This window comes from Corythoichthys intestinalis, chromosome 22 (genome assembly GCF_030265065.1).
Source record: "Corythoichthys intestinalis isolate RoL2023-P3 chromosome 22, ASM3026506v1, whole genome shotgun sequence".
NCBI classification, from domain to species: domain Eukaryota; kingdom Metazoa; phylum Chordata; class Actinopteri; order Syngnathiformes; family Syngnathidae; genus Corythoichthys; species Corythoichthys intestinalis.
Window position 1 is genome coordinate 32496724 of NC_080416.1, and position 254940 is coordinate 32751663.

At 39.4% G+C, this 254940-nt stretch overlaps 3 protein-coding genes across 7 annotated transcripts; 2 read left to right on the forward strand and 1 right to left on the reverse strand.

Annotated features, from left to right (window-relative positions):
* Window positions 1-11031: 11031 nt before the first annotated feature.
* On the forward strand, window positions 11032-51087 carry mylipa (myosin regulatory light chain interacting protein a). The gene is made up of 7 exons (XM_057828073.1): window positions 11032-11306; window positions 15899-16089; window positions 42641-42826; window positions 45375-45572; window positions 45672-45836; window positions 46001-46412; window positions 46478-51087. Exons 1-7 carry the CDS (start codon window positions 11220-11222, stop codon window positions 46658-46660), a joined length of 1422 nt encoding a protein of 473 aa, XP_057684056.1. The 5' UTR covers window positions 11032-11219; the 3' UTR covers window positions 46661-51087.
* Window positions 51088-77418: 26331 nt separating this feature from the next.
* LOC130910145 (GMP reductase 1-like) lies at window positions 77419-106038 on the forward strand. The gene is made up of 9 exons (XM_057827146.1): window positions 77419-77731; window positions 84720-84839; window positions 84982-85065; window positions 91989-92162; window positions 92251-92332; window positions 99029-99135; window positions 99245-99287; window positions 103317-103476; window positions 103567-106038. Exons 1-9 carry the CDS (start codon window positions 77645-77647, stop codon window positions 103745-103747), a joined length of 1038 nt encoding a protein of 345 aa, XP_057683129.1. The 5' UTR covers window positions 77419-77644; the 3' UTR covers window positions 103748-106038.
* A 65-nt stretch (window positions 106039-106103) lies between these two features.
* On the reverse strand, window positions 106104-234213 carry atxn1a (ataxin 1a). 5 transcript variants are annotated; one of them, XM_057827143.1, is made up of 6 exons: window positions 233932-234213; window positions 186447-186601; window positions 151519-151628; window positions 123307-123393; window positions 121579-123223; window positions 106104-120048 (listed from the first exon to the last, which is right to left on the reverse strand). In XM_057827143.1, exons 5-6 carry the CDS (start codon window positions 123148-123150, stop codon window positions 119530-119532), a joined length of 2091 nt encoding a protein of 696 aa, XP_057683126.1. In that variant the 5' UTR covers window positions 123151-123223; window positions 123307-123393; window positions 151519-151628; window positions 186447-186601; window positions 233932-234213; the 3' UTR covers window positions 106104-119529. The 5 variants fall into 5 exon arrangements, with proteins under 5 accessions (XP_057683126.1, XP_057683128.1, XP_057683123.1 ...); XM_057827140.1 differs by having other exon boundaries at window positions 106105-120048; window positions 121579-123228; XM_057827141.1 differs by lacking the exon at window positions 233932-234213 and adding an exon at window positions 196223-197016 and having other exon boundaries at window positions 106105-120048; window positions 121579-123228.
* Window positions 234214-254940: the final 20727 nt, after the last annotated feature.

Consider the following 254940-nt stretch of genomic DNA (forward strand, 5'->3'; position numbering starts at 1 on the left):
TCAACAAATGTGAAGAAAATGTACTTGAAGCACTGGCAGATGATTTCACTTATTTCTAGTAGATTTAAGCTGAGAATTTTGTTTTGTTTTGTTTTTTTAATTTTTTGTTTTTGTTTTAAAGAGGTGGTTTTTTTGCAGTGCTTATGTATTGGTTCAGGTCATACAACATTCGATTGTACCCTGTTTTTTTAAAAAAATAAATAAATAAAGACATAAAAACTAAAGACACATTTTGAAAATTTACAGACTAAAAATCTGGATTTTATTAGCAGATTTAAATTGCATTATTTGAACACATATTAACACACACAAGAAATACAAACTTGTTAATCATCTCTTATCTTAAAGCACAGGTGTCAAACCGATTCCAGAAAGGGCCTAGTGCAGGGGTGTCCAAACTTTTTGCAAAGGGGGCCAGATTTGGTGTGGTAAAAATGTGGGGGGCTGACCTTGGCTGACGTCCTTTACGTAGAACAATATATTTAAGCACATTTTAGCAAGCCATTCTGTGCGTCACATTTGCTTTATTATTTTTTTGAATTAATAATTTCAACAATCTCGCAACTAGCCTTTGAGGCGTTCTCTTTCGACTCTCGGGCTCTTGTGAAATACTACTGTGAAATTAAACTAGCTTCAAGTTGCTTCAATTTCTCGCAATGTATCTTCCCTGTAATCTTGTCGTACATGTCAGCGTGTCTTGTTTGGTAATATCGCCTCACATTGAACTCTTTAAACAGTGACTGTCTCTTTGCAGATGAGGCAGACACAGTTGTTGCGTATTTTAGTGAAGAAATAGTCCAATTTCCACCTATCCTTGAAGTGTCGCCCGTTGCAGTTAACTTTCTTTTTTTGTTGATTGTCTCTATTTTAGAAAATTGGGAGTAAAGGGTCACACGAGGTAATGTGCTTAGAAAAGTCTTAGAGTGCTGCTGCCTTTTAGTGGGTAAATGAAATGTGGGTAAATTTCGTGTGTAAGCTACTTCATATACTTCAATATATTATACTCCTGACCAATGTATTAAGTCTGTGTGCGGGCCAGACGTTATTGATTTTAGGACAGAGGCTGGGGGCCGGATGAAATTTGACCACGGGCCGCATTTGGCCCCCGGGCCGGACTTTGGACATGTCTGGCCTTGTGGGTGCTGGATTTTGTTCCAACCAATAACACGCAGAGTTTAACCAATGAACTTCCAGCTGAAACAAGCAGCAGCTGACAAAGTTTAACTGATTACACATGTAAAAGATCTAATTGGTGAAAAGGTGTCCTCTTCATTGGTTGGAAAGCAAACCTGCACCCACTAAGCCCTTTCTGGAATCGGTTTGACACCTGTGTCCTAAAGTATCCAGGAATGAAAAAAAAAAACATTTTTCTTGTTACCACTCAAAATTTTCTTTTTAAACAAATTAAATATAACAAAAAAAAGTTCTTAGTCATGGAATAACAAAAATAAATTAAAATGGAGCCTTCCATCGGGATTATCACAACTGTTTGTCAAGTCATCAGCCAATCAAACGTGCGTTTGAGGGGGGGGAAATGGAGCGGTACATTCAGGAAGTGAAAAAGGGGTAAATGTAAGTCTGAACATAATGAAAATATTTCATTTAATATTGGTAGGGTCAATTCTATCATTACAACATATGGGAAGACAATCTAAACGACCTATGTAACTGAACACAATATATACTGCAAATAAGGTTGCTTAAAAGTTGGTGGCGACAATTTGAGCATCCTGAAAAGTTGGTAATGTTTTGTCCCTACCGTCCCTATGCAAACCTACGCCCAGTGCTTAATTTGTAAATCATCAGGTGCCGGACCGCAAAGTACATATGACAGCACAGGGATGACGAGATGGGCACAGGTCCCGGAACATAAGCAGAAGATTGTGCTGAAACAAAACACAAATGCCCGCTTGCCATGCTGTGGGATTTACATACCTCAATTTCAGATAATATTTGTCGTATAAATGTTATGACAACAATTTACAATTATTTAAGCTATACCCTGCACAGCACAGGCAATTGCCCACAAAACCACAGTTGGAGCTTACAGTACACCTTCAGCAATTAGTTTTTCAACAGGTCCAACTTGTAAAACATAAAAAAAAATAATAATCAGACATTACAGTTTTTACACAAAACTCCCATTATTAGTATTTATTATTATAACGGGTGGGTTTGAGGAAGTTTTCTGATTGGTCAGTTGCCGTGTATTAATCACAATATAACATGGCTAGATGATTAATACATGGCTAGGGCCTGAAGGCCTCATCACCAAATGTATCACTGCTCCGTTATTTTCGTGCCTTGAGTCTGTGGCTTACAAACATATTTTTTTCCTATCATATTTATGAACACTTTTTATGCCGATTTAAATGTGGTGGTCAGTTATATAATCGCAATAGTACACTAGATGCTGTTGTTTAACGTCATTGGTGGTACTCGAGTACAGCGTACGCAACACTCTCGTACCACTAATGACTGACGTTAAACAACAGCATCTCGTGTACTATTGTTCAAAAGATTGGCATGGCGGCCAATATTAAGTATGCTTACCATATTCTAAAACATTCCACACCATGCCCGGATTCTCCTCCCCCTCTCTGTTGTTTCAAGTTTTACTAAGGCTGTCAGTGGTAGTTCTGTGTCCTTTGACCACCCGCGACCCCACGTATGGGACTGGATTGAATTTAGCCAGTGGAGGTCCAACAAGATTTAGGAAGAGTAAATATGATATTGTGGATGTGAACAGAGATGCACGGTTGGGAGTGCAAATCAAGTTGAGAAAATCCGCGCACACATTCAGCACTTGCAATGGGAATACTGTTAAAAGCCACATGTAACCCCATCAGTTCATCAGGCGTGTCGTTTCCATCTGAATCTCTGTACTTTCTGTAGGCCACAGCAATGCAACCTCCGTGTCTCCATACAGCGCATCTGCATCCTTGGGCCAATACTGTGCGTAGAGCACCTTCAACTCCTCAATAAACTTGTTACATCCAGTTTTATCTGGCAACCAACCTCCTTGGGATAACACGTGAGTTGTTGGTCCAGCTTTCCAGCGCATCAACAAATCTCCGACTCTTTCAAATGATGTTAAATTTTTATAAACAACATGCAATTCTTGGGATTTGTTCCGTAAATGAATTTATGCATATTATTATTTTATACTGTAATGTCCGTAATTATGCACGGTTGATTTAAAAAACGCTGGGACTGGAGAGCTGTGAGGTAGTAGGAAGCGAGGGGGAGACGGGCGAGAAGCAAAAGTTAGCGGTTTAACTTAATGTGGTGGCAGACCGCTGTTATTTTGTTTATTGTTTTCTTGTTGTTGCCACAATAAAGTGGAGAAAGCGATCACCAACTCCTCTCCTTCTTTCCCCCATTCGGGGGCTATTACAATACATTTTTTGAAAACGTTTTTATATTATTAGTATTTTTTTTTATACACGAGAGGTGCCGTATCTGCCAAAATAAGTCCCGGAACACAGGGAGGCCAAAATCAAGAGGTGCCGGAATTTGTTCCGGCAAGTTCCGACTCGATTTAACCCCTGCCTACGCCCTTGGATTCAGGTGTGTTAAAGGAAGGAGACATGGAAAACAAGCTGGATAGGGGCTCTCCAGGACCAGAGTTGGATACCCCTGAGGTACAGCTTCTTGGTTTGCCGACTGGATGGCTTCCAACACCATACATAAAGCAGTCTTTCAATGACTCCCAGGCCATTCCATCACCCCTGCCTCTAGCATTTGAAATTGTCCCATGGATGTCACATGCGTCGCTAAACAAGGGCCAGTGGCCCAAATTTGGGAGCTTGTATCGAGGCTACTACTTGAACAATTTTTTACACGCTAGCGTATTATCTTTTACTTTCGTTCATCTGTGTCGTCGCTGGCAGTTAGCGCACTGGCTAATCTGCTTATATAACACTGTTGCGAGGCGGCGATTTGACTGAATCCTGCTTTTTTTCATGGGGATTTAAGACAGGCCAACAACTAGTATCCATCAAGATATTGCGCATACAGTATGTGTTTGCTAGCTCACTCGCAAGCTGCCTGTTCTTCCATTTAAGGACATGGGCAACGTGTGTGGATTTATTGCATTTTTTCTTGCGTCACCGCAGGGCAAAAGGACACTTGCCGCATCGTCTTATCTAACACATAAGAGACCACAGCTGATTAACAAAAACTTGGCCGCTACCGTTAGCTTAATGGGTAGCTTGGTGTCAACTACCTGGTCAATGTGGTCCATTGACCGCCAAGTTGACATTTCTGACAATAATAGCGAAGGTAAACAGGGTTGGATATAAACTGACCTGACCTGGTTTCTTGCTTTAATTATTAAAAACTCATTTTCTTGCAGATTCGGTCACCTCAACATTATCCGGTAGTTGTTTGTTTTTGTTAGCATAAGATTTTTTTTTTTTAAGTGACCTCTTGCATATGTTGTCTTCTCAGCATAAGAACTAAACATATTGTGTGTCCCTTCAGTTGTGCAAACAATTGCTGCCATTGACAGTGACAGATGTCCAATTTTGACTTGCAGGGCTGGTAGCTATCATTTGCTGTATTAACCCTTTCAGGGACAGTGGACATCTATGTAAACGTTATTACGAGTTTAACTCATTCACCGCCAGCCCAAGCCATCGACTACTTGATATTGAAAAGATCTAGAGATGGCAATAGAGGTCTAATCCAATTCAACTGGGAGGGCCCCACAGTTAAATTGGATTGGACATCTACTGCCGTCAATGGCAACCAAAGAGTAAGGCTATGTGAGGTTACAAGAAATTTCTAAAACAAAACAAATGATTATGTTCCCCAAGAAAAATATACACTGCCCACATTAATTTGATCTATTTTCAATTCATTACAGTTTGTTTTGATTTGTATTTTGAAGTTTTAATTTTTTGAATTAATGTTGTCTTCTTTTGAATTATTGATTTTTTTAAATTACCAGTAGCTTTTTAATTGTCATTTTTTTCAAAGTACTTTTCTATTTAATACTATTTCAGTTTTTTTCCTCAAAATGGATCCTTCAATTAATTCATTCATTAAAAAAATAAATAAATAAATCATACATATATTTTTTATTTCCCCACAGCTAAATAGATACGGACAACTCTAATACTACAATCAGATGTCAAATGGGGGCCGCAAAATATTGTCCCTTTGGGGACGGTTAGCCCCTGGAGCGTAGACCCCTGTCTTATATGAATGTCAAAAAGCATTTAAGGAAGAAAATATAATTTGTGCATGGAAGGTCTTCAATAAAAAATACTAATAAATGTTCCTTTTCTTATAATAATATTAATAATAATAATAATATAAATGAAAAAAAACAAAAAAAACAAGAGGATTGGGTCAGTGAAGAAAAAATGGTTGACTGGATTCTCACTTTTCAAGCAACACTTAACACTGGGTAACTTTTCAGATATTGTCGATTTTAGAGATGCAGGTGGACAAACGCGGTAGTGTTTTGCCTTAAGGAAGACTGCGTTTCCTAGGAGGACCAGTGCACACCTGCACAGTGTTGTAAAATCATGATCTCCCGGTCTCCTACAGATCAATTAAACGACATTTCTGTTTCCAGCGGCTGTGTGAAGGATGAATTGTGATAAGGAAATGAATCCTTAAGCAAAATTTCACTGTATCACAATATTGCAATTACAGCTCTGAAATGTGTTAGAGATATCTGGGTTAAAGAAAAAAATTCCATTGAACAAGAATTATATTTTTCAGTACATCTTAGCAAATTGCACATTAAGTATAATGTTAAGTTAAAATAATTTTTAAAAAATAACATTCTAAATAAAATTAAAATAAATGCAGTCTTTTAGGTGAGCATAAACCCACAGCTACAGCTTAACATTATTATCATCAGAACAAAAATAATTGAATTATTTTCCATAAAAATCACGTGTCTATGACTCGTATAATGTTTACATTATATACACACTCTCTTTCTCAACAAGGACAGTTGCCAAAGAAAAAAAAAAACCACATGCTTTAGCACCGCTAGACACACTAAACACGCTGGAGTTTACTTTCGTAGCTGGTGGGAAATGTTCACAACAGTGTATACTAACCTTTAATTTTGTATAAGCCGCGGCCGTCTGTAACTTTTCTGTAGCCAAAGTATTACCATACCAGCGATTTTGTTTCTTTGATGGGGGGAAAAACTTCAGGAGTTTCACCTCCTCCAGCCATCGTGTAGCACAGCTGACTCACTGACACTGAGCAACAACCAGTGGGGGAGAGTTGAACCTTGCAGCTGCAAGCGAGGAATTTCTCCCCGCATTCATTGTAAATAAAGAATAGTTAATACCTTAGGGATGGTATGACGGAAATTTTTTGCGTGACGCTTTTATACCACGGCATACCTTGAAACCCCACCCGAACTCGTCAGCACTGACGAGTTCAGTTGGGGAGGAGGGCATCACCGTCACGCCAGCGAGTTAAAAGCCAATGTTTATTCTTGAGTATCCTTTTTTCTCTGGTAGCCTCCCCCTTTTTTTCCCCCTCCTCGGACAAAACTTTTGTCTCTTTTGTCGCTCTGCCACCCATACAGAATTTTCGCGAAAGCTTTCAAATCAGCTACAGTCTTTATAATGAAAGTTGGAACTGACGCTGTAAAACAGTCAGCACATTTGTAGTTTTTTTGAGTGGCAGAGTTCCTGCCACTCTCCTCAAAGTTAATTGGTGCCGGTGAAAGCGATACAGACCCCCTCATGATATAAAAGAGGTGTTATTCAACTATAGTTGTCAGTCAACGTATCATCACAAATCTAATGAATATTTTTATAGAGTTTGAAAAGCTACCTAGTGTTTCTTTACAGTATAAATTCGGACGTAATTCTGACGAAAATTCCAAGCTGAACTGTGAGGTGGACGTGCTAACAGTAACAGCCACTCAAAATATATGTTTTACCATAGACTTCATTACCTATTGACGTGACACTTTCTTAATTCTTTGTGTCACGCCTTACCAGAGGGGGCTGAGCTTCATTTGGTATAGTCAGGCGAAGATGGCACAAGGTCATGTCTAAGCTGGATTCAGGCTTGGATTTTTAAAGAACTACAAAAGCTGTACTGCAGACAAACAGGAAGGATGTGTGTGTATATATATATATATATATATATATATATATATATATATATATATATATATATATATATATATATATATATATATATATATATATATATATATATGTACATATTATATATTGAATATCTTTCATACCATGCATGCGTGATTGAAGTATTTATTCGCAGGAATTTTTTTCTTTGTTTTCACATGGAGGCGGCTAATTTTCGTGACTAACTAGCCTCACAGTTGCCAATATTTACAAGAAATAAATGCTACAAGCACGTTTTTTTTCTTTTAACCAAGAATCGAGACTGTTTTACATCTATTTCTATGAAAAATTCGGGGATTTAAGCATTTATTCACAAGAATTTTCGCCATTTACGCCATGCGGCCGCTAGACTCATTCGCTAACAGAGTAGCAATGTACTTCGACAATATACGTAAAATAAACGTGAACTGGACTGTTTCTTTGCTTTTTACGAAGAATCGAGACTTTTTTACGTCCATACAGGGGCGCTGCCAGGGATTTTGGGCCCCATAAAAAGATATCAATTTGGGCCCACCAAAAGTGCCGGGGGACACACACACATTTACAGTATCAACTACGCCATTTCCTGCATTCTGGTGAATATTTACACACTGATTTGTGCATTTTCTGCATTAATTTAAAATGAAAATATAATTATGTAAAAATACAGCGTATAGAGCAATAATGAATAGAGAGATATCATCTATAAGAAATGTACTGAAGGCCATCTTTTACAATCTAAATATATTTTTATTAGAAATATTCTCAAAGCAAATACCATAATGAATGACTTAGAATAAATGTTTTGTTTGAACTTAACTATACTACAGTCAAAGGCGTAGGTTTGCATAGGAACAGTTGGGACAAAACACTACCAACTTTTCAGGATGCTTAAATTGTCCCCACCACCTTTTAAGCAACCTTATTTGTGTTATGTAATGATTTCAGTTATATAGGTTATTTATATTGTCTTCCCATATGTTTTAATTGTTGTAATTGACCCCACCATTAGTAAGTGAATTATTTTTATTATGTTTAGATTTACCTGTACATCTTTTCACTTGCTGAATGTGCCGGTCCATTTTTTCCTCCTAAACGCATAACCCTCAATCACACCCACATTAGATATTAGAAGTTTTTTTTTCAGCCAGCAGCAGCCACTGTTAGAAATGTAAAAAGACATCATTGTTCTGGAAGTGGGGAAAACACCATTAATTATGCTACTGTAGTCTAACCTGCATCAGTGTTAGCATAACATTAAACTGTGAACTTGCTAACCTGCAAAACTCAAGTGGGAAGCTGCTTCGAGAGAAGTGTCCTTCTCTTTGTGTTTTCTACTATTAACATTAAATAAACTGTGAGAAATGTAGTAACCTCTGCTGGCAACTATGGAACTAGAAAAACGTTAGCAAGAAACTGCTTAGAGAGAGAGAGAGAGAGAGGTGCTGCATAACCTCGTACGTAGCTCACACAACACAACATCCACACAAAAATCATAATTAATTATGTAAATAAAAAATTTTTTTTTAATTTTTTTAAGGAGTTTTGGGGGTGCCGCGAGCTACCCACACTAGCTTCGTGATTGACTGGTCGATCGTGATCAACGTCATGAGCACCCCTGATTTAGTATATCAATAAATTAGGTTCATATTCATGAGAAATGTAGCCCTGACACCCGTTCACCAAATCTGTTTGGTATTATTAATGTCCCATCCTGAGCAAAAAGTGTACATGCAGGTTATGCTGTAATATCACCCCTACCAATGTTGAGACCAAACCGACGCCATTGACTAAAGTATACAGTATACAACCGTTTTAGTATGAAGAAATTGCTAAGGATTTGCCTGCTGTACTGATTAAATGTAAGCTAAAAGTGGAGCAAACACTAGCTAGCAAACAATTACAGTAATTAATTATGGAGTAGGCTTAGCCCCATCTGGAAACTCACGATCTCCACTATAGGCTACAGGTCCGAAGCAAGGTCCCTTGTTAACAAACTAAATTCAATTGATGACAAACTAAATTCAATAAATTCTTGACAAACTGGATTCAAGCCGATTTTAAAAAAGAAAAAATTTCCACACAACCTTTCAACATCTGTAGGATACAAAAAAAATGCCGTCATGATTTGGAATTCATGTTTTTGAATAGGTGCATATCGCTCATTGAGGCTGGGAAAATCCCATATTTCTTACGGAGTGAGCTGGGACCTCGCTTCAAAGCTAAGATAACAGGTTAATTTTCAGCACTACATTGACACAAGACACCAACCTTCCTTTGTGAAGTACTTTGTTACATCCTGTTGGCATTTTCTACCCATCTTCTGTTTTGCTTTCTTTTCTTTCCTCTTTTGAAAACCCAATTTTAGTTTTGAAAACATTTCTGCACTACAGTGCTCTGCGCGCTTCGAGTCATTGACTGGTGTAAATCAATCGCATCGCTGCTCGCGTTTTGATCGAAGGAAGGGCGGACCAAACCATTTAATGAAAATACGGGGGTTTGGGGGGATGGCTGGCAATACATATGCTCTCTGGGTGTTTACCTTTTGCCAAAAACAAAAGAAAACGAAACCCTTCGTTTTATTCCTATTAAAGTTATAATGATATTTAAATTTGCAAACGATTAACTAATGTTCTAATTTTCTTTGCGGGCCCCCATAAGGGCATGGGCCCTTAAAATCAGGGCCTTACAGGGCTTACTTTTCCTCCCTATACGACGCCCCTGCGTCCATATCTATGAAGAATTCGGGGATTTAAGCATTTATTCGCAAGAATTTTCGCAAGAAAAGCATCTGTTTACGCCAGGCGGCCGCTAGCGTCATTCGCTAACAGTATATAGTGTATAATGATTATAAAGGATTATTCTTATAATAACTTGTGATTGTACATAGAATTTATTAATAATCTATTTACATATTATTTATAATTGATTCTGCATGTTTTCCTCAAGTATTACGTTTCTGATGTTAAATTTAGTGATTTATTAGCTGTTGAAAACTTGCAGTAAATAAAAAAAACTTAAGTTGCTATTATGGTCAAAAACCTGTAGGATATGTTAAATATTGCTATTGTTCCTGAAAATATAGGTGATTAACTCTGCATGTGGTGATTTTTGTGCAACTAGTGTAAAATCTGAGACTTTTATAGCCATTTTGAGATATATATTTGAGTGTTATACTTATATAAAAATAATTAATCAGGATTTTATAAGGGAACGACTTTGCAATTCTTTATGCTGCTGCTCATGGAGACTCATATATGGCTAAGGTAGGTGCCTGTTTTGGTTTTAGGTCGGTAGAAGCTTTGGTTTTGAAATTATTTGAATTTGAAGTTTTTGAAACTAGGCCCCCGACGAATCGGCCCCTTTTCCTGTGTCATGTCAGTAGTTTATGAAGTCAATGGTTTTACAAAATAAATACAATGGAAAACAAAAACATATACAGTATAATATGAATCAAAACACACAGTAAACTCTGGTAATGACCCACATTAACACATTAGAGCTATTTTTTCTTCTTATAGTACAGTATTAAAATTAAATACGCGCCGTTTTGAGGGTTAAATTTTCATAAGATAGCGTCGAAAAAGTCACCCCGAGACGGAGAGGCGACCTACTTCACGTTACCATCGCTATTTCTGGACAATGCCCCCATATATAATTCAAAGAAACATCGTAAAACGGTATACAAGCCATTAAATCTCCTCCTCTTGTCAAGATGACTAAATTGTCTTTCTCCATTCGGAGCAGGTGAGTTGACGGTAGCATCACAGGCTGACGGGGGCGCCTTGAACGCTTCACAGGCGCAGTCGAGGCAACAACACTTCTGATTGGCCTAAATACCGGTGGCATCTTTATTACCCCTTTCACTATTGGCCAGCCGTAGAGCAGGGCGGTGCTTGTGTTGGGAGTTCCACTGATATAGTCCGGAGCCGGCGTGTGGAGTTCCTACACAGCGATTGACGAGGGAGAGGGAGAAAGGAGGGAAGGAAAAAGAAAGTGAAGAGGCTCGATCGATGTCGGGGGGCTTCGAGAAGGCGGGGGCATTGTTTCATTTGTTTTTAGTTGTCGTTTGAGGGGCGCCTACACCAAAGACTCCAAACCAAAATGCTTTGCCACGTTACCCGTCCGGACTCGGTGGTGATGGAAGTGGAAGTTGATGCCAAGGCGAACGGAGAAGACTGCTTGAATAAGGTAATCCTCGCTGCCCTTTGTCCAACTGTTATTGATTTGAAAGACCGAGGCTGTGTGTGATGTTATTCAGGGAATAACTACAGCGCTCCTCTCGCATTGATTGCAAACTTCATTCCGGTGTGGCGTTCAATGTTCTACTTACCTGAATCGAAAATATATGACGGAACAACACGCTGATTATAGTTTCTAAAGAATACCCTTACTTCCTGATTTAATCAAGAACAAAGTGAAGCCGAATCCACGTATCTGCGGACGGTGTCTCTTAAAGGTTACTCGAGTTCATTTTCATTGTTAGCACTTGATGTTCTCTTCAAGTTCCCGCTTCTCCGATTCCGTCCAAACTCGCAACATTGGACTTCAGGCGAGCTTTCTCTTTCTAAAGACAACTTTTCATCAAGTTTAATTTAGTTGTGCACGAAGGACTTTTCTCATGTTATGTAATCTGCAGCCCGCCGGCTACTGCTGCTGAGGGGGCGTGGGCTCATGGGCGTAACGTCAGAGGGATCCCACAGGGGCGAGTCCCCCTGAATGGCGTACCGCAAGCAACACGTCACTTCCGCTCATTAATATTCATGGCATTAGCTACGGTTGCTATGCAAGGACAAGCCACCATTTGTCCCTAATAGGAAATGAATGGAAATCGTGTACGCAGGAGATGTTTACAGCGCTAAACCTACCAATTCTCTCCGAAAATGATGTGCCTGGTGCCAAATTGACTGGCATAGATGTGGAAGAACATAAAAATGTTCAGTTATAGAGATGGTTTTAGCGTCGAAGGCTGAAAAAGACGAAAAAAATGAGCCGACCTAAGCATAGCTTTAGCTTTTTTTTAATCGACGCGACTGACAATGACATTCTCCGGTTTCAACAAGCTATCCTTTACCATCAGCCCTGTCTTTCTTATATATCCTCTGGTTGTCCTACGTCTCTTACCGTTCTTGGGGGTAATTTAGTTAGCTTTGTGTAGCGGTCGCAAATGCTACTCAGTGACAGCCAATGAACACTTTAAATTTTTTCATTGATAACACATCTTAATTCTATAATTTATTTACACTTCCCCCTTACTAAAGTTGTTATATATATATAAAACAGAAACGGTAACAGTGGCAGTCAGATACCATTGTAGTTTTTTCAGGTCATTTATTGTCAGACAGAAGCAGTACGGCACAACGTTACGCTAAAAAAAATAAAGTAAAAATATAAAAATGGCTTACCTCTTTGTCCTCTGAAAGACCATGCCAACCCAACATAATGTTTACTGCATATGAAACGTGAATGGATTCGCCGAGCTGGTGTTAAAGTCCGCGCAAGTTGATTCGGTTTTCACATTTTTTTCCTCCCGAGTTTTTGGTTTCCGGGAACGTATGAAGAAAACATCCTTTATGGTCGTAATGTCTAGAGTCGTTTCTACAAGTTCCAAAAAAGCAATGCGTGATCGCCATGTTCGTTTTTGAAAGATTACCGGCGAAAAGTAGCACTTTTTACGTGGGGTCTATGCGAGGGCGGTTCTATAATGTCCCACTTCGGCTTTACTTCCGCTTTACGATGCGACGTCACGGTCTAAAAATAGCCTGCGTGCGGTACGCCATTAAAACTTGTGTTATTTTTGCTTCACCGTTCATGAGACAAAATTACAAGATTAATAAATTGGTTGCTAGCGAATTTGAAAATCGCTTTTTGCCGGCAGCAATGAGCAGTGTTGTTAATTTTACTTGAAAAAAGTAATTAATTGTTACAAATTACTTCTTCCAAAAAGTAACTGAGTTAGTAACTCAGTAACCTCACTCAATTAATTAGTTACTGGGCAAAGTAACTGACGTTACTTTTCACGTTCTACACGTTATTACACGATCCATTCTATAAGGTCTTTCACATCAAATATGTTTATAGTAACTGTTTGAATTGAACGGTCTTCATTTTCACACCCATAATATATTAGTACTGCAACGATTAATTAACTCGAGTAATTCGATTAGAAAAGATTCAAACTAAATCTTGCTGCTTTGAGTATTCATCTAATTAAACTGGCGTTGTAATGGTTTGTTTATTTTGAAAGTGTTTGCATTGTTTTATTGATTTGGATGGATACACTGCCCTCTAGTGGCAACAGTGAATATGACATAACTCATTTCACATGGCTGAATCCAGTTGCTCCTTGTTAAGACCAACATAAGCTAAGTTTTTGTTTGAGCTCATGTTTTTTTATTCCATTTGTAATCTAGTTTATAGGTATATTTAGCCTTTTTTGTGGAAATATGTGTTTGAACAGTTAGTTAAGAGCATTGTGTAAAAAAAAAAAAATAATAATAATAATTTTTTTTTTTTTAAATAGCATTTTATAGCATTTAAGCTAGTGGACTTTTGCGCCGTATTTGTTGTACTTGGATCCTCATTTATTTATGTATTTTTTTATACTATTTGAGGCTGAGCTCAGGTATTTTAATTTTTTACCGATTACTCGATTATTCGAACTAACTAGTTCATCGATAAATTGACTACTCTCGCGTGCGACTGGATGTAATAGGGCGAGCTCGGGTGGGGGGTCCCGGTGCCGGGATTGGCGATGGGGTGGTGTAGGGTCGGTCGCCAATGGATTCGCACAAGGGATTCGCATGATTACTGGGTTCTAGATCACAGAGCTGATTTGTGTGCACTCTACCCCAGGGGTGCCCAATCCTGGTCCTCGAGAGCCCCTATCCAGCTTGTTTTCCGCGTCTCCCTCCTTTAACATACCTGAATAAAATGATCAGCTCATCAGCAAGCTCTGCAGCAGCCTGATAACGATCCTGATTAGTTGATTCAGGTGTGTTAGAGGAGGGAGACATGGAAAACAAGCTGGATAGGGGCTCTCGAGGATTGGGATTGGGCACACCTGCTCTACCACTTTCAATCACTTAGCTTATAGACTCCCCCACCACCGTCCCCCTCTTTCCCGGTCAACAGAACCCCCACATGGTGTCAACCGGAAATACATCTAGCTGACGGTAGCACCAACGTATTAGTAGATACTGTAGACGTTCAATGTATTTCTTGTTGTTGTTTGTGTTTCTTGTCTTTCTTCTCTTGTGTTCCTTTTCTTCTGTTCCCCCATAATCCCTTCCTGTGCGCTGCTTTGTCATAATAAACGAGGTATGTTGAATGATCACAATGGGAGTATGTCATACTCTCAATGTGAAATATTAAAACTGTTCAGACCAACCGGACACTCAGACTGCCATTCTCCGTGTCAAACAGCTGAACAGGACAGGTTATTTAAAAAAAAAAAAAAACTGTAAATTATCATGGAACGGAAATTGGATTTGGATTGTATTTATGAACAACTGTTTGACTCCTCATTGGAAGTTTTGCCAGAAAAGGCAACTTAATTTTTATCTGACAAAATCCAACATGGTGGCTGTCACAAAACAAAGAGCTTTTTAAGTTGGAAATTATTCTAAACAAATGCTTATATCGTGCAATTTCTATAGATATGAATGTAAATTGGTCAAGATTCTTAGTTAAAAGCAAAAGATGGGCAGTTATCATTCATTTCATCTAAATATTTCAAGCAAAAGTTACGGTATTGTGTAGACCACCGTGGCAGCCGTCACGAAACAAAGCTTTTTAAGTTGAAAAATTCTTGTGAATATATGCTTAAATCGCGCAATTTCTATAGATATGAAGGTAAAACAGTCTAGATTCTTGGTTAAAAGCAAAAATAGGTAGTTGTCATTCATTTTACATAAATATTTCAAGCCAAAGTTACACTAGTTTTATCCATTGATTTTTTTTTTTTTTTTTTTCCTCCTCCTTCTCACAACATGTCAAAGTGCATGCATGGGGCTAGTATTTAATACTAGTATAATAATTACCTTGAATCCTCGACCTAATCACTCGAGAGACACTCCTGCATGCTTGCATGCAGTAAAACCTTGGTCCTGTGTCCACTTAAATCCGGTGTTAGAACGCAGCGTGTGTTTGAGTTTATCACAGTGAAAGCCAACTCAACATTCTGCCTGGGTCGGCCCCCTACGGGAAGGCGTGGCACAATGTCTGTGGGAGCTGTCTTGTCAACTGGTAGTGGAGTCTATGGCACAATTTAATCAGATTTTGCCCACAAGAAAAAAAAATCAGCAGCACTTTTTTTTTTCCATTTGAATGGACAGGACCTTTGCCAGATTTGTGTACTGATAAATGTGTTTTACACGCAGAACCTTTATTAAAAACAAGTTTTAAGTACTTAAGACGGTATGGTTGTAGACATATTGCGCAGCATCGTTGTGTTATTTCTTGGTACTAGCCGATACCGTTACCTCCATTTTAATGTTGTGTCAAGAAAACGTCCGTTACTAGTAACAAATTCAGCTGAAGGCATCGCTGCATTTTCCACCATGCTATGTTAAAAATTATCTCTCTTTTGCTTTTTCCCCTCCTCGTTACATTTTAACTTATTTTAACTGAGTATTATTTTTATGCCAATACTGTTAAAGTATTTGTGAATTGGCTTTTTAAAAGTGTTTGAACCTGTAAAACTAATTGACTAGCATAAGATGGCGCATACATCACATCTTATCTGTCAGGTTCTAATCCATTTTTTGTTTCTTTTAATCCAGGTTTGCAGAAAGTTGGGGATCATAGAAGTGGACTATTTTGGTCTACAGTTGACGGGCAGCAAAGGAGAGAACCTGTGGATGAACCTGCGAAATCGCATCTGCCAGCAAGTAGACAACGTGACGCCGTGCCGGCTGCGGCTTCGCGTCAAGTTCTTTGTTGAGCCTCATCTCATTCTACAGGAGCAAACCAGGTATTACTAATCATACTATATAAGGATTAAGTTTTTATTTTATTTTGTAACGGAAAGACATCTAATCCATCTTGACTGTGAGGGGCAAATGAATGAACGAACATCTCTGTCCATTAGGGTTGGGGAACCTCCACTTGGTACCTCACGATGCGGTACGATTTGCGATACAAAGCTCACGATATGGCGATACAACAATTATCGATACATTGGTCGGGAAATCGTTCCACAAAGCAACTAATGAACATTCGTCCTGTGTGAGTTTATCACTGGTAGATGTCCGATTCATTCGAACTGGGAGGGTGGTAGCGAATGAACGAATTCGCTGCAATCCCTCCCACTTCAAATGAATCGGGCATCTATGACTGTCAATGACAAGCAATGAGTTTAATTTGGGGGCATTTCAGGTCACTTACCGTTGATTTTGGGGCACTTCCTGTTGATTTTGGGTGCCGCCTTCTTCGAAGACGAGGGATATTAGAATTTTATTTTGGCCAGCAGCAGCAACCACTGTAAGTAATGTGAAAAAGACGTCAATGTTGTGGAGCTGGGGAACACATCACTAATTTTGCTACTGAAAGTCTGACCTGCATCAGAGTTAGCATAACATTAAACTGTATGAATTTGCTAACCTGCAAAACTCGAGTAGGAAGCTGCTTAGAGAGAAGTGTCCTTCAGTATGTTTTCTACTGTTAACGTTAATTAAACTGTGAGGAAATGTAGTGAACCGAGGTTTAACCCCTTCTCCTCAATTTTTTAATTTTTATTTTATTTATGTGGTCGTAAAGCAGCCCGGAGGAGCTTGTATTTTTTGTTGAATTTGGTTGTGTTTGTGGACAAAAGCAGTATTGTTTTACCTGAAGGAAGGTTCCATTTTTATTTTTGGTATTCCCTAACTAAAACGTTTTTTTTTTTTTTTTTTTTCCCCAGTTGTATTCAATTTCTCATTATTTTTTTTTTTGGACAATGTTGTGTGCTCTTAAGGCAATGTTTTTTTTTTTTTTTTTTTTTTTTTGCATTCCTGCATAGTTGAGATGATTGTGTATGTTTATAAGTTTTCAATTCTGTTCAAATATTGCAATTTAAATTCCTTAAACTAAAAAAAATAAATAAAAAATTCAGACATTTATTCTGGAAGTTTTGTATGCATCACTTGAACTAATACAGATGAAAGTTAGTATAAGTCAATAGATTTTTTTTGCATTGCTCATTTAGCCTATCAATTAATTTATATTGGATCATATTCGTCAGAAACGTATCCCTGACTCCCATTCACTCAATCTGTTTGGTCTTATTAATGTCCCGTCCCCAGCAAAAAGTGTACATGCAGGTTATGCTGTTATATCGTCCCTACCAATGTTCAGACCAAACCGCCGCCCTTGCCTGAAATGAACAAAAAGTAACCTACAAACGCCCAAGAAATTGGAAAGACTAGTTGTGAATGCTCTGGTTTCAAATGAACAAACTTTCATTCACCTCTTACAGCCTAAATGGATTGGGCGTCTAGCGCCGTCAATGGTTAAGAGACACTATTTTGGCGGAAGAATTTGTTGGCGACTTTTTTTTTTTTTAACACCTTTTTTAAAGCGATAAACCGATTCGTGGCAGGAGCATATCGATAACCTTTTGGATCCAAAGTATCACCATATATCACCATTTCGATATTTTGTCAAACCTTACTGTCAATGGCAGCCAATGAGTTTAAAAACTGAAAACATGTTGCTGCAGAAAACGGCCTATAGTAACCCCATCCCAGAGCTCTTCTGGGGTTACTACAGGTCATTTTGTTGCAGCAGGATATGTGAGCCCGAGGCTCTTTGTCCAGCACCCCCGTCTTTGCGTGACCTCTGTCACTGCCTCCCCAATTCAGAAGTCAGCGAGCGTAGTGCACTGATGGCGCTTTGACATTTTTGCTGTGGCCGTGTGGGGAACCGGCGCAACCGAGGCCGGGAAGTTCTAGCGTCAGCGAGGTTGTTGGGGGACTTGAAATGCGTTTGTAGCTGGGTAAAGGCAAAAAAAATAAAATATACAAAATACTTAAATACTTTTTTGTCTCCAACCCCCCCAAAATATAAATAGCATGCAGTATTTTTAATTTTTTTTACTTTGTATTGGCTCGGGGTTTATGTGGGTCATTAAAAAGCATTAAAAGTCATTAAATGGATTGTGTCAAAATTCGGGCCTTGAAAAGCATTAAACTAAATGTTTAAGGCATTAAACTAGACTGTTAAAAAACACTTTTCCACATAATTTGAGTTGTCCGATATTGGGTAGCCGATAATATCAGCTGATAAAAGCATTTTACAATGATTTCAGATAATATAGACATCGGATTTGCATTATCGGTTTTGGGCCAATATGTGTGTTGCCTTCAAAGTGAATGTAGGAACATTCTGCCTTTGTACAAGGACTGGTCACAGCTTAGCACAGCAGTTATGCTTGTTGACCATTAGATTTCTCCAAAGTAAGATGCTTGGGATTTGTTATATGAGCAGACAATTTGCGGTCATGGTGCAAAAATTAAATGAACCATAAATGATTGAAAAATAATGAATTACAAACTCATGACATACCTCATTCTCTGTACTAAAGCTGTGTGCCTTTGTTGTTTTGAGCCAGAAGCACTGTGTGAGCCATATGTGACGGTGCCTTATTGGCACTTGCACTCAATCCTAAAAAAACTGATGTTTGCAGTGTTTTGATTTCAACAATGCAGGGGTGCAATATAGCAGGCATGAAAATCTCTCACCTTTCGGCGAAATTCGCCGTTTTGAAGTCAAAAAGGGCGACCTACGTGAATTGCGTAGATCCGAGGAGAAATTCTTTTTGGGAGGGGGGGGTCGGGAGGTTTTATTTAATTATTATTATTATCATCATGTGATTAACTTAGTACGTAAACTGAGCACTTAAGAACACAGTCAGCAAATCCTTCTAGATGCTTCGCTGACGAGAACCAATCATCGGCCCAAGCTGCGTTCCATTATTCCAAACGCGCGCACTCCTTACGCGTGTACATGGAGTGCTCGGAGAGCCTTCGGTTGCATTGCAAAGCAGCGAAAACAAAAAGCAGGCCTTATCCACATCGGGGCAGACCAGAGCGCAGCATACACACTTGCCTGTATTTGCCAGCAGATTGAATTTGGTGAGTAATGGTTTCAATCGTTTTCACGTTTTGCGATATAAAAAAGTTACTGCCATTCGTTGCAGCTTGCGTTGAACACTGCCAGAGCTAGCCAAATCTCCCATGAAAAAAAATAGCTCCCGTTAAATTGGCGTCAAGCTTGTGTATTTAGCGGTAATATAAACGAAGAAACACACTGTTGAGTCAAATTAAGCGGCATTCTCTCGGATGGAGGGGGCGCCTCACATTGCTCCCATCATCCGCCGGAGACGCGTTATTTTCGGCTTGGATTTGAGCTGACGGACAGTGTCGGCACAACAGTGGCCCGACGAGTGGTGGGAATGAGCCCCCCATTTTTTTGTGCGTGTTCAATGCATTTATTCAGATTTTACATTGGAAAAAAGATACATATATATGACATGTTTTTCACTTTTTTCACCAAAGTATCATTTATAAATGGTTTTCAAGCACTTCAAAATGTAAGAATTATGAGAAGTTTTAAACATGTTACTGCCCCACCGAATTATTTTTAAACAAGAATAAAGTAGTTAGAAAATGCTTGGCTTTATTAAAAGCTTCATAGTGAGTCTACTCAAACCCTCTCAGGCTTTGGTAAACGGTGATTGGCACATGTGCAAAGTTTTTCTTTTTATATATATTTTTTTGTTTGAAGCAACTTATTTGATTGAATAATAAAGACACAAATGTCCTAGCCAAAATGTGGCCCAAACGCAAAACATTACTTAAATGGAAAAATTTGTTTCAATCAAGAAAAATAGTTTTCAAATGCTTTTTTTGTCTCAAATTTATTATTGCAATCAAAAACATTTTTTTTTATTGAAGCTACTTTTTGGGATTAAAAGTGTATACTGTATTTTGATTGAAGTAACTTTGTTTTTGATAGAAGTAACTTTGTTTTTTGATTGAATAATAAAAACACAAATCTAACTCCATCGTTATTGAGTGAGAAAGAAATTAAGAAAGCTTTAAAACTAAAAGCCACCGGGGAATCTGTTTGTTTTTTTAAATATTTATATTTCATTACATAGACATGCGTCGTAGGGAAGGGAGATTGAGGGATAAAAAAAGGAGTTACATGAGGCTGCTAAAGGCAGTGGATACCTCATCAGCTGGGCGAATAGCAGACCTGGTAAGAACAAGTTTGCAAGGATAGTCGGGTATTAAATCCAATTATAAACACAATTACAATGTTATTTTTCTATAAGATTTTTATGTCATTGCTTTATTAATCATTAGGTGCTAGAGTTGTTAAGTATGGATAATAATGAAATAATAGTTTTAAGAAAACTGTGCTGTTGGTGGCTCAGTGACCATCTGATGTGGTTTGTTCTCAGATGAACAAGTTGAGGAAGGAAGTTTTGATGCAGAGGTTGAAGGAAGAAAAGAGGCAGACTGACTGAGTCACAGCCAGAAAGTGTTGATGACAGTTTTGATTTCTATTCACTGTTGCTCCCTCCCAATTAAAGTATGTCACAGTCGCAGCCAATTATTATCTAAAGCTGGTTAAAATTGAAGTTATGTTGTTTTAAGGTGTATTAAATACTTGTTCATGTGCCCCTTTTGATCTACGAGCACCCACCCCTCCACCGGTCTCTGCATGGCCCTGCTGAAACACAGTGTGGGTCGACGGAGCTCAATATTTTGTTGGGGTGTACAATACAGTGTACTGGAACATATTTCCTCCACACCCTTCTCACCTTTTTAACCCCTGACCCATTTTCATGCCTGAATATAGGCACTTCAGTTTGTTATTTTTCACAGACTGTTGGAAAACCTTGAAGTTGTTACTTTTATCTGTATGAAAGTATCCAGTGAGGCATCACAATACAATTAGTCATAATATGTTAAGTCCAGGACCGCGTATATATTTATCAGTTTGATATCGGTATCGGATTTTTGTAGTTTGACAATATTGGGATATCGGTTATTTGTTAAAAAGTCCTTATCGGACAACTCTACTTACAATTTATGTTTGTGAAACGATCTGCAGTTGACATTAAATTAGTTTAAAGTGGCATGTAATGAGATTTGCTGATACCTGTAGAAGCCCTGTGGTTGCAACATGCGGTATTGAAGAAATAAAAAAATCATTTTGTTATAATTTACTTAAAATGATATGCAGGTTTGTACACCCGTGGAAAAAAAAAAAAAAAAAGTTTTGAGACTTTTCAACATCCAATCCTATGAGAAAGTGTCTCTTGTCTTTTGAACAAGGTTGTATAAAAAATAACTCATTAACAGCAATTGACGGTGGCATCAAATTTATCGCCTTCAATGCCATTGAATAATCATGTTTCAGTGCCATTGACGGCGATAGCTGTCCAACCCATTTGGACTGGGAGAGCTTGTGACTGGCCAAAATTTTAATGCATGCAAAACATCCAAAGCCGTTTGAACAGTAGGAATGCAGCCTATTGATGTGTTTTCTTAGTTTCAGTGTTGTAAATGGTAATATGCTAACGTCGCTGTCTGGTTAATGTAAAAACTGTTCATTGTAAAACAACTTTTAGTTTGTCTATCACTGTCAATGGCACCCAATGGCTTAAATATATACAATTTTCTAAAACGCAAAAGATGTCATTATTTAATAACTTCCTACGGCTGCAACTAACAATTATTTTTTATAATCGATTAATCTGATAAATGTCACATTTCAATTACCTTCACAATTTAACATGAAGTCGTTTTAGGCACGTTGTAAGTACGAATGAGGGCAAAATGGATGACCGTTTCCTTCAAAAATATTTGCTGTTTCCTGACTTAACTGTAGACAACAACTGTACTATTCTAAGTATATAAAACCTGTAAAGTTTTTATAAGGGTTCTGAGTATACACACACAAATCAGACAAAAGTCCTATTTTAAAGTGCTGCTGATTGGCACTTTTTCTGTAGTAGGCAAAGCACCAATACAAATTGTGTAAATGAATACTTTATTTTCTTTAAACAAGCTAAACAAAATTAGGAGGAGGCAAACTGTAATGAATCAGTTTTCTTTATCAAACAGTTGTTCATGAATGCAATCCAAATCCAATTTCACAGCAACTGTAATGAATCAGTTTTCTTTATCAAACAGTTGTTCATGAATGCAATCCAAATCCAATTTCACAGCACACTCGCTTGAATGACAATTTACAGTTTGAATAGGAGTTTGTGTTGGAAAAAAATAATCTAAAAGCTGTTATATCAATGGGTTTGTTTGTGGTTTCTTTTATAAACTGAAATGAGACAACTATCTAAGAATAACTCGTGCTAATATGCTTCTCCAAAAAAACAATACAAATAGACACTAAGGGCACCAATTAGCATCATCGCTATCGCTAACTACCTTAGCGCTGTGTGCTGAGTAGTAAAGTCTCATCAACAAAGAATACAAACAATTAGGACTGCAGCTGCCGATTATTTTAATCGATGAACTAGTTCATTCGAATAATCGAGTAATCGGATACTGAACATAGAAAATTTAAAAAACCTGAGTTACCTAAAAAATAAATTAGGATCTAATTACAACAAAAGAACAATTGGCTAACTTAAATAGAAAAAGTCCGCTAGCTGAAATGCTATAAAATACAAACGTTTTCTACAATGCTCTTAACACACTTCAAACACATATTCCCACAAAAAAAAACAAAAAATGGCTAAATATACCAGTAAATTAAATTATGAATGCTTTAAAAAAAACATTAGCTCAAACACAGTTTACGTTTGTCTTAACAGGGAGCAGCTGGATTCAGCCATGTGAAATGAGTTACGTCATATTCACTGTCTCCACTAGAGGGCAGTGTATCCACCCAAACCAATACAACTAAATGGAAACACTTTCAAAACAAACCATTACAAAGCCACTTTAAATGAAACGAATACTCGAAGCAACAAAATTTAATTTGAATCTTTTTTTCGAATCGAATTACTAGAGTTAATCGATTAATCGTTGCAGCATTACAGACAATACATTTGGCTTCATTTACTCAACTCTGATGGAGGCACACTGGATCTAACAACATAAAAGAAAATCTCTTGACACTTCCTAATATTACGGTATTGATTCAGCAACCCAACCTGAGTGTAGCAGTGAACTCACTCTCTTGCGCTAATCGTTGGCGCACACGCAGCCTCACATTATACACAAACAAGGACCCAAACGGGACATCTCATATGTAATAAAATCATTTTGTCTCCGATAAGTAAATGATATAATGAGAATACTGAATGAATACATTTCGATCCCCAAAAATCCTTCTTGATGTAAATACTTGGCTAGCTGTAGTTTGGCTAGTATGTAATGGTGTGCTGCGGGTGTAACTTTACATGCGTGCCTGCGCCTGTCATCTCATGATCACAGTTTCTTTCACACCAGCATGCCCCCATCGCATAACACCCACCCCCCTTGCACCTTTGGTTTGCGCCGCCAGCCATCTGTTGATAACCCCTTGCTAATCTAACACAAGTCACATAGCAGGAAGCCAAGTGGCCCTCACATGCTTCCCCTAGAGGGTGTTTGGGGGGGTGGGTACACCCATCCCATTCACTTTGCCTTTCACTTTTTTTCTTCCAAAGGTTGCTAAATACATGGGCCCAGTGTGGAAGTCATCAGAAGCTCTGACAGTGCTAACAAAGCGCTCTTTTTTTTTTTTTCCCAACAAATGAATCCCAAAAAGAGATGTACAATAAGTGCAGTCGAAGGGGCTACATCCAAATCCTTCTATTTATAGCCGTACACAGACACAAGTAGGACTCGCAAGCACTGAGTCAGGATCTCTGCTTGTCAAGGCTCATTAGTTTCAGGGTTTTGAAGTGTTGCTTTCCCAAACTACTAAGCCTTTGTAGCAGGGCAAGTTTTTTCTCTTTTAAAAACTTAACTTTAATATGATTAATTACTGGTATCATTTATTTTTTGTCAATTACAGTGATCCTTCACTTCTCGCTGTTAATTGGGACCAGAACAAACAGCGCAAAGTGAAAAACCGTGAAGTATTGTCACACCTCATCATTTAAGATACATTTTTTGTGTACAGGTAGTCCAAGGGTTACGAACTAGTTCCGTTCCTATGCTGGCGTCGGAATTGACCCTTTGAATACCTCTAAATCTTAAAATAACCATCAAAAAAGTCCAAAGGTATTGTACTTTGTTTCATGATGGAGGATACACTGCCCTCTGATGGCAGCATTGGGTTTGGCTGGTCTGTCGCCTTGTATGACTGAGGAGCAGACTCGGGCAAATAAATAGCCCACATATGGCTGTAAGTCAGGGGTCAGGAACCTTTTTAGCTGAGAGAGCCATGAACACCACATATTTTGAAATGTAATTCCGTGAGAGCCATGCAATATGTTTAAAACAAAAAAATACAAGTAATGTGTGCATTATATGTAATTTCAACAATTTTAAAGTGCAATAAGTCTCTGAATTCTTTTTAATAACATTGTTATGCTGTTGCTAATCAATGATGAGTATTTTTTACCATTAATGCGACTTCTGGTGCTGCATGGTTTTGCTGATGGCATTGTAGTCTGGTTGATACTTGGTGGGTTTAAGCGTCATGCAGGCATTGAGAAACGGAGTCTCTTATCATGTTAACGAAGCGCCACTAATTCTGTTTTTCCCCGTCACGCACAGAGCAGCAACAGTGCACACCGAAAGTTTATCCATCGATATTTTTTTTACTTGAGCTAACTCAGTGAAGGACTTGAATGAATTCCACCCCTCTTGTTGTCCTTTTCATAGTCAAAACCTTGCAATCATGCTGAACTGGGATAAATTGCTTACATCTTTTGACTCATCCAAAGCGAGAAAAAAACGGTGCTGCATTTCTGTCCTTGCGTTGCCTCAATTTGATTTGACGTCATGATGTTATGAACCTGAACAGTTCTTGCTGACAGAGGCTTGTCTTTTATGTTTAACTATCTTTATCCAAAAAGTCGTCAAAAACTCTCCACTAAGACAAATTCATCCGTCCATTCCTGCTGAAAATTATACTCCTCGTCTTTTTTTAGCCATCTTCTCAAAAGGGCTTCTAAAGTTAGCTTACAACAAACTGAAAACGTAAGTTTACTTCTTGCTCTCGCGCACATCGGCTGCTATTTTCGACGGCAAAATACAGTAACCCCACTTGAACAGTGTCTCTGCCTCATCTGCGTTGCCTATGCGATTGATAGATGGATAAATAGACACAACGATATGCATGTTTGCCACTTTCCCACTAAAATTACTGCGAACCGGCTTTCTAGTCGCCGGTTGTAGTATATGGACTACATGTCCCATGATCACCCTGGGCTCACGCAGCCAATGGCATGGGACTTGAGGGGTGGGGGGGGAATCCAACGTGCACATCTAGGTTGTTATTTGATGATATCTAGTGCGCGACTGTTGTCAGAGCATTTTTAAAAAGTTAACATGCGGCGCTAAAGTCACGTCTGCTCATTACTGCACAACACCAGTATATGACTGGTGACCGTCGCTGTTTCGCGCAATGCACAAAGGAGTATAACGAAACTTTAAATTTTTTTTTAAATAAAGATTTGTCTGCGAGCCAGATGCAGCTGTCAAGAGCCAGATCTGGCTCGCAAGCCATAGTTTGACAACCCCTGAACTAGAGTAATTCGATTGGGGGGCAAAAAGCTTCGAATCAAAATTTGCTGCTTCGAGGATTCGTTTAATTAGTGGTGTTGTAATGGTTTGTTTTGAAAGGGTTTGCATTTAGTATTTTTGATTTTTGGGTGGATACACGGCCCTCTAGTGGCAAGAGTGACATAACTCGTCTGCATCCAGCTGCTTCCTGTTAAGACCAACATAAGGTTGTTTGACAACAAGTTTTTGTTTGAGCTAATATGATTGCTTTTGCATTCGTAATTTAGTTTAGAGGTATATTTACCAGTTTCTTTGTGAGAATGTGAACGATTTGTTAAGCGCATTAAAAAAACACACACACACAAAAAGTTAGCATTTAAGCTAATTATTTTATTTATTTATTTTTTTTTATACGTTTGAGGCTTAGTTTAGGCATTTTATTTTTAAATGCATTCATTGCTCTTGTGAGATGAAAGTGCAATCCTGCATAGTTTCAAAAAACGCTCGGGAATTTTATTTTCTATTTATTTTATTTTTTTACATCTCCTATTATTGATTCTGCAACGAATTGAAATGTTCCTAATCCAATTATTCAGACTAATTGATGGATTAATCGATTACCTAAATAACCGATAGCTGGAGCCCTAATTTTGGGGCATACAGAGTCACTTCCTGTTTATTTTGTCAGCACTGACGTTATTCTCCTGCTGATTTTATGTCACTTCCTGATAATTTTGGCACATTTATGGTCCCGTCAATCAGTTTTTGTTTTGTTTGGAAGGAGGCGGCAATTACGGGACACATCTCATTGATTTTGAGTCTCTTCTTTTTGATTAATGGCCTGTTAGTTTTAGAGCATTTATAGGGCATTTCTTGTTGATTTTGTGGCGTTTCCATCTTAGTGGCATGAAAAGGTATCTAACTAAAATCTTGGGTAATTTTAAGTAAAGCAGTCACTTTTTTTACATCTGTGTGATTTTGAAAAAGATCGGCTCACATTTGATGATTTTATGCAGAAATGTGAGACATTCCAAAAGGCAAATTAGGGTACAGTGCCTTGCCTAAGGGCATTTCGACATTGGGCAGCCATAGCCAGGAATCGAACTGTCAAAACAGTTGCAACATGTTTGCACGAGGCTTCTCATTTTCAAGCCGTCGTCACCCTTGACCTACTTAATGCAGGCACGCCTCATCGTCACGCATGCACACGAGATTGCTCATATATGTTATGCAAAAGAGCCCGCATGGAAGGCGCCGGGATAATCCATGCGTGCATGGAGGTAATGTTCAACTGGTGTTTTTAGAACATTAACGCAGCAGAAACACTGCTGCTGTTGCGTGTTCGTGCACTATTGTGTCAAGTGTGCATGTGTGAGATATTTGTGCAACAACTGAGCTCAGCAGTTTGTACTAAAGCCAAAAAAGGGGGTGCTGACTTCCAAGCGTGTTGGTTGTATATCCCCTCCTTCTTCTTCTTATAGGGCGTTTGCATTACATAATGTGCTGCACAGAGAACTGCTTATGTAAGTTGCCGTTCGCCTGCCACGTCGTGGTTGTCCCCGAGCACGCTGTTTAGGTTATAGAGTTGGGAGCCTCTGGGTAGCCCACGATACAATACGATTTGCGATACAAGGCTCACGATGATCTCACGATATGGTGATCCAACAATAATTAGGAAATCATTTTAGGATATTCTACAACGGAACAGAAAACAGGAAAAACAAGCTTCTGCTATAAATTGCAATGGGTTTATCACTAGTATTCGCTGCCATCCCTCCCACTTCAATTGGATGTTTATGGCAGTCAGTGGCAGCTAATGCCAGGCAATGAGTTCATTTTGGGGCATTTCACATCATTTTCAGTTGATTTTTGGTCACTTCCTATTGATTATGGGGCATTTACAAGTCACTTCCTGGATAGGACTTCTATGGCGGTCAGTGGCAACCAATGAGTTTAACTTTTGGGCATTTCATGTCCTTTGCTGTTGAATTTTAGTTACTTCCTGTTGATTTTGGGTTACTGGTAGGGGTTAATATGTTCCGGATCCTGCCGGCACAAGATCCGCCACCTCTTGATTTTGGCCTCCGTGTGTTCCGGGACTTATTTGGGCAGATCCGGCACCTCTCGTGTATAGAAAATAATACAAAAAGGTTTTTTAAAAATGTATAAAATGAAAAATTATTGCATAAATTAATTTGCAGAACAAATCCCAAGAATTGCATGTTGTTTATAAACATTTAAGGTCATTTGAAAGAGTCGGATATTTGTTGATGCACTGAAAAGCTGGACCAACAAATCAAGCCGCTGACATTAAAAAAATTTTTTTTCCTAATTTTAAAAGACTTTGGAAATTTGCGGCATCTGGCAACCAAGCAGCCATATTCAAACGGTATTTCAACATGCCAAAAAGATGCATTTACTGTATTTTTTGAAAAAGAAGATGGTTCAAAGCAAGTCAGAAAAGCAACAACCAAGCCGGGGCAGGAGGCTGCTACCGTAGCAGCAGCTGGTTAGGTTCAGCGCCTCCTGGAGTCTGGGCCAGCTACAGCGCCAGCAGTCAGCCAGGTGGACCACCAACAGCCGGAGCAACAGGCCAGTAACCTTATGGGAAATTTGGGTTTGGGCTGCACAGTTTGTAAGGCGGTGGGAACTTTGGGGCCAGAGAAGACTGGGGGGATGAAACTCTCAAAAGAATGGGTTTGTGTTATTTACTGTAATCTGATTTTTTTGTTTTTGTTTGCAAGTTAGACCTGTCGAGAAACTAATTGCTGACTGTGTACTGTAAGTCCTACCTGTGGTTATGTGGGCAATTGCCCAGGCTATGCAGAGTATAGCCTAAATAATTGTTGTCATAACATTTATACCATGATATTATCTGAAATTCAGGCTTGTAAGTCCCACAGCATGGCAAGTGGGCATTTACGTGTTGTTTTCAGCACCATTTTCTGCGTATGTTCCGGGACCTGTGCCCATCTCATCATCCCTGAGCTGTCATATGTACTATGCGTTCCGGCACCTTATGATTTACAAATTAAGCACCGTTTACTGGACAGTAAGTTACCCGGCAATGTCCCCAGATGAATAGGAAATCATAATCAACAGGGACAAACCTGTAAATGCCCCCAGAAAACTGGCAGTGAATGCTCTGGTTTCAGTGCCATTGACTGCGCTAAACGTCAAAGACAGTCAAAATGAATTGGATGTCGTGCGCCATCAATGGAAGCCAGTGAGCTACCCTAGACACTATTCTAAGGGAAGATTTTGGTATTATCGTATTGGTTCCTTATTTTTATTTATTTATATATATATACACACACACACACACACACACGGTGGTGCCTCTATTTACGAACGTCTCTACATACAGAATTTTCAGTTCAAGACACGCCTCAATGGGAAAATATTGCGTCTTGTTAAGAAATTTCAGGATACGAAAGGCAAAAATACAGTATGGCTGGTACTCGCAGCTCCCAGAGTTTACTGAACATAACATACTTATAGCTGCTCTGCCATTGACTATTGCCTAGCATTCCTGACATCCAATTGGCTAAGAGGGACCTCTACTGTATGGGTATGTGTGTATCCCAGCGGCTACAAACTACTCCCACATAATGCTACGGTAGATATCACATGTATAAAGAACTATATGTGAAATGACACTCTGCGGCGTTAGCACATGTGAAGAAAACTAGATGCGAAATGACAGCCGCCAGCTTAAAGCAGTAGACTTCTCTCGAAGGCTGTTGTAGCGAACCTTCCGAGTGAACCAAATGAACTAAAATCTTATCTAAAATAGTCCTAAATCGGCAAAATCTTGAGTCTATCTTTAAATGATATGAAAGTTTTAAGACCAAAGGGAAATTATGGAATAACGGGAGCAATTTTAACCATTTTAACGGTTGATTCACAACATTACATTAATTGAATGTAGTTTAAAGCTGCTGATACAGAATGGGGACTTGATTATTTTATTTACTATTTGAACTGTTAAACTACTATTTCAGTATCAAGTTATTTAAGCCTGAGAAAATTTTTGTAACTAATGTATAAAACATTAAAAGCTGCAGGGGTGCATCAATAATCGATTTATAATCGAATCGTAGCCTCTGAATCGTAATCGAATCGTTAGGTGCCCCAAGATTCCCACCTCAAATTATCACCCCTTTATTTTGAACCTGTTATAGGAAACTCGATGGCTGCCATCGACAGCGCTAGACATCCAATTTTGACTGAGCGGGGTGTCAATGGCACTGACGGATTAGCGTTCACCTATGTTTATATATAAATGAATAATGTTATCATTAAATGCATGATTCATATGGCAATGAGAAACAAATTACTTGATCACACTTGTTCATTTTATTGAGGAAAAAAAAGTAAATTTCAGCCCTACTGATATAAACTGTACACTTAGAAACTGTTATAGCCCAAAATTTCCTGACTACTAATGCTGTCATTTTTCGAGAGACAGCGAGAACAAAAACTGGTATTTGCCATGTGGCAAAATGGATTTTGCCATGTGTTTTTTTTGTTTGTTTGTTTTTTTTTACATGTGGCAATATTGATTTCGCTATGTGGCATTTTTTTATTTGTTTATTTATTTATTTATTTTATTTTTTGACATCTGGCAAAATGGATTTTGCCATGTGGCTTTTTTTTTTTTAAATTTTTTTTTTTAATGTATTTAGCATTTTTTTGGGGTGTATGGCAGTTTTAAAGGCCATGCACATCCATGCCATTTACGGCTATGCACGTCCCAATTTTCCATTCATATTAAATAGCAGAAAAACATGTGTGGCTATGATTTTTGACCATACACTTAGAATTACAGAGCATTGGCATTCAATTGGCAACCAAGTCAGGCTATGCCATTGACGGCTATGCACGTCCAAATTTTCCATTCATATGAAATGGCAGAAAAACCTGTGGCTTTTATTTTTTCACCCCCAATAAAATGCCACAAACCAAAATCCATTTTTCCACACACCAAAAAAAAAAAAAAAACGCCACATGTCCAAATACATTTTGCACATTGCAAAAAACAAAAAAATGCCACATGGCAAAATCAATTTTGCCACATGGCAAAATCCCATTTTGCCACTTTGCAAAAAATACCACATGGCAAAATCAATTATGCCACATGGCTAAATCCATTTTGCCACTTGGCAAATACCACTTTTGGTTCTCAGCCCTACTGCATTTTTTTCTACCTTTCAATGCAAGTGACACTCAGATTCACCGCCCAAACTTTCTCTTGGATGTGGAGGAACTAGGCTTTAAAATGTTGAAAACAAATTTCTTAAGCCTCTGAGACCTCAAATTTCAAAGAAAAAATGTTGCAACAAGTACTAGCGCTAATGGTAGCACTAGTTTAATGATACTTTGTCTTGGTAAGCCTCTAAAAGAAAAAACAAAATAATATTGTAGCAGCCGTACAAAGGCTTCTGTTTATCGTACACCAGCAGCCTTCTTTTTTAAGTGCATCTTTTGATATGCATGAAATGGGCTTTAGGCTTCAAGAGTCTCTTGAAGAAGTGAGGTAAGGACATGGAGACCTTCCAGTGCCGAGCCCCTCCCACAAATAATACACTTGTTTTTGTGTAGCCGGTGTAGTTGAGCATTTGCATTCATCTGCGACACTGCACGGTCTGACAAACCTCCTAGCGTCATTAAACTTAACCTGCTGCCTGCCTGAGGCGGTTATTTAACCATTTCTTTTGATTTAGCAAGCATCGGGTGCAACGGCAGGGCACGGGCTATTGGCAAACACGTTTTATATTTTATCAGAGGTATTTAATCTGTTAACCTTTTTGTGTTTCTAAGGTTTTTTTTTTTTTTTTTTTTTTTTTTTTTTTTTTTTGCTGCTTAGCCTAGAGCTAAAGTTTAACTACGGTGGAATCTTAACAATCTTGAGCGCTCGTCTGAAACATGCTCAGTTCTGCAATAATTTAGTCACACAATAAAGTAGGTCATAATAAATTATAGAGGCCAGGAACATAAATGATATTCAAATCTGCAAATTGTTACATAACTGATGAAAATGATCTCTGAATTTTAATTTGATTTTTTTTTTTTTTTTTTCATTGTAGTAAAAAGTCAGATCCACGATTATGACTCGTATAATAAGTAAAAGAGCAGTAGTTGTTGTTGCCTTGTAAAGAAAATTGAGTAAAGTTCGTAAAATTAACTGTAGTTTAACTAAATTTGATTTGCAGTGTCTTCTATTGTCAATGATGATAAATTATTGCCAATATATGATATTACAAAGGATTCAAATCAGGCTGAGAAATTAGAAGTAGTTAAATTCTCTAATTTGTTATCATTTTTTTTTTTAAATGTACGATGATATTGAACGTGAACAAAAATGGTTGGCAATAACTCGACTATTAAGAATGAGAAAGATGAGCTATTTTGGTATTTTATCAAGAACTGAATTCTGTGCACTTGGTTTGGTTTTGCCGGGCCAAATGTGGCCCCCGAGCCTTGAGTTTGACATCTGTGATTAACAGGACTGGCCTTTAAAAAGTGGACATGCTAGTTTGACATTTTTGGCATCTTTCCTGCTCAAAATGGCAACAGGCATACAATGGAAACGGTAGTTTGTCAGCCTGGACTAACGCGGGTTTACTGGAGTTCATTGACTGCGAGTAACCCCTGCCGGCATAAACCACATTGTTGGGACGGAAACTCTGGCGGGTGATTGGCTGCTGGCGAGTGCTGCATCAAAGCAGCAGTGTTGAGTTTCACTTTGTGTGGGGACGTTTTGTTCTGGAAGACCCCGAAGTGGGACAATGCTTTTATAGACGGGGCTGGAACACTGGAGAACCATTATTCGACTTTGGTTGTCCCCTTCTTAAGAATGTCTGAACAAATATTTATTTACATATATTTTTTACAACTTTTAACCTAGCCTTGCAACCTTTTCTGGTTATACCTTCTATGTTGTACACTGATGTACAATTGTACAACTCATTTTACTTGAATGTCCAATCCATTTGATGGTGCCAGGAGAACCACAGTTGGTTTGAAAAGAAACTGGTTTTACATTGAGCAACAAGTAATTTTGCCATATTAACAATGATAATTAAGGAAACACATCAACAATATTGCTACTCTTCAAACAACTGCTAGTTTACTTCATAAATTAACATTATCTGCCCTTGACTATTATAAACTTCAAATTCATTTAGACTGTGATCCTTCAATCACATGTATTTGTATCTTAAATTGGTTTATTGCTGTCAGCTACCATCTATAATATTCCTGACAGTTTGCCCAAAAACATTTTCTTTTTGGGGGGGGTGGGGGGTGGCGGCTTTCAAAACACTTTTCCTACAATTTTTGTCCAAATCATATTTTTTACTTCAAAATATTCAGGACGCGATGGGGCACAAAAGTAGTTTTTGCGAACAATGTACAGTTCTGCAAAAATTTGCCAAAAACATACCTATTCGTTTCTAATGGCCAAAATTGAATTCTAATAGCAATTCATGGTAATAGCACAAAAACTTCCTTTCGCTCCTATTGATTTCCAACCCAAGTGACTCAACATAAACAGGAAGTTACACCTGAATGCTCCAACATCAACAGAAAGTGACCCGGTTTTAACAAAGTGACCACGAAATGACCCCAGATCAATAGAATATGGCCCGATCATAGGAAGTGACCCCCCGAAAGCCCCCAAATTAACAGGAAGTGACCCAATATCAAGAGGAACAACCCAAAATGACCCCAGGTTAATAGGAAGTGAGCCGATAGCAAGAAGTGACCACAAAATGCCCTCAAATCAACAGGAAGTAAACCCAAAGTGCTCCAAAATCGACAGGAAGTGACCCGATTTTAACTGGACAGGACCACAAAATGACCCAGGATCAATAGAAAATGACCCGATAATAGAAAGTGACCCCAAAATGCCCCCAAATAAACAGGAAGTGATCCAATATCAAGTGGACGTGAACCCGAAATGCTCCAAAATCAAGAGTGACCACGAAATTACCCCAGATCAGTAGGGAGTGACCCGATAATTTGGCCACTCCCTAACCCTAACCCTATGAACAGGAAGTGACCCCAAAATGCCCCAAAATAAACACGAAGTAACCCAATATCAAGTGGACATGAACCTGAAATGCTCAAATCAAAAGGAAGTGACCACGAAATGACCCTAGATCAGTTGGAAGTGACCAGATTTTAACAGCAAGTGACCATGAAATTACCCGGGATCAGTAGGGAGTGACCCGATAATTTGGGGGGCACTTCCTATCAACAGGAAGTGACCCAAAAATGCCCCCAAATCAATAGGAAGTGACCCAATATGAACAGGAAGTGACCCCAAAATGCCCCCAGATCAACCCGAAGTGACCCAATATGAACAAGTGTACCCGAAATGACCCCAGATTAATAGGAAGTGAGCAAATTTTAACAGGAAATGACCACGAAATGACCCCAGATCAAAAGGAAGTGAACCCAAAATGCTCCAAAATCAACAGGAAGTGATCAGATTTTAACAGGAAGGATACAAGAAATGACCCTAGATCAGTAGGAAGTGACCCCAAATTAACAGTATGAGACCACGAAAGGCCTCCACATAAACAGGTGACGCAATATGAACAAGAAATGACCCCAAAATGCCCCCAAATCAAAAGGTGACCCAAAATGAACAGGAACTGAACCCAAAACGTCCTCAGGAAGTGAGCCAATAACAAGAAATGACGACAAAATGCCCCCAAATCAACAGGAAGTGAACCCAAAATGCTCCAAAATCAACAGGAAGTGACCCGATTTTAACGGGAAGGATACAAGAAATTACCCTAGAGCAATAGGAAGTGTCACAATAACAGGAAGTGACCAGATTTTAACAGGAAGGATACAAGAAATGACCCCAAATTAATAGGAAGTGATCCAATAACAGGAAGTGACCCCAGAATGCTCCCAGATCAACAGGAAGTGACCACGAAATGACCCCAGATCAATAGGAAGTGACCCAAGAACAGGAAGTGACCACGAAATAACCCCAGATCAATAGGAAGTGACCCAGTTTGAACAGGAGGTGAACCCAAAATACCTTTACATAAACAGGAAGTGACCTGATATACCAACTATCACAGCAACACTACATCGCAATCTCTCAGGAAATTGCATTTTCTAGTCCCCCAATGGAGTTTAGTTGTTTTCCTCAACATGATGACTGAAACATGACTATTCCTACCATGAGCTAGTTTATGAGAAATGTTTGTCTGCCTTCCAGCAGCTGTGCCCCTGTAGGACTTCCACTCCATCCATTTAGAGCCTTGATAGTTTTTATTTATTTATACTAGCGGCGTGAGAAGCAGTTTTGTTTTTGTGGAGCTTCTGTGGGAGAGTTCATAGTTCCACTTTGGAGCAGTCGGACTGGAAGCGCTGTCAGCTTATTTCCTGATATTTTTTGGGGAAAAAAATATTTGTCCACGGGCAAGGGTTGGTTGACATATTAATTGGACGTCTACTAGGGGTGGGAACCTCTGGGTACCTCTCGATATATAAAATGTGCAATTCAAAGCTTACGCTAGCGACGATTTCACGATATGGGGATGAAACAACAGATTGATAAACGAGTCAGGAAATCAATGCACCACATTATATAAGTCAGAAAACACTCAGGTGACTTGAAGCTCTGCTCTGAGACCCCCAATTTGGCCAACTTTCAAAATTGTCTGATATGCATGTGTGATACATCATTGGAAAGCTTAAAATCTCCATTTTTGGGGGGAAGGAAAATTGGGGGGGGGGGGGGGACAAAATTAAACAGCAAAACCCTATCTGGAGGTGAGAGCATGAAAGAGCAGAATTAAAGACGCCATTACTTTAACGAGATATTATCGTGTACTTGCCTTGTGTTGATCCAAAAACTCCATGCAGCATGTATCACCGAGTGTCAAGACACAGCTGTGAATGGCCACAGCTGGATTTTTGGGGGATTTTATGGGTGAAACATGGTAATATAACAAGGGTAGCGATGCAGAAATCGCAGACATCAAGGAGTGGTCGAGATGTTCTTTTTCATATATTTACCCTTTTAAACTTTTTAATTTATCCATGTTTGGATCAATTATCATTTAACACACCGGAGAAAATGCGACAGTAATGGGAAAAAAAAATACAATAAGCGATAGTTATGAGGTAGATATCCGTGACTTATTTACAGACACCATTTTTTTTCATTGTGACATAATGTGTTTAAAATACGCGAGTGAATAATTTTTTAAAGTCTTTTTTTTTTTTTTAAACAAATTATTAGACATCAATTAAAAATGACAGACATTTCAAATAATAAATACTAGAGATGTCCCGATCGATCGGCTTCCCATTCGATCGGGTCCGATCACGTCATTTTCAAAGTACCGGAATCGGCAAGAAAATATCGGCCATGCCTTTTTTTAATATATATATATATTTGTATTAAATCGTTTTCTAATTGTATTTAACGTCACAGACATAATATGCCATGACTCATCCAGAGTCTTTAATTTAGGCTTAAGGTAGGGTTATCAAAAATATCCCGTTAATGGCAGCAATTCTTTTATTAAAAAATGTGTCACGTTAAAATATTTAACACTATTAATATATGCGCTGCACGACCCTCTCACTCATTGTTGCGCTCAAACTGTAATGATGCCTTTTTACCTATATGGAGACAAACGGCAGCGCAAAATGAGTAGAGTGAATTTTGGCAGCCTTTGGAGCCTTTCTTCAATTGATTAAAACCTTGTAAACCCTCTTCCTATGATTAAAAATATCATGGGAAGCAATGTGGGGAGACAAGTGGGCAGTTGAACATTGTCCTAACAACTTAAGGTTTTTCCCAAAGCAGAGAAGATATATCCATTGGTAGCACGACGCACAGTCATGGTTTTACTTCCCATCATGGTTCCACTTCCCATCATGCATTGGGGGCATGGCTGCAGTATCATTTACTGAAAGCTCAACAAATACACTAGATGGAAATATTTAATCACAATATACAGTCAGAAGTCTTTCTATCCGTGGATCCCTCTCACAGAAAGAATGTTAATAATGTAAATGCCATCTTGAGGATTTATTGTCATAATAAACAAATACAGTACTTATGTGCTGTATGTTGAATGTATATTTTTGTCTGAGTTTTATTCATTTTTTTCGTAATGCATTGCCAAAATGTATATGATCGGGAAAAATGATCGGGAATGATTGGAATTGAATCGGGAGCAAAAAAAAGCAATCGGATCGGGAAATACCTACCGGGATCGGCAGATACTCAAACTAAAATGATCAGTATCGGATCGGGAGCAAAAAAACATGATCGGAACAACCCTAATAAATACCATTACTTACCTTCTTCAATGGCTAGGTTGAAACAAAAGCGGTTGCGTGACATCTGTAAACAGGAGTTTCCAGGGTAAAACCGACAAATTTAAAATAGTTCAGGGGCTTAATGCGCCATGAATCTGCTTTGGCAGCATATAGACATTGTTCTATCAAACATTACAGTTGTTTTGGCTTAAAATACAGCAGTTTATTTTAAAGAAGGGTGCAAGAGCAGTGGTTTTTCAGCCTTGTCTGTGGTTTCTGCCATAAACATTATACGCTATTTTGCCTATAATGCTTTTTCCCCACTACAGGTAGTCCCTGGGTTACGACGTACTCGATATATGCGAATTCGACTTTACGACGCTGGAGTTTCGTTCGCCTTTTTGTTTCCAGTCGTTTTTTTGGGGGGGGGGGGGGTTTAAGTCTCTTACTCGGTACCTTTTTGTACCTCCGTATCTTATTTTTTACTTCATTAATATGACGTGTTCTGTCCTCACTAAACATGAAGTTGTTCAGGCTTAGACATCAGCAAGGCAATTGTGCTTCTTGAAGCCTTTTACTTCCTTTACTTTTGACAATTTGTAAAGCTGTAACACACATATCTACACTTATGTTCAAAACGACACGCATTTTAACGATAAAACACTTGACACAAAACAATTGGCGTTCAAACACCCATCAAGTCTTATCAATAGGTAAATTTAGTAGATTAAATTAGCGTAATTTGCCTAACTCAAGTCCGCTAGCTTAAATACTACGAATGCTAACGTATTTACAAATCTCACAGCAAATCACTTACACTTAAGTCCACAAACTGTAGCTGTAAACTTTAATTACAAATGCATACACAAACATAAATTAGCTGAAACAAGTTACAGCCTTATGCGGGCCAAACCAGAGCACAGCTGTCCTTTATCCATGTCAGACGAGAGTGAATCAATGCATTCAGGTATGAACATTTATAACAGCTTGTATGACTTGAGCAATGTACAACATTATAAAAATCAATGCGACGGCTGTGCAAATATGTCATTGTAACACAAATAACTTACAGCTTGAACAGTACGCTTTAACAGACAACTTATTGTTGATGGCTGCTGTGACATAATTAACACAAGTGTTTACTTCAAGGTTTCAGGGTTTTTTTTCCCCAGAGCATTTTTTAATACATGCATGCACACATGCACACACATTAAAGCTGCATTTCTCTTATGGCAATGAAACATTTAAGATTTTATGATGGCAGTAATGACACAGAATAAAGCAAGCGCATACAGAAAAATAGCTGTGGGAACAATTTAGATTGTAACCAGTGTTGTTCTTGGCAGCCCTTTTGATTTTCGTCTGTCTTTTGGATGATACTTATTAATCTGTCATATTTCAGTCATCTCAAAATGTGTTTGTCCTCGTTTTGCTGACAAAAACTCGACTAATTTTGTCTAGTTGTAGTTGATGTTTACTAAATTTTTTCATCTGTAATAATTCCAAAAATAAAGGTTTCCAACTGTTTCGAATTAACATATTGTACCATCTACAAAGACGATGCCAATTTAGTGATTATACACACTTTTTTTCAAAGAATTATACCCACTTGGACGCCACGAACTGTATTAGGGGGGAAAAAAGGGTCCAAGAGTTTAAGAGGACGCTCACCGTGAGCTTTAGCTTCATGCTAGCGCGAATGATATGCTAATGTTACAAGTTACATTTTGTGTCAGATGATCACTCAGCACAGACCTTTAAAGACTAAAGCAACATTGCATATTCTCTTTGGCCAAGAAAACAAATCTTACCATGTGGACAAGCCTATATGGAGATGACACAGTGGTGAATCAGGAAGGGGGGTGCACAGCACGTCACGAGTGACGCAACCAGACACTGCTACGGTGGTAGACACATAAAATGTCACTTAGTGAACACGTGACGGAAACGATTGCGCATTTTTGTCTCGTTCTCGTCTCGTCAAACGAAAACTGGCATTCGTCTCGTTATGTTTTAGTCTCCCAAAGCACGTTTTTAACTCGTCATTGGCATGAAAAAATGCAAACATTTTTACACACAGTAAACAGACTGGTTTTTCCTCGTCTTCGTCTGTATTAAAAGCGGTAAACTTATTTCAATTTCGAGCAAAAGATGATTGTTCGTGGCACTGTAATAGTGCTCACATATTTTGTTTGGTTTCATTGAATGCGTCGCTCTCAAAACGTGCTTTGCCACATTGACGCCGAGCGAGGGCGACCGCTAGTAACCCGCTTTCTCATGAACTGTAGTAACCTGGCTGGAAACTTGTCCGATAGTAACCTCAGGCGAGCAGAGCACCCTGCTGCTCTCCAACCTATTGTTTGCATCAGGTAGGCCACGAAACCGGCGGCGCTGCGTCACATGACTCCTGCTGGGCCTGACACAATGGAACAGTGTTTGTTGTGTGTGCACGAGGGGCTCGGATTGGGATGTTTGACACCAAATCAAAGCGCCGTTTTTACACCCACCCCGGCTTGTTATGGTCTGGCTCCATCGTTTGTTGCCATTCAGCACCTTGGGAATTTGGGCAGGCCCCTAAAGATTGTCAAGGAAGCGCCGCGAGTTTCACGGTAATCCCTGGCGGATCGCTAATTCGGAAGAGAAGATGTCGGAAAACGTGACACTTTCATGTCGGAGGGTTTACCACTGTCAAGCTTGCTCTTGAGTATCGGAAGTCTAGATAAATTGCAACATTAGACATGTATGCATGCAAAACGTTAATGACATGGAATGGCTTCATTAGATCTTTGTCGAAAAAAATCACAAATCTGAGAGGTTAAAGGGAATCTTTTAGGGATGTCCCAATCTGATCTCGTGATCAGATATCGGGCTGTTTGCGCCATTTTTCAGAGGCTCAGAATCAGGTGAAAAGGATCGGGGTTTTAATTTTAAAAAATATATATTTATTTTTCTGCTTCATGCTTGTGCAGGGCCACAGCCTCTCACTCTCCCTCCTGCTAAGCAATGTAGCCAAACTGGTCAGCCTGTTGGGTACTTAAAGTTAACGGTGATTGACAGGTTTGTAGCTTTGATCTGACCAGAGAAGCTTGGTGGCGCTACGATCAAAGGCACACATGTCAATCATTGATAAACCTGCAAAATTGTGCTGTGACAACTAGGGATGTGCGCGACTAGTCTGCCCATAATTAAACATTTCATATTTTATGAGTCTGTTAAATGCAGCATCATGCATCTTGAGCCACCTTAACATATACTCTGAACTCCGGTTAAGTCCCGGGATTTAAATGGGCCCTTACGGCTTAAAGCTATTTCCAGGGTCTGATGGCACGGACATTAACTGGGTCGCATCCTCGTATCATGTCCAGGACTTCACCGGGATGCGGCATGCATGACAGCAGCAGATTCATTCCCCAGTCATAGCGTAATTTCCTCTGTCTTCACAGTAAGACGAAAAGCAGTAGACAAACATCGCAATTATCAACATGGCAAACTGAAAAGATGGCAAAATTTAAATTGGAAACATAGCGAAATTAATTAGGTACCGAATGTAAGAGCTGAGGAAGAGACAGCCCATTGTTCATCTTTGGAAATGTGTGCTCTGTTGCCGATGCCGACCAAAAATGATGTTATGTCCGGGTTATAAAATCCCGTCCCTCGCCCTCCCCGCACGAGTCGCCAACATGGAACAATTCTGAAAGTGTCCAATCTGGGTAGTTCCCGGTACATCTCTCCATGTCTGAAGGCCATGACGCGAGTAAAATCCCGCCTCACATAACACGGGAATTTGTGTTAAGGGGCTTTGGTCTTCGCGCCTCTGCCTGTTTGTAAACAGGCTGAGCAGCCAGGGAGAGAAATGTTATTCTTGCTTTAAAAAATCACATTATGAAGGCAGCACGGTGGAGCAGTAACATGTTTGGTAGTTTGTTTAAAAAAAAAAAAAAAAAATTCCCGTTATTGGATCGGGACTCTGTATCGGCAGATTATCCAAATCAGGTGAGTCTGACTCAAAACTGCAAAACTATGTGACCAGAGAATTTTTACAGTAAATATTACACCTTGGTTTTTCAACAATTTCCTCTCATCTTTAGCTGCGTTTTCATTACCTATGGTAAGTGGCAAAACCAAAATTTCACATTTAAAAAGCACTTGTATAACAAAAAAGTAAGAGACTAAAGCCCCTTTCAGACATACACTGAACTCCGATTAAAGCAACAATAGGTAACTTTTTAGTTTTGGTCTTTTTTAGCAACGCCGGTGGACCAAAGCAGTAGTGTTTTACCTTAAGGAAGACTGCGAATGAATAGGATGAACAGTAATTAGGTAATGAATCCAGTTGTGGCTAAACAATAGCATATGTACATTGTGTAAGTGAGAGGCTTTTCTCAGCAGCGTGAGCGTCAAAGCGTGAGTGGATTTGAATGGACTCACTCATTGAAGCCTTTAATCAAGACAAACATTTTTCTGCATTATTGTTGTTTAGAATACACATTATGAAGGTGGCGCAAAAAACTTTTTTCAGACCCTTTTAGACATATGCTGAACTCCCAGAATTGAAACTGGTAGCCACTTATGTCTGAAAGCAATTTCCCAGGTCGACGGACACGGAATCATTTGTTTTATTTGTAAAATTATAGATTTCTCAAGTATCCAAAGTCATATTAGTTATTATGCTAGCAAAGCTCTGCTGAAGGCTAACTTTAGCACAAAATGTCCCCTCTGTTACATCCAAATGGCACCCTATAAAAAATAAAGATGACTCGAGTATATTGCAAATTTGAACCCTTTCAGGGACAATAGTCGCAGCAGTTTTGATTTTATTTTGAAATATTTGCTATTATGGGGCTTTTTTTAATTATCATTTTTGATTTTTATATAGAAAAGAAATAAAAAATGGATCATTTAATTCATTTTATTTACAATTAGGTACTTTTTCTTTTTTTTTGCCCATCACTATATGTTTCGGGAAGCATGTGTGAATGCCCTATATGAATGTACATTTCATCAAAGTTACTGTGTCATAGTTCAACTGCAGGAGTCAAGGTTACTACAGTTCAGAAGCTGAGTGATGATGTCAGGATTACCAGTCGGAGCGTTTGTCTCCCACTGCTGAAGAATTCCTTACATCTTGCGGACCAAACAATGGTCAGCTCTCCCTCCGACCAAGACCTATTTTTCAGGGCTCGCTGTTTTCTTTGGCCGCGCCAGAACTGGGTGTTTTCCTCACGTTGTTCGAGCCAAACAAAAACAGCTTGGCCTCCAAACGCCGCCTCCTTCTGATAGAATTTCCCAAACAAAGCGCCGTATTTCTTTATGGCCAAATGCTGTTGCCGGAAACCGTGGTGATACATAGACTTGAGCTCTTTGAGCTATCTTTTCGTACAGGAATTTCTCATTGTGAGTCTTACCGAGCTATTGAACGCAAAGACTGAGTCATTGTGACTGCCCGTTTTCCCTCTTTTGTGTTCCAGTTGACTGAAAATGACTAAATTTCTAGTAAACTGAATGTCTGTTCTGAGCGGTAACCGGTTGCCATGTCTTCACCAGACACGTCTTCTTCACTCACGTGAAAGAGGACCTCCACAACGGCCACCTGCGCATGGGCTCGGAACAGGCAGAGGAACTGAGCGCCCTGCTGGCCCAGGCGGAATTCGGTGACTACAACCAAAACACGGCCCGGTACTGGTACTCGGAGCTCTGTGGCGAGGAGCCCTGTCCCGCGACTGTCAACAGGTAAGACTAGGCCTGTACAAACCAAGGCCCCGTTTTTTATTGGCCTGCAGCAAATGATATAATATCATTGAATATGGCCCTCACAAAAAGCTTGAATTCAGCCTACATTCTCAGTCATTTCTTAGCTTTAACAGAAACTGGAGCTAGTCAATTTATTGTGGCAACAATAATAAAGAAAAACAATAACGAATTAACAGCGGGCTGCCACGACATGCGACGGATATCTCTCGCTATCTCGCCCGCTCTCCCATTCTTTCTACTTGCTCCCCTCTACATCTTAGCTCCCCAGTCCGATCGTCTCTTAAGGGGGCTGCGCTTAGTTACGGACATTACAATACATAAGGAATAGGTTGCCGTTGAACCAGTCACACTAGGCTGATGCTTGTTCGAAACAGCCTTTGATAAACAATCTTATTTGCAAGGTGTGGTTGTATTGTAGTCTACAACTGTACTACTTTCCGTCCATAAAACATGTTTACGTTTTTAATAAAGTTTCTGAGTATAAAACAAAAATAATTTCTCAGTACACAAATCAGACAAGTCCTTTTCATTCAAATAAAGTCCTGCTGATCGACATTGTTTTTTGTTGTGGTCAAAGCACTGATATAAATTGTCAATGACTCATTTATTTTCTTCAAACCAGACAACAAAATCAAACAAGGAGGCAGACTTTAATGAATCAGTTTTCTTTATCAAACAGTTCATAAATACAGTCTAAATCCAATATCAAAGCACACTCTCTTGTATGACAATTTACAGTTTTAATGGGAGTTTGTCTTGAAAGGAGACTCTTAAGCTGTTAAATGAAGGGATTTATGTGTGTGGTTACGTTATAAAAAGAAACGGGACAAGTGTATTATCTTACGATAACTCAAGTGCTAATATGATTCTCCAAAACATAATACAAACGGACACTTAAGACACTTATTAGCATAATCACGAACTTAGCGCTCTGTGCTAAGTAGTAATGTCCCATCAAGAAATAATACAACAATACAGTTGGCTTTATTTACTCGGCTCTGGCGGAGGCACACTGGATCTAATCACACAAAAGAATCTAACTCTCGACACGTTGTAATCTTATTGCTTCAGCAGCAGTTGCAGTGAACTCTCTCTCGCTCTCTCTAATCCAGTACTTGTCAAATAGTGGGGCGCAGAGCGATGCCAGGGATGGTACATGTAAACTCGGGCAACATACTTTTTTTGTCGTCCGAGAGTGAAGTATAATTGCAAATCCACTTAGTGTGTTGCAGTGGCGCTTTCATTTTCAGAGTGTGCACATTATTTTTTAACTCCAAAGAGGAAGATCAGCCGATATATCAGGAAAAGGACCTTTTATCAAAAATCGCATATTGGTTGATTTATGGCGGAAAACATTCGGGTGACTTGAAGTTGTGCTCTGTGACCCCCAATTTGGCCAAATTTCAAAATTGTCCTATATGGATGTGTGATACATCATTGGAAAGCTTAAAATCTCAATTTTCTGGGGGAAGAAATTTTTTGAACAGCAGGGCATTTTCAAACCCCTAAACCTTAACTCGAGGTCAGAGCATAATTAAAGACACCATGATTTTAACGAGATATTATCGCATACTTACCTTGTTTCAATCCAAAAACTCTGTGTCAAGACACGGCTGTGTGGGGCCACAGCCGGACTTTTTGTGGATTTTATGGGCGCAAATATTAACTTTTAAACTTTTTTTTTTCCCACAATTTTTCTTTGTTTGGATCGAAAAATCAAAAAATACTATTAGGCCATAGTTACGAGTTAGATATCAGTGTCCTATTTACATTTTTTTTTTTCTTCATTGTGACGTAATTTGTTTAAAAGGTTAAAATATGCGAGTGAATAATTTTATAAAGTCTTTTTTTTTATTTTTTTTTTTATAATAGACAAAATATTAGACATCAATTAATTATTCTAACTTAAAAATCATAGACATTTCGAATAATATATAATTCTTTTTATGGCTAGGTTTAAACAAAAGCGATTGCGTGTTGTCTGTAAACCTGCGTCTCCAGGGTAAAACAGACAAATTAAAATTAGTTCCGGGGCTTAAGGCGCCATGAAACTGCTACGGCAGCATATAGACATATTGTTCTATCTAACACAACAGTTCTTTTGTCTTAAAATATAGTAGTTTATTTTAAGGAGGGGTGCAAGAGCAGAAACTGCTTTTTCAGCCTTGTCTGTGTTTTCCGCCACATATACAGGATGTATTGTAATATCCTTATACCTCTGGATTACTTTCTTGCTTGTAGCCCTTAACGCTTTGATCAGATTTGATCTGGGATGACTACTTTCACTGCCCCTGATGGCAAATTGAATTGGACGTCTGTCGCCGTCAATTGCAGCCAATGAAATATAGGAAAAAACTTTTTTTTTTTTTTTTTTTCCTGAACGCGGTCCTTGTAAAAAAGTGTTTTGATACCATTCCGAGATCGATACTCGTAGTGACCATTGAAGTTCTTACGCAAGCTATTGACTTGAGTTGGGCAATAGTCTGTTCCTCGACTACTGTACGAGATGTTTGTTTTGCGATTGCAGCATGGTGTCCAAACACAAGGCCTTGCGAGGCTTGAGCCAGGCCTCTGTGGAGTACCAAGCCCTACAGCTGGTCTCCTCGCTGGAACATTACGGCGTGGAATGGCACTGGGCCCGCGACGCCAACGGACAGCGATTGGCCATCGGCGTGGGACCCGAAGGCATCGCCGTGTGCAAGGAGGACTTCGGCCTCATCAACCGGTGCGGCCAAGGCGCAGATACTTAGCCCATTTAGAAATCGCCCGGTTTAGTGCGTGATATCCGAACACGTCGTTCTTAAATATGGCCTCTTTTGCACAGAGTCAGCTACCCCGTCATCCAGATCGCCACCCAGTCTGGCAAGACCGTGTACCTGACGGTCACCAAGGACAACAATGACAGCGTGGTACTTATGTTCAAGCTCATCAGCAACCGCGCTGCTAGCGGCCTCTACCGCGCCATCACGGAGACGCACGCCTTCTACCGGTAAGCAGACGTCACGAAAATCATGATGACATGACATTTGTGTTCCACTGAAAGGCGAGCAATGCGCAGGATTAGCACAATACGGTATAGCGGGCGTGATCTGGCTTCCGTGTCGTGAGTTTGACACCGTATTTGAAAGCCGTCCTCCCCATGTGTCTGTCCAGGTGCGACACGGTGACCAACGCGGTGATGATGCAGTACAGTCGCGACTTCAAGGGCCACCTGGCCTCGCTCTTCCTCAACGAGAACATCAACCTGGGCAAGAAATACGTCTTTGACATTCGCCGCACCTCCAAGGAAGCGTACGACTGCGCCCGCCGCGCACTCTACAACGCCGGCGTGGTGGACTCTGCGTCCCGCTCGGGGGGCGAGCGCTCGCCTGGTCGGAGAGACGGCTCGGACGACGACGAAGGCTCCGACTGCGGCAGCTGCCGGCAAAGCCGGGCACTTCAGGAGAGGCTTCACAGAGTGCGCGACGCGCTCCTGTGCACACTGTGTTGCGAAGAGCAGATCGACGCCGCCTTTTGTCCGTGCGGACACCTGGTGTGCTGCCAGACGTGCGCCGACCAGCTCCAGGTGAGGGTCGAGTTCCGTGTTTTTTTGAGACGCTGCGAATCTTAAAACATGATTGTCTCCGACAGGCCTGTCCGGTGTGCCGTTCAGAGGTGGAGCACGTGCAGCGTGTCTACCTGCCCACTTGCGCCAGCCTTCTCAACTTGGCCATAGCCGACCAACGGGCCAACGCCGTCCCCGTCTCCATCCACCACAATTTGGACGACCCCCGCGGCCCCGACGGCTACGACAAAATCTTCACGCACACGTGAAGGACGCCGCTTTTGTTTCTCGAGCACTCCCTGACTTTTGCGTGCGTGTACTGCCAAATTCTTTTAGTGCTCTCTTCCCAAATGAAAAGATCAGTTGAGCTGATGTTTCTCACTTGCGCGTTTTATCTCAATTTCATTTATTTTACTTTTTAAAGCTTCCCCAACATTTTAAGTTAACTCAACTTTTATCGAACAGTGTTTTCTTTTATCTAAAGTTCGTTTCCATGCTTCGACAGAGTATTAGTATGGAACCCCAAAATGGTCTAAATTTAATCCATAAAAACATTTTGAAATAATGCCATTTTGATAAATAACAATTGTGCAATATGGCACCTAAATTGTAAAATAAAGGAATTTTATTATGATGAAAATTTGATTTCAAAATGCCTTTTTCCACGATAGCCTTTGATTTCATAATGTCGTTTTCCAGCACAATGAGATTTAACAAGATAAGAAATGTTTTCGTAGTCATTCTTTTCATAATGTCTTTTTCCACAATGGCCCTTTTTATTTCATAATGTTGTTTCTCAGCATAATGAAGCCTGTGCTGTCAACCAAAGTTGGTTAAGGGAATTGCTACATTCACTCGGATGAACTTGTGGAGTGGGTAGTGTCACTTTCAGACTTACTCAGAGAAGTTGCAAACCGCTTGGATAGTAACAAATGGCCTTGACCTCAGCCTGAGTGCAGATTTTTGAATAGATGCTTTCTGGAAGTTTACCTAACAGTTCATCGATGCTACTAAATGCTAAAGGCCAGACTCCATGATCCAGTCAATCACTTGACTGACTCAGACTTATGGATTTGATTGACAGAAGGCAAGTCAATGGACCCCCTAATAGGACATCGACAGAAATAAAATGAATTTAAACCATCTGGTGTGCACTGGATAGTATGTGGTGCACACTAGAAACAATCCGGTGCTAACGAGATGGTATGTTGTGGGCATTAGAAACTACGTGGTGCGCACCAGATGGTATGTGGCGCGCATCAGAAATGATCTGGTTCGCACCAGAAAGTAGGTGGAACACACCACATACAGTCTGAGCGCACCAGAAACTATCTGGTCCACACCACATACAATCTGGTCCGCACCAGAAACTAACTGGTCCGCACCACATACTATCTTGCGCGCACCAGAAACTATCTGGTCCGCACCACATACTATCTGGCGCACACCAGAAATTATCTGGTCCGCACCACATACTATCTGGCGTGCCGCAAATAGTACGTGGGGGTGCACCAGAAACTATGTGCGCACCAGATAGTACGTGGCACGCACCATGTTCTATCTGAGCACACCAGAAACGATCTAGTCCTCACCACATACTATCTGGCGCACCGCGGATAGTACGTGGCGTGCACCAGAAACTACCTGGTGCGCACCACATACTATCTGGTGTGCACCACATACTATCTGGCGCTCACCGGATAGTACGTGGCACGGACCAGAAACTTTCTGGCGCGCACCAGATTGTACGTGGCCCACACCAGAAATTATCTGGTGCGCACCAGACCAGATGGTACGTGGCGCACCAGAAATTATCTGGTTTGCACAAGACCAGATGATATGTGGCGCGCACCAGAAATCATCTGGTGCCGCAACATACGGTACTTTCTGAGCGCACCACATACTATCTGGCGCGCACCGGAAACTATCTGGTCTGCACCACATACTACCTGTCGTGCACCAGAAACGATCTGGTAAGTAATGCAGTGATATCTTCATAGTTGAGTTCAAGATTGAAGTAAAGCTCAACTAAATCCTGCATTATCATGATCACGACAAAACTGTCTGATGCGCACCAAATAATTTATGGGGCGCACCTGATATGTTCTAGTGTGCACCACATACTAGCTGGTGCACACCAGATGGTTTATTTTTTATTTCTATGTCCCTTTAGGGGCTCTGTACAATTCAGTGTGCTGAAAAACATTATGAAATAAAAAGGTCATTGGGGAAAAAGACATTTTGGGGGGAAAAAACGCTTTTATCTTGTAAAATCTAATTATGCTGAAAAACAACATTATCAAATAAAAAGGCTATTGTTGAAAAAGGCATTATGAAATTTAAAGCGTTTTTGTTTTTTTGTAAAATCTTTGTCATAATAATATTAACTTATTTTACACTTTAAAGACCTTATTACACAATTTGTCGGTTATTTATCAAAATGTAATTCATTTGAAATGTTTTTATTTAATTTGGACCCTTTTTCGGGTTCCATATATAAGGGCTGCACAGAATAAACCGGTTAAAGTTAGGACATGTCAAATGTACGGATGCAGCACAGCTAAATCTAAATCCAACAACTTTATGTACATTTGTCTACTTTTCATAATATTGACATGTAATGTTAACGCTGGACGAGAAAAAATACAAATAAGAGCACCAATAGATTCATATCGCAGCGCTACGTTTCACAAGGTCGTAAATGACAACTTAGCCATGCTGCATCCATACATATTACATAAAATACTTGTAACGTTAGTGTAGCCCTAGTACTCCTACAACAACAAGGAGGCTAAAGCTTACATCACTCCGCTTTTTAACTGAGCACACCATTTACGTTGAATAACTCCATGCCAAAGGACAGCACAAACAAAACTACCTGCAAATGAAAATTAAAAGCTTCCCGAAAGCAAGGGTGGGCTAACTCGGGGGCCCGAATGACATTTACTCGGTATTTCTAATACGCGTATGTCTACTGAAATGAAGTGAAAATCTCTTGCCTTAACATCAGACATGACAAAACTTCCTTTAACTTCCTGTCCATGCTCTGATTTTGTTGGTCGACGTGTTTTAAGTTAATCTTAAAGAGCCTAGATTAACTCATTGACAGCGCTAGGCGTGGCAGCGAATGAACTTTCGTTCATTCGCTGCCACCCTCCCACGTCAAAAGGATTGGACATCTACTAGGGATGAACTCATTTCCGTTCACGGCAGAATTGAATGCGTCAAAATGGCCGCCCGCCCCTGCTTTCAAAGCCTCCTCGCTATCGAGAATTCCGCGCGAGTTTTGGAAGGGTACAAAGATGCGTGCAATTTTTTTGTTTTTATTTAAATGTCAACTATTTAAGAAGTACATTGTCACTTTAGCAAGGAAACTGCATCCACACTGTTTTAGTTTAAGGAGTTTTGGCCTTAATGTAGCAGCGCCGCCATCTTTGTTTCCAACATTTGTTTTTTTTCTTACCGCAAAGAAGAAAAAGTAGCGATTTGTTTCTGTTTTCTGAAGCATTCTACGCTCTGTAAGATATCGTTTGCTTTTGACGAAGTATTAATAAAGTTTTTTTAATGAATAGAAACTTGGCTTTGATTCGTGTGAGTGAGTCAAATGGAATTTTAACTGTTTTCAGGGTGTTGACGTCTTCTGTTGTGGCTATGAGCTCATTGAAAGAAAACATGATCGCATTAGAATAGTGTCACAAAGAGGACTAACAGGTTTTCAACAGGAAGGTTACTATGTGTCAGGTAAACAAACTGATCTGGTACGGTGTCAGCTAGTTTTAGCATTGGTTTTTATTATTTTTCTCTTTTTGTTTCTGTTAAGGGCTACATCGTTATTTTGGTTTCCTCGGGTGAAGAACTGTCTAATAATATTGGTCATACACTAATATCGGCTGATGAAAGTATTTAAAATAACACCGCTGTAGGTACACAATCCAGTCATCTTTGTAAATCTCCCTGGAACCGCACAAAAAAAAAGTTCCAGTATCATCACCTTGTGCAGATTCTTGACTCATCACTGAAAATAACCTTCAGCCAGTCCTGCACAGTCCATGATTGCCTCTCATTTTTTGCCCATTGCAGTCTTGTTCTTTTCTGTTAAGTGTCAATGATGGTTTCCTTTTAGCTTTCCTGTATGAAAATCCCATTTCCTTTAGGTGATTTTGCACAGTTCTGTCATACCTTGACTCCAGCTTCCTCTCATTTCTCCATTTGTCTTGTTGTACATCTTCTGTTTTCAAGACGTGTGGCCTTAAGTTGTTTGTTATGACGTTTGGATGTCTTCCTCGGTCTACCAATACGCTTAACTTTAACAACCTTGCCATGCTATTTGTACTTGGTCCAGATTTTTTAATACAGCTGACTGTGAACAGCCCATATCTTTGGCAACCATACCAGTAGCGTTCCCTTCTTCAAGAAGTTTGATAATCCTCTCCTTGGTCTCAAGAGACATCTCTCTTGTTGGAGCCCTGATTCCTGTGAATCGACTTGGTCCAGCAGTCCTCCAAGGTGTCATAACTGCGCTGTTTTTAACTGCTGACTAACGAGCAGACCTAATCTGAGTCGGAGGCCCATTTAAGAAAAAGAAATTGACTGGTTGTCTGTATTTTCTACTCAAAATGGAGTGATTCCATATTTTTTTCTTCAGAATGGAGTGATTCTATATTTCCCCGCACTTGCTCTATAAAAGTAACATTTACTGACCACCACAATGTTTGTTTTTTAGTGTTTCTGAATGCTAAAGAGTTGCACTTCTGGACTAATTCATTATTTGTTCAAGCTTTTTATCAGAGTTTGTTCTACATAATAAAATGCCTGAGTGAGTGCTCGTCCGAGACTGGTGATTCCATACTTTTTGCTAGGGGTTGTAGTCATAAAGTCGTGGGTGTGGGAGTACCACTTTATGAACAAAGGTGGGTAAAGTAGCCAAAAATTTTACTCCAGTAAGAGTAGCGTTACTTCAAAATATTACTCAAATGGTAAATGGTGTTATATAGTAAATGTAGTCCAAAAATGTACTCAAGTACAAGCAAAAAAAAGTATTTGGTGAAAATAAACCACTACAGAAGTCATGAATAACATTGTGAGTAACTGCTTATATTTTTGTTAGATTTTTTATTTATTTATTTTTTTTAACTGTGCTCAGAAAAAATACCGTTATCTATGGATTATTGTTATAATGATACTGTACAATAGCCCATTGCATAACATCAAGCCAAAGAAAAACAAAAAAAAGGCCAAAGTCCATTGAATTCCGACGAAAGAAAAAAAATTCATAAATGAAGCATTATTCATCCAAAAAGCTTGACTGCCTTCTGGTAGAGAAAAACTTCCGAGTTTGAATAGTGAAAAGTTGCTTCATAAGTACTATTTTAAAAGTAAAAGGATCGTATCTCTGGTTTCCGGGGTCAATCGGTGCCAAATAAGAGAGGATAAAATCCATGCTTTGGAGTCATGTTGAGGGCAATGCTCAATATCAAATACTTCATTTTCACCAGTGCTTTAAAGACCACATGATTGAACAAGCTGGCGTGAAGATAAACAGCGAGCGTGCGTCTGATTGGTATCATGGAGTCGTGATTATTGTGGCGACATCTCGGTAGAGGTGAGAAGCTCGGTCATTCGGGAGGGACTCCATTTCGAGCCGTTACTCCTCTGTGTTGAGAGGAGCCAGTTGAGGTGGCTCTGGCATCTGGTTCGGATTCCTCCTGGGCGCCTCCCTGGAGAGGGGTTCCGGCATGTCCCACTGGTTGGAGGCCCCGCAGATGACCCAGGACACGCTGGAGAGACTGTCTCTCGGCTGGCCTAGGAACGCCTTGGGATACCGCCGGAAGGGCTGGTTGAAATGAATGGGGAGAGGGAAGTCTGGGCTTCCCTGCTGCTGCTTCCGCGACCCAACCCTGGACTAAGCAGTACATGATGGAAATTACAAAATTTTACTCCAAATATGAATGAATAAAGGTTTCCAACTATTTCGAATGAGCTTTGTCAGACAAGCACATATTGTAGCTTTTCTAAAGGACAACGCCAACTTGGTGATAATACACTCAGGCAGGAATAGGGATGGGAATCGAAATCCGATTCCAATTCCGAACCGGTTCCTAGTGTTTCGAGGCGTCGACATCACAATGAAAAAGCCTTAAGGATCCCTAAAGACGCGTATTGCGTCATCACGTGACGTGACGTGTCTTGTTGTCCAGATGCATCAAACCAGCATGGCACCAAGAACCACTCGCTCCAAAGTTTGGCTACACTTCACCAGGAAAGAGGGTGAAAATGAAAGGTTACGATGGTTTAGCACAAGCATTGCAGCCGTAAACATAACAATGACAGCACGTAGGTTCAAACGCTCGAAAGTGTGTCTTCACGAGGAAAAATTACAACAAAGCGACTTGCAGTCTTTGCAAGCTGGAGATAACTGCATCGGGTAGGAATACGACTGCACTGTCCTCACCGTGATGCTAAGGCTCAGTCCTGGCTATACAGCTAGCTAAACTGCCAAATGACTATGCAGAAGACATTGGTATAATTTGTTGACTTTATTCAACAATCCCTTGAAGAGTGAAACTACATATAAAAATTAAATCAATTTCGTCCCCAATAACAAACAGGTTTGCATCAACGTAAATCAGAGATGATTAGCTGCTAATACAATAATAACACAAATGGTTAGCATGCGTTTGCTAGCATTAGCACATCGTTCAAACCACTACACATTACAGCTGGATTTAAAGTGCATGTGACACGAAAAAGCATGTTTATTTCATAATACACGCGGTATTTTATGCTCCTGAATGATATGGACCGCTTGGATGTGTGTGGAAGCGATCGCTATATTTAGTTTTTTGAATCCCACGCCATGAAAATGAGTGACTTCCGGCTTCGGTCTTGCGTTGAGGAGGAGGGCGCTGTGACGTGTACGGGTGAAGGCGTCCTCATCACTAAACAGCCGTACTGTTGTGTATGAGGACTAAGGATTCAGCTGATTTTGCTGATTAATACGTTTATTTTTCGCATCACGCCAGCCAAACGGCTGCAGAAAAATCTTGCTTTATGAGGGAGAGGCATGTGCGCCTTTTTGGAATTTCAAAAGGTTCCCATTCACCGTGGATATTGGCCAAGCCCTACTACTGTCGGACCACTGGACTTACGAGGAAATGAGTAAACATCTTGTTTTGTATTATGTCAAATATTAATACAGCGATTACAAAGTAAACACTACAAACTTTCTTTAAATAAAGGACTACTTACTTTTGATCATTGATAGGCATGTAAAAAGCTCTCCTCGTGCACATTAGCTGCACAACAACTGCAGCCGCCCTCCTCCGGGGAACGAACTGTAAATTGCTCTCCGCCGGGCGGTTTGCCGATCCGCAAAGACAATCGACAACCCAGTCATCATGTCAAGTAATCCGGGCTAGTTATGTGTGGTTTTCCGCTTCGAAGACTTTGAAACATCACACGGTTCGGGTTAGCATGTCGGCTTGCTGTCACGCCTCTTGGTTTGTTTGCATTCTCCAAAGCCGGGGAAGGGAAATGACATATGTCCGATTTAGGTGTCATAAAATATTGTTCGGGAGGTGCGACAGTAAAGGTGAAGTCGACAGTTTTGACCATTATGGAGTAATTTTGCCATGTCGTCCTGAATAAGTTCATTTTTATTATTTCATATTCCATTTAGCACAAGACTGTTATTTGTCATGACCATGCCATTTATTTAGCAGTTGGGGAAAATACTTGGATAAAAAGAATATCCTGTAAAAATTAGGGCTGTCAAACGATTAAAATTTTTAATCGAGTTAATTACAGCTTAAAAATTAATTAATCGTAATTAATCGCAATTAATCCCAATTCAAACCATCTATAAAATATGCCATATTTTTCTGTAAATTATATATATATTCTGTAAAATAATTTGTTGGAATGGAAAGATAAGACACAAGATGGATATATACATTCAACATACGGTACATAATGACTGTAGTGGGCATTTCACTCTACTGTCATTTAAATCTGTCTATGCTGTCCTCACTCCGAAGCGTCTACTTTTTCCAAAGCTAGGCAGCTAGTGAACGACGCCTTAATAATCAGACTTCTTCCTTTTTCATCTAATTTAATAATAAAATGGCCTCAAACCACTGTCCTCTTTAGACTGTAGTGAAACTACAAAAAAAAAGTACACAAGCATTGCATTAGCAACAACGTTAGCTTAGCACGCTATACAGGTTCACTAAACATAAACAAAAAGCGTCTCATACAAAAAATATAACATTTCGCTTACCAACATAATATGTACATTCTTTACAACAACCATACTTACGGACAAATCTTGTCTAAGGATCATATAAGCACAACATTACAACGTAGGCGTCAGCCCGAGACGTCGTGCAGCCATATTGAACTGGCAAGAAAGCAATAAACCATGTCACAAAGCGACCACAAGAGTTCGCTGTTAGACAGCACAAAAAACCTTGCTGTAAAACTTACCAAAAGGCAGAATACTGTCTGAGCGGGACATGTGCGTTAATTGCGTCAAATATTTTAACATGATTAAATTAAAAAATTTGCCGTTAACGGGATAAATTTGATCACCCTACCTTAAGCCTAAACTAAAGACTCTGGATGAGTGTAACATATTATGTCTGTAACGTTAAATACAATTAGAAAAACAATTTAATTAAAAAAAATACATATATATTAAAAAAAGGCATGTCCGATATTTTTTTGCCGATTCTGATACTTTGAAAATGACGTGACCGGACCCGATCGATCGGGACATCTTTAAACACTACGAAAAGAAAACTAATTGTACTAAACTACTGTTGGGCAATGGTTTGTCAGGGCATAGCAGACAGTGACAACCTAATCCAACATTCTGGTTTCATCACCGGGCAATGGTTTGTCAGGGCATAGCAGACAGTGACAACCTAATCCAACATTCTGGCTTCTTCACCTTCACATGGAAGAATCATGTTTATGGATATGGTTCCTGTTAAGATCTGACAAACATTTCCAATGACCCTTTCAACATGGATTCTCAAATATGCTATTTTCCTAGTTTCCGCCACATCTCTAGCTGCTAACTGACAGCGGCCTTTTGCAAATGCTGGGAGTTTGACATCTGAACACAACATGCCCACACATTCTTGTATGTCAAAACCTCTGTCAGCCAAGACAATGTCCCCAGATAACAAATTATCAACAAAATTACTATTCAGGGTTATATGTTTGTCACTTGTACAACCTCCCCAGCCTTTTGATAAGAAACAAATGGCTCCCTTGGGTGTAATACATATTAAATACTTCATAGTGTGGTGGTGCTTGTAGCTGGAAAACATTTGGGCATGTGCTTTCAGATTTGATGGGTTTTCTGTGAAAATTTCAAAACAGTCAATAATCACAGTCTGTGTCACATCCTGATTGGTGTTGTGCGTCTCATCCTCTGTGATTAGCTGATTACCTTCTTCTCCAGGTTCATGTGTCCCCTCTTCCGTCTGTAGCTGACCACTCTCTTCTCCTGCATCAGGTGTCCCCTTCTCATTCTGTTGGTGACTGTTTATTTCACCAGGCTCAGATGGTCCCTCCTTGGTCTGCAGCTCATCAATGTTTGCATCCTGCTGGACTCTCTGGTGCTTGCAGTGTCTCTTTCCGTAGCTGCTCACGCCTACTTCATTTTGCAGCGCGCGCAGTGTTTGTCGGTGTAACAGATGTGTGTCCCAGATGTAGGGATGGTGCCCAGTCTGGATCAGTCTCCATCATTTCATAAGCTGGTTCACCTGCTATCACGTTAGGTTTTATTTAGAAAGCTAGGTAAGATTGGATGTTTCAATGGAATTTCACAATCGTAACCACTTAATCAGACTTAATCAGAAATCTCACGTATTGATAAATATTTCTTTGCATGTTTGCTGTTCATCTTTCAAATCATTCACTCTGTAATGTTTTTACAAACGATGACTGAATAAATTAAACACTGATTTATCACAAACAGATTTACCCATTTCCACTGCCCTCCCTCTTTGCCTGAAGTTTACAAGTGAGGCTAGTTAGCTAAGGTTAGCCAATGAGAAAAATAGCGACTTTAGAAAGCAGAAAACAGCATATTCAGTATCAATACTTAAACAAAAAAAGCTCTGACTTGCCTTTACGGAAATGCCGAGAGCAAACACGCAGGAAGGGAGATATGGTGTCGAAAGTGATGCCCTTCCGTCCATCCTCAACCTGCGGTCCATAACCTCTTTTACAAGTGGTAAAACGAATAAATCTTACGTCGTGGTGAACCTTGCTGCCATTTTTGTCGTGTTATTTAGTATGGCAGCCTTACACACAACACGAGTGTCACAGTTTATCAAAGACAATGATGAAAGCAAAGACGATTGTCACTGTTCAGTTGTTTACAATAAGTGACCACCCAAAATGGCGATTCGACTAACAATGCACTGCAGCTTTTGCAAGCGTTACGTCACCTGACAAAGACCGATATAATGGTAAATAATAACACATATTGCCAAAGGCAGAACAACGACCTACATGCCAATATATACCAATATTTTTTATTTCTATTAGAAAAATGTTTCAGTAAAATGTTACACATTTTTGTGCATTTGCCACTTATTGCCACAGTTAACATTGAGGCTTTGGGCCTCTTTTGACCTCGTTGTGAGTTTGTAAGGTAGTGACTTCTGATTAAACAAACTCGATGCCAATCAAAACGTTTGTTATTCTTTTTCCCCAAATTAGAATCGATAAGAGAATCGATAAAGAATTGAATCCTTAAGCAATATCAATTAATGGAATCGGAATCGTAAAAATCGTATCAATTCCCATCCCTAGGCGGGAAAACAGTAGCACATTATTTTCAATTAATTATACCCAACTGGACACCACAAACTTTGTCCGACAATTTAAGAGGATGCTCGCCGTTATTATTAGCCTAATGCGTACGCAAATGCTATGCTAACGCTACAAGTTACATTTAGTATGTGATGATCACTCAGCACGGGCCTTTAAAGGCTAAAGCAACATTGCATATTCTCTCTGGCCAAGAAAACAAATCTTACCGTGTGTGCAAGCCTGCATGGAGCCTGGAGACAACACATTGGTGAGTCGGGAAGGAGGAAGTGCAGCACGTCATGAGTGACACAACCAGACACTGCTCCGATAGTAGCAGGCTAACTACACATAAAATGTCACACTTGCGAGTGACGGGAACTATTGCACATTTTCGTCTCGTTGTTGTCTTATCAGACGAAAACTGGCATTCATCTCGTTATGTTTTAGTCTCCCAAAACACATTTTTAGCTTGTTATCGTCTCGTCATCATCATGAAAATAGCATTGGTTGACGAAATATTTTCAATGATGTCATCGTTGACGAAAACAATACTAATTAGCACACATTAAAAATTGTTTGACGTTATATCCCAAATTCATACAGATTGATTTTCCTCATTTTGGTCATATAGACACATAGCAATAAATAGCATCAGTATTGAAACAGTTCAAATACAACATATTAACACAATATTAGACAAAGCTCTTGAGAGCCTCTCAATCAAACCGCATTGTCATCGTATTCCTTTTTTGTCTTTTGCTACGAAAGGCACAAAAATGTGAACATAAAATAAATTTGAATTAAAAATGTTATAAAAACAGTAAATTAAAGCCGACGTTCCGCCATGTTTGCTGTTTGGAATGTTTAGCAGCAGCGACTGCTCATGCCCAGAGTGACTGACATGCACGAGTGCTGACATCATCAGACGGACCGCGTTCCATTGCGCAGCAATCCCTGCAATGGAATTGTTTCGCTTTGGAGGCTGAAATCAAAAGTTTGCATCTTCGCCTTCCGTTTTCGCCATCATTCCGCCAACACAATCGTTGTGTCTTGGTATCGCCGCATTACTATGTAAACGGCCTCTAAGATGCTTGGGATTTGTTAACTGAGGGAAAGACCCTAAACACTCATGGGGCACAAATTAAATGATCAAAACATGTAAAATAATAAATGATCAACTCGTCACATGTAAAACTACAGTGTCACCTGAAAGAAATAGTCCCTAAATAAAAGACCTTTAATTTTAATGAAAAATCTATGCAAAATGCATCTTGGTATTTTTTTTTTAACCTGTCCTGTGTGTGTGTTTAGAAACAGAGAATAGGAATCTGAGTGTCCTTATGGTCTGAGCAGTTTCAATGCATCACATGTTAGTTTCATATATTCTAGGGCTGTCAAATTTATCGTGTTAACGGGCGGTAATTAATCTTTTAAATTAATCACATTAAAATATTTAACGCGTTTAACACATGCGCGGAACGACCCACTCGTGCATAGCCGCAAACAGACTACAATGGCACCGTTCTATGTATATTGAGAGCTCAGAGGCAGAGACAAGTGAGTGGAGTGGACACAGGCATTCATTGGGGCCGCGCTATTTATTGGCATAAGCTTTGACATCTCTTCCACAACAATTATAACTATTGTGACGATCAACGTGGGGAAAATGACAGGAGATGATATTTTTCTTAACACCCTGTACTGAACATAACGCAGAGAAGATATACCATTTGGTGCCACCACTGACAGTCATGGTTGCCCAACTTCCCATCATGCATTTGGGCAGAACAGTTGAGTCGCTACAGTATCATTATTGAAAGCACAACAAAAATAATATTCCTATCTCTCCAAAAAAATAATGTTCACAAAAGAAAAGCGCTCAATGCAAAGAAAACCAGCATTCCAAATCAAAATAGCTATGCAAAATAATACTCAGACTTTGGTCAAACTCTATTCAAACATTTCGTTTAGCTCAACAAATACACTAGATGGCAATATTTAGTCACAATTTACAAACTATCAGAGGTCTCGTACGTTGTGAAGTCAACACTCAAATGAACGTAAGGTGCAATTAATCCGGAAACTACGGCGTCAGTCGAGGGGCAAAACGCACTAGAAAAACTTGGCTAGATCTCTAATTAATTTAAAACTCGCCCTTGACACCTTGTGGTGTATTTCAATCACTATCTTCCACAATGGCGAGCTATTAGTTTGTTTTTATTGAAAATTTTACAAATTTTATTAAAACGAAAACATTAAGAGGGATTTTAATATAAAATTACTATAACTTGTACTCAAATTTATCTTTTAAGAATTACAAGCCTTTCTATCCGTGGATCCCTTTCACAGAAAGAATGTTAATGTTAATGCCATCTTGTGGATTTATTGTTATTATAAACAAATATAGTACATAGGTACAGTATGTTGAATGTTTATGTCCGTCTTGTGTCTTATCTTTCCATTCCAACAATAATTTACAGAAAAATATGGCATATTTTAGAGATGGTTTGAATTGCGATTAATTACGATTAATTAATTTTGAAGCTGTGATTAACTCAATTAAAGATTTTAATCGTTTGACAGCCCTAATATATTCCCATTGTGGTTGTTCAAAATGTTTTATTTATTCGGAGAAAGCTGTGGCCAGGGAAGGGTTAAGGGGGACAGAAAGATAGGAAGCAGAAGAGGAGAAGAACAAACAACAAGAATTTTGGGAATTGTCATTACATTGGCGTAGTTTATGATTGCTTGCCTGTATTTGTATTGCTTTGTCGCCCCCTAGTGGCTATTTTAGCTAATGAGGCAAGGCAAATTTATTTGCATAGCACAATTCAACACAAGGCAATTCAAAGTGCTTTACATCACATGAAGATCCACGAGCAGAGATAAAACGGTTTGTAAAAGTGAATGTTAACGTGATTTATTTGTGTAATTCCTTTTGTTTAATCACAGACATTTTGGCTCATTTAAATTCATTCTATTTACTTATTATTGTGGCCCTTTTTCAATAATTTCAGTTGAAGTTTTCTCTCTTAAAAGAAATATTCTGTGAAAATTATTTGGGGAAAACCTTGAAGTTGTTACTTTTATCATTATTAAAGCATCCAGTGGGGCATCACAATACGACCTTGAAGTTGTTACATTTATCATTATTAAATCATCCAGTGGGGCATCACAACTGCACGTATCGGATTTTTTGTGTTGGACAACATCAGGATATCTGTTATCATTTAAAAAGTAATTATCTGTCAAGTCTAGCCATTAGGTCTGCCTTCTAGGGCTGTCGCATTTATTCAATTCATTGATACAAAGTGAATAATCTTGAAGTGAATACTGTTCTTCCTCAATGAAAAATGTAGCGCTACATATGTTTAGTTACGATTTAATTCTAGTGAAACTCGCAACCTGGCGCCAACAATAAATCTGTGATTATTCAGTCAGAAAATTTTAAAATCAAGCTTCAAGGATCAATGGGTAATCATCCCTTGTATACACCTACCAAATTTCTATGTGAGCAGTCCATGGTAATTGACAGAGTAGCCATTTTAATTTGTTTCCTCACTGAGAAAAATAAAAAAGTGAGTAAGATCTGGACATTCTAAAATGATTGAGATGAGCCCCACTATTTACTTTGGTGTGCTGCAAGTTTGACACCTGTGGCTTACCCAGTTTTTTTGTGTGTATTTAACAGCGAAAGGGCTGTAAAATAAAGTTAAGAGTGAACGCTCCTGTCAATGTGATTATTTTTCTTTAATCCCTGACAATCATTTACAAGCACATATGCCCAAAACTAAACTGCTTTAATCTGGTTTAGCTGTTAATCATGTCAGGATATTTTCCCCGGTGGATGTGTTCGATCAAAGATTGACTACGAGAGGATGTGAATAAATGAGACACACTTGACATATTGATCCCATTTTCAGAAATGAACTTTTGGGCTATACGTCGTTGCGTTTGAATGCTAAAGTCCGGTGAACGTGGCTGCGTGTGTACAGTAACGCTGATAAGGATGAGTTCAGATTATTATGTAATACACGTAATGTACCAATAAATAATTCACCTATTTCCTCTTTGAAATCAGATAACTTCTACAGTATGAAGGGCTAGCAATACAGTTGAAAGAGTTGTATTCTTTATTGTAATAATGTAACTCAACAATCTTGACTTTTTACTGGGGAAGTGACTATTTTTGATGTTTGGAAAAAAGAAAAAACTTTTAAAACGCATCAAATTTTGGGTCACTTAGAGTTCAATATTAAAATTTAACTGTGACCTAAATGACCCAAAATCATGTCCACATTACTGTTTTCAAAATGCTAAAATTTCCAACTCCATATTAATACTAAAAAAAATGCTATTTCCGATTTTTTTACTAAAGCAAAACAAAGTTAAATGTATTTTTTGTTTTTAAAAAGTAAAATGGCAGAATTTTCCCATTACTATCAAGGGTACTTTAGTACAAAATCAAATTTACCCCATGACAACAAATTTCTGCGGACCAAAAACAAATAATTAAAAAAAAAAATTGTAGTGTATATATTGTATTGTAAAAGTTCTCAGTAACGAAACTTGTGACAACCGTAGTCCAAATAAAGGTTGACTCCGAAACAGCTTTACCAATTTTTGTGAAATCTTACACATTTGTAATAAACGCGTCCGGGAGTTTTCTTAGATGGGTTTCATCCAAGGGCATAGGTTTGCATAGGGACGGTAGGGACATAACACTACCAACTTTTCAGGATGCTCAAACTGTCCCCACCAACTTTTAAGCAACCTTATTTGCATTATATGAGTTCAGTGATATAGGTAATTTAGATTGTCTTCCCATTTGATGTAAGGATAGAACAGACCCTACCAATAGTAAGTGAATTATTTTCATTATGTTCAGACTTACATTTATCCCTTTTCATTTGCTGAATGGCACTCCCTCCCCCCCCCCAAACGCACATTTGATTGGTTGATGAGTTGACCAGAGGTGGTTAGAGTAGCCAAAAAAATTCACAATTACAGTAGCGTTGTTTCTAATAATATTACTCATGTAAAAGTAGTCATCAGAAAGAATTATTCAAGTACAAGTAAAAAAAAAAAGTGTTCGTTGAAGATAATACTCAAGTAATGAGTAACATTGTGAGTAACTGCTTCCAATGTTTTTTAATCATGGTATATATTTTTCCTCAGCACAATTTGATTGCTAGGAACTGTTGTTATCATTACTATACTATATTATTATTATAACCTATTAAGCCATATTAAGCCAAAACAATGACACAAAAAATCCTTCAGTTCAGACCACAACAACAATATGAAATAGAGAGCGTGAGTACCCTCTAGTGAAGAAAAAAACATTGTTAACTCTGATTGGTATAATGGAGTCATGTGGTTGTTTCGACGTCTCATTGGTGAAACTGAGACGGCCACTGTTGGCATCTCTAGCAATAGTAAAATCTATATGTAGTATGAAGACGAAAAATGTAACGACTCTAGTGTAGGCCAAAGTAGTGGAGTAAGAGTAGTGTTTCTTCACAAACCTACTCAAGTAAAAGTAAAAAGTGTTGTGTGGTAAAACTACTCTAAGAATTATATTTTTCTAGAAAAAGTCTCAAGTAAACGTAACTGAGTAAATATAACGCGTTACTACCCACTCCTGGACTTGACCCAACCCGCCTCCTCCGCCCCCTTCGAAAAGGAGGAATATTAAAAATGTTTTTTTGCCTAGCAGTAGCCAGAGCTGCTGGCCACTAACGTAAAAGTATGTCAATGTTGCGGAAGTGGGGGAAACACCATTAATTTTGCTAAAGAAAGTCCGACATGCATCAGAGTTAGCATAACATTAAACTGTGACATGCTAGCCTTGTACAAAAAAAGGAAAAAAATATATATTTGAAATATTTAATATTTTAAAGTTTTTAAGTGTATGGCGGAAAACACAGACAAGACTGAAAAAGCAGTTTCTGCTCTTGCACTCCTCTTTAAAAGAAGCTGCTGTATTTTAAACCAAAACAACTGTTGTGTTTGATAGAACAATATGTCTATATGCTGCCATAACAGATTCATGGTGCAATAAGCCCCTGAACTATTTTTAATTTCTCCGTTTTACCCTGAAAACCCCTGTTTACAGACACCGCGCAACCGTTTTTGTTTAAACCTGCCATAAAAAAAAAGGTAAGTAATCGTATTTATTATTCGAAATGCCAGTCATTTTTATCTTAGAATCATTAATTGATGTCTAATATTTAGTTTAAAACAAAAGAAACGACTTTAAAAAATTATCCACTCGCATATTTTAAACTTTTAACACTTTTCACAATTAAAAAATTGGCGTCTGTAAAAAAGTCACGGATATCTACCTCATAACTATCACTTAATTGTATTTTTTCGTTTCTGTCACATTTTCCCCAATATTTTAGATGATAAATAATTGTTCCAAACAAAGAAAAATGTGGGAAAAAAACGTTTAAAAGGGTAAATATATGAAAATGAAGATCTCGACCACTCCTTGATGTCTGCGATTTCTGCATCGCCACCCTTGTTATATGACCATGTTTCACCCTTAAAATTCCCCAAAAACCTGGCTGTGGCCATTCAACGCTGTATCTTGACACTTGGTAATACATGCTACATGGAGTTTTTGGCTCTAAAAGAGGTAGGTACGCGATAATATCTCGTTAAAATCGTGGCGTCTTTAATTCTAGTCTCGCGTGCTCTCGCCTTTAGTTAGGATTTTGCTGTTTAATTTAAAAAAAAAAAAAAATTTAAATGCCCTCCTGTTTCAGATGATGTATCACACATGCTTGTAGGACAATTTTGAAAATTGGCCAAATTGGGGGTGTGACAGCGGAAGTTCAAGTCACCTCAGTGTTTTCAGCCATATATCGAGTAGAACATAATATTTAATCAGACAATGATTTTAATAAAAAAGAAATATATGAACGTAAAGTAAAATAAATTAAGGGTCATTCAGGGGCCCCTATGGTCCTGAAGCCCAGGACAACATACCCCCTGTCGACGGGCTTGACTGGTGCATGTGCCACAGTGAAATATGTCAGGCAATGCCCATGGTCCAATTTATTTAAACTGGGAGGACTGGGAGTGAATGCTCATGTTTCAGTGCCACTGACGGTGATAGGCATTCAATCCTTTTTTACTAATGTGTTCATTCGCCCCTCCCAGTCAAAATAGATTGGACGTCCACTGCTGTCAATGGCAGCCAATGAGTTCACTGACTGTAAGTAAGAGTGAAATAGTAAGAGTGATTTTTTTTTCTTGATCTTTAAAGCCATGTTTATCATCTCCATAGAAAAGCAAAGGTATTTTTTTAATATGTTTTAGTTTAAAGTAGAGACAAAGGGGGCCAATAGAACGAGTTGCCAGGTGTTCCTCACATCTGGGCTCCATTCATTGCATCTGCCATGTTTAATCATGATAAAAATGTAACCTGTGGAAACGACGCAACACGCACGGATTGAGGGTAAAGAATTAACGAGACGAGGTGCTTTTCTAATTGGAGGAAGAAGAAACACCTCCATCAGCGTTTTCTTATCTGTCGAGAACAGCCCAGAATTAAAATACTGTGTATGCCAACAGATGGCTCATTAAAATAGGCGAGAACACTTCAACTGCTATAAAACTGCTTTTCACATTGAATTATTTTCCTTTTTTTTTTTTTTTAATCCTTAAAAGGAGCTGATCATGATAGAAAAGGGATTTTGCCCCCCACAGTTGACATATTAAAGGTGTTATGTGGCACAAAGGTGAATAAATATGTTATTTATACTCATATTTACAGTTTATAAAATATTGGCGCTTGTAATTGTTCTCAATGCTGTGCATTGGAAAGTGTCATGCTGTCATGCCAATACGAAAGCATGGTTGGGGGGGGCTTCACTTTTATTTACTGGAAGTATGCTACCATCTGCTGGTTGACCGAGGAGCTACACTTAAACTATTCGGTGAAAACCATTGAAACGTGTTTTTTTAAGCCTGAATATGACCAGTGTTGTTAATATATATGTTAGAATATAACGGTGTTACTAACGGCGTTATTTTTTTCAGTAATGAGAAGTAGTAATGAGAATCTAATTAATTACTTTTCTCATCTTGGCAACGCTGTTACCGTTACTGAGGCGGGAAAGGCGTGCGTTACTATGCGTTACTAAGTTGGTTGAATAAAAAGAGTCTGAGATATCCCTTTCCCACTGGCCAAAAAACCCGTGTCAACCCGCTAACAATCGGCTTTTGGTGGCAGTGGGAAAGGTGCAGCGACCCGCCTCGACCCGTGTCAATCAACCCGCCAAGCGACCCGCGTTAAAATCACCTCGGCTCTGATCGCCATGCAGTGTGAAAGCAAAACCCCGGGTCAACAGTCAACACCCTAAACTACGTGGTGACGTAGGCTAGTATGTGATGCGTCATAACAAAAAACAAAAACCATGTGCTCTAGCCCCGATCCACATACGGCAAACAGTCGGTGTAGCAGCGTTAGCAATAGCCATAACAGATGAAACAAAGGCTCTTCTCCTCCTTCTGTGACGTACACGACTCCTTTCAATTTCAAACCAAAATTTACGTCGCCTAGGTTGCCTCAGCACAAGCACTGTGTTGATCCTTTGCTGCATTTTGACCATTTTGCGGGCAGTAAAAAGCATGAAAACAGAGAACACAAACGGAAAGGAGGCTTCCATGTTGCTTTGCATTGTTAACGTCCTTGAACTGAATGAATTCGGTCACACTTGTCGAAGCGCATCTTAGCGTGGTGACGTCACGCACCTTACGCACGGCTGAGGAGGGGTGGGGGTTAGACGGGTGAAAAAAAAAAAAAGACACGGCTTTTTTCATCAATGGGAAAGGTGCCAAATGCCAACTGCTAGTGGGATGCATCGGCTTGGAAAAACGCGTGTTGACCCACTAGTTTCAGTGGGAAAGGGGTTCGAGAGACGGACTCACGGAGACGAGAGAGCAGAGCAGGAGTGGGGAAGACCTGACTGTAGCCGATAGCCTACAAACTACGCCCACATGATACGGTAGATATCACATATTATAGAACTAGATGCAAATGACAGACACGGCTGCATTGGCAACATGTTTGAGCTTAGCTGGGATAGAATTATAATTGTAGGGGATTTTAATATACATGTTGATGATGACGGTGACTCTCTTGGTAAGGCTTTTAATGACCTACTAGACGGGACTGGCTTCATTCAAAATGTAAATAAACCAACTCATAGTCACAAGCACACCCTGGACCTGATTTTAACCTACGGTACCGAGATTAGTAATCTTAGTGTCCATCCCCACAACCCCGTACTGTCTGATCATTTTCTAATTACCTTTCAGTTTGTGCTTCAACTGATAGTTGAATATAGTCTGATAGTGACTAGAACTCAGATGAAAAGGACATTATGTGATCCCTCTGTTTCAGAGTATAAACAGATAATCCAGCCAATATTTGCCTCCATGTCATCTGATTATGAAGGAATAATGTCCGGCCCTGGTGTTAATGACGAGTTTGTTGATAGTGTTATGTTTACTCTTCGTACTACACTCGAAGTTGTCGCTCCCCCCAAATTAAAGTTTGTCAAGCCGAGACGAGCCTCTCCCTGGTACAATGCTGAAACACGCTCTCTTAAACAATCGGCACGTAAATTAGAAAGACTATGGCGCCGTTCCAACACAGAGCCCACTCTCTCTGCCTGGAAACACAGTTTAGTGACCTATAAACAAGCCTTGCGTACGACTAAAACCAGATATTACTCATCCTTAATAGGTGAAAACAAAAATAATCCTAGGTTTCTGTTCAGCACTGTAGCAAGGCTGACAAACAGTCACAGCTCAATAGAACCTTATATACCAATCACCCTTAGCTGTGATGACTTCCTAAAAATTTTTAACAATAAAATCGCAACTATTAGAAATAAAATAAATGAATTACTTCCAACTATTAGGTCTGATAAAGTGCAGACTAAAAATTCAGAATCTCCTATAAACCCCTCTAAAATATTAAATAACTTTACCACTGTAGACCAAATTGATGTCATTTCAATTATAATGTCCTCCAAACCATCAACGTGCCTCCTAGACCCGATCCCAACCAAACTTTTTAAAGAGACCCTGCCGTTAACTATTGATATTATCTTAAATATAATAAATACCTCATTAGTTACTGGCCACATGCCGCAGTCCTTTAAATATGCAGTTATTAAACCGATTTTGAAAAAACCTTCTCTTGATCCTGATATTTTGGCCAATTATAGACCTATCTCTAATTTACCATTTCTCTCCAAAGTCCTTGAAAGAGTGGTAATTAAACAGCTCTGTCAGCACCTACAGGACAATAGTTTATTTGAACATTTCCAGTCTGGTTTTCGAGCTCATCATAGCACTGAAACTGCATTAGTCAAAGTAACTAATGACGTGTTACTAGCCGCTGACGTTGGATTAGTCTCGATCCTGGTTCTGTTGGACCTGAGTGCAGCCTTTGACACAATCGACCATAATATCTTATTGCAGAGATTAGAATGCGACATAGGCATTAGAAGAGCAGCCCTCTGCTGGCTTAAATCATATTTATCTAATAGGTACCAGTTTGTCAATGTAAACCAGCAATCATCACCATACTCTAGAGCAGGGGTGGGCAAACTATTCCACAATGGGCCGCAGTGGGTGCGGGTTTTTGTTGCAACCCATTAAGAGGACACCTTTTCACCAATCTGCTGTTTTACAAGTGCAATCAGTCAAGTGCAGTCAGGTGCTTCTCATTTCTGCTGAAACCCCATTGGTTCAACTATCTGTGCTGGGTCAGTTGGAACAAAGACCAGGACCCACTGCGGCCCTCGAGGACCGGTTTGCCCACCCCTGCTCTAGAGTTAGTTATGGTGTGCCGCAAGGATCGCTCCTCGGGCCCATCTTGTTTACACTGTATATGCTTCCTCTTGGTAATATCATCAGAAAACATAGCGTTAACTTTCATTGTTACGCTGACAACACACAACTGTATTTATCAATTAAACCTGAGCAGATCAGGCAACTGGACAAACTAAGCACCTGCGTCCGAGATATAAATACCTGGATGAGCACTAACTATCTTCTACTTAATCCTGAAAAGACAGAAGTCCTTATAATAGGCCCGAAAAGTGTGAGAGACTCTTTAGCTGCCCAGATAGTCACTCTGGACAATGTAAGTGTAGCCTCCAGCACCACAATTAAAAACCTAGGAGTTTTATTCGACCCTGACTTATCGTTTAAAGCTCACATTAAACAAACCTGCAGAACGGCCTTCTTTCACCTGCGCAACATAGCCAATATTAGAAATATTTTATCTAAAAGCGATGCAGAAAAATTAATTCACGCGTTCGTTACATCGAGATTGGATTACTGTAACTCCCTACTTGCAGCTTGTCCTAAAAGTTCACTAAAAGGTCTTCAGCTTGTCCAAAACGCAGCAGCAAGACTTTTAACAGGAACCAATAGAAGAGAGCACATCACCCCTGTGCTCCAGGCCCTTCACTGGCTTCCAGTCGAGTTTAGAATTAAATTTAAAATCCTCCTTCTTACATTTAAGACCATTAATGGGTTGGGGCCATCTTATCTCACCGATGCTCTGGTTGCATACCGCCCCGACAGAACACTCCGCTCTCAGAATGCAGGTCTACTGGGAGTTCCCAGGGTTTCTAAAAGTACTGTCGGAGCTAGAGCCTTTAGCCACCAAGCCCGTTTTATGGAATCAGCTTCCAGCTAGTATTAAAGAAGCCGAGACAGTCTGCACATTTAGGATTAGATTGAAAACGTTCCTATTCAACAAAGCTTATGGTCAGGCTAGTTGAAGTCGGAGTAGACTCAAAGTTTAGTCTAAGCTGCACTAGAAACTATAAAGCTGGGGGAAGTACAGCCACTGAGTTCTATCTCCTTTTTCTCACTCTACCTACCACTTATCTTACTTTATTTCTATTTTCCAATGTTAATATCTAGTTGTCTAGTCTCTTCATCACTAGTCACCCGGTGTCCCCTTTCCCCCCTCCCCACTGGGGAGGGGCTATTTTTCAGCTGCAGCCTCCTGACTTTCCGGACCCCACGCTGGATGGACGTCCTCGTTGCTACCCCGTCTCATCTGGCTAGATGGACCGCTTCTTGTTCCTTTACTCCACTGCATCTTTACGGACTGTAACTTTGCCTGCTAATTCCTATTAGCGGTCCTGGGCTTCCTGTCTATCCGTCCTGGGAGTGGATCTCTCCTGACTGTGGTACTCCCCAGGGTTTCTCATTTTTCTCCCGAAGATTCTGGAGTTTTTGGAGTTTTTCCTTGCCGACATGGAGGGTCTAAGGATGGGGGAAACCCAGGACTTGAATTTATTTATTCATCTTTGTTGCTTCATTTGCTGTTTCTGATTGTGTATCATATTGCCTCTGCAAAGCCCTTTGAGACAATGTTGTTGTGATCTGGGGCTATACAAATAAAATTGAATTGTATTGAATTGAATTGAACATGTTTTAAGGACTACATGCATTAGTAAACAGCCGCCATCTTAAAGCAGTAGACCTCTCAGGAAGGCTCTGATGTAGAGATCCTTCCTAGCGAACCTAAGTAACTTTTTTCTTTTCAATTTTATTTTAAAATGCTCCTAAATGGGCAAAATCTTGACTTAAATCTATCTTTAAATGATGAAACAGTTTTAAAACGTACACATGTTGATTGTTAAAAGTAGACAGAAGGGAACTAATGCAATAATGGGAGCAATTTTAACAACTTTAACGGTTGATTCACAACTTTAAATGACTTCCACACATAGCAAAGGTTACTATCTAGTTATCGCAATACCCTTGTGTCTAGTTAAGTGGAAGATAAAGAATTGGGCAAGGGCCAAATGTCCCCAAAACCCTTTAAACTTCACATTGCGTGACCTTTTTTTTTTTTTTTTTTTTTTGAAAAAAAAAAAAAAAACATGAAAATTATCACTAGTTACTTTGCCAAGTAACTAATTACTCTTACATTCAGGTAACTGAGTTACTAACATATTTAATTTTTGGGAGAAGTAATTTGTAACTGTAATTAATTACTTTTTTAAAGTAAAATTAACAACACTGGATATGACCAAAGGTGGGTAGAGTAGCCAAAAAAAATTCTCAAGAAAGAGTAGCATTACTTCAAAATAATATTACTCAAGTAAAAGCTGTCATCCAAAAAATGTAGCCTACTCAAGCACGAGTAAAAAAAAGTATTTGGTGAAAGAATACTTGTGTTGGACTGTTTTTTAAACAATGGTATTTTTTTTTTTCTGAGCACAAAGTTATCTATATGAACTGTTGTTATAATGATACTGTACAATAACCCATACATAACTATATTAAGCCAAAGGGAAAAAAAAAAAAAAAAAAACATTGAATTCCGAGAGAGAGAAAAAAAGTACATAAATTAACTATTATTCATCCAAACAGCATGAGTGCCCTCTGGTGGAGACAATAGTTCCCAATTTGAATAGTGAAGAGCTCCTTTATAATTACTATTAAAATTTAAATGATCATATTTCCGGTTTTCTGTGGTCAATCGGTGCCAAATAAAAACTGGGAGAGAGGTTAAAATCCATGCTTTCGAGTCATGTTGAGGGCAGTGCTCTTATATCAAATACTTCATTTTTTACGGTGCTTTAAAGACACCACATGATTGATCAGGCTGGCGTGAAGATAGAACAAACTTGCGTCTGATTGGTATAATGGAGTCATGTGATTATTGTTGCGACTTCTCATTGGTGAAATCGGTAGATCTACTCTTTGCATCGCTGGCTAAAATAATAATAAATCTAATATGTAGAGTAAAGAGGAAAAATGTAACGACTCTTGTGTAGCCCTAGGTAGCGGAGTAAGAGTAGCGGTTTTTGTTCACGAATCTACTCGAGAAAATGTAAAAAGTAAAGCTTCTTAAAACCACACTTAGAAGCAGATTTTTCTCAAAAAGTTACTCATGTAAATGTAACGGAGTACAGGAAACGCGTTACTACCCACCTCTGGATATGATCAAAATACCTGTAAAATTGCTATTTATATAAAAAATAAAGTGCCCAACAACTGAAATAGCCCATATTTAAAAGCATCCTTTCTATTTTGAAATCAAATTGTCCTGCCACGAAGAACATCGGAGCCAAATTTCATACGAATTGGATGCACTGGTTCTAGATGCTAATACTTTTGAGCAGATTAAGAGTCCCTTTAAACCTAAATGGCTGCCTATAGCCGGGTTTACGTACATACTTTTTTCCCCCAGTCCAATTACCTTGGAAGTGACTTTTCCGATCTGGTGTTGGCTAGTGTACATCGTTTAAAATGTCTTGTTTTAAAGAAATTTGATTTACGCAGACACAAAATCATGAGAAATTGTCCGAAATCAGCAGGAAGTGACCCGGATATGCCCTAAAACCAACAGGAAATGATCCAAAATGTACAGGGAGTCACTCCGGAAGCTCCAAAATGCACCGAAAAATGACCAAAAATATACAGGAAGTTATGTGTAAGTACAAGGAAACCTGCCGCTGACAAATCAAATCTATTTGTATAGCCCTTTATAAAACCTGAGAGGTCCTCAAAGTGCTTTACAACCAAGCAAGACATAGTAGTACATAATAAATAAAAGCTATATCAGGTCACATCCAATTTGGGGACATTTTGGGTCACTTCAATGGAGATAGATTTGTGTCTTTATAATTCAATCTAAATATAAATTTTCAATCAAAAAAAAAAAGTCACTTCAATCACACAAAAAAATGTTTGAATTAGGGCTGTCAAACGATTAAAATTTTTAATCGAGTTAATCACAGCTTAAAAATTAATTAATCGTAATTAATCACAATTCAAACCATCTATAAAATATGCCATATTTTTCTGTAAATTATTGTTGGAATGGAAAGATAAGACACAAGACGGATATATACATTCAACATACTGTACATAAGTACTGTATTTGTTTATTATAACAATAAATCAACAAGATGGCATTAACATTATTTACATTGTTAAAGCAATCCATGGATAGTAAGACTTGCAGTTCTTAAAAGATGTTAGTACAAGTTATAGAATTTTTATATTAAAACCCCTCTTGATGTTTTCGTTTTAATAAAATTTGTAAAATTTTCAATCAAAAAATAAACTAGCAGCTCGCCATTGTTGATGTCAATAATTACACAATACTCATGGTGCTGAAACCCATAAAATCAGTCGCACCCAAGCGCCAGCAGAGGGCGGCAAAACACCAAAAAACACAAGTAACAAGTGGACATGACACTGTGCTGTCATTTTAATCTGTTTGAGCGGGGCATGTGCGTTAAATGTGTCAAATATTTTAACGTGATTAATTTAAAAAATTAATTACCGCCCGTTAACATGATAATTTTCACAGCCCTATTTCAAATACAAAAATAAACTGGAATCAAAAAAATGCATTTGAAAACTATTTTTCTATGATAGAACTTTTTTTTTTTTTTTTTTGGAGTGAACCAACTTTTTTGAATAAAGTAATGTTTTTTTTTTTTTTTGCGTTTGGGCCACTTTATTAGAAAATCAAAAAATAAGTTGCTTCAAACAAACAAACAAAAAAGTTTCAAAAGACAAATCACTTCAATCAAAAAACGAAAAATTTCAATCACAGAAAAAAAGTTTTTGAATGCGAAAAAATATGTGAGACTGAAAAATGTGCATTTGAGCTAGGGCTGTCAAATTTATCGCTTTAACGGGCGGTGATTAATTTTTTAAAAATTAATCACGTTTAATAATTTGACGCATTTAACGCATACACGGAATGACCCGTTTATGCGTTGCCTCAAACAGTTTACAATGACGCCGTTTTAGAACATTGAGAGCGAAAAGGCAGAATAATGCGAGTGGACACAGACGTTCGTTGGACCGCGCCTTTTATTGGTTTAAGATTTGGCAGCCACCACTAACAGTCATGGTTGCCCGACTTCCCATCATGCATTTGGGCAGAGCAGGAGACATTCTTAAAACGCCTAATTAAACACACTGCAGAACAAACTGTATATCATTTGCAGCCACCACTGACAGTCCTGGTTGCCCAAATTCCCATCATGCATTTGGGCGGAGCAGAAGATGTTTTATTTCTTAACACATTTAATTGAAAACAACGCAAAACATATTGTATACCATTTGCAGCCACCACTGACAGTCAAGGTTGCCCAACTTCCCATCATGCTTTTGGGCGGAAGAGTTAAGTGAAAGCACAACAAAAATTATATTCCTATCTCTCAAAAAAATAATGTTCACAGAAAGAAAAGCGCTCAATCAAAATAGCTATGCAAAATACACATAAAACTTACTCAGACTTTACCTTGGAATCAATCTTAATTGATTAATCAATCTTAATCTCAAATGAATTTAAAACTCGCCATTGACACCTTGTGGTGTATTTCAATCACTACCTTACGTAGTTAAAGACACTGTGGAAGAATGGCAGTGAGCCCTATGTGACGTCACCACTCGGCGACGTCAACAATGGCGAGCTATTTGATTTTTTTTTTTGATTGAAAATTTTACAAATTTTTTAAAAACGAAATCATTAAGAGGGGTTTTAATATAAAATTACAATAACTTGTACTCAAATTTATCTTTTAAGAACTACAAGTCTTTCTATCCGTAGATCCCTTTAACAGAAAGAATGTTATAATGTTCATGCCATCTTGTGGATTTATTGTTATAATAAACAAATACAGTACTTATGTACAGTATGTTGAATGTTTATGTCCGTCTTGTGTCTTATCTTTCCATTCCAACAATAATTTACAGAAAAATATGGCATATTTTAGAGATGGTTTGAATTGCGATTAATTACGATTAATTAATTTTTAAGCTGTGATTAACTCGATTAAAAATTTTAATCGTTTGACAGCCCTAATTCAAACATTTTTTTTTGTGATTGAAGTGACTTTTTTTTTTGATTGAAAATTTATATTTAGATTGAATTATAAAGACAAATCTATCTCCATTGAAGTGACCCAAAATGTCCCCAAATTGGATGTGACCAATTTGAGTTTTAAGCTGTGATTAACTCGATTAAAAATTTTAGTCATTTGATAGCCCTAATTTGTACACTTAATTTTTTTCATTGAAAATGTTTTCTTTGATTGAAGCGATCCCTTTTGTGTGTATTACGGGTAGGACCGGCGCCAGCCGGCATGCCAGCGAGTGGATGGTTGTGAGTGGCAAGAAGCTTGGGAGACCACTGGAGTGCCGCAACGCTGAAGCAACGGAGCTGTTTCTCCCCGCTCCAGTTCAGAGGCCGGTGGGGTGGCCTGCAAGTGGACCGAGACTAGCCGGGCCAGCAAGCGAGTAGGCGGCCGGCAAGTTGCCGGGGTGATACAGCCCCGTCGCGTCACTGCCAACATTTTTTAACACAATAAACATACCGGTCTGTCCTCGTCTCCCACTGAATTAAAAGTGAAGCCAAACGCTGCGTACGCTTTGTCATATATCCTTGTCTTAGCTTTCGGGATACTTCATTAATCCCGCTCTTTACTGTGTGCTCTTGTTCAATGCAAAAACACTGCACACACAATGAACATGAGAGTACCACTGCCACCCACTGAGTGGATGTGCAATTACACGTTATTCTAGTACGGGAAAAACGTATGTTCCGCAAGGTCACATGCGCCCCCCTGGCATTGCTATTTGAGAAGTCCTGGAATAGGGCATTTACATGGAAAACGTGTCTCTACTTACAGAAATTTTCAGTTTGATCTTCTTCCAGAATCAATTAATTTCATAAGTGGACTGAAACACTGTACACTGAAAACTTCATATATACATGTACAATTAATGAAAATTTATTGATTTACCCTTACAGAATTAAGCACCTTGAATACCACCTCGACAATATCATCCCTTCCTCTCAATATTTAGTCTCGGCAATGCTTAAAATAAGAAATTAAAAAACACAGGAAAAGAGCTTCAGTCAAATGATTTTTTTGACGGGACCGGCTGCGAATGCTCATCTTTCAGCACGAATGACGGCACTTGACGTCCAATCCATTTTGACTGTTTTTTCTGTATAAATGTATTTTAATAACTATACATTACTTCAAAAACGTATACAATTATAAACAAGTGCAGACCAATTGCATCACTCCAATGCTCGCCTTCAGCATAAACTTGGACACTATCAACTAGTTCTCTCCGACTTCTTGAGGTGGACCAGAACCTTCCTTCATAACTGCCAACACAGACTTGCTTGATGCATTGGTCCGTTTTGGGAAAAAGGCCTATTACAACCCGTGTTGTTTTTTATTTTTGAGAATCTCTGAAAATAAGTTGTATTATACAGGTAAAGGATTATTGTGTATATATAAATGATCCCTTGTTTTTCGTGGCTAATGGGAACCAGAACCCTCCACGATAAGTGAAAAAGCGCGAAGTAGCGCCTCCCCACCAAAAAAAAAAAAAAAAAATACTTTTTTTGTGTGTGTGTTCAATGTATTTATTCAGATTTAGCATTGGAAATAGATACATATAAGATATATATATTTTTTAGGGCTGTCAAAATTATCGCGTTAATGGGCGGTAATTACTTTTTTTGATTAATCACTTTAAAATATTTGACGCAATTAACGCACATGCCCCGCTCAAACAGATTAAAATGACAGCACAGTGCAATGTCAACTTGTTACTTGTGTTTTTTGGAGTTTTGTCACCCTCTGCTGGCGTTTGGGTGCGACTGATTTTATGGGCTTAAGCACCCATGAGCATTGTGTAATTATTGACATCAACAATGGCGGGCTACCAGTTTATTTTTTGATTGAAAATTTTACAAATTTTATTAAAATGAAAACATTAAGAGGGGTTTTAATACAAAATTTCTATAACTTGTACTAACATTTATCTTTTAAGAACTACAAGTCTTTCTATCCATGGATCGCTTTAACAGAATGTTAATAATGTTAATGCCATCTTGTTGATTTATTGTTATAATAAACAAATACAGTAATTACTGTATGTACCGTATGTTGAATGTATATATCCATCTTGTGTCTCATCTTTCCATTCCAACAATAATTTACAGAAAAATATGGCACATTTTATAGATGGTTTGAATTGCGATTTAATTATGAGTAATTACGATTAATTAATTTTTAAGCTGTAATTAACTCGATTAAAAATTTATAACGTTTGACAGCCCTAATTTTTTTCACTCTTTTTCCCAAAGTATAATTTTAAAAAAGTTTTATGTATATATATATATATATATATATATATATATATATATATATATATATATATATATATATATTTTTTTTTTTTTTTTTTTTTTTTTTTTTTTTTAATGGGTTTTAAGCACTTCAAATGAAATAATTATGACAAATTTTAAACATGTTACTGTCCCATCAAATTATTTTTAAACAAGAATTAAGTAGAAAAATGCTTGTCTTCACTAAATGCTTCATTGAGTGAGCCCACTCAACTCCGTTCCTTTTCATCACTTACACACAATGAGTTGCCACAGCAACTGTTTAACAAGTTAAACAATGATTGATGCATGCGGCGCTTTGATGTTGAGGCTTCCAGGGATCTGTGGCAAGATCAAACAAAAGACGTCTATCAATTATCGTTAAGCAACTCCAGTGTATTGCCAGAACAAAGAGCAGGGAGGGAGAGCTTGGGACAGCTCATCTGTATTTTTTTTTTTTTAATTGAAAAAAAATCCGATGAACTTAGGGCTCGAAGTTTGAAGCACACAGTATAGGAAGTGACCCAAAAATGTCACCAAATAGGAAGTGACCTGATATCAAAGGTAAGTGACCAGATAGCAATAGGAAGTGACCCAAAATCAACAGGAAGTGACCATGAACATACACGAAGTGACTTGTTATCAACAGGAAGTAAACTGATATTAACTGGAAATGACCCCAAAATGTCCCAGTCGAAATAAATTTGGCATCTAGTGCGGTTAATGGCACCCAATGAGTTTACAACAACCATTTCCCTCAACAAAAGATATAGCCTGGTCATGCAAAAACAAAAAATGGAGTATCAATATGTTTGGAATCAAATATGCGGATACAATATTTTAGTTTTGAAAGTACTTTGATCGCTACTTTTGATAACCCCTACTCCTGTCAGCAGTTTTGCTCGCAATGCTACTGGTGGACAGCGGGTGTGCTCTTTAGCACTGCAGCAACACACTGCAGCAAGTGTGTGTGTGCGCCAGTTATGAAGGAAGGAGGAAGAGGAGGAGGAGGAGTAGGGTGTGAAGGCCCAAATAAAGCCACGGGGGCCGGGGCAGGGCTGGGCCCCCCGGTGCTATAAATACTCTGGCGGCCCGAAGGCTCGGATTTGGTGGTTTGGGCTCGGGACACGGGACCGCCACTGCAGCAGTAGTAGCTTTCCTCAAGGGAATTACATCATCATCATCACCACCATCATCGTCATCATCCGGGATGCCTCGCGTGGACGCCGACCTCAAGCTGGACTTCAAGGATGTCCTGTTCCGCCCCAAAAGGAGCAGCCTGAAAAGCCGCTCCGAGGTAAACCCCGCCGCCGCTGCATCCGGGACGTAAACACGCCCCAAAAATCCCTTTTGCTTTTCATGTTGGCAAACTTGTCAACATGCTGTATTTGGCTAGGAGTTGTTTGTTCTTGTTTCATTTGAGAAAGCTGTTGCCCTTTTAAGGGCCTATGACAAGGGTGGGTTGGGGGGGTTAACCTTCTCCAAAGGTGAAAAACACAAATGTTCCACTTGTCACTAATCAAGCTTTGATTAGAAGAAATATTTATTGACCATGCTTCACATACTGTATGCAAGAGTCAAATCATCGTTCCCTATTGTGATAAAAGGAAATGCTATTCATCTGTTTCAGACACCCCTAAAATATGCAACAAAAACATTTAAAATGTGCTTTTTTTTTTTTACTTCTCCAATCGCCGCCAACTAGTGCTTTACAATACTTGAAGCCAAAACAATATAAAACTTTCTATCGACAATTTACATGACTGTCGTCAATATTGCCATAAATAGACCTGTTTGCGCAATGTACATTCTGGTCAGCAGATGGCGCCCATTTTGCACCGAATTGCTACATTGATCAGATTTTATAATGTCATAGTAGAGTGATCCCTCGTTTTTTGCAGTTAATGGGGAATCCATGCGAAAATCGAAAATCCGCGAAGTATAGGTGGAGCTTATTTACATTAAAATGTTTTTTTCCCCTTTACCCAAAAGAATGATTAAAAAAAGAAACTTATATGAATATGTATATTTTGATAAATGTTTTTTAGCACTCCAATTGTAATAATTATGATAATAATGAGATATATGTAAAATATACAGTATATAAGTAAGCAATGATTTGTACATGCATGGACTTCATTATGGGATTGATGGGTCACAACTGTTATACACTGCACCTCGCCTTCAAGTAGGGGGCCTCCCCAGATCAAAAGGAGTTATTCTCAAACACACGCAGGCAGCGATCAAATGCCAGATTTAGGTTGTAAAAGTACAAAAGCTGTACCGGAAACAGGAAAGATTGTTTCAGGAGTAATTTGTTCAGGGATTTAAATTGATTATAATATTTTTCGTACCAAACGTTGTGAAAAAAATCAATGGGAGAAATTGGCCGCTATGGCATTGGCGTCGTAGTTCACAATATTTACGTATAATAAATGCTAACTGCACGTTTTTTTTTTGCTTTTAACAGAGAATCGAGACTGTTTTACGTCCTTATCTATATAGAATTTAGGGATTTATGCATTTATTCACAAGAATTTTCAGCAGAAAAAGCTCTGTTTTCATAAGGCAGACGCAGCACATTCAACATATTTACGTAAAATAAAAGCTAACTGCCCGTTTTTTGTTTTTTTTTTTGCTTTTAACCAAGAATCGAGACTGTTTTACATCCATATCTATAAAGAATTGAGGGATTTATGCATTTATTCACAAGAATTTGCAACGTAAAAAGTTCTTTGTGTTTCCACTCGGTCAGCTTTGACGGATTTAAAACAAAATACTGTATTTATCTATTTATTTATTGGAATAAAATCTAAGTTGGACTGAGGGCAGTGGTGCGGGAAGTGGGATGCTGAGGGTGCTACAGCACCCCCTGGTGTTGGGAAGGAGGAAAAAGTGTTTTGGTAATTTTTTGTTGTTGATATTGTTAAAAAAATAAATCAGTGAATAAAACATATTGAAACAATAGCATATTTAATTTTGAGGATTAAATATATATGTTGAAAAACTTTTTTTGTTCTGGTTAATACCATGGTCACCACCTAATACCTTGCTTGCTACCAGGTCACTTGAATAAGGCGATATTGGAACAGAATAGTTGACCAGTGTTGTTTTTTGCAGCCCTTTTGATTTTCGTCTTAGTCTTTTGGACGCTAATACCAATTAGTCTTCGTCATATTTTAGTCATTTCAAAATGTTTTCGTCTTCGTCTAATTTTAGTCGACGAAATCTCATGCAAATTTCGTCCAGTTATAGTCAACAGTAAATCAAAATGTTTTCGTCTCTAATATTCAAAAGTTTTGGTCCAAAAATAATATTTTTTATAAAAGGTTTCCAAGTTCCAACAATTTCGAATGAACAGTGACGGACGAGCACATAATAAGCATCTACAAGCATCAACAAATCCATCACGTGAAAAACACTCAGCAGGAAAACAGTACATTATTTTCAAATAATTATATCCACAAACTGTATGTAAAAAAAAGTTGTCCGAGAGTTTAAGAGGACGCTCGACATTAGCAGTGCATAATGCTAATGCTACTGTTACATTTAGTGTGTGATGATCACTCAGCGCATACTTTTTAAAGCTAAAGCAACATTGCATATTCTCTCTTGCCAAGATAAGACAAATCTTACTGTGTGTGTCTCAAAACAAGCAATGGCAAGACTGGAGAGGACCCTAGTGGGTGAGTTAGGGGCTGGGGTGCGCAGCACGTCACATGAGTGACACAACCACACACTGCTACGATGCAGGCTAACAACACATAAAATCTCACTCATTGTGAACATATTACGGAAACTATGACGGACGGATGACTATGACATTTTCATTTCGTTCTCGTCTCATCAGATGAAAACTAGCATTTCTGTTGTTATGTTTCAGTCTCTCAAGACACATTTTTACCTAGTTATCGTCTCGTCATTGTCATGAAAAAATTGTTCGTCGACGAAATATTTTCATTTTTGTCATCGTTGATGAAAACAACACTGCATGACGCAAAAATGAATTAGCGATTTTTTTTCTTCACAAAAACAGCTTAATTTTCTAAAATTTAATTCGTGGTCGAAAATGAAGATGATCATGATAGTTGCTCATTTAGACCGTGGAGAACTTCAAATTGGTAATACACGCTTGCGATGTAGCCATATTATTGCTTGTTGTTGCTCTTGAGCTACCACTATGCAGAGCGCTGTTGTATATTCGTGTGCAATTTATCTGAGTGTTGTGAAAAGTGGGGGTTAAACCGGGGCTTATTGGACCTTTTAGTTTTTAAATGTGTTTGTGTGTCACTGCGCCATCTATCTGCGGGGATTTGCCAAACTGTTTCCTTCCCACAGACTTCCTACTGAGGTGCCTTGATACAGCACTCTGGGAACAGCCTATTTCTTTCTGTGTCTTAGCCTCTTGCTTGAGGGTGTCAATGATGGCCTTCTGGACATCAGTCAGGTCGGCAGTCTTGCCCATGATTTCGGTTTTGAGTAATGAACCAAGCTGGGAGTTTTTAAAAGCCTTAAGAATCTTTCGCAGGGGTTTGGAGTTAATTCGTTGATTCAGATGATTAGGTTAGTAGCTTCTTTAGAGAACCTTTCCATCCATCCATCCATCCATCCATTATCTTCCGCTTAGTCCGGGGTCGGGTCGCGGGGGCAGCAGCTTTAGCAGGGAAGCCCAGACTTCCCTCTCCCCAGCCACTTCAGCCAGCTCCTCCGGCGGGATTCCAAGGCGTTCCCAGGCCAGCCGAGTGACATAATGTCTCCAGCGTGTCCTAGGTCGACCCCGGGGCCTCCTGCCGGTGGGACATGCCCGGAACACCTCTCCAGGGAGGCGTCCAGGAGGCATCCGAACCAGATGCCCGAGCCACCTCAACTGGCTCCTCTCAACGCGGAGGAGTAGCGGCTCGACACCAAGCCCCTCCCGGATGACCGAGCTTCTCACCCTATCTCTAAGGGAGAGCCCGGACACCCTGCGGAGGAAACTCATTTCGGCCGCTTGTATCCGGGATCTTGTTCTTTCGGTCACGACCCACAGCTCGTGACCATAGGTGAGGGTAAGAACGTAGATCGACTGGTAAATCGAGAGCTCCGCCTTTTGGCTCAGCTCCTTCTTCACCACAACGGACCGTTGCAGAGTCCGCATCACTGCAGACGCTGCACCGATCCGCCAGTCAATCTCCCGCTCCCTCCCACCCTCACTCGTGAACAAGACCCCAAGATACTTGAACTCCTCCACTTGGGGCAGGATCTCATCCCCGACCCGGAGAGGGCATGCCACCCTTTTCCGGCTGAGGACCATGGTCTCGGATTTAGAGGTGCTGATCTTCATCCCAACCGCTTCACACTCGGCTGCGAACCTTCCCAGTGAGAGTTGGAGGTCATGGCTTGATGAAGCCAACAGCACCACATCATCTGCAAAAAGCAGAGATGCAATGCTGAGGTCACCAAACCAGAAACCCTCAACGCTTCGGCTGCGCCAAGAAATTCTGTCCATAAAAATTATGAACAAAATCGGTGACAAAGGGCAGCCTTGGCGGAGTCCAATCCTCATTGGGAACGAATTCGACTTACTGCCGGCAATGCGGACCAGACTCTGACACCGGTCGTACAGGGACCGAACAGCCCTTACCAAGGAGCTCGGTACCCCGTACTCCCGGAGCACCCTCCACAGGATTCCCCTAGGCACACGGTCGAACGCCTTCTCCAAATCCACAAAACACATGTAGACTGGTTGGGCGAACTCCCATGCACCCTCGAGGACCCTGCTGAGGGTGTAGAGCTGGTCCACTGTTCCACGGCCGGGACGAAAACCACACTGCTCCTCCTGAATCCGAGATTCGACTTCCCGACGGACCCTCCTCTCCAGCACCCCTGAATAGACTTTACCGGGTAGGCTGAGGAGTGTGATTCCTCTATAATTGGAACACACCCTCCGGTCCCCCTTAAAGGGGGACCACCACCCCGGTCTGCCAATCAAGAGGCACTGTCCCCGATGTCCACGCGATGTTGTAGAGGCGTGTCAGCCATGACAGCCCTACAACATCCAGAGCCTTTAGGAACTCCGGGCGGATCTCATCCACCCCCGGGGCCTTGCCACCGAGGAGCTTACCAACCGCCTCAGTGACTTCAACCCCAGAGATCGAAGAGCCCACCTTCCATGATATGCTAATTTTTTGAGATTTTTGGTTTTTCTTGACTTTTTTTTTTTTTTCCAAAATCATCAATATTAAAACAATAAAAGACTTGAACTACTTCAGCTGTGTGTAATCAGTCTAAAATATATGAAAGTCTAGTGTTTATCAGTAAATTATAGAAAATAATGAACTTTATCACAATATACTCATCTTTTTTAAAAGGACCAGTATACATACATATATAAATATAAATATATATATATATATATATATACATAAATAAATAGAGAGAGAGAGAGAGAGGGAGAGAGAGAGAAAGAAATTGAGCATTATCTGACAGAATTGCAGGGGTGCCAATACTTTTGGCCAGCAGTGTATGCCTGCTTCCCCACCATAGGTGATCGTTACCAGAATGTTTAATAAGACATGAAGTAATTAGATATTTTACCGTAAATAAAATATTAAGGAGCTCAAACTGTTGATGGTAAAACATCATAGCATTCTATTATTTTAAGCTAGTTTTGGTAAATGTTCTTCTCACCGTAATGCATAGCTTTCATGACATTTATCCTATTATGCTAACTTAATATACAGCAGTCTTAAAATTCAAAACCACTCAACACATGTATTAATTTATAATTAGTAGTGTTGAACCAATACCATTTTGGATCCCAATAGCAATACTGACACCCTGTGTGGTATTGGTCGATACTGTGCCGATACCACTGAATGCAATTTGCGCTGCTCCTATATGCTTCAAACTATTTTTTCTCATCACAGCTTAAAAAGTTACAATCATGGCCAAGTGTTAGTGTGATGACCGAGGACAAACGCGACCAGGCACGAGTGAATGGGATGTGTGGAGCAACTGGAGAAAGTGGCGTTTAAAAATAGGAGCCGGCACATTCCCAATATGCACGTGCCACAACAAGTGGCGGATATTTCTTTCATGGCACGACCGGTGTTTATCAAGCAAGCACCCTGTCGAAACACTACCTTTTTGTTGTACATATATATATTTTTTAGGGCTGTCAAACGATTAAAATTTTTAATCGAGTTAATCACAGCTTAAAAATTTATTAATCGTAACTAATCGCAATTCAAACCATCTATAAAATATGCCAGATTTTTCTGTAAGTTATTGTTGGAATGGAAAGATAAGAAACAAGAAGGATATATACATTCAACATACTGTACATGTACTGTATTTGTTTATTATAACAATAAATGAGCAAGATGGCATTAACATTAACATTCTGTTAAAGCAATCCATGGATGGAAAGACCTGTAGTTCTTAAAAGATAATTTTTAGTACAAGTTATATAAATTTTATATTAAAACCCCTCTTAATGTTTTCGTTTTAATAAAATTTGTAAAATTTTTAATTAAAAAAAATACACTAGTAGCTCGCCATTGTTGATGTCAATAATTACACAAAGCTCATAAAATCAGTCGCACCAAAGCGCCAGCAGAGGGAGACAAAAAACACAAGTAACAAGTGGTCATGACACTGCCGTCATTTTAATCTGTTTGAGCGGGGCATGTGCATTAATTGCGTCAAATATTTTAACGGGATTCATTTAAAAAAATAATTAGCGCCCGTTAACGCGATAGTTTTGACAGCCCTAATTTTTTTGTCTTATTTCACGTTTTAATACCCTTTTTGGGGGGAAAAAATGGTCTAAAACCGTAAATATCCTTTTTTTTTAATTAGTTTTTTTAATGAAGTAAAATGGTATATAAAGTATAGTATATAAAATGAAAAAATGATAAATGGTATATATTTCACTTTCATTTATTCATTTTTTTTTTAAACAAAAGTGAGGGAATCACTTTTTTGCATTTAACAAAAAAAAAAAAAAAGAAAAAACTAAATATTCTATTCATTTTAAAATCTTTTTCAAAAATTTATTTTGTGAAAGATAAAAAAAAAAAAAAGGTAAATATTTCCTTCCATTTTTGGACTACGAAAATTTGACATACAATCGATTTTAGCAAAAAACGTGAAGTGAATGTACACTATTTACTTTGGCGGGACACAAAAAAATGAGTCGGCGGGCTGTTGTGGCCCCTGGACCGCCAGTTTGATACTACTGATGAACATGATCCTATGTCACAAAAAAATAGTCACTTGACCTAAGTCTTACCTGTGAACAGGTGGATCTGACGAGGACTTTCACATTCCGCAACTCCGGGCAGACGTACACAGGGATCCCTGTCATCGCCGCCAACATGGACACCACCGGAACCTTTCAGATGGCGCAAACCCTAAGCAAAGTACGTACGGTCACTCAAAATCTCAAATCGGGTGTATAAAAAATGGTGACGATGATAGTCGGAGAGTGGCAGTGAACGTTCGTTCAGTCGCTGCCATCCCTCCGACTTCAACGGCATCCAATGAGTTAATGTCCACTTTCAGCACGCACTCTTCACGGCCATCCACAAGCACTACACCTTGGACCAATGGAAGGACTTTGCTGACAAGCATCCTGAGTGTTTGGAGGTAACAAAGTGCATAAATAACATGTTTTGGGTGGGGGGGAGTAAAAATCCTAACATACCGTAATTTTCAGACTCTTAAGGCGCTACTTTTTCCCCCTCATTTTAAATCCTGTGGCTTATAGTCCAGTGCGGCTGATTTGGTGATTTATTTGGGTTAAAGCAACACTAAGTAATGTTTTGGTCGATTTTAGCGACGCAGGTGGACAAAAGGGGTAGTGTTTCCCTTAAGGAAGATTGCATTCCCCATGAGGACCAGCGCACAGTGTCGTAAAATCATGATCTCCCTGTTGCCTTCAGATGGATTAAACGATATTTGTTTCCAACGACTGTGTGAAGGATGAATAGTAATGAGGCAATGAATCCAGTTGTGGCTAAACATTAGCTGTTGACGATGTTGATAATTAGAAACGTTGATTTTGTACCGTATTCCCCCACCGCTTCCACCCGAACTCGTCAGCACTAAGTGAAAGTCAGGCCAATGCATACACTTTACTATCAGTTGACGGGACACGGGGCTCAGGGCCGATCCGTATGGGGCCTATTTTCACAAACTTAAAATTCAAATATTTTCAAAACCAAAGCCGCTAGTGACCTAAAACCAAAACAGGCACCTCCCTTAGGCATATATGAGTCTCCATGTGCAGCAACATCAAAAAATTCAAAGTCGTTCCCTAATAAAATCCTGATTAATTATTTTTATATAAGTATAACAAAAAATGGCTTAAAATGGCTATACAATTCTCAAATTTTAAGCTACATGCATAATAAATCACCAAATGCAGAGATAATCACCTATATTTTCAGGATCAATGGCAATAGTTAACATCATCAAGTTTTTGCCCAAAATAGCTACTTAAATTTTATTAATTTAGTGCAAGTTTTCAACAGCTAATAAATCAGTCAATTTTCTCATCAGAAACTTAACACTTGAGCCGAGCCGAATCATCTTAATTTTACTCAACAAAAGCAAAATATGCATTTTTCTATTTACAATTACCACTTATTTAGGTTGGATTCCGCTATTGTGTAGAGGTACAAAATCCAACATAGCAGCTGTCACAAAACAAAGAGCTTTTTACGTTGAAAATTCTTTCAATAATTGCTTAAATCGCAGGATTTCTATAGATGTAAATGTAAAACGGTCTAGATTGTAAGTTAAAAGCAAATAAACAGGCAGTTATCATTCATTTTACGTAAATATTAAAGTTATGGTATTGTGTAAACCAACAAGGCGGCCGTCACGAAACAAGGAGCTTTTTAAGTTGAAAATTCTCTTCCCCTAAATAAATGCTTAAATCGTGAATTTTTATAGATATGAACGTAAAACAGTCAATATTCTTGGTTAAAAGCAAAAAAACGGCAGTTATGGTTCATTTTACGTAAATATTTCAAGCAAAAGTTACGGTATTGTGTAATCCAACATGGCGGCCGTCACGAAACAAGGAGCTTTTTAAGTTGAAAATTGTTGTAAATAAATGCTTAAATCGCAGAATTTCTATAGATATGAACATAAAACAGTCTTTATTCTTGGTTAAAAGCAAAAAAAAAAAAAAACGAGCAGTTATCTTTCATTTTACGTAAATATTTTAAACCAAAGTTAAATTAATTTTATCCATAGATGCATTGTTGCTATTTGATATAATAATTACCTGGAACCCTCGACCAAATAACTCTTGAGACACTCTTGCCTGCTTGTATGCAGTAACACATTGGTCCTATTTCCACCTAAATTCAGCGTTAGAACTCAGCGTGCCTGGGTCGGCCCCCTACGGGAAGGCGTGGCGCAATGTCAGTGGGAACTGTCATGTCAACTGATGGTGGAGTCTATTGCCAATGTTTATACTTGAGTGTCCCTTTCTCCTGGTAGCCTCCCTTATTCTTTTTTTTTGTCTCCTTGGACAAAATATTTCGTCTCTTTGTTGCTCTGCCATCTTTGCAGCATTCGCACGAAAGCGTTCACATCAACTTCCGTCTTTATAACGAATGGGGAAAAAGGGAAGTGACGTATGTCGTAAAGCAGTCAGCACATTTGTAGTTTTTTTGTGTAGCAGGGTTCCTGCCACCCTCCTAAAAGTTAATTAGTGCCAGTGAAAGCGATACAGACCCCCTCAAGATATAAAAGAGGTGTCATTCAACTAGTTGTCAGCCGACATAACATCACAAATGTTATGAAAATATTTTATTAAGGTTGAAAAGTTACCTAGTGTTGCTCTAATAGGTAACACGTTATTTGGCAGTAGCGTCATAAGACTGTCATAGACCGACATCAATTCAATTAAATTTTATTTGTATAGCCCTATATCATATGACATGACATTGTCATGGGCATTCATGAATGCTTATGACAGATGTCATTAGGTGTCATCAGGCAAATTTTGTCACTAACTCCATTAATGTCCAGCTCGGATCTTTTACATCCACTCAAAAGTGAGATCATTTGCCGGATGACACTAAATGACATCTTTCATAAGCATTCTTATGACGCCGCTGTTTAATAAGTGTTAATATCTATTGGCGTAAATATCCCATAATACAATCAAATTATAATCAATACATGTCAAATTTGGTGGGTGGTGGCTTATACTCAGGTGCGCATTATAGTCCGGAAATTAAGGTACTTCAGAATTTATAATAGGTATATATTCAGTGGTATGAAAAAGTATCTGAACCTTTTGGAATTTCTCACATTTCAGGTTTTCATATTTTAATGAGGACAGTATGCAAACAATGACAGAAGGGGGAAAAATAAGTGAACCATGACATTTAATATTTTGTGCCCCCCCCCCCCCCCCCCCTTTGGCAGCAATAACTTCAAGCTTCCTGTTGCTGCAGATGAGTCTGGCACGTCAATCAGGACTAATCTTGGCCCATTTTTCTCTACAAAACTGCTGTACTTCAGTCAGATTCCTGTGATGTCTGGCATGAATCACTGTCTTTAGGTCATGCCACAGCATCTCAATGTCTTGACTTTGACATGGCCACTCCTGAACGTGTATTTTTAAGTTCTTCTAAAACCATTTTACTTCTGTGTTTTGGATCATTGTCTGTTACAGCATTCATCCTCTTTTTAGCTTCAACTGTCTGACAGACGGCCTCAGGTTTCCCGGCAAAACGTCCTGATAAACTTTTGAATTCATTCTTCAATTAGTGATTGCAAGTTGTCCAGGCCCTGAGGAAGAAAAACAGCCCCAAATCATGATGCTCCCTCTACCATGCTTCACGGTGGGGATGAGGTGTTGATTTTGGTGAGCTGTTTCATTTTTCCTCCACACACGACGTTGTGTGTTACTCCCAAACAATTCAACTTTGGTTTCATCAGTCCACAAAATATTTTGCCAAAACTTTTGTGGAGTGTCCAAGTGCCTTTTTGCGAACATTAAACGAGCAACAATTTTTTTTTAGACAGCAGTGTCTTCCTCCGTCAAGTCCACCCATGAACACCATTCTTGGCCATAGTCTTACATATATTTTAAGTGTGCACAGAGATATTGGACTGTGCCAGTGATTTCTGTAAGTCTTTAGCAGAAACTCTAGGGTTCTTTCTTTTTACCTCTCTGAGTATTCTGCGCTGAACTCTTGGCGTCATCTTTGGTTGACGGCCTCTTCTTGGGAGAGAAGCAGTGCCAAACTCTCTCCATTTGTAGACAACTTCTCTGACTGTCAATTGATGAACATCCAGACTTTTAGAAATGGTTTTGTATCCTTTCCCAGCTTTATACAAATCAACAATCCTTGATCGCTGGTCTTCGGACAGCTCTTATGACCGAGCTATGATGCACATCAGACAATGCTCCTCATCAAGACAATTCTTACCACAGGTGTGTGTTTTACAGTGGGCAGGGCAGCTTTAAACCACTCATCGGTGATTGGGCACACACCTGACTTAAAATGTTTGGTAAAATTTGGTTTCAATTGCTCTTTAAAGACCAAATGTGAAGTAATTTCATAACATGCCAAATAGGGTCACAATTAAAGTAATTAAACATTGTCCAACAAATAAAGCATGAAAAAATAATTTATATGTTGTATATTTGACAAAATAATCGCGTTTCCGAAGTTCAAGCCTGAAAGGGGACGAATCCGGAAGTGATACGTCACACCGAGAACAGCGATGGCAGCGCTCCATACGGCCGCCATACAAAGCCCTTCAAACAATGATTCAAACAGCGATATTACCAATAGATCGAGCGTAAGGGAGGAGATCCAAGTTTCTGAAGAGTTGGAGGAAGAAGAGGAGGTTGGAATTTTATGTTGGACCGTACATGTATTAGCCAGACGCTAATCAGGATACAAACAGTGCGCCTAGACTACCTGACATGGAATGGAGACATGATCCATCGAGATTACAAGATTGGTAAGATATAGGCTGTTATTATTTTCATGATTTGAAGATGCAGGCATTTGCACATAATTTTATGTTTTTGTCTAACTGATGACATTGTTTAAAAAAATAATAATAATCAGACTTCATGTTCATTTTGGCAGATCCGGCAGTTCTCGTGCATATAAAATAATAATATAAAAACGTTGGGGGGAAAGAAGGAGATAAGTCGTTGATGGCTTTCTCCAATTTATTGTGGCAACAATAAGAAAACAAAATAATAGCGGAGTGCCGCCACATTCGACCGCAAAGTTTTGCTTCTCGCTCAGCTCACCCCCTCGCCTCCTACTACTCACAGCTCTCCAGTCCCAGCGTCTCTTAAGCGGATCGTGCATAGTGTCTTGTTATGAGCTTTTTGTTGACAAAGGCATCGAACACCCGACGTGCTGACAACTCTGTTTCTTTATTAACGTGGAGCTAACAGTACGAACACAGCTTGGGGCTCTCGGCAGGCTGTGCGGAGCGATAGATAGAGCCTGTAGAAGTGGCGTCTAATGGCGTGAAGAAATGTAGTTTTTTCACACAAGCGAACAGATTACAAAGCACCACTTCAGTGTTGTCCCGAGACTACATTTCCCATGATTCACTGCGTGACCTGCGCCGCTCGCTGATTCGCTGCGAGATTAACTCAATGGCTAAGCTAAACCAACACGCTAGTTGTCAGCTGTCACCTGTCAGCGGCTCTCGTAAAACACAAACTAGAAGGATATCATGCGATCACCGTGAAAGAAACGCCGAACCGTCCAAAAGCAATGCAATGCTTGAAGCATGAAGGTGGAAATACATAATACAAATACAAATAAATGTGCACAAACTCACCGGTGGTGTGTCTCTTACGGCAACGTGACCGTGAATTACCGCGATCCCGATCCGCTTATATGCACATCCACACCCCTTTCCCGATTGACAGTGGAATAACCCTTTCAGACAAGATGGTAGATGAGGCACAATTTAAACACGCTTAACCTTGCGAACGCAACAACAACTATGATCGGGGATTTCCACGAGTAAGCTTTCGGCTAACGTCGCTAGCTTCTACTGTTCATTCCCACAACAGTTGGCAGCTCTGCTTTGACAAAGTCATCAGTCATCTATCCAAAAATCCCACTTACTTTTTGGCAAATCCTTGATCAAAAGCAGACTGGTTGAGGAAGCAGGCATCTTCGAAGTGTTTACAGCAAGAACACTACTCGATGATGGCGTGAAATTCATTCACTTAGTGCGAACAAAAGATGTCCATTTACGTGCCCTGCTATCCTTCAGCCACTCATACAACTTTTCTTTAGATTGAGAACAATACATTGCCACACACCGCCGTGGCATCTTACCGAGAAGCAATGCAACAATACTGTGTGTATGGCGGACTTTCCTCGCAGTTCTCGGTGTGACGTCAATTCCGAAGATTTCCGAAGCTTGTCGAAGAAAAGCATTTTCGTTGTCAAGGGCGTTGCTATGGGTTAAACAAAGAATCTGGAAGGGCTGTGTTACAAAAAATAACGAAAATATGCTTATAATTGTTTAGCCATTGATATTATTCAAAAACATGTTTGGCCAACCTTACTTCACATTTGGCCTTTAAGTCTCCTTAGGCAGAGAGTGAGTTCACTTACTTATTTTCCCCCTTCTGTCATTGTTTGCATGCTATCCTCATTAAAAAATGAAAACCTATAAATGTATGGGTGATTTTAGTTAAAGCAAACACTGTATTTTCATCTGTGTGATTTTGACAAAGATCAGATCACATTTGATGTTCATTTTATGCAGAAATGCAGAGAAATTCCAAAAGGTTCAGATACTTTTTCATACCACTGTATGTGTGTTACAGCTTTACAAATTGCCCAAAGTGAAGCAAGTAAAAAGCTTCAAAAAGCAGGATTGCATTGATTGCTGTCTGTCAAGCTGAACAACTTCATGTTTAGTGAGGACAGAACACGTCGTATTAATAAAGTAAAGTAAAAAATAACATACTGTCAGGTTCAATAAGGTAATGTTTACGCAACTAACGGAAAAAACCACCAAAAAAAATCGGACGAGAATTCGGCATCGTTAAGGAAGTCGAGTAGGTCGGAACCCGGGGAGTACCTGTAAATATTAGAGTGGCTCTATTGCTCAGCAAGCAAAGTACAACTGACCCATTTTCTTTAAAATGATAATGTTAATATGAATGTAAGTGCATTTTCTTTGGATAAAGCAAACAATTCATAATTAGGCCCACTGGGAAAACCGCCAATAGTTTGCTCTTTATCTATCCGATTAAATAAGTAAGTGTGCTTTGTGACTAAAATCACTTAACCAACGTCGTAAAAGCTCTGCACGACCTGCAGGTTTATCTTGGTCCGTCGCTGCCGTTTGCCGCAGTGTGACAGAAAAACAACAGGGCAAAGTATAAGTTATTGTAGATTGATTAGCACACAGAAATTGACCAATAGTGATGAGTGCACAATTTCAAAATCAACCAACTTTTAGTTTTTCAAAATAATCCCACTTTGTTGTGCTGCGATTTGCATTTTTTGAGTTACAAATGTGGTTCTTTCGGTTTGGAGCACGTGGCCGCCAGCTCAGGCAGTGGCAGTGGCGACATGGACAAACTTTGCGCCATCGCCGAGGCCGTGCCGGCCCTCAAGTACATCTGCCTGGACGTTGCTAACGGCTACTCCGAGCACTTTGTGCACTTCGTCAAGGCGGTGCGGGAAAAGTTCCCTAAACACACCATTATGGTAGACGCACACACACAGCACAAATACTCCACTACTTTATTTGAGTATTTTTTAATATTGCTTTTTTCTGGCTTCTTTTGGGCGCCAGGCGGGTAACGTGGTGACGGGCGAAATGGTGGAGGAGCTCATCTTGTCCGGCGCTGACATAATCAAAGTGGGCATTGGACCAGGTAGGCGCATTTTTTTTTTTTAGCTTTCATTGCTGTGTCATATGCAAACTTGTTATAAATAATTAGATTTTTAAAAAACTCAACAATTGATGTTTGTGTATTGCAACAGCACAACCTAGTGGGTCACTGATCATAGTAATAGGAGCTGGCCCCTCCCTGTTAAATTGGATTGGACGTCTGTCTATGTCAATCCAATCCAAACCAATTCAAAAATAATGCATCGAAAATAAAACATGATTGAAATAATCTTAAATAGGATTAAATAATCTTGTTTCAATGCCATCGTTGGCAAGAGACATCCAATCCATTTAGACAGGGAGAATTCATGAAATAACACTATAGCCAAATAAATTGGGAGGTTATTGATGTCTCAAAGTTACAGTGGTACTAGGGTGTAGGTTTGCATAGGGATGGTAGGGACATAACACTAGCAACTTTTCAGGATGCTCAAATTGTCCCCACCAACTTTTAAACAACCTTATTTGCATTATATAATGAGTTCACTTATATAGGTAATTTCGATTGTCTTCCCATATGTGGTAATGATACACTGTTAAAAAAAAATCTGTAAAATTTACGGTAAAATACTGGCAGCTGTGGTTGGCAGTAGCTCGCCGTTATGGTTAATATACAGTGACAATGTAAAAGATATCACAAAACACCAAAAAAAACCAGTCTGTATAATATACGGCAAAATACCAGCAGCTCTGGTAGCCTGCACTGTAAAGAAAAAACTACGGTGACAATGTATTAATCATCAAATTCCTTCAACTGTGGCTGCCGGCAAAGTCATAATTTACGGTAAACTACTGGCAACCATAGCTGCCAGTAGTTTACCGTAAATTATACAGATTTTTTTTTCCAGTACCGTAACGACTTTTGCATTTACACTGTGAATTTTACGGTAAACTACTGGCAACCATAGCTGCCAGCAATTTTCCCATTAATTTTTCATGTGTCTGAGAAGACCCACAAGCTCCCTGAGCACACTGTGGACCACGGTGAGCAACATCAGATGTGTACACGGAGGCCACACACCAGTATCACGCCTGTTCAAAACCGTGGATCATAATAGCAAGTTACATGGCTTATTAAAAGAATGAAATTACAGCAGAAATATTCATTAGTTTACTTTTAGTACAGTATAATTGATTTGGCCCGCTTAAAATGAAAAAGACCAAAATCTCATTGTCCATTAGAGATGGGCGATTCCAGTGATTTTGGATTCGTTCCGATACCAAGTAATACCAAGGCCAAATATTGCGATCCCGATCCGATATCGAAAGTTCATATTATATATATATATATATATATATATATATATATATATATATATATATATATATATATATATACAGTGCCTTGCAAAAGTATTCGGCCCCCTTGAATCTTGCAACCTTTCGCCACATTTCAGGCTTCAAACATAAAGACATGAAATTTAATTTTTTTGTCAAGAATCAACAACAAGTGGGACACAATCGTGAAGTGGAACAACATTAATTGGATAATTTAATCTTTTTTAACAAATAAAAAACTGAAAAGTGGGGCGTGCAATATTATTCGGCCCCTTTACTTTTAGTGCAGCAAACTCACTCCAGAAGTTCAGTGAGGGTCTCTGAATGATCCAATGTTGTCCTAAATGACCGATGATGATAAATAGAATCCACCTGTGTGTAATCAAGTCTCCGTATAAATGCACCTGCTCTGTGATAGTCTCAGGGTTCTGTTTAAAGTGCAGAGAGCATTATGAAAACCAAGGAACACACCAGGCAGGTCCGAGATACTGTTGTGGAGAAGTTTAAAGCCGGATTTGGATACAACAAGATTTCCCAAGCTTTAAACATCTCAAGGAGCACTGTGCAAGCCATCATATTGAAATGGAAGGAGCATCAGACCACTGCAAATCTACCAAGACCCGGCCGTCCTTCCAAACTTTCTTCTCAAACAAGGAGAAAACTGATCAGAGATGCAGCCAAGAGGCCAATGATCACTCTGGATGAACTGCAGAGATCTACAGCTGAGATGGGGGAGTCTGTCCATAGGACAACAATCAGTCGTACACTGCACAAATCTGGCCTTTATGGAAGAGTGGCAAGAAGAAAGCCATTTCTCAAAGATATCCATAAAAAGTCTCGTTTAAAGTTTGCCACAGGCCACCTGGGAGACACACCAAACATGTGGAAGAAGGTGCTCTGGTCAGATGAAACCAAAATTGAACTTTTTGGCCACAATGCAAAACAATATGTTTGGCGTAAAAGCAACACAGCTCATCACCCTGAACACACCATCCCCACTGTCAAACATGGTGGTGGCAGCATCATGGTTTGGGCCTGCTTTTCTTCAGCAGGGACAGGGAAGATGGTTAAAATTGACGGGAAGATGGATGCAGCCAAATACAGGAACATTCTGGAAGAAAACCTGTTGGTATCTGCACAAGACCTGAGACTAGGACGGAGATTTATCTTCCAACAGGACAATGATCCAAAACATAAAGCCAAATCTACAATGGAATGGTTCAAAAATAAATGTATCCAGGTGTTAGAATGGCCAAGTCAAAGTCCAGACCTGAATCCAATCGAGAATCTGTGGAAAGAGCTGAAGACTGCTGTTCACAAACACTCTCCATCCAACCTCACTGAGCTCGAGCTGTTTTGCAAGGAAGAATGGGCAAGAATGTCAGTCTCTCGATGCACAAAACTGATAGAAACCTACCCCAAGCGACTTGCAGCTGTAATTGGAGCAAAAGGTGGCGCTACAAAGTATTAACGCAAGGGGGCCGAATAATATTGCACGCCCCACTTTTCAGTTTTTTATTTGTTAAAAAAGTTTAAATTATCCAATAAATTTTGTTCCACTTCACGATTGTGTCCCACTTGTTGTTGATTCTTGACAAAAAATTAAAATTTTATATCTTTATGTTTGAAGCCTGAAATGTGGCGAAAGGTTGCAAGGTTCAAGGGGGCCGAATACTTTTGCAAGGCACTGTATATATATATATATATATATATATATATATATATATATATATATATATATATATATATATACATACAACAACCCACAACCCTGCAGTGTTCTCAGCCATTCTTATGATATCTAATGTACAACTACATCAAGCACTCAAAAACTAGTCTCTTTGTGTCAAATATGCTTTGCAATGGAAAACTGCTGCTTTTAATAACGAGCAAAGCAGTTTCCCTCAAACTCACAAACCAATCCATCAACAACAAACTCTGATTAGTCAGTTTCACTCTTTAACCATGACCCTTAAATTCATATGCACAGAACATTTCCCTGCTACACGTTGTATTTGATCAAATTTTAATCTATCTAAATTATTTTATGATCTAATTAAAGAACGAATTAATAGTAGCATGTTACCGCTCTCAAATGGTAGATCAGTAAAAACAAATCCAATAATCAATAGTCACTTGCCGTTTTTGAATTTTATTTTACTAACACAATTTTCAAACAGATTTTGAAATAAAAATAAAATTATAATAAAAATAAATAAATAAATTTAAAAAAACAGATCTGGAAATAATTGAAACAGACCCTTAACAAAATAAAAATAAGTAGCAACAAAACATAAGAAATCAAGCATTTAATTGTTTGTAACATAAAAAAATATGGAAAAACATTTCATGAAAAAATAAAAATATGAAACATACATTCACAAGAAATAATAATAAATGAATAAGAAATAATAAGGTTAAGTAAGAAATTAGGCATTAGAGGGGCGGAGGAAAAGCATGCTGTTCGACACAGGATAGGGACGTGAATGGGGGCGGGAGCACACGCCGGTGCACTGCTTATGTGTGTGCACTGCTTAGGGCGTTTAGAATGCGAAAGGGAAAAGTAGTACAAAAAGTGTGCACAAAAATATACCCAAAAATTGACAAAGAAAATATAATATATTAATTCCAGATATCGATACTTTTGCTTGGGGATCGATACCTAAAATTTAACGCGCTGGATCGAAATATCGATATTTTGGTATCGATCCGCCCATCCCTATTGTCCATGAGATGTGTACTATGTTATATGAGAGAGTCCTGCTTTGGCCTGGGTAAGGTCCAATTGAGGCATGGGTGAGTTGATAAATAAAACATATTAAAAAACCACAATGCATCACAGTATATCAAACTCCCACATTAAAAATGTTCAGACAATCAGCACACCCAAGATTCCTATTCTCTGTGTCTGAGCAGCAGTGTTGTTAATCTTACTTTAAAAACATAATTAATTACAGTTACAAATTACTTCTCCCAAAAAGTAATTGCGTTAGTAACTCAGTTACCTGAATGTAAGAGTAATTAGTTACTTGGCAAAGTAACTGGTGATAATTTTCATGTTTTGTTTTTTTTTTCCTCAAAAAATAAAACAAAAACAAAACAAAAAAACATTGGTCACACAATGTGAAGTTGAATTACTTGCCTTCTGTCTACTTTTGACATGTGGAAGTTTTAAAACTGTTTCATCATTTAAGGATAGATTCAAGTCAAGATTTTGGAGTATTTTAGATAAAAAGTTCCATAGGTTCGCTAGGAAGGTTCTCTACAACAGAGCCTTCCTAAGAAGTCTACTGCTTTAAGATGGCGGCTGTTTACTAACGCATCTAGTTCCTATACTGGACATGTTGCTAACGCCGCCGTGTCTGTCATTTCGCATGTAGTTCTATATATATATGTGATATCTACCATGTCTACCATATCATGTGAGCTTAGTTTGTAGGCTATCGGCTACAGTCAGGTATTATCAAAGCCACCTAGCGCCGCGTTTGCTCGGCGTCACAACTTTTTTGCCTCCTCCCCACTCCTGCTCTGCTCTGTTGTCTCGGTGAGTCCGTCTCCTTCAGACTTTTCTCGCATCATTCAATCAATATAGTAACGCATAGTAACACACGCCTTTCCATCCTCAGTAACGGTAACGGTGTTGCCAAGATGAGAAAAGTAATTAATTAGATTACTCACTACTGAAAAAAATAACGCCGTTAGTAACGCCGTTATATTGTAACGCCGTTATTAACAACACTGCTGAGCAGCTACACTGCAAAAACACGCCTCCTTAAAACTAGTTAAATTCCCGTGTTTGCAGTGTAAATCTACAAGAAATAAGTGAAATTATCTGCCAGTGCTTCAAGAAATTTTTCGCTCAGATTTCTTGAAAAATGGCTAATGGAAAATAAACTTAAAATACTTATTTCAAGCAATAAATTAGTATATATTAGTATATAATCTTTAAATAGCTTTGAAAGGTCAGAAATGTTTGTAATTCAAGAATACATATTGTTCAAAACATTATTTGAAAGCATTTTTCTCGACACCTGTCGCTCATTGAGTTACGTTGCAAAATGGTACAGAAAACAATTTTGTTGTGTAGCGCTTGCAAAGATTGGCTGCTGAATTTTGCTTCAGTACATTAGCACTGGAGTCAAACTCACTTTTCTCCACCAACGGGAGCGTCGCATTGCAGCATCGAAAGCACCAACGGGAGCGTCGAGTTGCCGCATCGAAAGCACAATTGGGAGCGCCGTGTTTCCGTATTGAACGCACCAGTATAAGTGTCGTGCTAACACATCACAGCGGCGCCTACAATTGTCCTAGTAACGTTGCCGTATCGAATGCACCAATAGGAGTGTGGCGCTGACATATCATTGCGGCGCTAACAGACAGTAGTCCTATTGCTGCTATAATACGTTTCTGTTGAATTTTATTTTTCTGCGCTTCATGGATTTTCTTGTACACTGAGTGTGTGCAAACAGTGCGGGTTGCGCACGCGCGCAGTTTAGAGGGAACATTGGCTGAAATTACATTTACACTGTGAAATTTACGGTAAACTTACCGGTCACCACAGCTGATAGTAGTTTACCGTAAATTATACAGTTTTTTGCCATTACCGTAATGACTGTAACCTTGCCGGCAGCCACAGTTGAATGGCCACAGCTAGATTTTTTGGGGATTTTATGGGTAAAACACGTTAAAATAAAAATGGTTGCGATGCAGAAATCGAAAACATCAAGGAGTGGTCAAGATGTTCTTTTTCATATATTTACCCCTTTAAATTTTTTTTGTTTGTTTGGATTTTTCTTTGTTTTGATCGATTATTTTCATCTAACATATCGGAGAAAATGCGACAGTAACAAAAAAAATACAATTAAGCGATAGTTATGAGGTAGATATCCATGACTTATTTACAGACACCATTTTTTCAACTGTTAATTTGTTCAGGGGGCCGGGCCAAATGTGGAGGCGGGCCGTATCCGGCCCGCGGGCCGTAGTTTGGGGACTCCTGATTTAAGTTATGCTCAATTGTTGTAACTTAAATTTGCTCCTAAAATACAGACCTTTATTCTGGAAGTTATCAAACTGTTTAGTAGTTTTTGAAAACAAAAGTTTGAATCGAATGGTGTATCACTTGAACTTATACACATGAAAGTTAGTATAAATCATAGGGATTTATCTTGCATTGATTATTTAGCCTATCATTTAATTCATATTCAGTTCATATTCGGGAGAAATGTAGCACCGACCTTCGTTCACCCAATCTGTTTGGTCTTATTATTGTTATTTCGTCCCTACACTGTTCAGTCATAACCTACGCCCTTGCAGCGATGTCAATGTAAAGGCAAAACTGGTTTGCCTATCAATTATAAATAGAAGAAATATTCTATATCATAACTCATGGACATTTTAGGGTCAGTGTGCACGACTCGGATCAAGACAGGCGTGGGTTATCCTCAACTGAGCGCCGTCATCGAATGTGCCGACTCAGCACACGGCCTCAAGGGACACATCATCTCCGTACGTACAAAAAAAATAAAGGACACGTTTGTAGGCCAGCAGAGGGCGCCCTTACTCCGCGTCAAGGTTTGACTGTTTCTTTATGTTTTTTATGTGGCAACGTGCTCAGGATGGCGGCTGCAGTTGCCCCGGAGACGTCGCCAAAGCTTTTGGTGAGTCACATCATTGTTTTTGTCTCGTAAATTGCAATTTACTTTTGGATGACAATGCATGTATTTTGTTAGGGTGAGACTTTTAATGATGAAAAATTTGCTTTACTCTCAATGTTATTTTTGTAACATTTTCTCACAAAAAAAAGTCAAATCTGAAAAAAAAAAAAAAAAACTGCGTCATTCTTGGGGCGATGAAAGGTTTTTTGATGCTACAACCATGAATTTAAATGAGTTTATCACAGCAGACGTCAAAATCGTTCATTGATTAACTGCCATCCCTCCTGCCAGTGGCGGAACAAATGTGAACAGGGCCAGGGTGGCTTTAGCATAGATGGGGATTTCCCCCCCCCAATCCCCCCCCACCCCGGGGCCCCCCAAACTTACCAAACTCAACAGCCAGGTGAACACTGGTGAAAACTTTGATAAAATGTAGAAAAAAAATTTAAAAAATAAAAATATGCGTAAATGTGTGTAGCGCCCCCTAGGAACTAAAACAACATTTCATTTCATTTTTTAAAACTATTTATTTATTTATTTAAGGTGAAAGTGGAGGTAACAACGCAAAGGTTAAAACTCAGAACACATCAGTACTATATGAATGGGATACCATACGCGGTGCCCAGACTGCCGTTAGTACTACATCCAGTTTTCTTTAGGTGGGCAGAGCGTGTCCGTGAGTGGGCAGAATGCCACCACCCCCCAACCCCCGGTAACGCCCATGCTTATATTTGGCGGAAAACACTCAGGTGACTTGAAGTTCCGCTCTGAGACCCCCAAGTTGGCCAAATTTTAAAATGATCCTATATGCATGTGTGATACATCATTGGAAAGCTGGAAAAAAATATTTAAACAGGAGGGCATTTGAAAAAAAAAAAAAAAAAAAACAGCAAAACCCTAACTGGAGGTGAAAGCATGAGAGAACATAATTAAAGACGCCATGATTTAACGAGATATCGCGTACTTACTTCTTTTCGATCCAAAAACATAGCAACGTAGCATTCATCACCAAGTGTCAAGACACAGCTGTGAAAGGCCACAGCCGGATTTGGGGGGGATTTTATGGGTGAAACATGGTCATATAACAAGGGTCGCGATGCAGAAATCGCAAACATCACAGAGTGGTTGCGGTTTAAACGTTTTTTTTTTTTTTTTCAGTTTCTCTTTGTTCGGATCGATTATTTATCATCTAAAATATTGGGAAAAATGCAACAGTAACAATTTTTTTTTTTTTTTTGTGACGTAATTTGTTTGAAAGTTTAAAATATGTGAGTGAATAATTTTATAAAGTCATTTTTCTTTTTTTAAACTAAATATTAGATATCAATTAATGATTCTAAGCTAAAAATGACTGACATTTCGAATAATAAATATAATTACTGAGCTTCTTTTTATGGCTGGGTTGAAACAAAAGCGGTTGCGCGACATCTGTAAATGGGGGTCTCCAGAGTAAAATCGACAAATTAAAAATAGTTCGGGGGCTTAATGCGCCATGAATCTGCTATTGCAGCATATAGACATATTGTTCTATCAAACACAACAGTTCTTTTGGCTTCAAATACAGCAGTTTATTTTGAAGAGGGGTGCAAAAGCAGAAATCGCTTTTTCAGCTTTGTCTGTTTTTTTCCGCTATATATTTTACAGCTCCGCGCATCGTCTGACCTTTCTGTCTGACCAGTGGTGGAATGTAACAGAGTAAAAGCACTTTGTTACTGTACCTAAGTACATTTTCTGTGTATCTGTATCTTACTTGAATACAAATATGAAGTGCTACCTTTTACTTTTGCTTCCCTACATTTTACTGCACTTATCTGTACTTTTTACTCCAGTTTTCAAATTGTCACTTGCGTTACACGTTACTTTGCTTGTTTTTTTTCCATCCTGCAGTTTTATATAAAATTGAGCAGTCAATGATTTTTTTTGGTTCTTTCTTGGAATATTGGCTCAGATCTCTGTATATATATTAGAATCAGGATAAAATACATTAACTTTTTACTTGTAAAATAAATTTTAAAACAATTACTTTTGTACTTTTACTGGAGTATTTTTTTCTTAGATACTTACAGTACAGTAGTATAAAAAAAAGTATCTGAACCTTTTGGAATTTCTCACGTTCATGCATAAAATCCCCATCAAAAGTGATCGGATCTTTGTCAAAATCGCACAGATGAAAAAAAGTGTCTGCTTTAACTAAGACCACTGAAACATTAATAGTTTTTCATATTTTAATGAGGATAGCATGCAAACAATGACAGAAGGGGGGAAATTAAGAAAGTGAACCATCACATTTTAATATTTTGTGGCCTCCCTCTGGCAGCAATAACTTCAACCAGACGCTTTCTGTTGTTTCCGATAAGTCTGGCAAATCGATCAGTACTAATCTTTGCCCATCTCTCTCTACAAAATTGCTGTAGTTCAGTCAGATTCCATGGATGTCTGTCAAACTTTTGAATTCATTCTTCCAATAATGATTGCAAGTTGTCCAGGCCCTGAGGCAGCCAAACAGCTCCAAATCATGATGCTCCCACCACCATGCTTTACGGTGGGGATGAGATGTTGGTGAGCTGTTCCATTTTTACTCTGCACATGACGTTGTGTGTTACTCCCAAACAATTTAACTTCATCAGTCACCAAAATATTTTGCCAAAACTTCTGTGGAGTGTCCAATTGCCTTTTTGCGAACATTAATTGAGCAACAATGTTTTTTTTTTTTTTTTTTTTTTTTTTTAGACAGCAATGGCTTCCTTCATGGAGTCCTCCAATTAAAACCATTCTTGGCCATAGTTTTACATATAGTTTATGTGTGCACAGAGATATTGGTCTGTGCCAGTGATTTCTGTAAGTCTTTAGCAGAGATCCTGGGGTTCTTTTTTTTACCTCTCTGAGTATTCCGCGCTGAACTCTTGGCGTCATCTTTGGTGGACGGCCACTCCTTGGGAGAGAAGCAACAGTGCCATACTCTCTCCATTTGTCGACAGCTTCTCTGACTGTCGATTGATGAGCATCCAGACTTTTAGAGATGGTTTTGCATCCTTTCCCAGCTTTATACAAATCAACAATCTTGATCCTTTTGACTGAGCCGTGATGCACATCAGACAATGTTTCTCATCAAGACAATTCTTACCAGGTGTGTGTTTTATAGTGGGCAGGGCAGCTTTAAACCACTCATTAGTGATTGGGCACACACCTGACTTAAATTGTTTGGTAAAAATTGGTTTCAATTGCTCTTTAAGTCTCCTTAGACAGAGGGTTCACTTACTTATTTTTTCCCCCTTCTGTCATTGTTTGCCTGCTATCTTCATTAAAATATGAAAAACTATAAATGTTTGGGTGGTTTTAGTTAACGCAGATACTGTTTTTACATCTGTGTGATTTTGACAAAGATCAAATCACATTTGATGGTAATTTTATGCATAAACAGCCTATACGCAGACTATGCAGCTGCTTAGGGCCCCTGACCACTAAGGGGCCCCACAATCTGCCAATTATTTAATTTATATTCTATTTTGTTTACTACAGTTTGCTCTACTTGACTTTTGTGAGTTTTGATACTTGATTACAAGCTTAAAAAAATAAAAGTTCTTCCTTCACTTCTTTCTTTCCTCTTTTAGAAAAAGGTTTGGCGCTATCTACTGTAAGTACTGACAATCATTTGGGGTGAGAAGTTTAAAGTATGCAGTGCAACAAAATCTGATTGATATACAAAATATGGACGTATGGGTTGGATTGCATGTATGGGTTTCACAGTACACTGTGACGAAATGGTGGGCCAAAAATATGGGCATTATTTTGCTTAGGGCCCCCAAATGGCCTGGGCCGGCCCTGTGCATAAATGTGAGAAATTCCAAAAGGTTCGGATACTTTTTCTTACCACTGTATATTTAAAAAAAAAAAACACACAAAAACGTAATATCAGTACATTATCAGCCGATACCATACTGTTGGAATCGGAAGCTAAATAAATGGTATTGTTGCAACACTAGTGAAAACGGCTAAGCTTGAGACTTGAATATTGTCGTTTGTCCGTTAAAGGCGCGGGCGCCGATTTTGTGATGATGGGCGGCATGCTGGCGGGTCACGACCAGTGCTCGGGCGAAATTATCGAGAAGAACGGCAAAAAGTTTAAACTCTTCTACGGCATGAGCTCCGACACGGCCATGAAGAAATACGTAGGCGGCGTCGCCGAGTACAGGTAGCGCAACAGTGGGCTAACTCCGTTTTGGCCAAATTGGACCCACCATCGGGCACTTTTGGGAATCCCCGACATTCGATTTGCTTTCAGGGCGTCGGAAGGCCGCACGGTGGAGGTGCCGTACCGGGGCGACGTGGAGGACACTATCCGTGACGTGCTGGGCGGCGTGCGGTCCACGTGCACGTACGTGGGCGCCGCCAAGTTGAAGGAGCTGAGCCGCAGGACCACCTTCATCCGTGTCACGCAGCAGTCTAGCCAGATGTTTGCTTAGCTGCCGCCGCTTCGACCTCCTCGCCCACATCTCAGGATTAGCTGCTCTCAAGCTCACGAAATGATTGTAAAAACCTTCGGCGTGAGAAAACACCAAAGGCTCTTTTGTTAACTCATACTCAGTCAATAAGTCAAGTGCTCTTGAGTTGGACAACAAATGCAAAAATGTCACTTTTTGGTTACATGCAATTAAAGTGCATGCAGACATCCTTGTTGACTCACTCCATGTTGATTTGGGGCATTTTCTGGTCACATCCTATTGATTTGGGGGAATTCCTGGGTTACTTTGGGATTTTCGAGGCATTTCTGCACCACTCCCTGTTGATTTAGGGTCAATTCCTAATGATTTTGGGGTATTTCTGGGTCGCTTCATGTTGATTCCAAGTCACATCCTGTTGATTGTGGGCATGGTCTGGTGACTTTCTATTATTTTGGGAAATTTCTGGGTCACTTCCTGTTGATTTGGGGACATTTTCTGGTCACTTCCTATTTGATTTTGGGAAATGTCTGAGTTATTTTTGATTTTGGGGCATTTCTGGGCCACTTCCTGTTGATTTTGGGTCAATTCCTAACTATTTCTGGGTGACTTCCTGTTGAATTTGGGGAATTTCTGGGTCATTTCCTGTTGATTCCAAGTCATACTGTTAATTCTGGGCATGTTCTGGTGACTTTCTATTATTTTGGGAAATTTCTGGGTCACTTCCTGTTGATTTGGGACATTTTCTGGTCACTTCCTATTTGATTTTGGGGAATTTCTGGGTTATTTCTTATTTTGGGGTACTTCTGGGCCACTTCCTGTTGAATTTGGGTCAATTCTTAATGAGTTTGGGGAATTCCAGGGTCACTTCTTGTTGATTTGGGGGCAAATTCTTGGTTACTTCCTGTTGATTTTCAGTATTTTCTTGTCAATTCTAGTGATTTTGAGGTATTTCTGGGTCACTTCCTGTTGATTTTGGGGAATCTCTGGGTTATTTTTTTTTTTATTTTGGGACATTTCTGGGCCACTTCCTGTTGATTTGGGGCCAATTCCTAGTGATTTGGGGGAATTTCTGGGTCACTTCTTCTTGATTTGGGGGCATTTTGTGTTACTTCCTGTTGATTTTCAGCACTTCTTGTCACACCCTATTCATTCTAAGTCACTTTCTGTTACCTATGGGCATTTTCTGGTCACTTCCTATTTACTTTGAGGAATCTCTGGGTTATTTTTTTATTTTGGGCATTTCTGGGTCACTTCCTGTTGATTTTGGGGCATTTCTGAGTCACTCCCTGTTGATTTTGGAGCAGTTTCTGAATTACTTCACCTTGTTGGCGTTAAACTGGTCTTTTGGGCATCTGCACAAGTTGATCCATTGTTCACATTGTTCCCTCTTTTTTGGCTTCGGGAAACGTATGAAGAAAATATCATTCATTTGTCATAATGTCTAGAGTCGTTTCTACAAGTTCCATAGCAGCAGTGTTTACTCGGCTTGTTCTTTTTTGAAAGATTAATGGCAGAAAACAAGCCATAATAACATGGGTTTTATGCGAGGGCATGTCGATGTTAACCCACTTCCGGGTTACGATGGCGACGTCACGGTCTAAAAATAGCATTCGCGCAGTGTGCTATTCTGATGTCACTATTGCCTCAGCACATCTTGCCGGCTATCTGGCCCTTATTGTTTTTAGATGGAAAAGTTACATAAAATAAAATATGTAAAAGATGATTTTTTTTGTATGGATGCTGAATTGTCAAAATATTATATAATTTTTTTTTTTTTTGCTAAAAAACGGGCTGTTGGCCGAAAATTATCCGATTATTTGAGTGTAAAGTTACGTAATTGTGTATGGATACAAAATCCAACATGGCGGCCATCACAAAACAGAGAGGTTTTTAAGTTGAAAATTCTTATAGATAAATGCGTAAATCCCGGAGTTTCTAAAGCTATGAACGTAAAACAGTCTAGATTATTGGTTAAAAGGAAAAAACGGGAAGTTGTCTTTCATTTTACATAAATATTTCAAGCTAGTTACGCTAACTTTTTCCATTTCCATCGAGACTGTTTTACATCCACATCTATAAAGAATTCAGGGATTTAAGCATTTATTCACAAGAAATTTTAACGGAAAAAGCTCTTTGTTTACATATGGCGGCCGCTAATTTGCTTGCTGACTAGCATCATATTTTGCAATATTTACGTCAAATAAATGCTAACGGCACAGTTGTTTTGCTTTTAACCAAGGGATTTAAGCATTTATTCACAAGAATTTTCAACGGAAAAAAATCGTTTTCATAAGGCAACCACTACATTTGCTGACTAGCATCATAGTTTGCAATATTTACATAAAATAAATGCTAACTGCACGATTTTATATATATTTTTTTGCCTTTAACCAAGAATCAAGACTGTTTTACATCCATATCTATAAAGAATTCAGGGATTTAAGCATTTATTCACAAGACTTTTCAACGGAAAAAGCTCTTTGTTTTCATAAGGCGGCCGCTACATTTGCTGACTAGCATCAGAGTTCGCAATATTTACATAAAATAAATGCTAACTGCACGATTTTTTTCACTTTTAACCAAGAATCGAGACTGTTTTACAACCATATCTATAAAGAATTCAGGTATTTAAGCATTTATTGACAAGAATTTTTGGCGGCAGCTAATTTGCTTTCTGACTAGCGTCATAGTTCGCAATATTTATGTCAAATAAATGCTAACTGCACAATTTTTTTTTTTTTTGCTTTTAACCAAGAATCGAGACTGTTTTACGTCCATATCTATAAAGAATTAAGGGATTTAAGCATTTGTTCACAAGAATTTTTAGAGGAAAAAGCTCTTTGTTTACATATGGCGGCCTCTAATTTGCTTACCGACGAGCATCATAGTTCGCAATATTTACGTCAAATAAACGATTGCTTTTAACCAAGAATCGAGACTGTTTTACGTCCATATCTATAAAGAATTCAGGAATTTAAGCATTTATTCACAAGAATTTTCAATGAGAAAAGCTCTTTGTCTGTGTTTCCACTCGGTTAGCATGAAGTCTATGGAGCAACAGTGAACTTTTAGGCGACTAAAAACACAAGCCTGTGTCACGTTAATTTTTGCAACGTTTTGACAAAATTGACAAAAAAGCAGCAATAACATTCATAAGACAGGTAAGCCAAATATAGAACTTTGTCGTAACTAACGATGCGTTTGACAGAGAAGCGTTCCAAACCCCCCAAAAACCACAAAGTGCCCGTTTATTTCCGATATGTCAAGATTTCATTTTGTTTTCAAAGAGGTGCATTTGTACACGTACGTCAAATACAGACAGCCACAAGCTTTCTTCGTGGCTAGAGAACAAGAAGAAAAGAAGAGAAAAGGCGAAGAAAGTAGAAACTGGGAACCACTGCGCCCCCCGCAGGCCACATTGTCCTTTGCGAGCAGCCGTCAAGTCCTGTTCCTCGGCGTGCAAAAGTGGTGAAGGGGGGGCGAGGGAGGGAAAGACATCTCTAGAATCATACATACATACTGCATTATCATAATTGTTAATCATATTAAATTATTTCTCCTAAATGTACACATCTTATACAAGCCAAACATCCCACCTTGGAAATTGATTCAAACATTTAAAGTGGGTCTATACATGTTTATCTTTTTTTTTTATTTCCTTTCTGCCTGAGTTGGTTATCCAGCGCTATGGACAAATAATTAAAACAAAACAAACAAAAAATCCTGATTAAATTTCAAAACACAACAAAAGCGCCCACAGAATGTATTTTTCTTTTCTGCGGTTTTCTTAACTCTTTCAGTGCCGTTGACGTGTTAGACTTCCAATCGGGTGGCGTCCCATCATCCTTCGGCTGTGAATTGAAATAAGTATCGCTAGAATATGTCCAATCTGTTTAGAGCAGGAGGGTTGGCAGCTAATGAACATCGAGTTTCAATACGGTCATTTTGGGTACTTGCAGGTCAGGTGACCTGTTGATTTGAAGGCATTTTAGTGTCACTTTTTTGTTGATTTGAGTCACTTTCTGAAAATGTTGGGTCTGCGTGCCCTCCTACTTGAAACAGATTGGACATCCAGCGCCGTCAATGGCAACCACTGAGTAAATAGCAGATGCTTTGATATTGATCAAATAATGTTTTCAAAATTGATTGAGAAATAAGATAGTTATGACTTCATTTTAATGTCAATGTATTGACTTTGATAGCAATGTCGCCCCTACCAACATGGCCGCCCATAGACAGTTCTTTTCATCTTCTGCCATGAGCCAAAATGAGTTTATCTCTAATAGACTTCCAATTAGACATCTATTGCCCTCAATACGCAAACATTCTCTATTTTCCTTTACGTTTTCTTTAAATGGTGAAGTTGTGCGAGAAAGAAAAAGTAGCACAAAGTGATCCTCTGAGCTGAGGACGCTTGTCGTTAAAAAAAAAAAAAAAACTCCAGATACTGATGGTTTCCTAGCCAACTTTCAAACACACAAACAGCAGAAAACTACGACGACGTGAAGGTACGCCGCCGTCTGCATGGCACCAAACAACACGCCGTCAGCGCCATTTTGTCATTGGTAAAAGAATTTCCAAGATGGTGGTTGCTACGCTAGACAAATGTGCAAAATAAAAGAAGCGGAGGGAAAACTAATTCTTTTCTCAGGTTTCCTCCCTTTCAATCAAGCAAATCAATCAACGCTCACCCACTTTTGTCATTCATGTAAAAGGTAGCGGTCCAAGACGACAGGCGTTACACCTGAAAATGTGCAAAAAAATTGACGGGGGTGGGGAATAATAAAACAACATTTAGTTAGTTTTCTTGAATTTTATCATCTGGGGGTTGCTTGAAAAGTAAAAAACAGAAAGACAAAAAAAATGAATGATTAGAAGCCATTGACAGTGATAGAAAAGTGCGATAATATAATAAGAATACTTGTTTCCGGGTCATCGCTAAACTGTGGGTACAAATTAGTAAACTGTGGGGACATATTACTAAACTGTACCCAAAGATTACTAAACTGTACCTACAGTACAGATTATTAAACTGTGGGGACAGTTTAGTAAATACTAAACTGTGGGTACAGATTACTAAACTGTGGTGACAGATTACTAAACAGTACCCACAGATTAATAAACTGTGGGAACAGATTACTAAACTATACTACACTGTGGGTACAGTTAATTAGTAAACTGTGGGTACAGTTAAGTAATTTGTTTAGTAAGAGTTTAGTAATTTGTACCCACGGATTACTAAACTGTACTGTGGGTACAGTTTAGTTTATTAATTTGTACCAACAGTTTAGAATTGACCCAGAAACGGTGGTCACCAATTTGGTTTGGTAGGGACTCCAAACGCCGATGGACCAAACTGTCAGGCCCTGGGCTGGGCAAGTGCGTGGGTGTGTCTGTCTTCCCATTACAGCAGGGGTCTCCAAACCGGTCCTCAAGGGCCGCTGTGGGTCCTGGTTTTTGTTCCAACCGTTCGAGTACCAACAGTTTAACCAATGAAGTTTCTACTAAAACAAGCAGCACCTGACTGCAATCAACTGTTTACACTTGTAAGACACCAGATTGGTGCATAGGTGTTGTCTTGTTTTGTTGGAATGAAATCCTGCGCCCACTGCGGCCCTATGTGGAATAGTTTGGAGACCACTGCATTACAGGGCCAGCACTTGACGGGTGGAGCAGTGGCAGGTTTCAGCAATCACCATCTGCCTACATAAACCAGCCAGAACTCCACCACGTCGCTGGATCGTCTCTTTCAGTTCTGTGTTAGTGCTTTCTCACGTTGTGAATATTGCTGAGTAATCTCATCTGATCATCGACCTTTCTTGCTTTGTCCTAGGATCTCTCCAACGCCACACGTCTCTTGGTACCTTTGCCTGGGCTTTCTCCGTCAAGGACCCCATGGCTGTATATTAAATAAAACCTTTTGACTCCATAAACACGCCATCTAACGTGCCTGTTTTAGGGTTCTCTGCCCACGATCATAGTTTGAGACTTGAAATGCAGCTGCTTGCTTGGTTTGTAGGCGTTTCGAGTCTACAACAAACCATGCTGGGGACTATCGTTTCTGGGTCATTGCTAACGATGGGTGCAAATTAGTAAACTGTATTCAGAGATTACTAAACTGTCTGCACAATTTATTAATCTGCGGGTACATAAACTAAACCCACGGTACAGATTACTAAACTCGGGTACAGTTTATTAACTGGGGGTACAGTTTTTCTTTGAGTCACAGATTACTAAACTGTAGGTTTGGTAGACACTCCAAACAACGACGGACCAAGCAAGCGGTGCACACTTGATGAAAAAAGTTGTTTTGAAAGGTAACACGTGTTGAGCTGCTTGGTTTGTAGGCATTTCGTGTCGCCGCCAAACCATGTTTGGGACTATCGTTTCCGGGTCATTGCTAGCTATGGGTACAAATTGGTAAATTTAACTGCACCCACAGATTACCAATCTGTCTGCACAGTTTAGTGATCTGTGGGTACATATTACTAAACTGTGGGTACAGATGACTAAACTGTGAGGACTGATTACTAAAATGTACCCACATACAGTATTAATAAAACTATACCCATGGTACAGATGACTAAACTGTGGGTACAGTTTATTAACTGGGGGTAAAGTTTACTGTGGGTACAGTTTATTACCTGGGAGCACAGTTTTTCTTTGAGTCACAGATTACTAAACTGTAGGTACAGTTTATTAACTGTGTGTATGGTTTACTTTGACTCACAGATTACTAAACTGTGGGTTTAGTAGAGACTCCGAACAATGACGGACCAATCAAGCAGCTGCACACTTGGCGAACAAAGTTTTTTTGAAAGGTGACTCGTGTGCAGCTGCTTGCTTGGTTTGTAGGCATTTCGAGTCTCCACCAAACCACGTTGGGGACTATCGTTTCCGGGTCATTGATAATTATGGATACAAATTAGTCAATTTAACTGTACCCACAGATTACTAATTGGTTTGCACAGTTTAGTGATCTGTAGGTACATATTACTAAACTGTGGGTATAGATTACTAAACTGTGAAGACTGAATACTAAACTGTACCCACAGATTACTAAAATCTACCCACAATACAGATTACTAAACTATGGGTACAGTTTAGTGCTGCAACGATTAATCGTTCAACTCGAGTATTCGATTAGAAAAAAAGATTCGAATTTAATTTTGCTGCTTTGACTATTCGTTTAATTAAAGTGGCGTTGTAATGGTTTGTTTTGAAAGTGTTTGTATTTAGTTTTATTGATTTGGGTGGATACACTGCCCACTACTCTGCCTCATTTCAACATGGCTGAATCCAGCTGCTCCCTGTTAAGACCAACATAAGTTTTTGTTTGAGCTTATGTTTTTTTAATGCATTCGTTAAATAGTTTATAAGTATATTTAGCTGTTTTTTGTGGGAATATGTGTCTGAACCATTTGTTTAGAGCATTAAAAAAAAGTTAGCATTTTATAGCATTTAAGATAGCGGATTTTTGCTATGTACGTTAGCCAATTGTTCTTTTGTTGTACATAGATCCTCATTTTTTTTATTTTTTTTTAATACCGTTTGAGGCTCAGCTTAGGTATTTTAATTTTTTTATGTTCCTTATCCGATTACTCGTTTATTCGAACAAACTAGTTCATTGATTAATCGACTACTAAAATATTCGATAGCTGCAGCCCTATTACGGTTTATTTTGACTCACATATGACTAAACTGAGTACAGTTTATTAATCTGTAAGGACAGTTTAGTTTACTAATTTGTACCCACAGTTTAGCAATGACCAGGAAACGGTAGTCACCAATTAGTTTGGTAGAAACTCCAAACAAAGACGGACCAAGCAAGCAGATGCACTCTTGATGAAAAACGTTATTTTAAAAGGTAACTCATGTGCAGCTGCTTGCTTGGTTTGTAGGTATTCGGAGTCTTCACCAAACCAAGTTGGGGACTATCCTTTCCGGGTCATTGCAAACTATGGGTACAAATTGGTAAACTTAACTGTACCCACAGATCACTTAACTGCGGGTATAGATTACTAAACTGTGAGGACTGATTACTAAACTGTACCCACAGATTACTAAACTATACCCACGGTACAGATTATTAAACTGTGGGTATGGTTTACTTTGACTCACATATTACTAAACTGTGGGTCCAGTTTAGTAATCTGTAGGGACAGTTTAGTTTACTAATTTGTGCGCACAGTTTAGCAATGACCCGGAAACGGTAGTCACCAATTTGGTTTGGTGGAGACACCAAACACCGACAGACCAAGCAAGCAGATGCACACTTGATGAACAACGTTATTTTGAAAGGTAACTCATGTGCAGTTGCTTGCTTGGTTTGTAGGTATTTGGAGTCTCGACCAAAGCATGTTGGGGACTATTGTTTCCGGGTCATTGCTAACTATGGGTACAAATTGGTAAATTTAACTGTATCCAGATTACTAAACTGTACCCACAGATTACTAAACTATAACCACGGTACAGATTACTACTGTGGCTACGGTTTACTTTGACTCACATATTCCTAAACTGTGGGTACAGTTTAGTAATCTGTAGGGACAGTTAAATTTACTAATTTGTACACACAGTTTAGCAATGACCCGGAAATGGTAGTCACCAATTTGGTTTGGTAGGGACTCCAAACGGCTATGGACCAAGCAAGCAGCTGCACACTTGACAAGTTGTTTTGAAAGGTAACTCATGTGCAGCTGCTTGATTGGTTTGTAGGCATTTTGAGTCTCCACCAAACCATGTTGGGGACTATTGTGTCCGGGTCATTGCTAAACTGTGAGTGCAAATAACTATACTGTACCCAGTTTTAGTAATCTATGGCAAAAGAATAGCAAACTGTGGGTACAGATTACTAAACTATACCCACAGATTACTAAACTGTGGGTACAGTTTAGTAACAGGGGTGTCAAACCGATTCCACAAAGATCCGCAGTGGGTCCTGGTCTTTGTGCCAACAGATTCAGAACAGATAGTTCAACCAATGAGGTTTCTGCTAGAACAAGCCGCCCAGGATGACAATTAACTGATTACACGTGTAAAACACCAGATAAGTGAAAAGGTATTCATCTCGTTTAGTTGGAATGAAATTCAGCACCCATTGCCGCCCTTGGAGGACCAGTTTGACACCTCTGGTTTAGTAATCTATAGTCACAGTCTAGTAATCCGTGGCTACATATTAGTGAACTGTGGGTACATATTAGCTATGATTTTTTTTTCTGCCCTGGCACCTGGGATCTCTGTAGAAGAACAAGCTTTGCTTGAAAAATTCACTGTAAATCAATTGTTGTGAGTAAAGTTGCACCGATACCGATACCAGTATCGGCAGGGGGCGCCGATCCGGCCCGGATTGGTGGTATCGGTATCGACGAGTACCAACATTTAGGGCGCCGATACCATCTCTTGGCATAACTTGAACGCAAATGTACTGTCCTCCCCACGTGAGCTAACTTCCCAAATCCTGATGCATGACATCTGTATGTCTTTGTCTCAAAATTACCAAACGAAATTAACTCCTTCGTCTTCAATTTTAAGGATGTAAACTACAACGCATTTCCGCGATGTTACGCTGCTCATCTAACATGGCATTCACAAACGATTAGCATGCGTAAGCTAACGCCTGCTATTATAGCGCCGATGGGATCAGAAAGGTTAAAACCGTGGGAGACTAAGCAAACTCATGGTTTCATGATGAACAATGAGTGGCAAATTAAGAGCGCCGTACTTGAAGCTCGTCCTGTTTATGAAAGTCGATTGTTATATGTGTTGTGCAGTAATGAGCAGAAGTGACTTCTGTGGCCAGACAACACTCATGCGGCGCAGCACGCACACTAGATAACATCAAATAGCAACCTAGATGTCCTATGTTAGATCCCATGCCAACTCTCGCGCGCACATACTAGATATGATCAAATAGCAACCCTAGATGTGCTACATTAGATCCCATGCCATTAGCTGCGTAAACCCTGAGCGACGCGTAGTCCATATACTACATTGATGAATGGAAGTTAAGCAGGCCATATCAATCTATACCCAGTGACTATAGATAATGCTGCAAATACTGTTAATTCAGTACATGTTACAGATGGACCACAAATAGGATGTTTTGCTTATATGGTAAATATAGCTGTTAAGAAAGCTGCAGCAATCAACAGTGTGCCCCACTTTACAAACAGTAAAGATTGTTCTCAGCACTTATATACAAAATTTCTTCAGATCAGTAAGAAGTAAGCACATAAATATTATGCACTAAAATGCTTGTTTATATGATGTTATTTTTGCTTGTTAGCAAATAAAAAAATATATATTAATAACAGTTGTATTTTCTGTTTCAGAGCTTTTTTTTTTTTTGCTAACAGAGTGGTATCGGATTGGTATCGGTATTGGCCGATACTGCACAGCCAGGTATCTGTATCGGTATCGGGCCCAAAAAATGGTATCGGTGCAACAATAGTTGTGAGTGATTCAACAAATGTATTCGTTCAAGTTTTTTTTTTTTTTTTTGGTGTTGTTCTTTTAACAAAAAGGAAATTTATCAGGTATCAGTTATTCAATAGAGTTTGTTTGTCTAGTTATGATATATTTCGGGGGTGACAGCACAAATAGGGAGAGAGAAAAAGATATTTACAAGGTAAGTTTTTATGTTACTTTTAATCAACATTGAACCATTTTTCAGTCAACATTTAACCATTGTTTTGTGCTTTCTCTGTCTTTTGTTTCTTATTGTTTTCTTTAAAAAATTGGGGAAAAGTCCAAATTTAGCGCATAAAAATCGGATTTTATTTTTAGGTCATATTACCCAGTCCTATTTTGATGTACTTTATTAATATTATCGAACGATCGTTGCCAGCTCCTCCCATAATGGATTGGACGATTATCACCGTCAAAGGTGCTATAAGATGATCATTCAATGCTAGCCTTCCCAGTTCAAACAGATTTGGCATCTATCTCTGTCAATGGCAGTGAACAAGATAAATGTAAAACTGTTGTTACCCAACATGGTGAGGTGACAAACATGCAAAAATAAAATTTACATTCCATTATTTTTTTGTCTCCATTTTTTTCACCCCCTCATGTCATTCATTGGAGATAAATTAGCAGTCACCACCCACCCTCGCTAGGATTCCAAAGTGCTGAAACGTCTTTAAAAACCTCCACTCACATGTGCATCGTCGTTTTTTTTTTTTTTTTTTTTTTCCGTTTTTTTTTAATATATTTTTGACTTAATATAAAAGTGTGGTCCCCACTTTGGCAATGAGGTTTGTCTCTATGAACCTTGAGTAATGTTTGTCCATTCACGCACGCAAGAGCAGGAAGGCCGCCTGCCGGGGAGTGGGGGGAACAAGCAAGCTACCGGTTAACATGATGCTACGTCGACTTGGCACACAAGCGGCAGAGGAAGGGGGAACGTTAGTTTGTCTCATATTGCACATGATGGGACGTTTCTTAGGGGCAGGCGTCAAAGTCAAGTTTCGTCATTTTCCTTTCGCTCATTCGGAAACAGTCGACTGCCTTCGGGATTTAAACTAATAACGTGAAATTAGTAGGAAAAGAGCAGCTCGGCAAAGTAGAGGCGTAGCGAGGGTTTTCCGGGTCGCTCCTACCAAGGACCACCTCTGGGTCATACACAAACTTGTTTCATGGGAATTCTCAAAGTTATACGTACGTAGTTCTTGCCCTCTAGTTTTGCCGCAGATCGCGAATGATCACCCTTTAGGTCCCTACCCAAGTCACCCACCAGGTGCCCTGCCTTTGCCCCCAAAAAGCTCCTCGAAAAGCATTCTTAGGTTTCCCCCAAGTACCCTGTATACCACAACCTGAAGAACCCCACACAATGAAGTTCCTGCACTCTAGTTTTTCCACAGATTACTATTGTTTACCCTCTAGTTTCTCCCCAAGTTAATACAGTTTGGCACCAGGTGCCCTCTAAATGCCCCTGATGTTTCCCCCAGATAGCTCCTAGGATGCCCATCTAGGTTTCCCCCAGGAAGCACGTACAACAATACTCGAAGACCCCCTAATGCAGTTCCTGCCCTGTAGTTTTGCCACAGATCGCTACTGATCACCCTTTGGGTTGCTACCCAAGTCAACCACCAGATGCCGTGCCCTTGCCTCCAAAAAGCTCATAGAAAAGCCTTCTAGGTTTCCCCTAGGTACCCAGTATACCACTACCTGAAGAACCCCCTCCAATGAAGCTCCTGCCCTCTAGTTTTCGACAGATTAATTTTGTTTACCCTCTAGTTTCTCCCTGTTACCGAGTTTGGCACCAGGTGCCCTTTAAATGCCCCTGATGTTGCCCCCATATAGCTCCTAGGATGCCCATCTAGGTTTCCCCCATGTGGCTCATACAACAATACCTGAAAACCCCCTAATGCAGTTCCTGCCCTCTAGTTTTGCCACAGAATGCTACTGATTAGGTCTCTAGGTGTCTCCCCGAGTCACTCTCTAGTTTGTCCCCAGGTACTTTCTAGTTGCCCTGTGCGTTTCGCCCAGATAGCTCTGGGTTTCCCTCAAATAACTCGTTCACCCCGAAGTAGTTCCAAGCTGACCCACACGTCAACCCCAAGGTTGCTCCCAAAATAATCCCCTAGTAGATCCTACGTATTCCAAGAGTCCTTCCCAGGTTGCCCTCTACTGTAATTTGGCACCATTTTAACCTAAGGTTACCACGACAACTATTCTGTTTTCTTGAAACATACACCCTTGAAATTCTGAACCCAGGTGAGGGGCCCTTTAGGGCCCTTGCTACGCCACTACAGCAAAGGTAGCTAACGGTTATTGAGGATTTAAGTCACGCCCCCTGTAGGAGGGCGTCTTGTCAGGTGCAGAACTCTGACGGGAGGTTTGCGGGGGTCGCGTCGACTTACTGCATATATACGAGGACAGATCCCTGAAAACGACGATTCGTAAAATTTTCTTTTGTCGTGAAGGTTTTGGTTGCTGGAGGATCACCATTGAAATGTTTATTGCCAACTACTCCAGTGGAATGATTCCATGTGTGTGTGTACATAACATACACAAGCAAAGTGCATGATATTGCTTTCTTAGGTAACCATAGCGACGCAAGCATGACTTGGCTTTGGCTCCATTAGTAGCATTGTGTGTGTGTTTTCAACCTGAAAAGTAAAATCTTTAGAGGTTCGAAGAGACTGATTGATTGGATTACATTTTCCATTGGGGACATAGATTTTTTCTTACAAAATCGGAGTACGCTCTCAATTCACACAAGGCATCAAAATGACTTCCGCTCAGTCAGACTTGAAAAGCAAAGAGGAACCCTGTATTTTTTAACTCCTACCAAAGTCACATACATATCCACTCCACACTTGCTGTCACCACTGCCAGCTATATCCACCAATCTATCTGTGCAAGGTACAACCTCAACTGGTTGTCAGCTGATTGCAAAGCACAAAAAGACAAACAACCGCCGCCCCGTGGACAGCATTCAATCATATATACCCAGAGAAAACCACTCAAGAACAGGGAGAACGTGCAAATTCCACACAAGAAGGCCCTTGAACCCTTGATTTCAGGACTGTGAGGTTACCCTGTCATCCACCTTGCGGCCCTGTGTCTGTTTACTTACTTTAAAAAGCCACAAAACGAGTACAAAGTGGGGCAGGGTGACAGTTAGAACACACTACCAGTAGCTAATTGATCGAGCCCAGTTTTGGCCCCAGAAATTCCCTTTGGTTACCCCCAGTGCCCCCTGGAGTTACTCCTACTAAGCCAGCTAGGTCTCTCCTGCTTTACCCTCTGTGATGCGCCCAGAGTCACCCTCAGATGCCCAATGATCATTTAGTAGTAGTTGTTCCCAGGTAGTTCCCAATAATTGCCTCCTAAACTGAGCCCTAGTTTTGTCCCAGAGTCATTGCTCTCAGGTCACATCCTTGGTGACTCCTAGCTTGCTTATTGAACAAGCCCAAACAATGAACCAATGAAGAGGGGTAAGACAGTAAAAATCTGTTTTTTTTTTTTTTTTTGTCCCTTAGTTCTCTTCCAGGTTACCCTTAGGTGCTCATGGATTTTCAAAACTAGGTCTAGGGCACTTTCACATTAGACCCAGGAGGACCTGGGTCCGGTTGGAGAGCTACCTCGCAACAACATTTGCAAATGACTTGTTATAAAGGTTCAGTATTCACACTGTGCCAACCAACTTTTCTGAGTAGCGTCACGTGGACAAAAGGCGCACTCAAATTTAGAAGAGGGAATACCTTCCCCCTGGTAGGGAGGGAGCGTGGAGCATCACAGCCTCTGCACGTAATGTAGCATAAGCGCAACCTGCTCCGCTTGTATTCGCAAGCAAAGCAGGGTTTAAAGCGCACCCCGACCTACGATTTTTGAGCAGAATAAAGTTTGTTTGTTGGTGCGAACTAGAGTTCGGATGCGCGTTCACATTTACGAAACAAAGCAGACTATCTGAGAAAAAGAACTCTGGTTCGTTTAAAACGGACCAAACAGTGCTAGTGTGAAAGCACCCTTAGGGTCACATCCAGGTACCAACTAATTCCTAGCTTACCACTATCTAGTCAAAAAAGTGGGAGCCAACAAGTGTCGCACTCCAAGACCATCAATGACTCGTTGGTTGGCACATGGGTTGCTTCACCCTTGGCTGCCCCCTATGATACCGCTGTGTACCTAGAACATTAATGATTAGATAAACTGGGACTGCTCCAGTGTTTGGCTTGTCCAAGAAATAGGGTCCGCCAAAACAATAACAACAACAACAACAAAAAACCTCCACAAAACATCCGATTCCTTTCCTCTTGATGTGCAAACTGCAAGATTCTCTTTAAAGATTCCAACACGGAAACACTGAACATCGTCTCATTCTTCTTCTCTATACATATGCAGTATATTTATAGTTATTAAGTGAGGGTATTATTTGTTTATACACAGTATACATAAGCAAACACAGCACATACTGTAGCACTGTGCAACTGTACTGTACAACTACAAGTGTGCGTGACGATGAAAAAGCTGTCCGTCGTGGGACAAAACGCACCAAAACATAAGCGCCTCCATACACCCGCATCACAAATACAGTACATACATCCAATTAGTGGGATGGCTTTCGAGTTGACGTGTTTGTATAGACAGACATTTTGCACACAAAGACATCCTTCAAAACTCGCACCGCCGCGAGCTTTTCGTCATAGAAATTCATCCATTCCATCTTTTTGGAGGCACATCGGCGGGAACGAAAAACCCCGACGACTCGGCCCCCCGCGTTGCTCGCCAAAGTGCTGCTGCTGCTACTTGTTACGCCCCCCGACAAACGTACAGTACTGCTTTAAAAAGAAGTAAAAGCCAAACTCTTCACAGACCGCCTCGTTCAATCTCATTACAAAAATATAAAGTAAGATTTTATCACCAAACACGAACATTCGCCAACCCCAGTGTGTTTGCATTTGTACAAAGTTTGATATCTATTTTATAAAAGCAACATTGACCTGTCACAGTTCCACCCGTGACTTTTTACAACCCCTGATTCAGATTCATTTGACAATCATTAAAAACTGGTGAGACAGAAGAATATGAAGGATCAAAACTCAGCCAAAGGCTAAAAGCTAAGATAGCAACATTTGTTGTTCCCTCTCTTTCTCTCTCTCGATTGCCAAGTCACGCTAACGTGCTACGAGCTAACATGGGCCATCTCGTGTGAAAAACTGCACAGATCGTGTCGGACTACGACTTAAAGTGATAACGTGTAGAGTGTTGTTGTCTCCACAGTACAGTACTCAAGGTAAAACAAAACAAAAAAAGTGGGCATTGACTGTTCTACAAGTGATCCCGATTTTTCTTCATTTGCCGATATTTGACCTTCCCTCAATGGTGACTTTGATGTCATGAGGAATAAAAGACGGTTTAACTAAGGTCAAGGGCGGCTCCTCAGGTTTTTCCACTTTCCGACCTTCAGGCGCAGACCACCTCCGCTTCCTGCCGCCACTGCACAGCTTCCCGGGGTCCGCTCTCAAAACGGATCCTCTTTCACTCGACCCGAGATCCCCGTTTTCCAAGGCATCGAAGCTACCCGTCGGATCCACTCCGTTCTCCCGCTCCCCTCCTCCGCCGACAGTCTCGGGGGCTCGGAAGAGGTGCCCTTGATCGGCAGCCAAGGAAGAGAGGACCGGCTCCGAGGGGTGACTCTTGGTCAGGGATCCGTTCCTCAGGTTCTTGAGGGTGAGCGAAATACAGACGTCACCCACGGAAAGCTTTGTGCAAGGCAGCTCCAGGAGTTGGGTGGTTCGGTCCGGGCAGCACGACGACCATCCTTGGCCAAAGACGAAGAAAGGATACTCCACCAAGACCTCCACGCTCACCTAGAGGGGTTGCAAAAGATCGGAAACCGTACCTTCACATATAGTAAAAATACAAATGAGAACTTTTCTATCAGGCAACACTTGGCAGAATCTCGCGGTATTGTTTAACAGAAAGAGAAAGACTGACTGATATTGTTTTAACCCCCCCCCCGTCTCATCTGGCTAGATGGCTATTGTTTCTTCACTCCATTGCATCTCTACAAACTGGACCTCCTGCTGCTAATACCCACCATCAGTCCTGGTGCATCTATAGACCCTACCCACGTGACGTCACAACTCCGCTCTCCTGAATGGTACTGCCCAATTGTCCGTCAAAACATAGTGTTAACCTGTTACGGCTACGTACATTCCTCCTATTTACGGCGTGTTTTTCTGCTCCTTAACATTAATAATCAAAATGGTGAAGGCGTGTGTGGCTGTTGGTTGCACTAACAGAGAGACTTGAAGTTTTACCGTATTCCGAGGGATCCAAAGAGGAGAGCGAAATGGACGGCTGCAATTCGACGTGAAAACTGGGCACCAAAAAATCACCACAGACTATGTAGTAGTCATTTTATATCCGGTAAGATGCATTTAAGATATACTTAGAGGGTTTTGGGCTGACAAATAACCACAATTAAGATCATTGCTAGGCTAATCGCCGACAACATACACGTATGTATGTAGTGAGAGTGCTATCGCTAAACCATATAAACATTAAAAGCCTTAACTCCATTGACAAACGACATGAAATACATTAGACTTGACAGTGGATGTTAGCAATAACAAAAGATTTTGAATTGAAAATTTCGTAACTCACCTTTCCAACCACAAGATAGATTCCTGCCGAATTTTCGTGGACGAGGACCTGTTTCACCCAACCAGCAACGAAGTATTTATAAGCCTCCAAGCTCTTGAAGTTTTTCAAATTTTCGTGAGAATAGGCTGATTTTGTGTGGACAAGATAATATCAGCGTAGCAGATGTCAGGCAGACAGGGCGAAGACAGTGGGTCGAAAAACATCGATTTGGGCATCAAATATGGATCTGGCGACTGTATAGAACGAAGCTTTTCCACATAACGCCTTTTATGCAACACATCCAGTGAGTTTACGGCATCAGAAAGCACCGGGTCTTCCATGAAATGCATTTTAAATTCCTCGATCAATTGAAACCAATGCTAATAAAGAGACAAAATGACGGACAAGTGGGCGGAACCATACAGCGAGCACGTGGTTTTGTGACGTCGGTGGGTAGGGTCTATAGCCTGCCTGTCCTGGGAGTGGATCTCTCCTAACTGTGGTTCTCCCCTAGGTTTCTCATTATTCCTAAAGGGTTTTTGGCGTTTTTCCTTGCCGACATGGAGGGTCTAAGGATGGGGGATGCCCAGGACACGAACTTCATCTAATTCATCTACTGCTTCTGACTGTGTATCATATTGACTCTGCAAAGCCCTCTGAGACAACCTTGTTGTGATATAGGGCTATACAAATAAAATTGAATTCAATTAACCTCGAGATGGATTTAAGGTTACATTTTGACACGGCCTTACCTGGGAACGGTGCTCGCCTACGGAGAATTGAACCACGGCAAAATCAGGCGAGGCCCGGCTACCGTCGATGCGCTCCACCGTGGACGAGTCGATTTTCAGCTCACTGCTGATCTCGGCGCTCTGGATGAAGTCCTCCGTTTTTAGCTCCTCCACACGCTTCAGCTCGCCATCCGCCAGCTGGATGATGGATCCCTTGACGAAATACGCTGGTAAAGACTGGGGCGCTTCTGACCCGCTCAGAGGGGGCGCCGGAACCGCGGGAAGGTGGAGCTGGGCTTGAATCACTGCGCCCGAGGTGGCCCGGTGGTAAGAGCTTCTGGGATTATCTGGAGTTTCTTCTCCTCGGTGAGTCTCGGCGGACGATGTGGGGGGGTCTGGAGTGGAAGTCCCACTGACTGGGATGATTACCGGCTGCGTACCCGTGATAAGCACGTGTTGCTGAAGGCCGGGGTGGTAGGTGATTGGCGCGTGCTGGCTGCCGCCAGTCCCTGCTATGTAACCTATCACCGGGGACTGGGGGTAAATGGCAGTAGCCCCCATTGGGAGAGATTCTACCGTAGAGTTGTGAGTGGTCTGTATAACAGTCTGTGGAGACAGAGGGTTGATAGTAGTTTTTAGATTGTCTATGCTTAAGGGTGGGGGAAACACGAAAGCGTGGTTAGAGGATGAAGGGCTTCGGGTGACTGGTTTTCCCAGGACGATGCTGCCTTTCTCCTGGCGCGTCTTCCCGGGGCTGCCACAGGACGGCACAGGACGCCTGTCCTCATGACCGTCTGGCACGAGCATGACCGATGTTCTCGGAGCGGAGGGGTCATGAGCATAGTCCATCGGGAGAACCAGCTGGAGGGCCTCGTAGGCGTCACGCAATTTGACAGCATTCTCCGGCGTGGCGCCGAAACGCCGACTCCGATCCAGTCCCCCGTTGTGAAGCTCCTTGGAGCTCGAGACTCCCTCCTCTTTTCTGGCAGTTCCTCGGTCCGTGTAGTGCGCACCTGAGGTGTGATGGTGGTGCATGGATGTGGGTGGCGGGGGCATGGTGGAGGCGTACCGGACGGACGCTCGCTGATGGTCGTATTTGGCGGTGGCCAACGAAGACGAATGCATTTCGGGGTGTGAGGACGACCTCTGACAAGAGGAGGAGGAGAGGGGCGGCGGCGGAGGGGGAGGTGGGAGAAGGTGAGGGCCAACGAAGCCGGCGTAGGGGGCGCTGTAAGGCGAGGCGATGAACTGAAGATTGGGCGGCAGTTGGGCGTAGTGCACAGTCCCTCCCAACTGGCTTTGAGAGATGGGGGACGTGTAGACGGCGGGAAGGGACGAAACGAGCCTCACCGAGTCGGACGCGGCGCTCAAGGATTTGTACTTGGGGGCGTCTGACTGAGCTGCGCTACGGGAGACGCCCACGGCGCTACCGTTCCCGCCCAACACTGGCCAGGCTACATTCTCGGGGGCCTGGAGCTCGCTGGCGGGGGGCGGTGCCATCGGGGAACGGCTTTCTGAGGGTAGCGTGCTAGGGGGAATCTCCCTCTTCTTCGGGGGCAGACATTCATTACTGCGTTCATGATTGGACTTCATCCTCAAATACTTTCCTGATCCTCAAGTCTCCGTTTTCCAGTCTTTGACTTTTCGCACTCCTTCTACTTGTTGACTAACCTTAAAGGCGAGAGGAAAGAGGGGTGAAGATACTGTCAGGTTGCCGGGGGACGACTCTAGAGTGTCACGACATCGCACCTGCTGCTGCCGCCGAGGACGACGGGGGGCCGAGTGTGTGGCGCTTCATGTGGAATCATCGCCCTGCGAGCCTCCCGCCTCACAGTCCTGAAAAAAAGACATATTGGGCATGATGCTGGTGCCGCTGTCTTTAGCAACAAACATTAAAAAAAACATTTTCAGGCATCCTTCAAAGATGAAGTCATTGTCTGCCAATGACGGCGCAAGATGTCCAAACCATTAAAACCTGGAAGGGCGGATAAACATTCGTTTTGCGGCTCTGAAACACAAATGTCCAATGAATTGGATGTCCATTGTTGTCAATGGCAGGCAATGAGTTAACTACTCCACTTCTTGCTTTCAAATATTAGCAGCAATTGCTTCAAACCAGGGGTGTCCAACTCGCAGCCCGGGGGCAAATAGGACTAGATTTCTAATCCATTTCGACAGCAGGGGAGAGCAAAGTGTCACCCGAGAGGAGACTCAGGGTCAAGTGCAGCTGAGTGGAGACTGCGGAGCATAATGGTATCAAGACATGACCTACATTAGAGAAAGAGAGAGTATTGCCTCACTGAAACGCAACACCCACGTTCACTTGAAATGCTCGGTCAGATGAATCTTGCTGACTTGGCAGCGTGGATACGTGCATGCGTACGTGCGTGAGGTTATCAGATAACCTGTAATCCAAGCCGACTGTCCTCCATGTGCTCGATTTCCCTCCCACACGTATTCACGCATACAAAGATCTCAGCCAAGTGACTCAAGTGTGTATGTGTGCGCGCAAGGGAATGAAACGATAGAAAGGGGGAAGGCAATGCAAGCCAACCATAAAGCAAAACCACACACTCACGCATGACTACACTATTGTCCTTCTAAGGTCAGAACGCTCTAGGGTGTGCGTGAGAGAGACAGCGAACGAGAGTAAGCCACCATCCTCGTGTCAAAACAAACACCTGCTTTTTTAAATCTCAGTCATAAATGGGAAAAATTGCTGGAATTGTTTTTAAAATTCCGCCCCTGAAGCTGGTTTGAATTAGCAACATGAAGTTTGGTAGATATGTTGATCACGAGTAGACCCAGAAAAAAGTCTGAGAATGCATGCCCGAAAACATACAGGAAATCAACCATTTTGGGATGCATTTCAGGGTTGTTCACACTTGGAGTTTTGGCTAATCGTGACTAAATTTGAGCAACGTCGGATGGCAGTTTATTGCAAAAATATGGGTTTCTCTTCATTGGGTATAAATTACATTATTTGCCCTAAAATGTAAATCTTAAATCCGCGGTCTCAAATTTGCAGCCCATGGGCCAAATGCAGCCTGCAGGAGAATATTTTATGGGTTCCCTACTGCCGACTATTGATTTTGGGTGAAAATTATTAAATGGTTATTAAACATTTGATTTTACCAATGAAGGCTCATAATAAAGTATTGATTGCTATAATAGGATGTTCCATGTTTGATTGCAGTAAGAGACATTTTTGGAATTGATAACAATAGACATGTTTAACTCTTGATAATACTGCCTTGTCATTCTGACCGCTTTAAACCGGCCTAGGTTCCTCAGGTGAACTTCAATACATTTAAGGACTCATATTGTTGCATTTTATTACTTACCAAATGATATTGCTTCATGAAATGATTTGATGAGATAACTTATGAAGTTATTACATATTTGCTTTTATCAATTGCTGCCCGCAATGAAGATTTGCTTTTGCTTATTGCTGCCCGCAATTAAAAAATGCTTTTGCTTATTATTATTGTTCAGAGAGAAAGAATGATTTGTCCTGCCTGGTCAAGGTCAGAAGATGCCGCTTTGCTTTGCTGAAATGGGCTCACACATATGTATATACATGCTACATGCAAACACACAAACAAAGACAAGAGGTGTCGCCAGCTTGCTTCCCCTTTTTCCCTTTTAGACACCTGTCTGTTGCTAGGGCCATCCCAAACAAAAAGCAAGGTGAAGGACAGGCTAGTTAAAACAACTGCGGAAGCTGGATAGTTTCCCCTCTTTTTCCTTGCAAGCTTTTCAACCAATTGAGTGCCTTCTCTCCTTATTTTGGGTAATATTATAAATGTCTACCTAAGGATTCGTATTTGAACTTGACATTGGGTTACTGAAAAGGAAGTGACGCAAGAACCTCCCCAAATGAATAGGATGTGACTCAAAATCAGCAGGAAGAGACCTGTAAATGCCCAGAAAAGTGCCATTGACAACGCTAGACCAGTGTTTTTCAACAACTCTGCCATGCTGTGTAAAATAATCGACTTTCGCCTAATTTATGTATAAATGTTTTTGGGAAATGAATCCGCAAATATGCAAAATCTGGTGTGTGTGTTCTATACAATGGCTGGTAATCATGCAATATTCTTCCAGATCAGTAGGTGTCAATAGGTAGCTAATTACTTTGTTTATTGATGGGGAAGAAGAGTGGCATTGGGGCTAGCGGTAGTGGCTAACGGTGACAGCGATTGTAAAGGTTTTTAAAAAGGAAAGAACTGGACAAAATTCATTCAATGGCAGTCATAAGGAAGGAATATACGGCCGGAATATGTCTACCATCTCGACAGTCCTCCTCTGACCTCGAATCACCAATCTTTGTAAATTAAGGTGACAATTACAGGTAGTCCCCGGGTTACGATGTACTCGACATATCGCGATTTTGACTTTATGACACCGGAGTCTTGTCCGCCAATTTGTCTCCAGTCGTTTTTTTTTTTTTGGGGGGGGGGGGGGGGGCGTAAACAGCACCGTATTGTATCTCACAGTATCTTATTTTTGTACTATTCTTCATTAATATGATGTGTTCTGGCCTCACTAAACGTGAAGTAAGTTCAGCTTGACAGACAGCAAATAACGCAATTGTGATTTCTAAGCTTTTTAGTTCTTGCACTTTTGACAAAAAGCTGAAACACACATATGTACACTTATGTTCAAAACGACACACCTTTTAACAATAAAACACTTGACACAAACAATTGGTGTTCAAAGGTCCATCTCGCCTGATCAATATGTAAATTTAGTAGATAAAATTGGCCTAATTTGCCAAACAAAAGTCCGCTAGTTTAAAGGCTACGAATGCTTACATATTTACAGTCCTCATTGCAAATTGCTCACACATGATTCCGCAAACTGTAGCTCTTAATTTAATTACAAATGCATACACAAAAATATATTAGCTGAAACAACTTACAGCTTAATGTAGGCCAAACCAGACCGCAGCTGTCCTTTATCCATGTCAGACGAGTCTGCTCCACAGTTTAGCCAGACCCAACGCTGCCACCAGAGGTGGGTAGAGTAGCCAATTTTTTTATTTTACTCAAGTAAGAGTAGCAATACTTCAAAATTAATATTAGTCACATAAAAGTAGTCATCCCAAAAATGTACTCAAGTACAAGTAAAAAAGCATCTAGTGAAAAGAGTACTCAAGTAATGAGTAACATTGTGATTAACTGCTTATTTTTGTTTGATTTTTATTTTTAATGGTTTGTTTTTTTATCATTATTATTTTATTAACTTGTTATAACAATAACACATTACATAACCACATGAAGACAAAGAAATACAAAAACAAATCAAAGAATTCCGGTGAGAGAGAAAAAAAAAAAGACAAAGTAAGAGTAGCAATACTTCAAAATTAATATTACTCAAATAAAAGTAGTCATCCCAAAAATGTACTCAAGTACAAGTAAAAAAAAAGCATCCAGTGAAAAGAGTACTCAAGTAATGAGTAACATTGTGAGTAACTGCTTATTTGTTTGATTTTTTTTTTTTTTTAAACAATGGTATTTATTTATTATTATTATTATTTTATTAACTTGTTTTAACAATAACACATTACATAACCACATGAAGACAAAGAAATACAAAAACAAATCAAAGAATTCCGGTGAGAGAGAGAAAAAAAAAAGACAGAAATGAAGCATTATTCGTCCAGAGAGCATGAGTGCCCTCTAGTGGAGAAAATAGTTCCTAGTTTGAATATTTACTTCATAGTTACTATTATGAAATTAAAAGGATATTATCTCCGTTTTTCTGTGGTCAATAGGTGCCAAATAAAAACTGGGAGAGAGATATAAATACGCGCTTTTGAGTCCTGTTGAGAGCAGCACTCTATGTCAAATACTTCATTTTTTATGGTGCTTTAAAGACGCCACATGATTGAACAGGCTGGCGTGATCCTAGAACGGCAAGCTTGCGTCTGATTGGTTTATTGGAGTCATGTGATTATTGTTGCGACGTCTCATTGGTGAAATTAGTCGAGCTACTCTTGGCATCGCTGGCAAAAAAAAAATCTAATATGTAAAATAAAGAGGAAAAATGTAGCATTTTTTTCTTCACAGATCTACTCAAGTAAAAGTATGGCTTAGTAAAACTACTCTTAGAAGTATTTTTCTCAAAAAGTTACTCAACTAAATGTAACTGAGTAAATGCAATGCGTTACTACCTACCTCGGGCTGCCACCAGAGGGCAATGTATCCTCCATTCAAGTAAAAGTAAAAAATACGGCTTAGTAAAACTACTCTTAGAAGTACATTTTTCTCAAAAATTTACTAAAGTAAATGTAACAAAGTACATGTAATGAGTTACTACCCACCTCTGGCTGCCACCAGAGGGCAATGTATCCTCCAACATGAAACAAAACACAATACTTCTGGACTTTATGGATAGTTATTTTGAGATTTATGGGTAGATAAAGGGTTAATTCCGACTTAAGGGAAATTCGGGTTACGGAAAACGTTCATAACCCAGGGGCTAACTGTATTATTGTTGTAGCATCGGCAAGGAAGTCGCCAGATTTTTTATCATTTATTTCAGAACTTGTGCCACACAACATGGCTATTGTCCGCCGTAGCCAACTTTTAACAACAACAGAACATGAAAAGAGAAAGCAAAAATTTCCCACTTTGTCGTCATTGACACCTTGCGTTCAAGAACAGCATATAAAACACAACCGGTTTGTTATATATATTTTTTTCTTATATTATTATTAATCCAATTTGTATTCAGAACTTATTTGTTTTGCTATGTGTAATTTCTATTTATAAAGGCTTTAACATAGGTTTACATACGACCATCTCAACTTACAAACCAGGTCCTAGAACGAATTACATTCATATGTAAAGGTACTGTACCACTGTATTGTCACACCTCCGCTTACCAACATAACACTCAGACAGTCAGTGGTGAGATACCAGACATTAAGGATGGGCAGATCGATACCAAAATATTGATATTTCGATCCAGCGCGTTAAGTTTTAGGTATCGATCCCCAAGCAAAAGTATCGATATTTGGAATAAATATATTATATTTTCTTTGTCTGTTTTTTGGGTGTATTTTTGTGCACTTTTTGTAAGACTTTTGCCTTTCGCGTTTTACACGCACGTAAGCAGTGCACGCACATAAGCAGAGCACCGGTGTCTGCTCCCGCCCCCATTTACGTTCCTATCATATGACGATCAGCATGCTTTTCCTCCGCCCCTCTCACAAGGCACCAACACAGTCACAACAAACAAACATTTGGAAGCTAGTGGTAGCATGGCTGCGGCATCGACGACGGATCATAAAAGAAGTCTGGTTTGGACATATTTTATTTTAATAAATAGCAACGAGGCTAAGTGCACAGTTTGTGCCGAAACTGTCAGATATTCTGGTTATACCAAAAGCCTCACGAAACACTTAAGAAACGTGCATCCCGAAGCACACGACGAATTAAATGAAAAACTTGCTGCTCAAGCCGAGGAGGACACGAGAAAATAGAAGAGCACGCTGCCGAAGCAAAGCAAAGTAGTATAGAAGGGGCGATTGCGAAAGGCAGGACTTATCCAGGTAATGTAGGTGCTAATAGATAATCAGAGACCATATAAGCATTAGTGGCTGATGTGCAATATGAAACGATAAATATGGCGTTTTTGTCATCTCACATAAAAAGAACTTTGCAGCACTATTGATTATGCTTTGTAATGGAAAGTTATAGCTACATCTTGTTTGTGAAAAGCAAAGTTCATACCGTATTATATAAAAAAGGTAAAATGACCATAGTGACATATTCAACAGTGAAGTATTACTGTAACCTAAATGTGAGTCTCCATTTTATTAATTTTTGATACAATGAGGACAAATCAGCCCACATCACATTCCATAGGATAGTCAAGTGAACTACTAGCAAGCAAGTTGGGTATAAAATATATATGAATTATTACTTAACATTTTAAAAACACACATCTCCCCTTACTGTATTTCTAACATTAGCTATTATTCCTAGTTTTTTTTTTTTTTTTTTTTAAATTGCAAGTGACTTGTTTATTGGATTTGTTTAATGATCTACCATTAGAGGGCGGTAACATGCTACTATTAATTCCTTCTTTAATTAGATTAAAAATATTTAACTTAGGTAGATTAAAATTTGATCAAATACAACGTGTAGCCGGGAAATGTTCTGTGCATATGAATTTAAGGGTCATGTTTAAAGAGTGAGACTGACAAATCAGATTTTGTTGTAGATGGATTGGTTTGTGAGTTTGTAGGGAAACTGCTTTGCTAGTTATTAAAAGCAGCAGTTTTTCCATTGCAATGCTTATTTGACACAAAGAGACTTTTAGTAGTTTTTGAGTGCTTGCTGTTGTTGTACATTAGATATCAGAATGGCTGAGAACTCTGCAGGGTTGTATATACATTTATATACAATATATATACAATATTTATATATATACATACATATATATATTGTATATACATATATATACAATATATATACTATATACAATATATATATATATATATATATATATATATATATATATATAGTGGGGAGAACAAGTATTTGATACACCCATTGGCAGTGTATCAAATGCTTGTTCTCCCCACTGTGTGTGTATATATATATATATATATATATATATATATATATATATATATAAAATATGAACTTCCGGTATCGATATCGGATCGGGATCGCAATATTTGGCCTTGGTATTACTTGGTATCGGATCGAATCCAAAATCACTGGTATCGCACATCACTACAGGACATCAGGTTCCAACATGTATCACATTAGTTTAACTACGGTGGTATGAAAAAGTATCTGAAACTTTTGGAATTTCTCACATTTCTGCATAAAATCACCATCATAAGTGATCTGATCTTTGTCAAGATCACACATATGAAAATACAATGTCTGGCTTAACAAAAACCATCCAAACATTTATAAGTTTTAATGAGGATAGCATGCAAACAATGACAGAATGGGAAAAAATAAGTAAGTGAACCCTCTGCCTAAGGAGACTTAAAGAGCAATTGAAACCAGTTTATACCAAACATTTTAAGTCAGGTGTGTGCCCAATCACTGAAGCTGTCCTGCCCACTATAAAACACACACCTGGTAAGAAACGTCTTGATGAGAAGCATTGTCTGATGTGCATTATGGCTCAGTCAAAAGAACTGTTTGAAGACCTGCGATCAAGGATTGTTGATTTGTATAAAGCTGGGAAAGGATACAAAACCATCTCTAAAAGTCAGGATGTTCATCAATCAACAGTCAGAGAAGTTGTCTACAAATGGTTTGGCACCATTGCTTATTTCCCAGGGAGTGGCCATCCACCAAAGATGATGCCAAGATTTCGGTGTAGAATACTCAGGGAGGTAAAAAAGAACCATAGAGTGTCTGCTAAAGACTTACAGAAATCACTGGCACAGTCCAATATCTCTGTGCACACATCAACTATATGTAAAGCTATGCCCAAGAATGGTGTTCTTGAAACCCACAAACAAAACATTGTTGCTCATTTAATGTTCACAAAAAGGCACTTGGAAGCGCCACCGAAGTTTAGTCAAAATATTTTGTTGACTGATGAAACCAAAGTTGAATTGTTTGGGAGTAACAAACAATGTCATGTGTGGAGCAAAAATGGAACATCTCACCAATATCAACACCTCATCCCCACTGTGAAGTATGGTGGAGGGAGCATCATGATTTGGGGCTGTTTGTTGCCTCAGGGCCTGGACAACTTGCAATCATTAATGGAAGAATGGATTCAAAAGGTTATCAGGACGTTTTGCAGTAAAACCTGAAAGCCGTCTGTCAGACAGTTAAAGCTAAAAAGAAGATGGATGCTGCAACAAGACATTGATCCAAAACAGAAGTAAATCAACTTCTGAATGGTTTCAGAAGAACAAAATACACGTTATGGAGCGGCCAAGTCAAAGTCCAGACTTCAACCCCATCGAGATGCTGTGGCATGACCTAAAGACAGCGATTCATGCCAGACATCCCAAGAATCTGACTGAACTACAGCAGTTTTGTAAAGAAGAATGAGCCAAGATTGGTCCTGATTGATGTGCCAGATTGATCTTCAGCTACAGGAAGCATCTGGTTGAAGTTATTGTTGCCAAAGCGGGGGCCTACAAAATATTAAATGTGACCGTTCCCTTACTTATTTTCCCCCTTCTGTCATTGTTTGCATACTATCCTCATTAAAATACGAAAACCTATAAATGTTTGGGTGGTTTTAGTTAAAGCGGACACTGTTTTTTTCATCTGTGTGATGTTGACAACGATCAGATCACATTTGATGGTGATTTTATGCAGAAATGTGACAACTTCCAAAACGTTCAGATACTTTTTCATACCACTGAATAACACATTTTCAATCACACAATATTTAGTAGCTAATGACATGCGTTGCTAAGAAATGTAAAAAAAAACACAAAAAAAACAAGTTGGATGACTTGCACTTTTTTTGTTGTGCATGTGTTGTTTTTTAGCCTCGGGCAACAGTGAGAGAAGACGATTGAGAGGCACAATTGTGCAGCAGAAAGTAGGGCAGACGTAGTACGTGCGTACTAATTACACACACTCACACATCACATGTATCCAGCAAGTACGGTACATGTCCCCGAAATGTTGGCCCCACATTACTAAGTAGAACAGGAAGCACAACTGGTACTCACCGCTAGTAGGCCCCTCTCACTCCACTCCTCTCTCTCTTTCTCTCTCTCTCACGTCTTTTCATTCTCTCCCTCACTCCAAGACTTGTTCTATCGCTTCCTCTTACGCTTCTCACCCACTCACACACAGTGACACACAAACCCGTCTTAGGGCGAGTCAGCTAAATCCTGGCAGCGACGCAGGAAGCTCCCTTGCCATGAAACGCACAGGTAATCTCTTTCCCTCGCCCTCACACACACACATGCATGCGCCCAACAAAACACACAAAAAGTGGTCGCACACGCCCACAGGGAGGGAGTCCCGCACGCTGAGTGCCCAAGCCTCTTATGCAATGGGTTGAATGAGTGCCCCCGACACACATACACACACTGGGCAAATGTCCCCACAAAGAAAAAGGTTTGAATTTAAAAAACAACAAAAAAAGGTGGGATGTTAAGGGCGGTGAAAACCATGCACGAACGCACGCCAGCTGGCCACACGCCCGGAGAATGATTTTAAGCGGAGAAAACTAATGATGGTGGTTGTTACGACGAGGAAAAAGGAGAGTGGCTGTTCAAAAATGTGTGTCTTCACAGTTGTGGTTTGGTATGGTTTATGGGTGTCAAACTCAAGGCCAGGGGGCCAGAGCATCATTTTGTGTGGCTTGCGAAAGTAAGACATGCTTCTTGCCAAGGCGGATTTTAAATAAAGTTCTCAATGAAACCTTAAAGTGCATATGACACCAAAAAGCATGTTTACAGAGTAGGGGTGTGACAAAATATCGAAATGGTGATACATCGTGATACTTTGTATCCCAAAAGGTTATCGATATGCTCCTGCCAGGAATCGATAAATCGTTTTTAAAAAGTGTCAATGTGTTTCAATGTTTAAAAAAAAAAAAAAAAAACAAGAAACAAGAAAAGGAACCAACAAGTTACTACCAAAATCTTCCACCAAAATAGTGTCTCAGGTAACTCTACGGCTGCCATTGACGGTGCTCGACACCCAATCCATTTAGACTGGGAACGTTCATTCGTTCATTCGAAATAGGGCTGCAGCTATCAATCATTTTAGTAGTCGATTAATCGATGAACTATTTAGTTCGAATAATCGAGTAATCGGATAAGGAACATAAAATTAAAATACCTAAGCTGAGCCTCACACAGTATACAGTGGGGCAAATAAGTATTTAGTCAACCACTAATTGCGCAAGTTCTCCCACTTGAAAATTTTAGAGAGGCCTGCAATTGTCAACATGGGTAAACCTCAACCATGAGAGACAGAATTTGGACAAAAAAAAAACAGAAAATCACATTGTTTGATTTTTAAAGAATTTATTTGCAAAACATGGTGGAAAATAAGTATTTGGTCAATACCAAAAGTTCATCTCAATACTTTGTTATGTACCCTTTGTTGGCAATAACGGAGGCCAAACGTTTTCTGTAACTCTTCACAAGCTTTTCACACACTGTTGCTGGTATTTTGGCCCATTCCTCCATGCAGATCTCCTCTAGAGCAGTGATGTTTTGGGGCTGTCGTTGGGCAACACGGACTTTCAACTCCATCCTCACCCTGTAGCGTCAAAATGATAACAAGAACAGGGAGCATATATCCCAGAACCACACGGGGGGACCTAGTGAATGACCTACAGAGAGCTGGGACCACAGTAACAAAGGCTACTATCAGTAACACAATGCGCTGCCAGGGACTCAAATCCTGCACTGTCAGACGTGTCCCCCTGCTGAAGAAAGTACACGTCCAGGCCCGTCTGCGGTTCGCTAGAGAGCATTGGATGATCCAGAAGAGGACTGGGAGAATGTGTTATGGTCACATGAAACCAAAATAGAACTTTTTGGTAAAAACACAGGCTCTCGTGTTTGGAGGAGAAAGAATACTGAATTGCATCCGAAGAACACCATACCCACTGTGAAGCATGGTGGTGGAAACATCATGCTTTGGGGCTATTTTTCTGTAAAGGGACCAGGACGACTGATCTGTGTAAAGGAAAGAATGAATGGGGCCATGTATCGAGAGATTTTGAGTGAAAATCTCCTTCCATCAGCAAGGGCATTGAAGATGAGACGTGGCTGGGTCTTTCAGCATGACAATGATCCCAAACACACAGCCAGGGCAACAAAGGAGTGGCTTCGTAAGAAGCATTTCAAGGTCCTGGGGTGGCCTAGCCAGTCTCCAGGTCTCAACCCCATAGAAAATCTGCGGAGGGAGTTGAAAGTCCGTGTTCCCCAACGACAGCCCCAAAACATCACTGCTCTAGAGGAGATCTGCATGGAGGAATGGGCCAAAATATCAGCAACAGTGTATGAAAAGCTTGTGAAGAGTTACAGAAAACGTTTGGCCTCCGTTATTGCCAACAAAGGCTACATAACAAAGTATTGAGATGAACTTTTGGTATTGACCAAATACTTATTTTCCACCATGATTTGCAAATAAATTCTTTTAAAATTAAACAATGTGATTTTCTGTTTTTTTTTTTCCACATTCTGTCTCTCATGGTTGATGTCTAACCATGTTGACAATTACAGGCCTCTCTAATATTTTCAAGTGGGAGAACTTGCACAATTAGTTGTTGACTAAATACTTATTTGCCCCACTGTATATAAAAAAAGAGCATCTATGTAAGTCAAAAGAACAATTGGCTAACTTACATAGCAAAAGTCCGCTAGCTTAAATGCTATAAGATGCTAACGCTTTTTTACAATGCTCTTAACAAATCGCTCAGACACATAGTCCCACAAAAAATGGCTAAATATACCTTTAAACTAAATTATGAATGCATTCAAAAAAATCATTAGCTCAAACAAACACTTAACTTAAAACAGCTGGATTCAGCCATGTGAAATGAGAAAGACTAGCGTGCCGTGTATCCACCCAAACCAATAAAAATAAATGCAAGCACTTTCAAAACAAACCATTACAACCCCACTTTAATTAAACGAATACTCAAAGCAGCAAAATTTTATTTGAATCTTTTTTTCTAATTGAATACTCGAGTTAATCGATTAATCGTTGCAGCACTAATTCGAAACCAGAGCATTCGCAGTCATTCTGTCCGATTTTCGAGGCATTTTCAGGTCACTTGCTGTTCATTTACAGGTAATTTCCTGTTGAGTTTGAGTCACTGCCTATTCATTTGGGTGATTCCCAGATCACTTCCTGTTCTGTAACTCAAAATGAACAGGAATTGGCATTGGCTGCCACTGACGGCCATAGACGTTCGATCCGTTTGAAGTGGGAGGGATGGCAGCGAATGAACGAATGTTCATTCGCTGCCATCCTCCCAGTTCAAATGGATCGGATGTCTACTATTGATAAACTCATTCCAATTCACAGCAGAAGCTTGTTTTTCTCTTTATTAGTTGTTTGTAGACTATCATAGAATGATTTCCTGACCAATGTCTCGATAATCGTTGTATCGCAATATCGAATCGTATCGTGAGGTAACAAGAGGTTCTCACACCTATTACAGTGTATCACAAAAGTGAGTACACCCCTGGCATTTCTGAAGATATTTAAGTTTATCTTTTTATGGGACAAACTGACACAATGAAAAGTAGTCTGTGTGCAGCTTATATAATAGAGTTAATTTATTTTCCTCTCAAAATAACTCAAAATATAGCCATTAATACCTAAACCCCTGGCAACAAAAGTGAGTACACCCCTTAAAGACTACATCCCTAAATGTCCAAATTGAGTACTGCTTGTCATTTTCCATCCAAAATGTCATGTGACTCGTTACAGGAGTGCTGTCAGCATTGCTGCAGAGATGGAAGAGGTGGGGGGTCAGCCTGTTCGTGCTCAGACCATACGCCGTACTCTTCTGAAGACGGTACACAAGAAAGCCCGTCCGTCTCATCAGACCATCGGACATGGTTCCAGTAATCCATGTGCTTTGCTGACATGTCTTCAGCAAACTGTTTGCGCCCTTTTCTTATTTCACACGGTGTTTTATGCTCCTGAATGAAATGGACTGCTTGGATGTGTGTGAAAGCGAAAACATCGCCAAAGAAATCTTCGTTGGGTTTTCAGTCATTTATTTCAGAACTTTTGCAACACTATACACCAACTGTCCACCGCAATTGATGCAACAACAAAACATTAAATGAAAAAGTAAAATCTATACCGCACTTTTCTCACTCTGTCACATAAGCCACGCGGTGTGTTCAGGTACAGCACGCAAAACACATCCGCCACATTAGAACCCGATTTGTTATAATATTAATAATTTCCTGTAATAATGTATTATTATTCCGATTTTTATCTATATTTTTTTGTTTGTTTTGCTATGTGTAATTGCCATTTGTAATAGTACCAGCAGTATTTATTAAGGATTTAGTGTAGGTTTGCGGGCTGTGGAACAATGTATTATTATGGGAAAAACCTGGTCAACATACGACCATTTCGACTTACTAACAAGGTCCTGAAACGGATTAACTTCATATTTAGAGGTACCACTGTCATATAAAAATGACCCTATAGCAAAAATTCTTTCTGTCAAGTCCGCATTCGCTCTTGTTGGCCACTAGATGTCAGCATGGCTTACTTGCTTCACAAAGCAAAGTGACCCACTTACAAGAGATTTGGAAAGCAAATACACAAGTTTGAGGATTCCCACCGGAGGGATACCAACATCAAAACTTCCTGTTTATGTTTGCCAGACCTATGAATCATCACAATTCTTATTGTGACTCTCTCCGTTTCTCTGTACGAGACAGGAAGTGATTAGAAATAGCCAAAGCAGACAGCTTAGATCCACTTCTTGTTTCTCGGGTTATGGTAAGTGTCTGGCTCAGTCGCTAAGGAAACGCTTCAATATATAAGAAAATGCCATTTCTGGAGACTTTGCGTGTGGGTGCTTTGCTTTCCTCCTATCCATCGGTCATTTCCTGTAGATTTTGGGGCTCCTTTTATTGAATTTGGGTCATTGTCTTGTAAGTCATTGGCTGCCATTGACGAATGAATTTCTGTCACTGGCAAGCAATGAGTTCAATTTAGGGTACCGTAATTTTCGCAGTATAAGGCGCACCTTAATATAACCCGTCACCCACCAAATCTTGCACGAAAACGTCATTTGTTCATAAATAAACCGCACTGGACTATGAGCCGCAGCTGTCCTCACTGTATTATGGGATATTTACACCAAAAGATATTAACCGGTAAAACTTTATTTGACAGCGGCATCATATGACAGTCATAAGACCAAATGAACCACCATGAAGTTTTGGACCAATTGGTTGCAAAGCTTCATTGCTTCAAGAAGATTCATTTCACAGTCAACCTCTGCTGCCACTTGCTGTCATCGCTGTTGTTGTCCAACATGCCTCTTAGCATGCATTGCAGCGTAACAGATGTAAATAACAATCAAAATTCATATTATGATTGGGGCTGTCAAACGACTGAAATTTTTAATCGAGTTAATCACAGCTTAAAAATTAATTAATCGCAATTGATCGCAATTCACACCATCTCTAAAATATGCCATATTTTCAGTAAATTATTGTTGGAATGGAAAGATAAGACACAAGACGGACATAAACATTCAACATACTGTACATAAGTACTGTATTTGTTTATTATAACAATAAATCCACAAGAGGGCATTAACATTATTACCATTCTTTCTGATAAAGGGATCCACAGATAGAAAGAATTGTAGTTCTTAAAAGATAAATTTGAGTACAAGTTATAGTAATTTTACATTACGAAAAAGAACATCTCCTGCTCTGCCCAAAAGCATGATGGGAAGTTGGGAAACCATGACTGTCAGTGGTGGCTGCAAATGGTATACAGTATGTTCTGCGTTGTATTCAATTAGGTGTGTTAAGAAAAAGCTCATCTCCTGCGCCGCTCAAATGCATGATGGGAGGTTGAACAATTAGGTGTGTTAAGAAAAAGATCATCTCCTGCGCTGCTCAAATGCATGATGGGAGGTTGGGCAACCATGACTGTTAGTAGCGGCTGCCAAATATTAAGCCAATAAAAGGCGAGGTCCAATGAACTCCTGTATTCATTCGCATTTCTCTGCCTTTTCGCTCTCAGTAAAACAACATCACTGTAAACTGTTTTTGGCAATGCATGAATTGGTCATTCTGTTCATGCGTTAATTGCGTCAAATAGTTTAACGTGATTGATTAAAAAAATTTAATTACCGCCCGTTAACGTGATAAATTTGACAGCCCTAATTCGGATCTAATTATTTCTTCAGTTACTGCTCCAGTTGTTTCATTATTTGCTAGTTATGGTATTTGGTAACACTTGACAGACAATCATAATTATGACATGACACTGTCAGGAGCATTAATGAATGCTTATAACAGGAAAAAAAACGACTTTAAAAAAAAAAAAAAATTACATCACAATGAAAAAAATGGTGTTTGTAAAAAAATCACTGATCTCTGCCTCATAACTATCGCTTAATTGTATTTTTTTTTTGCTGTCACATTTTCTACGATATGTTAGATGATAAATAATCGATCCAAACAAAGAAAAATTGAAAAAAAAAAAAAAACGTTTAAAAGGGTAAATATATGAAAAAGAAAATCTTGACCCAGACCCGACGTCATGGGCGGGCATTAGGGGGTCGGGCCCACCTGAGAGACTGCTGTGCCCGCCCTAGCTCGATTAGACTGTACTGTGTAATTTTAAAAAATTTTTTAATCTTCCACAAAAACACACACACACACACGGAGAGGACGAACCCTCTAGTCATCCTATCTTGATCTGTCATCATTCAATTCAACCAATCTGAGCAGTGAATGAAGGCAATTTCTAGCCAATCAGACATACCTGTCAAGTTGTACGGTTTTGGTGTAATTTGTACAAGGGAGCACTGATTTTTAAATGTGTACGCTGTACGTTCAAAGTCTGTACGTTTTTCGTGCATTACGGTTTTTTTCGTTCCGTTCGGATATTGTCACAGTTTCGGCAACGAGACAATGTGCGTTACGATGCGTTACTACGTTGGTTGAATGATGCGAGAAAAGTCAGAGACACTGAGAGCGAAGTGTTTGTTGTGACGCTGCGATGCTAGGCGGCTCCAATATTTCCTGACTGTAGCTGACAGCCTACAATCTAAGCCTAGATATCTCATGCATATAGAACTACATGCGAAATGACAGACTCGGTGGCGTGAGTAAACAGCCGCCCTTTTAGAGCAGTACACTTCTCAGAAAGGCTCTGTTGTAGTGAACCTTCCTAGCGAACCTAAATAACTTTTTATCTAAAATACTCCTAAATCGGCAAAATCTTGACTTGTATCTATCTTTAAATGATAAAACAGTTTTAAAACTTTAACGTCGAAATGAAATAATAAATAAATGACTTCCAAACATAGCAAAGGTTACTATGTTTTTTGTTTTTTTGAAAAAAAATGGGGGAAAAAAACCATGAAAGGTAACTCCAGTTACTTTGCCAAGTAACTAATTACTCTTACATTCAGGTAACCGAGTTACTAACTCAATTACTATTTGGGAGAAGTAAATTATAACTAATTAATTACTTTTTAAAAGTAAGATTAGCAACACTGGTCATAAAGATAAAGTCTGCAGAATGAAAGGTGACGAAAGCAGAGATTTTATTCTGCCAATTTGTTGCCGAACACAATTTGCCCGCAACTACAGTATTGCTGATCACTTCTCAGAATTAGCAAAAGAAATGTTCCCTGACTCAAAGACTGCATCGGTGAGTTAATTTTATCAATTGAACTTTTTTAATTTATAATTGGACACAGTAACGAACTACCTTCAAGTCAAACTGAATTGCGTGCTGAAGTGCAGCCATCAAGACATGATAGAAATTGCCAAAAGTGCTACATACAGTTATAACAAAAGTCACTTTTCATTTTAGTAATCATGATGTAGCTGTAGATATTGATTGTTCTTCGATTGCTCCAGGTTATATGTTACAATATTACCAATAAATTCATATTGTTTTAAAAATTGAGTTTTATTTTTGTTTCATATTGCACACTATATACAACATTGCTCTTTCATGTCCTCACCTCCAGATAGGGTTTTGCTGTTTAATTGTTTTTTTTTTCTAAATGCCCTGCTGTCATAAATTTTTCTTCCCCCAGAAAATTGAGATTTTAAGCTTTGCAATGATGTATCACACATGCATATCGGACAATTTTGAAAGTTCACCTGAGTGTTTTCCCCATATATTTTTTTTAATATTGAAATTAGGGCTGTCAAAATTATCGCGTTAACGGGCAGTATTTTTTTTTTTTTTTTTTTATTAATCGCGTTAAAATATTTGATGCAATTAACACACATGCCCCGCTCAAACAGATTAAAATGACAGCACAGGTTCATGTGCACTTGTTACTTGTGTTTTTTGGAGTTTTGTCGCCCTCTGCTGGCGCTTGGGGGCGACTGATTTTATGACCATGAGAATACTAATTATTGACATCAACAATAGCGACCTACTAGTTTATTTTTGGATAGAAAATGTTAAAAATTTTATTAAAACGAAAGCATTAAGAGGGGTTTTAATATAAAATTTCTATAACCTGTACTAACATTTATCTTTTAAGAACTACAAGTCTTTCAATCCATGGATCGCTTTAACAGAATGTTAATGTTAATGCCATCTTGTGGATTCATTGTTATAATAAACAAATACAATACTTATGTACATTATGTTGAATGTTTATGTCCGTCTTGTGTCTTATCTTTCCATTCCAACAATAAATTACAGAAAAATATGGCATATTTTAGAGATGGTTTGAATTGCTATTAATTACGATTAATTAATTTTTAGCTGTGATTAACTCGACTAAAAATTTTAATCGTTTGACAGCCCTAATTGAAATATAATATCGCAATATATCACAACCCCCCCCCAAAAAATCGCAACAATAGTATTTTGTAATATCGTTCAGGCCTAACAGGAAGTGACTGAGAATCAACAGGAAATGTCACAAAATGAACTCATTGCCTGGCATTGGCTGCCACTGATGGCCATAGACGTCCTATCCTTTTGAAGTGGGAGGGGTGGCCGCGAATAGATTGGGCGTCTACTAGTGATAAACTCATTCCAATTCACAGCCCGAGGATGAAAACAGTTTGTTTTTCTGTTTATGAATTCTACCGTAGATTGATTTTCTGACCCATGTATCGGTAATTGTTGTATCGCCATATCGTGAGATCATGACCCAGAGGTTCCCAACTTTAGCTCGTACAATAACTATAGGGCTGTTATAGAGTTGCATTAGAAGTTGCAGCAAAAAGTAGTTTCATTATGTAACGTAACAAATGTCAGGGCGTTAGTTCGAGGAGAGACACGAGTACTCCATCTGTACAAAAAGACGTCGCCAATGTTACTGTGTTGGACTTCTGCCCGCGCGTGATGGCTGCTTTTCTTCATATGTGTATTTGTGTGTGTACTCTGAGGGATTATACAGCAATAGAGGAGCTTAGCGGTGATTTGCCCATCCCTTCCACTCCCTCCCAAATCCTCCCACGCACTCATTTGTGTGTCTATTTGTGAATGAGCCGTGCGCAAGTAGACCGGCGCTAGAAAAAAAACGCCAAAGCGGCAGCAATTAAAAGCAAAAGTGCCAGTTGTTTTGCGGCCCTCGGTTCAGCGAGTGCAGGCCGATGGCGGGATTATGTCATGTTTACACGCCGGGCTGCGTAATAGGCACTAGCTGTACGCCGCCAGTATGATTGCTCGTAATAGCGCTCTGCTCCATTGGATCGACAATACGCACGGGGACCATAATCGTTGTAGGAATATGGAAAATAGTGTACACTATTCGAAAATTCTGGAGAAATGGCATTTGTAGGCCTGTCACGACAACATTTTTTAAAACAATTTATTTGTATTTTACTGCTGCAAATAAGTATTTGAACACCTGTCCCCTAAAGACCTCTTAGTCGCCTTTAACTCATTTGCTCCCAAAAACGTATAAACAAGTTCTATTTTTAATTGTTTCAGTGTCCCAAAGACGTCTTTTACGTTTTTTTTTTGTTTTATTTTACAAGAGACATCTCTGGGTTCTGATTCAATTTAGCTCCAAAGCACAAAGCTGAAAATCCATTTTAAAGGAGGGCAGTAGCGCATTTGGTAAGACCCGCAACCCGATTCAACGGCAATGAACGGCCGGGCCGCTCTGCCGGGGCGCCGGCGGAAGACGACCGAATGGAGAACAACCTAGAGGAAGAACAACCTAGAGGACGCCCCGGATTCCAGGCGCTGGACGACCGAGCAGAACGACCAGGACCACCAGTGCAGCGGACGATGCCGTTGAGTCCGTGCTGTTCGCCGAGCAGACGCCGCAGAGACTCAAAAAAAAAATCCATCTTTATGAGACAGGCGGCGATGAGGGAAAAGTTTCTCGGCTCGGCCAAAACAGCTTCATCTCTCAGTTAGTTATGTATAAACAAATTGTTACTTTGCTATCAAAAGCTCTATTTGTCTTGTTGATTATGTTATTTTGTAAAAGCAAAACATTATTCAGATGTTTGGGATGTAACTAAAGCAAAAAATAGCTGTGTTAAAGTCAAAGTTATGGTTGAAATGTATGCTTTCACAAAAGTTCCATTTCTGTTTTTTCATCAGAAATTTGAAAATTGCTCAAACTAAGCTATTTTCTAATGCAGATTTCTAAAGAATGGAAAAAGATATGAACTTCCTTTTTTCCTGCTGAAAGAAGAGAGTCTAATCTTTCATGTTTAGATAGCAATACAACAGAATTGTCTGTGAGCCTTGTAAAATCAGTCAAAATCCAGTAAAACGGCCGGGAGCGAAGGGGGTTGCACCGGTGAAAATGGCTGGGAGTGAATGAGTTAAAAAGTCCAATAAGTAAGTGGAGGAGAAGCGGACTTTTTTGACCTGTTTGAGGCGGTGTAGCTGCACCTGTCCACCCCATACAATCAGCAAGACTCCAATTCCTAACATGGTCAAGACCAAAGAGCTGTCCAGAGACACCAGAGACAGAATCGACCTCTACAAGGCTGGACAGGGTTACAGGGCAATTGCTAAGCAGCTTGGTGATATAAGAACCATCGTTGGAGCAATTATTAGAAAATGGAAGACGCTAAACAGGACTGTCAATCTCCCTCGGACTGGGGCTCCATGCAAGATCTATCTTGTAGGGTCTCTATGATCCTAAGAATGGTGAGCAATCAGCCAAGTACTACACAGGAGGAGTTGGTCAATGACCTAAGAGGAGATGGGACTACCATTTCCATGGTTACTTTTGGTAATAAACTAAGACGCCGTGGTTTAAAATCATGCATGGCACAGAAGTTTCCCCTGCTTGAACCAGCACATGTCCAGGCCCCTTTTAAGTTTGGCAATGACCATTTGGATGATTCAGAGGAGTCATGTCATGGGAGGAGTTATGTGGTCCTATAAGAGGAGTTCCAAAAAATCGATTATTACATGCATCGCGATTCGACACGTGACGATTCGATTACGATTCATGAAGGCTCAAAAACGATGATTTTCCCTCATAACTTGGCAGCCGCTCGTAGCAGAACAAAATTCAAGACACGTCTGCCGCCCGGACACCTTTAACGGACGCACGCACGTTACAATGAATGCTGCCTGTAACTGAGTGAGAGATTTGCTCTTTTTCAAAAGACTGGAAAATACATTTGTGTATGAGACAGGCAGGTACAGAAGCCCGATCCGGCGCGATTCTGTGCGCAAGTTATTTTTAGGAGCGAGAGGGGAAGAGAGATAGTTCATGCTCCTCGTCTTTCAGATGTCCAGCTGTAGTTTCAAGTCATGACAATTGAAAAATGTTCTGAGTGTGTTGCTAAGACCCGTGTGTGTCTACAAGACGTGAGTAAACGAACCCTCTTGTACTGTTTAGGCTTTATTGTTGTTGTTTTTGAGGTGTTAATAGTTAGCGCCGAGCGTTAAGCTAATTAGCTAATTCGCTAACGTGTATTTCATATGCAGAACGTGTAAAACCATGATTAAGTACAGTGTAACACTACAAACATGCTAAATAGTACAGAAATCGGTGAAAACAAAGTATATTGGTTAAAAAGCTTATTTCTAAAGACACTTTGTATCCAGAAAATGTTGAATTCATTCCACCTGTGTAACTTTTTTTGTATCTTTGAATGAAAGAAGTACTCCCTTTAAAATGGTTGATGTTTTTGCACTTTCTTGTAAAAATAAATAAATAAAAAAGCAGCTTCAGGGCAGGTTTTTGTTGTATAGGCATGTTTCCATCGTTCCGTTCAGTTTTATTGCTTTAAAATGAGGTTAGAGCATTGTGCATGGCAGTTTAGGTGCAACAGAACCAAGAGATGCCTCTTGTCAAAAAAAAAAAAGAAAAAAACGTAAAAGACGTATACATACGTTTTTGGGACACTGAAACAATTAAAAATAGAACGTATTCATACGTTTTTGGGAGCAAATGAGTTAAATAAAAAAATTAGGGCTGTCAAAATTATCGCGTTAACGGGTGGTAATTAATTTTTTAAAATTAATCACGTTAAAATATTTGATGCAATTAACGCACAAATGCCCCTCTCAAACAGATTAAAATGACAGGACAGTGAAATGTGTACTTGTTGTGTTTTACGGAGTTTTGTCGCCCTCTGCTGGCGCTTGGGTGCGACTGATTTTATAGGCTTCGGCACCCATGAGCATTGTGTAAGTAATTATTGACATCAACAATGACGGGCTACTAGTTTATTTTTTGATTGAAAAATTTATTAAAACGAAAACATTAAGAGGGGTTTTAATATAAAATTTCTATAACTTGTACTAACATGTACCTTTTAAGAACTACAAGTCTTTCTATCCATGGATCGCTTTAACAGAATGTTAATAATGGTAATGCCATCTTGTTGATTTATTGTTATAATAAACAAATACAGTACTTATGTACCGTATGTTGAATGTATATATCCATCTTGTGTCTTATCTTTCCATTCCAACAATAATTTACAGAAAAATATGGCATATTTTATAGATGGTTTGAATTGCGATTAATTGCGGTTAATTACGATTAATTAATTTTTAAGCTGTAATTAACTCAGTGCTTCTCAATTATTTTCTGTTATGCCCCCCCAAGGAAGACGTAAATGTTTCGCGCCCCCCCAAACTCTGCTGCCACTGTAAATAGTATCATTTGTCTATAAAATTACTATTATAAACACACCATCTGCCTAACATTGTATCCTTTTTTTTCTAATAAAGAAAAAAAAGTAACATAGATCAACTTATAATAAAGTTATACTTTATTAACATTGTTTTGTTTGTAACAGAAGACTTGACGCGCATCAGTTTGCCTGAATTTAAAAATAAGTCACATCCAAAATGTAAAAACACACTCAACATACATTTTTGACCATTTGATACAGAAAAATAAAATGTAGTAAAATCAGTAAATAATAACAAATTCAAATTCATGAGAAAACGTTCACTCATGAGGACAATATGCCAAAAAAATTGACCGAAAAAACAAAACTAAATAAAAGGGGAAAAAAGTGTCCTTGGACAGAAGGACAGTTTTTATTTTTGCTGCTCACACCTCCTTTGCAATGAGCATGCTAAAAATGCTAACTGGTTTACTGATATAACACTGACAAAGCAGGACGATTGTTGGCAATATTCGGCACGTTTTCTCTGAAAAACAATCAAGCGGCTTATCAATGAGATTGGGGTCAAATGTCTTTAAGTGGCGTCTTAATTGATTTGGCTTCTGGCTGTGCGCCATAAATATTTTTAGACACAGTAAACAGTGGTCTTTCCTCATCACGCACTGTATTAAAAGTCAAAGCTAAAAGGCAAACGGCACGAAAAAAGCGCATTCTCGGCGGTAGGTGAGGGCGGTCGTCGTGACGATCCCAAGCCGAAAATGGCACTTCTCGGACGGCAACGTGAGAACCGGACAAGACACTGCGTCGTCACAAGTCGCTGCGTGAGTGAGTCCAGTCGGAAAACGGCTTTCGAAAAACAGCGGCGGCGCACTGCTCTTCATATCTGTTTACTGTGTGCCGAGTGCTCTTCCTTAGTCCAAAAATACTGCGCGCACTCTGAAAATAAGAGGGCCACTGCCACCCACTGAGTGGATGTGTATGTACACTTTATTCCAGTACGGCAAAGAAAAAAAAAAAGAAAAAAAAAGCATGTTCCCTGAGGTCACATGCGCCCCCTCTGGCATCGCTCTGCGCCCCCCCAGGGGGGCGCGCCCTACTATTTGAGAAGTACTGAATTAACTCGATTAAAAATTTTAATTGTTTGACACCCCTAAAAAAAATACATGCGATCGCTGGCTGAAAAGGGAGGAAAAACACAATGGGTCTGTGACAGTAGGTCGACGGGGATCAATAAAATACTAACCTAAGCGGTAGGCAGTGAGCCGATAAGACAACAAAACAAAGTCAGCAGGATTCTTCTTCCACCCTTCTCTTGGATCGCCTGGGCTTAAATACAGTCTTGATGAGCTTGAATTGGCTGCAATTATACGACGTCAGCAACGCTCCCTCTGGAACAAAACTTGATTTGACCAACATTGGTACAGCCGATGCCGACCGAAAATGACGTAATGTACGGGCTATAAAATCGCGCCATCAGCCCTCCTTGTAGAGAGCTCCAGTGGGCAACACGAGACAAGTGTGTGAAAGTATCCAACCCGTGTCATTCCCGGGACATCTCTACATGCGTGAAACCAATGAAATTGGTTGAAAATGGAAATTTCCCTGGATATGTGTAGAAAATGGGCTATATATGGCTCAAAACCAACAGTAAGTGACACCTAATCAACAGTAAGTAGCCAGGAACTCCCGAAAAGTTAACAGGAACTGTTTTAAATCTACCCGGAAGTATCTTAAAATGACATGGAAGTAACATAAAAAGAACTCATTGTCTGCCATTGACAACGATAGACATCCAATTCTCTTATACGGGAAGGACTGGCTTCATATTACCGTATTGGCCCAAATATAAGACGGCCCTGATAATAAGACGACCCCCTCTTTTTCAAGACTCAAGTTTGAAAAAACGACTTTTTGAACACCAAATTAATTTTTATACAGAAAATAATTACAGTACATCTGAAACAAATGATTATAACAATATATTTAAGAGAAAAAGCATGTTATTTTGCCTCATTCAAATCTTAATATCTGAACATTTAAATGTGTAAACTAAAGTGCAATCACATTCGAAAATGAATGGCTTCTGGTTTTTGAAATGTAAAGAAACCAATCTATTGTGATCAAAATTGCAATAACTGCATCAACCTTTATAGTGAAGTCTAACAGTAACTGTCGTCTTGAAACAAATCTGAATAAGGAAAAACATTGCAATAAAATAATGCAAACTGGAACTAAACCAAAACTAAAAAGAGTAGCTGAGATCTGTCATGACAGAACATCGCTTCAATGATATCTGGCGCCATCTAGCATCGTGAATGGGTATAATGTCTAGACCGCGAATATAAGACGACCCCCTCTTTTTCAGTGTTATTTCAATGCAAAAAACACCTTCTTATATTCGGGCCAATACGGTATCATATGTTCATATTCCACTGCCTTGTGAGTTAACTTATTTGGCCAAAAGTAAACTAAACCATATGAGATCTGCCATTAATAAGTGTGAACCAAATGAGTTGGCCAAGAGAACAGATTTTTGGAGAAACCATTAGGTATTGTTTGTCTTGTTATTGCCGCAACTCTTAGCAATAAGGGCCAAGTCGAAAAAAACAAAATTTGTCCAAAAGGCAGGAAGTCAGATGACATACAAGTGTGACGGTCCGAGCATCCAATTTCCCAGTCGCGACATCACAAAGCCGCTACGATGGCGCTAAACAAATGGATGCATTGTATGGAACTTTGGCCGGCGAAGAGCGAACGGGTGCAAACTCCACAGGCGTCCGCGTGGCGCACAATAGCGTGTTCACGTGAACAACTCGCATGTATAGCTACCTCTCAAAAGCCATCATCACGAACAGGCGGCGTGAAGCGACAAATTGAGCAATTTCTTTGACAAAGACGCAAAAATGGGAGAAAAAAATTCAAGAAGAAAACAAACAGCGGGTTGAATCTAGGATGACTATTTGATTTCATGAACTCATTGACTGCCACAGAATATATCATTTAGATTACAGGATATGTTGTTTGTACTTAAAGTGCGTACGACAGGATAAAAAAAGTCTTAAATAGCATTATTATGTGAATTCAAATAATATTTTGATTCGATTCGACTATATACAACAATTTGGCAAAGCGCAGATGACGAGAAATTAGTGTTTTAATCCGCCATTTAGCCACGCCTACCATTATAGGGCTCTAGCGTCCCCAACAGGAGAATGACGTCGGCAGGGTCATGGTTTCATCTGATTTAGAATTCAGCCCATTGAGGGGGAATTATTCAGAACGAGGAAAATGCGACAAAGAGAGCCGCAAAATGTCATTGTTTCAGTCTCTCTACTCCAGTATTTTTACAGGATATTCTTTTTATCGAAGTATTTTTCCCCAATTGCTAAATAAATGATATGGTCATGATAAATAACAGTCTTGTGGTAAATGGAATATGAAATATTAAAAATGCTTTTATTCAGTACGACATAGCAAAATTACTCCATAATGGTCAAAACTGTCGACTTTACCTTTACTGTCGAACCTCCCGAACGATATTTTATGCCACCGTAGATAGTTAGGCTTTTGTCATTTCCCTGCCGGCTTCGGAGAATATCAACAAACCGAGAGGGGTGACAGCTAGCTGACATGCTAACCTGAACCGAGTGATGTTTCAAAGTCTTCAAAGCGGAAAATCGCACATAAATAGCCTAGATCATTTTACACGGCAGCGGTGTTGTCGATTGTCTTCGCCGATCAGCAACCCGCCCGGCAATGTGCAAGTTAAAGCTCGTCATTCCCCTGCTGAGGGCAGAGGGCTTGTTTGCGAGGAAGCAGCTGGACAACGACCACCAGATAAACCGGCCGACGTCGGAGGAGAGCGTAGCTGCAAAATGGCCAACACGAATATGGCAAAATAATTCTTTTCCTACACGGTGAAGACGTAAACAGCGAGAGAGACGTAGGAGAGCGGCTGCAGTTGTTGTGCAGCTAACATGACAGAATATGTCTTAGGAGATCTTTTCTACCTGCCCATCCATGATCAAACGTAAGTAGTCCTTTATTTAAAGAAAGTTTGTAGTGTTTAATTTGTAATCGCTGTATTCGCGGCCATTTTTAACACAAAGTTTCAATTTCTGATCGGGTGGAAAATTTGACAGAACACCGGGCACATGAAGAGGGCAATAAACCGAGTATAGTGCTCTCCTGGCAGGGGGATGTGCGACAAGCCACCGGTCGGCGGCCGAGTGGACAAGGGGCATGTCAGCCAAAAAATGCAAGCCATCTACGTATTAAACTGATCCCAGTATTTGACATAATACAAAACACAATGTTTACTCACTTAAAAAAGGCTCATACGCCTCTCCCTTGTGCAGCAACATTGTTCTGCTGCCGTTTGGCTGGCGTGATACAAAAAATAAATGAATTTATTCGCAAAACCAGCTGAATCCGCAGTCGTGTAGTATTGGCTGTATACTAAAGATGACTATCCCGCTGGCGTCACATTAGCAATCCTTGTCAAAACAGGAAGCCGCTAATTTTCATGCCGCAGGATCCAAAAAACTAAATAAATATGGCGGAAAACACAGACAAGACTGAAAAAGCAGTTTCTGCTCTTGCACTCCTCTTTAAAAGAAACTGCTGTATTTTAAGCCAAAACAACAGTTGTGTTTGATAGAACAATATGTCTATATGCTGCCATAGCAGATTCATGGCACATTAAGCCCCCGAACTATTTTTAATTTGTCCGTTTTACCCTGAAAACCCCCATTTACAGACATCGCGCAAACGCTTTTGTTTTAATCCAGCCATAAAACTAAGGTAATTAATTGTATTTATTATTCTAAATGTCTGTCATTTTTAGCTTAGAATCATTAATTGATCTTATATTTTGTTTAAAAAAAAAAAACGACTTCAAAAAATTATTCACTCGCATATTTTAAACTTTTAAACAAATGACGTCACAATGGAAAAAATTGGCGTCTGTAAAAAAGACACGGATATCTACCTCATAACTATGGCTTAACTGTATTTTTTATTACTGTCGCATTTTATTGGATATGTCAGATGATAAATAATCGATCCAAACAAAGAAAAATTGGGGGAAAAAAAACGTTTAAAGGGGTAACTATATGAAAAAGAAAATCTTGACCACTCCTTGATGTCTGCGATTTCTGCATCGCAACCCTTGTTATATTGCCATGTTTCACCCATGAAATCCCCAAAAAATCCTGCTGTGGGCATTTACAACCGTGTCTTGACACTCAGTGATACATGCTACATGGAGTTTTTGGATCGAAACAAGGTAAATACGCGATAATATTTCGTTAAAGTCATGGCGTCTGTAATTCTGCTCTCGCCTCCAGATAGGGTTTTGCTGTTTAAAAAACATTTTTTTTTAAAATGCCCTCCTGTTCAAAATTATTCTTCCCCCAGAAAATGGAGATTTTAAGCTTTCTAATGATGTATCACACATGCATACCGGATAATTTTGAAATTTGGCCAAATTGGGGGTCTCAGAGCGGAACTTCCACACATTCAAGCGGTCCATTTCATTCAGGAACATAAAATACTACAGAAATATGAAATAAACATGCTTTTTGCTGTCATAGGCACTTTAAGGACTGGGGTCTCAAACTCATTTTGGTCCGCTGACCACAATCATGGCAATTATATCTCTTGTGAGCCAGATTCATTGGCTGCCATTGACAGCGCTCGACGTTCAACTTTCAGCTCCTATTGCGGTCTTCCGACACAAAACGATCCCACAAATAGCAAAATATTTGTTTTTCATCTACGCCTTTTCGGGAACCCGGGAGGAAAATGAGTGGATTTTTACGACCTGCTGGCAATTTTCATCATCGTAACGATGACTTGGAGTGCGCTCGGCGTGTTGTTTTGTGTTTGCATGATGGACGACCTGCGGGGGCGGCCTTTCCGCAACAGAATAATAACAATGAAAACAGATGAAGGTAAAAGTGCGTCAATGGTTCCCAAAGCTAACTCCGGAGCCGTCCAAATATAATGTGAACGTTTGGTTCAGAGGAACTACTCTCCGCGGACTTTGCCAGATAGCATAAAAGTAAAATGACTTTATCACTCGTAGACGTCCGATCCATTTGAAGTGGGAGGTTGGCAGCGAACCTTCCCGCTCGTTGGCAATATCTATTTTTTTGTATTGGATTTTGAATAAATGATACGGGTCGGTACGGGGCCTTCTTATAACAACTGACCTCATTTCAATTTAAGGACGTCCAACACCCCCACCCCCGGTTGGTCAGCAGGTGGTCCGGCCCATTGAGGAGCGCTTCTGGATGATTTCCCACGATGCAGTGCGTTGACTCTAGAAAAAACAAGAAAAGTGTCTCTTTATTGTCTCTACTGTTTTATATAAAAAGATACAAAAATATATGGCGGAAAACACAGACAAGGCTGAAAAAGCAGTTTCTGCTCTTGCACCCCTCTTTAAAATAAACTGCTGGATTTTAAGCCAAAATAACTGGTGTGTTAGATAGAACAATATGCCTATATGCTGCCATTGCAGTTTCATGGCGCATTAAGCCCCTGAACTATTTTTAATTTGTCCTTTTTACCCTGGAGAACCCCATTTACAGAGGTCGCGCAACCGCTTTTGTTTCAAATGATAAAAAAATCAATCCAAACAAAGAAAAAAATAAAAAATAAATAAATGAATATTTAAAAAACCTTTAAAAGGGTAAATATTTGGAAAACAAAATCTCGACCACTCCTTGATGTCTGCGATTTATGCATTGCGACCCTTGTTATATTACCGTGTTTCACCCATAAAATACCCAAAAAGTCCGGTGCACCTGTGTCTTAACACTTGGTAAGACATGCTACACGGAGTTTTTGGATCGAAACAAGGTAAGTACGCGATAATATCTCATTAAAATTATGGTGTCTTTAATTATGCTCTCCCATGCTCTCACCACGAGTTTGTTCTTCCACTACAAAATGATGTATCACATATGCATACTGGACAATTTTGACATTTGGCCAAATTGGGGGTCTCAGAGCGGAACTTCAAGCCACCTGAGTGTTTTCCGGCATATAGACTGCTGGCCAAAAGTATTGGCACCCCTGCAATTCTGTCAAATAATGCTCAATTTCTCCCAGAAAATGATTGCAATTACAAATGCTTTGATAGTGAAATATTCATTTATTTTGCTTGCAATGAAAAAACACAAACAATGAAAAAAAAAAAAAATGAAATCATTATCATTCTACATAAAATTCCAAAAATGGGCCGGACAAAGTATTGGCACCCTCAGCCTAATACTTGGTAGCACAACCTTTAGACAAATTAACTGCGAACAACCGCTTCCGGTATCCATCAATGAGATTCTTACAATGCTCTACTGGAATTTTAGACCATTCTTCTTTGGCCAGCTGCTCCAGTTCTCTGAGATTTCAAGGGTGCAATTTTCAGATCTCTCCACAGGTGTTCTATGGGATTCATGTCTGCACTCATTGCTGGCCATTAGAAATCTCCAGTGCTTTCTCTCAAAACCATTTTCTAGTGCTTTTTGAAGTGTGTTTTGGGTCATTGTCCTGCTGGAAGACCCATGACCTCTGAGGATGACCAAGCTTTCTCACACTGGGCCCTACATTATGCGGCAAAATTTGTTGGTAGTCTTTAGACGTTATAATGCCATGCACACGGTCAAGCAGTCTAGTGCCAGAGGTAGCAAAGCAACCCCAAAACATCAGGGAACCTTCGCCATGTTTGACTGTGGGGACAGTGTTCTTTTCTTTGAAGGCCTTGCTTTTTCCTGTAAAATCTATGTTGATGCCTTTTCCCAATTTGCTCTACTTTTGTCTCATCTGACAAGAGAAAATTCTCCAAAACATTTTTGGCTTTCTCAGGTAGGTTTTGGCAAACTCCAGCCTGGCTTTTTATGTCTCTGGGTCAGAAGTGGAGTCTTTCTGGGTATACTACTATAGAGTCCCTTTTCATTCAGACGCCGACGGATAGTCTGGGTTGACAATGTTGTACCCTTGGACTGAAGGACATTTTGAACTTGTTGGGATGTTAGTTGAGGTTCTTTATCCACCATCCGCACAATCTTTCATTGAAATCTCTCGTCAAGTTTTCATTTCCGTCCACATCTAGGGAGGTGAGCCACAGTGCCATGGGCTTTACACTTATTAATGACACTGCGCACGGTAGACACAGGAACATTCAGGTCTTTGGAGATGGACTTGTAGCCTTGAGATTGCCCATGCTTCCTCACAATTTCAGCAGGGCCGAGAACCAAAAGTGGTATTTGCCATTTGGCAAAATGGACTTTGCCATGTGGCATTTTTTTTGCCATGTGGCAAAATGGATTTGTTTGTCTCATTTTGGGGTTGGGGGGTATAGTGCATTTTTTGGGGGGTTGGGAGTTTTGAAGGCCACGCACGTCCATGCCATTGACAGCTATAAACGTCCAAATTTTCCATTCATTTTAAATGTAAGAAAAGCGTGGTGCTGTGACTTTTGACCATACACTTAGCATTACAGCGCATTGACACTCGACTGGCAACCAAGTCAGGCTATGCCATTGACATCCAAAATCCAAATCCATTTTGCCACATACTGTAGCAAAAAAAAAATGCCAAATGGCAAAAAAAAAAAAAAAAAAAAAAAAAATGCCCACATGGCAAAATCCACTTTGCCAAATGGCAAATATCACTTTTGGTTCTCGCTGTTTTGCCACAATTTTGCTTTTCAAGTCCTCAGACAGGTCTTTGGTCTTCTTTCTTTTCTCCATGCTCAATGTGGTACACACAAGGACACAGGACAGAGGTTGAGTCAACTTGAATCCATTTTAAGTGGCTGCAAGTGTGATTTAGTTATTGCCACCACCTGTTATGTGCCACAGGTAAGTAACAGGTGCATCAAAGGGTTAATTACACAAATTTGAGAAGCATCACATGATTTCTCAAAGGGTTCCAATACTTTTGTCCGGCCCATTTTTGGAGTTTTGTGTATAATGATAAAAAAAAAAGAAAAAAAAAGAAAAAAAAAAGAAAAATCTATGTGTGTTTTGTATTGCAAGCAAAATAAATGAAGATATTACTACAAAAGCATTTGTAATTGCGATCATGTTCTGGGAGAAATTGAGCATTATCTGACAGAGTTGCAGGTGTGCAAATACTTTTGGCCAGCACTGTAATTCGTTCCAGGACCTTGTTTGTGAGTCAAAATGGTCGTATGTTGAGCAGGATTTTCCCAAAAAATACATTGTAATTCCATTCATTTGTTCCATAGCCCGAAAACCTACACTATATCCTTAATAAATACTGCTGGTACAACTACAAATGGCAATTATACATGGCAAAACAAATAAATTATAAATTAAAATCGGAGCATAACATAATAATGTAATGAATCGGTTTCTAATGTGGCGGACATGTTTACTGTGTTGTGCCTGAACGCACCGCGTGGCTGACGTCAGAGTAAGAAAGGTGCAGTAGAGATTAGGGTTGTTCCGATCATGCTTTTTTCCAGCCCGATCGTTTTAGTTTGAGTATCTGCCGAACCCAATATTTCCAGATCCGATTGCTTTTTTTTTTTGCTCCCGATTCAATTCCAATCATTCCCGATCATTTTTCCCGATCATATACATTTTGGCAATGCATTAAGAAAAAAATGAATAAAACTCGGACGAATATATACATTCAACATACAGTACATAAGTACTGTATTTGTTTATTATGACAATAAATCCTCAAGATGGGATTTACATTATTAACATTCTTTCTGTGAGAGGGATCCACGAATAGAAAGACTTGTAATTCTTAAAGGATACATGTGACTTTGTATATTGTGACTAAATATTGCCATCTAGAGTATTTGTTGAGCTTTCAGTAAATGATGCTGTAGCCATTTAACTGTTCTGCCCAAATGCATGATGGGAAGTGAAACCATGACTGTGCGTAATGGTACCAATTTATATATCTTCTCTGCGTTGGGAAATAACATAGGGTGTTAAGAAAAAGATCAATTACTACCTTTCTTCCCCACATTGCTTCCCACGATATTTCTAATCGTAGGGAGAGGGAATGTAAGGCTTTAGCCAATTAAAAAAAGGCTCCAAAGGCTGCCAAAATTCACTCTACTCATTTTACGCTGCCTTTTAGCTCTATATATAGGTAAAACGGCGCCATTACAGATTGAACGCGACAATGCGTGAGTGTGTCGTGCAGCGCATGCATTAATTGCGTTAAATATTTTAACGTGATAAATTTTTTTAAAAATTAACGAGATAAATTTGATAACCCTACCTTAAGCCTAAACTAAAAACTCTGGATGAGTGTAACATATTATGTCTGTAACGTTAAATACAATTAGAAAACGATTTAATTAAAAAATGTGTATATATTAAAAAAGGGCACGTCCGGTATTTTTTTGCCGATTCCAATACTTTGAAAATGACGTGATCGGACCCGATCGATCGGCAGATTTTATTTTCTCTTTTAATGTGTTCTTGTCGGCATCAATTGCGGCGGACAGTAGCCGTGTTGTGTTGCACAAGTTCTGAAATAAATGATTATAAACCTGACGAAGCGCTGGCGATCTCTTTAGCGATGTTACCACAATAATAATTGTCACCTTAACTTATAAAGACTGGTGAACGGAGACTGAAGGAGGAGTATTGTCGAGTCAGTTCACAGATGCGCACACCACGCTCATATTTTCTATCATTTCCATCTTCATTTCAATGGTAAGTGTCACCTTTTTTCACCACCTGCACTAACCTTCTTGGAACCTGTGTTGATTTTTCTCACAAGAAAATCCGCCGTGCATCCGTCTTAATAAATCGTCGTATTTCGAGCATGTCGTTGGATATAGAAACAAATAGCGAGTCAAATTTTACGTTGGATGTCGAAAAGATCGTATGTCGAAGCAATCTTATGTTGAGGTACCACTGTAGTTCCTATTTTTTTATCATTTATCTTTCATAATATTAATATGTGGGTATTTTTCCTGCAAGATCCACAACTCATACTTTTGTTTAACATTTTGAACCTGCAAGATCCACAACTCATACTTTTGTTTAACATTTTGAATAATATTAGTTTTTTTTTTTTTAATTTACACCTGCGCATGGTTTTCTTTCTACTTTTTTTTTCTATTTTAAGCTCTTGTTATCTGAAGGGGAACCACGACGTAGCGAGCTAAAATGGCGAGGACGCCACGGGTGGCGACGGCGTCCGGACAGATGGAGCGACCGAGAGCGAAATACAAAGCGGAGCCAAACAGATGGTGGCGGAGAAGAGGCAGAGAGAAACTCACTGGGAGGACAACAACGAGTCAGCCGGCGAGACGCAGCGGGGGGGAAAGGGAGGAGGAGAAAGACAGAACGCACCAGTCCAAAAAAATGAAAAGAAAAAAAAGGATTTATTCCAAAACTCTGCTAGGAAATGATAACAGATGTCCAGTCGGCACACGCTCAACTACAGCAAAGGTCACTGAAGACAACGCTTAAGGCATTGGCTGCCATTGACGGCAGTAGACATACAATCCGTTTTGAAGTGGGAGGTAACCTCGAGACATACTGCTCGATAAATCCATCCTGCACACACAAATAAAATCATGGGGAAGCCCTAATTTCAAGGTTTCTTATGTGTCAATTTAACAAACCGACCACTCAGCACAAGTAGTATGCCTGGCAACTACTATTATTGCCACATTGCCTTGTGTTGAATTGTGCTATATAAATAAATTTGCCTTGCCTTGCCTTGCCTATTATAGTGGTATGAAAAAATGATAAACATACAATCTTTTGGAATTCCTCAGATTTCTGCATAAAATCACCACCAAATATGATCTTTGTCAAAATCACACAAATGTACAAACAGTGTCTGCTTTAACTAAAACCACCCAAAAATGTACAGGTTTTCATTAGGGCTGATAAACGATTAAAATTTTTAATCAAGTTAATCACAGCTTAAAAATTAATTAATCGTAATTAATTGCAATTCAAACCATCTATAAAATATGCCATATTTTTCTGTAAATTGTTGTTGGAATGGAAAGATAAGACACAAGACGGATATATACAGTACATTCAACATACGGTACATAAGTACTGTATTAGTTTATTATAACAATAAATCAACGAGATGGCATTGACATTATTAACATTCTCTTAAAGCGATCCATGGATAGATGACTTGTAGTTCTTAAAAGATAAATGTTAGTACAAGTTAGAAAAAATTTATATTAAAACCCCTCTTAATGTTTTCGTTTTATTAAAATTTGTAAAATTTTCAATCAAAAAATAGACTAATAGCTCGCCATTGTTGATGTCAATAATTACACCATGCTCACTCATGGTGCTGAAAGCCATAAAATCAGTTGGACCCAAACGCCAGCAGAGGGCGCCAAACACCAAAAAACAAGTAACAAGCGGACATCACACTCTGCTGTCATTTTAATCTGTTTGAGCGGAGCATGTGCATGTGCTAAATCATGTTTTTTTCTCATGGAACCTACAGATGCATGTGTTGACTTGCAGCCATCATTTTTTTTTTCCAAAAAGAAATGTCAAAATTCTAAATTTGTCTGAAAATCGTGACATTTTAGGTGTATCAAATGTCATACATTTGGCAATAAAGGGTTAAAGTGCTGCTGCCTTTTAGTGGGTAAATGAGGAGCAGCATTTCGTGTGTAAGCTACTTCATATGCTGGGTGCAGTACTGCTGACCAATTTATTAAGTCTGTGTGTGGGCCAGATGTTATTGATTTTATGACAGAGGCTGGGGGCCAGATGAAATTTGACCACGGGCCGTATTTGGCCCCCGGGCCGGACTTTGGACATGTCTTGTATAAAGGGTTGATATTGTAGACCCAAAATGTGATGTTCACTTACAGTATGTGGACGCCAGTTCTTTTTTTTTTTTTTTTTTTAAATGACCAAATATAGATTTAACACTTTGTGTACATGAATTCACTTGTACCAATTGTCTGACATCAACACAAGGACTCTGAACACACCAGAGTGGAAAAGATAATAGAGCTCATGTTGCCTTCATGAAAAGTGGGGACTTTTTCCCGTCGCCTCCTCATCACGAATGCTTTGCGAGCTGACGTCGTGTCTGACAGCTGTTTGCTTGGCGTGCATGCGTGCGTGCGTACAACTCCGTGTGTGTGTGAGAGGTTGTAACATACAGGAAATGCCTTCCTCCACCGCAGCCCTACTTTTCCTCGGCTTCCACATAACTCTCATTCCACAAGGGGAGGAGGAGGAAACCACTCTGGAAAAATGTTTGCTTCAAGAGAACACCTTTTCCCCATTCTTTTTTTTTTTTTTTTTTTTTTTAATGTCATTTGTTTCTCTCAAGAATTATAGTCATTTTTTTCATCAGGATGTTTAGTTTTTCTTCTTGTGAAAGTTTACAATACATGATATACAGTACAGTACAGTACAGTACAGTACAGTACAGTACAGTACAGTACAGGTAGTCCCCGAGTGACTAACAAGTTCCGTTCCTACGCTGGCGACGTAACCTGAATTTACGCATCAATTGGAATTAACCCTTTAATAATTCAAAATAACTATCTAAAGAGTCCAAAAGTATTGTATTTTGTTTAATGATAGAGGATACACTTCCCTCTGGCGGCAGCGCTGGGTCTGGCTGGACTGTCGTTCAATAATGCCTCCATTCGGGAGCACTCAGATGTCTCACACGGATAAAGGATAGCTGCCAACATATGGCTTTAGGTTGCTTCAGCTAATATATGTTTGTGTATGCATTTGTCATTTGTCATAGGTTTGGAGCATAGACTTCATAATCTATTGGCCTGACACTTTGTCATTCTTTGCATCACGCCTTACCATAGGGGGCTGAGCTTCATTTAGTAATAGTCAGCCGAAGACGGCACACACTCATGTCGGGTTTAACCTTGGATTTTTGAAGAACTACGAAAGCTGTACCGCATACAAACAGGAAGGATTGTGTCAGGAGTGATTTGTTCGAGGAATCAAGGTAAATATTACATTTTTCGTACTATGCATGCATTTTGAAACATTGTGAAAAAAATCCCTGGGAGAATGGGAATCGCTACGGCATTGGCGTCATTCTTCGACATATATTCGTAAAATAGATACGTAACTGCCTGTTTTTTTGCTCTTTTAACTATGAATCGAGACAGTTTTACGTCCATATCTATAAAGAATTCAGTGATTTAAGCATTTATTCACAAGAATTTTGAACGTCAAAAGCCATTGTGGCAGCCCCTTAGCATAACAAAGAGCTAGCAGACTAGGATCATTCTTTAACAGATTTAAGTAAAGTAAATTCACACTGCCCTTTTATTTTTTGCTTTTAACCAAGAATCGAGACTGTTTTACGTCCATATCTATAAAGAATTCAAGGATTTTAGCATTTATTCACAAGAATTTTAACGTAAAAAGCTCTTTGCTGTGGACTTGTGGTAAGGCGGTGCCACAGTGAACTTAAAGACGAGCCGCACATTCGCCATATTTACGTAAAATAAATACTACCTGCACGGTTTATTTTGTTTTTAACCAAGAATCGAGACTGTGTTACGTCCATATGTATAAAGAATTCAGGGATTTAAGCATTTATTCACAAAAATTTCAACGTAAAAAGCTCTTTGCTGTGGACTTGTGGTAAGGCAGCGCCACAGTGAACTTAAAGACGAGCCGCACATTCGCCATATTTACGTAAAATAAATACTACCTGCACGGTTTCATTTGCTTTTAACCAAGACTCGAGACTGTTTTACGTCCGTATCTATAAAGAAGGGTTATCTCATACGCATTTTATATTTGTTTATTCACCTGCAATATTCAAAGCCTGAACTGTCAAACTGCTGCTACTTCACTCCGATTATTTGCACTGCCTGAACATAGGGCTGTCTGAGACACATTTTATATTTGTTTATTTAAATTTTATACTTGCAAGTCACTTTTGAGATTTTAACTTATCATGCACTGCAAAGGGAAATGCGCCAAGGCATAGTCCAATATTCATTTATATGCAATATTCTATGTGCAATACTTACTCACCTGCAATATTCAAAGCCTTATCTGTCAAACTGCAGCTACTTCACTTCGATTATTTGCACTGCCTGAACATAGGGCTATCTGATACGATTTTTATATTTGTTTATTTAGCTTTTATACTTGCAAGGCACTTTTGAGATTTTAACTTATCATGCACTGCAAAGGGAAATGCGCCACAATTTCATTGTACAACTGTATAATGACAATAAAGGGCTATTCTATTCTATAAAAAGTTTTGATTGTATATAGAATTTATTGGTAATGTATTTATATTAGGGCTGTCAAAATTATCGCGCTAACGGGCGGTAACTAATTTCTTTAATTAGTCACGTTAAAATATTTGACGCAATTAACGCACATGTCCCGCTCAGACAGTATTCTGCCTTTTGGTAAGTTTTACAGCAAGGCTTTTTGTGCCGTCTAACAGCGAACTCTTGTGGTCGCTTTGCGACATGGTTTATTGCTTTCTTGCCAGTTCAATATGGCTGCACGACGTCTCGCGCTGACGCCTACGTTGAAATGTTGTGCTTATATGATCCTTGGACAAGATTTGTCCGTAAGTATGGTTGTTGTAAAGAATGTACATATTATGTTAGTAAGCGAAATGTTATATTTTTTGTATGAGACGCTTTTTGTTTATGTTTAGTGAACCTGTATAGCGTGCTAAGCTAACGTTGTTGCTAATGCAATGCTTGTGTACTTTTTTTTGTAGTTTTACGACGGTCTAAAGAGGACAATGGTTTGAGGCCATTTTATTAATAAATCAGATGAAAAAGGAAGAAGTCTGATTATTAAGGCGTCGTTAACTAGCTGTCTAGCTTTGGAAAAAGTAGATGCTTCGGAGTGAGGACAGCATAGACAGATTTAAATGACAGTAGAGTGAAATGCCCACTACAGTCCTTATGTACCGTATGTTGAATGTATATATCCATCTTGTGTCTTATCTTTCCATTCTAACAAATTATTTTACAGAATATATATATAATTTACAGAAAAATATGGCATATTTTATAGATGGTTTGAATTGCGATTAATAGCTGTAATTAACTCGATTAAAAATTTTAATCATTTGACAGCCCTAATTTATATATTATAATTGATTCTGCATGCTTTCCTCAAGTATTAGGTTTCTGATGTGAAAACTGAGCAGTTTATTAACAGTTGAAAACATGCAGTAAATAAAAGAAAAATAAGTTGGTATTTTGGGCAAAAACTTATATGATATGTAAAATATTGCTATTGATCCTGAAAATATAGATGACTATCTCTGCATTCATAGCCATTTTAAGTTTTGTTATACTTATATAAAAAGTAATTAATCGGGATTTTATTAGGGAACAACTTTTTTGATGCCGCAGCTCATGGAGACTCATATATGGCTAAGGTAGGTGCCTGTTTTGGTTTTAGGTCGGTAGCAGCTTTGGTTTTGAAAATATTTGAATTTGAAGTTTTTGAAAAGAGGACCCCTACGAATCGGCCCCGTTTCCCGTGTCATGTCAATAGGTTATGAAGTCTATGGGCGGACAGTAGCCGTGTTGTGTTGCACAAGTTCTGAAATAAATGATTAAAAAACCTGACGAAGCTGACGACTTCCTTGCTGATGTTACAATCATAATAACTGTATCCTTAATTTATAAACACTGGCGAATGGAGGTGGAAGGAGGACCGTCGCGATCATAGAAATATTCAGGCCGTATTGTCTCGCCAGTTCACAGCTGCGCACACAACGCTCATATTTTTCTATCATTTCCATCTAAATTTCAAAGGTAAGCATCACCTTTTTCCTGTTTTCACCACCTGCACTAACCGTCTTGGGACCCATGTTGATTTCCCTAACAAGAAAATCCACCGTGCTGCCATCGTGTGGGAAAACAATGAAATTGCAAAGCTGTCATGAATCATTGTAATTCGAGCATGTCGTCACAGGTCGATGCCACCGTATGTCAAGGTACCACAGTGTATATACTGCACATACATCATATACGGTATGTTTTTCGAAATTCTATGATTACAAAAAAAACTAATTTTTTTCCTCGAAAAAGGGGTTGTTGTTTTTTTTCCTAATCTGTAAAAATAGATTTTTTTAAAATTAGTATTAAAGTATAATATTGTTTCTAGTGCTGTGAAATTTATTGCGTTAACGGGCGGTAATTAATTTTTTTAATTAATCACATTCAAATATTTGACACAATTAACGCATGTACAGAATGACCTGTTCATGCGTTGCCTCAAACAGTTTACAAAGACGACGTTTTAGCACATTAGGAGCAAAAAGGCAGAGAAATGCCAGTGGACACAAGCGTTCACTGGACTGCACCTTTTATTGGCTTAAGCTTTGGCAACTCTTTCACAACAAATATAAATATTGTGGGGAAGAATGACAGGAGACAATCTTTTTCTTAACACGCTTAATTGAACACAACGCAGATCATACTGTATACCATTTGCAGCCACCACTGAGAGTAATGGTTGCCCAACTTCCCATCATACATTTGTGCGGAACAGTTAAGTCACTACAGCGTCATTTAGTGAGAGCACAACAACTATAATATTCCTATCTCTCATAGGAGACGATCTTTTCCTAACATGCTTAATCAAACACAACGCAGAACATACTGTATACCATTTGCAGCCACCACTGACAGTCATGGTTGCCCAACTTCCCATCATGCATTTGCACGGAACAGTTAAATCGCTACAGTATCATTTAGAGAAAGCACAACAAAAATGATATTCCTATCTATCAAAAAAATAATGTTCAAAAAAAGAAAAGCGCTCAGTGCAAAGAGAACTGGCATTCCCAATCAAAATAGCTATGCAAAATACACATAAAACCTACTCAGACTTTGCCTTGGCTAAATCTCTAATTAATTTAAAACTCGCCATTGACACCTTGTGGTGTATTTCAATCACTATCTCACATAGTTAAAGACACTGTGGAAGAACGGCAGGGAGCCCATGTGACATCACGCTCGGTGATGTCAACAATGGCAAGCCATTAGTTTATTTTATGATTGAAAATTTTACAAATTTTATTAAAACGAAAACATCAAGAGGGATTTTAATATAAAATTACTGTAACTTGTACCCAAATTTATCCTTTAAGAACTACAAGTCTTTCTATCCGTGGATCCCTTTAACATAAAGAATGTTAATAATGTTAATGCCATCTTGCGGATTTATTGTTATAATAAACAAATACAGTACTTACGTACAGTATGTTGAATGTTTATGTCCGTCTTTTGTCTTATCTTTCACTTCCAACAATAATTTACAGAAAAATATGGCATATTTTAGAGATGGTTTGCATTAAAACAATTGAATAATTGTTTAAATTTACTGAGTAAAATCTTTTTTCAGAAATATATATTCTGGGCAGGGATTTGGAAAAACACTTTTTTTGTTCCATTGAACAATATATGTTTTTTTTTTTTTTCCCAGTGGAATCCAATAGAGGCCTGATTGAACTCTGATGCTATGCTAACTGAAACAGCAGAACCTAATAGTCCCAGCAAGATTGTTGTCACAGTTTGAAATCACAAAGTCATCACGAAAACACGTGTTGGCCTCTGCTACCGAAACTAAAATAAACTAAAACGACATCATTGTGTTGCGCCTGTGATGGAGTGAGCACACAACGACCTTGAGTAACCTCGGCCGGCGTCGTGGCCGCAGGCTCTGCCGAGCGCTGCTGCCGCTACGCACCAAAGCGTGTGTGCGTGAGAGAAGGCTATGACATCATTACTAGAGTAGGGCGCTGGCTGGCTGGCTGGCCGAAAGAGGGCTTCCCGCCGTCAGCTTGATGCGAGTGTGATCTCACAAATTTTACAAGGGCAAAGACGAGCATGCCGCGTGATGACTTCATCCAAACACTAAAGAAAAACTCCTATTGTGCAAGTTGAAGGAAATAATATGGTGTATGTACGTCTAATTGGAATGAATGCAATGTTATCTACAGAAAGATGGCTTGATTGCTAAAATATGGGAGATATTATATGAGATTATTTCACAATGATTACCTCTCCCAGTAGGTGAAACCTATAGAAGGCATATGTTATGTATTTTGTAGAGGTTGACCGATATGGGATTTTCAAATCCTGATGCCTATATAAAAAATTTTTAAAAATCAGCCGATTGCAAATATCCAAAGTCGATTTTGTAAGCCGATATTCGAGGCAAAAATCCTTTTTTTTTAAAAAAATAAAAAGCATGTAGATTATAAAGGCATTTAAAAAGAAAAAAAAAAAAGCTTCAACAACGACAATTTTTAATTTTTTCGGCCGATGCCCGTCCATATATCTGCCAGATATATCAGCCAGCCGATATATCGGTCGACCTATAGAATTTGGTTCCATCCATCAATGTTGTTAGTATGTTTGTCTTCACAGAGTCTCTGCACATTTCTGACAAGCAAATATAATGCTTATTAAGACCTATGAATATAAAAAATAAAATCTTTATCACAGAACAAATACGGATGGTAAAAAAAAACAAAAAAAACACTCTAGGTCAGTACTTCTCAAATAGTGGGGCACGAGCGATGCCAGGGGTGGCGCATGTGACCTCGGGGAACATGCTTTTTTTTTTGCCGTACTAGAATAAAGTGTACTTGCACATCCACTCAGTGGGTGGCAGTGGCGCTCTCATTTTCAGAGTGCTAGCAGTATTTTTCAACTAAGCAAGAGCACACACAAAAGAGATTTATGAAGAGCTGTGCGCCGTTTTCGAAAGCCGCTTTCCGGCCGGACTCACGCAGCGACCCACTGTCTTCTCCGGTTCTCATGTGTCCGCCGGAGAAGTGGCATTTTCGGCTTGGGATCGTCACGACGACCGCCCTCACCTACGGTTCTCCCTTGGCCGCCGAGAATGCGCTTTTTTCGGGCCGTTTGCCTTTTGGCTTTGACTTTTAAGACAGTGGGAGATGAGGAAAGACCACTGTTTACTGTGTCTAAAAATGATTATAGCGGACAGCCGGAAGCCAAATCAATTAAGAGGCCACTTAAAGACATTAGACCCCAATCTTATTAGCCACGTTTACATGGAGCCAAATATTCCAATTACAATCGGTTTTGATGTTCAAACCGAATAAATGTGTTCCATATAAACACCTCATTCGGAATGAACAGGCCCAAACCGAATGGAATTTCATTCCGATTCACAGGGGTGGAATATTCCTTTTCCCAAACCGATTAGAAGTAAAATTATATCATGTAAACAGGGAAGCGGAATGGTGTCTGGTTGCGTTCTTTCTGCACATGCTCCGTACTGACGTGGTGACGTCACTTGGTGGCGTACGTGACGTCACTTGGTGACGTAAGTAACGTCACTTGCAACATGGCTTCCAAGCACAGTGCACCTAATTGGAGTCCGGCGGAAAGTTTGTATTTAATTCAAACTTTAAAAGAATTGAATATATTTGCTCGCTTAGACGGGCGTAAAACGAGGAACAGTGAACTATTCAAAAAAGTTCACGAGAGGTTACACGAAGCCGGAATAGACCGGAGCGTTGACCAGATTAGAAACCGGTGGAAAACGCTGAAAACCGGCTACTACAAGGCAAAAGAGCAAAACAGCAGAAGCGGATACGACCCCACAAACTTTCCGTTCTTCGAGCCGATGGACGAAGTGATGGTAGGAGACCACTGGCCAACGTCGATGTCCACGGCGTGGACGTGGGTTTTGAGGAGGAACTGTGTGATGGGGACAGTTCTTCTCTGAAGTCAAAACAGCAGCACTCTGACGATCGATCTCCATGTTTTGCAACGTGACGCTTTGTTTTGATTAATCTGCGCATGTCAGACGGCAGTTGTCAAACGTCCTTTCGGAATAAAGGCAGACACATGTATACGCTGGATCAGAATAGATGAAGTGACATGTAAACAGCTGATCTGAAATTTCCATTCGGAATGATTTGAATCGGTATGAATAAAAGTCAGCATGTAAACGTGGCTACTGATAAGCCGCTTGATTGTTTTTCAGCGAAAACGTGCCGAATGTTGCAAAAATCGTCCGGCTTTGTAAGTGATATATCAGTAAACCAGTGAGCACTGTTAGCATGCTCAGTGCAAAATAACCCCACACCATTGCAAAGGAGGTGATACTGTGAGCAGCAAAAATAAAAACTGTCCTTCTGTCCAAAAAAATACTCTTTTTTTTTTTCTTCTATTAAGTTTTGCTTTATTTTTTCAAATTTTTGGGCATATTGTCCTCATGAGTTAATGTTTCTGATCAATTTGAATTTGTTATTATTTACTGATTTAATTACATTTTATTTTTTCAGTATCAAATGGTCAAAAATGTACCTTGAGTGTATTTTTACAGTTTGGATGTGACTTTTTTTTTTTTTTTTTAATTCAGGCAAACAAACAAAACAATGATAATAAAGTTATACTTTATTATTAATATTTACTTGTTAAAGTTATTCTTTATAATAAGTTGATCTATTTTTTTTTTTCTTTAATAGCAAAAAAAGGACAATCTTAGGCAGAGGCTTATTTATAATAGTCATTTTATAGACAAATTATACTATGTACAGTGGCGGCAGAGAGTTTGGGGGGGCGCAAAACATTGACGTCTTCTTTGGGGGGGCGTAACAGAAAATAATTGAGAAGCACTGCTCTAGGTTCAAGGCAAATGATTTTTTAATAAATATAAATCAGTGCATCTTCATTTCACAAACAGAACTTTAACTGCCTTCTCCATATTTTAATAGTAGGGTACTGCTGTCAACAGTGCAGCATCGACATAGTTTGCATTGCGTTTCATACACCAACGTTGTTTTTAACTTCCCCATCTCGGTTCATGTTCAAGTATGCCTAGACAGTAAAAGAAATGTAAAGAAATGCACGTATGCCTGTTCCAACCACTTGATCTATTCTCTACTCTGGTTCTACTACATGGCTAAAAGGACACACTGCCCCCTGCGGTGTGATTCCTGTGCCATTAGACACGGCTGATGGAGCCTCTCTATTTTTATGGAATCTTGATAAGGAGACTGGCTAAATAAATAACGTTACCATGAAAAAATATCCACAAATATTTTAGGCTACCTGGATGAAATTTAATACCTCCCATGAGAAATTCAATGTCATACCTGAAAAAAAGTGAAATATAATGCTTATTAAGACCTTTAAAACCCCATATTGTAAATTCGACCTTTTAAAACCTTTAAGGATCCACGGAGACCATGATTCACGATAACTCAAACTTGCAGGATATGTTTGTTATAAGAAACGTAAGAAGTGATTTCATTTTGGTTTACGAGGTCAAAAGTCACAGGGCCAAATTGAATTGTTCAACATAACTCAAGAATGAAAAAAGGGATTATTAGTATCAAATTTGAGGGATATGTTTGAAATACGAAACGAAAGAGGTGATTCCATTTTAGGGTCTGAGGTTTGTTTGTTTGGATGTGTTTATCTCAAGAACGAATAATGGGATTATTATGGCCCATCCCGGTCAAAGTGGATTGGACGTCTAGCGGTGTCAGTGGCAGCCAATGAGTTTCTTGAGTGCCCTATAAAGGATTCATGTAATATATGTACATGTATTTTAATAATGTTAAAAAGACCTGTCATATATTTTTTCATTGTCTAATTTTTGGACACGTTGTAAAATTGAGAAGTGAATGTTTTCCTAATTGCTTTGTTCATACCAGTGTTTTTGGCAGCCCTTTTAAATTTCTTCTCAGTCTTACTCTTTTGGACGATAGTATTTATTATATTATTTTTTTATATTTATATCATACTAGTTTTAGTCGACTTTTGCTAAAATTGTTTTCGTCTGGAAAAAAAATTTACTCCAAAAATAACTACTTCGAATGAACATTGACAGAAGAGCACATATTGTAGCATATATGTCGTTAGCATTAGGCTAATGCTAACAAGAATGCTATGCTAACGCTACAAGTTACATTTAGGTTGTGATGATGACTCAACACAGCCTTTGAGACTTTAAGGCCAAAGCAACATTGCATGTTCCCTCTTGCCAATATAAAAAAAAAATCTTACCGTGTGTGCAAGCCTGAGAAGTTAGGACATGGCGAGTTGAGGGGGGCCGCAACACGTCAAATGAGCGACACAGCCAGACACTGCTACGATGCAGGCTAACTACATATAAAATGTCACACATTGTGAACGTTGCATGGTATTTTCGTCTCGTTCTCGTCTCATCAGACGAAAACTGGCATTCATCTCTTTATGTTTTAGTCTCCCCAAAACGCGTTTTTAGCTCATTATTGTTTTGTCATCTTCATCATAAAAAAGTTAGTTGAAATATTTTCGTTATCGTCTACGAAAACAACACTGGTTCATTCTTAACCAATAATTTCAGCTATTTTTGTTATCGTTTGTTTTTCAAGAAATCTTGCTCCATCCATCAAAAAAAACACATTTGAATGCCCTTCCCTAATTTGTGAGCATTAGGTGAACTGGTTCGTCCCGTTTTGCTTCTGCAGAATTCACAAACGCTGCATTTTACCACCTGCGCCTTTTTTACAGCACTCAGCAAAGCAGTGACCAATCGCTTTCAACAATCACTTGGAAATTTAAAACAAGTGTCGCTGTCACCTATGAGCGCACGTTTCCAGTTGCACTGACGAGACGCTGACATGAAAAAATACGACCTGCCAAACTTGTTGGACTTTATAGCGTCTGTGTGAGCATGTGTGTGTTTGTAGCTCTCCGCCTGTTATACAATACATATTGTATAACAACTGGCAGCGAGTGGGCGGCTCCCGCCATCTGTCAAGATGAAACCCCGGCCGTACCTCGCTACGCAAACTGTATGTCTACGTGAGCGTGTGTGTGTCTACCCGGCAGCTACAAATAGTAACAGCGTGGTGTACAAACGGCAGGGTTGCAGAGTTCATGTATGCAATGAGTCCAAAGAGAGGGAGAGAGGGTGGGCTACTTCTGGTTCACGATAAGGGCTGCAACTAATGATTATTTTTATAATCGATTAATCGGACAATTAGTCAAACGATTAATTGGATAAATGTAACTTTTTTCAATTACCTTCACAATTTAACTTGAAGTTGTTTTATGCATGTTGTAAGTAATATTGATGACAAAATAAATTACCATTTCCTTCAAAAATAATATTTTATTACAGCTTCCTGATTAACTGTAGTCTACACTGTACTATTTTAAATACCATATTTTCAGACGATAAGGCGCTACTTTTTTCCATCATTTCAAATCCTGCGGCTTATAGTCCAGTGTGGCTTGATTGTTGATTTATTTGGGTTAATAGGTAACACTTTATTTGACAGCGGCGTCATAAGACCGTCATAATTATGACACTATCATGGGCATTACTGAATGCTTATGACAGATGTCATTAAGGGTCATCCTGCAAATTATTTGCCTGGTATACCAGACTCAACGCTGTTCCAGCAATTGAGTCTGGCGACCGTCCGGCGGTTCAAATTCTCAGGGCGGAGCAAGCCACAGCAAATAGACAGCAGAGTGGACCAATCAGCAACGGGCAGACGTGACGTTGATAATGCAACACGTAACTAGCGTGACCGGAGAATGGAGAAGTTTATTCAACATGGCTAGCGCAAGACAGACTGTTGTCAATGACTTGTGTCGATGTGTTTTAGGTAATTTAAAACTGATTTTACCGTGGATTGGAACATATTCTCGGCTCTCCCATTCAGCACCTGTGTTGTACCAATAGGAACCAATAGAAGAGAGCACATCACCCCTGTGCTCCAGGCCCTTCACTGGCTTCCAGTCGAGTTTAGAATTAAATTAAAAATCCTCCTTCTTACATTTAAGACCATTAATGGGTTGGGGCCATCTTATCTCACCGATGCTCTGGTTCCATTCCGCCCCAACAGAACACTCCGCTCTCAGAATGCAGGTCTACTGATAGTTCCCAGGGTTTCTAAAAGTACTGTCGGAGCTAAAGCCTTTAGCCACCAAGCCCCTGTTTTATGGAATCCAGTTCCAGTTAATATTAAAGAAGCCGAGACAGTCTGCACATTTAAGATTAGATTAAAAACGTTCCTATTCGACAAAGCTTATGGTCCGGCTAGTTGAAGTCGGAGTAGACTCACAGTTTAGTCTAAGCTGCACTAGAAGCTATAATGCTGAGGGGGAGTACAGAGTTCTATCTCCATTTTCTCACTCTACCTACCACTTGTCTTACTTTATTTCTATTTTCTAATGTTAATATCTAGTTGTCTTGTCTCTTCATCACTAGTCACCCAGTGTCCCCTTTCCCCCTTCCCCTCTGGGTAAGGGCTATTTTTCAGCTGCAGCCTCCTGACTGTCCGGACCCCTGGCTAGATGGATGTCCTCATTGCCACCCCCGTCTCATCTGGCTAGATGGACCTCTTCTTGTTCCTTTACTCCACTGCATCTTTACGGACTGTAACTTCGCCTGCTAATTCCCAGTAGCAGTCCTGGTGCTTCCTGTCTATCCGTCCTGAGAGTGGATCTTTCCTGGCTGTGGTACTCCCCAAGGTTTCTCATTTTCTCCCAAAGACTCTGGAGTTGTTGGAGTTTTTCCTTGCCCACATGGAGGGTCTAAGGATGGGGGATGCCCAGGACTTGAACTTTATTTATTCATCTTTGTTGCTTCATTTGCTGTTTCTGATTGTGTATCATATTGCCTCGGCAAAGCCCTTTGAGACAACCTTGTTGTGATTTAGGGCTATACAAATAAAATTGAATTGAATTGAATTGTTGTGGAGACGACTTTCGGCGCGCAAGAGAGACGTTTCTCGTTAAGAACACATCACGCAAATAAACTAATCTGATTGGACGGTTGATTTTGTATTGGCTCGAGAGGCCGTTAATGGGCTGGGTCCCAGACCATTCTCACAGTGTTTGAAAAATATAGGGAGAATAGTCTGGCGGTGCCAGGCAAGCATATTATGTCACTAACTCAATTTACAGTGGGGCAAATAAGTATTTAGTCAACCACTATTTGTGCAAATTCTCCAAATTGAAAATATTAGAGAGGCCTGTAATTGTCAACATGGGTAAACCTCAACCATGAGAGACAGAATGTGGGGAAAAATAACTGAAAATCAAATTGTTTGATTTTTAAAGAATTTATTTGCAAATCATGGTGGAAAATAAGTATTTGGTCAATACAAAAAGTTCATCTCAATACTTTGTTATGTACCCTTTGTTGGCAATAATGGAGGTCAAATGTTTTCTGTAACTCTTCACAAGCTTTTCACACACTGTTGCTGGTATTTTGGCCCATTCCTCCATGCAGATCTCCTCTAGAGCAGTGATGTTTTGGAGATGTCATTGAGCAACACGGACTTTCAACTCCCTCCACAGATTTTCTATGGGGTTGAGGCCTGGAGACTGGCTAGGCCACTCCAGGACCTTGAAATGCTTCTTACGAAGCCACTCCTTTGTTGCCCTGGCTGTGTGTTTGGGATCATTTTCATGCTGAAAGACCCAGCCACGTCTCATCTTCAATGCCCTTGCTGATGGAAGGAGATTTTCACTCAAAATCTCTCGATACATGGCCCCATTCATTCTTTCCTTTGCAGAAAAACAGCCCCAAAGCATGATGTTTCCACCCCCATGCTTCAGAGTGTTCTTCGGATGCAATTCAGTATTCTTTCGCCTCCAAACACGAGAACCTGTGTTTCTACCAAAAAGTTCTATTTTGGTTTCATCTGACCATAACACATTCTAACAGTCCTCTTCTGGATCATCCAAATGCTCTCTAGCGAACCACAGACGGGCCTGGACGTGTACTGCCTTCAGCAGGGGGACATGTCTGGCAGTGCAGGATTTGAGTCCCTTGCGGCGCATTGTGTTACTGATAGTAGCCTTTGTTACTGTGGTCCCAGCTCTCTGTAGGTCATTCACTAGGTCCCCTCGTGTGGTCTGGGATTTTTGCTCATCGTTCTTGTTATCATTTTGACGCCAGGGGGTGAGATCTTGCATGAAGCCCCAGATCGAGGTAGATTTTCAGTGGTCTTGTATGTCTTCCATTTTCTAATAATTGCTCCCACAGTTGATTTCTTTACACCAAGCATTTTACCTATAGACCCTACTCACCTACATCACAAAATGACGTGTCGCTGTATCCGGCCGCCATATTGTACCTATTTTTTAGACCTATTCTCATTGTTTTCAATTAGTCGTTCAAGTTATAGAGCAATTCATGGAAGCCCCGGTGTTATCTGAGGCTGTAAACTCATTGGATGCGTTGCATAAAAGGCGTTACGTGGAAAAGCTTCAGTTAATCCATTCGCCAGATCCGTATTTGATGCCTAAATCGATGTTTTTCGACCCGCTGTCTTCGCCATCTTTGCCATACCCTGATATTTACAACTATCTTGTCCACACAAAATCAGCCTATTCTCACGAAAGTTTGAAAAACTTTAAGAGCTTGGAGGCTTATAATGCTACGTTGCTGGTTGGGTGAAACAGGTCCTCGTACACGAAAATTCGGCAGGAATCTTGTGCTCGGAAGGTGAGTTACGAAATTTTCAATTCAAAATCTTTTGTTCTTGCTAACATCCACTGTTAAGTCTAATGTATTTCATGTCATTTGTCAATGGAGCTAGGGCTTTTAATGTTTATATGGTTTAGCGATAGCACTCTCACTACATACATATATAATATGTAATAAATATGAAGTGCGATAGCACTACTCCAGATTGTCCCTAGTTGAATTTATTTTTTCGCTTTTGACCTCAATAGTGAAATTGTAAATTAATTGTATGACAACTGTCTTATTATCCCCTTATAATTATATATTTTCAGGTAGTTCATTCACAACGTCTGAGTGTATGTTGTCGGCGATTAGCCTAGCAATGATCTTAATTGTGGTTGTCAGCCCAAAACCCTCTAAATATATATTAAATGCATCTTACCAGATATAAAATGACTACTACATAATCTGTGGTAGTCGTTTGGAGCCCAGTTTTCTCGTCGAATTGCAGCAGTCAATCTCGCTCTCCTCTCCGGGTCTCTCGGAATACGGTAAAACTTCAAGTCTCTCCGTCTATCTTCTCTGTTTTTGCAACCGACCGCCACACACGACTTCACCATTTTGATTATTAATGTTAACGAGCAGAAAAAAACACCATAATAGGAGGAATTTACGAAGCGCTAATGCATTAACATGACGAGTATACGGACAACATGGCGCGGGGGCGTGGCTGTGACGTCACGTGAGTAGGGTCTATTGCAGATTCAGTCTTCCCAGCCTGGTGCAGGTCTACAATTTTGTTTCTGGTGTCCTTCGACAGCTCTTTGGTCTTGGCCATAGTGGAGTTTGGAGTGTGACTAAGTTTGTGGACAGGTGTGTTTTATACCGATAATGAGTTAAAACAGGTGCCATTAATACAGGTAACGAGTGGAGCCTCGTTAGACCTCGTTAGAAGAAGTTAGACCTCTTTGACAGCCAGAAATCTTGCTTGTTTGTAGGTGACCAAATACTTATTTTCCACTGTAATTTGGAAATAAATTCTTTAAAAATCAAAGAATGTGTTTTTTTTTCTCCACATTCTGTCTCTCATGGTTGAGGTTTACCCATGTTGACAATTACAGGCCTCTCTAATCTTTTCAAGTAGGAGAACTTTCACAATTGTGGTTGACTAAATACTTATTTGCCCCACTGTACAATCCAAATCCAATTTCAAAGGACACTCTCTTGTATGACAATCTACAGTTTAAATGGGAGGAGACGCTAAAGCCCCTTTCAGACTTAATCCCGGTAAATTCCCGTGTAAAGTGACGCAGGATTTACCCGTGTCATGGCTTTCGGAGATGGAGAGATGTCCCGGGAATTACCCTGTTGGACACTTTTAGACTTGTCCCGTGTTGGCGAATCGACGCTCTCCGTGGGGGAAGGGCAGGATTTTATAACCCATACCTTACGTCATTTTTAGTCGGCATCGGCAACAAAATAAACCACACATTTATAAAAATGGATGATGGACACTCTTTCTTCAGCTGTAAGATCCAGTAGCAATTTAATTATGCTATGCTTCCAGTTTAATTTTGCTTGTTCCAATTTGTCATGTTGATAATTGCGATGGTTGTTTACCGCTTTTTGAGAAAGTAACGATCGGCCTGCCATGGTATTTAGGTCAACAAGCTTCGAGCTGTGACCCGGTAATTCAACGGCTGCTTTTACACATGCTACGTCCCAGGTAAGTCCCGGACATTACACTAGGACGCGACCCGGTTACTTTCCATCTCTGTGTCAGTCAACCCGGGAAATGTCTTTCAGACAGAACAGCTACCCATTAAATCCCGGGATTTAAACGGAGTTCAGCGTATGTCTGAAAGTAGCTTATGCTGTTATTTGAATGGGTTTGTGTTCTTTCTCTAACGAAATGAGACAACTTTTCTATTTAACAATAACACAAGTGCTAATATGCTTCTCCAAAACACAATACAAGCGGACACTTAAAGTGCGTATGACACCAAAAAGCATGTTTATTTCATATTTCACGTGGTGTTTTGTGCTCCTGAATGAAATGGACCGCATGGATGTGTGTGGAAGCGATCGTTTTATATATCCAATTTTTGAATCCCCCGCCATGAAAATTAGTTACTTCCGGCTCCAATCTCGGGTTTAGGATGAATGCGAATGTGACGTCACCCGGGTCAGCATCTCACAATACAGCATTGCTTTATAACATGTAACAGATGGACTGCGGATTCAGCTGATTTTGCAGATTAATTCGTATATTTTTCGCATCACGCATGCCAAGCAGCTGCAGGCTTTTGTAGCTGCACCAGGGAGAGGCCTGTGAGGCATTTTGGGTTTCAGAAAGTTCCGTTCACCCCGAGATCGGCCAAAACAAGTGTGCGACAACTGTGGGACCATTGGACTTACGAGGGAGTGATTAAACATCGTGTTTTGTATTATGTCAAATTCTGGGATCATGGCACACGTTTTAATACGGAGGTGGCTTGCATTTTGTGGCTGACATGCTCCTTGTCCACCGTGAATGCCACTGTGCCGACGACCGGCGACTTGTCGCACATCCCCCCGCTGGGAGAGCGCTATATTCAGTTTATTGTCCTCTTCGCGTGCCCGGTGTTCTGTCAAATTTTCCACCCGATCAGAAATTGCAACTTTTTGTTAAAAATGGCCGCGAATACAGCGATTACAAAGTAAACACTACAAACTTTCTTTAAATAAAGGACTATTTTCTTACGTTTGATAATGGACAGACTTGTAGAAAAGTTCTCCTCAGACACATCCTGCCATGTTAGCTGCACAACAACTGCACGCCGATCTGTTTACGTCTTTGCTGTGAAGTTAAGCATTAATTTACGCCATATTCGTGTTGACCATGTGGCAGCTACGCACTCCTCCGACGTCGGCCAGTTTGTACAGCAGTAAATCTCCAGCTGCTTCCCCAGCAAACACGCTCTCCTGCCCGCAGCAGGGGACGAGCTGTAACTTGCTCGCCGCCGGGCGGGTTGCCGATCGGCGAAAACAATCGACAACCCCGCCGCCGTGTGACATGGTCCCGGCTAGTTTTGTGTGATTTTTCGCTTCGAAAAGCGAAAATAAGACTTTGAGAGTCAAGTCACTTGGTTCGGGTTAGGATGTCGGCTAGCTGTCACGCCTCTTGGTTTGTTTACATTCTCCAAAGAAGGGGAAAGGAAATGACAAAAGCCTGACGTGGCATAAAATATCGTTCAGGAGGTGCGACAGTCAAGGTGAAGTCGACAGTTTTGACCATTATGGAGTAATTTTGCCATATCGTACTAAATAAATGCATTTTTAATATTTCATATTCAATATAGCACAAGACTGTTATTTGTCATGACCATACCATTTATTTAGCTATTGGGGAAAACACTTCAATAAAAAGAATATGCTGTAATAATATTGGAGTAGAGAGACTGAAACAACAACATTCTGCGGCTCTCTTCGTCGCATTGTCTTCATTTTGAATTATTCCCCCTCAATGTGCTGAATTGTAAATGAGATGAAAGCATGACCCTGCCGACGTCATCCTCCTGTTGGAGACACTAGAACACGTATACAGTTGTGGTCAAAAGTTTACATACACTTGTGAAGAACATAATGTCATGGCTCTCTTGAGTTTCCAGTTATTTCTACAACTCTGATTTTTCTCCGATAGAGTGATTGGAACAGATTCTTCTTTGTCACAAAAAAAAATTCATGAAGTTTGGTTCTTTTATGACTTTATTATGAGTTAACAGAAAAAGTGACATTATGTTCTTCACAAGTGTATGTTAACTTTTGACCACAACTGTACATATACATATATACACACATATATATATATATATATATATATATACATATACATATATATACATATATGTATACATATATGTATACACACACACACACATATATATATATATATATATATATATATACACATATATATATACACTCACCGGCCACTTTATTAGGTACACCTGTCCAACTGCTCGTCAACACTTAAATTCTAATCAGCCAATCACATGGCGACAACTCAGTGCATTTAGGCATGTAGACATGGTTTAAGACAATCTCCTGCAGTTCAAACCGAGCATCAGTATGGGGAAGAAAGGTGATTTGAGTGACTTTGAACGTGGCATGGTTGTTGGTGCCAGAAGGGCTGGTCTGAGTATTTCAGAAACTGCTGATTTACTGGGATTTTCACGCACAACCATCTCTAGGGTTTACAGAGAATGGTCCGAAAAAGAAAAAATATCCAGTGAGCGGCAGTTCTGTGGGCGGAAATGCCTTGTTAATGCCAGAGTTCAGAGGAGAATGGCCAGACTGGCAACAACTGACAACATGAAAGCATGGATCCATCCTGCCTTGTATCAACGGGTCAGGCTGGCGGTGGTGGTGTAATGGTGTGGGGAATATTATCTTGGCACTCTTTGGTCCCCTTGGTACCAATTGAGCATCGTTGGAACGCCACAGCCTACCTGAGTATTGTTGCTGACCATGTCCATCCCTTTAGGACCACAATGTACCCAACTTCTGATGGCTACTTTCAGCAGGATAATGCGCCATGTCATAAAGCTGGAATCATCTAAGACTGGTTTCTTGAACATGACAATGAGTTCACTGTACTCAAATAGCCTCCACAGTCACCAGATCTCAATCCAATAAAGCATCTTTGGGATGTGGTGGAACGGGAGATTCGCATCATGGATGTGCAGCCGACAAATCTGCACCAACTGTGTGATGCCATCATGTCAATATGGACCAAACTCTCTGAGGAATGCTTCCAGCACCTTGTTGAATCTATGCCACGAAGAATTGAGGCAGTTCTGAAGGCAAAAGGGGGTCCAACCCGTTACTAGCATGGTGTACCTAATAAAGCGGCCGGTGAGTATAAATATATATATATATATATATATATATATATATGTATATATATAGAGTGAGAGAGAGTTATATAGACCCTACCCACGTGACGTCACAACTCCTTCCTCCTGACTGGTGCCGCCCAATTGTCCGTCAACACATCATGTTTCCCTGTTACGGCTACGTACATTCCTCCTATTTACGACGTGTTTTTCTGCTCGTTAACATTAATAATCAAAATGGTGAAGGCGTGTGTGGCGGTCGGTTGCAATAACAGAGTAGATAGACGGAGAAGACGGAGAGACTTGAAGTTCTACCGGATTCCGAGAGACCCGGAGAGAAGAGAGCGAGATGGGCTGCTGCAATTCGACGAGAAAACTGGGCTCCAAACGATTTCCACAGATTATGTAGTAGTCATTTTATATCTGGTAAGATGCATTTAATATATATCTAGAGGGTTTTGGGCTAACAACCACAATTAAGATCATTGCTAGGCTAATCGCCGACAACATACACGTATGTATGTAGTGAGAGTGCTGTCGCTAAACCATATAAACATTAAAAGCCCTAACTCCATTGACAAACGACATGAAATACATTAGACTTGACAGTGGATGTTAGCAATAACAAAAGATTTTGAATTGAAAATTTCGTAACTCACCTTTCCAAGCACAAGATAGATTCCTGCCGAATTTTCATGGACGAGGACCTGTTTCACCCAACCAGCAACGAAGTATTTATAAGCCTCCAAGCTCTTAAAGTTTTTCAAACTTTCGTGAGAATAGGCTGATTTTGTGTGGACAAGATAGTTGTACAGTTCAGGGTAGCTAGCAGATGTCAGGCAAATACGGCGAAGACAGCGGGTCGAAAAACATCGATTTAGGCATCAAATATGGATCTGGCGAATGGATAAACTGAAGCTTTTCCACATAACGCCTTTTATGCAACGCATCAAGTGAGTTTACGGCATCCGAAAGCACCGGGTCTTCCCTGAAATGCATTATAAATTGCTCGATCAATTGAGACCATTGATAATACAGACACAAAATGACGGACAAGTGGGCGGAACCATACAGCGAGCACGTGATTTTGTGACGTCGGTGGGTAGGGTCTATAGGATATATAGTAGTGATGGGTCCGTGAGACCTCATGAAGCGTGTCGACACAATGACACACTGTGTTGACGCAGTGTGGAAACTGTGTCATTGAATACTGACATCTGCTGGACATAAAAAATCCCTACAGGCAACCCACTTGACAGACACACTGAATTGACGACATAGTAAAATCAATCACTTAAGTCTGTGCATTCATACTGCGTTATTCCATATCTTTAACTTATATGAACATATATTATATTGTGAAAATGTAAGTAATAATGAATGGGTGAATGAGGATGCTTGTGGACTTTTTTGTTCTGATAAAATTTTATTTTTATTTTATTTTTATAAATTTTATATAGTTTTTTCAATGTTTAAAATTTAGTTGGTTCCTTTTTATTTTATTATTATTATTTTTTAAAACAAGCAATTTCACCTGCTGTGGACAACACACACTCGCATGGAACCAACGATGCCAGCATGCACAAGAATTTCTTAGCCAGTTGAAAGAGGTTTGGATAAGATGTCCATTGGCTCCTCCAGTATTGAAGAAACGGCCATTCATCGTTGCACTTTTGCAATTTCATCTACAGTTGCATTGCCTCCTTGACTCCCCACTTCGTTATCTAAGTGCTTCCATAGCCCATCAGAAAAAAATTGAAGTGGACAATAAATAAATTATAGTTTAATTAACGATTTCTAATAAATTACCCAAAAAGCTACTGTGGGAAAGTAAAGGAATGGTTCCATACCTGTGTTTATCTTGGGATTATCAGAAACTTCATTCTCATGCTTGGCCCAATAATGCTTTCAGCATTGAGGAGGTGGCTACTGTTTGTATAAGACAGGTTGAAAGTACAAATGCGACATTTCACCTGCAAAAAAAATAACGTTAATAAAATATCTGGTGTTCTTAGAGCCGCGCCGTGCGACACGATCCATTCAGCATGTTCAGACCAGGACTCGCACCTACAAGTACGACGCGTCGGTGACGATATTTCCACGCACCGCAAATGACGGACCCACGTGTATCCGTCACACTAATACACTAAGAGTTAGCTTAAAATTAATTGTATTTTGAATGGAAGATGACAAGTGCGTTTTCCCTGTGTTATGTCTATTTCCATAGCATGTAGACAACGAGGAAGTAGCCGTGAGATGTGGATTCTTTCAGCAACTCCATCGCGTTGACATACGCTCTTCCTTTTGAACCACTTTGCCGCGTGAATACTGTGTCGACGCAGTTCAATGAGACCACGCATCGGTCACATGATTTTCTTGAAGCGATACGCGCACCGACGCAGGGGTTGCTCCATGAGCTCGGCGCGTGTGCCGGCGCATTAGTGTCACTGGACCCATCACCAGTATATAGTATAGTAGATATAGAATTATAGGACGCCTATAATGGTAGATTAAAAGACTAATTTCTCGTCATGTGCGCTTTGCCAAATTGTTGTATATAGTCGAATCGTCTTAAAATATGATTCTAATTCACATAATAATGCTATTTAAGACTTTTTTTTTTCCTGTTGTAGGCACTTTAAGACACTGATGAGCATAATCGCTAACTAGTTTAGCGCTTCGTGCTAAGAAGAAACGTCTCAGCAACAAAGTCAATCAAATTTTATGTGGCTAAGCAAAACTGGCTTTAGGGGCTTTCTTTGTGCCAGGTAACACATGGTAACACATGGTAAAAAAAAAAAAAAATTTTAAACTAGCATTTTTGCTTTGAGCTAAAACGGCAGGCCTTTTGTGTCTTTTAGTGTATGGCTTCTTGGAACTGTTTGTAAGTCTAATCATGATAGACATGTCAATCAAATTTTATGTGGCTAAGCAAAACTGGCTTTGGGGGCTTTGTTTGTGCCAGGTAACACATGGTAACACATGGTAAAAAAAAAAAAAAAAAACTAGCATTTTTGCTTTGAGCTAAAACGGCAGCCCTTTTGTGTCTTTTAGTGTATGGCTTCTTGGAACTGTTTTGTAAGTCTAATCATGACAGACATGTCAATCAAACTTTATGTTTCTAAGCGAAACTGGCTTTGGGGGCTGAATTTCTGAACATTTCTTTGGGCCAGGTAACGCCCGGTAAATAAACTAGCTTTCCTCCTTTGAGCTAAAACGGCAGACTTCTTGTGTCTTCAAGGGTATGGCTTCTTGGGACATTTTTGTAAGTCTAATTGTGATAGACATGTCAATTGAACTTTATGTTGTTAAGCAAAACTGGCTTCCGGCTTCTGAACATTTCTTTGAGCCAAGTAACGCCTAGTAAATAAACTAGCTTTCCTGCTTTGAGCTAAAATGCCAGTCTTCTTGTGTATTTTAGGATATATGGCTTTAAGAGACTTTTTTGTAGGTCTAATCATGATAGTCATGTCTACCAAATTTCATATTGCTGAGCAAAACTGGCCTTGGGGCCTGAATTTGTCGACATTTCATTGGGCCTGGTAACACCTGGTAAATAAACTCGCATTCCTGCTTTGAGCTTGCCTGGTATACCTGAATCACCGCTGTTCCAGCGATTGAGTCTGGCGACCGTCCGGCGGATCAAATTCCGAGGGCAGAGCAAGCCACAACAAACAGCCAGTGGAGTGGACCAATCAGTGACGGGCAGACGTGATGTTGTTAAAGCGACAAGTAATTAGCGTGAGTGGAGAATGGTGACGTTTATTCAACATTGCTAGCGCAAGCCATGTTGACTGTTGTCAATGACTTGTGTCGATGTGTTTTTGGTCATTTAAAACTGGTTTTTACCGCGGATTGGAACATATTCTCGGCTCTCCCGTTCGCCATCTGTGTTGTTTTAGAGACGACTTTCGGCGCGCAAGAGTGACGTTACTTGTTAAGAACACGTCACGCAAATAAACGAATCTGATTGGACGGTTGATTTTGTGCTTGCTCGAGAAGCCGTTAATGAGCTGGGTCCCAGACTATTTCTCACAGTGTTTGAAAAATAAAGGGAGAATAGTCTGGCAGTGACAGGCAAGCTTTGAGCTAAAATGGCCGATTTCTTGTGTATTTTAGGGCATTGCTGAGCAAAACTGGCCTTGGGGGCTGAATTTCTGAACATTTCTTTGGGCCAGGTAACACCAGGTAAATAAACTAGCATTCCTGCTTTAAACTAAAATGCCAGACGTCTTGTGTATTTTAGGGTATGGCTTTTAGAGACTTTTGGTGTAGGTCTAATCATGACATGTCTACCAAATTTCATATAGCTTAGCAAAAGTGGCCTTGGGGGCTGAATTTGTTGAGATTTCTTTGGACATGAGTGACCTGAGACTTTTTGCGATAGATATTTCCTCCACATACAGTATCACGTTGCTAAGTGACACAAGCGTCAGGGGCTGAATTTTCAAAAGACCTAAATAAGAACCTGACAGGAAGCGTTGTGAAAAGCCCCCAATGGAGCAGGTGTTTCGTCTTCCTTCCTCCAAGCAACCTGTGAGGTGATGCGCCGACGCATTCATCATCAGCCTTAGCGGGAGACGTATCCGCCCTAGCTCTGCGCGTTTCCGTGGCGACGCAACCAAACAGAACACGACTCGCCAGAACCAAGCTCGCAGTAAATACGATGATGAGAGATTCCGCTCGATCAAGCAGTTAGCTGTTGTTGCCATGGCGAGGAGAAGCTATTTTAAGTGGAGTGACTCCGCCCCCTCCCTCTCTCTCACACATGCACACACACGCACGCACACCCCAAAGCACCCAACTCCAAGTGTAAAAGAAACAGTGAATAAATCCACTCACACCTGACGACCACACTGTATACCGTAGTGCTGCAATGATTAATCGATTAACTTGTGTAATTCGATTAGAAAAAAGCTTCAAATCAAATTTTGCTGCCTCGAGGATTCATCTAATCAGAGTGATGCTGTAATGGTTTGTTTTGAAAGTGTTTGGAATTAGTTTTATTGATTTGGGTGGATACCAAGGGCATAGGTTTGTATATGGATGGTAGGGACATAACACTAGCAGCTTTTCAGGATGCTCAAATTGTTCCCACCAACTTTTAAGCAACCTTATTTGCATTATATAATGACTTCAGTTATATACGTAATTTAGATTGTCTTCCCATGTCGTAAGGAGAAAATATACCCTACCATTATTAAGTGAAATATTTTCATAATGTTCAGACTAACATTTATCCCTTTTCACTTGCTGAATGTGCCGGTCCATCCCCCCCCCCACCCCCCAAACCAACGTTTGATTGGCTGATGACTTGATCCCCACTCACACAGCCACGGCAGATTAATGTCAATCACATGCTGCCTCCTCCGCCTCCTTCGAAGGAGGGGTATTAGAAGTTTTTTTCGGCCAGCAGCAGCCTGTTAGGGCCTCTGCCCCTCCTTCCTGAGCCCTGCCTCAGGTGAGGGGGGTTTGCTTGATTACAGGTCAATTGTCAGATGGGTGGAGCGGCCAGCTGTGACTCATCATCAGCCAGCTTAAAAACTCAGCGGTCGCACCACCACGTTGCCCGATCAACTCGTCTGTTACGCACGTCAGTTGTATCTCGCATTCCTTACATGATATCTTTGCTAACTGGCTCACGACTACCTTGCTTTCGTCCCAGGTCCTGTTTTCTGCGCGCCCCTCGTCGGATTCCACGCCTGCCTCCCTTCCGAGCTTCCTCGTCAGCTCAACTACCCCGAGCCAAGCAAACTTCCACCCGCCACGCTCTTCTCGCGATCGCTAATAAAATACTGCTCGCCTGAAGTTGTCTGCATTGGGATCCCTTCCTGCTCACGCACATCCTAACACAGCCATTGTAAGTAAGGTAAAAAGACGTGTTATGTTGTGGAAGTGAAGGAAACACCACTAATTTTGCTACTGAAAGTAAGACCTGCATCAGATTTACAGTGATATGAAAAAGTATCTGAACCTTTTGGAATTTTTTACATTTCTGCATGAAATAACCATCAAATGTGATCTGATCTTTTCTCAAACTCACACAGATGAAAAAAAACTGTGTCTGCTTTAACTAAAATCACCCAAACATATATAGATTTCATATTTTAATGAGGATAGTATGCAAACACTGTGGCTGGGTTGATTGTCTTCACCGATCGGCCAGCGCACAGCGGCGGGCAGGCAGTGCTTGTTGCCGGGGAGAGAAGGGGAAACACCGAAAATGTAAACAAAACAGGAGTAGTATTATCACCCACAAAATGCAAGCCACCTCCTTATTAAAATGTTTGCCATGATCCGAGTATGTGACATAATATAAAACATGAAGCTTACTTTGTCATCTGTCCAAAGGTCTTTTGATTGTCGGACTTGTTTTGCCCATCGCGGTGAACAAAAATCTTTTGGAAATCCAAAAAGCCTCACACCACTCTACCTCATGCAGCAACAAAAACTTGCAGCACATAGGGCTAGCGTGATGCGAAAAATCAACGAATTACTCCACAAAATCAGTTGAATCCACAGTCCATCTGCATGTTATAAAGCAATGGCTGTGTTTTGAGATGCTGACCCGGGTGACGTCACATTCGCATTCTTCCTCAACCTGAGACTGGAGCCACAAGTCAGAAATTTGAAATAAACATGCTTTTTGCTGTTATAAGCACTTTAAAAGGCTAAATCAGTGGCTACGGCCATATGGGGCCCGCCTCCACATTTGGTCCGGCCCCCTGAGCATTTTGATTTTTTTTTTCCCCCAATAGTGTTATTTCCTGGCTCTTTTCTGTAAAGAACCCAGAGAGGGTTATTTGGTTATTATCTATTTAATTAATAGTGTTATTATTATATTATATTATATTATATTATATTATATTATATTATATTATATTATTATTTTTGTTTTATTTACTTTTGGTCCATGAAGAATGCAGAACGGGTTATTTGATTGTGGCTTTCTGAAAAACAATACATTTTTACATTTAGGCACTCCTGCAATCCCCACACTTTTTCTGTTACAAACTGAGCCCGGCCCCTCATCAGAGAAGGGAAAAGTTATATGGCCCTCACAGGAAAAAGTTTGGGGACCCCTGGGCTAAACCAACATTGTATATTTTCTCATACAAGGCTTTTAAAAATCTTAATATTTACAAAACAGGCAAGACTGAACCTTCCTGTAGCAGCCTGCCTCCAAGCAGCTAAAGGGTCCTTTCGGGGTGCTACTGTCAGTCAGCAGCGGCCACAGTTGCCCATACAAATGCCTGATCAAAATCCTTTTTTATCGGCTTATTTTTTGTTTTTCAGCTGACGGCCAATGTTGGGAAAAACTCCATATATCAGCAGACCTCTACTTCTAGTTCTTTTTAATTACTTTATTTAGAATTATTTATATTATTTATTACTCATGTTTTTTTTGGTCTTTATTTATTACTGTTTTTTTTTTCAATTATTACTGTTTAAATAATAGTTTTTTGTTTTTTGTTTTTTCAAAATGATCCTTGAATGAAGTGATTCATTTTATTTAAAATTATGTAAATGTATTTTTTGTTATCGCCCATCGCAAAATAATGCGTGGACAACTAGAAAGTGGATGTCAAATGGGGGCCGCAAAATATTGTCCTGTGGGCCGCAATTGGCCCCTGAAGCACCAGTTTTAAACCCCTGTCCTATAGAAATGTAATTCTTTTTTAAAAATCATAATTTGTGGATGAAAGGTGAATAGAATTGGACTTGTATCGCCGTCAATAGGACGCAATTAGTTTAATTCTAAAATAAATCAATTAATCATTGCGAACATTTCATTAATTCATAATTTTTTTTGTATTCATATCAAAATAATCTAAAAATACAATGAATTGAAAATTTGAAAAAAAAACATATTACAATAATATTTGCTAATATTTATTTTTCTAAATGACCAAAAATAGTCTCTTAAAGGTCCTAAGTGTCAACTTTAAATAGCTGTCCACTGTAGTGACGACTGTCTCTGCAAGTCTTATGAATCGATTTCATTGATTTATTTGCTCAAGAACAAAAAAAACGTCATCACTTGTGTGGGTTGCTCAGCTCACCTTCCTCTCCACTTCATCTAAGCCTCCTCTTATGCATTCACACCATTTGAACCCGCTCATTAAAGCGCTCAAATTTCTAGGGGAGGAAAAAAAAAAACTCCCGTCCTCCTTCGGGCGTGTTTGCAAATTCCGCTTTGATTTTCGTATTCCCAAACTGGGCTGCGAGAATCTGCCAGAAGAGAAAGCATCGGCTGGCGTTTCTTTGATTATTTGAAGTGTAAATCGCTCGCACCCGCGCTCGCCCCATCGCTCGTTCCTTCCTTCTCTCTGGGGCCGAGACTGCAGCGGCGATGACAATAATCTCAAATTACCAATTAATCCCTGCGGTGTTCACTGTTGTAAACCTCCTTTATATGCCTCTGGCTGTCAGCGCGTGTACAAATAGATCCGAGTGGAATGTAGAACCTGAGCTGCTCTCTTGTTTGGCTTTCAATTCATTTGAACTCACCTTCACCACCCTCAACAAATGTATTCCGCATATACACAATACATTCAATGATACATGCTTTGAAACAAACCTTTTGTTGTTCAAGTGGTTTCAAAAGGCAAAAAAAAAAAAAAAAAACTGAATTTCTCAGCATTTCTGAAAGTCATGGTATTAAATTACACTTGATTTTGCATTCACGGGCCACACAAAATGATATGGTGGGCCATATCAGGTCCTCAAACCTCAGGTTTGACACTATGGTCTTAAAAAAAAACAACAACGCCCTGAGCGCCATTTTTTTGGTAGCTTTATAGTTTGAAAAGAAACTAATCATACCTGAGTGCCAGAAGCAGGGTTAGCACGCGGTAGAGGAGGAGGAGGCGGAGCCTATTGTCGGTTTTGATGTTCTGCGGCGGCGAGCGGGCGCTGGAATCAAAGCCAACGAAGGGTGAAGGTCGTGTCACGGGAAAAAATGGTTCCACCGTCGGGAACTGGAAACCAAGGAAAAAAATTGAGTTTAACAAGTAAATACATAGTTCCCATTCATCAATTGCAAGAAATGGACATCTATTGTAATGGTACAGTACAGTATAGTATAGTATAGTACAGTATAGTACGATACAGTGTTTAGAGTAAAGTACAGGGGTGTCAAACGAATACGTATATTACTTACTTACGTACATGTATAGTATAGTATAGTATAGTATAGTATAGTATAGTATAGTATAGTATAGTATAGTATAGTACAGGAGTGTCAAATGTGTATATTATATACATATATAGTACAGTACAGTACAGTTCAATACACTAGAACAATATTGTACAGGGGTGTCAAATGTATACATTATACTAGTGCTGTCAAATTTATCGCGTTTACGGGCTGTAATTCATTTTTTTAATTACTCACGTTAAAATATTTGACGCATTTAACGCATGCGCGGAATGACCCGCTCATGCATTGCCTCAAACAGATTACAATGACACCGTTTTTTTGCACATTGAGAGCTAAGAGGCAGTGAAAGGCGAGTGGACACAGGCGTTCATTGGACCGCGCAGTTTATTGGCATAAGCTTCGGCAACTCCTTCACAACAAACATAAGGATCATTTAGTGAAAGCACAACAAAAATAATATTCCAATCTCTCAAAAAAAATTATGTTCACAAAAAGAAATAGCTATGCAAAATACACATAAAACTTACTCAGACTTTGGTCAAACTCTATTCAAACATTTCGTTTAGTTCAACAAATACACTGGATGGCAATATTTAGTCACAATATACAAACTATCAGAGGTCTCAAACGTTGTGAAGCCAGCACTCAAATGAACGTGAAGTACCAATAAGCGGGACTATGGCTTCAGTCGAGGGACAAAACACACTTATTGGCTAGATTTCTAAGCAATTTAAAACTCGCCATTGACACCTTGTGGTGTATTTCAATCACTACCTTACGTAGTTAAAGACACTGTGGAAGAACGGCAGGGAGCCCACGTAACGTCACTGCTCGGCGACGTTAACACTGGCGAGCTACTAGTTTATTTTATGATTGAAAATTTTACAAATTTTATTAAAACGAAAACATTAAGAGGGGTTTTTAATACAAAATGACTATCACTTGTACTAACAAGTGATAGTAATTTCTTCTATCTAGTAAGTCCTTCTATTCGTGGATCCCTTTAACAGAAAGAATGTTAATAATGTTAATGCCATCTTGTGGATTTATTGTGATAATAAACAAATACAGTACTTATGTACAGTATGTTGAATGTATATGTAATGTCGGTCTGGTGTCTTATCTTTCCATTTCAACAATAATTTACAGAAAAATATGGCATATTTTAGAAATGCTTTGAATTGCAATTAATTACGATTAATTAATTTTTAAGCTTTGATTAACTCGATTAAAAATTTTAATCGTTTGACAGCCCTACCACATTCTGTGTATAGTACAGTACAGTACAGTACAGTACCGTACCGTATCGTATAGTATCATATCGTATAGTATCGTATCGTAGAGGAGTGTCAAATGTATATATTATACAGTGCATATGTAGAACAGTACAGTATACAGTACAACACACTAGTACAGTATCGTACAGGGGTATCAAATGTATACATTTTACACATGCTGTGTATAGTATAGTACAGTATAGTATCGTACAATACAGTATAGTAAGGAATAGTATGCATAGTAGAGTAAAGTTCAGTATGGGGGTGTCAAATGTATATATTATATACATACTGTAATGTGTAGAGTAGAGTAGAGTAGAGTAGAGTCGAGTAGAGTCAGATGTATATATTATACAGTACATACTATGTAGAACAGGACAGTACAGTACAATACACTAGTACAATATCGTACAGGATACATTTTACACATGCTATGTATAGTATAGTATAGTACAGTATAGTATAGTATAGTATAGAATAGTATAGTACAGTATGGTACGGTATGGTACAATCTTTATAGTCAAGTACAGAGGTGTCAAATGCATATATTACATACATACGTATAGAGAACTGTACAGTACAGAATGGTATAGTAGAGTACAGTACAGTATAGTATGGAATAGTATACAGTACATAGTAGAGTATAGTCAAGTACAGGGATGTCAAATATATTATGATGCATATATTATATATATGTATAGAACAGTACAGTACAGTAGAGTACTGTATCATACAGGGGTGTCAGATGTATACATTATACACATACTGTACGTAGTATTGTATAGTATAGTGGTGTCAAATTATATACGTTATATACATACTGTAGGCGATATAGTATAGTACAGTATAATATTCATAATCAAGTAGAGGGCTGTCAAATGTATATTTATAGGCATACTTTTATATAAGTGTGTGTGTGTGTGTGTGTGTGAGAGGGTGTGTTCAAATAAAAAAATTGAAAAAATTTTTTCAATATTGGATTGGGACTCGGTATCAGCAGATTCTCAAAACCAGGTGACTCGGACAGAATACTGTATGCGATCAGGACATCCCTACAATAGTATAGTATAGTATAGTATAGTATAGTATAGTATAGTATAGTATAGTATAGTATAGTATACAGGGGTGTCAAATGTATGGCCCATGGGCTGGAACCTGGGTACAGTCTGGCCCATGGGGTAGTTGTAGCTCATTCATAATGTACATTAAAAAAATCAGATAATTTTTTTATGACATTGGCGCTTGTGTAATTGAGTGCGCCCACAACTACCACCACCTCCCAGTTCAAATGGATTACACGTCGAGCACCGTTAATGGCAGCCAATGAGTTAACCATGAAGGATGTGACCCAGAAATGCCCCCAAACCAACAGAGAAATTACTATAAATCAACAGGAAGTCAAACAGAAATGCCCGAAAAATAAACTGGAAACAATCTAAAATTTACAGGAATTTACAGGAATCAGAATTTTTGATTTGAGGCTTAATCTTCAAGTTAGCAACAAATTCAGTGCAGTTTGTTAGTTATTTTGTCAGTTTCAGGGCTCTTGAGTGGCTAAGCTAATGCGAGTCAATGGTGCCTGCTTAGCATACCAATAAAAAAACAACATATGCACGCATGAGAATCACCGATGATCCATGCTATCAATAGTTTTGACTATGTTTTCAGGATAAAGTTATTAGAACATACCATTGCATGTCAATAATTGTAGTGTGAACAGCAAAATTTGAGATTTTTTTTTTTCTTCACCACAGACTGAGCACTCCCTATTGTGGTCGCAATACGCCTTCGAGAAAATAAACCCCACTTTAGAATGAAATGAATTATTGTAGCTTGATGTGACATTGTTTTGGCCGCATGGGTATTTCTAACAATGATTTGCATTTATTTGACTATGTTAGATCTGGTAATACTGTGTTTTTTATTGGCATGCTAAGCAGGCACGCTTGACTCACGCTAGCTTAACCACTCCAGAGCCCTGAAACTAACAAATAACTGAAGTGACAAACTGCACGGAATTTGTTGAAATCAACTCCACTGACTAATTAAATGCCCACTAACTCGAAAATTAGACCTAAAGTCAAAAATTCTGAACTTCACCTTTAGGGCCAACATAAGGTATGTTTTTGTTTGAGCTAATATGTTTGTTTTATTCATTATTTAGTTTAGAAGTATATTTACCAGTTTGTTGTGTGAATATGTGTTTGAAGGATTTGTTAAGAGATTTGTTAAAAAAAAAAAAAAAGTTAGCATTTTATTGCATTTAAAGTAGTGGACTTTTGCTATTCAAGTTAGCCAAATGTTCTTTTGTTGTGCTTAGATACTCATTTTTTTACTTTTTTTATACCGTTTGAGGGTAAGTCAGGCATTTTAATTTAGTTTTAGAGGCATTTATCGCTCTTGTGAATAGAAGGTGAAAGTCCGCATAGTTTGAAGAAACACTCTGGAATTTTATTTTATATTTGCATTTATTGCGCTTTTAAAAGTGCATTCTTGGCAAGCCTAAATAAATGTTATTAGAGGCATAAACACTTGTTTCTTGGTTTTACAGCTCCTAAAATTTTTTCAGCAACACATCCGTAATCCGATTAATCGATTATTCAAACTAACTAATAAATAGATTAATGGATTACCTAAATAATCGACAGCTGCAGCCTATAGACTTCATAATTGTATTGACGGGTCACACCCGTCAGCCACTGCGCAACGCCTTCAAGTAGGGGGCTGTGCTACAGTCCGCTTCAGTTATTCGCACTTAGGTCCAATGCCGGATTTAGGTTGTACGAGAAAAAGTAAAAAGTATGAAAGCTGTATCGCATACAAACAGAAAGGATTGCCTCAGGAGTGATTTGTTTGAGGATTCAAGGTAATTATTATATTTTTCGTACAATGCATGCATTTTGAAACGTGAAAAAAATATATTATATTAAAGTATAGTTACATAGTATAGAATGCTAACCAATCTGGCCTCTTTTTGTCAGCTGCTCGTCACTGTGATCGTACTGTCAGCACACACCCACTTTTCCGCTGACTCAGCAACTGGCTTGTGCGGGCGCGCATAATAAGGAGTTTGGCTCCCGTTAGCAAGGACGACATCATCGTGCTCTCCAGGCGTATTCTTTGAAAACAGCACACCTCGTGTTTCAAGTCAAAACGGCTTGTCATTGAAAAAAAAAAAGCCTTGCATAACTCACACAACAGACCTTAGCAATCTTTTCAAGTTCAAAGTTCAGAAAATAGGGCACACGTATGCAAGCACAAGGCTAGAGGGCAGACAGATAGGATTGCAAAATGAAAGTGAACAAGTTGGACTTGGTAGAAGTTCCCGTTTCATGGCGACTCATTAGTATTTCGCCGCAGAAACTCAAGTGTTTCGCAATTTAACAGGGGCGGAAAGCTATTAATTCTATTTACTCTTGTTCGATCACTGCTAGTCCTGCAGATAAATTGAATTGGGTTCCTTTAACAGCAGCGAAAGATGGAATGGACATGAAAATGATTAACAATGGAGTAAGTAAGGATTACTTGACTACAATCTACATTCATGTGAAAAAATTAGGACAACCCATTAAATATTTAGTTTTTTATTAAGAAATATTCACATATCAATGTCTGATCTTGTTTTTCTTTATCTCTGGAAAAGTGATTTAAATTGCATTTAATTGCAACAAAAATAACAGTGTTTTAGTCATTAAACCAAATATATCAACAAAAATGCATATTCTAACTGAGGAAAAAGTTAGGACAGCCTACCACCAAATAGGTAGTGTTACCCCTTTGGGCTGAAATAACTTCAGTGAGACGCTTTTTATAGCCATCAGTCTGAAGAAAGTTTGCCCCACTCCTCAACGCAGAATACTTTCAGCTGTGAGATGTTTGAGGGGTTTCTTGCATGTACAGCCTGTTTCAGGTCACCCCACAGCATATCAATGGGATTAAAATCTGGGCTTTGACTCGGACATTCCAGGACTCTCCATTTCAGCCAGTCTTTGGTGGAACACGGTAGAATTCATGGTGGATTCCATGATGGTGAGCTGGCCTGGTCCTGCTGAAGCAAAGCATTCCCAAACCATGACAATTTCTTGACCAGGAAAAGAAGCGGGGTGGTGTGTGTGTGGAGGGGGAGTCTATATGATAAATGATTGGGAGGGGTGGAGTGTACACAAATCAGCCCTGTGATCTAGAACCCAGTAATCGTGTGAATCCCTTGTGAAAGTAAGCCCGTTGGCAACCCACTCTACACTGCCCCACTGCCAATCCCGGCACCGAGGTCCCCCACCCGGAGACGGTGGGGGGCGGGGGGGACAGCGCAGCCCATCCCTCCACCCGTATCCCAGCAAAGGGGGCATCGTCTCACCCTAGGGTGGTCCCCCGGGCCGCAGGCGCCCCCATCAACCGGCCCTCGGGAATGGGAAGAAGGGACGCACCACCAACCCCCACGCCCATCCCCGTCCGCCCACCCGTCCCACAAGCCACAGCCGCAGCCTCCCAACCGGCAAGCCACACTACGGGAAACCCAACGGCCCACCAAGCCCAGGGCAGGGCAGGGCCCCCCGCCAGAACAGGCGACACCCAGCCGACACACAGGCGTCCAGCCAGCGACCCGCGACGGAGAGCTGGGCGGATACCCAAGCAGAGAAGAGAGGGGAAAGCGGATGCAGGAGAACACCGAGGAGCCGCCGCAGGGGAGACACCATGATCAAGTACGTGTTTTTCCTAAGGCGAGTCTTAACCATTGCACAAACCATGACAATTCCACCTAAATGCTTCACAGTTGCTTTGAGGTTCTTTTCCTTGAATGCTGTATTGGGTTTACACAAATCATGTCCTCTGTTCTGGTGTCCAAATAATTCAATTTTAGATTCATTTGTCCAAAGAATATTATTCCAGAAGTACTGGTCTTTGTCTACATTCACTCTGGCAAACTTCAGTCTGGCATTCATGGTCTTCTTGGAGAGCAGAGGTTTCCTCCTTGCACACCTCCCATGAAGGTTAAACTTGTGAAATCGCTTTCTGATTGTAGAGGCATGCACTTTCACATCAACAGTAGCAAGAGCCTGCTGTAGGTCCCGTGACGACATTTTAGGGTTTTTGGAGACTTCTTTTAGCATCTTGCGGTCTGCTCTAGGGGTGAACTTCCTTGGACGGCCAGACCTGGGCATGTTGGCAGTTCTTTTGAATGTCCTCCACTTGTAGACTATTTTACGGACGGTGGAATGGCAGATTTTATATTCTTTTGAGATCTTTTGATATCCCTTAGCAGATTCATAAGCGTCAACAATCTTCTTTCTGAAGGCCTCAGACAGCTCCTGTGATCTCACCATGGTGTTTTCTTTCACTTCAACAGTCAGGGGCACACCAAACTAAATGCGAGGTTTAGATAAGGCAAGCCTCCTTCAAAACACTGCGTAATTTGTTTCTCATCGTGTGCACCTGATGTGATACCCCTGTGTTTGATTTTAAGTGGGATTGAATGTAGGGGTGTCCTAATTTATTCCTCATCAGAAATTGCATATATTTAAAACGTTACAGTACGTTTATAAAAAATTCTTTTTCGCAGTTTTTGTTACCGCTCACTCAGCATCACCTTTACATTCTGCTCACTAATTCTGCTCTGCACAACTTTCACCAATCTCCACACCTGCCTCCACTCCACAATCAACCGCCTGCCACTATAAGAGACTGGTCTGCACATCATTCAACGCCAGAGCTTCACCGCACTTCTTATGGTAAAAGTACAGGCCACTCTATTTATTTACTGCGACTCATTTGTACTTACTTTCTTTACAGCAATATTGAGCCAACTCAGCCTTCCAGCAAAATCGAGAAATCTGCAGAGCCACCACTTCTCACCAACTTTCCCTTTGTGTCTTTGTTTAACAAACACACCCTTGGTCTTCGGATTCCCGAATTCTCATTGCTGTGCTTTTGGGTCACACTGTCCAGCAACCTTTACAGTTTTAATTGTTTAGTTCTACTACTTGAATCTCTCAAGATTGTTAAAATTGATATAAAATATACATATGACCAAATATGTTAGAAAACACACACTAATTTTTTCATATGACAGGACTAGTGTGTCTGTCAGCCTGTGTTGCGATGCCGTTTGTGTTCAATTATTTAGAGACATTGTTGACCTAAAAAAAAAGTCCATATTTTATTTTTTCCAGCATCTTAAAAACAAATGTTCTCCTATTTTTTAACATTTATTTACATTTTTTAATTGAAAAAAAAAATAGTTGTCAGATAATTGCTTCTTAACCGATAACCGTCATCCCAATGATAACTCCAAAAATCCGGGACAGATATCAAACAGATACCAATATAAGCAGTCATGGATGTGACATAAAAAGTGTTCAAAATGTTCGTCATTAAATAAAAGGAATAATTTACAAATAAATGACTTTTACACTAGTTATCCCAAAAGCGCCACGAGGGGGCGACAATTATTTACAAACACAAGGAGGCAATATACGGACCAATGAGTGACGATTCCCAAGATTCATTTTGCTGGCTTTTGCAGTTTTTTTTTTTTTTTTTTTTTTTTTTTTTTTTTTTTAAATAAATGATGTGTTTTATTACTTTTCTTAGTGAGTATTTCTTTCTGGTAACACGGTACTATACGGTATATGATGATTCATTATTTTTCATCGATTGCTGATTTTATTTATGCACCATGAATGCAAATTGTCTTTTCTCACTTCACAAATGCCAAGCATCTTACTATGGCGATACCTGGAGGTCATTCTAGGCATAACTCTCGTGCTAAGTTGTGACCAGCCTATGTACAAAGGCTGCAGGCTTGAACATGAACTTCTAAGCTAAAATACATATTATCGCAAATCTGTGTTGATATTTATCGGCATTATTTTAATCTTTCAATATTATCGGCTACCCAATAATATTGGACACCTCTGCAAAAAAAGGGAAGAAAAAAAAGTTCTGTAAAAATTCTAACGATCGCTTCCAACCCTCTGAGCCAAATTGGATTAGACGTCCATCGTCATCAATGGCAGTGAAACATGTCGTGCTGCAACGATTAATCAATTAACTCGAAAAATTTGATTAGAAAAAAGCTTCGAATGAAATTTTGTTGCTTCGAAGATTCGTTCAATTAGAGCAGGGGTGTCCAAAGTTTTTGCAAAGGGGGCCAGATTTGGTGTGGTAAAAATGTGGGGGCTTGGCTAACGTCCTTTTCGTAGAACAAAATATTTAGGCAAATTTTAGCAAGCGATTCTGTGTCACATTTTCTTTAAATGAATGATTTCAACAATATCGCAACTCGCCTTTGTGGCGTTCTCTTTCGACTCTCGGGCTCTTGTGAAGTACTGCTGCTGTAAAATTAAACTAGCCTCAAGTTGCTTCAATTTCTAGCTAAGTATCTTCCCTGTAATCTTGTACATGTCAGCGTGTCTTGTTTGGTAATATCGCCTCACATTGAACTTTTTAAAAACACAGACTGTCTCTTTGCAAATGAGGCAGACACAGTTGTTGCGTATTTTAGTGTAGAAATAGTCCAATTTCCACCTATCCTTGAAGCATCGGCCGTCGCAGTCAACTTTCTTTCTTTTTTTTTTTTTTTTTGTTGATTGTCACCATCTTAGAATATTGGGAGTAAAGGGTCACACAGGGTAATGTTGCTTAGAGTGCTGCCGCCTTTAAGTGGGTAAATGAGGAGCAGCATTTAGTGTGTAAGCTGGTAGCCGTACTGCTGACCAATATATTTAAGTCTGTGTGCGGGCCAGACGTGATTGATTTTATGACAGAGGCTGGGAGCCGGATGAAATTTGACCACGGGCCGCATTTGGCCCCCGGGCCGGACATTGGACATGTCTGAATTAGAGTGATGTTGTGTGTTTTGAAAGCGTTTGCATTTAGTTTTAATGATTAGGATGGATATACAGTGATACCTCAGCTCACGAACATAATTGGTTCCCAGAAAGTGTGTGTAAGGCGAAAAGTTCGTCTTCCGAACATTTATTTCCCATAAGAAACCATTAAAATGAGAATAATCCGTTCCCAGGTCCCCATAAAACATAATTTTCTACTAAATAAGCCTTAAAACTACACAAAAATATACCTTATTTTATGTATAATAAATGTGCTATTGTATTATAATTAAAGAAATAAACTGTACTGTAAAATAAAGTCGTTTTATTTACCTTTGTGATGGTAGTTGATGGCTTGATGGAATGGAGTGGGAGGAGGAGGGAGGGAGGGAGTTACTGTTTGGAAGGAGAGTGTTACCGGCAAAGTGCGCAGTTAGCGTAGACTCCAGCGCTGTGTCCCACACATGCTTTTGGTTGTTAATAAAAGTGCCCACAAAAAGCCATCCGACGCCTCTGGGTGTTTGTATGCACGCCGCCACCTTTCTGGAGAGGAAATCGGGCGAACCGAAGACAAGCGACGACAACGAGCCAACGTGACTCGCCGGTCCACTTCTCACTACGGTGGGAAGCTGAAAGCACCGCCAATTACCAGTCGAGGGCGAATTGGTAACACGAGTCACCTTCCATAATGACTGTAGGTAACTCTTTTTCGGTCCCATAATAGCAAAAGTACACTCAATATGGTCCAAAATGTCTATCAAACACAAACCACGCCCGCACTCAACGAAAGGGAGCGGACGAACTGGGACGCCGTGAGCGTGCGTCAGCTTCTCGTGGCGCTGTTCGACCGCGTGGTTTGGTTCGTCCGCCGAAAACTAGTTCGTCAGCAGAGACTATATGCTCGCGAATTTAATGTTCTTGAGGCGAAAAGTTCGTGAGCTTAAGCGTTCGTGAGCTGAGGTATCACTGTACTACGCTCTAGTGGCATTAGTGAATATGACATAACTCATCTACATTTGAAAAAGTATCCGAACCTTTTGGAAATGTTCACATTTCTGCATAAAATCACCATCGAATGTGGTCTGATCTTTGTCAAAATCACACAGATGAAAAAACAGTGTCTGCTTTAACTAAAACCACCCAAACATTTATAGGTTTTCATATTTTAATGAGGATAGTACGCAAATAATGACAGAAGGAGGGAAAATAAGTAACTGAACCATCACATTTAACATTTTGTGCCCCCCACCCCCCCACCCCTTTGGCAGCAGTAACTTCAACCAGACGCTTCCTGTAGCTGTGGTTCAGTCTGGCACATTGATCAGGACTAATCTTGGCCCATTCTTCTCTACAAAACTGCTCTAGTTCAGTCACATTCACGATTCATTCTTCTGAAACTATTCTAAAGTTGATTTACTTCTGTTTTGTTGCATTGTCTTGTAGCAGCATCCATCCTCTTTTTAGCTTCAAATGTCTGACGGACTGCCTCAGGTTTTCCTGCAAAACATCCTGATGAACTTTTGAATACATTCTTCCATTAATGATTGCAAGTTGTCCAGGCCCCGAGAAAACAAAACAGCCCCAAATCATGATGCTCCCTCCACCATGTTTCACGGTGGGGATGAGTTCTTGATGTTGGTGAGCTGTTCCATTTTTCCTCCACACATGATGTTGTGTGTTACTCCCAAACAATTCAACTTTGTTTTCATCAGTCCACAAAATATTTTGCCAAAACTTCCGTGGAGTGTCCAAGTGCCTTTTTGCGAACACTAAACATGTAACAATTTTTTTTTAGACAGCAGTGGATTCCTCTGTGGAGTCCCCCCATGAGCACCATTGTTGGCCATAGTTTCACATATAGTTGATGTGTGCACAGAGATATTGGAGTGTGCCAGTGATTTCTGTAAGTCTTTAGCAGACACTCTAGGGTTGTTTTTGACCTCTTTGAGTATTCTGCGCTGAACTCTTGGTGTCATCTTTGGTGGACGGCCAGCTTTATACAAATCAACAATCCTTGATCGCAGGTCTTCAGACTGCTCTTTTGACCGAGCCGTGATGCAGATCAAACAATGATTCTCATCGAGACATTTCTTACCAGGTGTGTGTTTTATAGTGGGCAGGGCAGCATTAAAGCACTCATCAGTGATTGGGCACACACCTGACATAAAATGTTTAATAACATTTGATTTCAATTGCTCTTTAAGTCTTCTTAGGCAGAGGGTTCACTTACTTATTTTTCCCCCTTCTGTCATTGTTTGCATGCTATCCTATTTAAAATATCAAAACCTATAAATGTTGGAGTGGTTTTAGTTAAAGCACATACTGTGTTTTCATCTGTGTGATTTCGACAAAGATCAGATCACATTTGATTGTGATGTTATGCAGAAATGTGAGGAATTCCAAAAGGTTCAGATACTTTTTCATACCACTGTAACATGGCAGAGTCCAGCTGCTCCCTAATTAAACCAATATAAGGTAAGTTTTTGTTTGGGCTAATATGTTTGTTTATGCGTTCGTTATGTAGTTTAGAAGTACATTTAGCAGTTTTTGTGGGAATATGTGTTTGAACGATTTGTTTGAGAGCTTTGTTTAAAAAAAAAAAAAAATGTTTGCATTTTATAGCATTTAAACTAGCGGACTTTTCTTACGTAAGTTCGCCAATTGTTCTGTTGTTGAACCTTATCTAGTTATATTTTATATCGTTTGAGGCTAAGTTTGGGTATTTAAATTGAGTTTTAAATGCATTCATTCCTCTTGCCAAATGAAAGTGCAATTCTGCATAGTTTGAAGAAACACTCAGGAATTATACTTTGTATTTGCATTTAATCCTCTTTTGAAAGTGTAATCTTAGCAAGCCAAAATAAATATTATTGCCTGCATAAAGACTTTATTTGTTTTACATCTTTTAATTTATCCTGCAACACATTAAATGTTCATAATTACTCGATTATTCAAACTAACTGATAGATAATCGATTACCTATGTAATCGATAGCTGCAGCTCCAGTAACATGATCACCTAATGTCAGGCACACCAGTTCAAATTGATTTAATGTCCATTTCTGTCAGCAATGAGTAAATCAATCGATATTTTGATCTATTTGGATGTGTTGTTACATCTTGCCAAAAAGAAAAGGTCTTTCAGACATGGCAACCTGAGAGTTACATATGATAGAGCAGCCTAGCAAATTTCATATTGCTAAATTGAACTGGGCTGAACTTTCAATCTCCCTCCTCCCATCGGTCTCTGGTCTCCATGGCAACACGTCACAACAGAGCACGGGGGTGGAGGTAGGGGGGCGGGCGCTCCGGCTTGTGCTTCACTGGCGTACAAGAAAAAAGTCAATGAGTGCCAGTACCCTTAGTGCCAGTGCCACCGCCACCACCATTCAGAATGAAGCCAACACTCATCTATAGGAATTCTTCACAGAAAGCACTCTATACAAACAAAAGACATAGCGGCTAGACTACCCACGCATGCATGGAAAAATGTGCTGCCTTTTCATCTAAAATGTCTCTCTGGTCCTCTCTAATGGAGCTGTTGCAAAAAAAATGCAAGATCATACTAATATATGGATACCAAGCATAAAGGCTGAGCTTCGCTCAATCTGTTTGAACTGGTGGTTCATGTTTCAGTGCCATTGACAGCGCTAGACGTCCGACCCGTTTGAAGTGGGAGGGTGGGCAGCAAATAAACGAACATTTTTCAGTAATAAACTCATTGATATTCACTCAAGTGTTCCATTTTGGTTTGGGCAAGCAATCTTTGAAAATTCAGCTCTCAAATCCAGTTTGACTTACAAACATGAAATTTGGTAAGCATGTCAAAAACAAGGAAACCCACCAAAATGTCTCGAGAAGACATAGTTCAAAATATACAGGAAGTCTGCTATTTGGCCTATAAGTGTACATTTTAGGGTGATTTTGACTTTTTCTAGGGGTTGGGGCTTACTTTGAAAATTCAGCTCCTGAAGCCAGTTTGGCATAGCAACGTGAACTTTGGTAGGCATGACTATCATGAGTAGACCCACAAAAAAGTCTCAGGAGCCATAGTTAAAAAGACATACTGTTTGGCCTCAAAGTGAAAATTTTAGAATCCCTGACCTTGTCTACAGATTAAGACTTACTTTTGAAAATTCAGCCCTCAAAGCCAGTTTGGTTTAGCATCATGAAATGTGGTAGGCAGATCAATCATAAGAAGACCCACCAAAATGTCTCAAGGAGCTATAGCTAAAAAGACACAGGAAGTCCACTATTTGGCCTTAAAGTGAACATTTTAGCGCCATTTTGACCTTTTTGTAGGGGTTGGGACTTAGTTTTTAAAATCCAGCCCCTGAAGCCAGTTTGGCATGGAAACATGAACTTCGGTAGGCATGACTATCATGAGTAGACTCACCAAAAAGTCTCTGGACGACATGGCTAAAAAGACACAGGAAATCCACTATTTGGTCTGAAAGTCAAAATTTTAGGATCTCCTTGACCTCTTCTTGGGATTAAGACTTACTTGAAAACATACTTGACTTGAAAATTCAGCCCTCAAAGCCAGTTTGGTTTAGCATCATTAAATTTGGTAGGCAGATCAATCATGAGGAGCCCCAACAAAATGTCTCAAGAAGCCATAGCTAAAAAGATACAGGAAGTCCACTATTTGGCCTCACAGTGAACATTTTAGCACCATTTTGAACTTTTCTAGGGGTTGGGACTTAAATTTGGAAAATTCAGCCCCTGAAGCCAGTTTGGCGTAGCAACATGAACTTTGGGAGGCATGACTATCATGAGTAGACCCACAAATGTCTCAGGAGCCATAGTTGAAAAAAAAACACAGGAAATCCACTATTTGGTTTCAAACTGAAAATTTTAGGATTTCTTTGACCTTTTCTAGGGATTAACACTTATTTTTTGAAAATTCAGCCCTCAAAGCCAGTTTGGTTTAGCATAATTAAATTTGGTATGCATATCAATCATGAGGAGACAGAACAAAATGTCTCAGGAAACCATAGCTAAAAAGATAGAGGAAGTCCACTATTTGGCCTCAAAGTGAACATTTTAGGTCCATTTTGACCTTTTCTAAAGGATGGGACTTAGTTTTGAAAATTTAGCCCTTGAAGCCAGTTTGATGTAGCAACATGAACTTTGGTAGGCATGACTATCATGAGTAGACTCACCAAAAAGTCTCTGGACGACATGGCTAAGAAGACACAGAAATCCACTATTTGCTCTGAAAGTGACAAATTTTAGGATCTCTTTGACCTTTTCTAAGGATTAAGGCTTACTTTTGAAAATTCAGCCCTCTAAGCCAGTTTGGTTTAGCATCATGAAATTTGTTAGGCAGATCAATCATGAGGAGATTTACTCAAAAGTCTCAAGAAGCCATAAGCAAAAAGATACAGGAAGTCCACAATTTTGCCTCAAAGTGACTATTTTATAAACCTCACTGCGATTAATTTCGTCCTCCAGCTAGCAACTTTGAACCTGGTATACCATTTGGTCGACGTTAAATTCCCAGGAATTCCATTTCTCTTCTTCGCGTGTCGACAGAGTTTGATGTGTGGCCACAAAAGAGTGTTTGCCTGACACTCGCTTATGTAAACAAGGTCACAAGGTCAAAGCGGTTCGTGTGCCACGTTAACATTCCACGCCTGTCTAAGCATTGACAGGCGGGAGATAGGCTGGTAGCCCTCCAGCTCGGACGTGTCTCGCCGTGACCGCTGACCCGCTACGCTGAGACCTAAAGCGATCTGCTTGTTTGTTTGTTTGACATGTTGAGGCAAGAGAGCGGGAGTCAAACTGTTTTTATTTTAGTTTAATGATTGAAAAATTGATCCGGTGGTGATGTTATGGGAAGCTTATAGTAGTCTGATTTTAGCATGCAAGCCGGCAATGACTTGCCTTACATTTCGGCCTCTATTGCTGTTTAATTTATCCGTTTTCTATTTTCAAACATGGTGACAAGCTTTCTAAGAAGTGTTTGTCTGTCATGTGAACCCAAATGGAGGACATTGTGCATCTATTTAGGCATGGGTCCTTGAGACTTTTATGTGGGGTTACTCATGATTGAAATGCCTACCAAATTTCATGTTACCTGTCTTTGGGGGCTGAATTTCCTAAAGAAAGTCCTGAATCATATAAAATGATCCAAATGACCATATTCAATTTGAGGCCAAATATTGGACTTTATAGTGGACCTGTTTCTTTTCAGGTTTGGCTTTTTGAGGCCCTTTGGTTGGTCTAATCATGAAAAACATGCCTACCAAATTTCATGCGGTTAAGTCAAAATAGCTTTGGGGGCTGAATTTTAAAACGCCAATTTTAAACCCTGGAGAATGACTCTGGAATAGTCACTTTGATGCCACATAGTGAACTTCCTGAGTCTTTTCAGCATGGTTCCTTAAGACTTTTTGGTTGGTGTACTCACGATTGACATTCCTACCAAATTTCATTTTACCAAGTCAAACTGTCTTTGGGGGCTGAATTTTCAAAAGTAAGCTAAAACCCCTCAAGAACAGTCAAAATAACCCTGGAATAGTCGCTTTGAAGCCACATGGTGGACTTCCTGTGTCTTTTTCAGCATTGTTTCTTGAGGCTTTTTGGTTGGTTTACTTAGGATGGACATGGCTTTCAAATTTCATGTTAGAAAGTCAAACTGAATTTGGGGGCTGAATTTTCAAAAGAAAATCCTAATTCCAGGAAAATAGTCAAAATGAGCCTAGAATAGTTGCTTTGAAGCCACATAGTGGGCTTCCTGTGTATTTTTAAGCATGGTCCCTTCAGGCTTTTGGTGGATTTACTCATGATGGACATGACTACCAAATTTCATGTTACCAAGTCAAACTGGCTTTGGGGGCTGAAATTTCAAAAGCAAAGCCTGACTCCAGAAAAATCATTAAATGAGCCTAGAATAGTCACTTTGAAGCCACATGTTGGGCTTTCTGTGTCTTTTTAAGCATGGTCCGTTGAAGCTTTTGGGTGGATTTACTCACGATGGACATGCCTACCAAATTTTATGTGAACAAGTCAAACTGGCTTAGGGGGCTGAATTTTCAAAATAAAATCCTGACTCCATGAAAATGGTCTAAATGAGCCTAGGATAGTCATTTTTGAAGCCAATTAGTGGACTTCCTGTGTCATTTCAGGTATGGCTTCTTGAGGCTTTTTGGTGGATTTACTCACGATGGACATGCCTACCAAATTTTACGTGACCAAGTCAAACTGGCTTAGGGAGCTGAATTTTCGAAAGAAAATCCTGACTCCAGGTAAATGGTTAAAATAAGCCTAGAATACTTGCTTTGAAGCCACATGGTGGGCTTCCTTTGTATTTTCAAGCATGGGCCCTTGAGGCTTTTTGGTGGATTTACTCATGATGGACATGACTACCAAGTTTCATGTTACCAAGTCAAACTGGCTTTGGTGGCTGAAATTTCAAAAGAAAATCCTGACTCCAGGAAAATAGTTAAATGAGCCTAGCATAGTCACTTTGAAGCCACATGGTGGGCTTCCTGTGTCTTTTTAAGCATGGTCCCGTAAAGCTTTTTGGTGGATTTCCTCACGATGGACATGCCTACCAAATTTTATGTGAACAAGTCAAACTGGCTTAGGGGGCTGAATTTTCAAAAGAAAATCCTGACTGCAGGAAAATGGTCAAAATGAGCCTAGAATAGTCGCTTTGAAGCCACATGGTGGGATTCCTGTGTATTTTTAAGCATGGGCCCTTGAGGCCTTTTGGTTGATTTACTCACAATGGATATGTCTACCAAATTTAATGTTACCAAGTCAAACTGGCTTTGGGGGCTGAATTTTCAAAAGAAAATCCTGACTCCAGGGAAATTGTCAAAATGAGCCTAGGATAGTCATTTTTGAAGCCAATTAGTGGACTTTCTGTGTCTTTTCAGATATGGCCTCTTGAGGCTTTTTGGTGGGTTGACTCATGATAAACATGTCTACCATATTTCATGTTGCTAAATCAAACTGGCTTTGAGGGCTGAATTTTCAAAGATGATCTGTTTGAACCGACATGGAAGACTTTCTGTGACATTTAAGGCCTGGCTTTTCCACCCATCCGTTCATCGTAGTCCAAACATTCAAAATTTTATGTTATTAACTCACTGAATGCCAATGACTGTGTTAGACGTCCAATCCATTTGGACTGGAAAGGCTGCCAGGCCCTCTCAGTCCAAATGGATTGAAAATCTAGGGCCATCAAAGTCTTCCAAAACTGCCAAATCACCATTAACAGAATTGGCCAAATCAAGACAAAAACATCCCGTTGTGTGTGGCCTCAGTAGGACACGACGTTATTGCCTTAACATCATTTTGTTCCATATCTGATCACGAGGCAAGTGTGAGTATGACGAATCCGAGCAAGCGCGCTGCGCTTCCTCTGTTACTAGGGTGGTCTCAGGTCAGCCAACTCACACACGCTGGAGTGTCTGCATGATTAAAAGAGCCAAAGTGGGGCAGACGCTCACTCGGAGCTGTGTGAAATCGCTGCAGTTCCTTGTAGTCGAGTACACGCATCACCCGACGCAAAGCTCCATTAAGGCTTCCTTCACCTCGCTTTCACCTTGACTTTCCAACCTGAAAGTTTCCACCGTGAAAGAGGTCCATAAGTGTTTTATTGACGCGTTTATGCGGCGTTCACCTGCAAACACTCATGCACGCCGCATAGCGTCAATTATTAATCGGTGGTACCCAAGATGAGCGCACTTTCGCTTACTCGCTTGATTTTTTTTAAGGAGATTAAATTCTTCAAATTGCAAGGAAATATACCGCACGGGTTTAAAACTGAACACCAAGAATAAGGTACGGCCAGACCTCTAATAGATTTGTATTATAAATGAAAATCGATGCAGTAGATATTGAAAATATTTGTGGGTATTTATCTAGAAAAATAATAGCTTATTAAATGATGATGTAGCTGTGCAAATTCCGTTTTCAAACCTATTCTTGATTTTGAAATATGTACAAATAAAATATACTAAATAAAGAGAATTAAATTCAAAAATATAGCTTTTCATCAGAAAATCCTCAAATTAAAAAAAAAACATAAAAAGATTAGGAAAAAAAATTAAAGTAAATTCATAGGTAAAATTTCTTGAAAATTGTAGAATTATGTTTAAAAACCAAAAAATATAAATAAATAAATAAATTCCTACTTTTTTAATTTTTTAAATATGTTCCCAAAAAACATTTTTTTTATTCTTTTATTTTTTTAACTATTGATTTAGAATTATTCTTCTTATTTATTTATTTTCTATATTTACTTATATTTGTTTAAATTAGGATTTTCAATTTTTAGTTAGATTTTTCAATTTAATTTTCCAATTTTTTTTTTTTATCTGTCCTGCTCAGCTGCTTGACACGGAGAATGGGAATTTGAGTGTCCTATGGGTCTTCACAGTTTTAATTGTAGCACATGAGTGTATGATATGCTCCCATTGTGATTATTCAATGTTTCATTTATTAGGCGAAAGCAGCGAACAGGAAGGGGTTATGGGGGGCCAGAAAGGAAAATAGAAGAGGAGAGAGGGACAGAAGAGAAGAACAAACAACAACAAGAAATACATTAAACGCCTATACTACCTATGAATATAGTGGTGCTATCGTTAGCTAATTGTATTTCCGGTGGACACCATGTGGGGGGCCTGACGATCGAGGAGAAAGAGGAGGGCGGGAGAGTCAAAAAAATGGAGGATGGAGCGTACACAAATCAGCAATGTGAGGTTTACAACCCAGTATTATGTGAATCACTTGTACAGTAAGTGTGGATATGCTGACATCTTATTCTATGCTGCCTGATCGCTAATCCTGGCACCGACAGTTTCTCTACTTGCACCGAGTCATGCGTGAATCACATCAGACGTGTGATAGAAGTGGAAATGCTGCCCCAGTGCCACAGCCCCTCCCCAGCCAATCGAGGGGGTGAGCCAGCGCGGCCATCTCTTCTCCCACAGCTGCGGCAGGGTGGCCCCCGCCATCCCCCCTGGGCTCAGGGTGGTCTCCCAGACCATCAGCGCCCCCATTAACCAGCCTTCAGGGAAGGTATGAGGGGACACGTCACTGGCCCCCACGCTCACCCATACCACTGACCACCCACCAAGCCCACCAACCACCGCTGCAACCCTCCCAACCGACACGGCACACCGCGGGACCCCCACGGCCCGCAAGGCCCATGGCAGGACAGGAGTGGGCGACACCGTGCCGACCCACTGGCACTCAGCCGGCAACCAGCAGCGGGGTCCAAGGAGGATATCTGGGTAGAGAAGAGCGGGAAAGACCGAAGCCGGAAAGTGCTGAAAGAGTTAGGGGCTCTTGTCTTGCGCCGCCCGACCTCTCTCCTCCCCTGCAACCGGCGGCCCAGGCGAAGAGGAGGCCCAGCCCCGGGAGCCACGCCATAAAGAACAGTGTGGGACCCACCTACCGCCCTACTACTGTGTCGCTGACTGGCAGCCATTACCTAGCACCGTGATGGGATTGTGTGGGGAGGGTAGTGCAGTGTATGCATTAAAATAGGAGAGCCCGGCTGAGGCCAGTGGGACCACCGAATGAAAGTTCTTCCCGGCCGCACATCCCACTGTCCCTCGTCAAAGCCCCCTATAGAGTATAATGTATGTGGTGCGTTAAAAGACGTGCGGTAATGGCGGGGCCGGCGGCTGTCACATCAACCCGCCAGCCAACCTGTCCCACTGGTCCCAGCCGCCCCACATCCTCGATGTATGATGCATTAAAATCAAGGAGGAGGCGGCTTGGGCCCCATTCGAACTCTCCCCGAAGACCTGAATGAGCGTGTAGGTGCCGAAGTTGAAAGGTATTTACAGTGCAAAGTGAAGCATGTGTGAATTAAGAGGCAGGCAAGGCCCCACCTGCCAGAACCAAATGCCGCACGGCGAGAGACGCACCATGGCCTGAACACTCCCCGCCCCAGGATCCACCCCGCATCCCCGAACGGGCACCGCACCGGCGACCAGGGGAAAACCACCCTCCCCAGCAAGGGACAAGAAGCCCCACCCTAGATCCAACAGACCCCGAGAGCGCCTGCATATGTTTATGTACTTATGTATTCCCCCAATGCTTTTTAATATATATTTGTTTCAGGCATCATTCAGCGTTTCATATAGGAAAAATCAACTTTTGAATGTAGTGTCCCTGAGAGGGTTAAAGAAACAGCTTCCTTTTAGAGAGGCTTTTGATCTTGTAGCTGTGCATGAGGCAGCGTGGACAGCAAACACAACATGTTTGTTCAGATGTCTACCGCGGACTGTTCGGGAGAGTCTTGATTCGAGAAAAACACGCAGTGTTTGATAAGATTAAGTCAACAGTGTCTTGGCCTTTTTTCTTTCTCTCTCAGCGTCTGGAGGGAGTAACAAATGTTTGCCTGCATCGGCAGCCCGGGGTCATCCAGCCTCGTGTTTGTTTCAAATGGAAGGGAACGGAACGGGGCTTAACCTGGCACACCGGCTTACTACTTCTAACCGAGCTGCCGTTATGAAACACTTTTTCAGGATTAGAAGGAAACAACAACAATATAAAACGTTATTAGCGCTGTAAAGTTTAGACGTGCTCTCGAACAGCGAGCGGGATAAGGTGAAACTTTCTCAGGGAGTTCATTTCGGGAAGTCCGGCCTTTGAGAAACTGCTGTGTCAAACTGGATTTGGGGCTGAATATTAAAACATTTTAGACACACCTGAAAAAAATCAAACTGTCAAAGCAATTTCAAACCAAAACTTGGCCTGCAAGCAGGACTGAACGGGCCCCCAAAGTTTGGCGCAACTCGGACATCACGAAATTTATACGGCACAAAGCTCAGGGTAGTAGCATTAAGTCCCCCTTTCTTCATCTCTTGAGTAACTAACATGCTCGAAACTCTCTTTTTTGTGTGTGGAACCTTTTTTGTGTTGTGGGAATGGCTGACATAGATGTTTATGTATATCCTCAGATGAGAAATACATTAACACACCTAGGTGAAAAAAACCCTAATGAAGAGTGTCTTACAAAAAAAGGAGGTGCTACTAAGTTGTGCAGCCACACCCTTATTTAAAACCAAAATGAATCTTCTAATTTGGTCAATTCGACAAAGTTTGCCAAATTTCGCTGCCCAAGTCCCTGAAGACATCTACTTCCTTTTAATGGCGAGCATAGGGCCGTCATTGCAACAAAGACATGTGGACATGGGCCTTTAACTGTAGTATTACCAAAGGTCTTGTAACTACACTGACCAACCTGAAAGGAACTGGACATGTATAATTAAAATGAGTGACTATCTGTTGCCACTAGTTGGCGATGTAGGGTTGATGCAAATGACCCCTACAAAACCTTTCAGGGAAAAACTCTCATCGAGCATGGTAAGTTTGGCGCAGATATGTTGTACATCTGCCAAGTTAGCACTGGTCAAAATTTGTTGTGAGACAAAATGACGACGGTCATTTTCACTTTACCGTTTGGATACCTCCACTTCAACGAAACCTCAATATTTTTTATCAGGCACCTGAACACATGTCTTAAGGCTTACTTGATACAGCTTTGAGGTCAATTCATTTTTTTCGCCCTTGGAGGAGGAGCATATCTAGTAAAAAAAAAAAAAAAAAGGGTGTTTCTTGTTCCCAGCAAGTGGCACCAGGCCTAATGGAATATTTCAATGCAGTTGTGTTCAGGCTGGGATACCTCTTATACATGCCATATATGAAAAAGACTGAACCTTTGATCAGGGATCTATTAGTCATCTACTGAATTTGGCGTGTTGTCCAAAAAAAGGCCAACTTTGGCAACCCACCCAACTTTAGATCTGATATGTCTCATGAACAGTCTCACCAATTTTTTGACTTGTAGTGACTTTTCTGGCATGCGTTCTAATAGGGGTGTTGCAATATATCAAAAAAGGTAGATATCGCAATACTTTGTAGCCTAAAAGGTCTTAAAAAGGTGTCACTGCTAAAAAATCTTCCATTAGAATAGTGTCTACATTAGCTACCATTGACAGCGCTAGACATCCAATTCATTTTAACTGGATTGGACGTCTAGCGCCATCAATGGCACTGAAACCAAAGCATTCACAGCTAGTCTTTTGTGGGTCTTTACAGGTCACTTTCTGTTCATTTTAGGGAATTTACAGATTAGAGTCTGTTGCATTTGGGGACATTCTTGAGTCAGTTCCTTTTCAGTAACCCAAAATAAATAGGAAGTGACCTGTTAATGCCCTAAAATCAACAGGAAGTGACCCGTAAAATCCCCAAAAGGAAAAGGAAGTAACCGAAAATGAACAAGAAATGACCTGAAACGTCACAAAATTGCCTGGCATTGGCTGCCATTGACCGCCATAGACCTCCGATACGTTTGAAATCTCCGTTCAAAATACTAGCTTGTTTTTCCGTTTATTAGTTGTTTTGTAAATATACTACAATGATTTCCTGACCCATGTATCAATAATAGGTGTATCGCCATATCGTGAGATCATCGTTATCGTGAGCCTTGTATCGCAATTTGTATCATTAGGTACCCAGATGTTCTCACCCATACCCTCGAGAGACTTTTTGTGGGTCTACTTTTGATAAATGAGCCTCCCAAATTCCATGTTGCTGTGTCAAAAACCATTTTTGCTAAATTTCCATTGGGTGACAACTAGGTCGTTTTTACAAAAAGATTTGTACCCAGGCCGTGGATAACAAGAAGTGTATTGACACTACCTCAAAAGTTGAAATAAAAACCTGCAAATCCAGCAGCTTCTAAGCAGCCTTGCGCAAGCTTTGTGGGGATTACATCATTAGAGGTTTGCGCAGTGTAGTGGATACGAATTTCTTCTCCGCGGTCGCTCAGGGGACGGAGCGATGAGATGAGGAGGGCATCGGCTTCCTCCGCTTTCTCCCTAATCATTTCGGAGAAGCTGCCAAACATCTGCCCAAGATTAGCCAGCTTTTGTAGGCACAAATCCGCCAACGATGACTTCCGCGGGGGAGTTCGCTTCACACGGTTCACACGCGCAATGGAGCCGTTGCACAATGAGGTTAACGGTGAGGGCGCATTGACATACAAACGCTACCCGAGCTGCACGGAAAGTCATTGAGAGTAGGGATGTACCAAAAGCAAAATTCTTGGCCTAAACCGAAAACCGAATATTGGAAACACTTGGCCAAAAAACCGAAAGGCCGAAAAATACTCAAGCATATAATTCATTTTTAATTTTTGTTTTTTTGTGTGATTATTTTATTAATTCATTATTTTGAAATTAATGCCCTTTGCCTTGGCATTGGTTCTACAACCTTGAAAATTTAAGTTTGAAAGGTGCCTATTCTGAAAACCTATTCTGACTGCTACCACTGGCAGCGGTACCAACCAGAACTTCCTAAATTCCAGGTTGTCCCGCCCAATCCGGGACTCTTGGCAACCCTACGCAGCACACAGCCAACAGCAGCTAACGTTACTGTTCACATTGATTGATGCTGGGCTGCTATAGGTGTGCAAACACATCAGTAATGGTGGCCAAACACTCGATGGATATGTACACAAATCTCTACTCGATTTAGTCAATAGAGTAGACAGGCATATTTATTTGTCAAGAGGCACAGGCCAGATTGTGGTCGTTAACAAATGATTTCTTATGTCTCTGCGTCTGCTGTCAGAAATTTTGTAACCAATCCCCGAGAAATGAGAGGAAATCGTTGGGTGACGTCCCTGAGCACACACCAGCCACCCTCGCCACGTGCGTGCGAAGGCTCTCCACGAGCGAGCTAGCGTCTGCGGCCATTAGCGCCTTTTATCTTTTCAGCAGTATTTGGGTGGCGTGTGCCGTCAGTTCGCAAAAGCACTCAGCTCAGGGGGAGTCACGGCGCGGGGGAAAATTTGCCAGCAGAGCTAATGGGCATCCGTGTAGCGTTGAAGCGCGAGCCTGGAAACCAGAAGCTCTCTGCCACTGTCTTTTCAGTCCAAGACGTTCTGGGGGTGTGCATTTTCAGGCTAATGGAGGACAAGAGGCTACATGAAGGGAGCCGCTCGTCGTTAGTTCATCGACTGACTATTTTATTTGGGGTTTTTCAGTGAAATATGGGCTGATATGAGAAACACAATTTGAAATGCTGAACTTGAAATATAGGTAGTCCCTGGGTTACGGCGTACCCGACTTACATGGTTTCGACTTCACGACGCCCAAGTCTCTTCTGAAGTCTCGTCCGACCTTTTGTCTGCTTTTATTTAGCTTGCAGCATCAAAAAAACAAATAAATGAATAAATACATATGGCGGAAAACACAGACAAGACTGAAAAAGCAGTTTCTGCTCTTGCACTCCTCTTTAAAAGAAACTGCTGTATTTTAAGCCAAAACAACTGTTGTGTTTGATAGAACAATATGTCTATATGCTGCCATAGCAGATTCATGGCACATTAAGCCCCCAAACTATTTTTAATTTGTCCGTTTTATCCTGGAAACCCCCGTTTACAGATGTCGCGCAGCCGCTTTGTTTCAACCCAGCCATAAAACGAAGGTAATTAAGTATATTTATTATTCAAAATGTCAGTCATTTTTAGCTTAGAATCATAAATTGATGTCTCATATTTTGTTTAAAAAAAAATGATTTACTCACAACTTTTAAACAAATTACATCACAATGAAAAAAATGGTGTCTGTAAAAAAGTCCCGGATATCTACTTCATAACTATCGCTTAATTGTATTTTTCTGTTAATATTGCATTTTCTACGATATGTTAGATCAGGGGTCCCCAAACTACGCCCTCGGGCCGAATACGGCCCACCTCCACGTTTGGTTCGGCCCCCTGAACAAAGAAAAATTGGGGGGGGGTTCAATAGTGTTATTATTTCCTGGCTTTTTTCTGTGAAGAACCCAGAGAGGGTTATTTGGTTATTATCTATTTAAATAATAATGTTATTATTTATGTATTATTTATTATTATATTATATTATTATTTTATTTACTATTGTTCCGTGAAGAATCCAGAAAGGATTATTTGATTGTGGCTTTCTGAAAAACAATAAATCTTTACATTTAGGCACTCCTGCAATCGTCACACCTTTTCTGTTACAAACTGACCCCTCATCGGAGAAGGGAAAAGTTATGTGGCCCTCACAGGAAAAGGTTTGGGGACCCCTGTGTTAGATGATAAATAATGGATCCAAACAAAGAAAAATTGAAAAAAACATTTAAAAGGGTAAATCTATGAAACAGAAAATCTCAACCACTCCTTGATGTCTGTGATTTCTGCATCGCGACCCTTGTTATATTACCATATTTCACCCATAAAATCCCCAAAAAATCCAGCTGTGGCCATTCGCAGCTGTGTCTTGACACTCGTTGATACATGCTACATGGAGTTTTTGGATCGAGGTAAGTACGTGATAATATCTCGTTAAAGTCATGGCGTCTGTAATTCTGCTCTTGCGTGCTCTCACCTCCAGATAGGGTTTTTCTGTTTAAAAAAAATAAAAATTTAAATGCCCTCCTGTTGAAAATTTTTCTTCCCCCAGAAAATTGAGACTTTAAGCATTCCGATGATGCACATCGGACAATTTTGAAATTTGGCCAAATTGGGGGTCTCAGAGCAGGACTTCAAGTCACCTGAGTGTTTTCCGCCATATATATTTTTAATGTACAAAGTTATTATGTTGTTTGAGCAACATAACCTCATATGTTATGTAATAATATGATTAACTACAGCGGTACCTCTACATAAGAAGTTAATTCGTTCCAAGACCTTGTTTGTAAGTCGAAATGGTCGTATGTCGAGCAGGATTTTCCCATAAGAATACATCTTAATTCCGTTAATTCGTTCCACGGCCAAAAAACCTACACTAAATTTGTTAAAAATGCGAGGTTGTTTGTGTGTTACGTGTTTTGGATCCCCCTGGTGGCGAGTTGAAATTTGTTGTTTTTCTGATCAGGCATATTTTGGCCACCTAAAGAAAGCTAAGACTTAGGTTCTCATTGAAAGAAAATTAAAAGGCAACGCATTGATGAAGAGAAAGTTTTGGTCTGATTAATTCGGAAAGGGCATCATTATTGTTTTAACTGGACTATCTGCAGTGGTCCCCATTCTTCTAGTCAGACCAGCTGAGTGCTTTTTTTTTTTTACAAAATCCTTAATAAATACTGCTGTTATTTTTGCAAAAAGCAATTACAAGACCAAACAAATACATTATGTATTTTGCGTATTGTACCTGAACGCACCGCGAGGCTGACGGCAGAGTGAGAGAGTGCAGTTGACCTTCTCTTTTCACGCCCTGTTGTTGCTATCAGTTGACGACGCGTGTTGTGTTCCACAAGTTCTGAAATAAATGATTAAAAACCTGACGGAGCTAGTGGCGATGGTACCAGAATAATAATTGTCACGATAACGTATAAAGACTGGCGAACAGAGGTCGGAGGAGTATTGTCAAGTAGTTCATGGACGTGCACCCCACGCTCATATTTTTCTATCATTCCATCTTCATTTCAATGGTAAGCGTCACCTTTTTTTCTTTTTTCATCACCTGCTTTAACATTCTTGGAACCCAATTTTGATTTATCTCACATGAAATTCCGCCGTGCGTCAGTCTTGCGGGAAAACAATGAAATTCCTACGCTGTCATGAATTGTTGTATTTCGAGCATTTTGTCAGATGTAGAAAGAAATGGTGTATCAAATTTTACGTCGGAATGTCGAAAAGATCTTGTGTCTAAGCGATCGTGTGTTGAGGTACCACTTTATGTACATTTTTTATTTTATTTTGGGGCAATTCAGGGCAGGGACGGACTGGTAATCTGTATCTTCTGGAGGATCACAGACCGGTGGTCTGGACGGCCGGCGGCTGCCATACTTCCATCACTGTTTTTATCCCCCCTATCTTCTATGATTATCGACAGTTCGCATCCAATCCGACAGGTGGCAGCGATGCGCCTGGCTGTTAACTGCCAATCTGATAGAAGAAGAACGAAGAAAGCACAAAGTAGCCTACTTTGGTAAAGCCTTACTCCTTGTGGAAGCAAAATAGCGACGAGCATGGATAAACAATATGGATGGTGGTGGCAAAAAAAAAAAAAAAGAGAGAGAAGGGTGGCGCGGAGAAGGGTGGAGAGAAAAAAACTGAAAAAACTTGAGAGTGAAGCATCGAAATGTCACAAGTTGACACACATGTTAGCAAGGAGCAATCTGGCTGCAACGGCCACGCCGGCTAGCAACAGCCCAGCCAGCCCCGGCGATGACGAGAGTGGGAGCGGCAGCCGCTCTCACGTGCAGCTGGTGCAGGGAGAGGGTAATGATGAGCTGGTGGAAGTTCCCCAGACAAGCGAAGGCCAAGTACGTAGGGATGAAGAGGGCTAACTGCTAGGTATATTGGCAACTGTTATCCACCAGGTAGCTACCGTATTTTTCGGACTATAAGTCACCGGTTTTTTTTTGTGATGCACGATAATACATTTTTCAACCGATATCGATAACCGATAATTTCCTGCCTCTTCCACCCGATAACCGATAATGTCAAGCCGATAATTCTATTCAAATATGTATGTAAAATGTCAAAGTATACAAAGATCAAATGTTACTGTGCAAAAATGTAATTTTGTGCTATTTTTTCCCACATCAAATGTGAACAAGTAGTAAATTCCAACATCTAAACAATGGCAATGACATTGTGTAATGGTAAGCTTTTGGCAACAATTACTTAGAGAGTAAACACCCAAATTGCATAAAAATGCCTTTAAAAGTAGGCCATTCCTAACATATATCACATTATTACACTGCAAAAACACCTCCTTAAAACAAGCAGAATTGGACAAAACTGTTGATTGCCCACATTTGGAGGCTAAATCAAGTATATAATTATCCGATTGCAGTATCGGTTGAATTTCCTTTTATCTGGATTATCTGTGTGACGTCATAATTGCCATTATCGGCCGATAATTATCGGTGACCGATATTATCGTGCATCTCTAGTTTTTTTCATACTTGCCTGGGGGTGCGACATATACTCAGGAGCGACTTATGTGTGAAATTATTAACCCATTATGATATCATTTCACATGTTATTTTGGTGTTTTCGAGTGAAACTGATGGTTTGGTAAACTTGTTAGCATGTTGTTGTTTATGCTATAGTTATCTGAATAACTCTTAATAGCTATGGCCACGTTCACGTTCTGCCTTTGGCAATGAGTGTTCAATTGTATTATTGACTTTTTCATATTGAAATGCATGCTTTTAGTTTGTGGCGCTTTCACGCCCATGTGGGGGCGCACTCGCACTTGCTTACATGAAGAAGAGCGCTCACACGCCAGAAGAAGACGGACAGCTACGCAGCTCTGCGTGAGTGGACGAGTTAGCGAGAGAGAAACACGGCTGCGAACCTACATTCATTGTTTATGCTTGTAAAATATCTCTACAGAGGCAACGCCTGTGTGTATCATCTTTTCTGTTGTTGTTGTGTGTTTTCCAACCGCGATCTGACACTTAGAGCCAGTTATGTGGTTGTTTGAACGATGTGCTAATGCTAGCGAACGCATGCTAACCGTTTGTGTCATTGCTGTAGTACAAGGGTCCCCAAACTTTTTCCTGTGAGGGCCACATAACTTTTCCCTTCTCTGATGAGGGGCCGGGGTCAGTTTGTAACAGAAAAGGTGTGACGACTGCAGGAGTGCCAAAATGTAAAGATTTTTTTTTTTTCAGAAAGCCACAATCAAATAACCCTTTCTGGATTCTTCACAGAACAAAAGTAAATAAAATAATAATATAATATAATATAATATAATATAATATAATATAATATAATATAATATAATATAATATAATATAATAAGAAATAATAATAACACTATTAATTAAATAGATAATAACCAAATAACCCTCTCTGGGTTCTTCGCAGAAAAAAAGCCAGGAAATAAATAACACTATTGAAAAAAATAATAATAATTTTTTTTTTTCTCTAATTTTTTTTTTTTTTTTTTTTGGTTCAGGGGGCCAGACCAAATGTGGAGGCGGGCCGGGGCGGGCCGTAGTTTTGGGACCCCTGCTCTAGTAGCACCTAATTATCATTTATTTACGTTGATGCGAACCTGTTTGGTATCGCGGACGAAATTGATTCAACAAATTATACGGACGTCCAGCATCGTCATTTGGAAGTTTAGCTCGCTGTATAGCCAGGACCGAGCCGTAGCGTCCTGGTGAGGACGGTATATTCGCATTTCGTTGTTCATGCACTGTACACTGTACACTTATTCAGCATGTTGTTCTCTATTGTATTTTTATATCAAATTGCCTTTCAAAAAGACATATCTATGTGTTGGATTTTATCAAGTAAATTTCCCCCAAAAATGCGACTTATACTCCGGTGCGACTATATATACTATATATGTTGTTTTTTTTTTGTTCGTTGGGCATTTTATGGCTGGTGCGACTTACTGTATACTCGGGTGCGACTTGTAGTCCGAAAAAATATGGTCCATTCTAAATGAAATAAATGGTAATTAAAGGGTTAGTGCCAGCTAGTCCATGTCCTTCATAGCCACTTCATTTTTCTCTCAAAGTGCACAAAATTGAGGCATTTTTCATTAAAATGTAAAAAAAATATTGCCCCCGAACCTCTTAGAAGGTCTGTGTTTCCCTTCGTACAGCGATTCTTGTGGACTGGGCTGAGTCAAAGTCCAGGGCTGCTTTTTAGTCCCAGTCTGCCCCAGATTCAAGGTAACTTTCTGTTGATTTAGCGGCATTTCAGGGTAACTTCCTGTTGATTTGTGAGCATTTCAGGTTCACTTCCAGTTGATTTGTGGGCATTTCAGGTTCACTTCCTGTAGATACAGTATTGGGTCAATTCCCGTTGATTTTGAGGCATTTCAGGGTCACTTCCTGTAGATATCGGGTCACTTCTAGGCATGTGCCGGTTACCGGTTTCAAGGTTTACCGTGGTCATAAAACGTCACGGTTTCACAACCACTAAAATTTTCCATCACACGGTAGTACGGTATTCGGTATTTTTTATGTCCCAAAACGCGGAATATAGGAAGTTCTGATTGGTACCGCCGACGGAACCAATCTGAACTTCCTATATTGCAGGTTGCCCCGCATAATCCGGGACTGTTGCCAACCTTTCTTTCGCCATTGTAAACATCTGTTTAAATTTAACATTTTCATAATACAGCCTGTGGTGTTTTTTTCTCTCTGGCGACTTTCTGTGTTGAAAGCAGGTGGGTGGGTGGGTGTATGTGTATATACAACCCCTAGCAAAATGTATCGAGTCACCAGTCTCGGACGAGCACTCACACAGACATTTTATTATGTAGAACAAACTCAGACAAAAAGCTTGAAAAAAAAATAATGAATTAGTTCAAAAGTGCAACTCCTTGGCATTCAGAAACTCTCAAAGAAATGAATAAAAAACGTGGTGGTCAGTAAATGTTACTTTTATAGAGCAAGTCACTTGGGTTGGAAATCAATAAGGAGTGAATGGAAGTTTTTGTGCTATTGAAATGAATGGCGAGTGAATAGGGCAATTGAAAGTCAATGGAAAATTTGGGCCATTAGAAATAAGTAGTTATGTTTTGGCATAAAATTCATAATGACATTCACCAGACACTGCGCCACGCCTTCAAGTAGGGGGGCCGTCCCACACTCCACATCAGTCAGTCGCAGTTATTCTCAAACTCATGCAGCGATCCAACGCCGGATTTAGGTTGAAAAAGTACGAAAGCTGTACCGCATACAAACAGGAAGGATTGTCTCAGGAGTGATTAGTTCGGGGATTCAAGGTAATTCAGGGATTTAAGCATTTATTCACAAGAATTTTCAACGTAAAAAGCTTTGTGGTGATAAGGCGTCACCACAGTGGCTTAAAGACTAGCAGCACATTCGACATATTTACGTAAAATAAATGCTAACTGCCCGTTTTTTGCTTCTAACCAAGAATCGAGAAGTCTTTAAGTCTATATCTATAAATAATTCAAGGATTTAAGCATTTATTCACAAGAATTTTCAACGTAAAAAGCTTTTTGTGGTGATAAGGCGTCACCACAGTGGCTTAAAGACTAGCAGCACATTCGACATATTTACATAAAATAAATGCTAACTGCCCATTTTTTGCTTTTAACCAAGAATCGAGACTGATTTACGTCCATGTCTATAAACAATTCAGGGATTTAAGCATTTATTCACAAGAAGTTTCACCAGAAAAGCTCTGTTTACATGGGGCAGCCGCTAGCTACAGTCACTAACAGACTAGCATTGTACTTTGACATTATTTATGTAAAACAAATGCTAACTACACGTTGTTGTTGTTTTTTGCTATTAACCGAGAATTGAGACTGTTTTACGTCCATATCTATAAAGAATTGGGGGATTTAGGCATTTATTCACAAGAATTAACACCGGAAAAGCTCAGTTTACATCAGGCGGCCGCTAGCTACATTCACTAACAGACTAGCATTGTACTTCAACATATTTATGTCAAATAAATGCTAACTGCACGTTTTGTTTTTTTTTTACTTTTAACCAAGAATCTAGACTGTTTTACGTCCATATCTATAAAGAATTCGGGGAATTCGGCAAAAAGCTCTTTTTCTTTGTTTCCACGCGGTCAGCTTTGACGGAGGCCCCCTATTAATCGGCCCCGCGCCCAGTGTCCCGTCAATATATTATGAAGTCTGTGGTTTTTGGCTAATTTTGGCCAAATAGCAAAAACTGTATAGGAATTTTGTGGCCCTTAGCGTCCTGAAATTTTTTATGTACAAATGATGTGATGAGAATGACATGGGAATTCTGCGAAGAAACGCCATTTGGGAAAAAAAAAAAGAATATTATAGATAGCAGCTACAGCTACCATGAATGAAAGAATAAAAACATTTCTAACAACACGAACAATTTTGCGAGCGGCTTTATTTGAATTTTTTTTTTCTATATTTTTAAACAATAGTATTCAAACATCATTTTAAAGGATCACGTAGAACTTTCATTAAAAAATAACAAAAGCGTTTTTAATTCAAAGAGTCAGTTTTGTCGTTGAAAAAGCCTCCCACCTGACGGGCGCAACTAGTGGGGGCTCCACCCCGCCAAGCTTCAAAAAGAGCGAGCTGGAGGCTGATCAAATATGAATGGAGGCTGGCGATCACACGGAATACAGACGCCTCATTTGCTCTCAAAAGATCAAATCCTTGACCGGAATAAGAAAAAGTGGACACCCTCTTCTTCAAATGCCACCTTTTTGTGATACGTAAACATCATATCATTTTTACCTCCTCCTAATTTGAAGATTGCCTGTAAAAATGCTCATCTTCCGTCTCTCGACTTGTTCTTCCACTTGAAGCTCATTGATCTGCACGTGCGTGCAGTGCTACTGTACACAAGGTTGTTCATTATCATAACAGGTGTTTGCGTATGTAACATCTCTCTGCGATGCGTGCGTAGACGAGTCCTGTGCTGTCAGTTTGACAAATAGCAACGCTTACTCAAAGTAGAAGAGCACAATATCCTAACTACAAGTGAATCTTTACGGCGACGCCATTAAATTTGGCAGTCGTGTTGAAAATACAGTGGTATTAAAAAGTATCTGAACCTTTTGGAATTTCTCACATTTCTGCATAAAATCACCATCAAATGTGATCTGATCTTTGTCAAAATCGCACAGATGTAAAAACAGTCTTTTTTTTAACTAAAACCACCCAAACATTTATAGGTTTTCATATTTTACTGAGGATAGCATGCAAACAATGACAGAAGGGGGGAAAAAAAGTAATTGAACCCTCTGCCTAAGGACACTTTAAGAGCAATGAAAACCAATTTTTTCCCAAACAACTTAAGTCAGGTTTGTGCCCAATTACTGATGAGAGGTTTAAAGCTGCCCTGCCCACTATAAATCACACACCTGGTAAGAATTGTCTTGATGAGAAGCATTGTCTGATGTGCAAGAGCTGTCTGAAGACTTGCGATCAAGGATTGTTGATTTATATAATGCTGGTAAAGGATACAAACCATCTCTAAATGTCTGGATGTTTATCAACTGACAGTCAGAGGAGTTGACTACAAATGGAGAGAGTTTGGCACTGTTGCTTCTCTCCCAAGGAGTGGCCGTCCACCAAAGATGACGCCAAGAGTTCAGCACAGAATACTCAGTGAGGTGAAAAATAACCCTAGAGTGTCTGCGAAAGACTTACAGAAATCACTGGCACAGGCCAATATATCTGCGCACACATCAACTATATTTAAAACAATGGGCAAGAACGGTGTTCATGGGAGGACTCCACGGAGGAAGCCATTGCTGTCTAAAAAGAAAACATTGTTGCTCGTTTAATGTTCGCAGAAAGGCACTTGGACACTCAACAGAAGTTTTGGCAAAATATTTTGTGGACTGATGAAACCAAGGTTGAATTGTTTGGGAGTAACACACAACGTCATGTGTGGAGGAAAAATGGAACAGCTCATCAACATCAACACCTCGTCCCCACCGTAAAGCATGGTGAAGGGAGGATCATGATTTGGGGCTGTTTGTTGCCTCCGGGCCTGGACAACTTGCAATCATTCATTCAAAAGTTTATCAGGATGTTTCCAGAAAAACTTGAGGCTGTCTGTCAAACAGCTGAAGCTAAAAAGAGGATGGATGCTGTAACAAGACAATGATCCAAAACACAGAAGTAAATTAACTACAGAGTGGCCAAATCAAAGTCCAGACTTGAACCCCATTGAGATGCTGTGGCATGACCTAAAGACAGCGATTCATGCCACACATCCCAGGAATCTGATTGAACTACAGCAATGTGCCAGACTGATCTGCAGCTACAGGAAGCATCTAGTTGAAGTTATTGCTGCCAAAGGTGGAGGGGGGGGTGCACAAAATATTAAATGTAATGGTTCACTTACTTAATTTTCCCCCTTCTGTCATAGTTTGCATATCTTATTAAAATATGAAAAACTAAATGTTTGGGTGGTTTTAGTCAAGCTGACACTGTTTTTTTTTTATCTGTGTTGGATTTTGACAAAGATAAGCTCACATTTGATGGGGATTTTATGCAGAAATTCCAAAAGGTTCAGATAGTTTTTAATACCACTGTACTGGTAGGTTAGCCCCACTCCATCTGTCTAGAACAGTATGTGGTCCTGATTTGGAAGCCATGTTATTTGATGGACCCTTGCAAATGGAAAAATGGCTCCTTCAAACCATATTGGCAAAGCTCTTTTGTATTTTCGGACACGGCGCATTCAAACTATTTTACGGATCGACTCGTGATAAGACGTTTACACCAATTTTCAGGTTGCTAAGTGAAACTATTTTGAAAAACAATTCTCCAGAGTGCAACTGAGCCAAAATGGCAGCAGACTTCCTGGCCTACTCATGTTAGATTAATCCACCAAATTTTTCTTTGCTAGCAAAAACTAGCTTCAAGTTAAATATTAAAAATATTAACAAAAACATGAACAAAAAAAAAATAAGCTGATGAAAAAGGGTTTTATCAGGCATCTGTGTGGGCAACTGTAAACGTCGCTGACCGAAGGTAGGACCCCGGAAGGACCCTGCAGCAGTCTGAAGGCAGGCTGCTACAGGAAGCTTCAGGCTTGCCTGTTTTGTAAATACTTTTTTTTATCTTGCATGAAAGAATATGCAGTGTTGCTTTAGCGTTGCTTTAAGGTGTTTACGGAATGATCCTTACAATCTAAATGCAATTTGTAGTGTTAGCGTAGCGTACCACTGTATTTTGAATTGAATTGTAGATAGGTCTACCGAGCCAAAATTGCTAAATGTGTTGTTTTTGGCAGCCCTTTTTTAACACTATTCGTCGTCTTTTTGGATGAATTACTTATTATTCTTAGTCAGATTTTAGTCATTTCAAAATGTGTTAATCTATAGTGCTGGCCAAAAGTATTGGCACCCCTGCAATTCAGTCAGATAATGCTCAATTTCTCCCAGAAAATGCTTTGGTTGTAATATCTTCATTTATTTTGCTTGCAATGAAAAAACACAAAAGAGAATGAAAACACAAAACTCCAAAATGGGCCTGACAAAAGTATTTGCACCCTCAGCCTAATACTTGGTAGCACAACCTTTAGACAAAAGAACAACCGCTTCCGGTATTCATCAATGAGTTTTTTACAATGCTCTGCTGGAATTTTAGATCATTCTTCTTTGGCCAACTGCTCCAGGTCTCTGAGATTTCAAGGGCGCCAATTTAAAATCTCTCCACAGGTGTTCTGTGGGATTTAGGTCTGGACTCATTGCTGGCCACTTTAGAAGTCTCAGGTGCTTTCTCTCAAACCATTTACTAGTGCTTTTTAAAGTGTATTTTGGGTCATTGTCCTGCTGGAAGACCCAGCCCAACAGTCCAGCCATGTGCAAATAAATTGTTACTTTGCTATCAGAAGCTCTATTTGTCTTGTTGTTTGTTAGTTTGTAGAATGAAAACATTATTCAGATGTTTGGGATGTGACGGTAGCAAAAAATAGCTGTGTTAAAGTCAAAGTTATGTTTGAAAAGTATGCTTTTACAAAAAGCTCAATATCTGTTTTTTCATCAGAAATTGGAAAATTGCTCAAACTAAGCTATTTTCTAATGCTGATTTCTAAAGAATGGAAAAAGATATGAACAAACTTTTTTCCTGCTGCAAAATCAGTCAAAATCCAGTAAAACGGCCGGGAGCGAAGGGGGTTGCACCGGCGAAAATGGCTGGGAATGAATGAGTTAAATGTGAATACAAAATAAAATTCCTGAATGTTTCTTCAGACTAGGCAGAGTTGCACTTTTATTAAAAAATAAAAAATGCCCCAGCTTAGCCTTAAATGGTATAAAATAAATAATAATAAATGAGGATCTAAGTAAAACAAAAGAACAATTGGCTAACTTGCATCGCAAAAATGTGCTAGCTTAAAGGCTCTAAAATTGTTAGGTTTTTTTTTTTCACAACGCTCTTAACAAATCGTTCACATTCGCACAAAAAAAACAATAAAAAATGAAGTGAAAAACGAATGGCACCATTACAGGTCCATTTTGCAAAAAAAGGGGGGCAGGACTGTGTACATCATCACTCAAAATTTCTATCTCCAAAACAAAAGCAGCACAAACGAAAAGTTTTACAGCACAAGCCAGCACAAACGATTGACACTATTATAAGCCATCAAAATAAAGGCTGGTTGACCTCAGACTGACCTATAAAATAATTGTTAATATCTGAAAAACGATAGCAGCACAAACAAATAAAAATTCAGCACAAACGAGCACAAACCTATCACAAACTAATGACATACTTTTTCTATGGATAAATTTGCGTCTGATAGGTGGCCAACTTCATGGAGGTTGGGTTTTTGAGATAGATTTCATGTCACTACGTGAAACTTTTCCAGAATTTCTTGAGGTTGCATGTACAAGTTGAAGCAGCAGGTCACTTATTAACCCTGCTGGGAAATCTCCAGCCACACACCCATTTCTGCTGCAAATGGTTGAGTCCAACGAGGCGAGCTGCAGTTAAATGGCTTGTGATTATGACACATAGGCCTCTAATTGCCTGTCGTTAGCGTCTATGCCAGTTTTGTCCTCGCACAAAGTCTTTAGTTACCCGTCGAGCCAGGTAGCGATTAAAGACATAGTATGGTCATTTGGCCTCTCACCGTACCGCGATTGATTGCCACGAAAAAAAATGTTCAGGACTATAAAGGATATAATCCTGAACTATACTTATAATGACCGGGTTGCTACCTGACCATTCAGGTAATGTTGGAAATGATGAAAGTTGAGGGTTACATGTAGGGCTGCAGCTATCGATTATTTTAGTAGTCAATTAATTGATAAACTAGTTAGTTTGAATAATCGGATAAGGAACATGAAAAATTAAAATACCTACGCTGAGCCTCAAATGGTATAAATAAATAAATAAATAAGGATCTATGTACAACAAAAGAACAATTGGCTAACTTACACAGCAAAAGTCTGCTAGCTTAAATGCTATAAAATGCTAAAAAAAAAAAAATTGTTTTTACAATGTTCTTGACAAATGATTTAGACTTGGGCTGCAGCTATCGATTATTTTAGTAGTTGATTAATTGATAAACTAGTTAGTTCGAATAATCGAGTAATTGGATAAGGAACATAAAAATTAAAATACCTGCGTTGAGCCTCAAACGGTATAAATAAATACATAACTTACATAGCAAAATCTGCTAGCTTAAATGCTATAAAAGGCTAACTTTTTTTTTTCTTTTACAATGTTCTTAACAAATGGTTCAGACACATATTCCCACAAAAAACGGCTAAATATACCTATGAACTAAATTACGAAAGCATTAAAAAAACATTAGCTCAAACAAAAACTTGGCTTATGTTGGTCTTAACAGGTAGCAAATGGATTCAGCCATGTGAAATGAAGCAGATTAGAAGATTGTGTATCCACCCATATAAATGAAACTAAACGCAAACACTTTCAAAATAAACCATTCCATTGCCACTTTAATTAAACGAATACTCGAAGCCGCAAAATGTAATTCGAATCCTTTTTTTCTAATCGAATACTCGGGTTAATCGCTTAATCGTTGCAGCACTAGTTACATGAACTCATGGGCTACCCTGGACAGTGATAGAGTCAACCACAAAATAACTGTCGAACTAGAAAATGTCATTTCTGTGTTGAGATAATTAGCTCTCCCAAGTGTCACTTTCTATTAATTTTGGAGCAGTTTCGGGTAACTTCCTTAGCTGCCGTTGACAGCGCTAGACGTCCAGTCCATTTTAACTCGGCAACTGTTCGAACTGTTTTCAGGTAGACTCCGCATGTCATGTTGCAAACCAAAACAGCAGCTCGTTTAATATTAATCCAAACATTAAAATATCAAGTAAATAAACCCGCCGGGTGGAAATTTAATGTTTCACGCGTAGTCCGCCAGACAAACAAAGCCTCAAACAACTGCGCTTAGAAAGTCGCTTGAGTGAGAAGATGACAGATTCCAATGTCATTTTTGCATGACTCATTTGCGATTTGAATTTTTTTTTTTTTTTTTTTTTTTTTCGTGGTTTGTTTTCTTAATGGAGACTGTTTGTAACAGCCTTTGTATAAGTAGTATTCCCAGAACATGTGCCGGTTACTGGTTTCGAGGTATATTATGTAGGTATGTGCCGATATGAGATTCTGACGGTATGATAACCTTACGCAAAAATATCACTGTTTCACGGTATCACGGTATTGCAATTAGCTCTAAAATGTGTTACTTTGAGATAGGGCTGCAGCTATCGATTATTTTAGTAGTCAATTAATCGATTAACTAGTTAGTTCGAATAATCGAGTAATCGGATAAGGAACATGAAAAATTAAAATACCTGAGCTGAGCCTCAAACGGTATAAAAAGATAAATAAATAGATGAGGATCTAGGTACAACAAAGGAACAATTGGCTAATCTATATAGCAAAAATGTGCTAGCTTAAATGGTATAAAATGCCAACTTTTGGTCTTAGCAAATGGTTCAGACACATATTTCCACAAAAAACGGCTAGAAATACCTTTAAACCAAATTACGAATGGATTAAAAAAATATTAGCTCAAACAAAAACCTAGCTTATGTTGGTCTTCACAGGGAGCAGCTGGATTCAACTATGTGAAATGAGGCAGACTAGAGGGCAGTGTATTCAACCAAATCAATATCACTAAATGCAAATACTTTCAAAACAAACCATCACAACACCACTTTAATTAAACGAATACTCGAAGCAGCAGAATTTATTTTGAATCTTGTTTTCTGATCGAATACTCGAGTTAATCGATTAATCGCACTACTTTGAGATATCTAGGTAAAAAAAAATCCATTGAACAGGATTTTTATTTTTCAAAACATATTAGCAAATTAGAACATACTGTAGCATAAGTACAATGTTATGTTAAAATAAATAACAAATATAAAGTAACAAAATATTCTAAATAAAATTAAAATAAATGCAGTCCTTTAGGTGAGCCTAAACCCACAGCCACAGTTCAACATTATTACCATCAGAACAAAAATAATTGAATTATTTCCCATAAAAAGCAAGTGTGTATGACTCGTATCATGTGTAAATTATACACACTCTCTCTTTCTCAACACAGACATTTGCCAAAGAGAAAAAAACACGTTTTACCACCGCAAGACACACTAAACACACTGGAGTTAACTCATAGCTGGTGGGAAACGTCCATGACGGTGTTTACTAACCTCTAAGTTTGTGTAAATGCGTAATCATATTTGAGGTATTGCCTCCTCGGCAGCCAAACATGTTTTACATGTCGATGGGCCCTCCTCCTCGAAACTGTGGCCGTCTGTAACTTTTCTGTAGTCGAAGTATTCCCATACCAGCAATTTTGTTTTCTTCGATGGGGGAAAAAGTTCAGGAGTTTCACCTCCTTCAGCCATTGTGTAGCACAGCTGATTCACTGACACTGAGCAACAACTGGTGGGGGAAGTTTGAGCCTTACAGCTTCAAGGGAGGGATTTCTCCCTGCGTTTTGGGGACATAAAAACTAGCTAATACCTTAGGAACGGTATGACGGAAATTTTGGCAGTTTTGAAACCTTGACATTTTCATACCACGGTGTACTTTGAAACCGGTAATCGGCACATGCCTAATACCATGTTATGAAAACATCATGGTTTCAAAACCACTGAAATTTTTCGGCATACCATTTCTTTTTTATGTCCCAAAAATGCAGAGAGAAAGCCCTCACGTGCAGCTGAAAGGCTCACCCCTCCCCCCTGGTTGTTGCTCGGTGAGTCAGCTTTGCTACATGATGGCTGGAGGAGGTGAAACACCTGAACTTTTTCCCCCATTGAAGAAAGCAAAGTCACTGGTAAGGCTACAGAAACGTTACAAACGGACCGTGGCTTTAGAGGAGGACGGCCAACCGACATGTAAAACATGTTTGCGGAGAGTGGCTGGCTGCCAGAGGAGGCAATACCGCCAATATGATTTCACATTTCCGTGAACACACCATTGCTTTATACAAAATTAAAGGTTAGTAAACGCTGTCATGAACGTTTCCCACCAGTTATCTGTTAACTCCAGCGTGCTTAGTGTGTCTAGCGGTGGTAAAACAAATACTATAATGTAAGCTTGTCAACGAGGCGGATAACCTGTCTAATTAGCATGTTAAGACGGCGAACTAGTTTCTTCTCTGAACATTAGCCTACTTTTTTTTAAGTCTTCCGTCATTATAAACATCTGTTCAAAATAACATTTTCATATTCCAGCCTGTGGTGTTTTTTTCTCTCTGCCGACGGTCGTCTGACTGTCTAAGCAGGCACTATTAACTTGCGCTAGCTTAGCCACTCTGGAGCCCTGGAACTAACAAATTGCACGGAATTTCATCTCCACCGACTTATTAAACCCCCACTAACTCGAAGATTAAGCCTTATGTCAAAAATTCTGAACTTCCCCTTTAAATTCATTTATAGAAAAGTCAATTACATTCACTAGACGTTTCTACCACCAGGGGGCGCGTTAAGACACACAGGGCCCAATTTTCATACACTAACCAAAGTTAAAGTATCATTTTAGACTAGTTTTTGGACTAGTTTTCCTGCAGTTTACGTGCTTTATTCCATTTCTTTCAACTGCTAATCCTCCATCTAATGGGAGGAGAAACTGGTTTGCTCAGTGGAAGGTTGACTAGCACTTGGTATGTGATGTGTAACAGACCTACAGGCAGCATGGACTGCGTGGAAAACGGCTGGGGTGGGGGGGAACCAACGTAATTTTCAATCCATCCATTTTTCCCGATTATCCGAGTTCAGGTCGTGGGGCCAACAGCTTCACCAGAGAAGCCCAGACTTCCCTCTTCCTAGCCACTTCATCCAGCTCTTCTAGGAGGATCCCAAGGTGTTCCCAGGCCAGCCAGGGTACATAGTCTCCCCAGCGTGTCCTGGGTCGGGCCTGTGGCCTCCTCCCAGTGAGACATGCCTGGAACACCTGTACCTCTAATTGTAATTGACTTTCCTATTTATGATTTTAAAATAAGTTTTCCGGTAAAATGTTGTCTATAAAACAAATAACAAAGCAATAAAACAAATAACAAAAATGGGATGAAATTAACAAAAAAGATTTTTATAATGGGTCGAAATTTCGAACTTTTTCGAACAGATCATGTAACTACCACCTTAGATGTTCATTTGCTTTCCTTAGCCATACCCACCTGAGGACCAAATAGGCAAGATTGACGTGCGTAATCTTTTCAAACCAAAGCTTTCAAAAGCGACAACAACTACTGAGCAAGAGCCAAGGATTGAAAATGTGGACCATGAAACGCCAGAGAGCACCACCAAAATGGTGAGTGGAGTTTCAATTGGCCCCAGTAAAGATACTAATTGTACAACAGAACCACCACCAGTGTCTTGCCAATGTAGTTACCCCCGTCAAAAATTGTATCCCCTTGCCGCGGGAGTGCGCACACACACATTAGTTATGAGTTATGTCGACTTAAAATATTATTGAAGCCAGAAAAGAACCACAGTTATATATTTTGGACTTTGACTTTATTAAACTTTGAGAAACTCCATACAGGATTTGAATTACAGTAATAACAGTTATAGGTCTTTAAAGCACCGTAAAAAATGTGACATAGATCACTGCCCTCAACATGACTCGAAAACGCGGATTTGAACCTCTATCCCAGTTCTTATTTAGCACCGATTGACCAAGGAAACCCGGAGATATGATTCTTTTAATTTCATAATAGTAGCTATGAAGGAACTATCGTAATTTTCGCACTATAAGGCGCACCTGACTATAAGCCGCCACCCATCGAATTTGACACGAAAACGGCATTTGTTCATAGATAAACCGCACTGGACTATAAACTGCAGCTGTCCTCCCTGTATTATAAGATATTTACACCAAAAGATATCAACCGGTAACACTTTATTTGACAGTGGCATCATAAGACTGTCATAGGACCAAATGAACCACCATTGCTTCAAGAAGCTTCAATTTGGCCATCACTGTTCTCTCAGGGGAGACTGTCAACCTCTGCTGCCACCTGATGCCAACAATGTTGTCATCAAACATGCCTCCTAGCATGTATTGCAGCGCTACAGATGAAAATAACAAATTAAAAATCACGTTCTGTGTAAATTATTTCTCCAGTTACTGTTGTAGTTGTTTCATTCATTGCTAGTTATGGAATTTGGTAACACTTTATCTGACAGTGGCGCCATAAGACTGTCATAGGACCATCATAATTATGGCATGACACTACCATGAGCATTCATGAATGCTTTTGACAGATGTCATTTTGCGTCGTCCGGCAAATTATCTCCTTTTTGAAGGGATGTAAAAGATCCGAGCTGGACATAAATGGAGTTAGTGACATAATTTGCCGGATGACATTTAATGACATCTGTCATAAGCATTCATTAATGCCCATGATTATATGATGTCATAATTATTACGGTCTTATGCCAGTCTTATGACACCGCTGTCAAATAAAGTGTTACCTAGTAACCCAAATAAATCAACAAAAAAGCCACATTCGACTATAAACCGCAGGATTAAAACTGAGGGAAAATAGTAGCAGTTTATAGTCCGAAAATTGTGGTATTCACTATTCAAACTGGAAACCATTTTTTCCACTAGAGGGCAATCATGCTCCTTGGATGAAAAATGCTTCATTTCTGTTTTTGTTTTTTGTTTTTTTTTCGACGGAATTCAATTATTATTATTATCACTGCTTGATGTGGTTATGGAATGGGTTATTGTACAGTATCACTATAACAATAATTCATATAGATAAGTTTGTGCTGAGAGAAAGAAGTATTGTTTAAAAAAAAAAAAATCAAACAAAAATCAGCAATGACTTACAATGTTACTCATTACTTGAGTATTCTTTTCACTGGATACTTTTTTACATGTACTTGAGTACATTTTTTGGATGACCACTTTTACTTTAGCTTTTACTTTTGTAATATTATATTAAAATAACGCTACTCTTACTTGAGTAACTGTGTTAGAGGTATTTCGAAAATCTCTTTAAGTCTATTGGCCTCTTTAATGAATAATTGATCATATTCAGACCTTACGTACAGTATATCACAAAAGTGAGTACACCCCTCGCATTTCTGCAGATATTTAAGTAGATCTTTTCATGGGACAATGCAGACAAAATGACACTTTGACACAATGACAAGTAGTCTGTGTGCAGTTTATATAATAGAGTTCATTTATTTTTCCCTCAAAATAACTCAAAATATAGCCATTAATGTTTAAACCCCTGGCAACAAAAGTGAGTACACCCCTTAGAAATACATCCCTAAATGTCCAAATTGAGTGCTGCTTGTCATTTTCCCTCCAAAATGTCATGTGACTCGTTAGTGTTACTAGGTCCAGGTGTGCATAGGGAGCAGGTGTGCTCAAATTTGTAGTGCAGCTCTCACACTCTCACATACTGGTCAATGAAAGTTCCAACACGGCACCACGTGGCAAAGAAACAACATGGCAAAGAACTCTCTGAGGATCTTAAAAGATGTATTGTTGCGCTGCATGAAGATCGCCAAGGCTACAAGAAGATTGCCAACACCCTGAAACTGAGCTGCAGCACAGTGGCTAAGATCCTCCAGCGTTTTAAAAGAGCAGGGTCCACTCAGAACATGGCTCGGGTTGGTCGTCTAAAGAAGCTGAGCGCGCGTGCTGAGCGTCACATCCAAATGCTTTCTTTGAAAGATCGTCGCAGGAGTGCTGTCGGCATTGCTGCAGAGATTGAAGACGTGGGGGGTCAGCCTGTTAGTGCTCAGACCGTACACCGCACTTTACATCAAATTGGTGTGCATGGCTGTCACCCCAGGAGAAAGCCTATTCTGAAGACGGTACACAAGCACATGGATTACTGGAACCATGTCCTATGGTCTCATGAGACGAAGATTAATTTGTTTGGTTCCGATGGTCTCAAGCATGTATGGCGGCGACCAGATGAGTACAAAGATAAGTGTGTCATGCCTACAGTCAAGCATGGTGGTGGGAACGTCATGGTCTGGGGCTGCATGAGTGCTGCAGGTGTTGGAGAGTTACATTCCATTGAGGGAAACATGAACTTCAAAATGTACTGTGACATACCGCAGAAGAGCATGATCCCCTCCCTCCAGAAACTGGGTCGCAGGACAGTGTTCCAGCATGACAACGTCCCCAAACACAGCTCCAAGATGACCACTGCTTTGCTGAAGAGGCTGAGGGTAAAGGTGATGGACTGGCCAAGCTTGTCTCCGGACCCAATAGAACTTCTTTGGGGGATCCTCAAGCGGAAGGCGGAGGTGCGCAAAGTCTCAAATATCCGGCAGCTCCGCAACGTCGTCATGGAGGAGTGGAAGAGCATTCCAGTGGCAACCTGTGAAGCTCTGGTCAAGTCCATGCCCCGGAGAGTAAAGGCAGTTCTGGATAATAGTGGTCGCCACACAAAATATTGACAGTTGACATGTTGTACGTATGTTAATATTGATAACTTTCACTAAAGGGTGTACTCACTTTTGTTGCCAGGGGTTTAGACATTAATGGCTATATTTTGATTTATTTTGAGAGCAAAATAAATTAACTCTATTATACAGTGGGGCAAATAAGTATTTAGTCAACCAATAATTGTGCAAGTTCTCCCACTTGAAAATATTAGAGAGGCCTGTGATTGTCAACATGGGTAAACCTCAACCATGAAAGACAGAATGTGGGAAAAAAAAAGAAAATCACATTGTTTGATTTTTAAAGAATTTATTCGCAAATCATGGTGGAAAATAAGTATTTGGTCAATACCAAAAGTTCATCTCAATACTTTGTTATGTACCCTTAGTTGGCAATATCGGAGGTCAAACGTTTTCAGTAACTCTTTACAAGCTTTTCACACAGTGTTGCTGGTATTTTGGCTCATTCCTCCATGCAGATCTCCTCTAGAGCAGTGATGTTTTGGGGCTGTCATTGGACAACATGGACTTTCAACTCCCTCCACAGATTTTCTATCGGGTTGAGATCTGGAGACTGGCTAGGCCACTCCAGGACCTTGAAATGCTTCTTACGAAGCCACTCCTTTGTTGCCCTGGCTGTGTGTTTGCGATCATTGTTATGCTGAAAGACCCAGCCACGTCTCATCTTCAATGCCCTTGCTGACGGAAGGAGATTTTCACTCAAAATCTCTCGATACATGGCCCCATTCATTCTTTCCTTTACACAGATCAGTCGTCCTGGTCCCTTTGCAGAAAAACAGCCCCAAAGCATGATGTTTCCACCCTCATGCTTCACAGTGGGTATGCTGTTCTTCGGATGCAATTCAGTATTCGTTCTCCTCCAAACACGAGAACCTGCGTTTCTACCAAAAATTTCTATTTTGGTTTCATCTGATCATAACACATTATCCCAGTCCTCTTCTGGATCATCCAAATGCTCTCGAGCGAACCACAGACAGGCCTAGACATGTACTTTCTTCAGAAGGGGGACGTCTGGCAGTGCAGGATTTAAGTCCCTGGCGACGCATTGTGTTACTGATAGTAGCCTTTGTTACTGTGGTCCCAGCTCTCTGTAGGTCATTCACTAGGTCCCCCCGTGTGGTTCTGGGATTTTTGCTCACCGTTCTTGTTATCATTTTGACGCCACGGGGTGAGATCTTACATGGAGCCCCCGATCGAGGGAGATTATCAGTGGTCTTGTATGTCTTCCATTTTCTAATAATTGCTCCCACAGTTGATTTCTTTACATCAAGCATTTTACCTATATCAGATTCAGTCTCCCCAGCCTGGTGCAGGTCTACAATTTTGTCTCTGGTGTCCTCCGACAGCTCTTTGGTCTTGGCCATAGTGGAGTTTGGAGTGTGACTGACTGAAGTTGTGGACAGGCGTGTTTTATACCGATAATGAGTTAAAACAGGTGCCATTAATACAAGTAACGAGTGGAGCCTCATTAGACCTCCTTAGAAGAAATTTGACCTCTTTGACAGCCAGAAATCTTGTTTGTAGGTGACCAAATACTTATTTTCTACTCTAATTTGGAAATAAATTATTTAAAAATCAAACAATGTAATTTTCTGTTTTTTTCCACATTCTGTCTCTCATGGTTGAGGTTTACTCATGTTGACAATTACAGGCCTCTCTCATCTTTTCAAGTAGGAGAACTTGCACAATTGGTGGTTGACTAAATACTTATTTGCCCCACTGTATAAACTGCACACAGACTACTTTTCATGGTGTCAAAGTGTCATTTTGTCAGTGTTGTCCCATGAAAAGATATACTTACATATCTGCAGAATTGCGAGGGGTGTACTCACTTTTGTGATACACTGTATAGCTATTTTTCATGACCAAAATAGTCACTTGACCTTATAATGGGTTAAGGCGCTTGGACATGACAACAAATCAGATGTGACATGATAACTTGTGCAAGGATTCACCTCCTACTGCACTGACAAAACTCGCACAATGCACGCGTAGTAGTAAAAAAAAAATATATATATATATATATATATATGTGTGATAACGTGAGTGATGGGCCATCGCTCGGGACCAGGAGTAGTGCAGTATTGGTTGGGAGGAGGATGGGGCGGTCGGCGGGTATAAACAGAGTAAAAATAGCCTCGCTGCTATCACAGGCTTCCCCACAGTGCCGTTATATAATGGCCCGAGCTGGGATGAATGACATCACGGGTAGTCTCGCAATCACAAAGCCAGTGCGTCCTTTGCAAAAACACACCGCGCTATAGTAAGTAGTAGTGCATTAGTAGTCCCAAAAGCACACACGAGAAACGACCAGAGAGATGGAGACTCTTCAAGCCGGGGGTTAAATCAGCTGCTCGCCACACTTCCGCGATGGTGAAACGCAGATAAAAAAAATTTAAAAAATCCCCAAAAGGGTGGCAAATGAGCGCAAACAGAGAGTTGCGCAACGCCAATGTGATTAGAAGTACTTTGAATGTAGCTAAGAGTGTTTAGAGTGCTTAAAATGGGGGTAAAGTGAGCGGAAGGAGTGGCGCAGTTGTAAGAGCTGTCAAGCCGGGTTCAGGCGCTCGTCGCTCGGCTACGACGCGCGCCGAGCGCCGGTAGCGCCGAAGCTCTTAACTTTGCCCCGCCGAGGCGAACGCGACGCGGGGAGCGTACCGGGGGAGTTCGAGGGGAGTGCCGGTAGAGCTTACTGTCAGTGACGGCGGCGGCGGGACAGGCAGCGGGTCCCGGGTGCCTCTCCTCTCTCCTCCCGCGTCGTCCTCCGCTGGGCTCGGCTGGGCTGGGCTGGCAGCTCCGCCACCCCCCCTCGCGTGCGCTCGCTTGTGCTCCGGGGGCTGGAGGGCGGAAAGCGCGGCTGTCGCTCCCCTCCCCGCCTGCTGATGTCTGCGGCGGGCGGACGGCCGGCCCCCACCACCGGCGTGACCGTCACAGAGGCGCTGCAAGTTCACGCAGCGAGCACGCAGCCGAGTGACTCGACTACTCATGCACAAAAAAAAAGTAGTAGGGATATGCACGCGCACACGCACGCGCACTATTTTGTGTGTGCGTTTTTGTGTGTGTTTTTTTTCTAATATTTCACCTACCATATTTACACAAGAGTCCAAAAATGCATATTGGCGTTTTTCTAGATTATATTCTGACCATACCTAACTCATTGGCTGCCATTGACGACACTAGACGTCCAATCTATTTGGACGAAATGGATTGGACGTCTAGCCCTGTCAATGGCGCTGAAAGATGAGCACTCAGAGCCAGTTAAATGAATTGGATGTCTTTCGGTGTCAACGGCAAGCAAGGAGATACATGTGGGTCGTGTCTTTGCTTGTTTTAGGGTACTTATAGGTCACTTCCTTTTGATTTTGGGGCATTTCTAGGCATACGCAGAGTTTTAGGGGAGCATGGCCCCCCTGAGGCTGAAAAGTGTCATTGCATGTAATTGACTTTCCTATATCTGATTTTAAAATTAAGAGTTTTCCGGTAAAATATTGTCTATAAAAGTTGTAAAGCAATCAAACAACAAAAATGAATGAAAAAAATAAATAAAATTTATAATGGGTCAAAATTATTTTTCGAACAGATCACGTGACTAGAACCTTAGACGGTAATTTACTTTGCCTAGCCAAAACCACCTGAGGACCGAAGAGGCAAGATGCATATACGTAATTTTTTCAAACCTAAGCCATAGACTTCAAAAATTTCTTCTTTGTTTAGACATGGAGGCAGCTAATTTTCAGAACTGACTAGCCTCATAGTTGGCAATATTTACGCAAAATAAATCCTAGATGCACGGTTTTTCTGCTTTTAACCAAGAATCGAGGCTGTTTTACGTGCATATCTATGAAGAATAAGGGGATTTTAGGGGTGCACGATATCCATTTTTTGAAACCGATATCGATAACTTCCTGCTCCTCAAACCCGATACCGATATCAATAACCGATCAATAATCGATAAATATGTAATTTTTTAAATGTATACTCACCTAAGTTTTTGAACACCTGGAGGTTAAAAAAAAAAACTAGTGGTGGATTCAACACAGATTTTTGCCTTTGACCTCACCAGATTTTTCATAATGACATGAACATTATTATGAACAAAACAAAGACAAGAACAGTCTTGACTTCAAATAAAGTGCCAATATTTATTTTTTCAAATAAATATAATTTGAGTCAATCACAATCAATTAGTCAATATAATTGAAGATGTGTTTTCTGATAGGTATTGTGCTTTATCATCAGAAAAGATATTTAGTGAGAAAACCAAACCAAGAATCGAGACTGTTTTACTTCCATATCAATGAGGAATTCGGGGATTTAAGCATTTATTCTCAAGAATTTTCGCCAGAAAAGCTCTGTTCACGCCAGGCGGCCGCTAGCCTCATTAGCTAACAGTATATAGTGTATAATTATAATAAAGGGATATTATATTCTATAGTAAAGTGTGATTGTATATAGAATTTATTAATTATCTATTTACATAATATTTACGATTGATTCTGCATGTTTTCCTCAAGTATTAAGTGTCTGATGTTAAATTGAGTGATATATTGTTTGTTGAAAACCTTCAGTATTTTAAAAAAAATTAAGTTGCTATTTTGGTCAAAAACTATGTACATAAGGATATGTTAAATATTGTTATTGATTTGTTAAAGTTTTTAATAAAGGTATAAAGGAGTATATAACATAAAAAGAATTTCTCAGTACACAAATCAGACAAAAGTCCTGTTCATTCAAATTTTAAAAAGTGCTGCTGATTGACATTTTTTATCCTGTAGGCAAAGCGCTGATAAAAAAAAAAAAAAAAAATTGTGTCAATGACTCATTTATTTTCTTTAAACAAACTCCACAAACTTTTTCAAATTAGGAGGTGACAGATTAATGAATCCGTTTTCTTCATCAAACAGTTGTTCATAAATACAATCCAAATTAAATTTCAAAGCACACTCTCTTGTATGACAATTTACAGTTTAAATGGAAGTTTGTGTTGTCAACTTTACTATCTAACAATAACTCAACACTCAAGACACTGATTAGCATCATTGCTAACTAGCTTAGCACTCCTTGCTCAGCAGTAACGTCTCATCAAAAAAGAATACAAACAATACAATTGGCTTCATTTACTCAACTCTGACAGAGGCAAACTGCATCTAACACAAAAGACAGTCTAACTCTCGACACTTCGTAATATTATTGACTCAGCAAACCAACCTGAGTGTAGCAGTGAACTCTCTCACTTATAGCAGTGTAGCAGTGAACTGTTATCAAATTAGTTTGCAACTAATTTATCATTCGATTTTATTTGATTAGTTGTTGCAGCCTTAAATGGAACCATTTAAAACATGGAGAAATTTAGTCCATTTTTGGCAGAATTGTACTTTTTTTTTTTTTTGTATTGTATTATGTACTGTCTGATGGAATGAAAGATGATCATGTTAAAACATGAAACTAACATGTTGGCTCCTGAAGCTCATCACATGATTATGCTTATGATTATGATTATGATTATGGCTCTGACTAGGAGTGTGACAATGTCGTATATCAAATAGGTTATATATCGCGATACTTTGGTTTATCAATTTGCCCCCGCCAAGAATCGATATATCATTCTAAAAAGTTGTCACTGTTACAAAAAAAAAAAAAAAAAAAAGTAACAGTTTGCCACCAAAATCTGCCATTTGAATAGTGTCTACGTAAGCTCACTGGCTGTCATTGACAGCGCGAGTCATCCAATTCATTTTGGCTGGATTGGGTGTCTAGCACCAACAGCCAGTCTTTTGTGGGCATTTTCTAGTAACTTCCAGTTCATTTTGAGTCACTTCCGATTCATTTGGAGACATTCTTGTTTCAGTTCCTTTTCAGTAACCCAAGATCAAAAGGAAGTTACCCATAAATGCCCCAAAAGCATTGTTGTTTTCGTCAACGATAATGAAAATATTTCGGCAATGAACCCTTTTTTCAGGACTATGACGAGACGATAACTATGGAGGACCAGGAGAGCAAAAATTAAATAAGAAAATACACAATTGAATTATCAAATGCGTCATTAAAATGCTTCCATTTCAATATTCATGTATTTATTTCAATTTTTATTTATATATTTTGATTTATATTTATTTATTTCAATATTTATTAATTTCAATTTGCATTTATGTATTTCACTTTTTATTTATTTATTTATTTATTTCAATTTAAAATTATTTCAACATTTATAATCATTTCAATATTTACTTCCATTTTTATTTATTTATTTCAACATTTATTTATTCCAATCTATGTTTATTTCAACATTTATTTATTTATAGCAACATTTATTCATTTATATATTTATTTATATTTATTTATTTCAATAAATAAATAAATGTTGTCAACATTTATTTATTGAAATAAAGTGAAATAAATAAATACAAATAAATAAATAAATGAATAAATGTTGCAATAAATAAATAAATGTCGAAATAAACATAGATTGGAATAAATAAATGTTGAAATAAATAAATAATTATTCATTTATATATTTATTTATTCCAATCTATGTTTATTTCAACATTTATTTATTTATAGCAACATTTATTCATTTATATATTTATTTATATTTATTTATTTCAATAAATAAATAAATGTTGTCAACATTTATTTATTGAAATAAAGTGAAATAAATAAATACAAATAAATAAATAAATGAATAAATGTTGCAATAAATAAATAAATGTCGAAATAAACATAGATTGGAATAAATAAATGTTGAAATAAATAAATAATTATTCATTTATATATTTATTTATTTCAATAAATAAATCAATGTTGTCAACATTTATTTATTGAATAAAAGTGAAATCAATAAATAAAAATAAATAAATAAATGAATAAATGTTGCAATAAATAAATAAAAATGTAAATATACAGTATACCGTAATTTTCACACTATAAGACGCACCTGACTATAAGCCGCCACCCACCAAATCTGGCACGAAAACTGCATTTGTTCATAGATAAGCCGCACTGGACTATAAGCCGCAGCTGTCCTCACTGTATTATGGGATATTTACACCAAAAGATATTAACCGGTAACACCTTAGTTGACAGCGGCATCATACGACTGTTATAAGACTAAATGAACCACCATGAAGCTTTCAACCAATTGGCTGCAAAGCTTCGTTGCTTCAAGGAGCTTCATCTGGCCATCACTGCTCCCTTGGGGGAGATAGTCAATCTCTGCTGCCACCTGCTGTCAACGCTGTTGTCGTCCAACATGCCTCCTAGCATGCATTGCAGCACTACAGATGTAAATAACATAAAATTCATATTCTCTGTAAATTATTTCTTCATTATTGTTCCAGTTTTTTCATCAATTGCTAGCTGTGGTATGTGGTAACACTTGATTTGACAATGGTATCATAAGACTGTTATTAGACAATCATAATTATGACATGACACTGTCATGAGCATTAATGAATGCAGATGTCATTTAGTCTTATCTGGCAAATTATCTCACTTTTGAATAGTAGTAAAAGATGGACATAGTTTGTGACATAATTTGCCAGATGACACTTAATGACATAAGCATTGAGTAATGCCCATGATAGTGTAGTGTTAATGTTATGTTATTGTTAGTGTCAGCCTTATGGCGCCGCTGTCAAATAAAGTGTTACCTATTAACCAACTAAGTCAACAAATAAGGCGTACTGGACTATAAGCCGCAGGATTCAAAATGAAGGAAAAAAGTAGCGCCTTATAGTCCGAAAATTACGGTAGGTAAAAATTGAAATAGATAAATAAAAATGGAAATAATAAATAAATACTGAAATAAAGAAATATTGAAAAAGAAGCATTTAATGACAAATTTGATAATTTATTTAATTGTGTATTATTAAATTTTTGCTCTACTGGTCCTCCATTATTGCCTCGTCATCCTCAAAAAAAAGGGTTCATTGCCAAAATATTTTCATTATTGTTGACGAAAACAACACTGGTTTTGGGGCATTTGTGGGTCACTTCCTTTGATTTTGGGTTGCTGAAGAGGAAGTGACACAAGAATGTCCCCAAATGAATCAGAAGTGACTCAAAATGAACTGGAAGTGACTTGTAACAAAAATTAATCTTGTAAAATTGATAGTTGTTATTTATTTATTTCACTTTCATTTATTTCAATTCATATTGAATTATTTCAACATTTATTTCCATTTTTATTTATTTACTTTAACATTTATTTATTTAAATAAATACATTATTTTATTAAATAAATAAATGTTGAAATAAATATATATTGTAAAAAATAAATAAATGTTGAAATACATATTGAAATAAATAAATATTGAAATAGAAGCATTTTAATTTCACATTTAATAATTTATTTAATTGTGTATTATTTACAGTATTTAATTTTTGCACTCCTGGTCCTCCATAGATAACAAGCCTAAAATGTGTTTTGGGGGACTAAAACATGCCAGGTTTTGTCTAACGAGATGAGAACGAGACGAAAATGTGCAATACATTGTCACATTTTCAAAATGTGTGATAATTTTATGTGTCGTTATCCTGCATCGTTGCAGTGTCTGGTTGTGTCACTTTGTCCTTATCGTCCCTATGCAAACCCATTATAATGTGAAACTTATCACATTAAAATGTGACATTTAGCACCATATAATGCACAAAAATGACTACCATTTTTTTCAAGCTAGAATTTCTCATGCTGCTCACCTTCACACGTAAACATATTTTCACCTTTCAATTCAGATGTTTTTATTGGCTTCTGATATGTTGACAGTAAAACTTTTTTCCCACCCCGGTACACGCATGCGCATAATCTGCGCAGTGTACAATCATAATACCAATACTCTGCAATGTTTTGTGGCTCCAGGGCAGGCGTACTCTTGTTTCGGCTCGGCTCGGATAAAACGTTTCAAGTTGGTGACCTTTGAAATCCGCCAATGATGAATTATTCATCTGCCTACTGGGTCAGAAAGGTCACGAGTTCCTGGGATGAACAAACCTGTGATAACCACTGTGATTCAATTGCTGTTAACTCTTTGGATGTCATTGACGGCGATAGATGTCCAATCTATTTAGACCAAGGGTGAAAGTGGGCCGGAACGCCGTTCCAGTATATGATCCGGGGTCGGAACGCTGTTCCGGTATACGATGCTTTGATCCCGAAAATATGACGGCAACTGTCAAAACCCTATGTTAAAAGTCAGGTTTACATACACAAATGTCAACAACAAGTATAATAAAGTGATTAAGTAGCGTCATCAGTTTCCACTGATAATTATTATTTATTTATTCCACAGATGGCACGGAAATTCCCCAGCTGCTACAGTTAACTGAGTCTGACGAGTCGCGTCGATACGCGCATACGCACTGCAAAGCAAACTGTGTTGGACTCAGTTGTCCGTTCATTTGGCTGACATACTTGTGTTGTCTATCTTATCGTTTTAATAAGCAGACGAGGTGTTGTAATCACGCTGACTTCTTTAATAAACACTTTTGGTTTCATCCGCGCCAGTCGCGCAATATAGACTGAACTTCCTTCAACATAACATCATGTGACTCTATTATTAATCGCACTGCATGGTGGGTAGTTTAGTTCTACAGGAGGTTGAAAAAGTATTTGCACCTTTTGGAATTTCTCACATTTCTGCATAAAATCATCAAATGTGATCTTCTGTCAAAATCACACAGATGAAAAAACAGTGTCTGCTTTAAAACCAAACATTTATAGGATTTCATATTTTAATGAGGATAGCATGCAAACGATGACAGAAGGGAAAATAAGTAAGTGAACCATCACATTAAATATCACATTTTTATGGCCTCCCATTTGGCAGCAAAAACTTCAACCAGACACTCCCTGTTGCTGCAGATCAGTCTGGCACATCGATCAGGACTCATCTTGGCCCATTCATCTCTACAAAACTGCTGTAGTTCAGTCAAATTCCTGGGATGTCTGACACGAATCGCTGTCTTTAGGTCATCCACAGCATCTCAATGGGGTTCAAGTCTCGACTTTGACTTGGCCACTCCAGAAAGTGCATTTTCTTCTTCTGAAACCATTCTGAAGTTGATTTACTTCTGTGTTTTGGATCATTGTCTTGTTGCAGCATCCATCCTCTGTTAGCTTCAACTGTCTGACAGACGGCATCAGGTTTTCCTGAAAAACATCCTGATAAACTTTTGACTTCAAGTTGTCCAGGCCCTGAGGCAGCAACACAGCCTCAAATCATGATGCTCCCTCAACCATGCTTTGCGGTGGGGATGAAGTGTTCATGTTGGTGAGCTGTTCCATTTTACCTCCACACATGATGTTGTGTGTTACTCCCAAACAATTGAACTTTGGTTTCATGGTCCACAAGATACTTTGCCAATACATGTATGGAGTGTCCAAGTGCCTTTTTGCGAACATTAAATGGGAAACAATGTTTTTTTTAGACAGCAGTGGCTTCCTCCGTGGAGTCCTCCAATGAACACCATTCTTGGCCACAGTTTTACATATAGTTTCTGTGCGCACAGAGATATTGGACTGTGCCAGTGATTTCTGTAAGTCTTTAGCAGACACTCTAGGGTTCTTTTTTACCTCTCTGAGTAACCTCTCTGAGTATTCTGCGCTGAACTCTGTCTTGGCGTCATCTTTGGTGGACGGCCACTCGTTGGGAGAGAAGCAACAGTGCCAAACTCTCTCCATTTGTAGATAACTTTTTTGACTGTTGATTGATGAACATCCAGACTTTTAGAGATGGTTTTGTATCCTTTCCCAGCTTTATACAAATCAACAATCCTTGATGGCAGGTCTTCAGACAGCTTTTTTTACCGAGTCATGATGCACATTAGACAATGCTTCTCGTCAAGACAATTCTTACAAGGTGAGTGTTTTATAGTGGGCAGGGCGGCTTTAAACCACTCATCATTGATTGGGCACACACCTGACTTAAATTGTTTGGTAAAAATTGGTTTCAATTGCTCTTTAAGTCTTCTTAAGCAGAGGGTTCCATTACTTATTTTTCCCCCTTCTGTCATTGTCTGCATGCGTTCCTCATTAAAATATGCAAACCTATAAATGTTTAGGTGTTTTTAGTTAAAGCAGGTACTGGTTTTTTTTTTTATCTGTGTGATTTTGACAAAGAGCAGATCACATTTGATGGGGATTTTATGCAGAAATGTGAGAAATTCCAAGAGGTTCAGATACTTTTTCATAACACTATGCACACAATGAGTCTCACAGCAACTGTTTAACAAGTCAAGCAATGATTGACGCATGCGGCACTTATAAGTTTCGACTCCCAAGCATCTCTGGCAAGATCAAACCTTAACGTTTGTCAATCATCGTTAACTTTAATATGCAATTCCACTGCACTGCCTGACCAAGAAAGGCGGCAGGAAGCGGGAGTGAGACACTACGTGATCGGCTCGGGACAGCTCTATGAAAAACTGCATTTATTTAGTTATTTTTTAATTTAAAAAAAAATCTGCGATGGACTGAGAGCGCGAAGTTTGATTTTAAGTACGTAGTTAAAATTGAGGTTTTGCATTTAGATGTGAGGAAATGTGGAGGGGGGAAATTAGTAGATGGAGGTTGGGGTTACTGCTGTTTTTGTTAACTTTTATCTTGCAAATCATTGAAAAAATACAATTTTGAATGAAAAAATTGTTTGTCTGTGTTATAGGTATAACTGTGCCTAAAACAGTTTTATCTGCATTTTAAAAAATAAAAAAAAATCAGGGAGTTCCGGCAATTTTTTTTTTTTTTTTTTCTGGGAGTGGCTGGCAGAGATTTAAATTGTGACTATATAATGATGAGCTATTCAAATTTCCATCGAGTTTTTATTTGAAACAGGATAGAAATCAAAAGTTAGAAAAAATAAGCAATTTCTCAGCTGATTAGTATGAAAACTTTACTTGCCCTATTCATGAATGTCGTTATTGCCGCTGTTGCTGGTACGCTGGCTCACTCTAGTGGTACACTAAAGAATTAACCTTTATACAACTTGACTTTTTGGAAAATTTAAAAACGCATCTTTATTATATGAATCACGATTATTTTAAAATACTACATAATTATAATATTTTTTTTAAATATTATTTTCATACACTACTGGACAAAAGTATTGGCACCCATGCAATTCTGTCAGCTAATGCTCGATTTCTCCCAGAAAATGGTTGCAATTACAAATGCTTTGGTAGTAATATCTTCATTTATTTTGCTTAATATAAAAAAAATAAAATAAAAAAAATAAAAAATAAAAAACAACAACAACACAAAAGAGACTGGAAAAAAATCATTACCATTTCATATAAAACTCCAAAAATGGGCCAGACAAAAGTATTAGGACAAAATACTGCAAACAACAGCTTCCGGTATCCATCAGTGAGTTTCTTACAATGCTCTGCTGGAATTTAAGACCATTCATCTTTGGCCAATTTCTCCAGGTCTCTGAGATTTGAAGGATGCTTTCACCAAACTGCCATTTTCAGATCTCGCCAAATGATTATTATGGGATTCAAGTCTGGACTCATCGCTGGCCACTTAAGAAGTCTCCAGTGCTTTCTCCCAAACCATTTTCTAGTGCTTTTTGAAGTGTGTTTTGGTCATTGTCCTGCAGGAAGACCCATGACCTTCGAGGGTGACCCAGCTTTTTCACACTGGACCCTACATTATGCTGAAAAATTTGTTGGTAGTCTTCAGACTTCATAATGCCATGCACACGGTCAAGCAGTCCAGTGCCAGAGGAAGCAAAGCAACCCCAAAACATCAGGGAACCTCCATCATGTTTGACTGTGGGGACCGTGTTCTTTTCTTTGAAGGCCTCGTTTTTTTTTTTTCCTGTAAACTCTATGTTGATGCATTTTCCCAACAAGCTCTACTTTTGTCTCATCTGACCAGAGAAAATTCTTCCAAAACGTTTTTGGCTTTCTCAGGTAAGTTTTGCAAACTCAAGCCTGGCTTTTTATGTCTCTGGCTCAGAAGTGGGGTCTTCCTGGGTATCCTACCATAAAGTCCCTTTTCATTAGGACCCCGACGGATAGTTCGGGTTGACACAGTTTTACCCTCAGACTGCAGGACAGCTTGAACTTGTTTCGATGATAGTCAAGGTTTCTTATCCACCAATCTCTCGTCAATTTTTCTTTTCCGTCCACATCTAGGGAGGTTAGTCACAGTGCCATGGGCTTTACACCTTTTTTTTTTACACTGTGCACGGTAGACACAGGAACATTCAGGTCTTTGGAGATGGACTTGTAGCCTTGAGATTGCCCATGCTTCCTCACAATTTTGATCTCAAGTCCTCAGACAGTTCTTTGGTCTTCTTTCTTTTCTCCATGCTCAATGTGGTACACACAAGGACACAGGACAGAGGTTGAGTCAACTTTAATCCATATTAACTGGCTGCAAGTGTGATTTAGTTATTGCCACCACCTGTTATGTGCCACGGGTAAGTAACAGGTGCTGTTAATTACACAAATTAGAGAAGCATCACGTGATGTTTCGAAGCGTGCCAATACTTTTGTCCGGCCCATTTTTTTTGTGTAAAATGATAAGGACTTTTTTTTTTTTTATTTCCATTCTCTTTTTTGTAAATGTTGGCCCAAATTTGGCTGCTGATATTCCTGACCCAGGTTCTGACAAACACTTCTCAAATATTACGCATAATCCATGCTCTATTTTTCTATCAGCAACAAATGAACAGGAAGTGATAAACACTGTACTTAAATGTAAAAGTAAGATTTCTACTGACTGCCATGATATCAATATGAATTTGGTTAAAAGAGTTATTTTAAACATTGCAAAACCCCTAACATACATATTCAATTTATCATTTCAATCTGGTTGTTTTCCGGCAAAGATGAAAATTGCCAAAGTAATCCCATTATTCAAAGATGATGACAAGCATTGTTTTTCCAATTACAGACCAATTTCTCTGCTGCCCCAGTTTTCAAAAATTTTGGAGAAACTCTTCAATTCCAGACTTGAAAAGTTTCTTGACAAACATCAGATAATACATGAAGGACAATATGGTTTCAGAGCCAATAGAACGACATCAATGGCAATAATTGATGCATTTGAAGAAATCACGACTGCTATAGACAAGAAAAAACATGCCATCGGTGTTTTTATTGACCTTAAAAAGGCGTTTGATACAATAAATCATTCAATTCTACTAAATAAGTTGGAAAAATATGGAATTAGAGGTGTGGCTGGGGACTGGGTGAAAAGCTATTTATCAGAAAGGGTACAATATGTTAAGATGGACGAGAACATATCTGGCACACTTCACATTAGCTGTGGTGTCCCTCAAGGGTCTGTGTTGGGACCAAAACTTTTCATTGTGTATATGAATGATATCTTCCACGTATCCAGTGCATTAAAACTTATCTTATTTGCTGACGACACCAACATATTCTATAGTAGTGATAATTACAGCGAGCTAGTAACTACTGTTAATAAGGAACTAAAAGCCATAAAGAAGTGGATGGATATAAATAAATTATCCCTAAATATTAAGAAAACAAAGGCAATGTTATTTGGTAATCAAATAGCTAATTCTGAGTTGAAAATAATAATTGAAGGTCTACCAATTGAAAATGTAAATGAAGCTAAATTTCTCGGCGTTATAATTGATAACAAGCTGTCATGGAGACCCCATATCAGATACACGAAAAACAAAATCTCCAAATGCCTGTCAATCATAAATAAAGCAAAACAATACCTTGATTTAAATGCACTTCGGATTTTATACTGCACTTTGGTACTCCCATACTTTTCATATTGTGTCGAAGTATGGGGGAACACTTACCAAAGTGCATTATATCCATTAATTACATTACAGAAGCGAGCAATTCGGATTATACATAAAGTGGGTTTTTTAGATCACACTCATGATTTATTTACTCAATCAAAACTGTTGAAATTTAATGATCTTGTGAAATACAACACATCAATATTTTTATTTAAAGCATTTCATAAGTTATTGCCCCTCAATCTACAATGTCTTTTTACAGTGCAACAGCAATCTCATAATTTGAGAAGATTTGCCAACTTTTCACAACCAAAATTTCGTACTACTCTTAAAGGATTCTGCGTGTCTGTATGTGGGGTAAAACTCTGTAACAGTTTGGGATTACATTATAAGCAATGTCAAAGTATTCAGAAATTCAAATTGCTGTATAAACATCAGGTCTGGTCACGATATACAGAAAGAGGTCTTTAATAGTCTTGGGTGTATGCAGAAATATTACATGTTTTATGGATAATATTTTGTACATATGTAATAGTTACTCATGTATTATTAGTGATGTGTATGTATATGTGTGTATGTGTATATATATGTACATATATATATATATATATATATATATATATATATATATATATATATATATATATATATATATATATATATATATATATATATATATATATTGGTGTTATTATGATTACTGCAACTATTATTATTATTATTATTATTATCAATGTAGTCATTATGATTAGTACAGCTGTTGTAGGGAAGTGACTGCATTCCTATGGAATTTTTGGAGTGAAATGGGGGTGGGACTCAAAAAGCTCGGCTTCTTCCCACTCCTTTTCGAGCTACACGTGTATGTATTGTTATAATTTTTGTTACATTCATCATGACTGTTTAATTTTTTATTGTATTTTATTTTTTCCATACTTGTTGTTTTTTGTTTTTTGTTGTTATTGCTCGAAATAAAATCAATCAATCAATCAATCAATCAATCTTTTGTGTTTTTTTCATTGCAAGCAAAATAAATGAAGCTATTACGACCAAAGCATTTGTAATTGCAATCAGTTTCTGGGAAAAATTGAGTATTATCTAACATTGTGTAACAGTTATATAAATAAATTAACAAATTGATAAATAATAAAATTGTAATGAGAAATGAAATGTAATTACATTTGATAACCTATCAAAGTATTTTAAAAGATTATATATTAAGTAATATTATTTTATTTTGATCGTAATATTCAATTAAATGTATCCATTGAGAAAATGTCAATATTAGTTGTTGGAGTATATTTTAAATAATTTCATAATTTTTTTTTTTACATTTTAACTTTATGCAAAAAATAATAAAGTGAATGACCTTTATTTATTAAGTTTTACGATATTATGTTACTATATTTTAATTAATATTTTAAATATTTAATATTTACATACTATTTTCATATTTTTATGACTTTATAAAATTAAGTCCCTTCTAATGGGTTCGGTTTTCATCTGTTATTTTTTGCTTTATTTAATGTCATGACTTTCAATGCATTTTTTTTTCTCAATTGTATTGTATTGTACTTTCCTCCCTTTTTATTTGTGATGTACTATATTTTTGTGGTGAAGCACTTTGAGGACCTCTCAAGGTTTTGTAAAGGGCTATATAAATGAATTTATGTATAGCTTTCTTTAACAATTATTCTATTATTTTAACATTTGTATTTATTAATATACCAAATAAATAATGTGTAAATTAATGAAATGTTAAAAACAGCAAAATTTGGGGCTTTAAAAATAATCTAAGATCTGTTTTAACACTCTCAAGCGTGAATTTAAATAAAGGGTTAAATGTTATAAATGTGAATACGTTACAACAACCTTTGATTTTTTTTAATGATCCACTTTTAAATTCAGTTGCATTTAACATTAAAGTACGAGCGCTGTGGTGATTTTGACGCCTCCAACCAAATTAAAGGGGATTAGCGTTGCCCTTGCAGATGTAATCCCTGCACGGTGGACGACCCTTTCCTTCTCACGCCTCGGCAGCGACCGCGTACGGGATTAGCACGCGAAAGAGAAAGACAAGAGAGGACGGGATGACCAAATCTGTGAATTAGGTGACCGTCAATTGAATCAAGATATTAAAGAGAACATTTTGGGGTGCTAATCCCCAAATACTTTCGGACTTTCAACGCATCGTCTGCATAAACGGAGATTAAGGGTGGGCCGAGGGGCATAGACACCCCCGCCCCTGGTGGCCGAAAATATCATTGCATACATTTGACTTTTCCTATACAAGAATTTAAAATTAAGACCTTGCCGGTAAAATGTTGTTGATAAAAATTGTAATGCAATAAAACCACCAACAAAAATGAATGAAACGAACAAAAAATATATATTTCTATTGTCAAAATTAATTTTCTAACAGATCATATGACTAGCACCTTAGAGACGGTCATTTGCTTTGCTTAGCCAAAACCACCTGACCTAAGCTTTCAAAAGCGACAACAACAACTGAGCGAGAACCAAGGATTGAAGATGTGGACCATGAAACACCGGAAAGCACCGCCAAAATGGTGAGCGGAGTTTCAGTTTGTCCCAGTAAAGATGCTAATTGTACAACAGAGCCACAACCGGGCGTACCATATTCAATGGACGACGTCCTTGGCCAAAAGCATAGCTGTCCTCAGCAGCCTGAATTTGAATTCCCCTAAAAAATGATGGGAAACAATAAACGCTTATTTTCAATGTATGATTATAAATTTTCCTGGCTGGAATATAGAGTCAAAAAGGATGCCGTCACATGTTTTAACTGCTGCCATTTTCAAACTAGCCACGGTGAGGATTCGTTTCACAAGGGTGTAAGTGGGAAAACTTAGCAATAAATTGGATATCTCCGACGAACGCAAAAAGCGGCGTCTACTTCTCCAAAGAAAAACACATGACCACACACAACCACACACACATATCTGGGATGCGTGTATTTACATGCATAGGCTAACCGAGCATATGTTGTACGTTAATTTTATCGCCGACACCGTGTTTCAGAGTCATCAACATGTTTTGCCCCACCCCCGCCACAAAAGTCAAACTCCGCCTATGATCGTCTGATGAAATTGAAAGTTTTTCTGCTAATGAGGTGACGCACTAATCACATTAAATGAGGCGGAAAATTTGTATGAACTGCTACTGACGGTACTAGACGTCCAATTCATTTGAAGTGGAAGATGTTTTAATTTAGTTTTTAAGAGCAGGGCCAGCCCAGGCTATTTGGGGGCCCTAAGCAAAATAATGCCAAGGGGCCCATATTTTTGGCTCACCATTTCGTCAAAGTGTAACCCGAAACCCATATATGAAATCCAACCCATAAGTCCATATTTTTTATATTAATCAGTTAGTCCCGGGTCCAAAGGCAGTGGGTGATGTGCTCAAGATTTTAACGTCACCCATCCCATTCTCCATACAGACCGATGCCTCGAATACATTGAGCAGGAAGATGCTTCCCCTTGCTGTCCAGTACTTCAGTCCAGAGTCTGGGCTCACCAACAAAATGCTGGTCTTCATAGAGAATGCAGACGAGTCAGCTGCTGGAATTGTAGCTCTCCTGGTACATTCCCTTAAGAAATTTGGCTTGTCAATAGATCACGTGACCAGATTCAGTGCCGACAACACAAATGTTAATTACGATATTCACAACTTCGTTTTCACTAACCTGCAGAAAAAAACAACCTGTTTTATGTTCGAAATTCTGCGATTTAAGCATTTATTTACAAGAATTTTAAACCTAAAAAGGCCGCCACGTTAGATTTTGTATCCCTACTAGGGGTGTCAAACGATTAAAATTTTTAATCGAGTTAATTACAGCTTAAAAATTAATTAATCGTAATTAATCGCAATTAATCGCAATTCAAACCATCTATAAAATATGCCATATTTTTCTGTAAATTATTGTTGGAATGGAAAGATAAGACACAAGATGGATAGATACATTCAACATATGGTACATAAGTACTGTATTTCTTTATTATAACAATAAATCAACAATCAATCAATCAAAAAATAAACTAGTAGCCCGCCATTGTTGATGTCAATAATTACTTACACAATGCTCATGGGTGCTGAAGCCTATAAAATCAGTCGCACCCAAGCGCCAGCAGAGGGCGGCAAAACTCTGAAAAACACAACAAGTACACCTTTCACTGTGCTGTCATTTTAATCTGTTTGAGCGGGGCATTTGTGCGTTAATTGCGTCAAATTTTTTAACGGGATTAATTATAAAAATGAATTACCGCTCGTTAACGCGATAATTTTGACAGCCCTAATTGCTACACAATAGCAGAATAAGTTGTGATCGTATATAGAAAAATGTAAATTTTGCTTTTGTTGAGTAAAATTAAGATGATTCTGGAGGCTTTCACCATCGATGAACGGTTAAGTAAACTTTCAGAAAGGATCTAAACAAAAACACTGCTGCTGAAATCCTTGCTCAGGCTGAGGTAAAGGCCTTTCGTTACTATCCAACCAGTTCGCAACTTTTCTGAGTAACTCTGAAAGCGACACAACCAAATGCTCGTGCAGCAAGGCAGACTCCACGATCCAACAGCCCCCTCCTCCCTTCTGCCACACAAGCACACACATTTACTCAGCCCCGACAGATTCATGTCGACAACATGCCATCTCCTCCGTCTCCTTCAAAGAGGGGGGTATTAGAGGGGTATTAGTTTCAGGTTTTTTTTCGGCCAGCAGCAGCCACTGTAAGTGATGTAAAAAGACATTAATGTTGTGGAGGTAGGGGAATCACCACTAATTTTGCTAGTGAAAGTCCGAACTGTATCAGAGTTAGCATAACCAGTGGCGGACTTGGCAATTTTGGGGCCTAAGGCGAACATATCCAGGGGCCCTTTTAATGGGTCAGGGGTTAAAAAGGTGAGAAGGGTGTGGAGGAAATATGTTCCGGTACACTGTACAACTAGGGCTGTCCTAAACGACAAATTTTCTCCTGATTATTCAGCCGACTAGTTTTACGATTAGTCGACTAATCTAATAATTTTCTTTTTTTTTTACTAATTTAGCAATGAAATTTTTGATGACGCTCATTAATTCACAAAACCTTTTTGGAACACTTAAATTCTTTATGAAAGTACAAATAATCATGTAAATAACAATAATTAATCACAAATAAACAAAGAGGTTAAATGCTGATAGTATTTACTAGTGCAAAAGAATGGAAAGTAAACAGATTCAGAACTCTGACTTTGCCTTTCCAACATTATTCAAAACAATTCTTTAAAAAAATTCTGGCATTATTATTATAGTATACTACTATATATGTATAATAGTAGTATAATATTTATAATAATTATTCGTTGCCAATCATATTTGTCATCCAAAGTGTCATTTGAAGGCTATTCTTAGTGTAGAATCTGTATTCTGTAGTATTTACTCAACATATTATAATATTAATTCTGAAGTACAGTATGTGGGATTAACTCCAGAAATCGTTATTTATATGATGAACATGATGTGCTTTTATTTTGAAATGTTCACAGGCGGTACGTTCACTAAACTGCTAACCGAAAGCTTTACACTCCGTAAAAAACATTCTTCGTCATTGCTTGTGGTGTCACTAATAGATTTTTTTTTTTTTCTTTAGCTAATGCTGTTAACCAGCTGTTGAGTGTTATTGTATGACTGATTGGAACTGTACTGCATTGTTTCGCCACAGGGTGTGCTGTCGTGTATTTTATGTTCGGTGAGAAGAAGTTAAAAGAGGCATTAGCGGCCTGTTCTCAACTTTTCCCTCATTGCACTTTGGCTCTCATGGGGCGCACGTTCACTCATGTGTTTGAAATAAACGATAGCTGACGTGCAAAGTAGCAAGTGAGCTGTAAAAATAGCGAGCTTAGTGGTGTGAAAAACGCGGGAGCTAACAAACAGCTAAGCGGAACTAAGTGATGCTAAATGGAGCTAAACGAAGCTAAACGGCGCTAAATGAAGCTAAGTGACTGTTACTCAGTCCGTCGTCGTGGAACAGTCCATTGTAGTGCGTGTGTGTGGGGGAGAGATAATATAAATGCAGCATTGAAATGGCTTTCTTTTTTGTTTTGTTATTTATTTGTTTGGTATGCTGACATAATTATACATGACGAATAGTTGGGGGTGCTGCTGGCTCCGGTGGCCCAAGCCCTTGCTCGTTGGGGCAAGGCCAGCTGGTTGGGGGGGCCCCCTAATGGTTGGGGGCCTAAAGCGATCGCCTACTTCGCCTGAATAGTAGATCCGCCTATGAGCATAACATTAAACCATTGACTTCATAATGTATTGATAGGTCAGATTGGTCATGCACTGCGCCTCGCATTCAAGTAGGGGGCCTCCCACATCAAGAGGAGGTATTCACAAACACACGCACACAGCGATCTAACGCCGGATTTCTGTTGAAAAAGTACAAAAGCTGCACCACATACAAACAGGAAGGATTGTCTCCGGAGTGATTTGCTCGAGGATTCAAGGTAATTATTATATTTTTCGTACTGTGCATGCATTTTGAAACGTTGTGAAAAAAATCAATGGGAGAAATTAGCCGCTACAGCATTGGCATTATACTTTGTAATATTTACGTAAAATAATGCTACCTGCACGTTTTTTTTTTTTTTTTTGCATTTAACCAAGAATTGAGACTGGTTTACATCTATATCTGTAAAGAATTCGGGGATTTAAGCATTTATTCACAAGAATTTTCACCGGAAAAACTCCGTTCACATCAGGCGGCTGCTAGCTAGATTAGCATTGTACTTTGACATATTTACATAAAATAAATGCTTATTGCACTTTTTATTGCTTTTAACCAAGTCTAGAGACTGTTTTACGTCCATATCTATAAGGAATTCGGGGATTTAAGCATTTATTCACAAGCACTTTCACCGGATAAGCTCTGTTTACATCAGGCGGCCGCTGGCTATATTTACTAACAGACTAGCATTGTACCGTACTTCGACATATTTACGTAAAATAAATGCTAACTGCCCGTTTTTTTTTTTTTTTGTTGCTTTTAACCAAGAATGGAGACTGTTTTACATCCATATCTATAAAGAATTCAGGGTTTTAAGCATTTATTCACAAGATTTTTTAACGAAAAAAAAAGCTCTGTCTGTGATTCCACTCGGTCAGCTTTGACGGCCTCGCCAACAATGCAGGCCCCTGTATTTATCGGCCCCGCGCCCCGAATATACACTATTAAGTCTATGATTAAACTGTGTGAACTTGCTGACCTGCAAAACTACTGCGGTCAGGCCAGCCTCCACAAGGAACAACCAATTCAAGCTAGCAGTCTCTCATTTGGATCATTGTTGTTATTTGAATTACCGTAATGCAATGTGGTGGCTTCAGAGTGCAAGTCCGTTTGTTATTTTAAAAAAAAAACGGGGAGCTATCCACGAATGGGTCCACTTCAGGAGGGACACTGACATGAACTGGCTTGAAGAAAAAAATCTGTCAACTGAAATCACACATCAGAATTTCATGAGAGTCCTTTGGTTCGAGTCTTGGGTAGTCTAGTATGCCTCATACATAGATCGGTCTTTGGATATCTTTTTAATTTTTTTCCCAAATCACATTGAAATTACAATACTTTAGCTTGAGCCTTGGATAGCGCAGTTTTTTTTTTAATGAAGAGACTTGCACTTCAAGATGTTTCTTTAGTAGTTTTTGAAAACAAGGGTTTAATCCAACATTGTATCACCTGAACCAATACCCATGGAGTTAGTACAAGGCAATATCGATTTATTTTGCATTGATTTAGCATATCAGTTAATTAGGTTCATATTCATGACAAATATAACCCATTCAATAATGTATTTGGTCTCATTCATGTCCCGTCACCAGCAAAAAGTGTACATGCATGTTATGCTGTTATAGCATCCCTACCAATGTTGAGACCATACGTACGCCCTTGAGCAACATGTCTATCATCATTAATGGCACTCAGAGTTAATGAAGTAACAGATTTTTCCTAAATGTTTTTCAAATACCAAATGTAAATATTTCCTTTTGAAAGTGGCAGAAATGAGCAGATTTATCAGCATATACATGGAAGAACCTGTAATCTAAAGTTCACCATTTTGAGGATGAATGGAACACAATGAAGAAAGCCAGAAATGTCCACAAAAAAAAACTCAAATCCAAGATGATTGAGACAAATGAGAAGAGGGGGGCATTACATTTAAAACGGCCTACTTATTTAATAAATTGTTATTATCATTTTTTTAATATAACAATTAGACACAAACAAGGCATTCTTTTAATTTCAAGGAAAATAAATTACCTGTCCTCGATTGAACATGACTATTACAAAAATGTAAAGCATCAAAAAAGAAATAAATCTAACATAAAATTTCATCTTTTTACAACAATTCAATTATTTCCTATTAAGAAAATACGCGAAAGGGTTTTCTAATCTATAATCCATTTCAAAGATTTGCAAAAGAGTAAAATCTCAATCTTCCAGTGGATTATACATGACATTTTGTTTAAATATCCAAACCTACATTTACCAGCCTAAGCAGGTTTCATGGCAGAAGACAGAAAACTCAAAGCAATATGTCCGGTACTGAGAATCAGATTGGGGCATCGCGAACCAGTGGAATGCTGAAGGTGCTGCAGCACCCCCTGGTGCTGGGGAGAAAAAAAGTGTTTTGATAGATAGACAGTCATCCCTCATTTTTCACGTTTAATGGGACACCCACCTCATCCCCCTATGCAAAAAAAAAAATCGAAAATCTGCAAAGTCGAGGGGGAGCGTGTTTACATTAAAAAATGTGTTAAACATACAGAGGAGCTGAAGCATTTGCATCCCTTGTAGTTTTGCAAGTTCACCCACTTAGAAAATAGGTAGAGGTCTGAAATTTAAACATACAGAGGAGCTGAAGCATTTGCATCCCTTGTAGTTTTGCAAGTTCACCCACTTAGAAAATAGGTAGAGGTCTGAAATTT

Bases quoted from the DNA above. Each gene is read 5' to 3' on its own strand.
- mylipa (XM_057828073.1), top strand. From the start codon at position 11,220: ATGCTTTGCCACGTTACCCGTCCGGACTCGGTGGTGATGGAAGTGGAA. The intron at 11,307-15,898 runs GTAATCCTCGCT...CTTTTAATCCAG, and splicing joins GAGAAGACTGCTTGAATAAG to GTTTGCAGAAAGTTGGGGAT. The intron at 45,837-46,000 runs GTAAGCAGACGT...GTGTCTGTCCAG, and splicing joins GAGACGCACGCCTTCTACCG to GTGCGACACGGTGACCAACG.
- LOC130910145 (XM_057827146.1), top strand. From the start codon at position 77,645: ATGCCTCGCGTGGACGCCGACCTCAAGCTGGACTTCAAGGATGTCCTG. The intron at 92,333-99,028 runs GTAGGCGCATTT...TGGACATTTTAG, and splicing joins CAAAGTGGGCATTGGACCAG to GGTCAGTGTGCACGACTCGG. The intron at 99,136-99,244 runs GTACGTACAAAA...CAACGTGCTCAG, and splicing joins TCAAGGGACACATCATCTCC to GATGGCGGCTGCAGTTGCCC.
- atxn1a (XM_057827143.1), bottom strand. From the start codon at position 123,150: ATGAAGTCCAATCATGAACGCAGTAATGAATGTCTGCCCCCGAAGAAG. The intron at 120,049-121,578 runs GTAAGGCCGTGT...CAACCCCTCTAG, and splicing joins TAGGCGAGCACCGTTCCCAG to GTGAGCGTGGAGGTCTTGGT.